General features: G+C 49.7%; 5 protein-coding genes and 1 pseudogene across 8 annotated transcripts; 3 read left to right on the forward strand and 3 right to left on the reverse strand.

The window, feature by feature from the left end:
• Positions 1–21088: 21088 nt before the first annotated feature.
• On the forward strand, positions 21089–143911 carry EPHB2 (EPH receptor B2). The gene is made up of 15 exons (XM_021683535.1): positions 21089–21148; positions 24296–24980; positions 99975–100130; positions 101292–101627; positions 119040–119164; positions 127002–127164; positions 129235–129343; positions 129922–129986; positions 136798–136920; positions 137497–137744; positions 138728–138943; positions 140028–140177; positions 141318–141511; positions 142994–143149; positions 143668–143911. The coding sequence occupies exons 1-15, from the start codon at positions 21092–21094 to the stop codon at positions 143774–143776; spliced, it is 2892 nt and encodes a 963-aa protein (XP_021539210.1). The 5' UTR covers positions 21089–21091; the 3' UTR covers positions 143777–143911.
• A 17315-nt stretch (positions 143912–161226) lies between these two features.
• On the reverse strand, positions 161227–172168 carry LACTBL1 (lactamase beta like 1). Its single transcript, XM_021683537.1, has 6 exons — positions 172063–172168; positions 169467–169576; positions 167563–167720; positions 166331–166563; positions 163171–163276; positions 161227–162208 (listed from the first exon to the last, which is right to left on the reverse strand). Exons 1-6 carry the CDS (start codon positions 172109–172111, stop codon positions 161227–161229), a joined length of 1638 nt encoding a protein of 545 aa, XP_021539212.1. The 5' UTR covers positions 172112–172168.
• Positions 172169–186008: 13840 nt separating this feature from the next.
• On the reverse strand, positions 186009–188752 carry TEX46 (testis expressed 46). The gene is made up of 2 exons (XM_021684393.1): positions 188561–188752; positions 186009–186206 (listed from the first exon to the last, which is right to left on the reverse strand). Exons 1-2 carry the CDS (start codon positions 188750–188752, stop codon positions 186009–186011), a joined length of 390 nt encoding a protein of 129 aa, XP_021540068.1.
• Positions 188753–189791: 1039 nt separating this feature from the next.
• On the forward strand, positions 189792–190244 carry LOC110575170 (annotated as a pseudogene).
• Positions 190245–193481: 3237 nt separating this feature from the next.
• KDM1A (lysine demethylase 1A) lies at positions 193482–255727 on the forward strand. 4 transcript variants are annotated; one of them, XM_044914415.1, is made up of 21 exons: positions 193482–193998; positions 203221–203386; positions 218315–218374; positions 223516–223649; positions 227270–227348; positions 227937–228029; positions 228859–228965; positions 230545–230626; positions 232007–232101; positions 239997–240008; positions 242474–242616; positions 242986–243076; positions 244331–244465; positions 245225–245298; positions 246191–246302; positions 249608–249740; positions 251468–251655; positions 252047–252161; positions 253461–253588; positions 254252–254398; positions 255242–255727. In XM_044914415.1, exons 1-21 carry the CDS (start codon positions 193645–193647, stop codon positions 255425–255427), a joined length of 2634 nt encoding a protein of 877 aa, XP_044770350.1. In that variant the 5' UTR covers positions 193482–193644; the 3' UTR covers positions 255428–255727. The 4 variants fall into 4 exon arrangements, with proteins under 4 accessions (XP_044770350.1, XP_044770351.1, XP_021539782.1 ...); XM_021684107.1 differs by lacking the exon at positions 239997–240008 and having other exon boundaries at positions 193483–193998; XM_044914416.1 differs by lacking the exons at positions 218315–218374; positions 239997–240008 and having other exon boundaries at positions 246152–246302.
• LOC123324577 (barrier-to-autointegration factor) lies at positions 196815–197766 on the reverse strand. The gene is made up of 2 exons (XM_044914417.1): positions 197694–197766; positions 196815–197467 (listed from the first exon to the last, which is right to left on the reverse strand). The coding sequence occupies exon 2, from the start codon at positions 197465–197467 to the stop codon at positions 197198–197200; it is 270 nt and encodes an 89-aa protein (XP_044770352.1). The 5' UTR covers positions 197694–197766; the 3' UTR covers positions 196815–197197.
• Positions 255728–257828: the final 2101 nt, after the last annotated feature.

Here is a 257828-nt window from a genome sequence, read left to right on the forward strand (position 1 = left end):
TGTCTTATAATAAGCATATACGTCTTTCACTTAAAAACTATGTTTTTAAAATTCAGAGTAATGGCAGGGTGCGATGTCAGATAGAGAAGGGAGGACCTTCTCCATGTTCTGGGGGATGGGCGGGCTGCTATTGCCGGGGACTCTGGGTTTGGGTCATTCTGTCTCTGCTGAGAGCCCTGCCCCAACCCCCCACCCCCAGGAGACCCTGCTGACCCACATGCAGACAGGCTGTAGGGAGCATTGAGGTGAGTTGGGCCAGTCGAGGAGGGTCTCCCAAAGGCAGTGGCCCTTGAAGTATGGTAAGATTTGGCTAGATCGGAAAGAGAGCGAGGGCGTTCTAGAAGGACTGGAGCAGACTAGAGTCTGGAGTCAGGTGTGAATGCAAATCTTCGCTCTTTTTACTTGCCAGCTCTGGGACCCTGAGTAAATTTTGTCCTCTCTCTGTGCCTCAGTTTTCTCATCTGTGTAATGGGGATCCTAAATGTTACTAAAAATAAGACTGTGCTCACTCTGTGTAAGCTATTATTTTCAGGTATGCGGGTCCACAAAGCTGGGGATGACCCTGCAGAACTTGAGCGCACCCTGCCAGATGTCCAGCATCTCAACCTGGAAAGGCAGTGGGTCAGAGAGGGTTGCGTGAAGCAACATAGAAGGGAGGCAGTTCCTCCTGGGAAGGGCTTCCTTAGGCAGCTGGTCGGGGGCAGGGAGATGGGCCACACCTGGCAGGAGCACCAGGCAGTCAGTCCTTGGATCAGAGCCCCACGGGGCCAGGTGTCAGGTGGCAGCTGGCACTCATTTGCATGGGCGCTGCCTCCCGAATGGGGGTCCGTGACACCCCCAAGTAGGACACCATGGCGCCCATCCACTAGGTAGCCAATGAACACACTGGAATCAGATAATGACTCCTCCCTCCTCAGGGCCTTTGCACTTCCTCTTTCTTCTGCTTGGAACCTTTTTTCCCTTTATTTTTCTGGCTCACTCCCTCACCGGCCACAAGGCATCCCAAAAGAGCACAGCATAGCCATCAATGACCACGGGTCTTGAGCCAAACCCTTGGCCTCACCTGTATGATGAGGCCACTGAGACCTGTTTCCTGCGTGTCCCTGTGCGCCCATCGTGCTGGTACCTGTTACCCTTTATTGCATGTAAGGGTGGTCTGTCTGCTCCATGCTCTTCCTGTCCCCACAATCCTCTTAATCTGCATTGCCCCAGGGGCTGGAACCCATTCCTCCAGCACGAGGCAGGCAGACGGTAGATGCTCAGGGAAGGTCTGATGAATGAATGAACGTCCATGTTGCAGAATTGTGGTAAGAAAAGCACAAGACAATGAAGGGGCAAGTGCCTTGTAAACTGTGGAGTGCTGGGCCACCATCTGCAAGGAGTCTTGTCTTGGCCCCTGGCCACACCAACCACCTACCCTCCATGGCTCTGCCTTTAAGGGCTACCCCTCTATGCATCTCTGAGCCTCTGGGCAGAGAATTCAAAGCATTTTCCACCCCCACCTCCACGGTGGTCTGTGACACACTGTAGAGGAGATGTGGGAAATGTTCTCACGTGGGGCACTGAGCAGCTCACCTCCCTTGATGACTATAGCACCCTCCAGAGGGCCCCCCACCCCCACCGCAACCACGTTTGCCCGACGGCTCCTGCAGCCCATGACCTGCAACGCCAGACTTTGGGCCCAGCTGACAGCAGGCATGTGTGTGTGTGTGTGTGTGTGTGTGTGTGGCAGGGGGACCTCAGGGACCTGCTCCAGATCCCACCCATGCAACATTCTCTCTGCCCATCAGCTTAAGGCTTATGTACTTTACAGTTTTCAAAATGTATCCACACCTTCTAATTTGCTATAGATGACAATCCTCTGAGGCAGGTGAGAGAAATAACATGACTCACCCATTTTACAGCTAGGAAAACTGAGGCTTAGAGAGAAGCTCATGCTTGGTTTATTCAGAGAGAACAGAATCTGACCCAACTCTGCCCCCCTAGACCCCACAGTTTGCTGGGGGTGGGGCACTCAAACTATTCTATCCCAGCATTAGTCAGGGGCGGGGACACACAGAAAGGGGGCTGAGGGAGCCCAGCAGGTGACCTCTGAGCCAGGCCCTGAAGGATGAACAGAATTTTGGCAGGTAGGGTGGGCCGGGTTAAGGTCAACTCCAGGCATGGCAGTGGGGCCCTGTTTTTTGTTTGTTTGTTTGTTTGTTTTTTAAGATTTTATTTATTTTATTTGACAGAGACACAGAGAGAGAGGGAACACAAGCGGGGGAGTGGGAGAGGGAGAAGCAGGCTTCCCGCCGAGCAGGGAGCCCGGTGCGGGGCTCCATCCCAGGACCCTGGGATCATGACCTGAGCCGAAGGCAGACGCTTAACGACTGAGCCACCCAGGCGCCCCAGGATTGGTGTTTTTAAAAGGCACCTGAGAGACGATGGACTCTGAAAAACAAACAGGGTTCTAGAGGGGAGGGGGGTGGGAGGATGGGTTAGCCTGGTGGTGGGTATTGAGGAGGGCACATTCTGCATGGAGCACTGGGTGTTATGCACAAACAATGAATCATGGAACACTTCATCTAAAACTAATGATGTAATGTATGGGGATTAACATAAGAATAAAAAAAATTAAAAAAAAAAAAAAAGAAAAGGCACCTGAGTCCACTGTGATGCAGAGCCCGCCCCTACCCTGTGCCACCACCACCAGATGCTGTTAAAAGCATCACAAATCATGTGAATTAAAAAACAAAGAGCAGAAAGAACATACCAAAATGTTAGTGGTAGGTCACATAGGGGTGGAGGGGCAAAAGGGGGGAGATGATGATTTTGTACTTCACATTTCCTTCTGACTTTGCTACGTTTTCCAAATAGTCTGTAATGAGCATGTATTGCTTTTATAATGAGAAAAGTAAATAACAGCGGACAGGAGCAATTTGGAGAGGGGCAAGAATGAGAAGCGGTGATGTGCCCGCACAGACCTGGGTCAGTGAGTGGCCGGCTCTGCCCCTCCCCAGCTACTGGGCTCTCGGGCAGGGCCTCCGCTTCCTCATCTGTCAAATGGAAATAGGAAATCCTCAAAGTGTGGCTGGAAGTGCTAAATAGGATCGTTCCCCACGGCCAGCGACTGTCCTTCCTCTCTTTCTCTGGCGACACTGTCCCTCTCGCTGGACACCCTTTGCCGCCAGCATCCGGTTGGAGCCTCCTCCCCTGCTCTAGCCCAGACCCTCAGAGACTGTGCGGCCGACAGGGGCTTTGGGGGCCGCCTCAGCCAGCCCCACTTTGCGGCTGGGGAAACTGAGGCGCAGAGCAGCTGCAGAACCTGGTTGCTGGCTCCAGTTCCCCTCGCCACGGGAGGAGGCGTGTACATGTGTTCGCTGCACATCTCTCCTTGCCGGCGCCTTGCTCAGTGTGTGAGGGGCAGCAAGTCACCATCTGTGTTTTCCAATAAAAGAAAATGAAAATTGAAGCACATTAAAAATAGCTCAATTGGGATTCCGAGCGGGGCTCTGAGGCCTGCTGTGGCAGAGACGCGCAGCCTGCCTCCTCCCTCCTCCCAGCCTGGCACCGACATCACCGGGAAGTCATCTGAGGCGAACGGCGCCTAGGAGGGGCCGGGGTACAGGCAGAGTCCCCATTAGTACCAGGGCTCACTGGGGACACCCCAGTTCCAGCTTCCCAGCTCCTAGCTGCTCGTGTCCAGGGTTGTGGGGTCCTGCCAAAGATGCATTTAGAGCCATATGCCACCCCACTGGGCGGACCCAGGTCCCCAGGGCATTCAGCTGGAACCCCTGCCTCCCAAGGATGTCACACAAGGGGATGCCCTGTGGCCCAAAGGAAGGTGGACTCACCTGGGGCCCAGAGATCTGGGTTCGCAGCCCGCCCCTGTGCTCACTTGCTGGGCATGGAGCAGGCCAAGAACTTCCCTGGGCCCATTCACCCCTCTGGACAGCAAGGACATTAACAGAGGCCCGGAGGGGTGCAGGGCTGGGCTTCTGAACCCCAGTGTGCCAGTCGAAAATGAGCGTGATTTCGGAGTGTCCTCCCAGGGGATGCGTCACAGGACAGAATGAGAGGACCGCGACCAGCTCTTAGCTTGGCGCCTGGTATGGCTAGGGGCTCCGCAAGTGGCCCTTACTCTAATCATTCTCATTCTCGTTGTTTTCTGTGAGATGGGAAGGGGCCGGTGAGCTGGAAGAAGGCTGAGTGAGGTCATGTGGGAGGGAGCTTTGCACGGAGCTGCCGCGGCTCCCCGTGAGCAAGGCCTGGCATCCATCCAGGGGTCCTGGTTCCACGATTTCTCAGAGCGCCTCTTCCGCCCCAGCGGGGCCCAGCGCTCGGAGGGGCCTCCCGCCCTGTGACCTTGCCTACTGTGCCGACCTCTGCGAGGCCGAGGAAGCACAGTTCGTACCCCCGAGGCCCCAAGGGATCTGGGGCAGGGAGTAGCCCCAGGTGCCACAGCCCGGCCTGCGACAGAGGGCCCCTGGCTGGTGGGACTGGCTGCAGACAGGGAATCCAGAGAGGGCTGCGGCTGCCCACGCCTGTGCTTGCTCCTGCGGAAGCCAGGCGACCTTGGGCACGTTGCTTCATTCTCTGAGCCTCGGTTTCTTCATCTGTATGATGGGGCTGGTTCATAGTTCCCAGCCTCTGTGAAGATTGGGCCCTGGGCAGGGCTTGGCCCATGGTAAGTACTGGATAGACGGTAGAATAGAATAGCCCATCCCTACCGGCTCTCTCATGAGTCCAGAACAGAGACTTGCTGGGCCCAGCGGTGCCCAGTGACATGGGACCAGCATCTGCCCTGCCACAGCCACAGGCCTCTCCTGGACACGTGTGCCGCTGGAAGGCAGGGCTGGGAATGCTGGAGAGGGGACTGTCATCAGCACAGCCTCGGACCCCCCAGCCCCCACCGCTGCCCCCTCTCGGCAGAGGGGCTGGACCTTTCCTCGATGGGTTCTTAAGGCTGGGGCGGTTGCCAGCGTGCCAGAAAGGAGCACTTTCTCGATTAAGGATGGTATCGTGGTTTTCCTACTGCTGCTGTAACAAACGACCACATGTCAGTGGCTCAAAACAGCACAGTTCCTATCTTCCAGCACTGGGGCTCAGAAGTCGGAACTGGGTCTCCCTGGGCGGAAATCGAGGTATCAGTGGGGCTGCATTTCCCCAGGGGCTCTGGGGATGAATCCATTTCGTTGCCTCTTCCAGCTTCTTTCCCTGGCTGGTAAGCCCCTCCGGCCGTCTGTGCCCTCTGCTCATATCCCCCCATCTCTCGGACTGTGGCCCTCCTGCCTCTCGCCGGGACCCTTGTGATTGCACTGGGCCCAACTGGACAATCCAGGGAACTCTCCCCATCTCACAATCCTCAACTTAATCTTGTTTGCAAAGTCCTTTCTGCTCTGTAAAACCATCACAGGTTCTGGGGATGAGGACATGGACCCCTTTGTGGGGGGTGGGGGGCGGGGGAGGGGCGGACATAGTTCTATCTACCACAGACCCAGAGTCTGCTTTAGCCTTGACCAGAGGGGTCTGGCTAATGTTGGGAATAATCACAATACCAAAACTTCCTTTACTGAGCGACTGTGCCAGGTTGTGTAGAAATTGGAGTTTTAGTAATGACAGCCAGTATTTTACTGAGCACTTACTCTAGCCAGGCACTGAGCTAAACATCCTCCGTGCATGAGCTCACTAATTGTCACAGCCACCTGCCAGGTGCTAATGTTATCCCCAGTCCACAGCTCAGAGAGGGAAGGAAGTGGCTTGCCTGAGGTCACTGGGGTAGGAAGAAGGGTTCAAATGTAGATCTGGCTGCTGATCCCACACCGTCCGCTCCCTGGAATATGCAGGATATGCTGCTTCCCTGTGTTTGGACCAAACACCTGGGTTCCTACTCTCCTGCTCCTCTTGTCCCCCAGCCCAGCATGTGTGCCTCACCCTCATGGCAAGCACTGAGGGTATCCCTCTAGCCAGCCTAGGAGCCTCCAGGCAGGGGCTGCAGATGCACAGCAGGTGCGCAGGGAGGGAGCCTGTTGAAATCAGAGGGGAGAAGATGGGGTGGGGGCTGTTGTTGAGACTGCACACAGGAAAGAGGAGTGGGTGTGTGCCTGGATCATCCTGTGTCTGAGTGGGAAGAGGGGGATGGGGAGTCAGACTATCTGGCCTTGGGGGTCAGGAAAGGAGTTTGGGTTACACAGCCCAGAAATCAAGTCTGCCTTCCCCAACCAACTGGCACAGGATCTTGGCCCACTGACTTGTCTTCACTGAGCCTGATGCTGGCCATACCGCTGAGCGGCCAACATGCAGCTTTCACCCAGCCCTTCCTTTCTGAGGCTTTTTGTCTGTGGAACGGGGCTCCCATGGCACTCTGTCCCCTGCAAGGCCTTCAAGAGGCAGCAGCCCATTGAAAAGCCCGAATCCATTCTGTGAGCCCTGTTACTCTCTGCTCAGTCCTCAGGGCCCTTCCCTAGCTTCGTCTTTCCACCTCTCAGTGGGCTTTCTGAGGCCCATCTCTGGGTCTGTGTTCCACGCACACTGCAGCCTCAGTCTCCCCATCTCTACATTGGGAGCTGTCTTGTGCCTTGGCCCATGGTGTGAGCCCTTTGCCGCCTCTGCAGGACTGACAAGGCACCCGTCCACCCTCCCAGCCACCGTGCTGGCCTGGTCAGCTCCCTGGGGCAGGGGCAGAGAGAGAGGCCCAGGAACAGGATGAGAACCCACATCCTCTGTGCTCACTTAGTCACAGGCTCAGGGGAGGATTCCTGAGAAACTCCCTGTTCGTGGCATCCTCCATCAGGGTCTTCCTGCCTCCCCAGAGAGCTCAGCTATAACCAGCGGGAAATGGGACAGATAATTGCAACTTTAAATAAGGCCAAGTTAATGCTCCCTGCCAGGCCCAGCACGGGGGACTTTCTGAGTGTTGACGGGAGGTAGCAGGAAGTCCCAGACCACGCTCAGAATCCCCATGCTACCACCAGCTCCCTAGAGACCACAGGCAAGTCGCTGGCCTTCTCTGAGCCTCAGTTTTCTCATCTGTCGAGTGGGGACCAAATGGCAGCTCCATAGTGCTTGACACATAATAGGTACCCAATAGCCAGACATCCGGATTCTGACGATTATCCCTGTTCAAACGCAGCTGCCCGTCCCACCCTACCCGGAGTTTCTCTGGGAGCTGTTCTCAGTCCCGTGGCCTCCTGGCAAGCAGGGGTGATAAAAACTGGTACTAACCTCTCCCAAACCAGGGTGACTGTACCAGGCCCTGTGCTAAGATCAGAGCTCTGCATCCGCACCTAGGGGTAAGTCTTGTTTAGTGCTCCCATTTCCCGGATGAGGTCACGGAAGTGCCAGACCCAGGGTGGGTGTGGGGAGGAGAGGACCGGCAGGGAAGGGATCAGGAGCTCCAGTCAGCATGAGGGCGCAGGACCGCCCCCCACACACCTTGACCCTGTCAGAGAAGCATCCCATCCTGTAGGGTACACAGCAGTGCGCTGAGACACGTGAGGTTCCAGACCCACTTTCTCATTAGAACAGGAATTCCTTGGCCTGCTGCAAGCATCGCGTCTGTCAGAGCTGCCCCCGCAACCACCACCACCACAGAATTCCCGGTGAGGGAGAGGCCCACGTGGGCCTGTGGGATTGAGGGCTGATCAGGGCAGGAAGCTGGCCTGACTGCGGCCAGAGGTCCTGTGGCCTCCTGCTCCCTGATAGACAAGCCTGGAGGCACAGCCAGCAGCTTGGGAAGGCTCCTCTTTGGCTCAGCTCTGAGGCAGGCTGAGCCTGTCATGTTTGTGAGCTTGAGGCCATCTGCTCACTGTCTGATGTAGACTCTCCTTGTGCCCCGGGGGGAGCCAGCTCCTGGTCACCCTGGACACCAAGGACCACCATGTTCCACTCAGCAGTCAGCCTTGCAGGACCCCTGCCCCGTCCAAATACCAGCTAGGAAAGGGCATCAGACAAACTTGTTGTCCAGAGAAAGCCTATCTAACCCAGGCCAGGGAAGGGGGTCAAGGGTGGTCAGGGAAGGCTTCCTGGAAGAAGAGATGCCTGAGTTAAGTCTTAAAGGGTAAAGAGGAATTTTCCAAATGAAGAAGGTAGGGGGAAAGGGGAAGCAGCTTAGGCAGCCGATGGGGGCAAAAGAAGTGTCTACCACATTTAAGGAATTCCTCTTTCCTGCCCTGGGCCTCGCTTCTGCTATCTGCCATGGTCCCACCTTTTCGGAGAGGGTGTTCCAGGCAGGGGTATGACCAACGGCAAAGGCTCAGCCATGGGAGAACTGAAGCCATGGCCTCCAACAGGGAGCCTGGCCCTGTGGGATGGGGGGAGGTGCAGTCGGGGTCAGAGGCCAGGGCCAGCCCATAGAAGGTCTTGACTGTCAGACAGGTCTGGAGCATCCCCTCAGGACGACTGATGGCAGCATCTCTGCCTGGCCCAGCAATACCTGGTCAGCTTCCCAGGGCAGGGCTATAAAATCATAGATGAGGAAGAGGGACCCTGCCCTCCCAACATGGTGGCCGACTCCCCTTGGAAGCTTTCCATGACTTCATGAAACGAAAGGATCTCTCACATGGGCAAGAAGTCTCCTCTGCCGCCAGCCACTCCCAGAAGCCCAGAAAAGCCCCATTGCAGGTGATGTGACTATCACAGCCCACCCCGGGTACCTCCTGGAGCAGGCAGAGCCCTCCTCCTCACACTCGTCAGGCTGCAAAGGCACCTTCAGTTGCGGTAGGAAGAGCACAGGACTCAGCTTCAGCACTCAGCCTCCCTGGCAACAGCCTCCCACCTCCAGATCAGACCATGCCTACTCCCTGATTCCATGCTACCACCCTCAGACCTAGAAGCTCCCACTTCCTGACCGCACCACCTGCTTTGGCCCTCACCCACTGCCCCGCCCCCCCAGCCTGTGGACTCCCCAGAGTTGCCTTGGAGTCATGAAAAGAGTTTGGGTCATACAGCTCAGAAATCAATCCACCTTTGTCACCGACTTGCAGGAGATCCTAGCCCACTACCTTGGCCTCGCTGAGCCTCAGTTTGCTCATCTGCAAAATGGGAACAGTGCTACATCCCTTGAAGGTTTTTGGGAAGCTTGGATGAACTCAGGTGCGATGCTGGATGTCCATGGCATGGCACGGGGCCTGGCATAGAGTAGGTGCTCAGTGAACGGTCTCTCCATGGTGATGCGGATGCTGGTGGCGGGGGTGGTATTCTCTCCCCATCTGGCCTGTCCCCTCCCTGTATCTGGCTCAGGGTGTCCCTCCCCCAGTGTCTTCCCCACTCTAAAAGCCCCCTCATTTCAAGCCCTGTTCCTTCCCAGGTCCTTCCTTTGTCATCAACGCTTCTGAGCACAGCCATGCCGCAAGCCCCAGCAGCTCATGCCAGGAGCTCTCAGGCCTGGTTCTTCATCTGGCTTCATCTCAGGGGTCGGGGGCCGTGGGGAATGAGCAGTAGCTGATGACAAAGACATGGAGGCTCTGATCACGAAGACGATGACAGGAACTTGCTGGGTGGCTCTCCTGTGAAACACGGACACATGAGCGAATGCCCCAGCAGAGCCATGTGCGCTTACCCGCCCGAGATGCCAGGCGCAGTTGGCAAGCGAGCCCAGGGACCCCGAGGGAGAAGGTGGAGTCATGCCGAGCAGAGACGGTGCCCTGGGGGTTCTGTCACTGCACCCATTGCTGCCGAGGGCCACAGATGCAGAACTGGAGAGGAGTGTTAACATAGGGCGGAGGCAGGCATTCTGGAAACTGCGGCTACTCTCAGAATGAGCGAGGGCTTTGGAGCCATCAAAACTGGGGTGGAATTTTTACTCTGCCCATGACCAGCTGTGCAGCCTGGGACAGTCCTATATACCTCTCTGACCCCTGGGCTGCAATTTCCTCATCTACAAAATGGATCAAGAGACCCATGAATCAATGGACTCAAGAGAATGCAGTGACACTGAATCAGGCCACCCCCCCTCTGCCCCCTTCCAATGGCTCCCTGCTGCCCTCAGGATGATCTTAGCCATTTGGCCAGGCATTCAAGGCTCCTTGCGGTGTTTGGAGTCTCTTCTCCTAGGCCTTCCTTCTCCCTCTTATGGCTCCCTGTAGGGGCTGTGCACATTCTCTCCTACCGGCGTTTGCACAAGCTGTTCCTTTCTCCTTCTCTTTTTGCCCTCCTTCCAGCCTAACTGTCTTCTAGTCAGTATTTGGGGTTCCGGCCAGGTGTCACCCATTTGGGAAGTCTCCTCTGAGTTTGTCCCAAATCAGAACATTTCTTAAGGAAAGTGACAGTGTATATTTTTTTTTAAGATTTTTTATTTTTATTTATTTGAGAGAGAGAATGAGATAGAGAGAGAGCATGAGACGGGGGAGGGTCAGAGGGAGAAGCAGACTCCCCGCCGAGCAGGGACCCCGATGCGGGACTCGATCCTGGGACTCCAGGATCATGACCTGAGCTGAAGGCAGTCGCTTAACCAACTGAGCCACCCAGGCGCCCCGACAGTGTATATTTTTGATTCTCCAATACTTAGCATGGGCCTAACACATAGTAGGTGTTCAATAAATGCAGCCTAGCTGGATGGCAGGAGTAGATAGACGGGTAGCAGATTTTTAGATATATAAGTGGTGTGAATGGAAGGACAGGAAAGTGAATGGTCAGGTGGGTAGATAAATGAAAAGAAAGGGAGGGAGGGAGGGAAGGAGGGAGGTTGGTTCAATGGGAAGATGGATGGTGGACGGCTGGATGGATACCTGAGTGGGATGCTAGATGTATGGTGCAGCAAATGGATGGTGGATTATTGGGGAATGGAATAATAGACTGATGGATGGGGTGAGTGAGAGGGTGAACAGATGGATGAATGGTCAAATGGCGAGAAGGCAGAATGATTTCCTAAGTATTTGCTTGGATTTGCTGGTTCAGTGGATGGATGGGTATGAGAATGGGTAGGTAGATGGATGGGTGGGTGGACTTTGGGTAAGTGAGTGGGTAGATGGATGGACGGAAGGATAAGGGTGTGCAGGTGGGTAAATAGGTAGGTGGATGGGTGAGTAGATAGCAAGATAGTTTATGGATGATTGCAAGGATTGGATGGTTGGAAAGATGGATGAGTGGGGGTGTAGGTCAGTGGGTAGATGAACGAACAATAAAATTTCATGTAGCTAAATGCCTGACATCTTGCCCAGAAGCAGAGGGGTGGTCTGGATTCTGGGATTTGAGTTAATTGCCCTTCACTGGGAGAAACCAGTGCCAATTAGGCAAATAAATCCAGTCCCAGCAGGTCCTGCAGCAGGCTTGCTAATTGACTCCAACCTGACAGACCCTGGCTTGGACTTACAGTGGCCTGTGTCTTATTGAGTTGTAATTTACACTCCACACACATCCAGAAGGATTTCAGGTGACGTAATAGTAAACCTGCGTGCAACAGGACAGTTAAAAATAAAGTGAGAAAGTGGGAGGCTACAAAGCATACCTGTGTTCGGCTCCCGGATCTGCTGCTCACTAGCTACGTGACCCTGGGCAAGGTGCTTCACCTCTCTGCAGCTCATTTCCCCACATGTGTAGGAAGCTGGGGAGGAAGAGATGACGGAAGGAAGGGAAGTTGGGTTAATGGAGAAATATATGAATGATGAATGGATTACCAAAGTGGGATGCTAGATGTACCAGTGGATGGGCGAACCAGTGGTGCGTTACTGGGCTAGTGGAACGGCAGACAAATGGAGAGGGTAAGTGAGGGTGAGTGGATGAATGGGTAGAGACGGATGATGGGTGGATGAGCGAATGGGGACAATAATAATTCTGTCTCATGGGGTGTTGTGAGCATCCGAGCGGTGACAGCACAGTGGTTGGCACTAAGTAAGCACTTAGAATGATATAGTATATGGAGTCATCTTGATACCAAAGACCATATTTCCCGGAGGAAAAATCCAGACACCCAGACTGATGGTGTAAGCAGGAGGGAGCATCTGATGTCTGGGTGGGCCGGGTGGGGGGGGAGGGAGGGGACGAGGTGGGGGGTTAGATGGTTTGAGCAGCGAGCCACACTCAGCCTGGGCCGCAAGGCGCTCACAGTCCAGTTGGGCTGATGAGTCAAGGTCGCAGGGCAGGGGGACGAGTTTCCTCTCCTCTTGCTTATTTTCTTAATTTTGTTATTGAAGTATAGTTGACATTCTCTCCCCTCCTTTTAAATGGCCGTGACAATTGTTTTGAACTAATCGGTCATTGTGAGGATCTCAGGAAATGAAGTCAAAGAGCGCATGGCACCGCACAGGGAACACAGTTGGTTCTCAGTAATGCTGACTGCCATCACTTTATTTTTATTACCTACTTAATAGGTGGGAAGCGTCTGTGGATTCACTTAAGGAAAGGGGCTTTAAAGGTTAAAAATCATAGAGCCGATGCTTCCTGCGGGAGGCAGCTTGGTGCATCAGGAAGGCTCAAGGGCAATAGGCTTGGGTTCAACTTCTGATGTGCTGTGCGGCCTTGGCCAAGTCACCTAACCTCTCAGAGCTTCAGCTTGCTTGTGCATCAAGTGGGACCGGTAACCAGCATCCCTCAGGGTTGTCGTGAGGACTCCCGAAGCTCTTCTGTGTGCAGAGCTCTTCTCGTGCCTGCTACCCTCCCCCCCACCCCGCCCCTTCCGCAGGCAAGCCCTGGTGTTCATTTACCACCCGCCCCACCCCCAGCCACCCCTTCCCAGCCCTCCATCCATCATCCTGTCCTTTGCGGAGGTTAAGTGGGTCCCCAAGCAGCGAATCCAAACTCTCCCGAAGCCCCTGCCGCACAATGCGGCCCGCTGTTAGCGAGCAACCCGGCTGGCCAGGAGGATTGGGTTTCAGGCGGGCGGCCGGCGCTGGCGGATGCCCAGGCCAGCAGCGGGCAGGCGGGGGACGGAGCGGAGGAACCGGCGTCGCGGGGACTCCTCCGCCTGAGCCTGAGAAAACAAGAGCCAGCTCCAGGCAGGCAACCGAGGCAGAGGAGGGGTAGGGGCAGAAGGATTTTACATTAGCTGGGTCCCCTTTCCGTGGGCCTGAGGGCGGAGAGGGGGGCCCGAGCTGGAAAAACAACGTGCTGCCTGTTGGCTGGTGTCACCTTAGAAAGTCCGCGGTCTTCCTGGAGCCGGCTCGGGGCTCCTCTGGGCACCGCCACCCCCCACTCGCCTTGCTTTGGGCCGAGACTCTGGTAGCCGCGGATCTTCATTGGTTTTCAGGGGAGAGGCCTTGGGGAAGCCAATGGGGCTGATCTGGGTTCAAATCCAGCTCTGCTTCTTTCTGGCTGTGTGACTTTGGGCAGGCTCTTAGCCTTTCTGAACTCGGGTTCCTCATCCGCATGATGGGGACAATAGTGTTAGCTTTGCAGGGTGTGTGGTGTGACTGGCTCATGGACCAAGGGCATGGGACATGAAGCTGTGATTTTTCCCTCCCATTTGTGAGGCGGCATAGCCTGGTGGTTTCCAGGTCAGACCAAAGGGGTCAGATCCTGCCCCACCCCTTACTGGCCATGTGGTCCTGGGGGAGTTCTCGCTCCAAGCCTCGTTTTCCCCGGAAGCTTGCTCTGGGATGACAGTGAGATAGACAGTGTGGATGAAGCACCCGCCCACCATCAGCCTCCATGAGCATTAGCCATTTTCACTGTTGCCTTCCCTTTGCAGGGCGCCTGGGTGGCTCAGTCTGTTAACCATCTGACTTCTGATTTTGGCTCAGGTCATGATCTCAGGGTCATTAGATGGAGCCCTGCGTCGGGCTCCACCATGCTTAGTGGGGAGTCTGCTTGAGATTCACTCTCTTCCTCCCTCTGCCCCACCCCTATTCATGCACTCCTCTCTCTCTCTCTCAAATAAATAAATCTTAAAAAAAAAAAAAGTTTGCACCCAATGCCTCCTTGGATCTTCAAAGCAACCCTGCGAAGCACACAGAGCAAGGATTTTGTGATCCCCATTTTACAGACAAGGAAACTGAGGCTCAGAGAGGTGAAGTGACTTTTCCAAGTCACCCAGTTTGTCAATGGCCTTGAACTTCATCTCCTGGCTCCTGCCTGTTGCCTCCTCTTGGAATTTCTAATGTGGTTGTGGACCGTGGAAAGAATGCTCCAACTCCCAGCCATTGACTGCCTGGTATGGCCCATGGTAGGGTAGACAGGCCTGTGTTCGAGTCACCGCAGCCCCCTATCAGCCCCAGACAGGGAGCAGCCGGAAAGGGTCCAGAGCAGCATCTGCTGCTTGGGTCATGCACCAGGCTGATTTGCTACCTGGGCTGTGGGCTGCTGGCCAGTCTGGAACAAAGACCCCAGGGAACAACTACTAGGAGTCTGTCCATTTTCAGGAGACGTCACTACCCTTCTCAGGAATCCTCCATAACTCCCCATTGCCTATGGGACAAGATCCAAACTCCTTAGACTCACATTCAGGGCCCTACAAGTTCTGGCCCCATCCTAAGCTCCCATAGCCTTCCATGAAGCATTTTGTTTCTACCACATGGGACAGAAACTCTAGCATGGTGCAGGGGTAAGTACATGCGCTTTGACGGGAGGCAGACACAGATGCACCCCTCCCTGGCCATGCAGACCTTGAACCATCTCTCCTAACTTGAGTTTTTCCATCCATAAAGGGAGATAATCCAGTACTACCTGCTTCACAAATCGGTACCACGAAATGAGATAACGAACGCTAAACTCTTAGCCCAGAGCTCACAACTGAGAACCACTCCTCAGATTTTACTGTTGTCCAAAGTGCCCTGCAGTTTCCCGCCTCTGAGCCTTTGATGCCTCTGTGCCCTGCACATGGCATGCCCTTGCCATCTTCTGCCACAGCTCAAACGCTGCCTCCGCCTTTGCTAATTTCCTGGTCAAAGCTGCTGCCTTCTGCCCCTGGGTTTCCTGGGCCCCAACCGGGACCAGGATTCTCACCCTGCCTCTTTGTGTAGAAAGTTCATGGGTCAGGCACTAATCTGGAAGCTCCTTGAGGGAAGGATTTGCTAATGTATTTTGACACCCCCAGTGCCCCGCACAGGGCCTGGCACACATTAGGTAGATTAGATGTTCATGGAATGACCATGATCTTGTTACTTAACCCAGGAGAATTCAGGGACAGGAAGAAAGAGCCTTCGAGTTAAGTTTTGGAAGAGAAGTTAGCCAGGCTAACAAAGCTGGAAGGGCCAGGCATTCTAGGCAGAGAAACCTGGAATGGTCAAGTGACCAGGGCCATGCTTGCAGAAGAACTTCAGGGTGGCTGGACACTAGGGACACAAGAGAGTATGGCTGGAAGATAATTTACTGGCCTGGCCAGCAGGAGCCTTGAAGGCAGGGAGCTAAGGGCTAAGACTTTCACCGGCAGCAGGAGCTCTGAAGGGCATTAAGCTCAGTTAAGACATGATCAGACATGGACTTTAGAAACATCACCCAGCTGCCACGTAGAGGTCAAATACATCTACTGGGGGCCAGAACCAGTTCTCGGTGCTAGGGATACAGCAGTGAAGGAGGCAGAGACAAAGCTTCCACGAAAATGAGGGCCCTGGGAGACGGCAGATCAGTAGGACTCCCCTACCTGATGTCACCTAATGCTCACATGACCCATTTTACAGATGGGAAACTGAGGGCCAGAGAGGAACACAGGCTCACCTGTGGTCATACCCTGGAGAGTGCCAGAGCCAAGGTTCTAGCTTGGAGTGTCTGAGCCCCACTCCCCTGCTGCCCTTCCCTCTTTCCCCTCCTGTCCTCACTCAGGCCCACACAGAGGGGGAGAATAAACATACAGAGAGCCCTAGTGATTGTGTGTGTGTGTATGTTGTCTGTTTTTTTAAGGCTATACCTGCAACATCTGAAAAACCATGCAGATGGGGGCACCTGGGTGGCTCAGTCGGTCAAGCGTCTGACTCTCGATTTCGGCTCAGCTCATGATCTCAGGGTCGTGGGATCCAGCCCCGCGTCAGGCTCTGCACTGAGTGTGGAGCCTCCTTAAGACTCTCTGCCTCTCCCTCTGCCCCACCCCCACACACACACACTTGCACTCTCTCACTTAAAAAAAAGCAGTCCTGCGGATGTAAAATGAGACAGTGTGATTTCAAATGCCAGATTCACCTGTGTGCCCTTGTGAAGGTTGCTTTACCTCCCTGACCTCAGTTTCTGCATCTATAAAACGGGGTTAATAGCATATACCTCACAGGTCGTCATGAGCCGAAGCCGTATTTAGAGTGCTTGTCTCAGTGCCCGGCACACAGTAGGTGCTTAATGAAAGTTCCTCCTCGTCTCTTTGGAACTCTCACACACTGCCATTAGTCCAGACAAACAGTGTCCGCGGCCCCCGCAGGGGTCAGACAGAGCTGACCAGGGCTGGATCGGGGAGCAGACGGTGGCCGCCTGCCCCAGCCTGAAACAGGGGGTGGTGGTAGCGTCCGCCAGGGCCTCCACGTGCAGCCACCCTCCTGTCGGCTCCACACTAACGACTTCAGTGTGTCTCCCCTTTTAGCTCAAATATTTCTGAAATGCACACTGCTCGTTCACACATAGCCAGAGGGGCCTACGGGCCTCCCCAGCCTGTGCAATCAAGGCCTCCTGATTGCTTTCTTCTGTGCAGTCTCCAGGAAGGAGAGGGGGTGTGGGCGCAGCGGGGCTAGGGCCAAAGCCATTGCCGTGGTGCGAACCCGGTTTTCCCACCGAGGCGGGCTGTCCGAGCTGGCGGCTGGAGGCCCTGGTTCCAGCTTTCTCCAGAGTGCTGAGAAGCTGTCCGCACAGCCTCAGTCCCCTCATCCAGCCATTGGGATTCTAAAAGATGGTCACGGAGCACATTCAGGGCTTGCAAACCAGACATTTCCAGAGGGCTCGCTGGGGTGGGAGTGAACAGAGGCGAGGAAAAGGGCAGTGTGGGGCAGGGCAGGGGTGGGGAGCACCAGAGGAGCAGGCAGGGATGTGGGCAGGTGGACATAGTCCAGCCAGGGGGCCTCAGAGAGCTGCCAACCCTTGCCAACACTTACTCATTCCCACGGACCGTGCTGTCACTCACCTCCTCGCCTTTGCCTCCACTGTTCCCTCTGCCTCACATGCCCTTCCCATTCAGCCTCTCCTGACTCCCTCCTAACTCATTCTTCAAGCCTTCATTCAAGTGTCACTTCCTCCAGGAAAGCCATCCCTAAGCTGAGCATTTTCTTCCTCTCCTTGCACACCCACAGTACCCCTTGCACGTCCCTGTCGCAGTCTTTGTCACATCGTATGGTGATTAATTATCTGTGTACAGCGAAAACAGCTTCCCCTGCATGAGGGATTGTCATTGTCACAGTGGGGATGGGATGGGGACATTTCTAGCACTTCAGAAGCAGCTCGGCACAGTCTCGCGGTCCCCAAAGTGTGGGAAGTGAAATGATGTTAGGTAGTTTGCAGAGGAACATTTTTAATTGTAATAGTCATGTGTTTATTTTCCTTCTTTTTATGGCAAGTGATATTGGTTTCCCGTTTATAATAATGATAACTTTTTCCTCCTTAAAATGCACTTAAAAGAAGAGTCAGCTGGAAGAAAAATAGTAGCTAAATACAGCGCAGGTTGTAGGTGGCAATGGCTGAAGTCATGAATGTTGTTCTGGTGGAACAGAACATTAGCCCGGGGGTGGGGGGTGATTTTGGCCTCTGACTGTAGACCTACTATGTGCCAAGCCCCGTGCTGGGTCTTGGGGGCAGGCAGAGGAGGTGTGGAGGGGGAGACGATCAGAAGGAACAGTATGTGTGGGGTACAGGGCTGAGAGAGAGCGCCACAGAGTCCGTACAGCTGGAGCACAGCTTGTGAATGCAGGATGTGTGACCTTGGGCAAGCTCCCGAGCCTTTGTAAGCCTCAATTTTCCCATCTATGAAATGGGATTGTATCAACTATGTCCTGGCATTGTTGGAAGAACGTTGGTGAGGGTCTCCAGCTCCTAATAGAAAGGTCTCCATCTCTGTGACCATGAGTTCTCTCCCTTTTGCAGATTTTTGGGGCTGGAGGGGAGATGTCTGGGGTGATATGGGGAGAAGGAAGGAAATGCTGGTGGTAGAGGGAGGCCTGGCTCCCTGAACCCACCCAGGTTCCTGGGGCAAGAATGACTAGCCCCAGACTCCCTGGGGAACCGAATGTGACTTTCGTGTTCGTTTTGAGAGGAACAAAGAGAAAACGCAGGACATCCCAGGAAAGCAGCATCAGACGGACCAGGAAAGCTCCTCGGAGGCTGCGGCGCTGGGGCTAGAGGCTGATGTTTGTCAGATGTTGGCAAGCGCCGTCTGGAGTGTGGGGGGAGCCTCACTCTCAAGGGCCACCGCATGAGCCCAGAGGAAATGGCATGTGTGCAGGCACGGGGTCAGACAAAAAGCACCACGCTCCGTCTAAAAAAAGAATATCTGCCACTCACCGAGGCTCTGCTTTGCGCTGGGCTCCAGGTTAACACGCTTCCCTGTCCTTCCGTCCTCCAGGCCCCACTCAGAAGGCACTATGACGATTTTCTAGGTGAAGAAACCAAGGCTTAGGAAGGTTACAGGTCCAAGGTTACAAGGCGAGTAGGTGGCAGAGCGGGTGTTAGAATCGAAGGCCCTCTGACCTCCCGACCCCTACTTTATCTGCTCTGCCTACCGGCCTTATGTGCAGTGGGTGGAGGGAGGTGTCAACACTGAAAAGCAAAAGGCCGAGAGGAAGTGGGGGGGGGGGAAGAGCACCCATGGGTGTCCTCCTGCCACAGCCCCAAGGGGTAACAGCTTTCCCAGAGGCAGGCTTCCAGGCAAAGCCAGGAGTGGTATGGGGAGAAGGGAGCTTCTTGCATCCCGCCCGCCGCCAGGGGATCTGCAAACTTCACACTCCCTCTTAGCCCTTTCCTATCTGTGAACCAACTAGCCCCTTGACTTCCGGCCTCCTGAGATCCTCCCCTTGCTGGTTCCAGGTGTGGTGGGAGGCAGAGGGGGGGCCGTGGAGCACTCCCCAGCCTGAGCTCCCTGGGAGCCTGGAGTTTGAGCACCAGGCTTTAGTCCATGACTTTTGGCAAGTCATTTGCCCTCTCTGGGCCTGAGCTTCCACCCATACAATGAGGATGTAGCTCACAGCCCCTCCTCTGGGCCATGGAATCCTCTAGTGCTTGGCCTCTGGGTCAGCCCAAGAATCCAGCCAAGGGGTGGGGCCACCTGCTTGGCACGCTTGCCTCCCCCACCCGAGCCCTTTCTAGTCCCAAGCGGAGTCTCCTCTCCCTTGTTCCACACGGCTCCCAGCAGCTGTTCCTCAGGCCCAGGCAGAGAGCCCGGCTTGGCGCGTCTCTGGCTGAGGCCGATGAGAGAAAACAGGTTAAAAGTTCAGCCCTTGTTCTCTCCAGGAAGAAGAATCTGTAGCATTTGGAGTGTGAAAAGGAACCCTTTTTTCAGCTCCAAAGCAGCACAATAGAACTTCCCTCCAATTTGCCATCAAAAAGACGCCCTTGGCACTGGACTCCACCGTCCCTGGCACCCCTCCTCCCCCCTCACTAGCCCCCCGTGCAAAGGGACACAGTGACCGCAGACATAAGCCACAGGCGGTCATGGGGACACTGCTGCTTCCTCTGTTGTCAGCTCGTGGGTCTGACTGGGGTCACCTCTGGCTGAATGCTTCCTCCCATCCACGCCGCTCCTGCCCTAGTTCAAGATCTTGTTGCTCCCATTCCGACCCTCACGGCGGCCTGGGCACTGTGCACCCTGCCCCCACTATCCTCAGCCGAGTTCATCCAGCCCAGGCTATCCAACTAAGTATCTAGAAGTTTATAGGGTCGGAAGCAGGAGATCTGCACCTCCCACTCTGCCACCAACTCCTATGGGATCTTTAGGAAGTCTCTTCCCCTCTCTGTGCCTCAGCCACCCTATCTCCGAAATGAAGCAGTGGGGCTGGGCCCAGATAGCATCTCAAGCGGTGGGTGTTAGCGTCCTGAGACACAGAGGCCAGGAGCCTCGTGCAGCCAGAGTGTGGGCATTGATTCGTGAGGTCTGCTGGGGCCCAGAGGCGGAGCATAGCAGCAAGCACTTCTCACCCATGCCCACCAAGCTAGCTGGTGTGGAAGGTCCGGCTGGGACCTTCTAGGTCTCTCTGCCCACTCTCTCATGGCTATTTGTATTCACGCCTTATCACCACTACTAGGCTGTGAACAACTCCATAGTAGGGACTTACTCTTCACCGTTTTCTCTCTCGGGGTCCCCAGTGCCTGCACATAAGGAGCATCAGGATATATGTGTTGAATGAATGCTTGAACGGGGTCAATTTAAACCTGCTCAATGCATTTCAGCTCAAGAAGTGTTTTGAATTCCCTATGGGGTAGTGGGAAGGGGTCCTGGGCCTTATCTGGGGAAGAATGGGCCTCTCTCTGGCCCTGGCGGTCTTCATCAACAGGCTGTGTGGCTCCTTCCTTCCAGCTGCTGGAGTGGGGGGAGGGGCAGGTGGGGCCCTGGCTGGTTCAGAAGCTCATTTGAATTTCTTCAACCCCCAGAGGGCAGGTGACAGACTGGAGCTACTTGGCACAGTGCTCACGCTCAACACCCACCCACCCCCACCCCACTCCTAGGGCCCTATCCTAGGAGCACAATTGACTGAGCCCTCGGGGAGGGAGCCCCAGTGTGGGGACACTATGGAGGACTCCAGGTGCCTGGAGAAGGGGGGAGGGTGTCCCTGATAGGAGGTTTAAAGAGAGGCCTTTCTAAGGGCCACATTCCAGTTTTTGAGAATTTGATGCAAGCCGAAAAGCAAACAGACACCCTAAGTTTGATGTAAAATTTCCAGGGTTGCCTGGTGGACTCTCTGAAGCCCACCCAGGAGAGTCCAGGTTAAGACGCTTCTCCACCAACAAGGGAGGGAAATGTCAATAGCCAGGTTGGTGGGACATGGTGGGCTGAGAGGAGGCATGACCACGGGCAGAAGGGCTGAAGCTGGGCTTTAAGGGGTGGAGCCTGGAGAGGTAGAATCAGACGATTGGCCGGAACGTGGGAGTGGGTGGGATCATGGAGTGGGAGACCTAGAGGGAGGGTAGTCTGCAGGAGTACAGCCAGATGATTGATTGGTGCAATGGAAGTAGGTGACGCTTTGTAAAGGAGGCCCTTGAGGGATGGGGGTCTTGGGCTGATTGACAGCACTCAGTAGGTGGGCGACAGTGACTCTTTGCTTTCCTCACAGAAACGCTGATGGACTCAACCACAGCGACAGCGGAGCTGGGCTGGATCGTGCATCCTCCATCAGGGGTGAGTTGGTGATCCCCAAACCCTGCCTGGTCCCTCAGAAGACCTCGGGTTCTGCTGCAGGGCCTGGATGCCCCTAAATTCCAGCTCCTTTCCCTCCTTCAGGGCCCGAGGCTGGCCTCTCATTGCCCCACCCTCCTGGTCCCCTACTATTGATGGAGCACCAGTTACCATGACAACATGCTGGTTGCTTTCAGTCTTTATCCTGTGGCATCCTCAGGGCGAGGCTGAGAAGTAGGAACACGCGCTGCCCCCATTCTACAGATGAGGAAAGTGAATTATCATTTTCTGAGCACCCACTGTATTACATACTGAATCAAGGAAGCGCCTTTATACACATCATCTCCAATCATATGGGGAGGAAACACCTCCATTTTACAGGTAAGGAAACTGAGGCTCAGAGAGTTGTAGCCACCTGCCAGGGGCATTACACCTAGTTAGTGATGGGGCTCAGGTTTGTATCCAGGGCTGTGACTGCGTCCTCCGGGCCCCCTTTCTGGGTCCGCATAACACAAGACTCCCCCTCCCTGAGCTCTTATTCTCACACTTCCATGAGACCCCTACTTCCCTGGGGCCAGTGGTTTGAGCCCAGGTAGGCTGTGAATCCCTCAGGAGCCAGAACAGGCACAATTTGAGATTCCCCGTTCTTCTAGCACCGACTTACATACAGGCTGTGGGGCCGGACGTGCCTGAAATTCTGTCCCAATTCTGCCACTCACCAGCTGCATGATTTGGCGCCAGTTCTTTAACCTGTCTGAGCTTCGGTTTCCTCATCTATGAAATGATGGTGGTCATGTCCTCTGCACCGGACTGATGTGAGGTTTTCCTGCATGGTGTCTAGCACAGTGCCTGGCAGAGGGCGCGCCCTCCCCACCTCCCCCACGATGAGTAGCTGTAGTCGGACCACCATCATCATTGTCACAGTCATGAGTTTCGATATCATTACATCCTCAGGGTATCATTACGTCCCCTGGGCTCCGGAGAGGGCTCTGGGCTCCCCCAGCCCCTCCCTTCCCTTCCCCCCCTCCCAGCCCCCCCCCCTGGGACTCGGCTGCCCCCCCAAGGAGCTGCATCCCACCCCCCCCCCCCCCCCCCCCACCCCGGCCTGTGCTCTCAATAGGCAGGGCCCTAGGGTCAGGCCTCTTTCTGTGGTTCTTTCTTGTCACCAGTTTTCCATCTGCGAAGGCGGCCGGGCCCGCAGCCCCACCCTAACAGGAATGAGGCCAGGCTCGGCTGCAGGGCCCCCGGACGCAATTATTTGGGGTGTTTAGGCTGCAGGGCCTCCGCATGTTAATTAGAGAGAGGGGAGAAAGGCAGAGTGCTCTAATTAAGTGCTCTAATTAAGTTCTGAAGAAGAGCAGTGGTTGTAACAAGGGGCTGACTTTGTCACATGGTGCCACCAAAAAAAAAAAAAAAATGCAACGTAGGGAGCTTCAGAGCCACCGCTGACGTCGAGGCTGGGCCAGCAGGCTCCAGTTCGGCCTTCCCCACAGGCACTGGCCCTTCACAACATCGACCCTCCCCAGGCCGGCAGCCACTACAGCGCCCTGCACAGACTTGGCCCAGATATCTGAGGAAGGCAGAAGAATAAAGAACACCCACTTGCGGGTGACACCTCTACTACCACCTGCCTCACCATCCCCCACCCACAGTCCCATTTGGCAGTTGGGAAAATAGAGGCCCAGCGAGGGGAAGTGACTTGCCTAAGGCCATGCATCAAGTTAACAGAGCTGGAACAAAACCCAGGACTCCTGGGGTACCTGTGGGTCGTTGTGTTTCAAGGCAGCGTGCCCAAGCATGGGAACGGGTCTAGGTCTGTGTGACCTGGGTCAAGTGGCCTCACTTCCCTGGTCTCTACCCGCTCATCTGTAAAATGGTGATGGTAATACAGCATGTGCGATAATCAGGACAAAGAAATGAGGTCCTGTTCCAGCACCCACCCCAGGCCTGCATGGGCGGGAGGGGGTGCCTTGCTGTTCCGGCTCTTTTGGCTCTAGCCCAGGGAAAGCCAGCCCAGTGCCAACGGGGACACAGGAGGGGTATGGAGCTACTCTCGGCAAGCTCTCAGCCCCACCGGGGAGACCAGGCCAAGAGGCCCAAGGGTGCCCGGCCCTCGCCCAGGCTGGTGTCCCCAGAGGCCCACGGGAGAGTCGGCGAATGCAAACTCTGCAGCCAGAGAGAGCCTGCTGCAAGAGGCTCCAGAAGGATGGACAGAGAAGACGAGAGGGTACTCGAGGAGGGCACAGAATTGTGAACAAAGGCTCAGCATGTGAGTGAGCTTGGCTTGTGAGGGTCTGTGAGGAGACACCATGGGGCTGGTGCCCTTCATCCCCAGCCTTCCATGGCCCTGCCCCGCACCCCCAGCAGTGGGGCTCGGGAACTCTCAGCTGCATGTGAGAGAGCCAGTCTGGGGCCCAGGGAGGGTGCCGAGGCACCTGCCACAGGCAGGAAGGGTAGAAAGTCTCTCTCTCCAGGTCCCCTAACTCCTTTAGTGGTATCTTAACCACGTAAGGCCCCAGAACAGACTGCTTATCTTCCGCATCGTGGGGATAAGGGCTCTTCTTCCGTCAGACTGGGAATCCCCTGGGGCAAGGACTGTGTCTCCCTGGTCAGAATAGGAGCTCCCAGTAGGCAGACGTTCTGACTCCCCCATCAGACTAGTACTCCAGAAGCACAGAGCTATGTCTGCTCTCAGCAGAGGGAATTCCCTCAGGGTGGGCCTCTCCCTATTTTCCCTTCTAGGTGGGAGCTTCCCAGGAGCTGGGGCCACATCTCCTTTTTCACCCCAGGGGGGAGGGTCACATCTCCCATATTAATCAGGGGAAAACCAAGAACAGGGTGTGTGCCCTTCCCATCAGATTGGCATGTCTCCCTCACAGACTGGGGAATTCCTCGGGGCCAAGGCCACGTCTCTCCTCAGCTTGGGAGTTCTCTGATGATACGAATCATGTCTCCATCATTAGACTAGAAGATGCCTAAGGTAGAGTGTGTGCGTCCTCCATTAGACTAGGAGGCCCCCAGTGGTAAGAGTCCTATTTACCCCCATCCGACTGAAGGTTTCCCTAAGACAGGGTCTGTGTCTCCCCTCTAGCCAGACGACCCATGGGGCTGAGCCCCATCTCCCCCACCTGACTAGCATTTCACCCACAGTGGGAAGAGGTGAGTGGCTACGATGAGAACATGAACACGATCCGCACGTACCAGGTGTGCAATGTGTTTGAGTCGAGCCAGAACAACTGGCTACGGACCAAGTTCATCCGGCGCCGCGGCGCCCACCGCATCCACGTGGAGATGAAGTTCTCGGTGCGTGACTGCAGCAGCATCCCCAGCGTGCCCGGCTCCTGCAAGGAGACCTTCAACCTCTATTACTATGAGGCCGACTTTGACTCGGCCACCAAGACCTTCCCCAACTGGATGGAGAATCCATGGGTGAAGGTGGACACCATCGCGGCCGACGAGAGCTTCTCACAGGTGGACCTGGGTGGCCGGGTCATGAAGATCAACACGGAGGTGCGGAGCTTTGGGCCTGTGTCCCGCAGTGGCTTCTACCTGGCCTTCCAGGACTATGGTGGCTGCATGTCCCTCATCGCTGTGCGCGTCTTCTACCGCAAGTGCCCCCGCATCATCCAGAATGGCGCCATCTTCCAGGAGACCCTTTCGGGGGCCGAGAGCACCTCGCTGGTGGCCGCCCGGGGCAGCTGTATCGCCAACGCCGAGGAGGTGGACGTGCCCATCAAGCTCTACTGTAATGGGGACGGCGAGTGGTTGGTGCCCATTGGCCGCTGCATGTGCAAAGCAGGCTTTGAGGCGGTGGAGAATGGCACGGTCTGCAGAGGTAAGGGCCGCGGCGGGGCAGGTGCCCCTGAGGGGGCGTGGAGCTGTGCTCGGCTGCAGACGTGGGCCAGGGGGGTTGGGGGGGGTGACTCAGGCTGGCAAGGGCAGTGGCCTGGAGCCGACTGTGAGGCACTCTCTGGCCGGGCTTCCCAAATCTGCAGCCAATGTTCCATGTCTCAGAGGGCAACGTTTGAAGAGCACTTCTAGAATGGTGGTACACGGATGTCCGACGGGGAGCGGGCAAGGTGATTTTCGCGGGCACAGGGATAAACGTTTCTCATCTTAATTATTATGTGAATCTTAACAACAGCAAGTGCTGCTGTATGTCTTCATTTACAAAAGTGATGTCGTTCCATCAAGGAAATAAGGCCTAGTAAATAACAGGGATAAGTTAATGTTTACTGGACTTTTGCTGCATCCGTCAATACAGGCCAGGCTCGACGGAAGTGACCAAACAATAAAGGTTTATTTCTCGCTCAATGCTCCCTGCCCATCGGGGGTCGGCTGGGGATCCCCCACTCAGGGAGCCAAGCGGATGGAGGCGCCACCATTTGGAATGTGGCGATCATGAGGACAGGGAGAAGGAGCGTGAGGTGGATGGCATGCTGGCTCCCGAGCTCTGCCTGCCGCGGCGCACGCGCCACTCCCCTGCACACTTCAGCAGCCCAGGCGAGTCACACACTTCCTTCCGATGCAAGGAGCAGGGGGATGCGCAGGCCCGCCGCAAGCCAGGCCTCCTGACCACCACTCGTACTATGTGCTGAGCACTCTGTATGTCTAACTTACTACTCCTCACAAGAACCCTGGGAGGGATGGTGCCATTTTACAGGAAGAAGTTGAGGCTCATAAAGGGTTCTCTGATGCTAGTCAGGTGGGGGAGATGGGGCTCAGCCCCGTGGGTCGTCTGGCTAGAGGGGAGACACAGACCCTGTCTCCGCAAGGTCTCTCCTGGGGCTGAGAGTTAAGTGGGGGAGCCAGAGTCTCATCCAGGTAGTGTGATTCCAAGTCCACCCCTTAGCCACCGCACCGTTTGGGGTGATTTAAGGAGAAGTCCTAAGTAAGCAATAATGCAGGTGCTGTTTGATTGTGGCGAACAATCGTGAAGGTGGTTGGCAAACATAAGTTTGTAAGAGGGACTGTATGGTGGTAAGAAACCTGAGAAGGTAGACAGACCTGGGTTCAAATCCCAGCCCTGCCTGTTATTAGCTGTCTGTCTTGGGCTGCGCATGAAACCCTCTTTCTTAGGGCATTTGTGAAGACTCAACAATTCAAGGCTGTAAAGCACTTAAATGGCTTGTAGTACGCAGTAGGAGTTTAATAAATGTTAACGAAATGAGATGTGATGTGTACGAAGCCTGGCCTGGTGCAAGTACTCCACGGTGTGAGCTGGATGGTGATTTAAAGCCTACTCGTACCACTTGGGTACAAGTACTTGGGATCAGATCCTGGGGGTCCTCCAAATGCCAGGCTAAGAGTTTGGACCCAATTCTAGGGTTCCTGAGGTGCCAGTCACCGTGTGGCCTGAGGTGGCCGCAGTGATCCTACCCTTTATAAAATGCTGTCATGTCCACCGTCCCCGTGGCTCCCCCTTCTATGCTCTAAGCAGCATTTTAGAGGTCCCCAGGAGGATAAACGGGGGTGCCCAAGAGAGGAGGAGCGGCCCGTGGGACAGCTGTAGCCGTGCTCTCGAGAGATGGTGGCTGTCTGGCCGGGCCACCCACAGTGCTAGGATCAAGGGATGTGAAGAATGGCGTGAGCACACGGGCTAGAAGGAGGAAGGAGGGAATTCCAGCTTGTGCGGAGGTGATGGTCCTGGAAAAGAGTCAGGGGCATTGGGAAAAAAGGCTGGTTTCTGGGGGAGGATAACAGAGCTGGTTTTCTGTACTTAAGTGTAAAAAGAGCACGGCCTTGGGAGGTGGCAGGCCATGGGGGCAGAATCAGTCACTCGTTGCTCATTATTTATTCGCTCATCAAACCTCACCCGGGCCTGCTCTGTGTCAGACCTTGTGCGGAACATCAGGTAGGACAGAAGAACGTGACTGTGGCGCAGCCTTCTAGGAGCCACCGTCTAGCGGGGGGACAGGCTGTAAGTGAAAAAAGGAGGGAATGCCTTTGACTGGCTTTGGCTGGATCCACCTGGGCTGGGCAGATCGGTGGAGGGAGGTGGGGAGGTGACACAGAGGAGGTGACACTGGGGCTGAGTCCTGAGAGAGGGATATGTTGACTAGGTGGCCCCGGCCTTCCAGAGGAGGGATCTGCAAGGATCTGGGGACGTGAAGCAGCACGTCCCACTGGGGGGACTGGTACAGTGTCTGGCACGACCATGGCTAAGGGCTCAGGGAGTGATGGAGGAGGAGCTGTCCCTGGATGGGGCCCAGATGAAGAGGTACATTAGTTACCCGTTGTTGCCCAGCAAGTCACCCCAAAATGTCGCAGCTGAAAACAACAAGCATTTGTAATCTCAGTGTCTGAGGGTCAGGGATCAAGGTATGGCTCAGGGCAGGTACCTCTGGTGCTAGGTCTCTCCTGGGGCTGCAGTGTCATCTGATGGCATTGCTGGGGTGAGGTCTGCGTCCACATTCACGCACATGGCTGTTTGCAGGCTTTAGTCCCTCGCCACAGGGACTCATGTGGGCAGTGGCTTCCCCCAGAGCGACTGACCTGAGAAAGGTCAAGAGAGCACCCACGACAGAAACCATAATCTTTTTATGACTTCATCTCAAAAGTGACATCTCATCGCTTCTGCCGTATTCTCTTTGTTAAAAGCCAGTCACACAGTTCAGGCCCCACTCCAGGAGAGGGAATTACATTACATGGGGTGTGAGTGCCAGGAGCTGGGGTCACCGGGGCCATCAGAGAGATTACCTGGCACAGGCAGGTTCTCCAAGGCTGAGCTTCTCCTCACGAGTAGGCCCTGGCCCCCTCCGACCCACCTCCCTGGACCTCTGGCCTGCCTGCCCCAGGCCCAGGCCCAGCCAGCCACTGGGTGTGAGTGGAGGCCAGTCAGATTGTGATTAATGAGCTCAGGAAGCCAGAAGGACACCAGCTCATGCTGAGGCCTATGTTGCAGCCACCCAGATGTGGGGCTGCTCCAGCCCAGGTCCCACAGGCACCGCTCCTGCTGGCCTGGGGTATGGAGGAATGGTGGTTGACAGAGTGCTTTCTCTGTCTCCAGCTCAGGGATTCTCGACCTTGACTCTGCCTCAGCATCTACCGGGAAGTTCGTTAAAATGCAGATTCCTGGGTCTGGTGCAGACATCTCCCCCAGGTCTGATTCTGTGGTTCTGAGATGGAGCCAAGAATCAACATTTTTAAACAAGCAGCCCTCATGCTTCTGTAACAGGACCATTAGCTTTTACACGTGATGTGGTAACATACCGTCAGTCAGACAAACAGGACTCAGGGCCAGACGGTTGACCACGGGCCCAGCCCCACCCCGCCACCACCACCCCAGAGAGCATCCATCCTAAGGGAATCCAGCAGAATTATATCCAGCAGAATCTCTGGGAGAGTGTGGTTTGGAAAGATCCATTTAATACTGAAACGTAATGGGCACCTGGGTGGCTCAGTCGGTTAAGCGTCTGCCTTCGGCTCAGGTCACGATCCCAGGGTCCTGGGATTGAGCCCCACGTCAGGTTCCTGGCTCAGTGGGGAGTCTGCTTCTCCCTCTCCCTCTGCCCTTCCTGCCCACTCGTGCTCTCACTCTGTCAAATAAATAAATCTTTAGAAAAATATTGAAACATAATTTGATAGGAAAAAATCCATTGCTTCGTTAATACAAATTTGAGAAGCTAAGGCTGGATAAAGTCTACCTGACAGATAGCGAGTAGGTGAGTCCTCACGGGAGTGGCACAGCCATCCCAGGGGTGGGCAGGGCGGCTAATGAAGGGCCAGGAGTTCCCAGCGCCCTGAGCGTTTCCCAAAACTGTAGGCTACACCAATGAAATCTGACCAACTTCCTCCGGTGCCAACAGTGTGCTAGGGATAGTGGGGAAGGGAGGGGCCTGGAGATGCCAATCAACCTCTCAACAAGCATGTATTACATACCCTCTGTGTGCCATTTGGCCCTCCAGCCAATACAGACGGTCCCCGATTTACGGTGGTTCGGCTTACAGCGGTCCGACTTGTCATTTTTCAACGTTCCAACGGTACGTTGCCACGGTAATGCGTATTCAGCAGAAACCGTACTTCAGAGTTTGAATTCTGATCTTTTCCTGGGCTGGTGACAGGATACTCTCTCCTTATGCTGGGCAGTCAGCCACGTGAGCAGGGGGGTAAACAGGTGACACGTGCATCCCTTCTGCACCCACGTGACCCGTCTTTTGTCCACGTTCAGTACTGTATTCAATAAATTGCATGAGTTGTAACAGGCTTTGTGTTAGACGATGTTGCTCAACTGAGCACGCTTCAGGTATGCTAGGCTAAGAACTGATGTTTGGGAGGTTAGGGGTATTAAGTGACTCTTCCACTCAATATTTTCAACTTATGGTGGGTTTATCAGGACATAACCCCATGGTAAGTCGAGGCAGATCTGTATGTATTGAGTACCATCTATGAGCCAGGCACATACCAACGTTCGCTGCCCTCTCAGAGTTTTTAGTCTGAGTCGGAGGACAGAAGTAGATGGAGGGAAAAAATTAGTGAGCAGATAAATAAAATAGTTAAAGCTGTGATGAATGAAAGGGGGGAAAAGATGCAGCAACAGAGGTCAAAGGAAGACTCGCTTTAGCCAGGTGGACCAGGGAAGGCTTCTTGGAAGAAGTGTCATTTGAGCTGACAGTGGCCACCCTGGGAAGGCTGGAGGAGAGCACCTGAGATGCAGGGTTTGGCTCATTGGCTCCTGGGTGAGCAGGGCACTCGGACACATGGAGAAGGCGGCAGAGTGTGGTCCTTCCAGAAATGAATTATATCCAGTCAAAGCACTTTGAGAATATGAGAAAGAAGGCATCTTTTCTGACTGGAGGTCTAGGAAGGCTTCACGGAGGAGGTGGCATTTGAATTAGGCCCTGAAGAGTGAGTAGGATTTGGATGGTGAAGGGAGGGAGGTCATTGTAGGTCAAAGAACCAACTGCATGAATAATGGCCCCGAGGTACGATAGTAGAGGGTATGTTTGGTGGGTGTCCTGTGCCTTACCGGGGGCGGGTGTCAAGGTATGAATTCCCCCTACTCAGGCATCCGTTCACTTTTTATTGGGCACCTGATCAGGACCTGCACTGGCCATACAGCTGCCAGGTGAGGGACTCTGGGGACTTTCTTCAGAAGAACTCTGGCCCCCTCTCCTCCCCAAGTCCCCAGTCTCCTCAGCATCACAGTCCCCACTGGGGTTCACTGCCAGCAGATCTGCTGGGGGGGGGGGGCCTGGAATTCCTCCCCTGCAGCAGTGGCTCCCCCCAAGCTCAAGTCTGTCTGACTCTTTCCAGATGTTCATGGGCTCGATTGGGAAGGTGCCTCTGCCTCAGTGTCTCCAAGTTTGTCTCCGTAGCCCTATTTCTCTTGGTCTGTCCTTCCCTAGCTCAGCCCCTGCTCTGCCCCTGCCCATCAGATTCCCATCCTAACCCCTGTTGGGGGCCCTGCCCTCCTCTCTCCCAACAGCAGACCCGCATCTATAACCGATCTGGAGGCAGCTCCACAGCGATCCTGATTGCTGCGTGCTGTTGGGGCGTAATGGGATTTTTTAATATTTAGCTTGGACAGGGAGAGGGGCTGCGAGCCAGTGGGGAGGGGCCCGGGGGTGGGGGGCGGTTGCACGCACATGTTGATCCTCTTGCTCTAGCTTAGACTCCCAGTTCCCAGCTGCTGGGCTTCTCACAGCCTCTCCCTCTCCTCCACCCTGCCCTGCTTGGCAGCCCCCAGCCCCACTCTCCTCCCGCAGCCATGGCCTCTCCTTGACCTTGGCCTTGGAGACCTGGTTTCAAACCCCAGCTCTGCCTAACTGTGTGACCTTGGGCAAGCAACTGATACTCTCCCAGCCTTTGTTTTCCATCTGTAAAACAGGATAAACACAAAGGCTGCCGTGCAGAGTAAATGAGAAGATACCTAGAGAAGTGTTATAAAAATAAGAACAGGGACTTCTACCAAAACTGTCTTCTGCTGTGAATGTTTGGGTTTGTTTTTGGGTTTTTTTTGGTCTCTGATGAGCTTTTTATTTTGAGGAAAAAAAAACTTTTTCTTATCACAAAAGCAATGTAGGTTTGTTGTTGAATCTTTAGAAATTACTGAGAAGCAAAAAGGAGAAAATTAAAATCATCCAGAGATAGCCACTGTCAACAGGCTGGTGGAGATCCTTCTGGGTGTATTTACACATATTGATTATGTTTAAAGAAAAAGTGAACTTCCCGCTAAAAATACACAAGGGTTTTTGACTGATTAATATTTTGTGGACACTTTCCCATGTCATGTTAGATCACCAGCATCATTTTGGAAGGCTCTTGGAATTCCATAGGAAAGATGTATCATACTTTATTTACCAATCCTCTGTTGATCGACACGTAGATTGCTGGCCATTTTTCACTGTCTATCTTAACAAGTGCCAGGATGCATGTCATTGTCCCTGAATTTTTGTGCACTATTCCTGGTATTTGAGTAGATATGTTTCCAGATGTGGAATTGTGGGGTCAAAGGGTATGTATGTTTTTTAGAGGTTTGATGCACACTGCCAAGGTACCCCCCAAAAAGGCACGGCCCCGGGTACCCTCCTGGCAGCAGACTTCCAGAGTGCCTCTTTCCCCACATGCTCACCAGCAGGAGATATTCTGCCTGTCGCTTTATTTTCCGCTTTATTTTCAGCCAAGGTAGGGAGAGGTCCAGGGATGTCTCTGGGCCTTCAGGGTTAGGCTCTGAGCCACGCTTGGGGTGGCCTCCTTCCTACCATGCTCTCAGCTCCAGCCCTTCCCATAGAGGCTGGACCAGTGGCCCAGATGCATCTGGCAAGTCCATGGGGTAGGGTGCGGTCAGTCTTGGGGTGAGGAGGAGGGAGGCCGCCAGCTGGCAGGGCCTATGCTGGCTGGGGAAAGGGTGTGAGGGTTGGAATGCTGGGTGGGTGGGAGGAGAGGCCCAGACCCCCACACAGAAGTTCTGATGCATCTCTTCAAGGGCAGGGTGGAGACGCCCAGCTAGGGGAGGGGGAGGGCTAACAGACACCCCCTCCAAAGCCCCAGGCTCAGGCCAGGACTGAGACCACACAGGCCAGCCTTTTGAGAAGGGGACTGGATGGGGAGCCTGGCCAACACACTCGGCTTATTCAATTCTTGGCTCTTAAAAACTGAAGTGCCCCTTCCCCCATTTCTCCTTCCTATATGCTCCCAAAGCATCTTTGTGTACAACCATCCATCCTTCTGTCTGTACATTGGTCCACCTGTCCAACCAGCCAGGCGTCAGGGATTCACTAAACACCAGCTTCTGATTTTTTTTTTTTTTTTTTACTTCTTGGAGGGGTCAGTGATGTCTTCACAGAGGGCCAAGAGGCTAAGACATAGTGAGTGCCTCTCATGCCAGGTGTTGTGCCAGGCACTGGGGTGTTTGGAAAGATCAGTCATGGCCCCTGCCCTCAAGGACCACCCAGTCTAGAGATATCAACAGATGTATCTGCAGAAAGTGGAGGTAGAAGCAGACAAAGGCACCCAACCCACCTAGGGGAGCATCGTCTGGGGTCATGGTGCTCAGAGGAAGGCTTCCGGGAAGGGAAGCTGTTGAAGTGGAAGCCAAGCGAGGAGCAGGAGTTAGCCAGGTGAGGAGGAGGAGGAGGTGCAAAGACCCAGAGGCAGGCAGAGTGGGTGTTCTTAGAAAGGGAGGGAGGGCCACTTCAGCCCAGTTTCCTCTCTGAGTCAACCAAATGGAAGGATCTGGATATCAGGTCATGGGATGACATGGTCTTCATATTCCCTCAGGGGTCTGGGCAAGAAGCACTGAACAGTTTTGGCCCCTGATACTCATAACAACCCCCCCGCCCAGGGACCTGCTGTGCACCAGACCCTGGGCCAGATGTGGGGACTGCAGAGATGATGAAGGCCCTTCTTGCCTTCCTAGAGCTTCCAGTCTGGGGTGAGGGAGATGGCTCTATCTGTAACTATAGCCTTGCAGCACTTAGGAGGGAGTCAGGGGAAAGCTAGGGAGACTACCTGGAGGAGGAGCTCTTTTCCCAGGGCTTTGGAAAATGGAAAGAACCAAAGGCAGGAATTAGTCCAGAAAAAAGATGATCAGAAATGATACTGACATTTAACTCTGGCCTCTTGCTGACCCCCAGACAAAATGCAGCCAACTAGGGGTGGGGGATGGGGAGAGGAGAAATGCTGGGCTAAAGGAGAAGGCTAGAGGGGCTGCCAGGCTTTTTAGTTCCATGTTGTCAAAGGGCTGGGTGAGGCAGAGGCTGCAAGGAGTCCTGAGGGCTGGACCTGGGCAGTCCCTCCTGTGTGCGCAGCTCTGTGTTCCATGCTGTACTCTATTATCTTTGGAATCTTCTATTGATAAGATTAGCTCCATTTTACAAATGAGAAGACTGAGGTCCAGGGAGGGTCAGCCTGTTGCCCAAGATCACATGGCAGGTAAGCAGTGGAGGCAGAATGGGAACCTGGCTTTCTCCAACTGCTGGGACAATTGATTAACCAGAATGGGGCAAGGCCTGAATGTACTCTGTCCTGCTCACCTCCCAGATTACTTGGTGGGGGGGTACCTGAGATGGGGGAAGTGAAAGGTTTGACAACTAACCAATGGAGGGACTCTTGCTCAGGACTGTGGGGCCACCCCGCTGGGGCAACTAGAAGGTCTTCTGCGTGGAAGAGGGAGGCTTGTGTCTGGGCCTTGAAGGACAAGGTGCTTTCCTATGGAGATGCCGGGCACGGGGGAGTGCGGTCCCAGGGCAAAGGTTCAGGGGTGGAGAAGTCTCTGGGGGTCTCTTCTCCTCCTGCTCAGGGAGAGAAGGCCTCCAGGAGGGAAACCCACCCATCTGTGGCTAACCTCTGGCCAGACAGAAGAGCCCGTCGGCCCCCACACAGCATTTTCCGAGTGCTCACCTTGTATCTCTAACAGCACACTAATCTTATTGAACGCCCCCATCGGAGTGGGAAGTAGACTGGGGCCAATGGTCACACTCCTTGGAGGTGGCAGAGGTAGGTGTGCACTCTCGTGCCCCCCACTTCTGATTTCTCCCGCTCTTACAGGTGGCAGAAAGGCTCTGTGGCGGGCACCCAGTGCTCACATTTGTTAGGAGATTCCTGTGGACCAGGCCTCTCTCACCCAGGGTCTCACTGACTCTCAGTCCCCCTTGGGGTCGGGGATCATCATTTCTGTTTTACAGAAGAGGAGACTGAGGCCCAGAGAGAGTAAGCAGCTCGTCTGAGGTGACCCGGTTAGGAAGGGACAGGACTTGAACCCGGGCCGTCTGCCCCTGGAGCCCCCCTGGAGAGCTGTCCTCTCTCCGCCCCGGCCTGGCAGGGGACCCTGAAGGCACCAGGTGGACAGTTTGGTCACAGGCCGTCTCCATAGCCCTCCGGCAAGACCATAAACAGCTGGGGAAGCTCCCCTCCCTTCAGCCGCTGCCTTTACATCTGGTGAGAGAGGCCCGTTTATTGAGGAAGTTTATGCATTTAACAGTTTAAGCCTTTCTAAGCCTGTGGTACAACAGGATTTGGGAGCCGTTAACAATTCTGTGTGGTTAAGAGATTTTCATTGCTTTGCGGCAGCTGGCTCAGGCCCCACAGGCCCCACTCCGGCCTCCACCCCACCCTGCTGGGGCACCCCTTCCCCGGGGCCCTTTGTCCTCAGCCCCCATCCTGCTGTTTCTCCTGGGTTCCCCCTACTCAGAACCTTTAGGGATGAACTTTGACTTCGGAGGAGGAACAGGCCCAGAGAGGGGAATTCCAGGAGTTGGCCAGGGCCACACAGCAGATAAGAGGCTTGAACTGACCTGCCTGCCAAAGCCTGAGTCCCTTCCCCGCCCCGCCCCAGACTGCTTTCCCGGGGAGATGGGGGGCATTATACTGTTAATTCCTCGCCGGCAGAACTGACAGAGCCCTTCTAGAAGCAACATGTGTTCCATCCCTACAAGGCTTTGGACAGGCAGGGGGTGGGGTGATGCCCACATTCATTCACCTTGTCAGGTACAGAGCTAGAATCAGAACCCAGGCCTCCCGAAGTCCTAATGAGAATTCTTCGCACTCTACCAAACTGGTGGGGTTTTTTCCATAGCTCGGGGGGGAAATGCCATTTGTAATTATAATGTCTTACATATGTACAGTATTTATTTACTTACACCCTGCCTTGTTCCAGAAAAGATTAGAGGCTGCTTTTGTATAGCATTTGGTCTCACCCTATGAGATACTTTGATCTGCAAGATACCCACAGGAGAGAAGCAAAGCGAAGGTTACTATCGCCATTTTAGAGACAAGGAAAACTGAAGTCAAGAGAGGACCTAACTTTCCCAGGGTCACACTGCACTTTGGGGTGGAAGCGGGACTAGAACCCAGTGCTGCAGGGCTCCCTTTGGAGACCCTTGTCTCTGAGATGTTCAGAGAGACAGCCTGAAACACCGCAGGGGACCTCAGTCTCCATCCCGGGTGGGAACAGGTGGTCTGCCCCAGGGAAGAGTCCCTCGCAGCTCAGAGAAAGCAAGGTTTGTGTGCAGAGGGGTGGGGAGGTGGGTTTGGTGAGAGGTGACAACCTGCTCCTGACAACCTTGCTGATGAAACAATCCATGGCCAGGGGACCAGCCGGGGTTCCCCTGAAAGGTGGGTTGGCCTTGGGACTCCTACCCTGTCTGGTATGTCCGGCTCTTTGTGTCTCTCCCAAGCATTTCCAGTCTTTTTCCACTGAGCTCCGTGGAGGTTGCATGATGCTATTGTTTTAATCACATGGATTTGTTTCCTGGTCCTGGTAACTTGTCTGCCCAGCCAACCGACAGGTCTGCAAACACACACTCCTACTGCACCAGTGTCTAAACAGCACACTCGCTTTGTCTCCTGTCCTCTCTGTTCCCTCAAGTGAAGGGCCCGCGACGGCTGATCGATAGCCTCATGGTTATGAAACCTGACGCCCAAAGATGTCAGATGAAATGGCCCGTCCAGGGACCCAGCATCCTGTCAGGGTCCTACCTCAGCTCCCTGTACCTCCTGCCAGACCCCAGTTGTAAATAACAGAGACAAAAACCCAAGAAAGAAGGGACACACCTTGGTGGGTAGAACCACCTGCTAGTCATTAGGCTTAGGCCCCAGGCTTGGTGTATGATACTTTACTGAATCCTTACAGGCCCCAGAAGTTGGCTACGGTGAATATTCTCGTTTTTAGAGAGGAGGAAGTGGAGGCTCAGGACTAGCCCAGGATCACACAGCTAATGGATGATGAGCCAGAAATGAAATCCAAAACTGGTCCTCTTTCCCCTGGAATATATGTACAGTGTTTCATTGTCAGAAAAATGTTCTCACAATTCTTTTTTTTTTTTTTAAAGATTTTATTTATTTATTTGAGAGAGAGAGAGAATGAGAGACAGAGAGCATGAGAGGGAGGAGGGTCAGAGGGAGAAGCAGACTCCCTGCCGAGCAGGGAGCCTGTTCTCACAATTCTTACTTCGTTTGATTCTCAACAACCTAGGAAGTAAGAGGGTCTTACCCCACTCTTCAGATGAGGACTTTAAGGCTCAGGGAGGTGGAGTGAGCTGCCCCAGGCTCACAGCTGGGAAGGGTCAGAACTGGGACCATGGCCAGTTGCCAGGCCTCTTGGACCCTGGTGCCCAGGCACTGACCCTCCCAGCCCCCCATCTGTGCAGCTCAGTCCTGTTCCAGGGCCTCTCTTGAACCCACTCACGTCACGCCTCTGCCCCATCATTCCATTAAAACTGCTCAAAATCAGGGCGGCTGGGTGGCTCAGTCGGTTAAGCATCCAACTCTTGGTTTCCACTCAGGTCATGATCTCATGAGTTGTGGGATCGAGCCCCGTGTCGGGCTCAGCAGAGTCTGCTTGGGATTCTCTGCCTCTTCCTCTCCCTCTGCCGTTCCCCCCGCCCCCACCCCCGCTTGTACTCTCTCTCTCTTTTTAAAATAAGTAAATAAAATCTTAAAAAAAAAAAAAAACTGCTCAAAATCAGAACCACCAGTAACATCCGCGTCACCAATCAGGGGTCAGTTCCCAGGCCTCAGCTTCCCTGACCTCCCAGCAGCCTTTGACAAAGTGGCCACTGCGTCTTCTGGGCCCTCGCTGTCTCTTGGCGTCCCTGCTGCCTCTCTGGGTAGCCCGGTCCAGCTCATCATCACCTCAAAAGACCCAGTGCTGAGTCCTTGACCTCCTCTTCTCTCTCCTGTCTCTGGGTAATTCTGCCTAGGCCCCTGGCTTCAGATGCCCTCTCTGGGCTTATCTCCAGCCTGGACCCCATCTCTGAAGCCAGACTCACGTACCCAACTACCTCCTGGACATCTCCATCCTAATCCCCCCCTGCCCCCTACAGTATCCTCTCTGCCCTGCAGCCAGAGTTCCATCTAAAAATTAGGGGCATCATACCTCTCCTCTGCTCAGAACCCCCGAGGCCCCTCATCTTACATTGAGCAAAAGCCAAGGTCCTAAAAATGGCCCACAAGGCCCTACAGAGCTGTCCCTCCCTTCTGTCTCTCTGACAGATCTCCCTCTTGCCTTCTCCACTCCACACGGGTCTTCTCAGTGGTTTCTTCTGCCTGGAATGTTCTTTTGTCAGCTATCCCTCTCACCTTCTTCAGGTCTCTGCCCAAATGTCACCTTCTCACCAAGACCCCCCATTGCCCTAGTGTTGAAAAGAGTGCACCTGTGTATACACACGTGGTTATGTACATCCTGCCCTCCTCCCTGCTTCATTTCTCTCCATGAGCCTTATCCCCATCAGACATACTGTGTGCTCACTTGCTTGTTCCTTTACTACTTGTCTCTCCCAGCCGGAATGTGCACTCCCTGAGGACAGGCATTTCTGTCTTATCCACCACTGTGTCCACTTCCTAGAGTAGTGCCAGCTCCTAGGAGCTACTCAATCAAGATTTACTGCAGAGCCCACCCACCCCGTCTCAGAGACTAGATGTACTAGCAAAGGCCCTTGGTGAGGCTGGGCTTCTTCCTACCACCTCCCGTGGGCTCTGGGGGGGACCACCATGGCCAGAATGCCCAGCGGGTCTGTTTGTTGTTAGGACAGATGTTTCTAGGCATGGATGGAGGGTCCTTATTCTTGATACTCAGCATTTCCCATAAAATCCCAAATCCTGGGCGCCTGGGTGGCTCAGTTGGTTAAGCGACTGCCTTCGGCTCAGGTCATGATCCTGGAGTCCCTGGATCGAGTCCCGCATCGGGCTCCCTGCTCGGCAGGGAGTCTGCTTCTTCCTCTGACCCTCCCCTCTCTCATGTGCTCTCTCTCTCATTCTCTCTCTCTCAAATAAATAAATAAATAATCTTAAAAAAAAAAAAATCCCAAATCCTTCTCGGAGCTGGGGGCCTCAGAGAGCATCTTCCCATCTTACTCGTGTTCTTACTTCACCAACTGTCACTCCGGCCCCCCACTCCCTTGCCTGCGCCCGCCTGACAGTGTTTGCCCTCCCTGCACAGAGCCTGCTGGGGCGCCCATCTCTCTCCAGGAGCTTGGGTGAGACCACCGTGTGCCCAGGTCTGTGAGGACAGAGACCTGGAAGAGACAAGGAGGAGGCGCCCAGCACCCCAAGTCTCTCCTGGTCGTGGGTTCTGGCCCCGAACTTGCTACCTGACTCAGTGGGTCAGAACCACAGCTTCCTCGCTGTTAAATGGGGCCTGCGGTCCCAGCTTCACAGGGTTCGGGAGAGGCTCAGAGGAGTTAAGGGAGCTCAGAAGACAGGGGAGGGGAGGGGAGGGGAGGGGGTGCTCTTGCTCTAGGAAGGAATGTTTCTCAGGCGGGCACCCGTCAGTGCCCTGGCAGAGCTCCTGGAGCACAAGCTGCGTGTCCATATCCCAGGGAGCAGGGGCTGGTTGATAATGCCCTCTCGGTTACGAGCAAGTCTGGGCATACAGCAGGCGCCTAATATGTACTTGTGGAATGGCATCATTTTAACCAGACAGGGTACTTTTATTGAGCAGCACAGGCGCAGCTCACAGAGTCAGGGTGCCTGGGTCGAAATTTGGGCTTTGCCCCCCCTGCCCTGGGTTCCTAGCAGAGCAACGCCCTCCCGTCCTGCCTCTGGGGGTCCGCGTCACCACCTACAGACCAACTCTGATGTGCTAACAGCCTCTGGTCCTGCAATGCCTGGTCCTCACGGTGCCCCAGGTGAGGCCAGCAGGGCAGCTGTGACCATCTGTGACATGAGGATAATGACCCCACGTTGCCCGCCGGGAGGGTGTAGCGACAGAGCTGAGAGCCAGCTGCCCAGGTGCAAATCCTGGCTCCAACATTGACTACCCTTGTGACCCTGGACAGGTGACTCACTTCCCAAAGCCTTGATGTCCTCATCTATAAAGTGGGTATAATAATAAATGGAATGTTACCTGTGAAGCCATGAGGACTCAATGATAATGAAAGTAGAGCTTTGGGCACAGCACCCAGTAGGCGGCGTGGGGTCAGTGCCTGGAACTTGCCATCTAAAGCCTCAGGGCTTTTACCAACCCCTTTTACGGAGGAGGAAAGTAAGGTTCAGAGAGGGCAGGTGACTTGCTCCAGGCCACACAGCAAGTAAGGCCCCATAACCTATTATACAGGGACACATGGGTAGTGGGCTGGGTGGGCCCTGGGGGCCATCAGAGCTCTGCTCACCTCTGTCCCTATGTCCTCAGCAAATTCTTGGCCCAGAGCCTCATGTTACCCTGGCTTCTTCTAGGAAACCAGACTCAAGTTTCTTCCCTTAAAGGTGTTGCCATCTGTTTAGCAACATTTTCAAGACCTAAGAGTGGTCGCTGGCCTTTTTGCGCTGCCTGGGCGGCCGTGCAGCTTTGGGAACCCCGCATCCGTATCCCTGGCAACCCCAGCCCTGGGCTGCTGCCCTCCCCCCACACCCTGCTGTCAGAACTGTCTGTCTGTGGGAGCTCCCTGGAGGCCTGGGAGCGGTGTGCATACACACATGTGCTGGGTCAATGCGGAGCATCCCAGCATGCGTGCATGCATGTACGTGTGTGCGTGTGTGTGCATGCGTGCATGCATGTGTGTGTGTGTGCATGTGTGTGCATGCATGCATCCGTGTGTGTGTGTGTGCTGGCCCCATTCGGTGTGTGAGAGTGTTTGCTGGGCCTGCTGTCGGTGTGTTTTTGTATCTGTGTGTGTACAAGTGCACCCGCTGACCCAACATCCACGTGCGTGGCTGGAACATTTCTGGACGTATGAGCAGGTGCGTACATTTCACGGGTGGGACATATACAGGCTCTTATCCAAGCAGGTCACCCTGGGGCCCACTGCAAGCCATTATTGCCCCTGTGTTTGTGTGTTTCTCTGTCTCCCTGACCTGCCCCAGCATGTGTGTGTGCAGGGGGGCGCACACTCATGCATGTGCTGGATCAGCTGGACCGGTTTGTGTAAAGGAATGTGTGTGCCACATCAAACAAGTGTGTGCATCCATCCTTGCACGTGAGGGTCCCTGCCTGTGTTCTTGGGTGTGTGTGTCCTGGGTCATCAGATAGGTATGTGTGCATTGTGCACACCCGCCCACGGGAGATCCAGCCAGAAGCCAGGGGTACATGCACTTGAAAGTGAGTATTTGTGAGCGTGTGTGTGTGTGCATACACTGGATCAACTAGCGGACCGTGCACACACACACACACATACACACACACACTTTCTGGGGGCCAGGATGTCAGGGCCATTGATTTTCTGTCTCTTAGAAATTCCCTTTGAGGTCCTCTTCATGTCTCTTTCATGAACCAAAGTCAGCAGTTGCAATGTTCTTAAAGCAAACAGGGCCCGTTTTGTAGCAAGGCCGGCCTGCCCGCCTCCCCCGCTGGTTGTGCAGACAACACGGATATGCAGAACGTGCTTATCATTCACGGGAAAGCATGGGGGACCCTGGGGGCTTTCGGTGAGAGTGCTGGGATGGGGTCAGGGTCCTCATCTGGGGCTGTTTTCCAACTGGCTGGCCTCGGGCACTTCCCTTCACTTCCCGGAGCCCAGAGTTTCTTGTCTGCCAAAGAGGGTGGAAAAGGCCTGATGACGAAGCCCTCGCCCAGGCTGGGGATTGTCATTCCTCTCACATCTGTCTCCTCGGGTGTTATGTTTACGCAGCACTTTCTCCTTCTTCCTGGGAGAGAGGCTGTGTCTACACAATATCCCAAAGCCAGGCGGGTCCTGGACAGGCCAGTGGAGGAGTCATGGTTCTTCTATAAGAGAAGGAAGGGCACACGTGTGCCAAGGACTGGGCTAATGTCACTTCTATGTCACTCATGTCACTGGCCACTGCCCTCTGTGGCAGCTGGTGTTATCCTCATCCCACGAAGGAGGAAACTGAGGCCAGAAAATCGCGAGGACTTGCCTGAACACCACAGGGGGCAGCAGGTGGCTAGCCAGAATGGGGACCCAGGTCCATCCATCTCCCGAGCCTTCCTGTCGCATTCCAAGAACACTTCCTAGAGTGGGCAGGAGTAAGAGGCCAGGCCTTGAAGGATGCCCAGACCCCCATGGGGGGCAGGATGGCGCACAAGCCAAGCACCGTGTGAGTGAGGTGAGGAAGCCCCAGGCTGGAGGAAAGCAAGCCCGTGTGGTCTCCGCCGCCCAGTGCCGCCTGCTCGGGCTCTCCCTGCCCCTTCCCCCTCCAGATGGGGCCCCCCCCACCCCTCGAGCTGCGGTCTTTGTGGCCCAGGAAGAATGCCTCTCTTTATCTCCCCAATGCCCCTTCCCTTTGATTCTCTTCTCTCCAGCGTTTCTGCTGACCTCTGCGTGTTGGGAATCCAATTAGAGGAGCGGACAGAGAGAGTGACAGCCGCGCCGAATCCCGCCTCGGCCCCTCTGAGCACGCCCGCTAGAGCTGCAGGCACGCAGGGCCTGCTTGTCATGCCGGGCCCTGCGCTGGGCTTTGTGGGGATTAGCTGCCGGGGTGGGGGTGGGGGGCGCTCTGCAGATGGGACCAGAAGTGACGCTGGTGAATGTCACGTCCCCACTGCTCAGTGCGGAATCCAGCTGGGGGATGAGGGGGGAAGGGAGGTGGGAGGCAAGCTGGCTCGGTAAGGAGTGGCCACCCTGACCTGTAGGGGGTGCTTGGGGAAGTGAGGGTCCAGTTGGGCCATTTGGTTCCCCATTTGGGGCCTGGAGGGTCAAGGCCCAAAGCTAGACTGGAGAAGAGCTGGCCACCAAGCTTGGGTCTGCCTACTGTGGGGGACGATACCAGAATATCCACCTAGGAGAGGCTTTCCTGGTCGATGTGATTGCGAGGATGGGCTATTGTCTAGAAGTTTCTGGTTTTTTTTTTTTAAGATTTTATTTATTTATTTGACAGAGAGAGAGACAGCGAGAGAGGGAACACAAGCAGGGGGAGTGGGAGAGGGAGAAGCAGGCTCCCCGCTGAGCAGGGACCCCGATGTGGGGCTCGATCCCAGGACCCTGGGATTATGACCTGAACCGAAGGCAGACGCTTAAAGACTGAGCCACCCAGGCGCCCCTAGAAGTTTCTTTTGCTAAATACTTTACATGGGGGGGGGATCCCAAGTAATGGGAAGGGGACAGCCAATGAAAGATGATATCTAAAGAGAGGGCCACCACAAGCCACTCCTTGGCATGGCCTCGAGGCTAAGACCAAGACCCTGCCCTTCTCCATCCACCACCGGGAAGTTTCCCTCCTGCTTTACAGCTAAGGAAAATGAGGCCAGTCAGGGCAGAGCTGGAATTCCTTATTCCCTATCCCTAACCCTGATGTCACCCTGACCCCACCCCCAAGCTCTTGATCCCAAGGAGAGTCCCTATGTCCCCTCCCCAAGGAGGGATATGGTATATGAGGAAGTGGATTTTTGGCCATCAGGGAAAGCAGCAGCCTCATCCCTGTCCCCAGGAGCACCAGACAGAATATGATCTGGCCCTCTGCCCATGACCAGCAAATGCCCCAGCACCTCTGGAAATGGCCAGAGCCTATGGTGTGCTGGGCCTCTTGCGGGGCCTGAACACAGGGGAGAGATCCAACATGGTCTCTGCTTCCAGGAGCTCTTAGTGGAGAGAGACCAGGAAAGACAAGACCTTGATGTCCAGAGGATGGAGGGTGTGAACGGGGGAGCTGGGACTATGAGAACCCACAAGGAGGCCTAGAGGGTGGGGATGAGACCAGACTCAGCCTGGGAGTCCCAGAGGGCTTCCTGGAGGAAGGGACACCTGAGCTAAGACCTAGAGGACGAGCAGAAATAGCTTGAGGAAACCCTGGATATTACAGGCCTGAGAGGCAGGGCAGGTGTGGGGCTTCCCAGGGTGGGGCACCTGCCCACCCCCGTCCCCATCATTCCACAGCTGCCTGGGCTAGGTAGGGCTGACCCACCTCCCACCCCAGCACTCCAGCGGGGCTGCACAGCTGTGGCCGCCTCCCCAGCCCGACAGATGTGGCAGCTTCTGGATGCTCAGCATCCTCGGTAAGGATCACCACAGGGTGGGACTGGAGAGCCAGGGGAGTCCCCAGGTGGTCCCTGGCCAGTCGTAGTGGTTAGGAGGCCACAGTGCCTGAGAGCGCAGTATTAGAGGACCAACATTTGTCTAGCCAGGCCCCTTACCTGCACTATCGCCTCATCCCACGCCAACCCCAGGGGGCAGGAATCGCCACCCGGTGTAACAAGTGAGAAAATGGGTTCAGAGAGGTCAAGGGACTTGCCCAGACTGACAGAGCATGTTGATTTATGGACCCAGCATTAAAGCTCAGGGCCCCCACGAACCTCTCCCACCGCTCCAAGCTGTGGCAGTCAGTGGAGATCTGAGTATACTGGGTTTGTGGTTTGGGTGCTCTCACCCCAGCATGGCGGCTGGGGCATGGTGGGTGCTCAGTGAGTGAGTGGTGGGTGGGTGGATGGATAAAACATCAATCAGTTGATCGATTCTTCTTACCTGGTGCCTTTTTTTAAAATCATAAACTATGCCAACCCCCATCATGCCAGTGAAGGTTATATTAAATATGAATTAATCTTTCAGCTCGGTTGTTGTGAATACAAAATGAGAAGGGCATGTGGACTCAAGAGAGCAAGAAAAGACACCCCAGTGTGCTTCCCACACCTGCCTGGGCCTGAGATACACATGCATACCCTGAAACACACACATGCAGCCGCACAGACCCGCTCCCAGCCTTCTTCCCAGCTGGTGCCTCGGGCTAGGATAGCAGCTCCAGTGACAACCTTCGAGGGACCTCGTCCCACCCCCCACCCCCCACCCCCAGCTCGGAGCGGGCCTCTCTGGGCTCAGCCCTGGCCTGCCAGCCCTTCCCACAGCAGCACCCCCTGCCACTCCCTCTGAACTCGACTCCTCCCCTTCCTGCCTTCTTCCTCCCTCCTCCCTCCTTTGGTCCTTCCTTCCCCTACTCTTCTGTGTTCTCTCTTCTCTCCTCCTTGCTGTCTGCCTTGATCCACCTTCTGGTCTAGTCCTCTGTCTGCCCTTCTTGCTGTATCATCTGACTGTCCTCAGTCTCTCCATCTTGCCTCCACTCTCCTAGCCTTACCCCTTCCCCACACCCTTCTCCACTTCTTCCCTCAGGCCCTAAGGGGACCACCTGCCCCTGCCTGGATGGGGTGGCGTAGTGAGCTGTAGGCTCAAGAGTGTCCTCTACCCAGATCCTCAGGGGTCCAGCAGCCCCCCACCTTCCCCCTTAGGGAAGGGTGTGGTGCACACATCCAGGTGGGGGGAGGGGGTCTGGCTGCCTCAGTCTCCTCACCTGCCAACTGGTGGAATCATCTGGGCAGGCTGAGCACACTCCTTACTCACCAGCTTCTTTGCTGTACATACTTACTGAGCAGCCCCAGCGCCATGCCCAGCCCAGGTGAGGCCTGGGAGGAAGCCAACACAGACTCCACAGGATTCACATAGCCCTGGCTCAGATGTCCTCCATGCTCTGAGCAGGAGCCTCCACCTCTGAGTCTCAGTCCTCTTGTCTGTGAAATAGGGACAGGAGACTCAGGCTGGAAGGGCTGTGTGGAGCTCAGATGAGCTAAAGCAGGCAGAGCGCTCATTGTTTCTGCCGACACATAGTAGGTGCTCCAGGGTGACCATGGAAGACAAGAGAGAAGTTCTGGGCTCTGCCCTCGGGGACTCACAGTGCAGTGGAAGGTGGATAACTGGGAGAATTCCCCTTCGGGCTCTGGAGAACTGGTACAGCCCTTTGCCCCTGCGGTCAACATAAAGAGCAGGTTGAAGGACTGGGTGGGGGTCAGGGGTCCTAGGGAAGAGGTCAGCCTCAGTCCTGAGTGATGCTGAGGTGGGGGCCTCAGTGGGAGCCACTGCTGAGGATGCAGACTAAGGCCTGGCCAGCATAGAGTCTGTCTGTCTGTCTGCTCCTCTCCTTCCCACCAAAGCTAGATTCCCACAGGTTTGCATTGGTGTCCCCTGCAGGTATGGGATGAGTCGCCCTGCCCCTAGAGTCCACATGATCCACCTGACATCTCTATCAGGGGGCCTGGCCTGTTCATTCTGAAGGAACTTCAGAAAATGGGTCCTGAAGGGCCCGAGTGGTGTCCTGGTTCAGCATGTGCCACATCATCCTCTCTGAGCCTCGGTTTTCCCGTCAGGGCCTTTGAGTAGATTAAACAGGGGCTGTGGGCCCAGAGTGGGTGTTGGGTAAAGCCCCAGCCTCCAGCAGTTCTTCCTCCGCGTGCAGATTCCAGACCTGCCCTCTCCTTGTGGCCCGACTTGGGCTCTCTCTTTCAGGGACTGACCTCCCCTCCCACTGCCTGAGGAGTCTGGCCCCAGAGCGCTGGGGCCCTCTGCCCCCTCTCTCCTCCTCGCTGCGACCACCCAGCCCAGCCAGCTGGGCTGGAGGCCATCAGAGGCTGCGAGCCACCTCCCCCGCTCCCACCCACCCTGGACCCAGGGAGTCAGCAAGCCTTGGAATTGTGGGAGGAGGACAGAGACTGTGATTCCATCAGGTGGGGGTGAGGGTGAGAATCAAGCAGGTGTGTGTGTGTGTGTGTGTGAGAGAGAGAGAGCAAGAGATCACCAGTGCACGTGGGCCTGCTAAGGGGGCTGCAGATGTGTCTGAGGACCCGGGAAGGCAAGCCTGGGAGAGAGAAGACAAAAGAATGGAGTGAGCTGAAGAAGCCGCTGGGGTGGGAAGCTGAGCCCATTTGTATGCAGCCGGAGCAAGAGCCCAGAGAGACGGGCTCTTCAGAGCAGTCTCAATTCCCAGGACGCTGGAGGGATCACTGAGACATCTGTGTCTACAGGGCCCAGCCACAATTTTACAGGTGGGGAAACTGAGGCTGGGAAGCCACAGGGCAAGTGACTGGCAGAGCTGGGACTAGAGCCCGGCCAGCCTCCTAGACCAGGGTTCTTCTCCGTAACTGACCGCCTCCGGGGACTCCAGCTAGGGACAGAGTTGGATAAATGAAGGAATGAATAATGGCGGTTGATGTTTGTAACGCAGCCTGGTGGGCAAACATTTTAGGCTACCTCGGTAATCCACACACAGCCCATAAAGCCTGTGCTGTGTTTATCATCCTCCTTTTACAGACGGGAAAACTGAGGCACAGAAGGGCGAAGTGACTTGCTCAAGACCATATAGCTCGTAGATGGCAGAGCCAGGGTTCAAGGCCAGGCTTGTGCTTGCAGTCACTGTACCGTGCGGCCTCTTAAGATATGGAGGCCCCGAAGCTCGGGGACTGTCACATCTCTGTGCCCCCAGGTCTGAGCAGCGGCCCGGCACATGGCAAGTGCTCGGCCATGCTTGTTGAGCGAGCGAGTGAATGAGAAAGTGAGTGAGAGGGGGCTTCGCCACAAGGACATCTTCCCAGGCCCCGGAGCCCAGCGCTCTCGTTCGGCCCTACTGCGTGTGTGCTTGGCTCCCAACCCCACCCCCACCAGGCAGGTGTTGGCTGTGCCCTCCACGGGGCCAGGCCCCATGGGGACAAAGCCGGGGGCGCGCCTGGGCGGCCCAGCCTCCGCGTAGGCTGAAGCTGCTAACAGGCTGGAAACCTCTTTTGTCAAAGCCTGCGCTGCCTCCAACCTCCTTTAATTAAAGACAATCAGTGCTTTCAGCCCCTCTGCACAGCTCAGCTCCCCTGTTTGCAAACACACAGCTGCGGGAGCTTTGTGGGCCCCCCCCTCACCACCGCCCCTAGCCCCGCTTCCCCAGAGACACACAGAGGTGCCTTTATTATCAGCACTCAGGCTGCAGCACCAAGAGGCGGGCGGCTCACGCAAGGGAAGGATGGGAGCACTTTCTAGAGAGGCTGGGCCTCGGGAATTGCTGGGGACCTATCCCACGTGGGCCGTGGGTCCTCCTCTATGAGGAACAGCCTGTGGGTGCCAACTCTGGCAGGACACCTTCGAGGGACCTGCCACCTTCCTTCCTCCCCCTCTGTCTCCTTGGTCTTCTGGGCCCTGCTTCTCAGAATACGAGCTATCCATGTGTTTTCTTCCAGAACCTTGTGTCTGACCTGGGCACTGCAGGGCACAAACGCTGGCCCCCAGGGCCACCTTAAGAAGGAAGGAAAAGGGAGAAATGGCTTCTGTTGAGCACCTGCTGTAAGCTAGGACTCTGAGTCTGCACAGCGTAATTCTGAGGTATCCCCATTTTATAGGCGGAGATGCCGAGGCTCAGAACGGCTCAGTAACTTAGCCAAGCGTGACAAGGAAGTAGCCGAACCAGCATGCAAGGCCAGGCCTTCTGACCAGAGTGCACTAGTTGGATCTAAGCATACTAGAGGCCCAACCTCTTAGGGGTCAAAGGGTCTTCTGGTCCTGCTCCCCACCTGCCTCAGCCCCCATGGACTGAGTCTGTGCCATGTGCCAGGCACTCTGTGGGGTTTTGGGCTGTTGAAGCAGGCGCAGACAAACCGTACCCTCCAGGAGCTCCCATCGAAGGGAAGATGCCACAGACAGACCCGTGGCAGCACCCCGCAGTAGCAGAGGGCTCTGCAGAATTCTCTGGTACCACAGAGGGAGGAGTGACTATTTGCAGAGAGAGGTGGGAATATTTGAGCTAATGCTCGGGGATAAATAGTTATTCTCAAAAAAAGAGGACAGTGGGCAAAAGGATTCTAGGCAAAGGGCAGGGGCATAAAAGGAAAGCAAATTTCAAGAAGGATGAGCCATCCAGGCAGGACAGGGGTCACCGTGCCCGCTGCAGATGAGGGGACAGAGGCCCAGGTGGGCTGAGTGACTGGTCTAAGATCACACAGAACAGTAGTGCTGGAAGGGAGGGGGCCTGCCCCCGCCGCCAGGCAATACTGCACCCTCCTCCCCTTCTCCGCACTTTCCACTGTTCTAAATTGGCAGGGACTTTTGAGACCAGTTAATGAGAGTCTTCGCCACTGGACTTTTGATGCCAGTGGGAAACCCTGTCTGGTTTTTTTGTTGTTGTTTTTTTTTGGTTTTTTTTAAACTTTTTTTTTTTTAAAGATTTTATTTATTTATTCATGAGAGACAGAGAGAGAGAGAGAGGCAGAGGGAGAAGCAGGCTCCCAAGGAGCAGGGAGCCCGAGGCGGGACTCGATCCCAGGACCCTGGGATCATGACCTGAGCCGAAGGCAGACGCTTAACCGCCTGAGCCACCCAGGCGCCCGAAACCTGTCTGTTTTTGCTCACCTTTGTATCCCCGGGCCTAGCTCAGTGCTGGCACCGAGCGGGAGCTCAGTATATCTCTGCTGAGTAAAGAAAGTGTCCCAGGGAAGGCATGTAAAAGCCCCTGGGCTTCCACTCTCCATTTCGGGCCCAGGGCAGACATCCCAAGTCCATGGCCGCACTCCTCCACCCCGTCTAGAAGGGCTGCAGGCAGACCCCTCGGAGCTGGCAAGGGTCGTGACGTGTGTGTGGTACCACAGAGTCTAGTCCAGGCTCACAGTCTAGAGGAGAATTTCCAGGGAGGATGCTTCCAAACGGGGAGGAAGGGATGGTAATCAGAGTACTAATAGCTTCATATTTACGGAGCAATTTCCACATGCGAGGCACCATTCTAAGTTCATAATGTGTATTTGATTCCCACAACACCCTGTGACATGAGTCCTCTTCTCCCTCTTCCTTCTCATTTTGCAGAGGGGGAAGCTGAGGCACAAAGGGCTTGAATAACTGACCCAAGAGCAGGGCCGGGATTCAAACCCAAGGAGTCAGGCTCTCAACCACTACACCACCCAGCCTCTCCTCCATTGGCATGGGACCTCCTGGCCCCCAAAGCTGGCTGCCCTGAGAGCTGGTGTGCGTCCAGCCTTGCTGTGAGCCTCCAGCTTCCTCCCCTCCGAGTGGAGACCCAAAAGCTGAGTCAGAGCCGGCAGGGCCAGGCTGGGCCTGGGATCCATCTGCCTTTCGGCAGCTCCAGGCCCACTTCCTCCAGCCTGGACCACTTCCCAGTGGTGCCTGTCTGCAGGTCCTTTCAAGTCCCCTGGCACCCCCAGCCCCACTTCCTGTGACCCCTGGCCCCGGCCTGACCTGCTTCACTCAATTTCCCAAGATGAGTTGCAGAAGCTGCGGGGTCTGTATGCAGAGACGGGAAAATTAACGAGCTGTTCCCCGGCAATTGGCGGTTTCCAGGCACCAGCTGGCCTGGAGTATTTACTCGGCACCCTCGGAGCAAGACAATTAAGTGGAGCTTAGGCTGGGGTGCAGAGATGTCTACAGATCAGACGGAAACCCTTCTAAGATGTTTTTCCAAGGGATCAGTGCCTGAGAACAAGTTTCCAGGGAACTGGGGTCTTTATTCATTCTTACAAGTATATGATATATTAATACATATAACATATATTTTGTGTGTGTGTGTGTGTGTGTGGATACACACATACATTCATTCATTTAGCATTTTCTATGTGCTAGGCTCCTTACCTAGGTTCCTTTGTTGAATCCTCTCCTTTTTTCTGCAAAGTGGACATAGTTATTCCCATTTTACATATAAAAAAACTGAGGCCCAGCAAGGTTAGGAGACCTCTCCCAGGTCACACAGGGGAGCTGGAATTTGGCCGCAAGTCCATCTGACTCCAAGGCTCTGCTCCTTACCATAGAGTGGGTCTCCTTCCCAGTCTCTGAGTATATGTAGCACTGTGTTAGGCCCTTAGGATGATCCACGAGCAAGACAAGACCCAGTGTATGCTGGGCGCCTCCACTGCGCCAGGCACAGAGAAGAATACGAATGGGAGGCCCCCTCCCTTCCCTGGGAGGTGCCATGTTAGAGGTGTATGTTGTCTGATACATGGGCCCAGGAAGGTCTGGTCAGTTCGAATAGGATCTGAAGGCAGGCAGGGCCTCACTTGAGGAAACAAACCTTGTTTTTGACTGTGAAGGCTGAATAGGAACCTGCCAGGTGAAGATGGGCCAAAGGACGCTCCAGGCACAGAGTTCAGCATGAACACTCCAGTGCTCCGTGTGCTGGGGAAATGGCGCCCAGTTCAGTCTGGTGTCTGGTGACATCACTGGGGTGCGGAAGGAGGAGAGAGAGCAGAGAGGACAGTGGGACAGATGGTTAAGGGCCTTGAAGGCTAAGCAGGTTGGACTGGGCACTAGAGAAGGGACACAGGGCTGGGAGCTTGAGCCCAGTTGCTGCTGGCACATCCTATAGCAGGAAGGGCCCACCTCCCAGCTCAGGACCGCAGAGCTGGTTCCCCAGGCCGCTGGCCTTTCTCCTGTTTCCCTGGTGGCCGGGGAGGAACAAGCTGGTTGCTTGGCCATTGAGCCACCTCCTCCTTGCTGTCTTCCTGGAGCTCCAAATCCATCTGTCCTCCCTGTCTCCACAAAAGTCAAAGAAGGAAGTAAACCAGAGGTCTCCTAAGGCCCTTACGCCTCTGCATCCCAGAGTTCTCTGAGGAAATAAGTGCAAAGCTCTGCCTTTGGGGAGTTCCCCAGTGGGTGGGGATGGGGACAGGGAGTTTAACGACTTCCCGTGACAGCTACCCTCAGCAGAGCTGACAAGGCAGGAAGTTTGTCCTCCAACCTCTCTGCCTCCCTGACCCACCCCAATCTGGGCCCCATCTTATTCTTTGTCACCTAATCTCCCCTGAGGTGTCACTTAGCTACTGTCATCCCACCACAAGGCTGGAGAAGCTCAAATGAGGGACTTTCTGATATCCTGACACACCGAAGTGGGTATATATTTGGGCAGGAGCCCGATGACTTCAAGTCCTCATCCCCGCCCCACCCAGCCCACTGGCAGCCCCGAGGCCTCCCTTTTTAAAATGCCCTATTCCCTGTCTTTGGAGTGAGGTGACAAGGACCTATACTGGGGAATCAGAAGAAACAGGATCTGGTCTCAGCTTGCTAGCCCACTTGCTATGTGACCCTGAGTGGGTTCCTTGTCCTCTCTGAGCCTCCATTTTCTCCTCTGTACAGTGATAGGGTTTCAGATAGATGAATGAGAATCTCCCAGGCCCCAAGCCCATCTCTGATGCTCTTGATTTGAAGAAGCCGCCAACCATTCTGTGCTTTGAGCACTGCCGCCCTAGGACATCCCTGAGGGCCAAGTCCAGCTCCACAACTTGTGAACTCTGCTTCGGCATTTAACCCAGGTTTGACCGCTCACGCCCTGATGACCAGGACCACAGAGCAGGTCAGCGATGGCCCCTCCACACTCAGGATGTCCGGGCCAGAATGTCATCTCTTCCCTCACTTTCCCCTGTCAATATGGCTGGTCCCCCAGCCAGTCTGTGCTCATGAGTGGCTGGGCCAAGATAAAGAGCTAAAAATAACCCCGCCTGGGCACTGGGAGTGGAGGGCGAAAACCACGTACACTAGGCCAATGGGGATGAGCCTGCAGAGTTGGACCCGGGCTTAGCCTCTGCCCCAGCCCTGCTCAGCTGTGTGGCCCTGAGCCAGTCAGCTCCCATCTTCACATCCCTGGCCATTTGTCGTAAAATGCAGGCACCTACCTCTCTGGATATTAGAAGGAGCAAGAACTGACAGCAGAGTTAGGCCCTGCCAGCCAGGGCCACCTTGCCCCAGATGCCCCGCCTGGCAGAGGACAGCAGAGAGCCTTGCAGGAAGCAGGGAAGGGGCAGCTGGGGGGACCTTCTGGGGCCTGCTTGGGAACTTTCTGCAGGTCTCCCACTCAGAGCGCCTGGCAGTGATGTCGGTAAGATCATGGAACACATTTTGAAGGAAAATTAATAAGGAAAGGAAGGAAATGGAAATTGTGAGCCCTTGGAAACCAGGGGGAAGGGCTGCCAAACCCACCCACCTACATTGTTGGGGGCGGTCTTTCAGAATGAGGGAAGTTGGGAGTGGGTGCTGTGGAGAGTGAGGTGCTTGGAAATCACAATGAAATGACGTTGCCAATGAAGATAGGAGGAGACTTCAGGGCCAGCCAGTGAGGGAGAGGGATGTGGCACAGAGGTGAGGAGGACCTTCCCAGTCGCTGGACCCTGGCCTCAGCCTCTCTGAGCCTCAGTGTCCACATCTGTAAAATGGGCGTGAGGATTAAAGGAGGACTGGGAACACGTCTGGTGTCACTGGGGCTCCGTGATCAGTCGCTGGTGTTGATCTTCATTGTGGGTGGGAGGGGCGCTGCTGCTAACCCCATCTGAAGCTTTGCAAGCACCCTGCACCCAGCAGAGGTTTGATGAGTATTGGTAGAATGGCCAGATTGTTGTATGGTGGGCTGGTAGATGGACAGACCGATGGACAAAGAGATGAATGCATGACTGCAGACCATACTTACGGGCACAGGAGCTGAAATCTGCATTGTAGATCTCTCTTCTTTTACCCACAGCCCCCTAGCCAGCTGCTGACGGCCACAACCCTTTCCAGTGATTATTTATAATTAATTAGAATTAGGCATATTATGTATTTATGTTTTGGTTCGATATCACAGTCCATTATAGTTCTTTAATTGGAGTCCACTACCTCCCTAGTACTTTTCTGTTTATAAAACACGTGCACACCCATGAACTTGCCTTACCCTCGCAACAGCCTGTCAGGCAGGTCCTCTTCTCCTCCTGTTTTCCAGGAGAGAAATCCAGCCTCAGAGAGGTTCAGTAACTTGTCAAAGATCACACAGCTCATAAGTGGCAGGGCCAGAATTCAAAGTCTGGGTCTTTTGTCTTCACGGTGCACTGTCTACTGGAGTGGATCATTCTGGGTGGGGACATTCCAGGCAATTTGGAGCCTGACATGAAGGAGTGAAGGAGGGAAAGGGAGCCACAGGGGGCGGGATCAAGAAAAAGGGGGTGAGGTTGGGTATCACAGGTCAGAGGCTGAGGGTGGGGGCAGCTCAATGCCTGTTCCGGGCTGTAGTGTGTCTCTGTCGGGGCAAGGGGAGTCTGTGCCACAGAAGGAGGACCTCAGGCCCGGCATTTGAGGGCATGTCGGTGAAGGGAAGAGGAGGAATGGTGGCCGACACCGCAGGCCTCAGGAGATGGGTGGGCATGCCCGGGTTTTCCTGGCCGCAGCATGGGCGCTGACATCACTGTCCCCCACCAAGCAGCCACCACAGGTGACTTCACCTCTCAGAACTTGGCTTCTTTCTCTGCGAAATGGAAGCCACAGTGGAAGCTGGAGAGCTTAGCATCCAGAGCCCTGTGCACAGAAGCACCAGGGCCCCGTGGCTGTACCCCCATCAGTTACCTGAGCTCAATTCCAGCTGTCATCGCCTTCACCCTCCACCCTGAAATACGCCCCCTGACGCTCCCTGGACCACACCCCTCGATCTGAGCTTCAGAAGCAATAGGCACCATGTTTATTGGTTTGCTCTTACATAGTTACTGAAGACCTATCAAGTGCCACCCTCGGGCGTGGCTCGGTGAAGATAGTAGGGCACCAATGCCCGTTACTCAGGCTTGGCTGGGAGACGAGTAAACAGACTGTTGCAGTTCAGGATGCTGAGTGCTCTAATGCAGGTAGACATACAGGGTGCCGCCGGAGCAGGGGACAGGGGCCTCTGACGCCGCCAGGAGGAAGTGGCCCTATGCACCTATGTAGGGGTGATGCTGAGAAGGAGGGGGAAATGGAGGCAAGCTGGCACCTCCTTTGTACCACTCTGTGCCTGTTCTACCCACCACTCTGTCAGTCCCCCTTACAATGCGTGATTTTAGCCTCCTGCCCACTTTCCAGATGAGGACGCTGAGGCTCAGAGAGGTGAATGCACTTGCTCAGGGTCACACAGCCAAGAAGCCGACTCCAGTTGAGTTGCAACTACCTCCAAAGCTGCCAAAGTGGGGTGGGTGGGCCGGGGGTGGGGCCCAAAGACACGGTGAGGAAGCGGGAGCTCCACGCCTGGCAGGTCAGAAGCTGTGTCCTCGCCAGGCCAGCCGAGGCCACTGGCCAGCCGTGGTTTTACAAGGCACGGGGCTGGCCCGAGATGTTTTGCTTCACAAATGCACGACAGCTCATCTGGGGTAAGTTTGCGTCTTTATGAGCGTTCTTCAAAAGCCCAGCTCGGCTCCGTGCCCGTCACCATGGAGACGGCTCTGGGTGGCTGGAACCGGCCGCCCTCTGTGGCCATGCAGAAAGGCTGCCAGGTGCTGGGGTCGGCGCCCCGCTGGGTGGGGCACCCACAGAGGCCTTTCCTCAGACACACTGTTGAGGCCCAGGGGTGGGGGTTTGAATCCGGCTCCCATGACAAGCGAAAAGGTCGAGTCCACTGCATTGGCAGTAGAGCCCTGTGGGCTGGAGGGGCGCCTCTCTCGGGCCCCACGTGCCTGCTCTGCCCGGTGAAGCAGTGCTTCTTCCCCGAGCCCACTGCCCTTGGACTCTGGACGAGCAGCGGCGGGGCCCCCGCCCCCGCCCCGCGGGGGGGGGGGGGGGGGGGGGGGGGGGGGGGGGGGGGGGGGGGGGGGCTGGGTTTGAATCCCAAAGGTGGGCTGCACACCCATACACCCTAAAACTCTCACACAGCTACCCCATTCTGTAAGTGGGGGAAACCAAGGCCCAGAGAGAAGTGATTTGATCGAGGTCACCTAGCAAAGTAGAGGCCGGAGGAAGCCTGGTCGCCCCCTCCTCCGAGTCCAGTGCTCGTTCCGGGCCACCATGAAGCTGCTCAGTCAGACCTGAGGTGTGGCTGGGCCCCGCTGCAGAGGCCACAGCCAGAGAGCAGCCAGCCCACGTTTGCAGGAGGGCTTGCCGGCTGGGAAGGCGGCCTGAGTCCTGCCTTGGCCCCAGGCCCTTCTTGGCTCTCAATCTGGGTCCAAGTCTCAGGGGCTGTTCAAAGATTCCAAAGGCATTTGAACATTTTGGAAGCAATTTGTCAGTCCTGGAAGCTGTTTGGAGGCTCCAAAAACTGTTTAAAGTTTCCAGAATCTTGTGTTTACAAAGGCTGTTGTTTGTGGTTTCCAGAGTGGTCTGAGGTCCTGGGCTGAAGGTCCCCAAGGCAGGGTGGGGGTCCGGGGCTGGAGGCATGCTGTGAGCCCTGCCTGGCACTGGAGGTGGAGTCCTGGCAGCCCAAGCCCCCCGCTTTCTCTCCTGAGACCCAGCCTGCGAAGCCATGAGTTGACTGGAGCATGTGCTGTTCTGAGGAGCAGAAGGAGCGTGGGCACTGGCAGCAGGGGGACAGAGTTTAAAATCCAGCTCTGCCACTCACAGGCTGTGTGACCTGGAGCCAATTACTTCACCTCTCTGGGCCCCCCTCTCTCCCACTTGTTCTGCAGGCCCAACTCTCCCACTCCCATCTCTTCTCAGGCACCTGGGGGGAATAGTCAGAGCACAGCCCCCCTCCCGGGTAAACACTTGCCTCTGGATGTGGATTCGGCCGTCCCTACCCAGGCTGGAAGCCTGACCTGCAGTCATGGGACTGCCAGCCCTCCTCAACCAGGCCTTCCTGACCCTGAGGCCCAGCCCTTCTGCATCCTGTCATTGGGGCGGGGAGAGGGGAGACCGTGAGCCGGGCTGAAGGCCCTGGTTGACCAGAAAGCTCATACCTGCCCATGTCACCATGGAAGGCTCTCTCTGGTCACAGCCCTACCCCTGCGTTTTGGCCTCTCCATACCTCACTGCCATCCCTGGGGTTCCTCCTTCCAGTTGTTGTCATTGGCCCAAGGACCCTATCCCCATCCACCTGTACCTGATGTCTCAGATTTGCCTTCAGCTTCCTCCAGGCCTTTGCTCATGCCATTCCCTCTGCCCAGAATGCCTGTTTCCACCCTGACACACACTGCACATGCATGTGCACACACACACACCCCACGGCCTCCCTGGGTCCCCTCAGCTCCTTCTCCACCAGCCCCCACTGCCTCTCTCGTGTCACTGAGCAGAGAGGTACAGTCCACTCTCAGGGTCTGTCACCTCCTCAGCTAACATTCTTACTGCTCGGTAACTCCCCACAGCACCCATGTGGGGTAGGCCTGGGTGTGGAATCAGACAGACACAAAGCCTGACCAGGCCTCTTACCTGCAGCGTGACCTTGGGCAAGCTAGTGGCTGAGCCCTCCTGAGCCTCAGTTTCCCCCTCTATAAAGGGGGAATGGTAAGTCGTGCTCTGTTCACCTCCCAGGGTTATTGTGAGGGTCAAATGAGGTGATGGATAGGAATGAGGTTTATAAACTCAGAAGTGACAAGGCCGGTGGTGGCTGAGTGATTTGCCTAAGGTCACCCTGGGGAGTTGGGTGCCAAACCAGATCCACGGTCCAAGGCTCCTATAGGGACACCAATGAGGACTTCTACCCCCTGGAGCCCTGGACCATCCTCGGGGCCCGTCTGAGAAGTTTTACTTCCTCCAACTTCCTGACCCACTTGCAGAGCTGCAGATGGGCAGGCTGGCTCCCAGCCGGGACGATCCGCCGGAGCTGACTGATGCGCTAAATGCATCGTGCCTTCCTGGGAGACAGGAAGATCGATACCACGGAGGACGGGCAGCCTCGCTCGATGCCACAGCCAGCCCCCAAGGGGGAGAATGGGCCAAGAATAAATAGAGCCAGGCCTGCTCCCTCCGCAGGGTCAGCCCAGGCCAGACCAGAAAGATGTGGATTTGATGTGACCACCTGTGGTATCATCATCATCCCCGGGCCCAAGCGATATTACTGTATCACCCAGCGTGCTAAGCTTGTTTTTAGCATGTGTTAACTCCTTGGATCCTCACAACCACCCCCTGAGGCAGGTAGTGCTATCATCCCTGTTTTACAGATATATAATGTGACACAGAAGGTTTAGTGACTCACCCAGGGTCACACAGCTTGGGAAGTATCCCAGTCAGAACCGGATCCCACTACACCTGCCTGACCCAAAGCCCATGCTGCTGGGAGGGCACTCTGCCTTTTTAGTCATGCAGAGCGCTCTGTGGCCACACACACCCCCAGCAGGCCCCTTCTCACTCAGAATGCCCACTTGGGGCCCCATCTCCAGTCTTCTCTATACTCTGGCCACTGGGGCTTAGCCTCCGAAGCTATATTTTCAGGGCTTGGAATGTGCTTTGGCCAGGTACTCCCCGACAGGTTGAGAGAGGCACCTACTCAGCAGGTGCCCATCCTCAGCCTTATTCTGCCAGAGCTCACGGCAGGCAGCTTAAAGGTAGACTTGGCCCCCAAGGTCACTCTGGACGTGGCAGAGCCTGTGGCTGGCATGAATTCTCCGGGGCCTAAACCCTTAAACCGCAGTGAGCTCAGCCTCACTGCCCATCTACCACAGGATGGCGTGCCTATAGCCAAGAATGGGCCAGCCTGAGGTTTTGCCAGCCCCACACCTCACAGGTGAGGCAGGAGAAACCACAGCCCTAAGCTTCCCGGGGTTAGGCTGGGAGCGAGGACAGGTGGTCAGGGCACAAGATGTGGAGCTGCTGGGGCGCCTGGGTGGCTCAGTCATTAAGCGTCTGCCTTCGGCTCAGATCACTATCCCGGGGTCCTGGGATCAAGCCCTGCATCGGGCTCCCTGCTCAGCAAGAAGCCTGCTTCTTCTTCTCCTACTCCCCCTGCTTGTGTTCCCTCTCTCACTGTCTCTCTCTGTCAAATAAATAAATAAAATCTTTAAAAAAAAAGATGTGGAGCTGCTGAGTGGGAAGGGCCCGGCCCTTCAGTCTTCTCTGTAAGTGGTAGGAAATGTTGTAGGCTTTGGGGTTAAACCCGGCTGGGCCCCTCCTGGCTGTGTGACCTTGGATAAGACACTTAACCTCTCTGAGCCTCAGTCTATCACCTCCCTTTCACGTTTCCCCAGACCACATGGATCCTCCTCATTCAGAGTCATTGTGCCTGTCCCTTCTATCCCTCAAGCCCCGTGCCCCTGGCCAGCCCCCCGTTGCCGCCTCCCTCAGTCCCACCCGAGTCCTCCTCCAGCCCTCCCTCACCACCATGACTGCCATGCGGTCAGGTGCCAAATCCTGTCCATTTTCCCCTGCTGAACATTGGAGTAGCCACCTCCCCTTCAGGTCCCTCTGCGTCCCTGCTCTGGTCCAGGCCTGATCATCTTTCCCCTGGATTTGGGCAGCAGCCTTCTAACTGCTTCCTGCCTCCCCCCACCTCCCCTCTGGCAGTTCCAGAACCATCTTCCTAAAATGGAAAGCGTCTACCTAACGCATCCTGACTGCACACAGAGGAAAGCTCACACTCCTTCCCATGCCGCAGGGAAGGCCTGTCACCATCTGGAGAAAGCCCCAGCCCCCTCGTCCACCTCTCCCCGTAGCACCCCTCTGCCTCCCACCACGCTGGGCCGCTAGATGTGCTCGGGCTTACCCCTGAGCCTTTGCACACACCCGCTGTTCTCTTGGCCTAGAATCCCCTTCTCTCCTCCCCCTCCTCCTCCCCTCTTGTCTAATACCCGCTTATCCCTCAGGTGTCAGTTTGGACATCACCTCCTCCAGGAACCTTCCTTAACCACCACTCCCCAAGGCTGGGCCATGCTGAGCTCCCACACCCCAGCACAGCCACTGTCCCTGCACATTCTCATCGTCTATTTACACGTCTCCCTGCCCATGAGACAGAACACACCCCTCCCCAGGCTCCGAGATGGCCCTTACAAGTGAGTGTGAATGGCCTCCCCAGCCCAGATGCCCTGTACCAGGGCGAATCTCGCTTCCTTGCTCACTACCAGCCGGTCAGGCTCTAGTCCCAGCTCCTCCGGGGCTGTGCTCTGAGACCTGGGGCCAGTGCCTTCCCCTCTCCGTGCCTTCGCTGCCGAGGATCTGTAAAAAGGTGGCACTGAACTAGGAGACCACCCAGGGCTCTGCCCACTCCACAGGTCCACGGCGTGGTCTCCTGTGATGCTCCTCTTTCCGTGGCCCTGTGTGCCTTTTCTTTCCGTCTCCAGGCACCACCTCTCACAACTTCTCTTTCGGCCTGTCGGGTGATCCTTTCTGTCCCTTTCTGCCCCAGACTTCCTGTGAGGACTGAGGCCTCCTTCATGCAACCCCAGATCCAGGTCGAAGGGCAGGCCTGGAAGCCTCCCCGGTCCCCCTACCAGCCTCCCGTTGCAGGACCTGCCATCTGCACAGCCCCAGTAGGGCCATTAACTCACTATGAGTCAAACGAAGCCATAAATAAGTAAAGGGGTGAGGGTCCCAAGGGGTCCCGAGCCCAGCTGGCTGCCCCATCTCTGGCCAGATCTGGGGTCCCGACCGCCGCAGGATGGACTCAGCCTGACAGATCTTCACGTGTCATCGCTGTCCCCAGAGAGTGATGGGGAAGTCACCAGGCCTCTCCGGCCCCCATTAGTGTCAGTAATTGCCAATCAATTTCCTGGGATCCTGGTGGGGAAGAGGCCCCTGGGTGTCTCCAGTGGGGAAGCCACATCTAATGGCTTTTATTTGGATTGCTGCAAATTGATTGGGTTTTTTTGGTGTTTTTTTTTTTAATGGAGCTTTGGTTTTTCTCCCTGCATCCTAACCACCCCCTCAGGGCTAGTTAGGCCAAAAGATGAGTGATCGCATGACTTTACTCTCCTGAAAAGCCGAGAGCAGGGCTGGTCATACCCACGCTGCCCATGTCTCGTCCATTCAGCACTTACAGGCACAGCCTCATGTCCCACTTCCTCCGGGAGTGACCCCGCCATAGGCCCTTCCTGGATTCACAGCTTTCATGGAGCTCCTAAGAAAGGGATTGGCTGATGAGAATAATATGGGCAACAACAGCAGCTATTACCTACTGAGCCCTTAATTGTGAAACAGAGACTATGCCAACAATTTTATACCTGTAGTTCATATCCTCCTGAGAAATATGCATTGTTATAACCATTTCAGATAGAGAAACTGAGAGGTTAAGGTTAAGTGACTCAGAGTGTTGGTGTTAGAACTAGAATTCAAACTAGGTCTGTTTGAATCCACAACATATGCTTTTAACCAACTGTTTCAGTTTGGATTGTGAACGACAGAAAACCAAATAATAGTGAATTAAACAAGATAGGTATTTATTCCTCTCTGAACTAAATGAAGTCCCAGGTAAGTAGTTCAAGGCTGGATGACAACTCCACCATCATCAAGGTCCCATGCTCCCTCTGTCTTGGTCTCATGGTCTGAGTTGGCTGCTAGAGCTCTAGCCATCACATCCATATCCCAGCCTGCAAGAAAGAAGAGAGGGTTAATGACAGACACATATGTTTCTTTGAGGGACACTGCCCAGAAATTGCACCTACCATTTTTGTAACATCTCACTGGCCAGCACTAAATCATATGACCATGCCCACGTGCGACACAGGTAGGAAATGTAAGCTTGATTCCGGGAAACCATGTGCCCAGCTAAAAATCAGGCACTGTTACTAAGGATGGAGAGATCAGATTTGGGACAATCACTAGTGAAATCCATTAGCATCACTCTAACTGCCCCTCTAGATGTATAAGCAGACTTTTATAGTACAGTCTGGAGAGTCACTAAACCCAACTTCCTGATAGCCCAGAAGAGGAGTCTAAGCCCAGAGAGGGGATGTGACTTGCCCAGGATTGAGCAGAAAATTGGGGCAGAGCCAAATTCAGAAACCTATCTTAGTAACAAAACCCAAGCTCTTAGCACAACACCCTCCATCTTTCCAATATTCTGGGACCTTTCTTCTGGTTCTTGGATTAGTCCTCTCATTTTCCCCTTTTCCCCTCTCCCTGTCCAGGGCCTTTGGTCAGTGGCACTTTGGGGCTTCTTTTAACCCCCGGACTGAGTAACAGAGAATTATAGTCTGTTCCCAACATCTATAATAATGATGGCTGACCTTGGCCCTTGGTATTCTGGTCTGCAGATCTTGAAGATCTTTCCTGCTCTGACAGTCAGCTTATGAGATACTCAGAAGCTAGCGGTAGTTTTTGCTTAGCAAATATAACCCTAGTGTCGGTATATGAGGCTCCAGAGGCAGTACTTGGGGGAGGGGCAGTGGATAAGGGATGATGTCCCTTGGATGATGCTGAGAGGAAAGAATAACCTTTGTCAGGCATTTACTTGCCACCAATACAGTGCTGCAATAAATGTGAATAGGTTATATCTCCCAATAATAGACAGTGACTCTTCTATAGAGCTAAAAATAGAATAAATCCAGCTCCGTGTCCTTTTTGAAAGACACATCTAAAGCAAAATGGTGAAGGATCAAAAGTGAAGGGATGGAAAGAGGCCTACCAAGCAAAAATAAATGCCAAAAACAAATTAAAAATCAAGATGGGAAAAGAATGCCAGGGTGGCAATATCCTCATCATCCCTCTTTCAAGGCTGAGGCTCAGAACAGTAAGGTGACTCTCTTGAAGTTATGTCTGCCCTAAATGGCAGAGGTATGATTTGAACCTGGGTCTTTCTGTCTCCTAAGTTCCTGCTTCTTTGGGAAGATCTAATTGCCTTCAATAGTCAACTGGTGTCATGACCTTGACCTGATAGGTTACTGATCTGGGGCCAGGTGCCTGCCATCAGAGTGAGGCTGGAGCAGGCAAGAGTGAAGGGAAGGCTGAATTGGCCCTGGAGGGACCATCCCTGAGTAGGACATGCCCTGGCCTCCAGGCCAGAGCTTGGACTGACTCCCAGAGTGCCTGCCATGGCCCACTCTCAGCTGGTTCCAGCACCGTTCCAGGCCCAGTGCCCACAGAGACTCCCACCCCTGCTTCCCAATCCCTACCCTCAGACGGAGGTCAGGATGAGGGCGGATGTGCCCCCAGAGCCTCATGGCTGAGGTTCATGCCTGGAACAGAGCTCCCTCTGCCTGGCAGAGGACAGCAGGCCCCGGGAGTCTCTGAGAGACCGTCTGGCAGCAGTCAGGGCCCATCCCCAAGCCGAAAGTCCCCCCTGAGCCCCCTATGTACCCCGGCCAGTCCCAGAGAAACAGCAAAAGTGGGGCCAGAGGCAGGTTCAGGTCTTAACTCGGCCACATCCCTGCGCACAGCGGGGTCGGTCACAGCCCTGCCAGCATCCACCGGTCCCAGACAGCACCCTCCCCAGCCTCACTCCTCTACGCTTGGCATGCGCACAGAACATGCAAACGGACTTGGGCTAGCCTCCACTCAGCTTTCCCAGCTCAACGTGGGCATCACCTCCACCAGGAAGCCTTTGACGACTCTCTCTGTTATTAGTAAGGCTTCCGGTCAACAGTAGGCTGTTAGTAGTTTGGGGGGAGTCCAAAGTTATACATGGATTTTTGACTGTGCAGGCGTCGGAGGCTCTAACCTCCTTGTTCAAGGGTCAGCCATATAATGTGCAGAACTCGGGGTTTGACGTTGTATTTACTTGTGTGTCTCCCCAACCAGCACCGTGGATCTTGACCTGAGCAGAGTGGATGGGCTTTCAAGAGGTTTGCAGACTCACTAGAATTGTCCACAGAATGTTTTCTGTGTGTGCTTATGGGCACTTGGGGGAGCAGCCCACACCGTGTTCTCTGGAGAATCACTGCTCTAAGCTGTGTGCTCCTGCAGTTAGGAACCAGGTCTGTCACTGTGTCCTCCAGTGGTGTGTAATAGGCAGTAATTACCAGTTGCATGAGTCATTTGATGGATGGCCTCTTTCTGTCTTGGTTTCCTCATCTGTAAAGTGGAGATGAGAGTAAGGATCCCACTGTCTCAGCTCTTGCTCATTTCTGTATTCCTTCTCTTGCCCTACTACATAGCAGAGGGCCTGGCACACAGTCAGTGTTCAGTGGACATGTATGAGAGGAGTGGATGGGTGAGTGATTTGGTAGGCGGATAGAGGATGTGAGGGCGATCTGGCTGCGACATCTGTCACCCCATTGATCGCCAGGGTTGATTCGGCTGATCTGGCTGGCTAGGCGGGTGTCCCCTTCCTCCCTCACCGCTCCATGTGCGTCCCTCCCGAAGCTGTGCGCTCGGTCGAAGAGGACGACCTTCCCCGATAGAGGAGGACCGTTCTTTGGTCAAGGGTATACGAGTAGCTGCGCTCCCCTGCTAGAACCTCCAAACAAGCTCTCAAGGTAGGCGGATAGAGGCGTCTGTGTTTAGATGAGTGGCGAGGGGGGTGGTCCACCTGCTATGTGAACATTCAGCAGGTGGACCAGTAAGTTCATGGATGGATGGATGGATCCGTGGATGGAAGGTTGGCTGGTAAATGGGTTCACAGAGGAGTGGATGGGTGAATGTCTAGATGAATGGATCAGCAGAGAGAAGGATAGATATTTGGGGGTGGGTTGATAAGTAGGTGGGTTTTCGATGAAAGGATCAGTGGATGGGTGAAAAGGATGAATACGTGACTCAGTGGCTCACAGATGGATTTGTGCATGGATGCGTAGAAGGATGGCTGGATGGATGGAAGGAAGAAGGGGTGGATGGATGGTAGACAGATGGACGGATGGAAATTGTAACCAAATTTTGATGTGTGCATATAGGGGATTATGGGATGTTCGAATAGATGAACTGATGGATAGTTGGATGGAAATTGTACACAGAACACGTGTGTGCATTTGTGTGTATGGGAGGTAAAGGACATTTGGGTGAAGGGACTAAAGCATGGATGGATGTATAGAAGGAAGGAAGGGGGTGGAGAGTGGGAGGGAGGAAGAGCGAATGGCCTCCTCCTGACCCAGACCAAAGAGTGATAAGGCAGGGACAGGGGGTTCCCTGTGCTCAAGGTTGGTTTGCAAAACAGATAAGCCACCTTGCTTCTAAAGCCTCGGTGTGTTGGGCCCCAGCTGAGCTCTTCCTTCCCGTGAGCCCAGGGTCTCTGGCAGTGTCAATACTCAAGCTGATGTAGGAGGCAGACAAAGGGAGTGAGCAGACACCAGGGCCAGAGGGAGGGAGGGAGCATGGGTTGGGGCTCAGGCTGCCAATGGGCAGCCGCCCGTTTACTCAGCTCCGGAATGAAGCCCCGGAGAAGGGCTGTTCATATTTCTCTCTTGAACGGGGAGCTGACATTAATGAACAGCTAATTAACATCTTGGAGTGCGATAGTTCCAGTGTCAGTGTCCCTAATTAGTCTCGCGCTAATCTGCTTTAATTAACTGTCCCTGTCGTGGTTTTAATTTAATTTTCAGCTCCTGCCCAGGACGGCAGCCCGGTGAGCATTCTGTCCCAGGGCTCCCCTGGCCAGGGCAGGGTGGACTGGCCAAAGCCAGGTTCCCAGGGGGCATTGCCAGGCAGCCCAGGGTTGGGCTAAGCTGGTCACAGAGAGCCTGGCTCCTCCTTGGCCCTGAGGGCAGAGAACTTGGGGACTGGACACTTTCCTCCCCATCTCAAGGGAGTGTTCGCAGGTCACCAGTGGCTTCCAGAACATTCGTAAGTCAGGAGCACAGCCTGTGACCATGTCTCGGTCTCAAGCAGGCTCCATAAACTGACCACACTTTCTGGACAGGCTCTGCGTTCCCGAAAGACCAGGATTCATATTTTAGTGCTGGTACTTTTTAGCTATGTGGCCTTAAGAAAAGCACCTGACCTCTCTGAGCCCCTGTGAAATTGAGCTGATATCTAGGTGTTGCGCCCTGTTCCCACCAAGGATGCAGTTTTTCAGAGGTGAGCTGCACACCCAACTCCCTCACGGTCCAGGCAGAGCCACCCTTCGGCGGGAATGGAGAGGCCTTAGAGGGAGCCTGCATCAGGTGAGGGGAGCCCCTGAGCAGGAGTCAGGACGCCCAGCTCCCTATCCCAGCTCTGCTACAACTCCAAATCTCACAATCTCTCTGGGCTTCTGCCCTGCTCACATCCGTAAGCCAGAAGAGGCAGGGGAGGGGAGAATAAGATGCGCTGAGCCCCGCTGTGCTCTACCCAGGCCTGGGGAATTGCTGTGCGGCTGGCTCAGAGAACCCAAATCTGGAGCAGGAGGTCTAGGAGGGAACTGGGTGCTAGGGCCAGCCTGGGGGTCAGGTGAGGCTTCTGAACTTTGCCTTGCAAAGTAGGCACTACCAGGGAGGATGTGGCTGCCTTCGTTATAAGGTCCTGCTACAGGTGGGAAACAAATCAACGTGCCCGCCCCATGATGGGAGCCAGAGAAGCACCTGCCAAGGTACTTAGACAAATGAGGATCGTCTGAAGGGAGGTTGGCAAGTGACAGGAGATGTGCGGAGGAGTGAGAAGCTGAGTTGGGACCCCTCATCCACCTTGTCTTAGCTGGGAGCTATGAGTGCAGGGCAGGGAGTGGGGGCCCAGGCTCGAGGAGTGAGGAGGCCCTCTCTGAGGCAGGTATGCCTACTAAGGAGTTTAGCTGTAACCCTGAGGGTACTGGGGAGCCATGGCAGGATTTTGAGCGGGAGTGTGGCGCCATCAGGAGACTGGCCGCCGGCAGGGGGTGAGTGAAGTGGAATGAGGAGACAGGAGAAGCCTGCGATGGGGCTGCTGTCTTACTCAAGGCAGTGAAGTCTTGCAGAGGCTGAGTTGGCTCAGCAAGACTTCCAGAAGCAGCAAGCTAATATATGTAAAGTGCATGCTCTTTAGAAAAGGCAGGGTGCATCTCCCTCTCCCCATGGCCTTGGGCTTCACGAATATGTTCTCTGAGAATAGTTTCTGTGTGGCACCAGCTCCGAGGTTGTATCTCACGCTTTCTCAGACTCGGTCTGCAGAGTCCAGGATCGGGGTGGGGGGAGCGGGGCACATGTATTCTCAGGGGTCTAGGAATTGTGAGAGAATTTAACATTTGTGTTTAGATTTTAATGCTGATCCAAAAAATTTTTGTTTTGTTCTGACCACTTGTAAAGTAGCACTAATTTCGCAATGGTCTCACACATCCTTGTTTCCCAGCCTGGCATCTGAGGTCTGGAGAGATAGTCTCCAAGGTCCACAAAAGAACATTTCCCTTTCCGAAGGGCCTGAGCCTTGTCCGGCTCTGAGAAATGCTGTCAGACCCGCCTTCCCTCAGGACAGCAAGCTCTTCCAACACCGAATCTATTTCTGGCCCGTCTCGGCGTCCCCACGGCCTGACACAGGTCTGAACCCAGGCAGGGTTTGTGAATTGAGGTGAATTCTCTCTCTGGATGCCCCACAAGCCCCCTCCCCCTGTCTTTGACCTCCAGTTGATCTTTGTTTTCTGGCCAGTGGAGCCAAACCAGTTTTTCCTGAAATTCTCAGTAAATTAGTGTGGAATTCAGAACTCCCGCACCACCCCCCACATACACACTGGTGCACAAAACTCCTACGAAAGGAGAAGAAAACTTGCCTTTCTCTCCTCCTGTGCCCTGCTCCATGGCAACCCTGCACATTTCCCCAGGTCTAGTTCAGACCACGCCACCTCCAGAGAGCGCTCCCTGGTTTCCCCAGACGAATGTGTCAGTCAGACCTCGGAGCCCCGGGAACATGTGTTGCTCCCCGGACCCCTGTCTCACCTTGTGTCGTCCGTCTTCACATCCAGAAACTGAATTGCTCACATCTCTGTGTCCCCTACTCCCTCCCGACAGCCTCCCCCACCCGGCCCGGTGCCTGGCTCACAGCAGGGAGGCTGCAGAACAGGTGGAAGAGACGTATCCCTCACCCCCAGCCTGGTGGACAGACATGCTCTGGCAGCCAGATTCTCAGGAGAGGGGCCAGTGGCCACCAGCCTGGCCGATAGCATGTCGGTCACGGATGGCATCAGGCCTGGGGCTCAACTGCGGTTCTCCCCCAGTTCACTGGCAACTTTGGGCCGCATCCCTTGAAGTCTCTCTTTTCTCATCTGGAAAATGGGTAATGATAGCACTTACCTCCTGACGTCTCTGGGAGGACTTAACTGAGGAAATCCATGGAAAGTGTCTGGGACATGGTAAGTGCTCAATGAAACCAGCCGGTGATGGCAGGGAGGAAGCACGAGAGCCCCAAGCCAGCGCCCCGGGAGCCCCACGTCTGGGGGCGGGTGCTTCACACAGACCCAGTGTGGAGTGCAAAGCCCAGCTCTCAGTGCAGGGGCTGGGCCTGTGTGAGACCTGTGTTTCCCTCTCTCACTCACCAGGAGACTGCTGGGCCAGGGCCCAGGCGACTACTGCAGGAATTACCAGCCCAAAGGTGACCAGACCCTTGGCCTTGGCCTTTTCCTGTGGAGCTTTAGCATGAGACCCACATACCAGGGACATGCACAGAGACACCCACAGAGACCAGAGCTACAGACATGCGCACGTGCGCGCACACACACACACACACACACAACACAGCTCGGGAGAAGGAGAAGGAGGCCACTTCCGATGGCTGCCAGGCAAAGGCAAACATTTCAAAACAGGAGCTGCGGGGCAGAGAACTCTAGTCTCTATAGTGCTGCGTCCCCTCTGTCCCTGGAGGGGGTCAGCCACACCTGCTCGGTTCTGTCTAGGCTGAGCCAGCCCCTAGGGGGTCAGGGCTGTTTCCATCTCATTTCGGTACCTGGAGCGGAAACGCCACCAGGGTCTCAGCTCCACAGATATTGGGGGCACTGCATGGTAGTTTTGGCTTTTTCTGACTTGGGGCTTCTGGGGGTACACACGCGTGTTCGTGGACCCTGGTGGGACATACCAGCAGGGCCTGGGCTGCTCCAAGACCCTCCCAACAATCGAGGCAGGAAACCAGCCAAGGCATCCAGGCCTCCTCCAGAAGCCCCCAATCCCTGCCCAGCCCACCCCAGGAGCTCCTGAGGGCTCTCACATCTGCACTGATGAACACTGAGTTCGCCTGATCCTCGTTCTGGCAGGAAGAGGCCCGAGGGCCCAGACTCTGGAATAAAGCCGGAGACCTTTCAGAGGAACTGTGAGTCCTGCTGGAAGTGCAAACAGCCAGGGGCTGGAGGTCGGGGAATGTCAGAGGTCAGGTGCCCCAGGATCCCAAGCTCCCAGGATGTTACAGTCGCTGCCCGTTATGGCCACAGAATTGTGCAGCATTAAAATCACTGGCAAGCAAGAATTTTAGAATGTTACAGGCCTGGAAAGGTTATAATCATGGCATTATAGAATGTTACAATCATGTAATCACAGAAGAGCTAAGAAGACTAATTAAGCACATAAAAGACTAAGAAGCAAGAGTTTTAGAACATTGCAGGCATAAAAGGTCATAGAATTATAGAATTTTACAGGTGTAGAATATTAAAAATCTAGCTTTACAAGCAGGAATTTTAGAATGTTACAGCCGTGGAACTCCTGTTACAGTAAACACGCACATACACACAGAACATTCGCTTGTAGTCTTAGGAATTCTAGAATGCTACCGGAGTAGAATGTCATAGTGGAGAAGTGCAGAATACTTCAATCTTCAGGTGCTATAATGTCACAGTCAAGCATTAGGGAATGTGAGAGCGGGGAGAACCTCTTACATGTATTGTGCAAAGCACGGGACACCCACTAACTCATCACTTCTGACAGCAGCCATGAAGGGGCAACTCCAAGACCACAGGGCGGGGCCGGGAGGCTGGAGTCTTGGCTGGGAAGGTGGGAGCCGTTGCCTGAGCCTGTGCTTGGCCCCTCACAGCCCCCAACACATACCCAGAGCGGGGAAGCATGGGATGGTGTTTCTCCTTTTGTTAACTTGAGTCTTAGGGGCCTGCTCAGTCAGCTTCCAGTGTGTGGGCAGGAAGCCTGAGGCCTCATGGGGTCAGCTCTGCAGGCCCCACCCAGATTCCTAGCCAGGGTGTGAGGGGCCGTGGGTGCGTGATTCCCAAAGGCCTTCCCCCACCCGCCCCGACCCTCACCTTCCTATCTGGTATGCAGATGACCATGTTGATCTTCCCCCAACACCCTTCCCTCATTGTTCATTCAGCCATTCATTCATTCATTCATTCATTCACTGTTTTCAGATAACCTTCTGAGGGCCAAGCCCTGTTCTGGGCACTGGGGAGATGAATATGAATCAGAATAGCCCCTTGCCCTAAGAAACAGCATGGTGGGGGCTGTTTGGGAAAACAGAGTAAGTGCAATGGGGTCAGAAGCGGGAGAAACGGCCAGAGCATCATGGAGGCCTTCCTGGTGGAGGGGCTAGGTCTTAGAAGTAGGCAGAATCTGGATATATAGGGATGGTGATGAGGGCATTCCAAGCAGGGGAAACAGAAGGAGCAAAGGCCCAGAGACAGCTGTGTGTGGGATGTGTTCAAGAATCATCAGGGAGCTTTTGCTCAGGCAGTGTGAAAGGTGCCAAATGATGATGGAAATGGGGCAGGAGAAGTAGGTTGAGCACTGGGTGGAGGCTTGGAGTGCCAGGCTAAGGAGGTTGGGATTTGTAAAGGGTAAATTGCTACGCAGGTTCATGACAGTGCTTGAGTCTGACTGGCGGGAAGGAGGACTAGAGTGTACGGTTTGCTTTTCTTTCCTTTCGAAATGAGAAACTACCAATTCCTTCCCAGGACTGGTGGGCCAACCCTGGGCTGGGCTCCAAAAACAGAGAAAGGGCTTTCGCGGGAATTCCAGGGCTGTGCTAAGGGGTGCTGGCACTGTAGCTTTTGTCCACGGAGGCCGGCAGCAGACACCATGCTCTGAGGGGCAAGGGGAGGTGCTCAGGCATTGAACAGGTCCCGCTCGGGGACCGCACAATTTCTTCCAGTTCTTGGCAGTCTCTGTGGTTGTTTTCTCAGAGCAGGAGACCATGCACACCAGGAAAAGGGCCAGACAACTCTGCACTCAAATCCCAGACTGGCCTCACATGGCTGAGTAAGTTGAGCAAGGTACATTACCTTCCCAAGCCTCAGTTTCCCCGACTGAGGGCTGATGATCGAACTTCCCCCACAGGGCTGCTAGGAGGGAATGGATGCTTGGCCCCAGTAGGCTTGCAATTCCTGTGTGTTCCCTTTACACCGGTAGTCCTAGAATCCACAATAAACATTTAGTCCAACCACCCCATTTTACAGGTTGGCAAACAGCAACCGGAAAACGGTAGCAGATAACTCAGAGGCAGAATGGCCCATCATTTGGTTGCCCAGAGCTGGGGAGCTAGGTGAGTGAAGAGGGGTGGTGTGAAGCCCCAAATCCGAACCAGGGATGACAAGACAAGCAATAAACCCCAGAGCTCCCTGGATGAGCTCAGCAGGCCCTGACCGGGCCTGTACAGGTCCAGATCAGCAGCCTCTCCATTCTGTCCCTCGGTTTTTGTAAAGCACCTCGAAGAGTGTCTTGCACATGGTTAGGTGTTCAGGCTCTGGGAGACATTATGGTCGGGTAAGTGAGCACTAGTTACGAACACAAAACTGTTTGAATGACTGTCCTCTGCTGATCCCACCCCTCCTAAATGGCAGCATTTTGCACCAAAACTCAGCTGTAGGCACTTTGCATACTCTTTAGAATAATAACATTTATCTATCCAACAAATCGTCATTGAGTTTCTACTATGTACCAGGCAACCTGCTAGGCCTTTGGGAGGCCTTTGGGAGAGGCTGATGTGGGCTTCCTCGGGAAGATGTGGAATGTTGACACCAGCCCCTGGGCTCTTCAAGGGAGCTGGGTTAGTCTGGGCTGAGACCGAGGGCTGACCATGATGGGTTCCAGAGGGGGGCTATTTGCACCACCACCCCCGCCTAGCCAGAGGCAGCCAGGATTCCATTAACCTGATTCTCTGCCCCACATAAACCTGCAGAGGGAGCCCCGGGAGGGAGGGGGGCTGGGGAGGGGAAGAATTGGGCTTCCCCAGGCCCTGAATGAAGCAGCCAATAGCATCAGTTTCTTCTCTTGCAGTCCGGGAGGACCTTGGAGGCCCCTGGCTCTTTGAGCAGAGAGTGGGGAGAGGGTTGGAGAGCCAGAAATTAGGGATAAGAGAATCCAGGCTAGGGTGCAGCAGCGGGGGGAGGGCCATTAGAGCACAGAGCCCCGAGTCACTGTGCCTGCCCCGCCTCCTGTGTGGCCTTGGATAAGTCACATCAACTCTCTGATCTTTAGGTACTTCCTTAGTAGGAAGGGCAAACCAGGGTCACCTCTTCAGGCTACGCAGAAGTAACACTGTGCCAGACACGTAGTAGGTACTCAAGAAATGGTGGCTGTTACCATTGCCGTGATTTTAACATTATGACCCCAATATAGCCCTTCTCAGCTTGTCTGGCACATTCACATCCATTTTCTTGTTGGCGTCACAATATTTCTTCAAGTAATGCAAGGATTCTTTTTTTTTTTTTTTTAATTTATTTGAGAGAGAGAGACAGAGCGTGTGAGTGGGGGGAAGGAGCAGAGGGAGAGGGAGACAAGCAGACTCCCGCTGAGTGGGAAGCCCAACTGGGGCTTGATCCCAGGACCCTGAGATCATGACCTGAGCCAAAATCAAGAGTCTGACGCTCAACCGACTGAGCCACCAAGGCGCCCCACATGGTCTCTAACCCTTGGGCAGGGATGCAACCCAGTGATGGTCATAGAGTGGGCCACCCCCACCAGGCCTCTCTTCTTCAGTCTGTTCCTCTCAGGAGTGAGGTCAGGTGGCTCTTCCTCCAGGAAGGCTTCCTTGACCACACAGCCTGGTTAAGTTCTCCTTCTCTCTTACAGCCTTCCAGACTTCTTCTTTTAAAGCATTTATCAGGGCGCCTGGGTGGCTCAGTTGGTTAAGCGACTGCCTTCGGCTCAGGTCATGATCCTGGAGTCCCGGGATCGAGTCCCACGTCGGGCTCCCTGCTCTGCGGGGAGTCTGCTTCTCCCTCTGACCCTCCTCCCTCTCATGCTCTCTCTCTCTCATTCTCTCTCTCAAATAAATAAATAAAATCTTAAAAAAAAAAAAAAATAAGTAAAGCATTTATCAGACATTGTCACAATTGTTAGGTACCCCCATCTAAGACCCTGAGAGCCCAGCCCATGCTTTTTATAGAAGGGGAGGGGCCATGATGAATATTTTGTTAATGACAGCAGCTGCTCCCATACAGAGGGACATGCAGGTCTACATAGAGTCACATGTAAGCATTCAGTCCTGCATATACACAGTTATACACATGGGGGCTGATGAGTACGCACGTACACAGATAAAGGGCGAACTTTCTGGAATGTGGCAGATTGAGCTGACTTGGATGCCCCCGCCTCCCCACACGCATACAAACACACAACACTGGAGATGATCTTGACAAAAGCTTGGAAGACAGGAAAATCCTTGGGTGACTTTTTTTTTTTTAATTTAGGGGATTTTTTTTTTAAAGTAATAGGTGGAACAAAAATACAGCCATAAAATGAAAGATAGGAGGAATAAGACTGGAATTAAAACATGCTAGGATTGTTTGGGAAGTAGATGGGGACATCAAGTAACTTTTGGCTTGGTTGAGATAAATATGCATGTTAAAAATGTAAGGACGGCCATAAAAGACTAGAATATAAAACTTCTGAACCAGCAGAGGAAATTAAAAAACATAAAGAAAATTCATGCCACAGAAGGCAAGAAAGGAGAAAAAAGTTTTAAATTGACGATAAATAAAACACATAAGATAGTACAAATAAGGTCAAATACAGCTGACCCTTGAACAATGCCAGGGTTAGGAGCACCGACCCTGTCCCCCGACACACACAGTCGAAAATCTGTGTATCACTTTTGACTCTCCCAAAACTTAAGTACTAATAATAGCCTGCTGTTGACCAGAAGTCTCACCAATAACATAAATAGTCGATGAACACATATTTTTATGTTATCTGTATTCTATACTGTATTCTTACAGTAAAGTAAACCAGAGAAAAGAAAATATTATTAAGAAAATTATAAGGGAGAGAAAACACATGCACAGTACTGTACTGTATTTATCTTTAAAAAATCCACATATAAGTGGCCCCACATAGTTCAAACCTGTGTTGTTCAAGGGTCAACTGTCTATTAACACCACAATAAATAGAAATGGATTAAACTCAATTGTTTAAAAACAGAGATTCTTAGTTTAGGTGGAGAAAAATTCCATCTCTGTTTACAAGAGACACAGCTAAAAGATAATAATGTGCAAAGGGTATAAGAAAGGGATATAAAATGATGTATCAGAAAATGTTCTCTGTAATAAAACTGGTAGCGAGATAAATGTCAGGGAATAAAATGACTAAGACAAGAAGCATTATTGGGGACAGAGAGGGTCATTACTAATGACAAAATGAATAATTCACCAGGAAGGTATAATAATCCTGACGTTGCATGCACTCTCAGCATAGTTTCAAAACAGTTTTTATTTTTTTAAAGCTTTTTTTTTTTAAGATTTTATTTATTTATTTGAGAGAGAGAGAGAGACAGCATGAACGGGGGGGTGATGGGCAGAGGGAGAGGGAGAAGCAGGCTCTACACTGAGCAGAGAGTCCAACACTGGATCGATCCCAGGACCCCAAGATCATGACCTGAGCTGAAGGCAGACACTTAACCAACTGAGCCACCCAGGTGCCCCTCAAAGTTTTTTAAAAACACTCAAGGAGCCTGAGCAGGGAGCTCCTTCTCCCTCTCCCTCTGCCTGCCGCTTCCCCTGTTTGTTCTCTCTCTCTCTCTCTCTCTCTCTCTCTCTCTCTCTCTCTCTGTCAAATAAGTAAAATCTTTAAAAAAGAAAAATACTCAAAGTGATATACTTGCAAGAAGAAATTGTCAAGTTCACATTCTTAGTAAGATATTGTAGAATAGCTTTCTCAGAAAGTGACTAAGTAGACACAGATTATTAGACTCGAATGACCTGCATATAAGAACCTTGAACCCAACCTATAAATGCTGCACATTTATTCCTGACACATTGGCACAGACCCACCGGCCTTCCCCCAGGTGCAGAAGCATGCACGGGCAGAGAGTGACAAGAATGGGGGCACGCTTGCAGTTCACACCAACAAAGACACCCAAGAGGTGCGTGTGTGGCCAGGTATTCAGCTAACTAAACACCTACCTGGTCCCTGACCTTGGTCAGTGAAATACCCTAGCTGAGTCTTAGTTTCTTCCTGTGAAAAACGCAGATTCACCGTCAGCAAACTGTAAAGCTCCAGAGAGTTCATATATAACCAGATGCTGCCATTGTAGCAGAAAAGCATCCATAGACAATACATAACCAAGTGGGCATGGCTGGGCTCCAGTAAATTTTATTTTCAAAAACAGGTGGCAGGCCGAACTTGGCCAGAGGGCCATAGTTTGTCGACCCCCGATGTCGATAATACCTTTTGCCTTGCAAGGATTAGGGATGACATAAAGAACAGGAATAGAAGCAAAGCGACTTGTACGGAATGAGCTCAATGGATGGCCTGTCTCGTGACGCACGTGCACGTGTGTAGATCTATCTGCATACGGATGCATGGAGAAAGCCTGAGGTGTACATACGAGCATGTTTTGTGCACACAAGTAGACGTGTATGTGCGTGAGCCTGCGTTTTTGCATGGAGGCGAATCTTCTAGAAAATGGGAAAATCAGAGCATAGGCCTCACTGGGCGGTGAGGATAAAATGACAGGGTGCTGGGTGCGGTGCCTCGCATAGCGGGAGCGCCGAACCTTGCGTTTGCCGTGTGTGGGAACAGGTCGTGGAGACACAGCGAGGAGTGCGTGACACCACGCCCGCTCACACACATTCGCACGCGTACCCATAACACGGTTTTTGTGCACTTGCTTCCAGAGGGAAGCTGCGCTAATGAGGAGGTCGTCTTCATAGCCAGCAGGTGCCCAGAACAGCCCTGACGGGCATGCAATTTAGCTTTCTCCTGAGATGTTGGGCAAATGAGGAGAAAGGCGTTTTAATCCCTTGTCACGTCTCCAGGGGCTGGAGGACATGTGCTGAGTTGGGATTTTTCAACTTCAGCCTTTTTTTTTCCTTGACACATCCATCCCAGAAACATCTGTGAGATAAAACAGAGAAGGTCTTATGAATTCAGCTCAGACTCGGCCAGTGCTCCCACCCCGAGCAAGCGAGACATGAATCACCGGCCCGGGGGCCCAGCTGCCCCCCACAGAGCAGCCTCTGCAGCGGTGGGAGGGGGGGGCCCGGCCTTTCCTGAGGAGCTGCTTTTGATTTCCCCCAAGCCTTCTGATCGTCTGCACTCATAGAGCGTGTGTTGTCCGAGGGGAGGCATGCTGAGCACTCGGCTCACACTCCAGTGCTGGGGTCAGCCCCTCATTCCCGGGCTCGGCCGGGTCCTGCTCCGCCCCAGGCACTCGAGGCGCAAAGATGAACCAGACAAGGAGTGAGGGCCGCCTCGCTTGTCCCCGTTTTCCCAGCATCTGAGAACACTGTTGGGGGGAGAGCGCCACTGTGGCGTCGTGAGGGGTGCCTCCTTGGTGAGCCGAGATCCACGCTCTGCACTGGTGGGTTTTAACCCGCAGGCTGAGGAAGTGCGTCATGGCGGCCGCTGGGTCAGGGATCAACCAGCTAAGGTCTTAGAGCCAGCCATTAATTGAACTTCACCTTCTGGGGCCCTCCTGTGCTCTGTGGCCTTGGATCCCAGCAGATGGCTCAAACCCTGAGCCCTCACTGCCTGGGCTCACGTCTTGTCTCACCATTTCTGCGTGTTTCAAGAAAAGGAGGGGATTTTAGAGCTGCGGTGCCACCTTGGAACTTACACCCAGGGTAAGGGAGGGGGTGTGATCGGCCCTCTTTCTCATTTCTTCTGTCCAGCGAACAACCCCATAACGCTATAGGCCCTGTGCTGGGCACTAGGGACACTAAGACGGATAAGACAAGAGCCCTGCCTTGAAAAGCCACCAGTCCGAGGAGGTGGGCAATCCAGGGCGGTGATAAGAAAGGCAGAAAGCTTTTCGTGTTCTCAGAGATGCAAACAAAGTCCTAAAGGGGTGCAGGAGGTAGGAAGAGACACACGGAGACATCTGCTTTCCCTGGTCCGGCTGGCTGCTATGTGGGGTAGGGACAAGGGGATGTTTACAGGGTCATAAGTTTAAAGGAGCCACTCCATCTGGAGGGCCTGGATCTCTCAAAAGAGGGTGGGGATGGGAGAAAAGAGAGTGTCTCTGGTCCTGAAGGATTTTCTCCCTAGGCCCTTTTTACAGATGGGAAAGTTGAGTCACAGGAGACCAAGTAACATACCCAGAGTTGTAGAATATTTAGAGTAAGATGAAACCAGGCTTGTATGGAGCAGGAGAGAGGGCAGAGAGTAGATGCCAGACCAGGTCCAGCCATTTTCCCATCTGTTCCCGGGTCATCCCTGTCTTCCTGAGGACAGTTCCAGACCAGTCCTCCTGTGTGGTTTCTCCTCGTCAGCTGCTCATCTTAGCCTTCCCCGCCTCCTTCCCAGAATCCTTAGCAACAGACAGGCAGTCTGAGAGGGGCAGGAATGCCCCCCGCCCCCAGATGGGCTGGCTCCTGTTTACCCAGCTGGTGTGAGCCCAGGCCGGGGTCGCAGGGAAGGACCTGGGAGGCCAGTCGTCCAGCCGGCATCCTGCTGTTCAGGTCTTATGACCCCTTCTCTCCCCTCCAAGGCCTCTCCCTCAAAGATGTGGCCCAAGGTGGGGCTTGGCCTCACGGAAGAGGAGAGCTTAGCTCCTGTTACACTTCCTTTGTCCCTCTGCTCTTTTACTGAAAATGCAGAGGTGGCCATGAGGAGAGAGGCGGTGCAGCGGAACAGAGGAGCTGGCTGGTAAGGGGCAGGTGGATAGAGCATGAGGTTTTAGAATGGAAGACCTGGGTTCAAGACCGGCTCTGTGTGACCCTAGCAAATCACATGCCCTCTCTGAGTATCCGTGCCCCAGTCTGTCGACTGAGGGTGAGGGTCAGCGCTCTCTCTTGCCAGAGTCCTTGCGAAGCTTGAGTGCAATAATGATGCCAAAAATGCTTTGTGGAATCAAAATGCAACACAGATCGTGGCTGGGATCTTTATCTGATCGGCGTCAGGGGAATATCTGTTTAGATAGGTACGTGCAACCAACCAGGGGCAGGAGCGACAGACCTGGGGGTCAGAAGACCCAGGGACAAGAAGAGGCTCTAGCTGGCTCTGGCCATGAACCTTCCCTTCACTTCTGTCAGCCCCACCTTCCTCATATTAGTCTGGGTGGGAAGGCTATTCTCCCCCAAGTCTCACAATGACCAATGAGGACTATTCATCCCACCAGCATTCACTGAGCACCTGCTGTATACCAGGCCCTGGGCGAGGCTGGCACGTGACTCCTGTCCCTGAAGAAAGATAACACTAGAAGAGATGCAGGGCTCAGATCCTAGAGTGTCAGATATAATTGAGTCTAGTCTCCTCGTTTTGTGGATGGGGAAAAAACAAAGTCTTAAAGAGGAAAACGGCTTTCCCAGGATATCAGAAATGAGAAGCGCCCATTGCCATTCCTCCCTGACTCTAATCCAGACGTTGAGAATCAGTCATTATACTCTTCCCACTAAATCCAGTGCTACTCCAGGATCCTTCTCAACACAACACTAGGCAGCTACCGATCAAGGGGCTGAAGTGGGAGCACAAGATGAAACCATTTGCATACCAACCCTGAATCCTCATCTTGCCCTTGTTCTGAGGCCTTTGACTAGAATTGTTCATGTTGGGACTCTGACCTAGATTTTCTCACCCACTCGGCCGTTCCACTTATTTCTGAAACCAGCTGGTATCAAGTGCCCACCACATACCCGGCTTTGTGCTAGACTCAAAGATGAGTAAGGCCTGGGGCACCTGGGTGGCTCAGTCATTAAGCGTCTGCCTTCGGCTCAGGTCATGGTCCCAGGGTCCTGGGATCGAGCCCCACATCGGGCTCTCTGTTCCGTGGGAAGCCTGCTTCTCCCTCTCCCACTCTTCCTGCTTGTGTTCCCTCTCTTGCTATATTTCTCTCTGTCAAATAAGTAAATAAAATCTTAAAAAAAAAAAAAAAAAAGGTGAGTAAGGCCTGCTTACAGGCTCATAGTCTGGTGCAGAAGAAAGTCAAAGGGAAAATAATTAAGGGAGGCTGGTTGGAGATACACACACGTTTCTGTGGGAATGCAAAGAGAGCAACTCTGGGCCCAGGGACAGGGTAGGGGGACTGGGCGGTCATTGAGGAAGACTTCCCAAAGTGGAGACATTACAGTCAGCACTCAGCCAGCAAACACATGATAAACACAAGGCCCAGTATAGAGTCCAGATACACTGGCCTTCTTCGGGGATCGGTGACCTCTGTGGCCTAGGAGGTGACAAGAAGGGGTTACAGGGGGAGCCACCACCCCAATGAACAGAGTTTGCAATGTTGACAAATATTGCAATGTTGATGGAGCAAAGATGGGGCTTAGGAGGAGTGGCTTAGGAAGTAGAAGGGGGAGTTCCTAGGTTGTTCTCCTAGTTGGGCTGAAACCCAACAACATATACCAGCTTTGTGCTTTGTCTGGCCCCTGTTCAACTCACCCGTGCCCTTCTGCACCGTGGTTCTCATCATACTGCTCATTATCTAACAAAGGTAGGTTTTTCCTGGCGAGACCAGAGGCCCTGATAGGGCAAAGACTATGTCTCATTTCTTACTGGCTGGGACTTGAACTGGCACAGTGCTTACCTGGCTCATAATGGGTACTCAATTAATCTTGGATGGATGGGTAGATGGATGGATGGATGATGAATGGGTGGGTGGATGGATGGATGATGGATGGGTGATGGATGGATGGATGGATAGATGGATAATGGAGGGATGGATGATGGATGGATGGATGGATGGATGGATGGTTGGGTGATGGATGGGTGGATGGATAGATGGATAATGGAGGGATGGATGATGGATGGATGGATGGATGGATGGATGGGTGATGGATGGATGGATGGATAGATGGATAATGGAGGGATGGATGATGGATGGATGGATGGATGGATGGATGGTTGGGTGATGGAAGGATGGATGGATGGGTGGGTGGGTGGATGAATGGATGGGTGGATGGTCATGGAGCCTCTCTAAGCCTCTTTTCTCCTCTGCAAAATGGGGGAAATAGTGCCAACCTCACAGGGATATTATTAGGACTCAATAAGATAATGCTGCTAAAGCCCTTAGAATATTGCTTGGTATTCAAAAAAATATTTATTGAAGGGATAATGATGACTGTTTAAACTCAAATGCAAAGATACTCTTAGCAGATAGATCCTGACAAATGAATTTTGCATGATCTCTGCCAGGATCCTTAAAAAAAAAAAAAAAAAAAAAAGGAGGGTGCCTGAAATTGTTATTTGTAACCATTGTTAGAAATAAAATTCAGTGATTCCCATCAGGACAGTAAGACCTTGGTCGGGAAACCCTACAAGCCCTTGAGAACATAGAAGGACAGAGCTAAGCACTTTGTGCAGACACATTGTTCTAAGCACTTTTACTCATTTTAACTCATTTAACCCCCACAATGACCTTATGTGATGGGCAGCATTACCATCTCCATTTCTCTTAGGGGTGAACTGAGACACAGAGAGGTGAAGCAAGTTGCCCAAGGTCATACACCCAGGACCTGTTCTGACTCCTAAAGCTACTTTCTTAACCACTGGGGAAGCTTCCAGTCCAGGGTAAGAAACAGAGCTGTAGGGGCGCCTGGGTGGCTCAGTCGTTGAGCGTCTGCCTTCAGCTCAGGTCATGATCCCAGGGTCCTGGGATTAAGCACCCTGTGTCGGGCTCCCTGCTCAGCAGGGGAGTCTGCTCCTTCCTCTGCCCCTCCCCACTGCTCATTCTCTCTCTCAAATAAATAAATAAAATCTTAAAAAAAAAAAAAAAGGAAGAAACAGAGCTGTGGTACTAAGTAGCAGCACCCAAGGGCAGGGTTTGTGTCAGATATCTTTCTGTCCCGCGAGGTACCTGCCACATGGCAGGTTCTCGATCACTGGGGAGTGAATGAATGAACAGCTGAGTGAATGAATCTGCACACCACCCACCCTTAGAGCACTGTGGCAGGGTCCCATAATGCTATCAATTAGTAGACAGAGGGCAGTGGGTCAGTGCCTAAATCATCCAGGATGGCTGTGTCGTATCGAAGCGAATATCATGACCAGTTTTAAAGCTCACTTAGGACCCATGCTCTGCTGCCCATTCCTGTCTGTCACCACCCGTAAGTGGCCTTCTCAGTTACTCCTCCGATCCTAACCAGGGACTCCTGCTGTCATGTCTGTCATGCAGAGCAGGAGGGAACCTGGCTGGCGGAGGGCCCCGGGGCAAGGAGACCAGACTCGATTCAAAGCCAGAGGTGGAGGTCTTAGCCCACTTCCGCCACCACCATCCATGTGACCCTGGGCAGTCACTTCTCTCTCTGGGTCTTGCTTTCCTCCTCAGCACCAGGGGCACAATAATAATGTCCCTCTCACGTGTCCCTGTAAGGCGCACCCATGGCCATGCTCAGGGAACATGGAAGCAGGAGGGTGGGTTGTTCTGGAAAGTTATGCCGTACAGGCCAGTTTCAGGAGCAGGTGGGTCAGTCTTGAAGGTGGGTGCAGTAGGGAACCATAGGAGATATGAATGGCAGCCCGGGGCCCTGTCGGCCCCAAGGTCACCCCTCCCCTACCTGTCACAGTGCCTGAAAAGTCCACCGTTTGATGAAGTCCTGGGATGGAGGCCTGGTGTCTCCAGGAGGGATCCTGTTTGAATGCTCACAGGGTACAGCCAGTGTAACATTTTGATTTCCCTGGCAGAGAGGCGACCTTGGCCTCTCTCAGCATGAGCTGAGTTGAGAGGGAATGAGACACAGCTGGGGACAGAGGGCAGACGCCAGGAGGTGGGCGAGATCTGAAACCTCGAGCAGGGGTCCTGCGGGACCTCAGGGCAGCCTGGGGAGCTGCATGCCTGGGGTTGGGCGAGAGGCAAGAGGAGGACCCTTAAAATGGGGCCAGGAATGCCAGGAGCAGCTTTCTTCCCTTTCAACTTTCTGCCAAGGAGCAGCGTGGCCACAGGCTCCACGCGGCCCAGAGAGGAGAGGCTCTGCCAGCCCCCCGGGCACCTGTCCCAGAAGCCTAATCACTGGCTCTCCATGGGCAGTCAGCTCGCTGATGGAGAGTCCTTGGGGAGGAGGCACTGCTCCACGAGTGAAGGGCTCCGAAGGAAACACATCGTATTCCTTTCCCAGAAGCCGAGCTTGGCATCTCACCTTGCCCCCACTCTTGTTCACACGGGGTGCTACCGTGGGCAGAAGAGGTGGTCGCAGGTCCTCGTGAAACCCGACCCCCTCTCTACCCTCCCTGTCATCACCCTGTCCCTCCACTCTCACCTCTACCTGGACCATGGTGCAGCCTCCCTGCTCTCTCCACACACACACACACACACACACACACACACACACACACACACACACACACACACACAGGGACCTGTTTCAATCACAGGTCACTTTGCAGCCCTGCCCAGAACTCTCCAGTGGCTCCCCGTGGACTTAGAGTCAAGCTCCATCTCCTAGAGCTCGGCTTCCTCCTCCCACTCTGCCCCTTGCTCGCCCCGTCCAGCCACACAGGCATCCTTGTTAGTCCCTCCTGAGGAAGGGCCTTTGCCCGTGCTGTGCCCTCTGCCTAGAGTCCTCTTCCCTGTGCGCTCCCCACTCCAGATCTCTGCCTCAGGGTCTCAGCTCATGTGTCACCTCCTCAGAGAAGCCCTCCCTTACCACCCCAGCTGGAAGAGTGCCCCCTCAGCACCCTCTAGCACGTTGCCTTGCATGTATGTGCTGTTTATTGTCCATCTTCCTCACTTGAGTAGAAGCTCTACGAATAGCAAACTAGCTTGTCTTGCTGGCTGCTGTGTCCCCAGCGGCCAGAACAGGGCCTGGCACCTAGTAGGGCTTCAGGTCTGTTGAATGAATGACCCCTACAGGAGACATGGTTAACATCGACAGCCACTTGACCAGGCCTGCCAGGCCCATGGCATCATCCAATTGTAACTTCATTTGGTCCTCATACTTAAAGGCTGGCAAGGGCATGTGCCCATTTTACAGCTGAGGAAACTGAGGTCCTAGGGGTTCAAGCAACTGTCCCAAGGTCATGCAGATAGTAAGAAGCAGAGACCCAGATCTGTCTAAGTCTCGGCTCCTACGTCTGTGTTATTAAAACAGGTACTACTACCCTTGTTTTACAGATAATGGAGCCTCCGAGAGATGTGCCCATGTGCCTAAAGGCCTCAGCCAGGAAGAGGTGCGGTTGGGATCTGAACTCAGATCCTGCCTTCTCTACGGGGACAGGGATGGCAGGACCCAGCCCAGTAGCTGTCTGTAATATAAGGGGCCTGAGCAGTGGCTATCTGGCTTGACAGCAGGGTCGAGGGCACAGAGCACACCCTCAGGGAGAGGAGGACGGTAAAACACTATCGAACATTTATTGAGCACTTACTGCATGCATGGCAGTGTTCTAAATTCTTCGTGTGTGCTATCTTCTCGACAATCTTAGGAGGGAGATAGCTTTATTGTCCCCATTTTGCAGATGAGAAAACTAAGGCACAGAGAGGTTATGCGACTCACCCACAGTCACCCAGCCTGGAAGTGTCGAAGCAGAGTTAAACCGAGACACTAACCACTGCACTGTACTGCCTCTCTGAGGAGCCAGCCGAAGCTGGGCAGGGCTCCAGATCCGTCAGGTTGAGAAAAGGACTCCAAGCCCAGTCAAGTAAACAAAGCCTGCAGCTTGGAGCCATGGATTCCTCAGCTGTAAAACAGGGCCAGAAGTTCATCAGGATGTTGTAAGGAGAGGAGAGGAGAGGAGCTGACAGAGCTGAGTAAAACCCCCACCCCAGTCTGGAGCCCCACCCCTCAAGTAGTGAGCAAGCAATGGGTAAGGAAAAGCACATGGCAGCCACCTCAGCTTAAATCTCTGCGCCACCGTTCACCGAATCGGTGACGTTGGGGAAGTGACTTACCACTCCGTGCCTCCATCCCCTGCAAATGAGGATAATTATAGTATAATTTGAGATTATATGAATTAATCCACATAAGGCACTTAAAACAGTGCCTGGCCCAGAGTAAGCTCTAAGTGTGAGCTATTATTTATCAGAAGATTACAAATGTTAAAATATTAGTTCTGGCCTCTCTTGTAACCAAGGAGACTCTCTCCCACAGGGTTGCCATGAGGTCAGAGAAAGTAAGCTGGGAAGCTGTGCTCTTGAGCCCTCACTTGGTGACAGCGTGGGCTATCTCTGCAGGCTGCCCTTCACCAGAAGTTGCCTCCCCGATCTACATCTCCAGTTTTTTTCAAGGATTAGAGTCCTTCCCTATAGGTGCTAGAGCTAAGTGTTTGTCAAGTTTGTGAGCTTTCAGAGACAACCAGGCCTCCCCATTTTTATAAAGATTGAGATAAGAGTTTATGAGATTAGAGGTTTGTCATCATCCTCTGCTTTGATGTCTCTCTTGTGTTCTCTCTCCATCTCTCTCTCTTTCTCTCTCTCCTTCCCTCTCTCTCTCCCAGTTTCTTCCTCTTTTAAAAATCCGAAGTGCAAGCTGGAAAGAGAAGCCCCAGGCCCTATAAACACACTGTTCAAATAAAGGAGACATTTAGGGGAAAGTGGAAGCATCATTTAAAGGTGATCACTCTAAAATGACCATGTCTGGGCAATTTGTCATGAAGTATTCAGGCTATTGCCAGAGATCATTTTTTCTGTAATTCTTGCTGTTGGCTCATAATTTTCAGCTTTTGACCCTTTAAAACTGAGGTGTGGGATTTTTATAAACTTCGGGGATGGGGTATTTTTTAAATAACCTTTTAAGAAGCCATCTATCCCCGGGAAAGTTTGGGATTAGGCTCGAAGGAGCTCTGCAGAGGAGGCTAGGATCCCCAGGTCCCTGCCCCGCCATGGGGGACTTTATGATCCAAGAATGTTCCAGTCCAAGGACTTGACCAGCTTCTTCCCAATTCTCTGCGGGTTCACAAACCATCATGCCATACACAGAGTTACTTGATCTGCAGGTGGTCATGAAGGCGTGGGCACACCGTCCAGTGCTGGGCGGGAGGCTTGTTGCTGCCCGACCCTGGTCGCCTGTCCAGCCTCGTACCCCGCACCCCTGCACGCTCAGACTCCAGGTTCCCGCTGCGGGTCCTCAGTCTTGCTATGCAGTGTCTCATCGCCACACTTTTGGACAGACTGTTCCTCTGCCCAGCATGTCCCTCCTTTCATTCTTTTGTCTTGTCTTTCTTCTTTGTCTTGCAAGATAGTTGTAATATTATCACCTCCAGGAAATAACAATGGGAAGGTGCCCTCCTCCTTGCTCCCAAGCCCAGCACCTCCTCCCCCCATGTATCCCTTGGCACTAATCACACTCTGTGGAAACTGCCTGTTTACTTGGGCATCTTCCCCACCATGCTGGAAGCCTGTTGAGCTTTGGGTCCCTAGACCCAGTCCAGGCATGAGCCTGGAAGATGTGAGGTCATGGGATTGAGTAGTTAAGACCCTGCCTTTGGCCTCAGATGTAGGGCTCCACTCTTCTCCTCCCAGCCCTGATGCTGCCTGAGGGTGGGTTACGTCTCCTTACTGAACTTTACTTATTTCTATAAATGCGACTATCTGTAGGACCTACCTTATAGAATCACTCTAAGAATTGTTGATGGGGGTGCCTGGCTGGCTCAGTCGATGGAGCATGCGACTCTTGATCTTGGGGTCATGAGTTCGAGCCCCACGTAAAGCATAGAGATTACTTTAAAAAATGAAATTAAAAAAAAAAAAGAATCGTTGGAGGACACTAACTCACTGTATTAACTCTGCATCTTCACCAGGTAAGTCCTATCGGTAGACCCATTTTCCAGATGAGGGAACTGAGGCACAAAGAGAAGCTGAGTAACTTGCCTGAGGTCAGTAGGGAGAGCCAGGGTTCAAGGCCAGATGAACTCTGACTCCAGAGCCTGTGCCCCTGACCACTATGATGCGTGGCTCCCTAATAACTTGCATGGAGCCCTCCACCCAGCACACAGTAGGTCCTTGATACAGATGGTGGTGGCCATTGTCAGTAATTGTTAATAGCTCTGTTCATTTTATAGTCCATTTTTAGATGGAAGAGTTGGGACTGGTCACAACACAGGAAGAAGGACTTGAGAGTTGCAAGAGGGGAGAATGGGGGAAAAGAAGGAGAGGAGACAGGGAAAGAGTTGAGACTAGAGGATAGGTGGGCAGAGGCTAGAGCAGCAGGGCTGGGGCATGAGTTGGCGGGGGCCTGGGAGGCTGTTGAGGGGAAAGCACTGAGGGCCCCGGGGTGGCCATCTGAGCACTAGCACAAGACCACCACTGGCTTCCCTGCTCTTAGAAAATGAAACCCCAGACTCCATCACTGAGCACACAAAACCCATGGTGGTATAACCCCAGATCACCTTTCTTGCCTTGTATCCCCCCCCACACACATCTGAGCTCAGCCACCCTACCCTGCCCTTCCCCCCTCCATATGTTTGCACACACTATTCATCTGCCTGAAATGTCCTTCATTTCTTCTGGCCCTGATGGACTCCTACTCATCCTTTGATACCCAGTTCAAATGGCCCCTCCTCTGGAAAACCTTCTTTGATACCCCGAGCTGATCATATCCATTCTTCCCCTTCTTGAAGTGGACTTCAAGCTAGTGTCTTATTCCACTCTGTGCCAAGTGCCCCACACAGAGCTGGATGCAAAGTCATTACTTCGGAAAAACTTGTTGGGCTGATTTTTATTGAGTAAATCCATCCTCAAATCAAGGGCGGGCCCTAGTGAAACCACACACATGATCTCAAATCTCCAGTGTCCAGGAGTGCTAGAACACAGAGGCAAAATCTGAGCAGGATTCAGGAGAGAACTCATCCTTCCCAGGGATCCAGACAAGAGAATGTTCCAGCGTAAGTGGGGCTCTGGAACTCTGCTGTGGGCCTAGAAAATGCTGTCTGGGAGAGTTCATACCAGGGACCCCACTCCAAGCAACTCCAGCACAACCCAGAGATGGCTGCAGATGGAAAACGAGCTGGAAGCCTGGCCACTGTCACTCATTGGACCTCCATAAAATGCGGACCTCAAGACTGACGCTGCCTGAACAACAGGGAGGATGCTGGGCTGTCACTCTATTTCTACTCTTACAGTCTAAGACCACATTGGCTTTTTCGGCAGCTTTTGGCTTGTGGTCAACTCAAACCCCCAGATCTTTTTCACTGGGATGGCTGCCAAGCCACATCTTGTGCATTTGATTTATGGCTTGGGTTAGCTAAGGCCCACTCCTGCTCCCCAGAAGCCAATGGGAGGAGGTGATGGTTTCTGTACCCCTAGGAGGGAGAGCGATTGCAGGCCCCCAACCCAAGAGCCTCAGTGTGGATGTGGGTAAGCTCCCCCTCTCCCTGTTTGTGTTTCTAAGCCTGTTTCCTCCTTTCCTCGAGGCATCCCTCTTGAGTGGGATTTTCATTAGCACTAAAGTCACAGGCTGCCAGGGCTCAAGCAGACCAACTTTGCATTCCTGGGGAAAGCAGTGGTTCTGGAAAGCACCCAGAAGGTCAGGGAGAGAGAGGCAGGTATTGGAGGCCCGGGCTCCTGAGCTTGCGGTCCCTATGCCCTGGGAAAGGCCCTTCGTTGCCCTGAGCCTCCATTTCTCATCTGCAGAATAGGGTGACAAATCCCGACCTCATGGCATGGTTAGGACAGAGGTGCCCAGGCAGCAAGTGTCTTCCCAGGCATAGTAGTGTCTGTGTGGGGTCATAGACAGCGGGGCCAAATGGGCATCAAGTGCCCAGTACTGTCCAGCTTCTCCCCCATTACACTGAATGAGAAACTGAGGCACTGAGCTTGTCCCACCTTTGCAAATATTGCTCCTGCATGGCCAAATGTGCTTCTCCCCAGGGATTGTCTTTTTAGATGCCACCATTCAGAAAGGCCACACTCCCTAAGGTGACCCCCCTACACCTGCCTCAGCACCTGGTGGTCCCCTCTGTGGCCATCACAAACCGTGGAGTGCTTGTGTTTGTCTAGTGCTTCTCTCCCCCCGTCACGGTCCTAGACCCTCAGCTCCATGAGGGCAGGGCCCCCGTCTTCCTCGTTCACCGCTCTTCCTCCCCGGCCTCGGCACAGCCGGGGCTTGGCGGTGTGTGGAGAATGACTGGGAGGGTCTTTGGAAACATTCCTTCGGACTTTGGCTACAAATCCAAATTGCATTAAAGAGAAGCATATTTGTTTCCCTGTGCTGCAAACAAGGTCACTTCCCCTCCCTGGGTCTCTGTTTCCCCAGCTGTAAAATGAGGTGTGAAATGAGAGACTGAACTAGCTTTTCTCTAAAGTCCTTCTAGCCCCAAAGACTCAAAGTCGGCACACAAAGGGGGAGAAGACTGTATTGAATTGTATTGCCTATTGGGTTAAAAAAAAAAAATGGCTTCTGCCAGGAACTCTCTCTCACTGGGTCACTTTCTCCACTAGCCTGGAAAAAACTGTCCTGCGCAGGCCCAGGCCTGTGGAGCCCACACTGAAAAAGTCACAGGCGCCTCCTGCCCTGGGCCCAGGCAAAGGGGCCCCTGAAAGGTGTGTGGTAGCTGCTGCCCCGGGGGGTCCGGGGCTTTGTTGCCTTAACCGAGCACACAGAGCAGGTAAAAAATTCCAGACATGTTCTCCACTGACAGCTAATTGTGTCCTTTATTAATGACCATGGCTTTCTTGGGGCAGGTGGGAGGAGGGAGGAAGCCAGTCTCAGCCCAGGGGGCTCCCGCAGGTAGAGCTGATGACCACATTTCTGGATCCCATAGAAAGGGAAGTGCTACATGAGGTGACCCCGAAAATCCACACCGCCCCCCGCCCCGAGCTGGAGAGGGGAGGGGCCTTTCCTGGCTCCCCAAGCCCTGGCAGGGGCAGCTGGTGCCGACAAAACGTTGCAGGGGTTTTAGAATCTGGCAGACTAGGTTCTGGATCCTAAGTTGGCCTCTCAGAGCACAGCCACCAAAGTACAGCGGATGGTCCGAAGGGGACCGGCAAGAGGGCGATGGTCTGTGGGCCGCGTGGGAGATGCTCCTCGGCTCCATCCGGCCATCACCCCCCCTCGTGGCACTGGGTCTGTACCCGCCAGGCCCTTCCTCAGTGACCCACTGCACCACCTGTCAATACAGCAGCCAGATGTGCCGGGGGACTAGGGCTGGCCCTGCCAGATGTGTCAAGCTTTCCAACACATCCGGCTTCCCCTCCGGCACATCGTGATTATTATTTAACACTTGCTTTTCCAGCATCTGTGAGTCCCGAGGATTACAGGCTGGGAGGCTCCAGCGTGTGGATCCAGCTTAAGGTCTGGAGGCCTGGAGCCCACTGCTCATCAAAAGGCCTGTTTTCTCAAGGACCCAGTGAGGACCTTTACAAGCCCTCTTGCAGTGATAGCCTAGAGCTGGAGGGAGGGCCTTTGTGGAGCCCTCTCTGTTCCCTGCTTTGTCATCAGGATTCCATGTTAGCCTGGGGAGGCAGGTGGGGTGTGCAGCATTAACCCCAATTATAGATGAGGGATGTGAGGCTCAGAGAGGGACATAGTGAAGAAGTAGCTGAGCTAGGACTTGAACCAGGCAGCGGAAACAGCACGTGCAAAGGCCCTGAGGTGAGAGGAGGCCTGATGGGCTCCAGGATAGCCAGAGGGCCAGAGTGGAGTAGACAAGAGGGAAAGCAGTAGGAGGTGAGTTCAGAGATGTGAAGGGGATACAGTTACATCACAAAGAATGAAATACCATGGGTAAATTTAACCAGAGAGGTAAAGTGGGCTTTGTAGGCTATGGTTTTTACTCTGAGGTGGGAGCTGTTAAAGACCTTTGAGCAGAAGAGCACCACACAGCTGATTCCTGTTCTGCAGGAATCCCTCCAGCTGCTGTGTTGAGTACAGATTGCAGCTAAAGGCAAGTGGAGAGGTAAGCAGGCAAGGGTGGGAGGCAGGAAACCAGGGATCTGATGGCCACCACTCCTCTGCCCCCTTAGCTTCCCTTCCAACCTGGACGTCAGGATTCCTGGGCTGCAGCCCAGGCTCCATCAGCCACTAACTGGCCGTGTGACTTTAGGCAAGTCACTGTTGCTCTCTGGGTTGTTTATTCTGCAGTCATAAGATGAGGAGCTTGGACCAGAACATCGTGAAGGTCCTCCTGACTTCCAGTGACCCAGACCCCACGTGCCTCCCCAGCCTCGAGCTTCATGCTTCAGTGACCCTGAACTATCTGTGGCTCCCCATACGCACACCATACCATTTCACGCCTCTGAGCCTGTGTACAGGCCGCCCCCTCCACCTGCAACACCCTTTGCCACCCCCCCACCCCCCTCACATGGAGAGCCCATGTTCTTCAGCAGATCTCAAGCTCGGGTGGCATCTCCAAAGTCTTCCCCTGACCCACCGCCCTTCTTCAGTGACCCTGGGCACTCTGACAGGCCATACCAATCTCCAAGAGACAACAGATAAAGTGGCTGTGGATGCAGAGCTGCCTTCAAATCCCAGCTGCATCTCCGAAACCGCCTAATGTTATTGAACCTCTGTTTCCTCCTTTGTAAACCAGAGATAATTCTATTTCCTTCTCCCAGGGTCAAGGTGAGGATGCAGTGAGACTGTAAAGCATCTAACCCAGTGCCTGGCACGTAGTCACTGCGTGGGATCTGTGAAGCCGGATTCTAGCTACAGAACAATGTGGCCCCAGATTCCTGCAGTGGCCCTGGCCAGGACCTCAGGACAGCCTCCCAGCAGCCCCACGGCCCAAGGGCACTCCTGTCCACCCCTCCTGTCACCAGCCGGCTCCCTCTGCTCACCTCCTCCATCAGGGCCTGGTCAAAGCTGCCTCCCGGCAGCCACTCAGCACTTGAAAATGTCCTTAATTGCTTCACCAGAGTGGGGAGTCACCCTGCAGGCAGATAATTAAAAAGTTCAGAGCTTGATTAATTGGGAGGAAATTGGAGGAATGGGGCTGCCTGCGGGGCGTGCGGGAGCTCTCAGCCCCTGTGTGGGGATGGCAGGAAGGGAGGCAGGGACCCGGGAGGGAGGCAGAGCCAGGACCCGGAACCCGGGCCCAACCTAGGATCCAGGGGCTGGACGCACTGGGCGTGAAACCTGCCTTTGCAGGTTGTGGGGTTCAGGGTCTGGCTCCCCAGGAGACTGTGAGCTCCACCCCTGCTCCACACACATACACACACACACACACACAAACACACACACACACAAATACAACTGGGGAGTAGAGGTCAGAAGACCCAATGGTCATGAAAGTTCTGATGACTCTGGCCTTCGGGCGGAGGCACCTACAGGCCTTGTAACCTGTCATTCAGTGAGGTGTCACAGAGGGCCTGCCCTGTGCCAGGCTCTGTGCCAGTCTGTGAACAGGACAGGTATGGTGACTGCCTCATGATGCTCACAGTCGGGCAGGTGGGAAGGGGGGGAGGTAGAGACAGGTATTAGCCAAGTGCCAAGAAGGATGAGGGTGGGATGGCTTGAGACCCTGTTCCTCGGGGCACGTGGAGGAGCTCTGGGGGCTCTGACATGGTCTGGGGGGCTCCAGAGGCCTAGAACCAAGTCTCCAGTCCACACACCGGCTGAGTGACCTTCAGCCTAAGATTCCATATTTCTGAGTCTCAATCAGTCAATCGACACAGACATCCTGAGGCCTCCTGTCCATCACGTCTCAGCCGCTGGTGCTGGGAGGTTCTAGACGTTGCCGGTACCTGCTGTCCCCAGGCTTACAGCCGAGTGCAGGAGGCAGACTCTCAGAACCTGTAATCATGCAGTGGTAGAGGCAAAGCCCAGGTGCTTCGGGAGCACGGGCAAGAAGCCCCAAACCAGGTCGGGGATGGCATCCCAGGAGAAGGTCAAAAGGTGATTTGGGTGGAGCCGAGATTGGAAGGATAAAAAGGTGTGAGGCAGGCTGGCGCTGGGGGCAGAAAGCAGAGGGAACTGCCTGAGCAAAGGCCCAGAGACGGGAAATGGAACACAGCTGGTGGGGGAGCCGGAAGCCACCTGCAGCAACCGGGGCCCAGGCTGCAGCTCGGAGGCCAAGGCAGGCTGGGCTCACCACAGGCACAAGGGAGCCATTGAAGGGTCTTGAGTAGAGGAGGGACGCCACAGATGGCCAGTGTGGAGACTGGCTTTGGGAGGTCCTGGGATCCCCCCTCAGGCAAAAGGGAGATGTGTTAACACAGTTCCTGCAGCTGCCTTCTGACTTCTGTAGTTCTGTCAGGGGCTGGCAAGGATCCACAGAGCCTAGGACCCGGCAGGGGCAGGCAGGGTAGCCCGGGCATGTGGGGGCGGTGGGGGGGATGACTGACATCCCCTGGGTGGTCCCAGTAGGAGCTCCCACAGCAGGGGAATGAGCCTGAGGCACTCCCTGGACTTAACCTGACCAGGCAGGGCCCCGCTTCTCAGGGGAGGAGAGAGGGAGAACACTGGAAGGGCAGAGTGGGGCACTCTTCGTCAAGTTAGAACACTGAGGGTTTTGGAAGCAGGAGTTAGAAAGAACATGGACTGTGGGGGAACAGGCTCTGAGTCACTTTGGACAAGGCATTCCTCTCTGTGAGCCTCAGTTTCCTCATCTCGAAAATGGGGACAACCCCTCCTACTACACAGAGAGATGGTGAGGACTGAGTGAGGTTATGAGCAGGGGAAGCTGCTGGCCCAGCACCGGGCAGGCCCATGGCAGGTACACAGAGATCGGAATCTCCTCCTAGCCCAAAAGCTTGCCACCTGCTTCCAGCATGGCTGGGCACAGAGGATCAGACACCCTGCCCAGCTCTGACCAGAGCAGCTGACTCCACTGGTTTAACCTCAGCAGCAAAAGCAGAAAGCACGCGAAATGCAAAAGCCACGTTGCATGAGGAAGACCCCCCCCAACCCCTCTTGCTCCACCGCAGGAATACCACAAGCTCAGCTCAGACGTAGTCACAGCATAAGGCCCTGAAAATATACGCATCAGTTTATCCACAGCTCAAGGAGAACGTAGGGCCCAGGGTTGGATGCCTGAGCCTGTCCATGGCCAGAGTCCCACAGGTGGCAGAGGCCATAGAGATGGTCCCAGCCATACCCAGAGTGGGCAGGAAGGGGCCCAGGCTCACAGAGCAAAGACAGCAGGGAGCCACAGGGGCACCCGAGCTCAGCCTCCCCCACTTTCTGGGCCCCGGGCTCTCCTCCGTCCACTCAAACTCCTCTCGCCAGCCCAAACCCAGAACGTCTTGGAGATCCCATCGAACCGGGCACGGCTGAGCCGGGAACCCACTCCCTCCGCTCACCGTGGCCAGCGTCAGGCCTGGTTAAAGGAAGGTGTGCCGGCCCCCTGCTCGGTCATGGCCTCTTACGGGCAGGGCCTGGGGCTTTGTCTCCATGTCGCGGTGCCTGACCACAGAATCGGGGCTTAATACATGCCTACTGCATGAATTCATAACTCAGCATCTCTCCAACTGGACCCACACGCCTGAGGGCAGGGACCACGGCTTCTTGGTCTCTGCATCCCCAGGGCTTAGCACACAGCAAGTGGCGGGCCAGGATTGAATGGAGATAGTACACGGACACTTGTGTCGTGCTCAGTGTCATCCAGGCGGGTGCTGCTGCACGTGCTTTCTCCAGATTAGCTCACGCAGTCTTCCCCCCAAATAGAAGGTCGGTGTGATCATTCTCCCCGTTACACAGACGAGGAAACTGAGAGCGAGGGACCTTGCCCTGGTCACACTGTTAGCGAGAGGCAGGCCAGCTCCACGGTCTACACCCAGGTCCACTTCCAACAGACCTCCTGCTCGGGTTCCCAGGAGCTAGACGGTGAGCCCGCCTCTGCCCCGACAGAGCCCTCTGCTCCACAGGCCCCCCAGGAAGGCAGAGAAGCTCCTTTCTCCCCAAACAAGGCCTGGCACACAGGGCCTGACGGAGCATTGGACTCCGCTGTGCCCTCAGTGGTTTGGGGATTAAAGCAGCATCTCTGGGAAGAGAGTGAGGAACAGTGTAGCAGGTCTGCCAAGGAGGCTGCAAGGATCACCCAGTGCCAATTAGCGGCCCCGCCGTGCCAAGTCCAGATGGAGCCCTGCCTCGGCCTGACTCAGGGCTCACTCGGTCAATTATCACCTATCCCCGGAGCCCGGGGGGCAGGTGGGGAGAAAATCTGTTTCCCCATAATCCTCCCTCCCTCTCCCAGCCGGCTGCCATCCGTGCCTTGGGTTGCCTGGCCAAGGGATCTGGGCGTCTGCAGAAGGCCGATGCTAGCTGGCTGGTTCGGTCCCAGGTCCTGTGTTTGGGGGTCAAGCTTTACCTCTGTCTTGCTGAGTGACCCAGCAAGCCCTGCCCCCTCGTAGGCCTGATTACATGGTCTTCAGTACTGACATTCAGGCCGCCCGATAATTTCTACGTCCCGGAGCACCTGGGAATGAGATCTTCGGAATCACAAAGACATGGAGTCAAACCTCAGCTCTGTCATTTAGTAGCTATGTGACCTTGGCACATTTTGCCCCCCTCAGGGCATCAGTTTCCTCATCTGTAAAATGGGGGAGCGGTGATAATGATACCACTTCGGAGGGTGGTCACGTAGATTTCATGAGAGAATCCATGCAAATCACCTGCACTGGGCTCGGCACCTGGAAAGCATGTGGTAAATGGAATTAGGATTGTCCCTGCCTGCTGGATGAGTAATAACAGATGACATTTACATAGTACCTGCTGCGTGTTCTGTGTGCATATCAGCCGATCGGACCCACGGCCCCGGCCCTCGAGTCCCTCACTATCCGCTTGGGGAGACGGACCTGCCTTCATTTAGCAAACTGAGCTGCCTGAGCACCTACTGTGTACCACACCTTGCACTAGCTGCTAGATGTGGAGATTAAAGACCCAGCCCCTGCCCCAGCCAGGGTCCACCAACCAATGGGCAGCACAGAGATGAGTCACATATGGGTTAGGTCCATGGTAGGATGGAGCCGGTTGGTGCCAGCTTGGCTGACAAGAGCCGACTATGCTCATTTCTTCCCAACCCAACATTCAGTTGTGTCAGGTGGGTAGCATGAAATTTGCCCTGGTGGGAGTCTTTACGCCACAGAAATGGGCAAACAACAAATCAGGGTTTCCCCCCTCCCCACTGCAGACAGCCACGTACCAGCACACCACTGCCCAGAGCGCGTGTCTGGGGTACTGAGTGGAGGTCGGAGGTGTCTGCTGTAGCAAGTGGAGGAGGGCCTCCCAGAGGCATCCATGTCAGACCCCCGTCCCAGGGGGCAGGTTGATGCAGAGAAGGGCATTCAGGCAAAGGGACCTGTGTGTGTGTGTGTGTATGTGTGGCCAGGACATCTAGGGAACTGCAAACAGGTGAAAGGGGGTAACAGAGATGCATACCGGAGGCTTACCAGAGACTGAGGGCATTTCTGGGACATGGGACTTCCAGTCTGAAAAGCAGGATGCGTTGTCACCATAGTGGACAGGCTCCTGGGACGACCCACGGGGAGCGAAGACAAGAGGTAAAGCGGGATCTGAGCAGCCACGCGGCCTGATGAAACTGACATGGTAATGGTGGCACCGAACGTGGCCTTCACCGGCCACGTATTTTCTCAGGACACCCATAAGGGGCATATTCGTTCATCCAACAAACGTATGTATTGAGCACCCACTATGTTCCCACCAGTCTGCCAGGAGTTAGGGAACCTTGAGGGCCGGACAAACCTGGTTCCTCTTCCCCTTTGAAGGCACTTCCAAGGCAAAGACAGCACATAGTTTATAAGCTGTTTTCTTTCTTTTTTTTTTTTTTTAAGATTTTATTTATTTATTTGAGAGAGAGAGAGTGAGATAGAGAGAGCCCAAGAGGGGGTAGGGTCAGAGGGAGAAGCAGACTCCCTGCTGAGCAGGGAGCCCGATGTTGGACTCAATCCCGGGACTCCGGGATCATGACCTGAGCCAAAGGCAGTCGCTTAACCAGCTGAGCCACCCAGATGCCCTAAGCTGTTTTCTAATGTAATTACAACTTGTGATGAGGGTCAACAAAGGAAACAGAGACTGAGACAGAGTGTCATGAGAGAAGCCCTCTGGCCAGGGTGGTCAGGGAGGGCCTCTCTAGGAGGTGACGTTTAAGTGGGGGCCTAAAGGAAGAAGATCAGCCATGGGAAGCAGGGACACCGCTCTTGCCCACCGAGGGGCTGGAGCACAGCTGAGCGAGGGGAGTGTCCAGTAGCGACAGGAAGACCACAGAGCCAGTCTGGCGGGCCTCGTGGGCCAGGGCTGGGGGTGGGGTAGTTCTCAGTGCCGCGGGGAGCCCCGGGTGAGTTTAAAATAAGCAGAGTGTGGTGGGTCCGATTCATGTTAATCAGATCTCCCCAGCGACTGTGGGGGATTGGCGGGGAGGCCAAAGTGGGGCAGGAAGACCCACTCAGAGACTCTGACCGCACCCACACCTTGCATGTGTCATCAGCCCCCTTTCCGGAGGAGGGGACTGAGGCTCAGAGAAGGCACCTGCCTGGGGGCCATGCGGGCAGCTGCCAAGTCCGTTTACTTCCCAGTTCTGTGCCTGAAACCTGCACGTTGGCAGGACTGGATGCCCTCCCAGGTGAGAAACAGAGCAGCACAGCCCCTGGGGCACTGGGTACTGAGGGCAGGCAGCTGTTCCAGACCTCTCTGTGGGCCAAGAGGTGGCCGACCGGAGCCGAGGCCCCTCACACCCCACAGTTACACAGGACACCTGGGATCTGAATCTGCCTCTGCTGCCGAAGAGCCATGTGGGCCTGCTCCTCTCTGCGCCTCCGTTTCCTCAAGTGTCACACAAGGTGGTTGAGCTGGATGCCGTTCCAGCTCATCACGTCATCCCTCCATCACCCACTAGGTACGCGGCATCTTACTGGGAATTGACAGTCCAGCCAGGCACTTACACATTCATGAGTAAGGAATTAAAATAGGCACCTCGCCCCTGAGTGGTGACTTAGGGAAGGCTTCTTGGAAGAGGTGGTACCTGCCACCAAGTCTTAAAGGGGTGTAGGAGTTTGATGACAACGGGAGGGCATTGCAGGGAGTGAGGGCAGGACGGGCAGAGGCCAGAAGTGTGGAGGTGGGCCCGGGGCAGGCACCATACATAGTCGACTGTGTGGAGCAGTGAGAAACGAGGCTTGGGGTGGTGGGTGCTGAGAGATGGGCAGGTGCCCACCCTGGGGTTCTGGGGTCCTTGAGGAGTTTGGGGAGCTGTTGCAGATTTTTTTAATTACAGTTTTATTGTGACATCATTCACATGCCATAGAATTCAGCTATTTAAGTCGTACAATCCGGTGATTTTTAGCATATGCACAGAATTGTGCAACCATCCCCACAATCAATTTTAGAACACGTTCATCACCTCAAAAAGAAACCCTATTCCCCATTAGCAGTCACTCCCCATTCTCTGCTCTCCCCAGTCCTTGGCAACCACTAATCTACTTCTGTCTCTATAGACGGCTATTCTGGATACTTTTCTATAAATGGAAGCACACACTATGTAGCCTTTTGTGCCTGGCTTCTTTCATAAGCACAATGTCGTCAAGGTTCATCCATGTTGTGGTGTGTATCTGTACTTTATTCCTTTTTATGGCCGAATAATATTCCATTGTGTGCCATTGTGGGTTTTTAAGTGACACAGAAAGGTGTGGACTTTAGAAAGCTGGCTGGTGGAGTGGGGGTGGGCAGGAGGAGGCCAGATGGCCACACGAGGCTAAGGAGTCGGTAGGAAGAGCTTTCTGGATGCCCAAAGGGGTAGAACAGCTGCAGAGAAGAGCCAGGATCGGGCACTGCTACGGGCAGGGTGGGGGCGGGGGGAGACCTGGTAATTGGCAGCAGGGGCTGAGGGTAGGGAGGAGGCATCCAGAGTTCCTGTGACTGGGTGAAGAGTGATGTCACCTTCCCAGATGAAAGAACAGGTTTGGTGAAGCACCAGCTGATAGATAGAGAAACCATAGATGCCCAGTGGGAAGGTGGAGGGGTGGCCGGGCTGCACACCTAATGAAGGAAGGCTTCTGGAGGAGGCATCCCGGGGAGTCTGAGATGGGGCCAGGACATGGTGACAAGAGAGGACAGCCAGAAAGGCAGCCCAGGTGGAGGGCCTGGAGGGGAGACTGGGCAGCCACCCACCAGCCGGGCCCAGGGAATTGCCAGCAGATGGAAGAGATGTGCTAAGCTGGACAGGCTCTTGCCTGAAAGGGAGCCAGGAGGGTCCTGATCTTAGGAACAAAACCTTTTGGCATCTATTAGGATGATCCTAGATCCCCACAGGAGCCCTGTACCCCCATTCTACAGGAGAGCAAACTGAGGCTCAGAGACGTCATCTGCTTAACTTGAGCCAGAGCTGCAGGCTGCATGTCTTGACTGGATTGTGCCAAGATGGTGGGCTGCCTCTTCAGCCAGGCAGCAGAGGACAGGAGCACTCAGGACCCCAAAACCAGTGCAGCAAAGTGGCGAGAGCCCTGGGCGGGCCCCCAGAACTAGAACTGCCAATCCCCGCTCAGCGCTCTTGGACCATTGACAGGAACGCAGGTTGCACAGGGCCGTGTAGTGTGGTGGTTAGGGAAGCTTCTAGAGTCAGACCACCTGAGACCGAGCCGCTGTAAGCTCACATCCAAGCAAATGACTCCCATCTCTGTGCCTTCACGCCTCCATCTGAAAATGGGAGTGATAACCTTCCCTCCATCACAGGGCTGGGTAAGGACTGGATGAGTTACTATGGGCTAAGTCCTTAGGACAGTGCCAGGATTTTATACAAACTCAATAAATGTTGACTGTTTCATATTTATACTCTGAAGCCCTGGTTTCCCCATCTGTCCAGTGGAAGACTTAATAACCCCCAGAGCACTCATCATCCTCCTTGGAGTCACGAGAGCCTGGGTGGTTCTATCAAAGTCCTGACTCTGCTCTTGCCTATAGTTCCTTAAGGACTGGACTGGAGCTGGACTCGAGATCCCCGTGGGGCCTGGTCAGGGTGGCATCAGCCAGTGTCTTTGTTAAGTTGGCTGCCACCTACTGGAAGCCCCCTCCAGTAAGGCAGGTAGGCAGGTAAACTAGGGCCCCAGGGGGAGGGTGCTGTTTTCTAGTGCCCCAGGGGGAATTGTCTGGAGCGTATACACTGAGTGCTAGTTTTATCCAGCAAGCCCTGAGTTGTGACTACAACCTCTCCCCCGCCCCACGCCAGACACTGTCCATCGCATGGGGTCCTCATGGCCACTTTATGGGGTAGATGCTCTCATCCCAATGAGAAAACTTCAGCTCAGAGAGGTTGAACTACTTGCCTGAGGTCACCCAGCAGATCGGTGTTTGAATCGGATACAGTTCAGTAATGCCAGGAACTGTTCTAGGCATTTTTGCCTGAATTTAACCACTGTAATCCTTGCAGCAATTGTAGGAGGTAGATAGTCTTATGCCCATTTTGCAGATAAGGGAATAGCTTCAGTGACTGGCCCAAGGTCACACCCCTGGCACAGGCAGGTCAGGGATTTGCCAAGCAGCCTGCACACTAACCACCATTCTTCACTGCCTTTCTGTTCACACGATCCCCAAAGCCCAAGCCCTTCCCACTTTAGCAGGCAGCTTCAAGATGTATGTATGGAGCATCTGCTGAGTGCCGGGTTCTGTGCTCGGCACAGGGGAAGGAGCCGTGAATCAGACGTAGCTCCCATCCCGAGGGAGCCAAGAGCGTGGCCGGGGGACCCCTTGATGAATAATTGTGGCAGGGGAGTAAAGCTTTCTGAACTCGAGTACTGTAAGCACCAGGGGCGGGGGGGCCTCTGAGGCTGGAGCTCATTGGGGGGTTGAGGGGAGGGCGGTTTGCTAAGATTTGAACACGGAGGATAAGCTGGAAGGCTGGGGCTGGAAAAATGATTTAGGGAAACGGATGTTAGCCATTTGCACGCGAGGAGACGGACGCTCCGAGGGGTGGAGTGGCTTGCCGGAGGTGACAGAGCGCACAGGCCTGGAATGTGATCCGGGTGAACCCCCCTGGCCTGTACGTGGTTTAGCCGCCTTTCACCCCAACGAGGAACTTGCCCATTGCAAAGCTCTTCCCTGTCCACCTTCTCACTTACCCCTTACGTGATCTCCCCTCCACAGGCTCCACAGCAGAGCTGGGATGATGAACCCCAGTAAGCAGCAGAAGAAACTGAGGCCAGGAAAAGGGCAGGGCCTGGACCCCAGGCTTCCTGATGCCCAGCCCAGGGCTAGGGTAGGGTGGATTTGCACACAGGTCCACACAGGAGTGGTCCTTGCTTGTAGAACCTAAGCCCTGAGCTGCAGGGCCTGAACCCACATCCTGAGCATCCTCCCAGAGAGGGAAGAAGGCCGAAGCCCCTGGAAGGTCCCAGATTGCTGAATGCCCATCAAGTGCAAACACTTCCCTCCTCAGGCTGTCCCTGGTACTGCAGGCTCCCTTCGGTGAAATACATTGATCCAGCACCTACTGTAATAACAGCTACTATTCGTTGGGCACCTCTCCTGTGCAAGGCCTCCTGCCATGTGCCTTACACACTGGACCAAATTCCCCCAGTGGCCTTCAGAAATGGGTCTTAGGATCATAATTTTACAAATAAGGAAACTGAGTCTCGGCCTGGTTAAGCCGCTTGTCTATGGCCCCACGGCTAGCACAGGCCAAGTTGGGACTCAAACCCAGGTCTGTCTACTTCCAAAGACCGTGTTCTTTTCTGCTCTATAACATTGCATTTCTGTGTGGCCTGCACTGTGCTAGGAATTCTCTGCTGTAACGTAATCATCACGATCCTCTGGAAGCCAGGAATCTAGTTACAAGAATCAGGGCTCAGCCAGCCATCAGTGAGCAAGACTGGACACTGGCTCCTGCCCCAGACCTCTTCAGAGACTTCAGAGTAAGTCAGGATTGACCCTAGAAGCGGTGCCACAGCCAACCTGGAAAAGGTGAAGAGGGATTGCTAGGGATCCCGCTGAACCCATAGACAGCTTCAGAGACAAGAAACCAGGTAGCCTAGAACCTTCTGGGCACAGATAGGACTGCCCTGTTGGAGCCTGGAGACCCCCAAGAGCCTTAGGAGACGGGGTTTCCCAACAGTTGCACTTCATGGCCCCTCCAAGAGACTACATGGTCTCCCCATGCCTTGTGGCCCCTGAGTCCTCATCTGGTTTCCCCAGCGACTCTCCTTGTCTTCTCTCCCAGGTTGCCCATCTGGAACCTTCAAGGCCAACCAAGGGGACGAGGCCTGCACGCACTGTCCCATCAACAGCCGGACCACCTCAGAAGGGGCGACCAACTGTGTCTGCCGCAACGGCTACTACAGAGCAGACCTGGACCCCCTCGACATGCCCTGCACAAGTATGCTCGGGGCCCCTGGAGGGCGATGCCCCACTGCGTCCCGAGTCCCCTTGCAGAAAGCTCGGAGCAAGGGGTGGGCGGCTGCCTGACTCCAGCCAGCCTTTCTTGAGCGGGGAGTGGCCCATCACCTGGTGGGAGGGGAAATGAAAAACTGGTTGGAAAAGGACCATCCTGGGGTCTCTGCCCTGCCAATGCGCAGCAACCGTGGAGCTGACATCTGGCTCCGTACCTCCTCCTGCCAGTCACATGGAGGATAAAGTCAAGGTCTCGATTCACAAAGGGACGGTGAATGGGAGGCTTGGCAGAAGGAGAACCAACGCAGGTGGTGTGTGTGACAGAAAAGCCTGCCCAGTGTTCTAACCTGGCAGCGGCCGCCTGAATCTCAGGCCAAGGTTCTCTAAGAAAGGAGTGACTAGGAGGGCAATCTTACCATCTCCTGTATAGACAGGAATGGAATTCAGCTGCAAGCAACAGAGAGCTGACCCCAGTGGCTTAAACCATAGGACTCTATTCTCTCACATAGCAGAACGCTGAAGATAGGCAGTCCTGGGATATTACGATAAATCCATGGAGTTCTCTGGGACCTGGCTCACTCTTTCTGGGCTGCCATCCTCAGTGTGTGGTTTCTATCCTTTGGGTCACTTCATAGTCCATAGTCCAGCATTGCTGCTGAAGCTCCAGCCATCACACACATTCTAGACAGAGGAAGAAGGAAAGGGACAAAGGGACATTTTACAGTGGTCTCCTTTTAAGAAAAAGTCCTGACCAACAACTTCTGCAGTATATCAATGGCCAGCCCTTCATCATAAGAGGCTAGGAAATTAGTCTCCTAGCTGGACATCTTACCACCCTGAATAAAATTGGGTTCTGTTAGAAGGAAGAAGGGGAAAGAGATCCCGGGTGGGTATGATCCCCAACACACAAAGACCGGCCCTAGTAACAAACACCGAGGAGGTTGGAGTCCAAGGGGAAAGCGTTAAGCAGATGTGCAGCAAAACGAGAGTTATATTCTAGAAGCATCTCTCAGGGGGATGGAGGGGAGAAGGGATTTGAAGGAAGCCTTTGGGGGCCTGGGCTGGAGCCAGGGCAGCGGGCGGAGAGCCGTCTCTTAGGAATGTACCCCCGCAGCCCCCACTGACCGACACCTCTCCCCACCCTCAGCCATCCCCTCGGCACCCCAGGCGGTGATCTCCAGCGTCAACGAGACCTCGCTCATGCTGGAGTGGACCCCGCCCCGCGATTCAGGGGGCCGCGAGGACCTGGTCTACAACATCATCTGCAAGAGCTGTGGCTCGGGCCGGGGCGCCTGCACCCGCTGCGGGGACAACGTGCAGTACGCGCCCCGACAGCTGGGCCTGACCGAGCCGCGCATTTACGTCAGCGACCTGCTGGCCCACACGCAGTACACCTTCGAGATCCAGGCGGTGAATGGCGTCACCGACCAGAGCCCCTTCTCCCCTCAGTTCGCCTCCGTGAACATCACCACCAACCAGGCGGGTAAGCACTTGAGATGCCCGCTCCGGGGGAGCAGGGCCGTGAACCCGAACGGGAACCCTGCCGGCCCCGCTCCGAGCTCCCTCCCCGCTGTGGAGTGGCTTCCGCTTCTCCAAGGCCATCCTCCCCTGGGAGCGTACGCGTCACCTCTCCGTTGCCGTGGTGTTTATGATAATTGCTGTCGTTTGGTGAGCGTGTGCTGTTGAAGGTAAGCGTGCAGCTACCCTAACAAAAAGGCCCGGTGTTCGGTGGCCTCTGTCATGGAAGAGCCCAGGGGTGAGCAGTCCAGGCTCATGGGTAGGTCGGATCCACTCGGAGATTCAGGGACCCGGGTTCTTCCGTCGGCGTTAGCAAGCCCCACGCTCCCCGCCTGTGTGCATGGTGGAAACTGAGGCACAAGTGTGTCTGTCTGCAGGAAGGCTGGGAGAGAGAGGACCCAGGGAAGCAGGAGTGGAACCCATCCCTTCTGGGCACGGGCCCCTGGAAAAACCTGGTCACGTGGCCTCACCAAGCCACAAAGGAGGCTGGGCGATGTGATCCTTTCCCAGTGGGGGGTGGGGAGACCGCCAGTAGATATCTAGCAGTTTCCACAGGCGCCTTCTAGGAACCTTCAGCCCACCCCAGTCCAGCTCCAGCAAGCTTTTCTCCCTCAGTTCATCTTGCATAATCCTTTCTGGGACCCTCCGTCGCCCTCCATCTTCTGCCCTGCTTCCTTCGTGGCAAAAAAGTTGCCAAACGTTGCAGTCTCACCACTATTGCCATTCCCTCTTCAGTCCACTCCTCTTAGGCTTCCGGCCCCTTCTCTCCACCAAGCCCACTGTCCCCTGGGTCACCTGTGATGCTTCCCAGCCTCATCCCCCAACCAAGGACCACATGAGATTTTCAAGGACCTCATGGTACCTGTGGATTGAAAACTGTGTGTTTGGACCTCAGTTATTCACTCAACAACCCTTGCCAAGCCCTTATTGAGAGCATGGTCTGGGCCCTGTCCAAGGAAGAGCCAAGGGAGGCCAGGCTCCGGGAGAGAAAGTGAGTGGGCTACCCACCTTATCTTTCGAATGTCAAGTGGGGCCCACACAGTAAGTGCTCAGGGGATCCAGAGATGGAGGTCTAGGAAGGCTTCCTGGAGGAGGCAGGATTTGGCCTGCAGTTTAAAGGACTAATAAAATGTTTAAGGGAATGATAGAAATGTCTTTTGAGATTGAGGAAGGGCATGAACAAGAACATGGAAAGAGAGGGGCCAACCAGCTCCAGGTTGAGGGGTACTGTCTATACATGACCTCACTGCATACCCCTGGCCTCCTTGAATAGGAGGCATCCATGTCCCCATTTTACAGATGATGCTCAGAGAAGTTGAGTCACAAAGCAGGAAGGGTAAGGGACAGGAATTAACTAAGTCTACCAGATTCCAGTGCTTGGGCACAATCCAGGGTATGTCCAAGGAACCTTGAGTGTGACTATGGGTCTGATGGTGCATGTGAGTGAGTGTATTTGTAAGAATGTTGTGGGTGTGTCACTGTATGTGTTTGGGTGACCATGTGTTTATGATTGGGATCCCATGTTCTGTGGCCATGTGGCTTCTTATTTATACATGCATTCCTGAGCATGGGTGTGTCTGAATCCGAGGGGTCTGGAACGGGGTGTGTTTGAGCATGAATTTGTATGTCTGAACATGGTCCTGTCTGTCCGTGTGTTTGCGTACGAGGAGTGTGGTTTTGTTCGTGAGTGTTTGTGGTATTGCTGTAGCCGAGAGGACATAGTTGTGAGCATGAGCCTGCTGTTCTTGCAGGGTCATAGGTGCATTTAAGCCCTACTCAGGGTGGGGTCCAGAGGGAGTAGACTCAAGGCAGGCAGTCCAAGAGAACCCCCAAAAGCCAACAGGTGTTGGCAAAGACACCTAACAGATTACAAAGCCTCAGCTGTGAGGCCCTGAGTTAGGGAAGCCCAGGCTCCCTACTCCCCCCACAGGCTCCAGGGGGTAGAGGGGTGGGGGTTCTTTCCCTGGCTCTAGGGACCTCCTCTACACCCATACAGGAGCCCTGAGGGTGGAACTATCTACTCAAGAAGCCTCAGCTTATTGGTAGCAAAGAGTAGAGTCTGGGCTGCTTGAAGTGGACCCTTCCTTTCTGGAGCTGGAAGTTCCCAGAGAACAAAGGTGGGATGGAGTGGAAGTGAGGGGCTTCCAGAAAGGAAGGTGTGGGGGTGGGGGGAAAAGGGGAGGCCCTCAGAATTGAAAGACAGAAGCAGTGAGAAACAAGCACTGGATTCAGACCCAAGTTTGAATCCCAGCTTTGCCATTCATTTGCTGTGTGACCTCAGTGTATCAGTCAGCTATTGCTACAATAATGCTGCATAACAAAACCACCCAAACCTTAGTAGTTTACAACAATAAATATTTATTTTCTCACTCGCTCATCTGGGGGGCAGCTAGGGTTTAGCTAATCTGCAGCAGGGCTTTCTGGGCTGGGCAGGACTCCAGAATGTGGGTTGGATTCAGTCTGTTCCATATGTCTCCCATTCCCCTTGGACCAGCCGCCACCCAGGCTTGTTTTCTGTCATGGTGGATGCTGGGAGTGCAAGCATCCACGCCAAGCCATGGCACACAGATGCATGCCTCTGCTCCGCCTGTGGCACAGTCACCCACAGCAAATGAACCCTGCAGAGTGGCTTGGCAAGGGGTGTGGGTACATAATCCTATTCCAAGAGGTGAAACTGAGAAAACCGATCCAACCCATCACACACATGGAAATCACTGCCTCCCTCATGGCCTCAATTTTTCCACCACATTGTGCATCAGAACAATACGAGAGCTTTTCCAGAACATAGGTTCCTGGACCCCACCCCAGACCTGTGGAATCAGAATTCCAGAAGTGGGTCCTGGGACTCTGCATGTTTAACAAGTGGCTCAAGAGTTTCTTACCATCTGGCAGATTTGGGAAACTCAGGTCTAAGCCCCTGTATGACCTCAAAGCCCTGAGGCTTTCTGGATCATAAATACCTTTCTCCTTCCTCTTTGTTTCAAGCCCCTTGACAAGCCGACTCTTTCTCAGATGGTCAGAGCCCGGCTGGGGACCATGCAGCCACACCACGCCCTCACCACCTTATCCCCTTTTGCCAGATGAGGAAACAGAGATCCAGAGAGGTGGAGCCACGACTAAGGCCTCTCTTGAGGCCAACTAGGATTTAAACCCAGAGCTATGGGACTGCAAGTCTACACTGCAGAAGACACAGTTCCTGCCCTTGATGATCTATGCCCTGGTTGGGAAGATGAGACATGGACACAGCATCCACATACAAGATGGCATGAAAGAGGGCCCAAGGAGGTATCAGGGAGGGGAGAGAGATCACAAGCAGGAGAGAGCATAGCCTCCTAGGGAATGGGAAAAGGGCAAATCGTGGAAGGCTTCCTGGAAGAAGAGGCATTTGAGCTTGGCTTTGCAGAATGGAGATGCTTAGAAGAAGCAGAGATGGGGGGCGCCTGGGTGGCTCAGTTGGTTAAGCGACTGCCTTCGGCTCAGGTCATGATCCTGGAGTCCCGGGATCGAGTCCCGCATCGGGCTCCCTGCTCAGCAGGGAGTCTGCTTCTCCCTCTGACCCTCCTCCCTCTCATGCTCTCTGTCTCTCATTCTCTCTCTCACAAATGGATAGATAAAATCTTTAAAAAAAAAAAAAAAAAAGAAGCAGAGATGGAATCATGCAGGGAGAAGGTGTCCCAGGAGAGGGAAGTGCAGGAGGCAGGCTAGAGGGAGAGTTCTTTCTGTTCCTCCTGAGCACGAGGTGCCTCCACACATGGTCCCTCTGCCTGGATTGCTTTTCTCTTCACCCTTCTTTCAGACCTTAGCTCATTTTTATTGACCTTCCTCACTTGATCACACACCCCCAGCACCGTGGCCCTCAAGCCTCCCTGGTTGAGATTTTAGCCTTAAGTCTTTGATCATGTCATTCCTGTCTGTCTCCCCCGCCATCAGCGTGTGGTGGTACACAATGGGTCTGCTTTTCCTTACTTACCACGGTTTTCCCGGCACCTGGCCAGGGGCGCACCACAGTGACTGCTCAGTGAACATTTGCAGAAGGGCTCAGAGAAGCGTGGAGTGAGGTGGGGCGTAGAGAAGTACGACAGGCTGGAAAGCAAGGCTGGGGACTTGATTTCCAGACAAATGCATTCAGTGGTCGGTTTTAATCAGACCCTAAAATTCAATATATAAATATCTAGCTCATTGCCTTAAAAGGAAAAAGTATTCCTTTTGGGCAAGTAGCTGGGCCTTGCTCACACTTCCTTGGCATTCACCAGGGCCAGAGCCGTCTTCTGACTTCATAAAGCCATCGTGCCACCTCTGAACCACACTCCACTATTCCAGAACGCCTTTCTGCTCCATATTCATGTGTCCTCTCGGGGGCCCCTGGAGAGAGGAGGCCAGGCTGGGCCGTACATCCCCACCTGACAGAAGAGGAAACCGATGTGGAGAGAGGTCAAGCACACACCCAGTGTCACTCAGCTGGGAAGGGGCAGCCCCGGGATTCAGGCTGCTGTCCAGAGTCTCTGGTCCTTGACACAAACAAACCAGACAACCTAGGGGATGGGAGGGAGGAGGGCGACCCTCAGGGTGGGCATCAGAAGAGAGCCTCTCTGAGGAGGTGGCATTTAAGCCGAGATCGAAATCACAAGGCAGAGACAGCCGTGCAGACCAGGGGGCGCGTGCGGCATTTCAGTAACGTGGTGCTTGTCCTCAGGGCACGTCCAGTCCTCTTGGCCGCCCTCCAGGGCTGCGCCGGACATGGTCTCACCCGGAGCAAGCTCCGTGCAGCCGCACCTCTGCCCAGTTCCAGCAGGGGTGGGGAGGGTCTGGGTTTGGGAATCTGGCAAACGAACCTGGCTTTGAATCAAGCCTGGCTGCTCACTGGCACACAGCCTTAGACAAGTCACTTAGCCCACGTCTGAATGCATCTCCTCGTGAGCGTCACCACCCCTCCTCACGGGACTGCTGGGAGGCTTTGAGCTCATGTCTCAAGATGCCTCCCAGGCTGCCTGGTACATGCAGGCAGTCAGAAAGCGGAGATCGTTCTGTGACCCCCCTAATCATAATAATGGCTCCCATGGTTCATTTACTCTGTGCCAGACACCATCCCGAGTCCTTGACGATACATCTTCACGACAACCCTAGGAGGTGGGTCCTATCATTATCCTGTCTCACGGGTAAGGAAATTACGGCATCGAGGGGGAGGCAACTTGTCCCCAGTCACCAGGCCGGCAGTGGCAGACTGGGGCCCAGTGCTGGCGGGACTCAGGCCTTCTGCAGAGGCCGGGCAGGATGTGAGCAGGGGCCGGTGCACACCACAGCCCGGGCAGCAAAGGCGGTATTTGGCATCACCAGAACTGAACAGGAGATTGACTAGTCAGGAAGTTCCCCTGTTGTCCCGTCCTAGTGGGTCGTGTGGGCAAAAAGTCATCATCAGTGCTGGGCTCAGCCCTCATCCAGCACGGCCCTGTCTTGCCCTGTCTTCACTGTGTGACCAGGCTGCATGGGAGGCTTTGCTTCCCCCAGCCTCAGGGTCTGCGCCTGCAGAATGGGCATCGATCTATATCATTCCTGTTTTGCTGGATGGTGGCCAGATCAGCAATAATATAGACAGAGCACCCAGCACAGAGTCCGTGGATGAGACATGGCAGCTAGGCTTCAAATGAATCCAGAAGGTGTCTTCGTTTCCTCTTGCTACTGTAACAAAATGCCACAAACTTAGCAACTTAGAACGAGCCGCAGTTCCTGCCTCCCGGCTCTGTAGGGCAGAAGACTAGTCTGGATCTCACGGGCCCAAATCAAGCTGTTGGCAGGGCGGTGTTCCTCTCTGACGACTCTAAGGGAGGATCCGTTTCCTTGTTCATTCAGGTGTTGGTAGAACTCAGTGCCATGGGATGGTAGGAGTGAGGTGTCCCTGTCCTTGCCGACTGGCCGCTGCCCTTCACCTGAGGGGCCCTCTTTCCAGTCCTTGCATGTGGTTCCTGCATCTCAGAAGCTACAACGGGGTTCAAGCCCTCTTCATGCTCCGGCCCTCTGGTTCTCTGACTCTCGGCTGCGAAAGCTTCTCCTCCTTTAAGGACTCAATAGATTACATTGGGTCTACCTGGATAATCCAGGATAATCTCCCCATCTTGAGGACCATGACCTTAATCACATCTGCAAAACCCTTTTGCTCTGTAAGGTACCATATTCACAGATTCTGGGATCAGGATGTGGACATCTTTGGGGGTCATCATTCTGCCTATTGCAGAAGGTAACATAAGCCAAATTAAAGCACATCAGCATTGTCAGGGGCCCTGGAGTGCACACCTCATTTTTTATAGAAAGGAAAACTGAGGCCCAGAGAGGTCCCTAAGTGGCTGTCCGAGATGACCCAGCAGATTGTGGTAGAGCCAGTCTCCAGCACCCCGGCCAGGTGTCACGGCCCCCGTCCAGGATTCCACTCCGCATGGCTTTCTCATGGAAGGACTTTCAACTTTCCAAAGCCCCTTCCGCCAGTGTGTTCTCCTCTGATCCTCCTGCCCTCCTGGGGGGCAGGCATACAGTGGCTCAGTCTCTAGAACTCGCATGAGCATGTACTCACCTACTTCTCTCCCTGGGGGCCAAGAGGATCAGAGGAAGATGGGCCGAGAGAGCCCCTGGTGAGACGCAGGCCTGGAGAAATGAAGGGAGAGGGCACTTTCCTCCCCAGGCTAAGCCCTCTGCACACATCGGCCTCTTTGATCCCCCCAAGCTTTCTGCAGGGAAGGCATTGCCAGCCTAGAGTATCAGTTAAGATTGAGTTTCGCTGCACAGAACAGGAAAAAAAATAACAGATAGCTGCCGCCACGGTAATGCTGTTGGACAATCAACCACAACACCAACAGCATAAAAGCAAGAAGCATTTTTCTAGCACACGGGGCTCCGGATCGGCCGGACGGGTCCTGGTGGGGGTGCATTCATGGGTTTGCACTCTGGGTCACTCGGCAGATCTTTGGATATTTTCAGGGCTTTATTACACATTTGGGGTTGGCTGCTGTCAGATGGTCAGGATGGTCCTGGCTGGGACCCCTAGGGCAACAACTCTGTTCTGCGTATCTCTTCTTCAGCAGGTCAGCCTGGGCGTGTTCTTGTGGCAATCACAGGGAACCAAGATAGCCAGCAGATATATGCAAGGGCTTGTCAAGCCTCTGCTTAGATCGTGTTTGCTAATATCCCATTGGCCAAAGCAAGTCGCATGGCTCAGCCCAAAGTTGGGGGACAGTTTGACACAAGTTATAGGGCAAAGAGTGAAGATATAAGGATGTGATTAATAACACAACCAGGGGCGCCTGGGTGGCTCAGTCGTTAAGCATCTGCCTTCGGCTCAGGTCATGATCCCAGGGTCCTGGGATCGAGCCCCACATCGGGCTCCCTGCTCCGCGGGAAGCGTGCTTCTCCCTCTCCCTCTGCCCCTGCTTGTGTTCCCGCTCTTGCTGTCTCTCTCTCTCTCTCTGTCAAATAAATAAAATCTTAAAATAATAATAATAATACAACCAGTCTACCATAGTGGCTTAGACAAAATGGAAGTTTATTTTTCTTATATGTAAAGGATGTCAGAAGTTGCAACTCCGTGGAATCATCAGCGATCCAAGCTTCCCGGCACACAGCTTCTTGTTCTTATGGGCCAGAATGGCTACGAGAGCTCCAGCTATCGCATCCGTGTCCCAGGCAGCAGGACGAAAGAAGGAGAATGAGAAGGCCCTTCCCTTTAAGAGAGACTTCCTGGAAGTCCCACATATTACATTAGCTTTATATCTCATTGGCAATCCTATTGTCAAAGGCCACTTGTAGCTACCAGAGAGTTTGGGGAAAACATAGTCTTTTGGGGGGCATAATGTGCCTAGCTAAGAACCAAGATTTTGTTAATTTGAAAAAGAAAGAATGGATATTTGGGCAGGCAGTAAGCATGTCTGCCACATCCCATTTTGCAGGTGAGAAAACTGGGCTCAGAGAGGAAAGTAACTTGCCTGAGGTCACACAGTCTCCGGGGCATAAGAGAGCTGGGATCTGAACCCTGAATGAATGCTGCATCTCCTCCCTTCCACCACCACCATTACCACCACTCAGCTACTCACAGTGCCGCTTACGGGTCTGAGCAGCCCAGGGGCGCCCGGCTGGCTCAGTCAGAGAGCGTGCAACTCTTGATCGCGGGGTCATGAGTTCGAGCCCCACATTGGATGTAGAGATTACCTAAGATAAATAAGTAAAATTTTAAGAAAATAAAAAGATTCAGAAGATTCTGAGTGGCCCAGACAGCTCCATATGACAGACGTCCCCTGGCCCCTGACTCTGGACCTAAGCCTGTGCTAAGCAACTGACATGCAGGTTTTCATTTAACCTCCCAACATCCATGCCCTGTCCCCATTCTGTAGAGGAGAACCGGAGGCACCAAAGGGCGAGATATGCTGCCTGGGCTACCTGATTTGAAGCTCAGGCTCTTACCACCTTGCTAGTCCAGGTGCTGGGGTAGGACTGGGTCCCATCCAGCAGCCACAGGTAAGATCAAGGCTGTCCAGCATCCCATGGGCAGGTGGGCCATTGGAGGTATCCATGGTACCAAGCCCAGGGCCTGGCCTTAGCCTGCTCTGATCATGCGCATGGCTCAGGCCAAGAAATCAGGGAGAACCAACCAACCCAGGCTGTAGAGTCAGGCAGGTCTGGGTCTCGATCCCACCTGTGAGCTGAGGTACCTTAGGCAGGAGACTTGACCTGACTCTCGTTTTCCTCATCTGTGAAACAGACATGATTAACCTCACTGCATCTGATTGTGTAGCACCCAGAAGGTGCTGTTAAATCTAAGCTGAATCAAGGGAAGAATGAATGAGCAGATGAACAGCCACTGCAGACAGGAGCTTTTCTTGGGTTCAAGGAAAAAGACAGTATCTCCTAGACCCAATTTTTGTTGTTTTGGGGTTTTTCCCCCCAAAAAAAATATGTTCCACAAATTGCTACTTCCAAAAGACATTAATAACTATTACATGAAAAAGGGGTTCTGAAGCCAAAGGAGACCTCGACTGCCAGGTTAACTGGGTCTCTCCCCTGCAGGACTTCTTAGAGCCTTGAACAAAGGCATATACAATGTGGGTCTCATAAGCAGGGGTCTAGAACTCTGTGTTTCTGTACCTTTCTTGGCCACAGAACTCCTTTTTTTCATAGCAAAGTACCACCTTGACACCAGTTCTCAGCTTTTCCTTTTTCTACCCACAGCGCAAATGTTTGGTCCAATCAGAAAGAAATGAGGCCCATTTTCTGGAAGCGTTTTATTTGTGGAAATTCTGTTGTGACAGTTATGATCGGGTCACCCAGAATTGCAGCTGGATCATCAGGAGTTTAATGTATTGCCACAGTTAAAAGAGCGACCCCGCTATCAACCAGAAACTCCAGGAGTCCCGGAGAATGTAAGCGCAGTTGCGATGCCCTGTTGTGGTATTTTAAGCCGGCTGGTCGGCGAGAGGCTCCAGGCCACCGCAGCAGGTCACATCACAAGTGGGCTCGGGGTCTGAGGCAGAGCGAATGGTTACTGCCCATCATGGAAGCTGCATTGCCTTCCCCTGGCTCCCAGCCCCCAAGGTCAGTGACTCAGCCAGGTTCCTGAAGGTGCTAAAAAAGGGGAGAGCCTTACCCTTCCTTCTCTCCTTCCTTCCTCCAATAATATGAGTAAGTGCTTACTCTGAGCCACACACTGTCACACCGTCCCAGGCACTAGGGATAAGGGATTGAACAAGAGAGACAAGGTCCCTGTTAACACTGCAAAGCAAAGAAAGCCGCTGTGGGGTGGCAGGGGACGGGAGCGGGTGGGTGGTCAGGGAGGGCTTCCTGAGGGGCCATGGAGATCCGGGGCAAGGGGCGTCCAGGCAGAAACACCGTGGGGCCAAGGCCCTGAGCAAAGGATGACCTTGGTGTGATTGGGAACAGAAAGGTGGCCAGTGTGGACGGCACTTGGGAGTGGAGGGGCACGTGCACGGAGGTGGTGGGTGCCAGGCAGGTGCGCCCGGAGGCCACGTGGAGCATCTGTGTGTTATTTGGGGGGCAGTGGGAAGTCACGGCGTGCTGTCGACAGCAGTGAAGATGTCACAGAGGTAGCGGGATCTGAGACTGGGGCTTGGGGTGGGGGTCTCACACTGCCAATGCCCAGCGACTTCTCCCTACTCCTCTAAGCTCCTGGGGTCTTCTGACCGGTGAAAGGGTAAAGGCCGAGTACTCTCGGGGGTCTCCTTCTTGCCTCGGAGCTCGGGGCTGTGGAGACGAAGCTGAGCAAAGCCCAAACCCACACCCTCTGGTCTTGGGCCTCCTGTCTTCCTGCCCGTCAAAGGCTCCTAGTCCCAGAAGGCCCTGAGAGACCTCCTCATTCAACCCCTTCATGCCCAGAGGGGGAAACGGAGGCATATGCGGAAGGCTACTTCCCCAAGTCTCAGCTAATGAAGGGACTGGACACTCCCCCAGGGCTCGCTGGGGGCAGCAGGGCCCCTGACCACCTGCTCCAGCCAAGCAGGCCCTGCCTGGCCGGCCTCCCCCTTCCCCTCTCAGCCACAAGCCTCTTTTGTGCTTGCTCCCTGGGGCTCCATCTCCTTGCAGGGGTCACAGGGCACCACTGACCCCAGCCCCCTGCCGGCGTGCCCGGCTGGTAATTGAAAATACCAGAATTCCCTGAAGACCAACTTACAGGGAAACCTGATACCCCAGGGTGGGCGGTGGACGGCAGGAGGGATGGGAGAACATCCAGCTGTTCCCTTTTCTCAATCCCCCCGGATTCCAGGAGAAAGGCCAGCCCTGCTTGGCCCCCACTGGCCCGCCTTGATCATCTTCCCAGCAAATGCTGCCTCCTTGCCACGCCCAGGGTGACAGGGCTTATGGGATCAGAGCCCGGGTGAGCTGTCTGTAACCCAAGCCTGCCAGCTAAGCCCACCAAGCCCAGACCCCCATAGCTGTGTGGGACCTGCCCCACCAACAGCTGAGCTCCCAGAGCTGAGGTGGGCTGGGTGGTGGTGGGCGAGGTGAGTCAGCGGGAGCCGGGCGGAGTGCGCTTGGCAGCAGCAGGTTGGGAACCAGACCAGGGTGTCCTCAGAGGCCCTCTGATGACCACTGCTTTCCAGACCTCCCTGCTCAGCCCGTATCAGCCACAGTCAACGAAGGGAAGGATGCGTTGGATTGAGTGGGCCAGGGTTCAAATCCCAGCTCTGCTGCCTGCTAACTGTGTGACTCTGGGCAAGTTACTTCATACGTCAGTGCCTCCATTTCCTCATCTGTAAAATGGGTATAATAATAATACCCGCCTCATAGGGTCCATATGAGTGTCAAAGGAGTTCACTATGTAAAGCATCTGGAAAAGCACCTGGCACAGAGTGAACAAGTAGGTGTTAGGGGTTGGCCTTCCTTTTGTGTTTCCTCTGGGCACCATGGGGGCATACAGGTGTTGTCAAGATGACAAGCTTTTTATTTGAGGAGCAGGTTGTCCACTGCAGTCCTTCTGTGGCTCCCCAGTGCCTTCAGGAGAGGACAGGCTCCTGGGCAGCCTCAGCCCTGCACCTCCCCAACGACTTCTTGTACCCCTGCTTCAAGACACTCCAGACCTGCAGGTTCCAGAAGTTTAGCCTGGGCAGATGAGAGGGCCAGTCTCTGCAGGAGCTGGGCTGTGAGAAGTGGTGTTGTGGGTGGAAAATATACTCAATCAAGATTCAGCTAGTCTAGGCTCTTATGCCAGCCCCTAGCTGCTGTGTGACCTTAGACAAGTCCCCTTCCTTCTCTGGTCCTGAATCCACTGCTCCTCAAAGTGTGGTCCACACACCAGCAACATCGGCATCACCCGGGGGCTTGTTAGAACTGCAGATCCTCAGGCCCTACCCCAGACCTGTTGAATCAGAATCTTGGGGAGAGGGGTGGAGTGCCCAGTAAAGTGAGTTTTAACAAAGTCTCCTGGTTATCTCCTTATGCCCCCTCAAGTTTGAAAAGTGCACTAATCTTTAGGGACGAATTCTGCCACTTCACTGTTGGGAGGTGAAATCACGGGGAGAGAAGTTAAGGGAAGGACATTGCCCCTTCTTAGGCCTGGATCACCTTGGCTGAGTCCTGACCCGGGGGCTTGGACCCAGGAGCTCCAGCCTGGAGGTGGCAATCATTGTGTGAAAAAATATGCTTTTTCCCGTTAGACCCCGAGCCCCTGGAAGGCAGGGACCTGAGAGGTTCCTCTCTTGAGCCCCAGAACCCAGCATCATGCTGGCCCCATAGCCACTCTGTGAATTGAAATATTTTTCCAGCTTTATTGAGATATTATTGACGAATAACATGAAAGTTTAAGGTATACAATGTGATGTCTTGATTCATGTGTATATTTTGCTAAATGATTACCACAGTAAGGTTAGTTCACACCTCCAACCTCTCACATAATTACTATTTTTGCGTGTGTGGTTATAACATTTAAGATCTACTCTCTTGGGCGCCTGGGTGGCTCAGTTGGTTAAGCGACTGCCTTCGGCTCAGGTCATGATCCTGGAGTCCCGGGATCGAGTCCCGCATCGGGCTCCCTGCTCGGCGGGGAGTCTGCTTCTCCCTCTGCCCTCTTCCCTCTCGTGCTCTCTGTCTCTCATTCTCTCTCTCAAATAAATAAATAAAATCTTTAAAAAAAAAAAAAAAGATCTACTCTCTTAACAACTTACAATTATACAATATGGTATTGTTTCTTTTTCTTTTTTTTTTAAAGATTTTATTTATTTATATGAGAGAGAGAGCACATGGGAGGGGGGAGGGTCAGAGGGAGAAGCAGACTCCCTGCTGAGCAGGGAACCTGACGTGGGACTCGATCCCGGGACTCCAGGATCACGACCTGAGCCGAAGGCAGTCGCTTAACCAACTGAGCCACCCAGGCACCCCTGTGGTATTGTTTCTTATAGTCACCGTGCTGTCCATTAGCTCCCAGAACTGATTCTTCTTACAGCTGGAAGTTTGTGCTCTTAGACCAGCATCTCCTCCTTTCCCCCAGCCCACAGCCCCTGGCACCATTCTATACTCTTGAAATGTTCCTCTTTTTAAAAAAAGATTTATTTATTTATTTGAGAGAGAGAGAGAGCAAGAGTGGGGGGAGGGGCAGAGGGAGAGAGAATCTCAAGCAGACTCCCCACTGAGCAGGGAGCTGGACGCGGGCTCGATCCCACGACCCTGAGATCATGACCTGAGCTGAAACCAAGAGTCGAACCCTCAACTGACTGAGCCACACAGGCGCCCCGCCCCCCCCCGCCCCTGCCTCTTAAAGTGTTCTTTAATTTTTTTTTAAAGTAAATTCTACGCCTAATGTGGGACTCAAACTCACGACCCCGAGATCAAGAGTCGCGTGCCCCATGCACTGAGCCAGCCAGGCGGCCCTTGACATGTTTTTAACAAGCTCTCCCTCCTGATGGTGCCAGGCACCGTGGTCAAGCCTTTACATGCATTTCTCCGTTCGTGCTCATGACATCCTTGCCAGGGAAGGGTCCGCAGTGGATGGGCGGGGGGAGGAAGGGAGGCTCAGAGAGGTTGAGAGAACTTGCTGAAGGCCACAGCACCAGGGAGAGGGGAGCAGATTTCCTTGCAAGTCTGATTCCACCCTCTGGCTTCCGACCACTGCGCCGGACTGCCTCTCTGGGGCCGGGTTGAAATCTTCTCATCCGAGGGTTCAGTTGCCCGCAGAAGGCCCCAGCTGACTGAGGTCACATCCCTGTGGCTTGATGGCAGTACGGCTCTCCCACGCTTGTGGGTGCAGCGTGTGTCCGAGGCTCACGGGTACGACAGACGCGCAGTGACGGCGCACTCTGCCCGTGGACGCGGACCACAGCAGGCGGGAGAGGAGGGTGGACGGCCTGGCCCCACAGAGGAGCGAGGAGCCAGGGCCTCCGGCAGCCCTGAAGAACAGAGTGCTCAGCTCCAGAGGGAGAGACGGGTCTGGGCTGGAGATGGGGTCAGAGAACGAGGGGACAGTGGCCGGGAGCATGGCTGGGGCGGGTTAACCTGGCTCCAGGCCCAGCTCGGCGCCACCATGCTTCTCTGAGCCTCAGTCTCCTCCTCTGCAAATTGTGGATATTAACCCCCATCCCGCATTGTTGTTGAGAGGACCCAATGAGGTGACATGGGTCAGCTGCTCAGTGCACAGTGGCAAGAACCCAGTGACATGGGTGAACGCTCCCGGCGCTGACCACCTGCCAGATGCCACACTGAGCAGTGGACACGAGTTCACACATCTGCTCCCCGCAGCAGCCCTCGTGGCACGTTACCCTCAGGCGCATTTTACAGATGAGGAAACTGAGTCACGGAGCACTCTGACCGCCCCTCCACTGGGCTCTAGCAGTTAACCTCACTAATCTCCAGGGAGCATTTCCCTGGAGCCGGGCACTGTGCCAGTGAAGAGCCTGAGCTGCCGGGTTCAAGTCTGGCCCAGCACTGCATTGCTGCATGACCGTTGAGCAGGTTACTGAACAGCTCCAAGCCTCAGTTTCCCCATCTATAAACTGGGGATGTTAGTAGCCCCCAGCTAATGGGGCAATTGTGAGAATTCTCTGTTACACCTATGTTGATAGGTGTAAAGAGCCTAGAAAAGTGCTGGGCTCAGAAGAAGGGCTCAGTCAGTGTTAGGTTCGTGGCTTTATCATTGTTACTATGATACATGTATGCACAGCCCTGAAAGTCCTTCAAGTGACTTCCTGGAGCCCGAGAAACGTCACCTCGCGGTCCAGGCATCTGGTGAGAATGTATTGCTTTGTTCTGCCACTTACTCTGTATAGCCTCAGGCAAGACACTTTACTCCATACTCGGCTTCCCCATCTGCAAAATGGGCTCAAGGAGGTCTGCTTTCGAGGCTGTGGTGGGGATTAAATGGGTTAATGCGTGTCCAGAGCATAGCACGGTGCCCAGCGTGTAGTAGGTGCTCAATAAACAATGGTTAGCGGGGCCCCTTCGCTCACGTCGGGGTCTCTTGATTCTCTGGGAGGCAATAAGGAAGACAGAGTCCCCCTGTTTGACTGAGGAAAGAACTGGGGGCAGCGGGGGCCTGGTCTTCCCGAGAGGCAGGGCCAGGAGCCAAGCTAAGAGCCAGGCAGCACACTCTCAGGTGCAGAAGAAACAGAGGCTTGTCAGGGACACCGGGACCAAGGTCCACTCCTTCTTGCTGGTGCTGCCACCCTGTCTCAGGTGTCTTGGGCCAATTTTCCACTGGTACTAGGGGTGCTAGAGGGAAGCCGAACCTGCTCAGGTTCATGCTGGCCTCTGGGCTGATCCAACTCCAGGCCGAGGGCTGCCAAAGAAGGACAGGCAGGGAGCATTCGAGCTGCAAGACCTCAGGGATCTTGCAGCCTGCCCTTGGTGCAGAGGACAAAGCCAGGTCCAGAGATGGGGGACAGCTTGCCCAAGGTCACACAGTCAGTAAGCAGCGAGCCAGGGAGCAGAGCCTGGGTCTTCTAAGCAACAGAGTGTTCCCTCCACCCTGAGGCTGAAGGGACAGAAACAGAGCAGGGAACAGGTGAGTCATTGCCAGGCTTCAAGTCCCGATGAGCTCCTACCGGCCCCTGCTCCATGCTCACATCCATACAAAGCACCTGGGAAGTAAGATTTGGATGAGGAGGAAAAGGGTCCGTCTCAACCCTCAGACACCCCTGTGTGGGCCGAGACAGGGCATCTGCTTGTCACAGTCTTGCCCAGGAGCCAAGAGAGACTGCAGGAGTTGCTCCCTTCACCCTGGTGAGTCCTCAGCCGCTCCTGAGACCATGAAAACCTCGGGTCCAGAGAGGCGAGGAGGCTTACTCCAGTCACACCGCGGGGAGGGACCGTGTCAGGAGTTACCCCGGCCCCCTCCAACTCATGGGACAAGCCCTGCCCCGGCAGACCTGGGTTCAAATCCCAGCTCCCCTACTGAGGATGTGGGGGCTGTGTGATCTCAGGAGGCCCCTTGCCCCTCTGAGCTTTAGGGTCTTCACTTGTCAGTGGGGTCGATGCTGCACCCTCACCCACGGTCAGCTCAGGAAACAGATGTAAAGGGCCCCAGGCTGTGGGTGATGCATAGTAGGTGCTTTGCATAGGTTCATTCCACTTGAAAAGGAGGCCAGAAACATAGGCCCGGGTGAAATATGAAATAAGGAATCCAGAAAAAGGCTGTGTGTCATGAGCTCACCGTGCGATCTTGGGCAGCTCACATCCCCTCCCTGGACCTCAGCTTCCACATCAGTAAAATGAAGGGACGGGACTAAATTATGTCTAAGAGTCCTCCTAGCACTAAACAGGCTGCCCCTGACTTCCTGTCCCCTTCCTTTAACTAGCAGCACTAGGGGGAGGGAGGGAGGGATTTTGTTGAGGTAGAATTCCTATCCGATTAACCATTTTCATGTGTACGATTCAGTGGCATTTAGTGCATTCACAGTGCTGTACCACTACCACCTCTCTCTAAGCCCAGAACATTCTCCGTTCCTCCCTACCCTCAGCCCTGGCAACCACCAACAGCTTGCTGTCTGTGGGTTTACCTATTCTGAATATTTCATACAAATGGACTCCTAAAATATATGACCTCTGTGTCTGTCTTTCACTTGGCGTGTTTTCGAAGTTCATCTACATTGTAGCACCTGTCAGAACTTGATTTACTTTTATGGCTAAATAAGATTCTATGGTATGTGTACACCATAATTTGTGTACCCATTCATCCGTTGATGAACACCTTGGTTGTTCCCACCTTTTGGCTATTGTGAATAGAGCTGCTATAAACATTCATGTACAAGTATTTGTTTGAGTACCTGTTTTCAGTCGTTGGGGATATAAAATTAGGAGTGCCAATGCTGGGTCATGTGGTAATTCTATGTTTAACTCTTGAAGGAACTGCCAAACTGTTTTCCATAGGAGCTATGGATTTATTTTTATAAATTTATTTTTGGCGGTCATTTTTATTCAGTGCTAGCTCCCTGGTGCATAGTAGGCATTTGGTGCACATTTGTGGAAGGAACAGGGGCGTCTCCGACCCTCTCTGCTCCCCTCTGCCACGGTCCCATCATCATGTCTTGGGTCTGTAAGTTCCCTAGTCCAGTAGGCTGTAAGCTCCAAGAGAGAATGAACACCTTTCATCCAGCTGCTTTGGGCCAGGCCAGAGAAGGGCCCAGTGCATCTATCTCTCACTTGGTGTGGCTTGAGCTCCCCGGGAACGGCCAGCATCGTCTGTGTCTGAAATCTGCAGGTACTTCAGGAAAGCAGCACCCACGGTCCTCCACAAGTCCCTCTGCCCCCCGTCGGCCCCCTAGGCAGGCTATGTGGCCTCAGCCAGATGCCTGCCCCTCTCTGATCCTCTACTCTGTCCGTCTGGGTACCTCTAAAGTTGGGCCAGAAGCTGCACCCTCTCCTGCTGCCCCTGACCCCTGACCTCTGACCTCTCTTCCAGCTCCCTCGGCCGTGTCCATCATGCACCAGGTGAGCCGCACCGTGGACAGCATCACCCTGTCGTGGTCCCAGCCTGACCAGCCCAACGGTGTCATCCTGGACTATGAGCTGCAGTACTATGAGAAGGTACCTGTGCTCCTGGGTGCACTCCCCACCCCCACCTCCCTGGGGCCTGGGGTTCTACCATCCCGCGAGACTGGACCCCCTGGTGCCTCAGAGAGAGCACTGGCCTCCGAGTCAGGCTGCCGGGCTCAATTCTGACTCCAGTCCTCCCCAGCTGTGGGACCTCAGGCAGGTGTCTTGACCTATCAGAGTCGTGCTTTTCTGGGCTGGGGCACCGGGCCAGCAATCTCAGTAAAAGGCAATGGTCATGGCCCTTTCCTCACCGAGACCCTTCCTCTTGACTTCAGTGGGCCTGAGGTTCTGAAGAACTGGTTTCCCGAAAAGCGTCACCCATTCTGAAGCCAAGATTTAAAACTGCTCAAGACAGCTTCTCTCCAGGGTGAGAGTAGACCTCCCTCCCCGTGTTGTTCTGATTCCAGCTAAAACATTTGTTTTCATTTGCCTGGATGCCATTTGTATGGGGAGAGAGCGATTTCTCTTTGAGCTTTTAAAATCAGACCCTCGTTACCCCCTCAGGGCCCTCTAGGACCCGGGGACCCGGGGTTGGAAGCCCCTGGTGTTGTAGAGGGGCACTGGACTAGGAGTGAGAAGCTGTAGGTTCGGATCCCAGCTCCATCCAGAACCGGCCTTGTGACCTTGGGCAGGCATCTTCCCTCTCTGAGCCTGTTTCCTCCTGTGTCGAGTCCTAAGGAGATTGGCTGTCTTGACTGGGGGCTGCACAGGGACAGGGACGGTGCCCGGCATGGCTCCTGGCCCTAGCGGAGTGTGCTTTCCCTTCCTCCCGTCTGCCCTGCCTGCTGCATGGTGGGCATGAGCTACACCTGTGAGTCCAGGTGAGGTCCATACATTTGAACGTGGGGCCTGCTCGGTGTGGGGGCCGGGGGTAGATAGAGCTGCTCGACAGCAGAGGTCCAGGAAACTCTCTTTCTGACTGGAGACTTTTCTTCCCTGCATCCTGAGGCACCAAACAGCCACAGAGGCTGCAAGGGCCCCTGGGAAAAGTGTCATGGGGATCGCATTCAGACTAAGGTGTGAATGACTATAGGAAGTGCTTTGGTTGAGGGTTGGCAACTGGAAATGGATAAGAAGGCTCTCCCCCACGGCTGAGAGGAAGAGAGATGGAAGCAGTTCCAGCCACCCTGGCTGGAGCCCTGCCTCCTGAGGCCCAGCCCCACCCTTCCACGCTGTTAACTGCCGGCTCAGCCCAACTCCCTTGGTCTCAGGGGGCTGCAAACTCCTGTGCAGCCTCACCCAGCTGGTTTATGATTGCTGGTGTCCTTGCTCGTCCCCCGCTCTAGGCAGCACATTCCGAGAGGCCAGGGACCACATCTGTCCCATTCACTGTCTTCTCCCCAGCACCCTGGGCCCGGCACCAAAGAGACGCTTGATAATATTGGTTGAAGGAATAATTGAATGGATCCCTTCCCAGGGCCTGTTCCTCCAGGGAGGAGACCTTGCCTTAACGTCTGCTGTTTCCCCAGCCTGGCACACAGCAGGTGCTCAGGAGGTGCTGCTGGACGTCCCGAGCTGAGGAGGGTGTGAGGGAAGCAGGGCCTGGAAGGAGCCAGGCATCCTGTAGCCTGAGCCAGACCAGCTGTTCCCAGGCCCAGGAAAGCCCCGGGGCCCTGCAGGAACCAGCGCTTCCACCCCCTCTGGCGGGGACAGCTTAGCAACTCAGAATTCAAAAACGAAAAAAACTAATTAAGAAGCTTTATGATTAAACGAAACCGAAAGTATTTGTCCCCGAAGACTAGAGCGGAAATGAGGAATCCCGGCGCGGGTCCTGCCTCCGACCCATTTCCTACCGAGACGGGAGGGGCTGGGGAGGCTGCTGGAGACGCGAACCAAGAGGCCGCTCTGCCCTACTTTCTCCTGCGGCCCGGCACCCCCAGGCCTCCGACGCCGTGGCAGGACCAGCAGGCCACCAGCTGCAGCAGCCGCGGCCACCACCTGCTCACATGTCATGAGCGCACACCGCCTCCAACCTGTCGCTCCTCCTCACAGCAGTGCCATTCACCCCACTGGATGGGAGGGGAAACTGAGGCAGGGAGAAGTTGTGCGACTTGTCCAAGAGCACCCAGCTACTAAGTGGTGGAGCACGGATTTGGGCCTATGCCCTCGCTCTTCACCTGGCTCTCCTGCCTTCCGGTTTTCTCTCAGGGATGCTTCTGGGATGACCGTTTAAAGGTGGACAGGACCAGGCTCTGAAGGAGGAGCTTAAGTACAAATGGCAAGAGAGGGACAGGACTAGGGCGGTGCGACTGTGGTGAGACATGGCCCTACTCAGTCAGCCCCTCCTCCCAGGGCCCGGGGTGCAGTGAGAGGCAGCTTGGCATCTGCCAGTGGGAGATGGACACCAGTTCATTCAGTATTCACTATCACCAACTTTGGGCTGGGCCCTGGGCTCGGTGCTGGGAATCCTGTGATTAGCCAGACATGCCCAGAGGCCTCAGGGCCTTCACAGTCCAGGGGAAGCCACAGATCCAGACATAAATAGCCATGAGACCAGTTGTGACACAGTCACAGAAGGGCCAGCAAAGGTCCTTAGGGGCACCAAGGAGGGACCCATGACCTGGGTATAAGTGAGGGGAAATCTTCATTCCAGGGACAATTGAGCTGAGCCTTAAAAGATGCTAGGAGTTCACCAGACAGACAAGGGTTGAGGGCAGTCATTACAGACAGCAAGAGCAGCACATGCAAAGGCCCTGGGGCAGGAGAAGGCAAGTGTGGAGGAGCAATATGAACAAGAGCGAGATTAGTAGGGAAGGAGTTGGAGAGGGAGACAGGCTGGATTGTGGTGGGCCTTCCACGCCTTTGGAGTCTGGATTCAATTTAAAGTACTACGGGAAGCCGTTGGAAGGTTCTGGAATGACATGATCTGACTCAGATTATGTTAAAGATCCCTGTACCTTACTGTGTGGAGAACAGACTGGAAGGGGGTCCTGGGGACACAGACCCTTTAGAGGGCTCTCACGGGACACCAAGTGAGAAATGATGGTGGCATGGCATAGGGGCTGGCTGCAGAGATGGTGAGAAGCCCACAGATTCAGACGGTGTTTTGAAACTCAGGGGACCAGGGAAGTGTGAAGGACAGCTCCCGATGGATGGTGGTGCCTTTTCCTGGGGCCAGTGTGGGTTTGTGATATGGAGGTACAGGTGTGGTGCTTGCCGGGGGTGGAAAGGTATAGCCAAGAACAGACAAGAGGGTGTGCAGAGATAAAACGGAAATGGATGGACAGAATCAGGAAGATGGCAGATCTAAGGAGAGAAAGAAAAAGGAGTTGATGGCAAGTGTCAGGGGAGATGGCTGTGCAGGGGGAGGAGCAGTCTCGGTCCCCAGCCTCTCAGGCTTCCATCACGGAGGGACAGCCAGAATGCGGGATGGATTTCTGACAAGTCCACAGCCAGCTCTTCCCTAACACTTCAGAATCCTGCCAGTGCCTGCCATTGATTTCTTTAATGAAGGCTGCAGATCTTCCCAGGTAGGGAAGTTAGGCAGCGAGCTCTGTGGTCCCATGTGGGCCCCGCCCCCACCATCTTTCCCACTCCTCCTTTCCTTCTTTAGAAAGGGCTCTTTTTGGAGCGGGCTCTCCATTTGGCCTTTCCCCAGCTCCACTGGGGATTTCCCAGCCTGCCCGGAGCCCGGAGCTAAAAACCACTTTGCTGGAAAGCTTCTGGATGCCGCTGACGAATGGTGTTGGCCAGACCCGTGCTGGCTGTTTCCATCGGCTCCACCGTCCTAGGAGAGTTGGCCTCCTTTGGTAGCCGCCCCAGAGCAGGTTCATGCTCCCTTTGGCTCCCCCAGCGCTCCAGAAGATTCATTTGTGGGACCACCTATGGCAGATGGGCCCCTGTAGGCCTCATCGATTTGTGTTTACTCAACAGAAATTTCTACTTGGCAGAGCAGAGGGGAAGGAAGGCTGGGCGCGGTGGGGATGAGCTATGAAAATCCAGGCTGCATTGGTTGTTGTCCAGGGTACGTGGAGCAGTGTGGACGGTTGTCCAGTGTGGACAAGGAGATGTTTGTTCTGACACTCGCTCACTTTTGTATTCATTCATCCATTTCATGAACATCGGTGAAGGCTTAACCTGTCACGGTGTTGATAACAATGAGGGCGATAGCCAATATTTATTTATTAAGTCCCTATGTGTGCTGGAGACTATGCTAAAAGCTTTACCCATTTTTTTCCTGTTGAATCTCCACACCCACTCTGTGTGGCATATGGTGATGTTATCCCACTTCAAAGATGAGAAGACCGAGGCTCATAGAGCTTAAGAAATGCACCCAGTGCTCACTGGCCCGTAGTCTCCGGGTAAGGATTCAAACTAAGGACTAGTGGATTTCTTTTTTTTTTTTTAAGATTTTATTTATCTAAAAAAAAAGATTTTATTTATCTATTTATTTATTTATTTAGAGAGCACGAGTGAGCGGGAGGGGTGGAGAGGCCGAGGGAGAGAGAGAATCTCTAGCAGACTCCACGCTGAGCGCAGAGCCCAATGTGGGGCTCGATCTCACAACCCTGAGATCCTGACCTGAGCTGAAATCAAGAGTCCGACGCTTCATCGACCGAGCCACCTGGGTGCCCCAGAACTAGTGGATTTCATACTAAATTTCTTCCCCTAACCCATCAATGCTTAGTCCTTGTTCAGATACAGGTGCTTCAGCCACGGGGGAGGAGAGAAGGGGACTGATGTCTCCAGAGCAGTTCCTTTGTGCCAGACACTACTTGATCACAACAACCCTGAGAGGTTGGCGTTTATTGTTCCTTTTCTGGAGTAGAAAACAGGAGCCCAGGGGAGTGAAGGGTCTCTCCCAAGGTCACAATGCAAGTAAGGGGAAGAATCGGCATTTGAAATGACTTCCAATCCCCAGCTCTGTCCTGTTCCCTGCTTTAGAAAAGCGATCCACGAGGTTCGTTCCTCATTCTCCTGAGGCACCTATGCCCCTGGCAGTTACCTCCCATCTCCATCCTATAATCAGAAACTTAAAACTTCCACCCTCTCTAAGTGGGCACCCACCCACGCAGTCTGCAGACTCCATCCCCTTTTCAAGCCCCAGCAGATTCCATGTTGGCTGGCGGCACCTAGTGGACAGTCTTGATACTGCAACCTGCGTTCGTAGTTTTTGTTTTTTGTTTTTTGTTTTTTTGTTTTAATAGTCTATGATGTTCATTCATTTGTTCCTGGCGGTAGTTAGTGAGCACCTACTATGTGCTGAGTCTGCGGTCCCGGAGATGAATGAGACAAGGTCTCTGCCTTTGGGAAACCTATAGTCCTTAGAGAAAACACATGCATATCAGAACAACAGGTGGGAGAGGAGACAATGGACGTGCAACTTTTTCTGGGACATCTGAGAAGTTTCCCCAGCAAAGGTGGTACTTGTACTAAGTCTTGATGAACAGGCAGATGGGGAAAGGGTATTTCAGATAGGGGAAACAACACTTGCCAAGGCTCCGAGTGTCCAGGGAAGGTAAGGTTGCCAAAAAAAAAATATAGGACACCAGTTACATTTAAATTTTTTAAAATAATTTTTTAGTATAATTGTGTTTTAAATATTACATGGGAAAAACTTATACAAAAAAAATTATTCATTGTTTATCTGAAATTCAGATTTAACTGAGCATCCTGCATTTTTATTTGCTAAATCTGGCAGCCCTACCAAGAAAGGGAGGGGAGGCCTTTGGGTATGACCAGAGCCTGGAGGACACTGGAGATGTGCAGGCAAGATTGGCAAAGGGTGAGTCATGAAGGGTCTGGAATGCCAAACTGAGGAGTACGGCCTTTACCCTGTGGGCATCGGGGCAGGTCTCTGTGTGCAGGCCTCTGTGCTTAGTACAGGGTAATAAAACACAGCCACTCCTTTCAGGAGTTTACGGTCAAGGTTGTGCGATCAGCCTGTGCCCAGGATGAGGGGACATAGCAGAAACCCCCTCCTAGGGCATCCAGGCAAGTGCTCCAGGGCTCAGAGGAAGGGAGGCACATCTGGCTGAGAGGTCAAGCAGGCTTCCTAGTGGAGGAGGCAGATGAGCTGGCTCAAGAAAAGAGACTTCCTATGTACTGCTGCTCCCTGGGAGGTGTGAGGGGGTGGGAAGGAGGCACCCACAGGTCAGCCCCTTCTCTAGCCCCCCATATCCCAAGTTCTTTCTCATCTCCTTGCGTTCGCACCTGGTGCTCCTTGCCAAACATGCCCTCCCTTTTTTTGACCTGGGTGACTTCTGTTTGTTCTTCAAAATTCCATTGCATAACCCCACTCTGCAGAGAGCATTGCCTGACTTCACCCGATGGCCCCCACCCAGGCGAGGTCACATGCCCGCAGCACACTGTGCTTACCCTACCTTTATTCATATTAATGCATTTTATCCTCTAAGCAACCCTCTGAAGTGGCTGTGACCATTATTATCCCCATTTTACAGATGATGAAAAGGAGGCAAAGAGAGGTTAAGAAACCTCCCCAAGGTCACAAAGATAGTAAGTAGAAGAGTCAGGACTTGAACCCAGGAAGTCGGGCTCCAATTTGTGATCTTAACCTCTAGGCTAAGATGCCCAGAATGACATTGCACTCACTGAATTTCATTGTTTCAAGGGAGTTTTCAAGGGCTCTGTGCAGCACACAGGCACGTGACCGGCATGCACAATCAGGTGTGCATTTTTCTGCACAGAGGTTCATAGCTTTCATCAGCTTCTCAGAGGCGTTCGCGATCTTCCTCCAAGAGCTGAAATCTCCACACTGTTTGTGTTTCTGAACTGAGCTCTCTGAATCCAGCGCCCGTACCCGAGTCCCTCGGAGTCCCCAGGGCCTAGTGCAAAGAGGGTGTTTGGGGATGGTTTGGGCGGTAGCTGACTGCTGTCTGCACGAGCATCATATAGACTGGCAGACGTCTGCATCCAACTCATCCACAGCTCTGTTGCCGCTGCAGCAGCTCAGCTTTGTCTTGTCCCGTACTCCTTGGGTCACCCTGGGCAGTCCTCAGGTCAGAATTGGCATTCTGCAGCTCTCAAAGGAGGGAACATTAGGTCCTGCGTACTCAAGCCTTGGACATTAGAGATAGCTCCATGTAGGAGCCTGGTTTTGAGTGCCAAAGCAGCCACAAGCTCAAGCATGACCTTGAGCATCATTTTCCCCATCTGGGCCTTAATTCTTGCCTCACTCAAGTGTACTGTGGCTGAACAGGGGTCCTTCCATGTAACCTATCAAGGCATGGGGCAGGGAGGAGGATGCAGAAGTGGGTAAGGTAGGCCCTCTTCCTGCTGTCTCCAAGAACTCACAGCCTAGACCTCAGGGTCTAGGCCACTCAGCATCTGTGCATTAATCAGCTATCACTGAGGATGATGCTGCAAAATAAACAGTCCCCGAAATACAATGGCTTCTAAGCACCGATTTTCTTGCTCATTGGTTGGAGTCTGTGGGTCAACTGAGGTGGCCCTGTTTCAGGCTAGGAGTTAGGTCAAGGTCTTCCCTACATGTTTCTCATTCTGGAACCAGCTGTTACCCAGGTTCAGCCCCATCATGGCCTAAGGCAGGAGCACAAGAGGCCAAGCCAACTCAACAAGCACATGTAAAGCCTCCACTTGCATCCTGTCCTCTAGAATGTTCCAAGGACCAAAGCAAGACACATGGATAAATTTGGCATCCACGAGGCAGAGAAACATACTCTGCCTTCTTTTGTGGGAAGTCACATGCAAAAAGTATGGGTGTGTAATTCCGTTACAGGGAGGGAGCGAAGAACTGGGAACCACAGATGTTTATCTTAGTGGCCAAACCCGCCCCAAGTGGCAGGAGTGGGCTCTGGGCCCGCTGTGGGCAACCACCTTGCTAATGGTCTTCTCTGTTCCTCGGCAGGAGCTCAGTGAGTACAACGCCACAGCCATAAAAAGCCCCACCAACACGGTCACTGTGCAGGGCCTCAAAGCCGGCGCCATCTATGTCTTCCAGGTGCGGGCACGCACCGTGGCAGGCTACGGGCGCTACAGCGGCAAGATGTACTTCCAGACCATGACAGAAGGTGAGCGACATCCAGAGGGCAAGAGGAGGCCATTGGCTCCGCAAACAGAATCAGCTTGAAGGTCCCCGTTCCTTCAAAGTGCCTTTGTACAAATTAGAAAAGGCGCTCCCTCTTCTGGATGTCAACCCTCCCTGCCGACCGGAAACGAGCCATCCACTGGTGTCCGTGGCTGGACAGCACGTGGACTACCCCACTGCCATCCTATCAGCCAGGCAGCTTCCTCTTGCAGGACTGTCAGGAGCTCAGCCCTAGCTTGCAGAGACACTCTGAGCAAGTCACTTCCCTCCCCTGGCCCAAATTTTCCTCATCTCCAAATTGAAAGCATCATATTCAGTCTTTGAGAGCACACCAGTTTCACCCATGCGCTATTCCAGTGACTTGCAGTTGGATTGAGAAGAATTCTGAAGTGCAGCAGGAAGAAGTGCTGGGATGGATTAGTGATGTCTGCCGTGGGCAAGAGAAGGGGAAGCTGCAGCCCACATGCTGCGTGGCTCCCAGTCTGGGACCCCATGGTCTCTAAGTACCCTTCCTGCTCTAATAATCTCTGAGGACCAGCAGAGTTAAGAGCGTGAGCTCTGATGCCAGACAGATGGAAATTACAGTGCTGATTCAGCCCTAACGGTGTGGCCCTGAGCAGCTCTGAGTCTCAGTTCTCTCATCTGTAAATGGGGATGGTGACAACTATCTCATTATCATCATCATCATTATCAAAATGGTGTAAAGATGGGGGCTAAACATATAGAACCTGGCCCAGGGTTGGCACTAGGTCTCACACGTAGTTAGCATTCACCGAATAGTAGTTGAGGTCATTGTTGTCATTGCTGTGAGTCTAGCGGCCCCTTCACCAACCAGCCCAGCTCCAGGGTAGCTTGACTTATGACCAGACTCCAGCGTCCCCTCTTAGCGTCTGCTTTAACCACTGCTCATGGGCCTTGGCCTTTGCCTAGCTGAACATCTCAGAGGCTCCTACACCCATGAACTCTCATCTTATCACAAACATCCTCCCTAATGACTCCACCGTCTCTGCTGGAACGCTAACAGCACCTCCTCTGTAAAGCCCCACCTCCTTGTGGCCAGCAATTTCACCTCTCTTGGCCCTCTTGCATGTTGGATGGATGTCATTGACCTGGGGCGTGGGGGACTGTCCCAAGACCCTTTCTTTATTAACTCAGCAAATGTGCGCTGGTGCTAAGGACCCAGAACTTACCCGGTCCCTGACTTCAACAAGCTCTTGTCTGGTCATGGACGCAAACGAAAAGTAATAATAATAAAATTTAAAACAATGATGGTGTTGATGGCATTGAAAATGTGCCGAGTGGTTTCGAAGAGCCGGGCCAATGCTGAGTGCATTTTATGCATTATCTCATTTAAGCCCATACACAGACCTGGGTTCACATGCTGGCTTTGGCCACTTTCTAACTCTGTGACCCCAAGCTAGTCATGGCATCGCTAAACCTCAGTGCCCTCATCTGCACATGGGGTGATCGTGGGCACTGAATCATAGGAGGATTCTGAGAATCAAACAAGATACATAACATATTTAGCACAGTGACCAAAAGAATAAAATGCTCAATAACAATAATAGTTCATATTTACTGAGTGGTTACTGTCCTGCCACCTGTCCTTCTACGTGCTTATACAACCAGCCTCTGAGATGGGGACTCTTCTCCCCACTTTACAGATGAGGAAACTAAGCTGCAGAGAGGCAAGTCACTTCACCAGAGACCACAGACAGGAAGGCACTGCCGGGGCTCAGACCCAAGGAGTCTGGCCTCCGAGTCTGTGCTTACAGCTGCCTCTCTGTATGTCAGCTTCTTATTATGGTTGATTTTCATACCGACATTGAGGTATTATGCCCATTTTATAGATGAGAAACTAAGGGTTGGACAGTCCACGGACTTGTCCAAGGTTACCTGTGAGTGTGTCCCGGCTGGTTCTCCATCTCGGCATGGGACAGGTGCTCTCTCAGGAGTGAGAACAGAGTCTGGGGATCCCAGGAGGCCTGGTGGGGGGGGGGGCGTTAGGACTCCCAGAGCCAGGCTGACAACATCCACGTGCTTTCTCCCCCAGCCGAGTACCAGACAAGCATCCAGGAGAAGCTGCCACTCATCATCGGCTCCTCGGCGGCTGGCCTGGTCTTCCTCATTGCTGTGGTCGTCATTGCCATCGTGTGCAACAGGTGGGTGGGTGTCCCCAGCCCCATCCAGGCCTGGCTGTCCATCTATTCAGCCATTCCTGAACAGTGTCTGTGAGCCGAAGTGATACTCCCATCATTCCCAGGGCCAGGGAGAGGCCTGGGCAGGCCTGGATACTCTCCCACCTACTTGGCCACCATTAGCTCCAGTCCATCCCTTTGGGCTAGAGTTGCCTTGACAAGCCCACTGTTCATGGAGGTGGCACATAGAGACACCAATACTTCAGCATGAAGGAATGCTCTTCTTCCGTAGATCAGACAGGGCCCTAAGGTCAGATGGACAGAAGCCCTGGGATTTCTGGGGCCATGAGAGATGACTTTGAAAAGGGCTTGGCTGAAGAGGGGATGGGGCAATGGTGAGCCTGGATTTGGAGAGGTGGGAAGGGATGGGGGCGGAGGGGAGTGGCCAGGAAGGGTGAGGCTGCTAGGCCAGGGGAAGGCAGGGAGCCCTCTGGCAGGGGTGTGGTTTTGAGGGCCTGCCCTCCCTCTCCCTATCACCTACTGTGGCTCCCAGCTCCCCGGGGCTTCCAGGTGGCTCCAGCCCTTTGCTCTTGTTCCAGAAGACGGGGGTTTGAGCGTGCTGACTCGGAGTACACGGACAAGCTGCAGCACTACACCAGTGGCCACAGTATGTACACCCCAGCAGGGCCAGCACCCCGGGCCCTTTGCTTGTCAGTTCCCCGGCAACCTCTCCAGCCTCCTTCCACTGCCTCCCATCTTGCTGCAGCCAGACTCAACGTCAAGCTGTTCCCTGAACGGAACAAGCTCACTCTGCCCTCTTGGCCTCTGCACCTGCCGTCCCCTCTGCCCTGAGCATCACCCGCCTTCTCTTTACCCGTGTAACTGCCTCTCCCTCAGCCGCAGCGCATACAAACCGCTCTGAGCAGCCTCCCCTGACCCCCGCCCCACCCTGGCTTTAGGGCCCCATCTGTGCTTGCACAGCGCCCCCTTACCTGCCTGCATCGTGAGGGCCATGTCCCTGTCTCTGCAGCATTATGGTGGGAGCACCCGGAGACGTCACCTGTGCCCCCGAACGCCAGCACGCTGCCCGGCACTTAGCAGACACTAGATCCCTATTTTCACAATAAATCCATGAGTTGCATGAGATGCTGAGGACCCCAGGCTTTGGCCCGGGAGGTGGCAGGCCCTGTCGCTCCTCCTTGGTGACCCCTCTGGTAGCCACTGCCCCCCACCCAGTGCCTCCACTTCCCCCACTGTCCCATCCCATCCCAGGCCAGGACTGGGGGCACAGGAGCTGCACACCCAGAGCAGACAGCCCCTCTCTAGGGGCCCAGCAGAGGCAGAAGCAGAGCATAGATTCCTCTCGATTTTACCCTGGCAGAACCGACATGGGGCGGGCTGGGGGGAGGAGGGCAGGGAGAACCTTCATCCTCTCTTCCACTCGCTCAGCAAATGGGAATTCCAAATGGGTCCGATATAGCTTCTCAAACTGTACTCAGTGGGGTACCCTGGGGCTTCTGAGATGCCGCTGGGTAAGAGAGGCCATCGGCATAGCCCTTCACGTGTCACACAGTCTTTGTGACCTGCTGTGTATGCCAGGCACTTGTTTTAGCGAGCTGGGGATACACAAGTAAGCAAACCACATATCCCCACACTTGCGGAACTTAGATTCTGGTGAGAGGGCCGGGGAACAAAAGAAATACAGGTCGTAAATGAGAAAAGCACATGGCGTGCTAGAAGATGAAAGTGCGGGGCGCCTGGGTGGCTCAGTCGTTAAGCGTCTGCCTTCGGCTCAGGTCATGATCCCAGGGTCCTGGGATCGAGTCCCACATCGGGCTCCCTGCTCGGCGGGAAGCCTGCTTCTCCCTCTCCCATTCCCCCTGCTTGTGTTCCTGCTCTCGCTCTCTCTCTCTCTGTCAAATAAATAAATAAAATCTTAAAAAAAAAAAAAAAGAAGAAGAAGATGAAAGTGCTACGGCAGAAGGCAAAGTAGAACAGGGTGATGGGCTGAGAATTGCAAGGTCAATAGAACTGCCTATTCAGATAGGGCAGTTGGGGGCGGCCTCACTGAGAGGGTTTTAGTTGAGCAAAGACACGAACGAGCTGTGGGAGTGAGCTGCATGGACAGACCTGAGGGAAGAGCCTCCCAGGCAGAAGGAAGAGCCAGTGCAAAGGCCCTGAGGCTGGAGTGTGCCTGGCAGGTTTCAGGAACAGCCAGGAGGCTAGTGTGACTGGAGCAGAGTGGGGAGGCAGGAGGGGCAGGTATGAGGGGCCCCAGCATGCAGGTCCTTGTCAGCCATGGCGGGGCCTCGGTTTTTATTCTGAGTGGAATGGGGGACCTCTAGAAAGTTCTGAACCAAAGACTGACACAGTCTGAGTTACAGTTTTGACAGGACTTCTCTGGCTGCTGCGTGGAGAATGGAGTGAAGGGGCTGTATGACACCAGGCAGGACAGAAGCAGGGAGATCTGTGAGGTGGCTGTTGGAATCATCCAGAGAAGATTCTGGATTCTGACATGTTCTAAAAGTACTAGATTTGCTGCAGGACTGGATGTGGGGTGTGCAAGAAAGAGCAGAGTCAAGGAGTTCTAGATATCGAGCCTCTGGGTTAACAGTCAATTTGCAGTAAATGTTCCTGAGCTTAAAAAACCATTTTAGACATAAATGTAAAAAATAATTAAACCATTAAAATTTTCAGAAGACAATTTAGCTAACTATTTCACTGATATTCTAAGCCTAAAAGCAATGGAAGGCTCACAAGAAAAAGGCAGAACAATTTAACTACACCGAAATTAGAAATCACCTGTACATTAAAAGTAAAAGTCATAAATTACGTCACCCCCTCTTATTCCCCAAGTAATGAAATCATAGTTATAGTTAGAGCTAACTGTATTGAGGGTGTTCTGTGTGCCCAGAACTGTTTTAATGCTTTACGTGCATTTGTTCATTTAATCCTTATAATTATCCTTGTAATATAATTGAGTATGAGGGAACTGAGGCCCAGAGAGGTCACACAGCAGCTCAGGGCCGGAGCTGAGGTCCACACTCCTCACCACGCTGTGCTGTCCACACCCGACTAAGCTGGAAAAAGGTGGGCTCACATGCTCTGTCACCTGGAGCCATGTGGGAGCATCACTATTGAGCGTGTGAGTCACTAACAAGGAAACAGGGGACAGTAGGGATTTATTTTTAAAATAGAGCCCAGGATTTGTTCATGGATCAACACATTCTAAAGCTCAAGCTCCTACTCCCTGCATCTAAGAAAGGGCCTTGGTTTTTTCAAAGCACTACCAGCCCTGTGGTCCCACACCCACCAGCAACCCTGTGTGGCCGGGACAGAGAAGGAATCTGAGGCCTGGAGATGTGTGTGGCTGGCTTGAAGTCACCCTCACCGGCTCATGTGTCCCATCATTCAGCAGGTGCTGAGTGAGGACCAAGGTCTATGGTACCTGGGTGTGACCCAGAGGGACCAACCTGGTTTCTCATCCCTGCTCCACCACTGGGCAGCTCTGTGACCTTGGGGAAGTCATCGAGCCTCTCTGAACCTTGGCATCTTTACATGGGAAGTAGCCAGAATGATGCTTCTTTCACAGAATTGTGAGGATTAAATGAATTAATGGATATGAAAGTGCTTCCTAATAATATTTAATAATAACCAACTCTTCTCTATAGCAGGTAACAATTATTCAGTGTTTTCTATTTGCCAACTACTATACTAAGCCCTTTAAAAAGATTCTCATTTAATCCTTGCAGTTAAGTACCTAGACCAGCACCTTGTAGGTGCTGTTTATGAGCTCCACTGTAGATATGGAAAAAAGTGAAGCACAGAGAGGTTAAGTAATTTGCCCAAGGGCACACAGCAGTATCAATACTGTGGTTGATCCTCAATTCAAACTCATAAAGGAGCTTATTTATGATTATTATTACTGGCAGATCCAGAATTCAAACCAGGTCTCTGAATGTCTGGTTCCTCCTGCCTCCTTCACCCTGAATTTCCCCTTTGGGTTCAGGACAGCAGGTAGTGGCCCTGACAGTCGTAAGTCATCCAAACAACAGCTCAGTATTTTCTGAAGACTCTGACTCCAGAGATCCTCATCCAGCTTCAGTGCAGTAAATACCGTCCTGGGAGCCGGGCCTTGAGCAAGGCTCGGCCGCAAGGAGCTCCGCTTCCATTCCAGGATACAGGATGGGGAAGCAGTTGAAAGTGTAGACTCACAGCCACATGACCTGGATTCAAACCCCTCATGTGCCACTTATCAGCTCTGTCCATGTCCCCTTGGGCAGGTCATCTAACCTTTCTTATCCCACAGTGTCCTCCTCCAAACAATGGGGATAATATTAGGTTTGGCCAAATGAAATTACCCGTTTTGTAGGTCAGAAACAGTCAAATACTAACAATTTCATAAGGCTCAGGCTAATAATAGCATTTACCTGGTAGGGTTTTCAGGAGGGTTAATTGGATAGATACCTGTAGAGTACCTAGACCTGCTACAAGGGCCTGCTACCTGGCAAATCCACACTGAATTGTGAGCAGATTGTGTTATTAATGAGGAGATGAAACCAGAGGGTCATAGAAGCAGGGACAGCTCAGAGTCATACATTCAATAAGTATCTACTGAATACCACCTTCACATGTGTACTCCAGAGAAAACATTCTAGAGCAAGGACTCGTAACTTGGGGTTCACAGACCCCAAGAGCTTCACGGGCCCATGAACATTCCAAAATTATATGCTGAATCTGGGAGTGTGACACACAGGTGAATAATTTTCCAAGGAGCAGATTCATAGCTTCTGTCAGATTCTCAAAGGTATTCATGATCCCAAACAGGCAGAAAGAGAAAAAGAGGACATTCCAGTAAGTAATGCTATTACTCTTTCAATAAGCATTTCGTGAGCACCCTCTATGTGCCAGGATCTAGCATGAACTAGACAGACATGGCCTCCATGGCCCTGATGGAGAGAGTGGAAAGCAAGTCCTCACAGGCAGCAGTGTTCCAGAAAGGGGTGGCAGGAGGCTGTGGGCATGTGTATCTAGGAGACTTAATACAAGATAGGAGGGCCATATAAGTGGGTTCAGAGACAGGGCTTCAGAGCCTAAAAAGAAAGCATGGATCTCCCCTGGAAGGATCCAGGCAAGCTTCACAGAGGAGGTGGCATTTGATCTGGACACAAAGAGGAAGAGAAGGGTATTGCAGGTGGAGGTAACCCCATGAACAAAACACAGAGGCGAGAAATTATAAGGTGTGTCTGGGACCTCTGGGTAAATAATTCTTTTTGCTGGCATACAGAGGGGCAGGGAGCTGTAGTTGGGGCCCAACACGGAGAGCTTGGCATGCCAGGTGAAGGCACTTGCCTTAGTTCTGCAAGCAACAGAGAGCCCTCCGGGCCAAGGCTTAGGGATGACATCTGATCGGTTGGCAGTGCCCGAGTTAGCTTTGAGTTCCTGCTGCACTTCTCCTTAGCTGCCGGGGCTGACCTATTCCTGTCCTCCCTCTGCAGCAGGCCTGACAGAAAAGGTTTCCCTCAATCCTGTTGGAGGGAGGCTGAAAGTAAGTCACCAAGAACCACAGAGCAGGCACTGAGTTTGAGCGAGAAGGAGCATCTCCCAGGAACTGATGTCCCCGCTCTGAGGAGTGCTGACTGGGGAAGGAGTCATGGCTGAACAGTCCAGGAGGAGGAGGCCTGGGCCAGATCTGGTTGGATTGCATGCAGGAGGCCATGAGCGTGATGATTAAGAGTATTGGCCCTAGGCTCAAGTCTGACAGACCTGGATTCAAGTCCTGGCTGTGCCATTTGCTAGCTGTGTGGCCCTGGGCAGATGACTTAGGCTTTCTGAGCTGCAGTTCCCTCATGCATGAAATGAGAATAATGTTTCCCTTCCTCCAAGAGTTGTTGGGTGCAGATGAGATAATGCATATAAAGAGCCTGACCCAGTGTTGGGCACAAGGGTTCAGTCAGTGGTAGCTGCAATCATTCTTCTTTTATCTCTGTCACCTGGATTCTTCTCAGCTCTATAGACATTGAGTGTATATTGTGTGCAGAGCTTTGTTCAAGCCCCACGTTGCGGGTGGAGATTTGAAAATAAAATCTTTTAAATAATAAATAAAATGAAGGGCTAGACAAACACCCACACAAATAATCCAAAATAAAGCTAATGTATTAGAGCAGCAGCTGACAGACTTTTCTGTAAAGGACCAGAGAGTAAATATTTTAGGTTTTGATAGCCACACGGTCTCTATTGTATCTATTCAACTTAGTTGCTGGAGTGTGAAAGCATCCACAGGCAAAGAAATGCATGCAGCTGTGTTCCGATAAAACTTTATTTATGAAATAGTCAGTGGGCCAGTTTGCTAACCCATGTGTTAGAGGTTCCAACTTTAGATTCTTGTAATGTCTGAAATAGACACTGAGAGTGGTCAACTAACATGTCCAAGGTCACACAGCTGAGCAGGGTTGATGGCCCCACTCACCAACCAGTCAAGCCTTACTATGGCCCAGGAATTCCAGCTCCCTACTCCTAGAGCTACTGCCTCCAAAGTCATGGCTCCTGGAGCAATGGGAGAATGTGGGCAAGTTGCTGGGGAAGCCAAAGGGAGGCCTGGGCAGCAGAAGACCAGTTATATGGGAGGGAGAATGTGGGATGGATCATCCTTCCCTTCCCTCCAAGTGTTTTGCTGGCTCAGTGGTAGGGTCAGAATTAGGTGTTTGGCATCCAAGTTACATCCTTAATTTCTGCATCAAATAAAAAAGTACATCAAATCAAGAGTCAAATTAATAGGCCACGTGTCCAGCCTCACACTGATCACCAGGGAATTTGAGATCTAGAAAGGTTTAAGACCTAGCTAGTGAGGAACCTGGGAAGTGAACCCAGAAACCATGGGTCCTCAGATCCTGGTGAGTGGGCAGCCCTCCAGGCTCTGGGGCCTGCCTGGGAGAGCTGAGACAGCCAGGAAGTTTCCTAAAGGGAGAGGATGCTTAAATTAGGCCTTAAAAGAAAGGGAGGTCTCCTTAGCAGACTCCCAAGAACATGGGCTATTGCCTGCTCTTTCTGTATTTTTGTTCCAAATCTCTCTTCCTTCTTGACTTCCTCTTCCTTTACTTTGCACCCCCTGATTCTCTAACACAAGAGTGACAAACCATCTATCCTTTTATGCCCATACCCTTAACAGACATTGCTAATCAATCCTGACAGTCCTTTAGCTCCTTTAGGAAGACATTACTAATCAGTTAGAGTTGGAACAAGAGCTAGAACCTATTTGTTCTCTCTGCTGAGCTCTCTGTTCTCCTCACCCTTCTACTCAGCTCAATGCCCATCTGCTCACTGAGGCCCAGAGAGGTCAAGTGACCTGCAAAGGGTTGGCTAGTTCTTATGGGGCCACATGGGAGTGTATTTCCCTCCACAGAGGGACCAGCTCTAGACTTTCCATCTGTCCACGTCTTGAGTCTGTGCATGTGACCAAGCCTGATCTTATCCCCCAGTGACCCCAGGCATGAAGATCTACATCGACCCTTTCACCTATGAGGACCCCAATGAGGCAGTGCGGGAGTTTGCCAAGGAAATTGACATCTCCTGTGTCAAAATTGAGCAGGTGATTGGAGCAGGTAGGTGGCTGGTGCTCTCCCAGGTACCATGGCCTCAGCCATGAGTGGGGAGTACTACTGGGGCAGAGCGTAGGATGTGGGGCAGGAACCTCAGAGGATCCTCCAAGACCTGAAGGTTCAGAATACCCAAGGTAGAAAAGTCCTCAAAGACATGCAGTAAAATCACCTCATCGACATATGAGGAAACTGAGGCATGGGGCTGGGAAGGAGTTTGCATATCATGTCAGAGATTGAACTAGGTCTAGAACCCCATTCTCTGGACTCAGTCTAGTGCTTTGTTCTTCCCACCATTCATCCAGGTCCCTCTCTCCATCTCCCCGGCCTCCCCTACAGCCTTACTCCATGCCCAGCCAAATACCATGGGACACCTGTGAAGTGTTTACTCTTACTCCTAGTAGTGGCTAGGACCTTTCTGGGTCCCCACATTCTACAAAGGGGTTCTTTGTCTAAGACGATGAGTTGACCACTAGGGAGAAAAAGCTCCTTCAGGACCCAGGAGTGGAGGCTACAAGGAGTGGGAGATGGCACTTCCACCTGGCAAGTGACATCCTGCCTCTCTTGGTGTGTGTGTCCTAGGGGAGTTCGGCGAGGTATGCAGTGGCCACCTAAAACTACCAGGCAAGAGAGAGATCTTTGTAGCCATCAAGACACTCAAGTCAGGCTATACTGAGAAGCAGCGCCGGGACTTCCTGAGCGAGGCCTCCATCATGGGCCAGTTTGACCACCCCAACGTCATCCACCTGGAGGGTGTTGTTACCAAGAGCACGCCTGTGATGATCATCACTGAGTTCATGGAGAACGGCTCCCTGGACTCCTTCCTCCGGGTAGGGGAAGCCAAGAGTGCCAGGGGCCCATGGATGGGGAGGAAAAGGAGCGATGGACATAGCTTCATGGCGTCAAAGCCTGTTGGGGTCTTGGGAAAGATCTAAGTCAGGAATGGCTTGCAGGCTGCCTCTTTCCATTCCCTTCCCCGTGGCAAGCATTGCTAATCAAGCCCAGAACTCTGTCCCACTAAACCAGGAAGCCATCTCAGAATCCTTTTCAATCTAGGAAACCACAACCAGTCAGTCAGAGTTGGCATACAACCTGAAATCTGTTACCATCTATGCTCTTAGCCAGCTTTCTCATTATGCACAAGAGAAAAGTGAGGCTCCAAGACAGGTAGAGTTTGCCCAAGCTTACCTAGAGGGTCAAAGTGAGAGCCACGACTGGAACCAGGTCTCTTGAATCCTGGCCCAGGGTTTTCACCAGATTTTGGATTTCTCCAAAGCTCTATGTGTTGGGGGATGGAGTCCAGAGCACAAGGTCAAGAGAGGAAAGTTTCCGGATCCTCCCAGATCACAGTCAACCAGCTGGACAAAGAGCACAGAAGCATGCTGCTAGACTAGTTGCCATTTAACAAACATTTATTGAGCATCTTGTATGTGCCAGGCACCTTCCACGCACCTTCTTATTTAACTCAGACAGCCCTGGGAGGTGGGTATAACTTATCCCCATTTAACTCACAGATGGAGAAACAGACTCAAGAAGTCAGATCGCTTGTCCAAGGTTGCACGGCCAGCAAAGGGTAGAGCCAGCATCAGGCCAGCTATGTCTACTCCAAAGCCCATGTTCTTTCCACCACCCTGAAATTGACCTCTCATGGGCCTCTCTAAGCCTCCACCCCCTGCAAGCATCTGAATCCTTCCCACAGCGAGCATGAGGCCAGGGCGGCAGGGTCCTGCTCTGGTTTTCCATTGTGTGGATGATCCAGAGCTCCGATTCATGCCCTTCCATTTACTGTATGTTTTCTCCACTTCTCCCAAAGCAAAATGATGGGCAGTTTACAGTCATCCAGCTGGTGGGCATGCTGCGGGGCATCGCGGCCGGCATGAAGTATCTGGCAGACATGAATTACGTCCACCGCGACCTGGCCGCTCGCAACATCCTCGTCAACAGCAACCTGGTCTGCAAGGTGTCTGACTTTGGGCTCTCACGCTTTCTGGAGGATGATACCTCAGACCCCACCTACACCAGTGCCCTGGTAAGATGGAAGCAGAGAACAGTGGGGTCGCAGTACCAGGCAAGAGGGCATAGATGTCCATCTCTCCCTTCAATACATTTTCACCGACACCTGCTCATGCAAGTACCGCGCTGGGCCCTGGAGACAGAGAGACACAAACCACAGTCTCTGCCGCCTTGGAGCTCATAGGCTGTCCGGGGACACAGATGTGCAGAGAAACATGGACTAACAGAGCTATAAGTCAGGACTCCTGTCTTGGGAGACCCCTACTAAGAGGGGGGTGATATCTGAGCTGAAAGCTGAAGGGCCAGTGAAAAGTTGTCAGATGCCATGTTCTCAAGGCAAGATGTGACTAGAACACAGACTGTAAGCGGGAAGGCGGTGGGCAGTAACTCGGGAGAGGCAAGCAGGGCTGATCTTGGAGTCCCTGATGCCTAAGCTCAGGCCTCTCTCCTGCTGAAGAGTTTTTTTTTTTTTTTAAGATTTTATTTATTTATTTGAGAGAGAGAATGAGAGAGAGAGAGCACATGAGGGGGGGAGGGTCAGAGGGAGAAGCAGACCCCCTGCTGAGCAAGGAGCCCGATGCGGGACTCAATCCCGGGACTCCAGGATCATGACCTGAGCCGAAGGCAGTCGCTTAACCAACTGAGCCACCCAGGCGCCCTCCTGCTGAAGAGTTTTAAACAGAAAGGAATAAGACACAGCCCCTGCCCAAAGAGCTCAGAAATAGTACAAGAAGAGCCAAGCACACAGGCAAATGATTTGAGTATTGCTCTCTAGAAGTGCCTCCTTGATGGAGAGATATGGGACACAGTTGTAGGATTAAAAAGAGTGAGTAACTTTTGGGGACTTAGGGAACGATTTTCAGAGATACTTAAAGGATGAGAAGAGGTTTCCAGACGGTAGAGTGAGAAAAGGCATTTCATGAAGCGGGGAGCAGCATGTGCAAATTGCCAAGGCCTGAAGCAGCATGGTGAGTTTGAGAAAGAATGAGGTGCTTCATGGGATTGGTACAGCACGGGACATAGGATGAAAAGTAGTACTGAGAGTAGAGGCCAGATGGATCAGCCTCCCACCCATTAACCCTCCTCATTCTCTTCCCCAGGGTGGGAAGATCCCCATCCGCTGGACAGCCCCGGAAGCCATCCAGTACCGGAAGTTCACTTCAGCCAGTGATGTATGGAGCTATGGTATCGTCATGTGGGAGGTGATGTCCTATGGGGAACGACCCTACTGGGACATGACCAACCAAGACGTAAGTTTCCAAGGGGGCTGGGTTCAGCCCAATGTTGGCTGATTCGAATGTCTGCACAGGATTCGGGCCTCTCCAGGGGTCAAGAGTAGGAAAGGCCTACACATCCACAATTTAGCAAATCTTCAAGATGTGTTCACCTGGTGGCCAACCCTAAATGAGACCATATCTGCCCCTGAGGTGTTTTCCACATAAGTGGGGGGCAAGACAATTATTCCAGGAACCAGTTGTTGTTATCAGGAACTTTACAATCAGGCGCTAAATTGGAGAAGGCAGGTGTCGAGTCCTGTAGGTGTTGAGTCAAGGGCCACGTGAGCAAGATCAGTCAGGAAGTCTTCCCAGGACAGGGGGAACACACACAGCAGTAGGACTTGGAGACATGAGGGCTTCAAATGGGCAGAATAGCCGTGCAAAGGCCCAAAGGTGGGATGCTAAGTGATCATGCTGGGGAGCAGTAGAAATGTGGTCAGAAAGGATGATAAGGTTCAATAATGGGGCATTTGAAAGCCAACCCAACAAATTTTGATTTGCAATGACACAGAACAGGAAGGACTTGAAGAAGCTTCTTGAACAGGGAGGGTGACCCACAGTCCAGCTGGGGAAGGTGAATCTGGGCCTAGTGGCAGGACAGATTAGAGAGAGGCGTTTGAGCTCCTTTTCCTGACAGAGGAGCCAGGTGGGGCCCTGTGCAGCCATGCTGAGGGGCCTGACCTGAGAGACATCTCTCACCTGGAGCAGTAAATGGCACTGAAAACAAGAGTTGTTGTCACCCTGGGGTAAAGGGCCAGAGAGAGGAGTCCTCAGGGCCATCAAAGCCAGGAGGAGGCTCAGAAAAGGGAGGGGAAAAGTGGTCCACAGGAGGGTCAACCTGGTAGACCCTGAGGCAAAAGTTATCTCAGGGTGCCGGTTTTCCCGAGATTGGGAGAGGGGGCCAGCACACAGACCCCGGGTCAGACTAAGGCCATAGATGGTGGGAACCCAGGTGAGGCCCATCCCTGGGGCTGCATCCAGGAGGCGGAGGCAGTTACCATGGCAACCAAATAGGTCTGTCCTGCGTTATGGAGGGGGGGGATGGGTCAGGTCAGAGGCAGATGCTTTTTATCCCACCCGACCCACCCCACTCTGGCCCTGTGTCGTTCCCAGGTAATCAATGCCATCGAGCAGGACTATCGGCTGCCACCCCCCATGGACTGCCCAAGCGCCCTGCACCAGCTCATGCTGGACTGCTGGCAGAAGGACCGCAACCACCGGCCTAAGTTTGGCCAGATCGTCAACACGCTGGACAAGATGATCCGAAACCCCAACAGCCTCAAAGCCATGGCACCCCTCTCCTCTGGGTACGGCTCTGGTCTGGCCCCACCCCCTCCTCCCAGTATGTCTCCGCCCCGTCCCCAGCTGGCCCTTCCTCACTCCAAATCCCCCCCGCCCCTGGCCAGGCTCCCCCTGCTTGAGGCAGGGCTCTGCACTACAGCGTGGGGTCCGGGAAGACCTGCCTTGGGGTGCGGAGGAGTCCAGGACACAGAAGAGGAGAAGGAAGTGGTAGAGATGGTAAAGGAAGCACTTTTTAAAGCATGGTCAGAGAGGATGGCATTTAAGAAAAATTACCAGAATCTTTTTTGGTAAACAGATTGACTGGTCACCGGGTTTCCTGCCTGGCTGCCGTCACGCTCAAACCTGGACCCTCTAACTTACATTTGCATCCTCCTCAACACAGCCATGCACGTGCATGCACGTGCACGCACACACATAGGCGTGCTTACACAAATACAGTCCTACACATCGTTAGGCACAAGAGCTCATGCTTATGCTCCCACACACACAATCACACACACACGGATACGCACCCCTTCTCAGGCCCTCACGCCTACACTCCCTGGGCACCCAAGCCCACACGTGTTCAGAAGTACATACCACACATAAACACACACAGTCTCCATCCCCAACTCAAAGAGACTGGCCCAGCTGGACCAGTGTTGGCTCCAGCAATGCTGAGACCCGCCCTCTCCCAGTGGTTCCCGGGCATGCTCCCTCAGACCTGGGGCCACCACTGCCTTGCTTGGGTGGCTGTCCCCGACCCCTGTCCCTCCTGGCCCTGCACACTCTTTCTCTTTGGGACCCTATCAGAGTTTCTGAGGGGTGTCCAGCCAGGGGTCCTCAGGGTCCAGGGTTGGCTTGGTCCAGAGACTTGTTGGGCCCAAGTCCTTCACCTGCCAAGTTTTTGTGGCCCACAGTTTGCGTTTGCCTCTACCTGTCACTCCCCACCATGACCCTGCATCAGCCACTCATGACTCTCTGCATAAAATCACTCTGAGCTTTTAGCCCTGTGAGGGTCGTTTCACTCCTGGCCAGCTCCCGTGAGCACCGCCAGCCTTGTCTAGACTTCGGAGGAGCAACCCACAGGTTCCCAGAGCACACCCAGGGTGGAGAAGGATGGAGGAGACAGCGAATTGTAGCACGCTTAGTCCGGCCGAACTCCCTCCTCCTGACAATCAGAGGCTTGGAGGAGCATCTCGTTCCTCACCACTGTGTCCAGCCTCCCAGCAGCCCCTTCAGAGGCATCCCCGGGCTTTCCAGGTGGCCTCAGCATTGAGTCCTGCACACACACTTACGCTCACATCCTCCCGCGCATACGTGTGCTCATTGATGTAGGTGCAAACGCACACCCACTCTCACACACAAATACATACATATACACTCACCTTTGTCCACGCAGATGGATACACACGTGCCAGTACAAAGCTGCAGCGGCGCCCATGCTCACCCTCGCCCCTCTCCCGGCACCTGCCCTAACCCTCTCTGTTGCCCGCCCCCGCCTCCAGAATCAACCTGCCGCTGCTGGACCGCACCATCCCCGACTACACCAGCTTTAACACGGTGGACGAGTGGCTGGAGGCCATCAAGATGGGGCAGTACAAGGAGAGCTTCGCCAACGCCGGCTTCACCTCCTTCGATGTTGTGTCACAGATGATGATGGAGTAAGTGCCCAGCTGCCTCCACCCACCATTACCAGTACTCCTCCCCAGCCATCCCACCAAGCAGGGAGCTCTGGAGGGCGAGGAATAGGTAGTGTCCCAGCAGGGATGTGTGGGACCAAGGAGCAAGGTGGCCAACTCTGGAGTCACATTCAGATCGGTACCCAGGTCTGCCTGTGGCCAAGTGCAAATCAGAACCTCCCCGAGCCCCAGTTGTCTTCTGTAAACCGGAGGTTGTTAGGAAGATCAAAGGGATATAAAGTGAGTGGGTACTTCATAAATGCAAGTTCCCTTCTCCTTCCCTGAAGTGGAGGAGACCCCATGCCCCTGAGTGTCCTGACTCCCATTCTCGTGCTCCTTCCATCCCCACTAGTCACTCCAACACTGGGAATCCACCCACTCACCCCCTCCTGTGCTCTCTTCAGCAGGAAACCCCTGGAGAAGCCCAGGCAGCTCTCCACCTGGCCCAAAGTCCCCCACCACCCCCACATTTCCCTAACACACATGCTTCTCTCCCAAAGGGACATTCTCCGGGTTGGGGTCACCTTGGCTGGCCACCAGAAAAAAATCCTGAACAGTATCCAGGTGATGCGGGCACAGATGAACCAGATCCAGTCTGTGGAGGTTTGACGTTCACCTGCCTCGGCTCACCTCTTCCTCCAGGCCCCCGCCCCCTCCGCCCCACACGCCGGCCCCCTGGTTCTCCGTCCACATCCACCGCAGGCTCAGCCACCTGCCAGGAGGCCACGGGCAGCAGGAAGAACCGAGCAGCGCTCCAGCCATGAGATGTCACCAGGAATATGTGCAACTCAGATGATGGAAAAAAGGGAACAGGGACAAAAGGAAACAGATCCTGGGAGGGGGCGGGAAATACAAGGAATATTTTTTAAAGAGGACTCTCATAAGGAAAGCGATCATTGTTCTTAGGGGAAAAAAAAAAAAGGGCTTGGGAGATCCACGCGATTTGTCCCAATCGGACACCAAAAGCAGTTTCTCTCCAACTCCCTCTGGGAAGGCGACCTGGCCAGAGCCAAGAAACAGTTTCAGGAAAACCAATGTGAAGGGAGAGACAGGGGCCACCCTTCTCTCCTGTCCCTGGGCTGCTCTTCCAGGCCTCACCCAGCAGCCACATGCCAGGCAGACGGGGCAGGCGGGCAGACGGGCAGCCACCACGGGAGCCATTCCCGCGGCCGCTGGGCAAACTGGAGAATTTCTGTCTTTGGAGACTATTTCAGAAACTCCGATGAAAAAGACTTGTTTCTCCTGTCGGCTCACGGGGCTGAAAGGGGGCTTTTGTCCTCCTCAGTCAGGGAGACCGTGGGGACACCAGAAAGGTCAGCCTTCCTGAGGATGACCGGCCCCCCAAGACTGCAGCGCCACGTCCCTGTCGCACATGCACGGTGCCCGGCAGCCCCGCCTGGAGGCCTGTCGCAGGGTGACTGCCATCAGCTATGACTGCCACTGAGAAGGATTGCTCCTGCATTTGGGTTTGTTTACAGCAATTCGTGGACTCGGGGGTATTTTGGTCAGGGGTGGATTTGGTTTGGGGGGGTTGTTGGGGTTTTTTTTTATGACAATGAAGTGACACTTTGACATTTCCTACCTTTTGAGGACTTGATCCTTCTCCCAGAAGAAGGTGCTTTCTGCTTACTGACTTAGGCAATACACCAAGGGCGAGATTTTATATGCACATTTCTGGATTTTTTATATGGTTTTCATTGACACTCTTCCCTCCTCCCCCTGCAGAGAGATCCCCCCCGCTGCCAGGTCTCACCAAAGCCAACTGCCACAGGGCCCATCTGGGCCATTCAGAGACTGAGTGAGGTTTGGGAGGATGAGGGGCCAGGGTGGAGGAGCCCCCCACCCAGGACTGCTTTTGAAAGCACCAGATTGAGAAGGAAGCAGGCCCTAGGGCTGCAGAACCACACACCTTATCCTCTTCTCCACCCTCCTTGCCCAGTGCTTCCCAGGCAAATAGGCCCCTTGGAGTTTCCTGAGCGCCCTCAGATGGCCAGAACCCAGTTTCGCCTCTGGGAGCCTAAGCCGGGCCCTGGATCATTCACTGTGATAGCCCAGCCCTGCAGAGTGTCACCCTCAGAGACGTGCGCAGACGCTCCTTTCCTCTACCAGGGGAAAGTGTATGGTTTCTCTCCGACCCCCTTCCCCCCCACCCCCCACAACTTTGCCCAAGTCTCAAGGTCTTAGCCCCGGGGCGGGGGCGGTGGGCGGGGGCGGAAATCCATCAGCCCTGGGGTCTGGCCACACACTCCCTCCTATGAGCGAACAAGCAGGCATGTGAGCAGAACAATCGGTTAGTGAACTGAATGGAAATAAACACTTTAGTTATAAAATGACCCCTGTTCTCTGTAAGTTCTGAGAGAGACCCTGACACCCTGGGACATGTCCAGTGACCCATGGTGCTCTTCTAAGGGACCCTTCCTTCCTCGGGGTTCTAGAAGGCCCGGGGCTGAGAAAACACATGGAGGACCCCAAAGGTCCACGTGGCCTTGTCCAAAGCACAGGCAACAAAAGAAGCAAGTTGAGAGTGGCTCAGAATTCAGCGTCCGATGCCCTGCAAAGCAGGGGGATCCTCTACGGGAGGCATCGGGAGCAGGGAGTTGACAGGGGTGCACTCGGCTCTCCCGGGCCAGAGGAAGGGGGTCGGGGTGTTATGTAAGCTGTGATAGTGGCAGTATGGGGGTCCTGGAGCACCCATGGACCCCACCCCCCCAGTCATAGCCACAGGTAAGATCACCTCATCCTGGTCAACGCTGATCTCTGTGTAAATGCGCTCCTACTCACATGTAATCAGAAATCTTTGTGTGGAAGGAGGAGGGGGCGGGGGGCGGGGGGGGGGTGGTTGGAGGATGTGCTGTGGATATCAAGTCTAGCTGGGGAGGGAGAGGCAGAGACTCCACATCTCGGGACCGTCCCCCTTTGTCCATGCAGACTGACCCGTGGGAAGGATCCCGGCCGCAGGTGGCCCGTGGGGCAGCCTGAACCAGCCTGTCATCTGTCACTCACCTGTTCTCCAGAACCCAAGATGGAAAGGGAAGGAAGGGATTAAGAGGGGAGCAGGGGCCCCTGGGGGGAACAGCAGAGTGAGCCACAGGGAAGGCATTGGCTGGCCGCCCACGAACTGGCCAGCCTTGGCCCAGCCAGCCGCCCTTTGTGCCCCAAAGCTGCCCATCACGGGTGGCAGCTGTCCCAGCACACAAGGTCACCTTCTGGAGGGAGCTGCCCTGATGCTCCTCAGATTAACTCCATCTCCCAGCCCGCCCCCCACTACTCTGCGGCCCCACAGGGGGCTGGCACTCGGTGCTTGCTGTCAGATGGCTTCCTGTCCTAAGCTGCAAGGCTGGTGTCTGCTAGCCAGCTCGTCTGCCCATCCACCCTTGAGGGCCGAGTCCTCAGTGGGCCTGGGCCCCCATGTGCCTGCTTCTCAGAGTGAGGGTGCTACCCAGACCCTCTGTGTCCCCACTTCAGGGTTAACAGATGTCACTGTGACTATCTCGGGTGCAGGCGGATGCCCACCTCTCCCTGCTGCCAGGGCAGCCCCCCCCCACCCCCTCTTGCTCGCTGCTCGGTGGGGAGGGGCAGGCCATGCTGCCAAGCGCCTTCCACTGATGCGACCCACTCGCCTGGGCACACAGCTCTGAGCCTCCCGCTGCCTGGTTACTAATCCTTTCCTGGCTCAACCTCCCCAAGTGCCAGCCCCCACCTGCCCAGCAGTGTCAGAGGAGTTTCCGGCTGCTCTGCACACAGTTGGTACCGGGGGAAAGAAAGCTGCCTTGTGAACAGGGGCCAGGGCACCATGGAAATGGGGACCAGCTGCTCTCAGGGGGTGTGACAAGCAGATTTGTGGAGGGCCAGGCTGGTATTCCTACTGCCCACGAGGCCCCCCAGATGGAGTTATTGTTAATCAGCAGGGCTCTTCCTGGGCGATGATGTTCAAAATCCCTATCACCTGGTAAGATGTGGGCAGATTTATCAGAATAGAGGATGATCTTAGTGCTATAGACCAAGAAGCCTCGGAGTAGGGGCTGGGTGGCGAGGGCAGTCGGGGACACTTAAGGGACAGTGCGATTTACTAACCAGCGGTGCCTCCTGCTCAGATGACATCAGCTGGACTTTCCCCATCATTTCTGGTTGGTCCCCATGCTGCCACCTCTCAGGGAGCTCTCTGCCACCCCATTGTGTGCAGTCACTAGCCTTGCACCCTCTCAGATCAGGGGCTCATCCCAGAAGACTGGCAGCTCCTGTGCTTGCCCAGCAGCCCTTCCCCTGCCTGGCTAAAGCCCAGGAAGGACCCAGGGCCCAGGCCACCCCGGCACACACACCCACCCAGTTGCTAGACCCTCAGGCACTCCTGTCTCTCTCCCGGGTTCCTGTGGTTCCCAGACTGTACTAAAGGCTGGAAGATTCTTGCCAGAGAGAATAATGTAAATGCATTCAAAGGACAGGATGCCCCATGATGCTAGGGAAGATGCATCCTGACCCCAGAGTGGCAGTCTAGCTCCTGCCACTAACTTGAGACGTGGATCTAGGTGAGTCATTTGCCCTCACTGAGCCTCCATCTGCCATTTGTGAAATGAGAAAATTGCACTGGGTGCACCAGGCATGCAAAACACTTTGTACAACACCGCCCTGTGAGGAGGGACTATTTCCTCCCATGGGTAGGGGGGAAACTGAGGCTCAGAGAGGGGAAGTAGTTTGCTCAGGATTGCACAGCCAGGAAGGGGCAGAGCAGGGCTGTGTTCATCTGTTCCCAATGCCCACTCCACCACACTTGATTAGATGACATAAAGCACGTGGTGTCTGATGCTGGCTGGTAAACGAAGAGAGAGCTCAAATGGACTGGGGTTGTCAGGGAGGGCTTCATGGAGGAGGCTGTCTTGAAAATGACAGAAACTGAGAGAGAGGTCATTCCAGGTGGGAGGTACAATGTAACCAAAGATACAGAGGCCAGAATGGTCAACCATGAGGAGTCGTGTGTGGATGAGCCAAAGGAGTGGTGGGGAGTGAGGGTTGATTTAAGAGGAGGGTAAGGTAGCTTGAACGTGATGCCCAGGCTAGCTACCGCCAGTTCTTGAGGAGAAGAGCGGCGGCAGAAGAAGCAGTGGGTCCTGGGAGGAACAGTCAGTTCGGCCATCAGATGGGGGCAGGATGCCTCACATCTCCCCCTCTCCTCCTGGAGGAAGAGCCCCCTGGAAAAGCCCTCATTTATTCCAGGAGAACCCAAGCCCTGCCGCTTCACTTTCCATCCTCATTCACTGAGGCAGATAATCCAAAGAGTCATTTCAGCTGCTTGCAACAGCAGGGTTGGACTTGTGCTGATTCTTAATTCAGCTGTGTTCAATTGATGCTCATCCCATTCCTGCCAGGCCTTGCTGAGAGTCGCCAGGCATGACCCGAGCTGAGTGGGTGTGGATGGTGGTGGTGGCATGGGAAGGCAGGCCGGTGATCATGGCGGAGCCCTGGGGGCACAGAGCAGAGTGCAGGGGTGAGCAGGCCTAGGGGTTGGATGGGTGGCATGTACACTGCTCAGGAAGCCCATCTCTGCTCTGGGAGGCCTGGCCCTGCTGAGATTACCCAGACATGGTGGAAGGGTTTTCAACAGTGTGTTATGCTGAGACAACCCAAGGGGAGGTTAGGGAGCCACACTACGCATGCCTAGACCACTTGCTGGCCTTGACCCAGCCTCCCATGAAATGGCTCCTGCCATAACACTTGGCGTGAAGAGTGGCCTTGGAGCTGGCCAGTTTCCCCTTCAGGGAAACCAAGGACAATGACTTGGCCTCTGCTCTGCGACACAGGAAGGCTCAGGGACGCTGCCGTGGGAGGCTCGCCTCAGGAGCTTGATGCCACAGACACTGGGGTAACTGCTGGTCTATAGGCCAGACCCCACATGTGGGGCTCTTACCAGTGTTATCATCCCCTCTCCTCTAGTGAGGAAACAGATTCCCAGAGCATTCCAACCAAGCCATCTGCCTTTAGGTTCCCTCCTTCCCACCTCATGGGATCTCTCAACAGTCTGCCATGGCCCCCTGTGTTAGAGTCTCCTGGGCCGTTCATCTTGCGGATTCTTGGGTTGCACCATGATTCCCTGAGTCAGAATCCCCGAGGCCAGCCCCAGGGGCATCTATTTTTAACAAACTCCTCCAGGAGATTCCTCCAGACACGGAAATCTCTTCACTTCTCCCATGACAACCTGTGTCCTGATGTCTGCCGGGAGGGAGGGTCTGGCGTAGACAGGGATTAGCGAAAAGCAAGACATCGTCAGATAAGATGCCCGAACTCAGACATGGATTAGGACCCAAGAAGTGGGGGCTGGGCTGACCCTCAGGAATGTGTTCAGACTGAGCTAAGCTTTCAGGAAAATTAGAAAGACCCCCCTCCCCCCCCCCGCCCAGACCCTGAGTCTCTCTGAGTTTAGCTTCACAGCATGAAGGCTGCCTCGGGAAACTGATCTAGTAAGAAGAAACAGGAACTTAATATTTCACAGGGGCCCAGCAGCCCGCCCAGAGCCACCCTATGGAGACCCCACAGCTCCCAAGGCTACAATCCAGGCCTGTTCCTCAATACCTGGCCAGGTGGGCCAGGCGAAGTCAGGGTGGGTCTTCCAGCTGGGCCTGGAGCGTCCTATATGCCACAACCCCCAAGCTCTGCTGCCCAGACCCAGACATGGCTTTCCTGGGAGAGAGAAGAGCCAGCGAAGGACCCTGCCTCTACTCAGGGCCTCACAGTCCCTGCTGGAGGAGGAGGACGGGAGAGGGAGGAGGTCGGAGCCAGGACATGCACTCTGGGGGCCCAGCTGAGGCTGCAAGAATCCAGTCTAACACTCCACGGAGGAAAGACTCCAAGATTTTAAGATTGCAAGCTCTATAATTCTAAGATTCTAACAGAAGGATTTCACATTTTTCAGATTCCATCACCATATGATTCTAGACTGATAGTTCTCAAAACTTCAAGTCCCATGGCCCATCATGGCTCCCTAAAGCTGAGGGCCCTAGAGCTGATGGAGCACAAAGAGAGTGAAAGCGAGAAAAACAGCTAAAATCAAATACTAGCAAAGTTCCATTCTTTGAGTCAGAGATGGACCCTAGCAAGGGCCCAGGACCCCTCCTTTTGAGTGTGATGCTGAATTTCTGTCCCAGGTAGGTGGCAGAAATGCCCACACCTGGCCCTCCCGGTTTCCAGCGGGGCCAGTGCCCCAGCTGAGCGAAGCCTGCACATGGGCCACAGTGCCTACTAGCTGGTGGGCACAACAGTCCAGCTCAGAAGCCAAGTGGGGGCCCCAGTGACTCCATTTGGGAAGGGACTTATTTGGAGTGGAAGGTGTAGGACAAGGGATTTGCTGAGGAAACGACCCCAAGCCCACCTTCCCGTTCAGAGCCAGAGTCTTAACACTGGGCAACCATAGGGTCTTGCTACAAACCCCAGAGCCAGGTGCCTTCCCACGGACCCTTGGGATGCAGTGTCCGTGGCCACACAGCCCCTGCCCGATTCCAGCCTTTCCCATGAGGCCTTCAGCCTTTCCCATGAGGCCACTGCCTATGGGATCTGGGAGGCCAGGGAGGTGCCTCTGGATTGGTCAGAACTAGTGGTCAGTCTGGCCGCACTCTCTTCCGTGGACAAGGACTCCGGTGAGCGGGGGGACATGGACAGGGACTCCGGTGAGCGGAGGGCACGTAGTTGAGTCCCTGAGGCTGGCCCAGGGTCAGCCTGGCCGGGACACTCCCTAAGAGCCAGCCAACCTCTTTAATCTCCAGAGAAGAGTAATTACTGGTGGATGCTGCCCAGCCCCAAATCCTAATCATAGCTGCTATGTCTCGAGTGCCAACAGTGTACCAGGAAATACGCTTTTTTATACACATTGTCTCGCTTAACCCTCACACAGCTCTGTGAGCCAGGTACAATTATAATTCCCACACCGCGGACTAGGAGACTCAGAGATGGGCGCAGGGGCCTTCTCAGGTCCCACAGTCAGCTAGTGGTCTCTGACCCCAGTACCTGCGCTCGTAAACACTGCGCTCTGCTGCTACCAGGGGCCCCCACTCAGCCCCACTCCCCATCAGACCCTTTGCCAATCAAAGCCCAGATCTCCAGGAGGCACTCTGTTCAGGGCACCTTTTCTTTGACCTTGGCCTCCTGGAACCTGGAGCCATGGGCAGTGCAAGTGAGCACTTGGACTCCCTCCTCCCGCTCCCAGGTGTCCACTCAAGCCTGGGCCGTGTAAGCCAGAGCTCCCAACCAGGGGGCCAGGGGGTCTGGCCGGGTTTCACAGAACCCTGTTTCCTTTGGTCGTGAACATGGGTTTTCCTGACAATGCTGGGGGGGTCGGGAAGTGATGCAGCTGGGGTTCCGAGGGCTGTGGGTCAGACCTGGCTCTTCCAGACCCCCACTGCTGTGACCAAGGAAATCTCACCAGCTGTGTCCATGAGCAACCCTGACCCTGTTACTCCAATGCCTTTGTAGGAGTATTTTTAGCAGAACTTTTTTTTCCAAAATAAATGTGAATTGTAAAAATTATCACCTGGACTCATGGTTTGTGGTGGTTTTTTTCCACTGAGCTTCCCCAGGGAACAAATGGGTGCTCCTAAAAGTTCTCAGCAGGATCCTGAAGCATGACTAGGAGTTTTCCAGGGCTAAGAATGGAGTCAAGGCTAGGGCCGGGATTGGGGGTGGGGCGGGGATTCGGCCTGGGCTGGAGTTGGGCGTGGAACTGGAGCAATACTAAGAATACTCACTCATGTTTGGGATTTTGAGCTCTGCTGTCTGGGACCCCAGCCTTGGAATCACAACTCTGCCATCTGTTAGCTCTGTGTCCTTGGAGAGGTCGTATAACAGCGCTAAGCCTCATTTTCATGCCTGTAAAATAGGGCAATAATACCTAACACCTAGAGGGTAGATGAGGAGTAAATGAGATGGAGCATCGCAAGTCCTTCGCACTCACAGATGTCGCTCTTAGTAACTTGCTGAGCAGAAAGCAAGATCCATGTCTGTCATACGCTCTGCAGGACAACGCCTGACCCATAGTAGATTCTCCATAAACATTTGTCAAATAAATGTTAGTTGAAGTTCCTCTAAAAAAAAGAAAAAGGCTGGGGGGATTCAGATTCAGAGAGGGTTCATGGTCAAATACATTGGGCAAATTCTGAAGTTGAGCAGATTTCTTTACTTCAGGATATTGCAGAGCCTTAAATATGCTAAAAGGGCACGTCCAAAAAGATGTAATCGGGCCACCTGGGTGGCTCAGTCAGTTAAGCGTCCGACTCTTGGTTTTGGCTCGGGTTATGATCTCAGGGTCATGAGATCAAGCCCTGTGTCAGGCTCTGTGCTCAGTGGAGAATCTGCTAGATTCTCTCTCTCTCCCTCTGCCCCTCCCCCTGCTCGCTCAGTCTCTCTCTCTCTCTCGCAAATAAATGAATCTTAAAAAAGGGGGGAGCTGTTATCATTTGCAGCATTTCCCATTCTAGAGAGAGCATCTCATGGGACCAGTGTCCTTGGGAGCAGACTTGGAGAAGCGAACCAGCGCTTGGGTAATGCTCTGGGGGTTAGAGGTAGAGCAGGGCTGAGGCTGAAGTCGGGCCTGGGAACAAGATAGGGTAGCAAGTCAGAGAGAATGGGATCTAGGAGGCTGTCTTTTGATTCATTCATTCAATACTTACTTATTCATTCATTCGAAAAGTACTGACTGTATTCCAACTACACAAAAGGTGCTGTATTAGATGCGATGGGGGCACAAAAATGACCCACATGTGCAGCCCTCCCTGGAGAGCTTCTCAGGACATTTGTATCACCTCACTGCACATGAACTGGGCACCCACAGAGTGCCAGACATGAGGCTGGTGCCAGGAATGCTGTAGAGATTTACCCACGTGCCCTCACTTATGGACGTCCCCAGTCAATGGAGGAAACCAGTCGGTACTCAGGTCATTACAACATGCCTAGGAGTTCTCCTGGAAGCCAGGGATAAAGCATTCCATGTAGAGGGAACATCAGATACAAAGGTATCAAGTCAAGATAGATATATTTTGTGAATTAACTATGTAAGTAATGCAAATATAAACATGACTACCATATTAAACAATAATAAATGATTCTTTATACCAGTTTGTACATACAGACCTCAGGGTCGCCAGCTCCTATCAGGGGCTTAGGGGTACTGGGTGGAGGAGAATCTGAGAACTCCCAGTGAGGCCAGCTGGGTCACACAGCACCTGCGGGCACACAGCCCAGTTAGAACCCAGCATGCAAACTTAAGGCCTGCCTTAAACAGCCTGGGGCCTCCGACCCAATGCCAGAGACAGCTTCTGTCTGTCCTAGCCTAGTTCCTCTGAGAAATCCGGATCCCCTTACTAGTTCACCTGCCCCAGTTCACCCCGGGCTCCCCCTAGACTCTCCTGCCCATTCCGAGATCCAGCACAATCTCATGGGGGGTTGCTCCAGCTCAGAGACACTGACCCAGGTCTCCTGCCCCCTCCCCAGCTCCCTCATCAAACCCTTGTTCCTCTCAACCCTCTTCTTTCCTACCCAGGGAGTAGCTGCAACCTGTCTTTGCCCCTCCTGACTCTAAATGGGCATCCACGGTCTCAGTCATTTCACACAGACAGAGACATCCCTGTGACAAAAGATGTCACCAAGGAGAAAAGAGAAACAGAGAAGGAGCTCCCCGCACCCAAGACTCTGACTAGGTTTGGCATCGTAGTCACAGAACCTCCTCCCCCCACACCAGGTGGGACTGCAGCAAGAGTCACCCCCACCCCCACCTCCTCCCCCAGTCCTCACCAATCCCATCAGACTAGTGTCTGCTTGGAACAGCCCTGCCTGAGAATCCCTGATGACTCAGCACGCGGAGTCCAGGGGCCAGTAACAAGCGCCCCGCTCCCCATCCCCCCCACCCCCCCCCCCCGCCCACTGCTGACACTTCCTCCCTGCTGCCCCCTAGATGGCACAATGGTAAAGCTTGAGACTCTATTTGTATGGCTGCTCCTGCCATGCCCACCCCCCCCCCCCGCCCCACCAGTGATGGAGGGTCCTGAGGCAGCAAGAAATGTGCTGGAGCCTGCCCCAATCCCCTTGCCCCAGACCCTACCCCTACATACTCACCTACATGCATAATACCCCCCTCTCACCCAGAGGCACCCATGTGTTTATACACACTCATTTTTGCCATCAGCTACAAACAGGCACACACCCACACATTCGTGCACACACGCACACACACACACGCACCCATAGCTCCAGGCTCATATTCAGACTCACCCCATACACATCAAGTCACATACACACAACACTCACCCCCACAGCATGACCACAGGGAACCCTCAGAATCCTTCCTCTGTGCCAGGCGTGGTTCTGAGTACTCTACATGTATCGTCCTGCTTAATCTTTTAAACCCCGGCTTCTCAAACTATCTGTGGTGAAAGATTAGGCTTGTTTTTGAGGGGTTTTGTTTGGTTTTGTTTTTAATTTCCAGTCTTTTGTGGATCAGTATATGGTCTGACTGCTAACTCAACACCCAAACTTGTTTGCACGCTGTAACATGAGACCAGTCCCTGATCTCACACTGGGGTGCTATGGCAAATATCACGATGCCACAAATATTTCTGAAATTTCTGTGCCTGTCTTGTCATAGACCAGAGACAAACAGTCCTGGGGCAGGCACCAATCTTGTCTCTAACTTGAGTAGCAATCCCCTAAAGCATGCCAGAAAGTGGACAACGGGCATTATCCCCATTTGATAATAAGAAAACTGAGGTACAGCATTTTGAAGATTGCCCACAGTTAAGCCGCTAGTAAGGACAGGAGCCAGGATTAGAACCCAGGTGGTCTGTCCCAAAACTGTGCTCTCATCTTCCTACACACTTGGGCACAGAGTTATACTCACATACACACCAGAAGACACACACCTGCAAATACACATATGGACAAGCACTCCAGACACAAACACGCATGTATTTATCCACTGCAGTAAACACACATGTATGCACACAGAAATACAGGTACAAACATACAGATGTGTCTATGCTAATTATTATGTCCCTGGGTGCTAGTACACTGCCTGGCACACAGTAGGTACTCAGAAAATATTCTGAATGAATCAATACCCCCGTGCCCAATACACATTCCTTCCATAAAGACCTATGAATATGAGTGCTTAGATTCTCATTCACGGAGGGACTAACGCCGCAGGTTAAGAGCAAAATCTTTGGGTTCAGGCAGAGGACAGTTCAAATCCTGTCTCTGCCACCAATGCTGTGTGACATGGGGAAGTTGCTTCTGCTCTCTGAGCCTCAACGTCATCATCTAGAAAATGGAGACTCATTATTTCCTGAACAAATATGCATTGACTGCCTACGAGTGGTGGGCAGTTCACCAGGCGCTGAGAATACAGCGATGAACAAAACAGACAAAAAGCCTTGTCCACGTGGAGTTCTCATTCTGGTGGGGGCAAATAGGCGCTTAAACAACTGAATACAAATATGTTTGGTGGAGATGAAACCACGAGGAAAATTAGTGGGCGAAGGCTCTGGGGAGTTCTCACGGCAGGGGGGCTGTGCTGTAATTTTAAAATAGAGGAGTGGGCACAGAAGAGTGCATAGTCTCTTTTTTTTCTAATTTTATTTATTTGAGAGAGGGAGAGAGCACAGGAGTGGGGGGAAGGGCAGAGGCAGAGGGAAAAGCAACCTCCCTGCTGAGCAGGGAGCCCTACTCGGACCCGATCCCAGGACCACAAGATCACGACCTGAGCAGAAATCAGACGCTTAACCGACTGAGCCACGCAGGTGCCCCATCTAAGATTTCATTTTTAAAAAGATCAAGAACAGCCAAATCAATCAATGGTGGTAGAGGTCACGAGTGGTTATTTCCAGGAAGTGGACCAGGGAACTACAGGAAGGGCTGGAAACGTTGCACACCTTGATCTAGGTGGCAGTTACGCAGGTACAGACATAGGTTAAAAAAAAAAAAAAATCATCAGGGCGCCTGGGTGGCTCAGCTGGTTAAGCATCTGCCTTCGGCTCAGGTCACGATCTCAGGGTCCTGGGATCAAGTCCCGCATCAGGCTCCCTGCTCAGTGCAGAGCCTGCTTCTCCCCCTCCCTCTGCCATTCCCTCTGCTTGTGCTCTTCTGTCTATCGCTCTGTCAAACAAATAAATAAAATCTTTAAAAAAAAAAAAATCATCAATTTGCAAGAACGGGGTGGTGAGGGAAGGCCTCATTGAGAAGGTGACAGGCGAGTAAACATCGATGGGAAGGCAGCAGTGAGTGGCTCACTGGAGAAAGAACTGTACAGGCAGAGGGGACAACGGGAGTAAAGGCCACGGACACCTGGCGGGTTCAAGGAGCAGCGAGGAGGCCAGGGAGGCTGAGGCGGAGAGAACAAGAGTGGGAAGAACCGGGGTCCTCTGCAGGCCATGATAAAGACTTCGGCTTTTCTTTGAATGAGATGAAAGCCCTGGGAGTGTTTGAGAACACAAGTGCCGTGATGTGACTTTTAAAAGGATCAGTCTGAGTGCTCTGTAGAACGATGTCTGGGAGTATATTCGTCAGGGCTCCTCCAGAGAAACAGAACCACTAGCATATATATTAAGAGATTTATTTCGAGGAATTGGCTTACATGATTTGGCTGGCAAATCCAAAGTCTGCAGGGAGGCTGGCAGGCTGGAAACTCTCGGGCAGGAGCTGATGCCGCATCCAGAGGCGGATGCCTTCTTCGTTGAGAACCGCAGTTTTGCTCCTCAGGCCTTTCACTGACTGGATGAGGCCCACCCAGATTATCAACAGTCATCTCCTTTACTTAAAGTCCATTGATTGTAGATGTTAACCGCATCTACAAAATACCTTCGCAGCAACACCTAGATGAGCGTTTGAATAACCGAGTATCTACCCGGGTCACATTGACACAGAAAACTAACCATCACGGGGGGTGGGGGTGGAAGTGGGGAGACAGGGAATTGCTCTAATAACCCTGAAGGGAGAGGATGATGGCTCGGAAAAGGCAGGAAGAGCAGAGGTGGTGAGAAGGAATTGGATTCCGGACACAGTGTGAAGGTAAGCCAGCATGACTTGCAGGTGGAATGGATGTGAGAGAAAGTGGGGATCCAGGGGTCTGGCCTGAGCAACGACAAAGACAGAGCTGCCACGAAGTGAGATGGGCAGACTACAGGAAGAGCTGGTCTGGGGTGAGACTGAGAGTTCCGTTTTGGAGATGAGGTAGAGGTGCCTCCTAAACATCAAGCAGGCAGTTGGATGCATGAGTCTGGAGTCAGGGGAACAGTCAGGAGTAGAGATACAAGAAGTCCAGGGTTTGGCCAGACACAAAGGCAATGACCCAGGGGCCAAAGCTGTGCAGATAATGAGATACCACCACACACCTATTAAGAGGATGAAAAGACAAGCTGCAGACTAGAACATATTTGCAAACTAGGGACTAGTACCTAGAATGTATAAGGAATTCTCAAAACTCAACAATTTCTTAAAAAGTCCAATCAGGAGCCACTCTGGAAAACAGTATGGAGGTTCCTCAAAAAGTTGAAAATAGAGCTACCATACAATCCAGCAATTGCACTACTGGGTATTTACCCCAAAGATATAAAAGTAGGGATCCAAAAGGGTACGTGCACCCCAATGTTTATAGCAGCAATGTCCACAATAGCCAAACTGTGGAAAGAGCCAAGATGTCCATCGACAGATGAATGGATAAAGAAGATGTGGTATATATATACAATGGAATATTATGCAGCCATCAAAAGGAATGAGATCTTGCCATTTGCAACGACGTGGATGGAACTGGAGGGTATTATGCTGAGCGAAATAAGTCAATCAGAGAAAGACATGTATCATATGACCTCACTGATATGAGGAATCCTTAATCTCAGGAAACAAACTGAGGGTTGCTGGAGTGGGGGGTGGGGTGGGAGGGATGGGGTGACTGGGTGATAGACACTGGGGAGGGTATGTGCTCTGGTAAGAGCTGTGAATTGTGCAAGACTGTTGAATCTCAGATCTATACCTCTGAAACAAATAATGCAATATATGTTAAGAAAAAAAAAAAAAAGAAGATAGCAGGAGGGGAAGAATGAAGGGGGGGAGATTGGAGGGGTAAACGAACCATGAGAGACAATGGACTCTGAAAAACAAACTGAGCATTCTAGAGGGGAGGGGGTGGGAGGAGGGGTTAGCCTGGTGATAGGTATTAAAGAGGGCACGTTCTGCATGGAGCACTGGGCGTTATGCACAAACAATGAATCATGGAACACTACATCTAAAACTAATGATGTAAATGTATGGGGATTAACATAACAATAAAAAAAGGAAAAAAAAAAGTCCAATCAGGAGGGGCGCCTGGGTGTCTCAGTCGTTAAGCGTCTGCCTTCGGCTCGGGTCATGATCCCGGGGTCCTGGGATCGAGCCCCGCGTCGGGCTCCCTGCTCTGCGGGAAGCCTGCTTCTCCTTCTCCCCCTCCCCCTGCTTGTGTTCCCTCTCTCGCTATGTCTCTCTCTATCAAATAAATAAATAAAAATCTTAAAAAAAAAAAGTCCAATCAGGAAATGGGCAAAAGACATAAAGAGACATTTTACTGAAGAGGATATACAGATGGCAAAAAAGCACATTGAAAAGAAATTCAAGCACATTGAAAAGAAATTCAACCTCATTCATTATTAAGAAATCAGAATTACAAAAATAACGACAGTGACAATACTAAATGCTGGCACAAATGTGGGGAAACTGAAAAAAAAAAACATGCAGGAAACTGGATCACTCCTATATTGCTGATTGGATTATAAAACGGCACAGCCACTCTGAAAGACAGATTGACAAGTCTCTTAAAAACAAAACAAAACAAAAGCAAACAACTCCCATTCAACTCATTAGTTGCACTCCTGGGCATTCATCCCAGAGAAATAAAACTTCTGTTCACACAGTTACCTGTAAACAAAGGTTCAAAGCAGCCTTATTCGTAATAGCTTAAAATTGGAAACAAGCCAGATGTCTTTCATCAAATGAATGGTTAAATACACTGTGGCCCATCCATACCATGCAACCATTACTCTACAACAAAAAGAAAAAAGCTGTTGATACTTGCAACAACTTGAACAAATCCCCAGAGAAATATGCTGAGTGAAAAAAAAAATCCCCCCAAATTACATACTGCATGACTCCATACATATAATATTCTTGAAATGACAAAATTACAGAAATGGAAACCAGATTAGTGGTTGCTAGGAGTTAAGGAGGGGGTGGGGTTGGTAAGCAAGTGGGCCCAGCCAGAAAAGGGCAAGACGGATTCTTGCCCTGAGGAAAATGTTCTGTATCTTGACTCTACCAATGTCAATTACTTGCTTAGGCTATTGTACTATAGTTTTGCAAGATGTTTCCATTGGAAGAAACTGGGTGAAAGGTACATTGGTTATTTCCTTCAACTACACGTCAATCTATAATTACCTTCTGCCCCTCCCCCTGCTCGCTCTCGCTCGCTCGCTCTCTCAAAAGTGAGTTAGGGGGGCGCCTGGGTGGCTCAGTTGGTTAAGCGACTGCCTTCGGCTCAGGTCATGATCCTGGAGTCCCGGGATCGAGTCCCGCATCGGGCTCCCTGCTCAGCGGGGAGTCTGCTTCTCCCTCTGACCCTCCTCCCTCTCATGTGCTCTCTCTCTCTCATTCTCTCTCTCAAATAAATAAAAAAAATCTTTAAAAAAAAAAAAAGTTTGTTAGGACTTCACAACCGCTAGCATGCCTAGAGTTGAAAAGACTGGCAATGCTAAGTTTTTACAAAGATGTGGAGCAACATATTGCTGGTGGAATTGCAAAATATACAAATGCTTTGGAAAACTGCTTACCTAGATATTTACCAAGAGAAATGAAAGCAGGTATTCACAAAATGACTTATACAGGAATGGTTTTTCCGAATAGCCAAATGTCCATCAACAGGTAAATGGATAAGTAAATGTGATAACACCCATACAATGGAATGCTACTCAGCAATAAAAAGGAACAACTATTGATACACACAAAGACATGGGTGAACCTCAAAAACATCATGCTGACGGGGGGAAAGCCAAACACAAAAGACTACACTGTATGGGGGCGCCTGAGTGGCTCAGATGGTTAAGCGTCTGCCTTCGGCTCAGGTCATGATCCCGGGGTCCTGGGATCGAGCTCCACGTCGGACTCCTGGCTCAGCGGGGAGCCTGCTTCTCCCTCTCCCTCTGCCTCTCTCCCTGCTCATGCTTTCTATCTCTGTGTCTCAAATGAATAAATAAAATTAAAAAAAAAAAGACTACACTGTATGACTCCATTTATATGAAATTCTAGAACAGGCAAAACGAATCCATTGTGACAAAAATAGATCAGCGGTTGCCTAGGGCTGGGTGCAGGGGAGGAGACTGACAGCAAAAGAAGTTTGGGGGATAATGGAAATTTTCCGTATCTTGATTATAGTGAGCATAAATATTTGTCAAAATCATGGCTAATGTGTGCATTTCATTTTATAAAAATTTATATAAATTGTATAAATTAAAACTCAGTAGGGTTGATTTTTAAAAGACAAAACACAAGCCCGTATTTTGTCTTATATGCAACCGACACAAATGTACTCTGGGCGCCAGGGTGGCTCAGTCCGTTAGGCAGCCCACTCTTGATTTTGGCTCAGGTGGTCAGATCGAGTGCCACCTCCCCTCCGGCTTAGCATAGAGTCAGCTTGAGAGTCTTCCTCTCCTTCTGCCCCTCCCCCTGCTCGCTCTCGCTCGCTCGCTCTCGCTCTCAAATAAATAAATAAAATCTTTTAAAGAAAGTACTCCGTCAGCTTGCTATGGACGTTTCTAAATGCTCACGCTAAATTTCTGTACTTAACTCTTCCACCCCCTACATAACAAAAAGTTCAATAACCGGCTGTGGTCCGCAGACCCCACACTTTGAACAGCAATGCCTGTGCCACTTTCCCCAACGACTCGGCTTCTCTAGTAGACATCTCCGCAGCTCCACCTTCCAAATCTAGATCGGAAAGCCCGGAGGCGAGGAAGGGGGAGGCTCCAGAGGCAAGGAAGGGATAGGCTCCGGAGGGACAGAGCCCTGCGTCACTGGGTCTTGAACACGGGCTTGCGCTGCAGCCTCAGCACCCGGTAGGTGTTGAGGCCCGGCACGTCGAAGCCGGGGGAGAGCCCGTGGCGGTCCAACGGGTAGAAGTTGACGAGCTGCCCGTGCTGGGCCTCGAGGGAAAGCCAGGCGTCGCCGAGCGGCAGCGCGCACGGGAACCGGCGCGCCACGTGCAGCTGGAAGACGCGGCCGCGCAGGTGGCGCAGCGCCAGCGTCCGGAAGGCGGGGGGCACCAGCGCCTCGACGCGCGGCCCGAACTGGCGCAGGCGCAGCTCGCCCGCCGGCCCGGGGCGCACCTCATAGAAGGTCTGGTTGGCGAAGGTGAAGTAGCCGGCGAAGGGGCGCGCGCTGGGCGGCGGGGCGGGGCTGGGCTCGGCCTCCCGGAGGGCCGTCTCGATGGCGGGCAGGAGCACGTCGTAGGCCTGCGCCACCAGGTCGCGCCCGGGGGGCCGCGGCCCGGCCAGGAGCAGCACGAGCCCCAGGCGCAGCGGCGGCACCAGGGAGAAGGTGGCGGCGTAGCCGTCCAGGTCGCCGTCCTTGCGCACCACGCGGTAGCCCCGCTGCGCGTGGAACTCCCACGGTGTGCCCGTCTCGTTGGCGAAGTAGGCGCCCGAGCAGGCCAGCAGCGGCGCCAGCAGGGTCTTGGCCGCGTCGGGCCGCAGGAGCCGCTGGGGCCGGCTGCCCAGGAGCACCATGGCCAGCTTGGCCAGGTCGGCGGGGGTGGAGTACATCTGGCCGGACGGCCGGTACCAGCCCAGGTCGTAGAGCGGCGCGGGCCGCCCGCTGCCGTAGAAGCCAGCCGCCAGGCGGGCGCGCACGAGGGGCGTGAGGTCGAAGCCCGTGTCCTCCATCCCCAGCGGCTCCAGCACGTTCTCCGAGATCCAGCGTTGGTAGTCACCCTCAGCAGTGTGCGCTGCCAGGACATGGGCCAGAAGCGAGAAGGCCAGCGTGCTGTAATGGCACCTGGAGGAAGAAAGGTGGAAACTGGGATGTGGCCTTGGAGGAATTATCTGCACGCTCTAAAGAGCCCCACGCCACCAGTCTAAAATGCCACCAGAGTTTCATTGGACTGGGTGAGGTTGAGAAGGAACCTGCTTCACTGCATCCCCAGATGGTCAGACTCGGCAGAGACTCCAGAGGTCAGTGAATCCAAGTCACTATCCTACATCTGGGAAGACTAAAGCCCAGAGAGGGGCAGAGAATTGCCCAGGGGTACACAGCAACTTGGGGAAGGGTTGGACTCGGCAGTGCACCTGGGAAAGTGGTACAACAAATCTTATTGGGTCTTTACACTTTAATATGATTTATTTTATCAAATGGGAGACTAGAGTCTTGGACTATTGTGGGGCAAAAATGACAGGGAGCTTGTAGCTGAAGGATAACAAAGAGGAGGCAGGATTTCACCCCTCCCTTCTCCCAAACCCTCCTGCTCCCAGAGTGGAGGTTTGTTCAGTGGCTACCCCAGCTATCCACTCCGTGTCTCATCAGCATCCCATTTATTTCCATTATGGCACTTGGCAAACTGTATTTCTTTCGTTTATCTGTTCACTGATGAAAATGTCCACTGTTCACTCAGAAGAATGTACACTTCCTGAGGAGCAGCCTGGTTACATTCGTTCCCTGCTGTATCTCAGTAGCTAGGTGCTGTATCTGTTGAGTAGATGCTCAGTAAAAGCTGAGTTGATGAATTGACAGAATACAGGGTTCACACAGAACTGGATCTGGGCCCACCTTCCTGCCAGCCTGGCTGTGCCCCCCGTCTGGGCCTGTCCTCTCAGCTGTGGAATAGGGGATGCATTCAGGGATCCCTGAAGTGTCCCCTGGCTCCAGCTATCTAGGATGAGGTGACACAGACTCTCTCCTAGGAGGGGTGTGTCACCTCGGGCGGTTCCTAATGTGGGTGGGGCATCAGACACACTCCTCACCTGGTTCCCGGGTCTGCCACCAGTACATCATCCTTGAGTAGGCTCAGGGCCTCCTGGGTGCTGCCCCTCCACAGCAGCGAAGTCGAGCGGAGCCTTCTGGGCAGCCCTGGGGAGAAGCAGTGATCAGACCTGCTGGGCCTGCTGAGCATGGGATAGTGGGCCCCTGAGTGCGCTCCCTCCCCCACCTTCCATGAATTGAGAGATAAGAACCACAAAATCACTTAAAAAAAAAAAAAAAAGTCTAGCATAGACTCTAATCCTGTCTGTGTTATATTGGGCAAGTCACTTAACCTCTCTGAGCCCCAGTCCCCTCATCTGTAGCATGAGGGAAATAATTTCCTTTTAATTTGGCTTATGTGAGGATTAGTTGAGATAAAATGCTTAGCATGGTGCCTGGTCATAGTAACTGTTCAAAAAAATAATTGTTATCATCCACCATGGAAGTTTGATTCCACAAAAATCTTGAGGTCAGTACCCAAACAGGTTTTTTGGAATTGGCTCTTCTGCCCACTTGGAATTTTCTGTTTATTGGATGCAACAAGTATGGGAAGCGTCACAGGACTGGGATTCTTTACATCCTTCTACTCAATAGTTTTCAAGCATCCCTTTTGTTTCAAGGACTCTTCTGGGACCTGGGGGTTCAGTAGTGAGCAAAATAAAGTCCTTGCCCACATGGGGTTTCCATTCTAGGGGAGGGGACAGATGATAAATAAATACTCATACTGTGGAGAAAAATAATTGCATGTAAGAAGGGAGGGATTATTATTTTATCCAAGGTGATCAGAGAAAGGCGACCTGTGAGCAGGTGAGAGCCGGAGAAGGTGAGGGGGAGAGCCACGCAGCAGTGTGAGGAAAGAATGTCTCCCACAGAGGGAACAGCTAGTGCAAAGGCCCTGAGGCAGGAATGATTTGGCATGTTTGAGGACCAGTGAGGAACAGCCAGTGTGGCTGAAGAGAAGAGTGAGAAGGGGAAGACTTTTGGAGGTGAGAGATATTGGGGGTGTAGGCACCAGATGCCATAAGGTGCTGGACGGTGCTGGAAGGACTTGGCTTTTTCTCTGAGTGGGATGTGACCACTGCAGGAGTTTTGAGCAGAAGAGTGATGTGATCTGATGTATATTTTATCAGGGTTGCTCAGGTTGCTGTTTGAAAACAGACTTTTGGGGGGCAGTGGCAGAAGCAAGGAAGCCTGTAAGGAGACTTGAAAAATCCATGTTTAATTGATGGTGGCTTAGACTCAGGTGCTAGCAGTGGAGACGGTGAGGAGTGGTTGGATTCTGGATATATTTTGAGTGGGGAGCCAACAGAATTTGCTACTGGAGAAGATGTGGAGGGTGTGGGGGATGGAGGTATCAGGGTGACTCAAAGGCTTTTGGCTTAAGCAACTGGGAGATGGAGTCTTGAGTCCTGGGTTTAAGTTCTTTTTTTTTTTTTTTTTTAAGATTTTATTTATTTGACAGAGACACAGCGAGAGAGGGAACACAAGCAGGGAGAGTGGGAGGGAGAAGCAGGCTTCCCGCCGAGCAGGGAGCCTGATGCAGGGCTTGATCCCAGGACCCTGGGATCATGACCTGAGCCGAAGGCAGACGCTTAACGACCAAGCCACCCAGGCGCCCCTGGGTTTAAGTTCTGACTCTGACACTTCTTTTTTTTTTTTTTTTTTTAGAAGAGGGGGGAGGGGCAGAAGGAAAGGGAGAGAGAGAATCTTAAGCAGGCTCCACGCCCAGCACAGAGCCCGACATGGGGCTCGATCCCACAACTCTGAGATCATGACCTGAGCTGAAATCAAGAGTTGGACGCTTAACCTCTGAGCCACCCAGGCACCCCTTGACTCTGACGCTTCTTGCCGTGTGGCCACAAACCATGTACTTTACCTCTCTGAGCCTCTACTTGCTCATCTTCACATGGGCTGAAGCACCCGCAGTGGCTTCCCTGTGAGGTGTTGGAAGGCTTAACTTGGAGAAGTGATGAAAAGCTCCAGGAATGAGAGCCAATCATAGTGATCACAGTGAGAGTCAATCATAAAAGACACTGAGAGCCTAAAACAGAGTTAATGCAGGCAGCTGGCCCTTGGGACTGTGGGAGAAGACATGTGGGATGTTTTAAAACTAACCAAGCACAGGGTGCTGGGTTCCCTGGGTATGGATAGAGAAGAATCCACAACACACCCCTAGAGGGAGCCCTGGAGTCAGAGTTACAACCTGGGTGGATTTAACAGGAGGCGGGAGGAGCCTAAGCTTCAAGGCTCCTCAGCTGCATGGCCCCTTCCAAGAACTGTATCTAATTTTGAATTTTTAATAATCTTAAAGAGGGGCCCCAGGATTATATCCACATGAGGCCCCGCTAAACCTAGGTCTAACCCTGGCTATAATAACCAAGGCTACATTGACAAGTACCTGCTGTGTGCCAGGTGCTCTGCGAAGTGTTCTATGCTCATTAGCTCATTTAATCCCCAATAATAATGTAAACCACAGTCATTTTACAGAGGAGAAAAATAGGGTTCAGAGAAGTTAAATGACTTGCTGAAGATCACACAGCTGGGAGAGGGCAGAGCTGGAATTTCAGCGCTCATGCCCTTAACCACTGGGCCGCTCTCCCTCAAGAAGACTGATCCTGTCCTGCATGAGCTACTTCAGGAGGCTCCATCCTCTCGCTGAGCCTCGGGTACACCATCTGGGCTCGGAAGGGATAACCAGCCACGTCCATCGACTGAGACCTCAGACCTTTTGAAATGACGGAATGGCAGGTATGTGTATATTCATATAGTTTATGTAAGTGTGTTATGTAATGTGTACATTATACTTTCTAACACATATACATTCATATACCTGTATGCACTTATATGTGTGTATGTTATTTTATCCATTCATATGGTAACATCTAACATATGCTGTTTGAGCTTTTTTTCCCGCTTAAATTAACATTGTACCTTATTCTATCTAGGTACCTAAAGAACATGTTGCCCTTTTCTCTGGGGCTGGATTTTATTTGATTATAGAGCCCTGTCCTAGTTCTTTTGGCCAGTCCCCCATTTATGGATATTTAGGTGTTTCCATTTTTTAGGCCTGGTTTGGGGAATGGGTGGTATGGCCAGGCTGGATGAGAACCTGCTGCCCAGTTCCCGCACCTGAAATGGTTTGGGTTGGAAGGAGATGCTCACCTGAGAGCTGGCTGGCCATCCTTCGGAGGGTGACCGGCGAAGGCCTTGGGGCTGGGCCCACCTCTAGCCTGTCCATCAGGCTCTGTGCAGGGGCCGATGCCAGGCCCAGTGGGTTGTTGATGGTGAAGGTGCTGGCATACCGCTCCAGAGGGTCATCTAGGGAGGCCACGATGCCCTCCTCCCACAGCCGGTACAGCATGAGGACTGGAAAGATCTTGGAGATGCTGGAGATCCTGGACAGTATTAAGGGCACAAGGGTGCAGAGGACATGCAGTTGGCCCCACAACCCACCTCCACCCTGCACCCCCACACCCCAGTTCTAGGAAAGCACTGAGTCCACCCTTACCCAGTGTCTCAGATGGAAATTCACCAGCCTCTGTCAAACTGCCTCTGGGATGTTTGAGATATCACAGTGGTGCGTGGATACTCCTGAGCACCATCCCCACACCAGGCCTCACCCCAGGCCCTTCCCATTCTGGGACAGATGTGGGTTGGGATCATACCTCTTCCTCACACTGGCCAACTGGGCTTGGGCAAGTACTAGATCATTCTGAGATTCAGTTTCATTGTCCATTTCACAGGTCGTAGAAAGATTGAATGAGATTGGGCATGTAAAGTGCTTGGCAACGAACCAAGCAGGTAGGTAGTACGTGTTCAGTAAGTGATAGCAAATATAATTGTTGGCCCCATGCCTGGCACATAACAGGTGCAGTGTGAATGGAACCTCTGACATCCTCACAGTATCTCTGGGAGTGAGCATGTTCACTTTGCATGGTCAGCTTTAAGGATCCCACAGGCAGCCCCGAGGAGGGGAGACTGGATGTGCAGCAGAGGGTCCCATGTTTCTTCCAAATGGACCACTGCTGCCAACTGACAGGGACCTGGGGCAAAGGCCCAGGAACTGGTTATAGTCCCTTTGTGGCAGATAGCAGGGGTGGGGCGGGGGGAATGGGACACAGGGAGCCTTTTCTAGTTAGGGAGGTTTGGGGCTAAGGCCTCTCCAGAAGGGATTCCTTCCTGACCTATTATCCCTGTCGTCATGTGATGTTGGGCACTCTCTGGTCCTCTCTGGATCTCAGTCTCCTCATCTATAAAATTGTCAGGACTTAATAAAGGACGCTGGCAGCTTGGACCCCCAGTCATGATTCTCTTGAGTCCCCCTACCTCCTAGGTCTCCCTTGTCCTCCCATCCCTGCCCCCCTCTAGAGGACTCTGGAGGTCACCCAGCTGACCGGTACATGGTGTACTCATTGGGGGGCCCAGAGGCTGGGTCTGAGCCATTCTTCTTCCCAAAGTTCCCAGTCCAGAGCACAGTGTCATTGTGGATGACAACTACAGACATGGCAGCCAGGCCCGGGGCAGACAGCGCCTGATGCAGGATCCGGTCCACCTCGGAGGAGAAGAGCAGGAGGCTCAGAGTACAGGCACAGAGATACCCTCTGCTCATTCTGCACGCCAGGCCCACTCCCACGCCACCCCCTGCACACAGCAGCCCGGGCCCGGCTCCCCTCCCTTCTCTCCGCACTGTTGCTGGAGCCTCCAGACCTCCGGTTCTCAGACCCCCTGGGATGGGACCCCCACCCACTTGCAACCAGAGCAGCTCCACTAAATGTGTTTTCTGTGTAGGGCTTCCTCATAAGATTTTTGTTCAAAGAAACATTTCTTTGGCAAAATGTAAAAGGAGGGAAGGGTTAAACTACTGGTCTAGTTGAACCCTTGTCTGATGTCCTAGAACACGTCCAGCCCGGCCTGGTCTGGCCCTCTAATGTTGGAGAATTCACGATAGAGGGCCCATAGACCCTCTTTGAACGTTGATTGAAAAGACATTGTTTTCAATAATGAAATGCCGTGCCAGTGAGAACCCCTGTATCTGTTGGACATTTGGCACGTGCCAGGCATCATATAATGTGATTCTCACTTAATCTTCATAACAAGTCAGTGCTCACTTCTCCCTATTTTACAGATGACAAAAGTGAATTCATGAGACCCGAAGTGACTCGCCCAAGTGGTTAATGGTTCGTGGAGTCAGGATGAGAAGCCCAGGCGAACTCCAGCCCTAGCTCCTAATTCACGGCCGGCCCACCCTGCCAAATGACTTCACAGATCCGGAATTGAGTTCTGTCCACCTGTGGTTCCCGCCCCAGCGCTAGCTTCACCCTGTGCGCCTCCAGGTCCTGCTCTGTCCACGGAGACTCACATCCCCGGCAAGAGGCCGCCATGTCCTAGGTGCCCACTAAGGGCGGCCATGGGTATCACTGCCGCTTTGTTTCATTTCCGTGACTGTGACCCTGGAGCCTCAGAGCACCACCTTGCTCCCTCTGCTTCACTGCAGGCAGCCATGGTGTCTCTCTGCGCGGCCCATGCCTTCTCTCATGTGGACGCCCGTCCCTTCAACTGTCCCGGACAACAGTTTCACATCCCCGCACCGCGTGATGTTTCATTTGTCTGTGTGTCTCCTGAGGTGAGTGACCGGGGCTGGGGTCTGACGGGCACAGACCAGCGCCGGCTGACAGCCCCCTCTAGTGTGGGCTGCCCTGCAGCGCTAACAGTTATGCTGTAGGGGGCGTGTGTTTAATGATACCACGCCGGCCTCTGGGGTAGGGATCTGTCCTCCTCCCCCTGCCTCTGGCCCCACCAGCTTGAATTTCTACGTAGTTCTCTGTGTGTGCCTGACCCTCACTCCGCTGCCCCTGGACCCGTGCACGTGCCGGCCCCTCTCTGCAGAGCACACGCTTCACTCCCCCGAGCTCCCTTACTGTATAAACGCATATCATCTGGGTATCTCCTACTTGTTCACATCTCAGTGTAGACAGCACTCCCTCCAGAAGCCTTGCCTGACCCCAAAGTCAGTTCTCTGTACCCCATAGTTCCCTAAACTTCTCCTACCCTCACTCTTACCCCTCAGTTATAGATGTTATTTGTCTTGATTATTCTGTCACTTCCAGACTACTAGCTTCTTTAGAGCAGGACAGGATCTTCTTCCTGCCATCTCCCTGGTGCCTAGCACAGAGTAGGTGCTCGAGAATTGTATGTTGAATGAATGAATGAATACCACTGCTAGTGTCCAGAACGTGCCCTCCCCTTCATCACCCAGGCCTAGCCCATACACTGAGGTGCCTCTTGGGTCATCACTGACCTTTTCCAGGGCCTCCTTCAACACAGGGAGGGGGTGGGTCAGGGGCACAGGCTCCGGGTGCTGGGGACACATCCTCACAGGGGCAGAAGTCACCTCTGGTCCCAGGGAACCTGGAGGGAACATCACGCGGTGAGTGGGGGACAGAGATCAGGATAGGAGTCTAGGGGTCATCCTGGAAGAGATGGGAAGGTGGTAGCAAAGACCAGAGCCATGCCTCGGGGCCAGCCCTCCCAGCTGGCAACAGCCTCCCCAGAAGATAGCAGGGCACAGCGACCCACCATGGGCAGCAAGGGGCAAAAGGCAGAGTCTGCCTGGGAGAAGGGACAGTCCCATGCCTGCCACATGATGCTTGGCCTTCAAAATGCCAATCAGGCCACGGTTCCAGTGGTCAGCCCTTGTCTCTTGCTTCACCAGCTTCCTCCCTCCATGTAGTCAGCTGACTTAAAAAAGTCTGGCTTCTTGGGGACAGGCTCAGCCATGTCTGTCTGTCTGTCTGTCTCTGTTTCTCTAGTTCTGATTCTATATTTGGGTGGAGAAGTAGACTTGGGCCTCACTTGGGCTTCAGGCCTAACCCATAAGGGACAGTGCCTTCTGTCAGCAGAGCGTTGTGTCTGGGATATCAGCTCTAAATCGCATTCTGCTTTGGTCCAGGTGTATGGCTTCCTGGGAACCTCGGGGGAGAAGGTGTGGGCCCTGGCAGGATGGGATTCAGGCTGAGAGATCATCACAGAGGCCCCAGACCTCCCCCTCATCCTCGAAGAACAGTCTAGAATATTCTTCCAGTTCCTCCCACCTCTTGAATCTGGCTGACTTTGTCAGGACCAATTGACGGAGCACCTTCCAAAATTAGGCCTTAAATCATTTGCTCCCTGGGACCACTGCCCCCTTGTGGATAAGCCTGGAATAGCAGCCTTGAGAGCGAGTGTGTGTAAGCAGGGACTTGCCCAGGCGACTTTGCCCTCTGCATTGAAAGAGCCCAGGTTAGACCAGCGGCAGAACTGTCAGCAAGCCCACAGAATCATGAGAAGGAATAAATCACTTTGCTTGAAGCCAGTAGGTTTGGGGGTGGCTTCTTACTCAGCATTCGGCAACTGATAGGGTCCCAAACAGAAAAATGACAAACCTTAGGGAAGATCTCTCAACAACTCCCTGACATAGGTTTAATAATTGGAGTAGGGAGGGCTCAGCCAAAGCCTAAGCTTTGCTCAGCCTGGGACTCCAGTAGGGCTGGTGCCTCCAGCCCTGCATTAATAGGCACGTGCACAAAAAGTCACCTGGCAATCTTAAAATGCAGATTTGAGGGGCCCCTGGGTGGCTCAGTCAGTTAAGCATCCAACTCATGATCTCAGCCCAGGTCTTGATCTCAGGATCGTGAGTTCAAGCCCCATGTTGGGCCCCATGCTGGGTATGGAGCCTACTTAAAAAAAAAATGCAGATTTGATTCAGTAGATACGGGGTGGAGCCAGGGCGTCCTCATTTCTAACAGCCTCTCAGGTGGTGCCCACACGAGGGAGAGGACTTAGATCACCGTGCTCAGCAGACCCAAGCAGGTCCATGAACTGTTTGTTTCCCATTTGTGACAAACGAAGGAAAAAATTTGAGAGCACGCATTTAGAAACTTCTATAGCAGTTTGATGGAGTAATTTTGTGTTGAATCTTAAAACTTGGGCTTCTATTTTATAATCTTTTTTTCCATCTAATTTCTCTCTCTTTTTTTTTTTCATTTAATTTCATTTGTATCTATTTATAGTAATGCTGGTCTGCTTCGGATTGGTAGTTTGACAGTTTCAGAAGCATGGCCCTAGAGGACAGCCTGACCCACCTACTTGGGAACTGTTTGCTTGAGGGACTAAGAAGCCCTTGATAAAGGAATTTATCCTAGAAAGAAGAGGTTGGGGTGGGAAAGGAAAAAGCCAGCAGGAAAATAAAAGGAGCCACTTCTGCAAAATAGCTCTGTGGGACTTTGGGAGCCCAGGCCACCTCATTGAGCCTTGAACATCTGTAACATGACAGGAATGGAGCGAGACATTCTCCCTAGCTTTAGCAGAGGCCTGGGATTCTGGATGATCCAGGATCCCAGCAGGTTGGAGGTCAGAGGGGTTGCTATAGCAACAGAAGGCCTGTGGACATTACCAGCAGGGGTGGCTCATTTGCCAAGCCTTGACCAGCCCCTGATGGAGAGGCTCCAAGAAATGGCAGCGTCTGCCCATTTCTTGGACACCTCATTGTTCCTCCCCGGGTCTTAGATATAGCTGGGAGAGGATTTAGGGGGTGTGGGGCCTGGAGATCCTACCATGAGGGCTGAAGACCAGGCGAGAGAGACTCCGTTTGCACATATTGGGGGACCCTGAGTTTTAGAGCCAGACTAGGTAGTTTAAGGAAACCCCAGTGGCATTGGGATCCGTGAGAGCCTCAAGACACAGAAGGGTCACACACTGGCCCAAAGATACACAGCTAGGGAGAGTCGGAGTCCGAATGAAGGCCAGAGCTTCTGAGTCTAAATCTTGTGGCCTTGCCCCTAAACCTTCCAATCACAGCTCCCAGCCCATAGGACCCACAGGGGTGGGGAGCAACTCAGGGATGCTGGTGCACTCACTGGTCTTCAGCTTGGGGAGGTGGTACTGCCACAGGAAGCAGCCAGCCATAACCACAGAGAGCAGGAAGAAGAAGCTGCAGGAAGCTGGGAAGAGCCACTTCTTTTTCACTTTCGGCAGGCGGGGCGGCTGGCCCACCTGGAAGGGGAAGGACACAGGGCACGGCCCCATGGCGGTCAGCGGGACCCCTACTATGCCTTAGCTTCACCCAGACATCATGAGAGCCCACAGCTTGGGGGACATATCACACCTGTAAAACTAAGGTCCTTCCCGGTATGATCTCTTCAACAGCTGTGCCAACGTGTGCACCTCCGCACCCCTGGGCCTTTGCACAGCCTGTTTCCTCGGCCGGGCATGCCATCTCTCTCCTGTGTACTTAATAAAATACCTAAGACCAGCTGAAATGCCGCCTTCCCCAGCCCTCCTCATCCAGGTCCCCTCCACGGCACTTTGTACAAGCCTCCATCGTGGTACAAGTCCAACTCCCTAATAGGATAATTGTTGGACTACTATGAGCTGATGTTCCTCATGGAGTGCGAGTTCTCCAAGGGCAGGGCACCCACCGTTCAAATTTGTTAGATCTTAACATTTTACCATATTTTCCTCCTATCTTGACACTTTAAAAATTACCATGTCCGTTACTTGTTTAGTGTATGGTCCGTCCATCTCATCCCATTAGAAAACAGGGGTTCTTGTTTGGTTTGCTCACTGTGGTATTCCCTGTGCCTAGAACAGTCCCTGGAACACAGCAGACCCTAAAAAATAGCTGATGGGTGGATGAAAATAAAACATTCTGGGTGGAGTGATGCCCTCTCCGTACCACCTGCAGATTTCAGTCTCCTCCCCTTCTTCCCGGATGTAGCGCGGATGTAGCGCCCCTTCTGATCTTGCTGTTTGTCATTACCGTGGTGTTTTTATTCGTTCACTCTGTATTCATGCATCTGCAAACAGCACGTGGTATCACTTTGCACATTTTTAAACTTACGTAAAATATATCCTACTCTAGTATCCTTTTTCCCAATACAATGCATATAGTTCTGTATTATTCACTTTAACTTCTGTAGAGTATGCTGCTGCATGAATGTACTTTAGAGTGTACTAGTGAAACCGTGGAGACTAGGGCCGGGCTGCCTCAAAAATGGGACTCTTGGGACGCTTTGGGCGGCTCAGTCGGTTAAGCGTCTGCCTTCGGCTCAGGCCATGATCCCGGGGTCCTGGGATCGAGCCCCGGGTGGAGCTCCCTGCTCAGCAGAGAAGCTGCTTCTCCCTCTCCTTCTGCCTCTCCCCCCTGCTTGTGCTCTCTCTCAAATAAATAAATAAAATCTTTTTTTTATGCATTTGAGTTGAGACACTGTGCCTGGCAGTGAAATTTCTGGGTGGTAAGGTGTGGTCCTTTTCAGCTTAACTAGATACCATCTGGGCTCTCCAAAGTTGTCATTCCAGTTGATACTCCCACCAACTGTGATTCTCGTTGCTATTTCTAATTGATAAGGTCGAATGCTTTCTCCTGCGTTTACTGTATATATTTGGGTTTGCTTTTCTGTGAATGAACTGTTCTTATCCTTTGCCTGTTTTTTTTCCTATTCAATTTTTTTTATGTATTAGAGTTCTTTGTAAGTTCTGGATACTCTTGCTTGTGTTTTGTCTTTTCACATTGTGTTTATGATAACTTCTTGAAAGGCAGAATAGTGTAGTGGTGAATCTGTGGCCAGATTGTCTAATTTTGAATCTCAGTTCAACCACTGCCTGGCTGTGTGACCTTAAGAAAGTCACTTACCTAATAACTCTCTGTGCCTCTGTTTCTCCACCTGTAAAATGGAAATGATAATAGTGCTTGCCTCACAAATTAGTAAGGATTTAGTGAGTTAATATATATAAAGTACATTTGGGGGGTTTTTTTTGGTTTTTTTTATAATATCGAATTCTTTTTTTTTTTTAAGATTTTATTCATTTATTTGACAGAGATGCAGCAAGAGAAGGAACAAAAGCAGGGGGAGTGGGAGAGGGAGAAGCAGGCTTCCCGGCCGAGCAGGGAGCCCAATGTGGGGCTCGATCCCAGGACCCTGAGATCATGACCTGAGCCGAAGGCAGACGCTTAAAGACTGAGCCACCCAGGCGCCCCTATAAAGTACATTTTGTTTGACACATTGTAAGCTCTGTGAGTTATTATTGTTAAATAAAGGGCTTTTTGTTTTGGTTTTGGATCCTGCCAATCAAATTCATCAATACTGTCTTTTTTGTTTGTTCTGTGTATATGTGTGTGTGTGTGTGTGTGTGATTGTGCTCAGGAAATCCTTTATACAGAGGTTGTAAATGTAGATTTCTGTACTTTCACACACAGAAATATTTCTGGTTATGGTATAAAGAAAAGAATCTGATTTTATTTTTTCCATGTGGATAATCGATCATCCCAGAGCCATTTATGAAATACTTCAGTCCTGTCCCCCACTGACCTGCCGCCATCTCTGAAACATGCCCGGTGTCTCAACCTACCAACGCCTGCTCTGTAGGTTCTGTTCTGTTAGGGTCTCCCTGAGTTTCGATTCCTTGCCTCTCTGTCCAATCTCACACGCTCTTCCGTGATGAAGGAAGCTCACACATTGAGCACAGGCTATGGCACGGTCCTACAGGAAACAGTCTGCCAGAGAGGCTTGCTATAATCTGACCCCAACCGACTCCATGGGCCCATTTCCTGCCTCTCCTCCCCCCACCCCCTTGCATCTTTATGCCTCATCCCCCTCTCCGTGGCTTTGCACCTGTCATTCCCTTCTGTGAGGCCCTTTCTATCCTTTTCCACCTGACAAACTTATGTTCTTCCTTAAAACCCATGGGCATCTGTAGGGCCTTCTCATTCTCCCCTAGCAAAATTGAGGGCCTCTCCTCTCTGCTTGCCGCACACCCCTTCCTGCATGGTAATAGCAATCCACATGGGTCGCTACTGGCTTCTTTGTCTGGCTCCATCTTCGGCGGCAGGTGTCTCCCACACCAGGATCATTCCTTCTTGGCCTTTACGCCCCCACAGCTCTTGGCACTCTGCCTGGCACTGGCAGATTCTCAGGAAATACGTTTTTGAACTTTACATTGTCCTGCAAGTTGAAAGTCTTGGGTTCAAATCTCAGCCCCATTTCCTGAGTCGATTGTAACTATGGACAAGTCCCTTCCCCTCTCTGGGTCTCCATCTTCAGCTGTTGGAGCAGGATGGACTATTTGTAAAGAGTTTACATTTCCATTTGGAGATTTCATTCATTTCCAGCTCTAGAATTTGGGGTTCCCACTAAAGCCATTCTTTGTTCATAATTTCCAAAGATTGGAAACAACCTGAATGTCCCTCAACTGGTGAATGGATAGACAAACTCTGTTATATCCCTACAATGGAATACTTCTCAGCGGTGTAGAAGAACAACTACTGATACACGCAGTAATGTGAATGAATCTCACATGCATTATGCTGAGTGAAACAAGCCAGACTCAAAAAGGTGCAGTCTGTATAATTCCATTTTCATAACATTCTGGAAAAGGCAGACTGTAGGGACAGAAAACCACTCAGTGGCCGTCTGGGGGTAAGGATGGGGTAGACTTCAGAGGAACAGAAGGGACTTTGGAAGGTGATGGAACAGTCATATATCTTGATTGTGGTCATAGGACCGTGTGCATTTGTCAAAACTTGTAGAACTGTACACCATAAAGAATGACTTTTAATGCACGTAAACTGTACCTCCATTTTTTTAAATGAATCCGTTAGAGCCCAAGAGCATTAGGATGTCTCCACCTAGGTGTCAGAGGAGTGACATGAGACGCAAGACTGGCTTCAGCCACGAGGAGTGGATGGGGGGCTCTCTGGCATTGTTTGTGTGGGAGGGAAGTTGGAAGGGGCTTCCCTTCGAGCATGAGCACAGGGCCACTGGAGCAGGGCCAGGGAGGGAGCCCTGGTGGGAGGGCAGCCTGACGTCCCCTAACAGGCACCTTATAGCAGGGGCCAGGATATGGGCATCACATTTCCAAGTGCAGAACGAAAGTCAGAGACTTGAAATGACTTGCTGAAGTCATGGACAGCACATGATGGAGTGGGATTCTAGCTCTGTGCTCTGCACCACCCCACCCCACCTCACCACGTGACTGGGATCTCTGCACCCCTGATTCACAGTCCTCCTCTGAGGCCCAGTCTCATCTCATGCCTGTCTCCAGTCTCAGGATTTATTCCAATAGACCCAAAGGTGGGGTCAGTGTTTCACCTCTAAGCCACTCACCAGCTGCTCACATGTTGACTTGCAGTAGCCACTAGAAACCTCTCCCCTCTCCCATCCCAGCTGGAAAATGCTGGCAAGGGGAGGGTTCAGTAAGAGCCTGACTCCCCCCAAATTCCTCCCCTCCCCAGCTCCTTCCCCAGGTGGTCTACAGTCCCAAGACACTCACCTCCATTCTCCTTCTCACTGCCGACTCTGGTACAACCCTCCTCATCCAGTCATTCATCCAGAATACAGTTTCCAAGGGTCAGCTGTGTGTTGGGCACAGTGCTATCCCCTGAGGGTACAGAGCCTTTGGCCAACATCTGTCCCCCATGGAGCCAGCAGGATGGTGGAGTGGCCACATACAAGGGCTCTGGGGTCAAGCAAGACTCGATGTCGGATCTGCCCTTACTGACCTTGGACGAATGACTTCACCTCTTTGAGTCTCCGTTTGCGTGTCTGCATAATGGGAATGACCATTGTTCCTTCACCTCGTAGAAGTTAGGTGAGGGCAAATGAGATAATGCCTGCAAAGCCCCTAGAAAGCTGTTCACTAATTGGTGCTAGTGTAGTGATTTCTCTGGGAGGGAGATGTAAACAGCATGAGCACACAGCTCTCAGTCTCCGAGGGACCCATGAACTCAGCCTCTGGGTTGGGGGAGCGGGGGAAGAAAGCTTCACTGAGCAGGTAGTGGGGATGAATTGGGGGCACTCCAGCCAGGGACCTGGGGATATGAGAAGGAAGAGGAGTAATTTCTGGTTGGTTTTGAGAATTCAGTGGGTTAGTACATGTAAACTACCTGAAACTGTTCTTGGCCTACGGTGCAAACCCTAGATACATGGTAGTGAGGATGATGAAGGTGATGTGGAATGATTTAGGCTGATATTTGAAGCCAGGCTTCATGGGGCTGTGCCTCACCTGGGTCTTCATTCTCTCCACAGCGTAGAAGATTCAGCTCCTTGAGGTCTGGTCTACAGCCCCGGAGACCCTGTGAATGGAAAACTGGGTCAGAGGAGTAAAGGCGAAGAGAGGTCCTGGAATCTGGAGAAGAGAGGAGGGGACAGAGATGTGAGAAGACGAGAGGGGGTGAGGATGGGAGGGGGCGAAGCAACCCCTGCCTCCATGAAGCTCCACCTCAAAGGCAAGGGGAACTGAGCTCAGAAAACCTGCGAGCTTGACCAACTGTGCAGGTCTGCCCGGGTCTGTCATGATTTTAGCACTGGAAAGTTCCAGATCCCTCAGTCCTGGGAAAATCAGGACAGGTGGTCATCCTCCCGGCCCTGCCTCCCCTTCCAGCCTCAGAAACAACCCTGTCCGACCCCCAGGCTCTTAGCCCCAACTCACCCTCTTCTGGAAGGCTCAGGAAGGACAGGGCAATTCAGGCCTGGCCATGGCTGGCCAGGGCCTCCAGGAGTCCCCGTGGTCCAGGGGACCGGAATGGCGTCCTGGGCTCCGAGGTGCAGGCTTCACCCAGGCTCCCCAGGGGCTGGCAGATGTAGTGCCGATTACCCCAGCCCTAATCCCTCCACGTGCCCTCCGCCATTAGGATTAGTTCCGGGGGGTCCCTGAGCGGCAGGGAGGGGGGCACATCTGTCAGGGAGCCTGGGCAGCACCGCCTGATCCGAGATGCTCCAGGCTGGAGGGCAAGGGAATGCTCTCTGGAAAGAGTGTCTGCTACAGGCCTCCCAGACCCGTCCATGCCCCCATGCCAGCTCCTCAGCTGCCTCTGCGGCACCTGGGGTTCCAAGGAACACAGTTTGAAGACCACTAGGGTTCGCCCTGATAGTTAAATATTCAGATAACCAGTTCTGTCACTGCTTGTATAGCCCTCTTTGCTTCTTCATCTAAAAATGGGGGTAATTCTATCTTGGTGACCATGAGGATTAAATTGCAGCATGCTGGTAAAGCAGGTGGCCTAGGACCTGGCACGGAGTAAAAACTCCGTAAAGCCCAGCTTCTTGTATAACGTGGCTTCATGCCGCAACTTCTACCCAGCCCTGGTGTCAGACATTGGATCCTTCTCGGTAAACATTCTAGGAAGTTACTCTCCATTGAGTTTCACTGACACAAAAAGAGTAAATATATTTGCCTTCCTGGCACTAGACATGGCTGCACATTGGAATTACCTGGAGAGCTTCGAAGAACCACTGGTGTCTGGGCTCCACACGTAGAGAGACTCAGGGGCGTGGTGCCACGGTGATGCCACTCTGTGGTCAGGGCTAGGAACCGCTGCCCCAGACCAGCGTGTCTCCTACTCACTTTAAATGTGTGTAGGAACAGCCTGGGATCAAGTCGAACCTGCAGGCTTGGAGTCAGTGGGTGGGAGCAGGACCTGAGATTCTGCATCTCTAACCAGCTCCCAGGTGATGTCGAGGCCGGTCTGTGGACCACATTTTGAGGAGACAGGCTCCTCTGCAATGCATGGATCACATCAGCTTCCACATCATTATCTCAGTAGGGCCCCACGGTTGCCTCCCGGCCACTCCGTGGTTGGCAGGACTTGAACGATTCTCTCCACTTTGCTGATGCTTAGGGTCCTGTATGTGAAGGGGTGGAAGCAGGCCTTCTGGATCTTAGTCTGAGTCTCCCGTGGCCAAAAATCTGGGCTGGCCCAGAAAAGAGGCTAAATTAGAGCAAGAAGAAGGCCAAGTGATTTTGTCCCAACTCCACATGGTAGGGCCGGTGAAACAGGCTCTGAGGGGGGAGGTGACTTCCCAGGGTCACATAGCAAGCTTAGGGACAGCAGTGGGGCAGGAACCCGCATCTTCTGTACCCAGCCACTTGGTCAGTCTTTGCTGGGCAGCCTGCCGCCAGGTCACAAATTGATTGCCCACAGCCTGCTTAGTGCTTTCTGTGTTACGTCCCTTGGATCTTCAGAACAGTCCCACGAGGCACGTTCTCTTCTGCCCAGGAAGCGGCAGGACTGGGATTTGGACCCAGGAGTCTTCCCAAATACTGGCGCACCCCATCAGACCACGAGGTCCTCTAGGGCGAGGATCACGTCTCACTGATTTGTCTTCAAGCTAGGGCTGAATGTGCGAATCAGTCCGCTCGAGGGATCTTCACCTCTACTGACAAAGACCCTCACCCCCAGGACATCAGCGGCTTTCAGAGCTTCTCCCTCCCCAAAGCAGCCTACCCCCCCCCCCCACCCCAGACCAGTCTCACCCCTTCTGAAGTTAGCGAGTGGGAATCCGCAGCATGTCATACAGCAAAGTGGCCACAGGGTGGCAGCAGAGGCCCGTGTGTAGAATCCTAAGGCCCAGCCTGAGCCGCCTCTGAAGGATCATCTATCCGGGATTGCTTCCCTTCCTCCAGGCATTTGTCCAGGGCTTTCCGTGCATGAACAAAGATAATCCCCACAACAGCCCCGTGAGGGAGGAGTTATTCATCCTCTTTATACATGAGAGATCCTATTCATCTTTTACATAAATAACCTTCCATTGACTGCCCACTGCTCTTTGGAAAAATCAAAATTGGACCCTTGAGTCAGACTGCTGGGGTTCAAATCCCAGCTCCACCACTTCTGTGCCTTTGGTTGGGTTTCTTGGCTTCTCTTGGACCTCAGTGTGCTGGTCGGTTAAGAGAATAATAAGCTAGAGCCTACCCCCTTGGGGTTACATTAGCTAAGCACGTGTAAGCCAGAGTGATGACCGTCCCCCCTGTTGCGGCTCCTCCTCATGCTCCCCACTCAGGCCCTGGCTGCTGGTCTCTTCCCCTTTCTTCATCCCCCATTCGCCCCGCCTCCCCCACCCATCCCTTCCGCCCTCTTCTTCCCATCGTTCTCCCTCCAGTTTCCGTTGTTCCCATGATCCCAACACTCCCTGGAGGCGTTTTCTGATGTCTCTTCTCTGAGGATCATGTTCGGGTTTTTAGAACTAGGAGCAGGACTTGTTACACAGAAGGCTCCGAAGTTCAAGCGGACTGTGGTTGAGGGACTGCTGCTGCCTTCTTTCTGCACCCGTCCTGAAACTCTCCCTCCTGAGGTCGACCTCTCCGTGTGGCTTGCTCCCCAGATTATTTGGAGGTCACTCTCTTGTCTCCAGATCCACTCCAGAACATCCCCAGAGACAGAAAACGATTGTCCCTACCCTCAGCATCAGGATTGCTTAGAATGGAGAAAGTGGCCAAAAAGATGTCAAGGACAAACGAAACTCAAAAGAGATCTCTCCCAAAGGATCTGTGAAGATACTTAGCATTTCTCCCCGGTTAGGCTCGGATTGATTAATCCATCTGTCTGCTCGCTTACCCATTGAGTCACCCGACAGACACCTACCAAGGATCTGCCATTCGCCAGATCTTACGCTCGGGTCTGGGGGAGGACATAGGGCAAGACAGACATAGCAACAAGCACTCATTGTCAACATATATGTATTTTTTAAGTTTATATATTTAAGTAATCTTTACACCCCACTTGGGGCTCGAACTCATGACCCAAAATCAAGCGTCACAGGCTCTTCCAGCTAAGCCAGCCAGGCGCCCCAGCATGTATTTGTGGAGCACCTACTAGGTGCTGGACACTGTTCTAGGTGCTTGAACTAGCTCTGTGAACAAGACAGATCCCTGACCTTGCAGAGCTTCCATTCTAGCAGAGGCAGCAGAGGGAGTAAGAGCATGTTAGACAGTGTTGCATGCTATGGAAAATAACTAGAGCTGGGCTGGGGGTTACAGTGTTAAATTGGGAGGTCAGGATGGCCCCACTGAGAAAAAAACATCTAGCAAATCACCCAAAGGAAGTAAGGGAGTTAGGTATATGGCCAGCAAAGGAAGAGTCTCTGGTAGGGGGACATCCAATGCAAAGGCCTCTCGGAGGATGAGAGTGTGCCAGGGTGCCAAGGGAAAAGCAAGGAGGCAGGAGGCTGGAACGGACTGAGGGGCAGGGCAGCCGGCCAGGTGGGAAAGGTAATCGGGGACCTCATAGGCTGCAGGAAGGACTTTGGTTCTCACTCTGAGCGACATGGGAGCCCTTGCAGGGTGTGGAGCAGAGGAGTGGCAGGACCTGACTCACATTTTTAAAGGACCGCTCAGGCTTGTGTGTTGAGGGCCGACTAGAGGGCCAGGGTAGGGGCGGGGAGGCCAGGGGCTCTGTTCGGGAGCAGCTGTGGAGGCGCCTAGAGTCCCAGACTCTGGACATGCTTTGAAGGTGGAGCCAGTAGGACCCGCTGGTGAATTAGAGCCGAAGAAGAGAGGAAGAGAGGACTCAGGAATGGCTCCAGAGGTTTTGGCCTAAGCCACCGGAAGAGGGAAGCCTGCGTGTGGGAGGGGTTTGGAGCGGGGCGGGGAGACAGAGTTCAGGACTGTTGTTAATTCCGAGATGTTTGAGTGAAAGTGTGGAAGTAGGCAATGGGCCATTTGAATCTGCAACTTAGAGGTCTGTATCAAAGATATAATTTAGAAAATCATTGGCGTTAGAAAACAGAGAATATTTAAAGCCATCCCCAGGGAGTGAAATGAAGTGACGAAGGATCTGAGCCCTGGACCCCAAGGTCCAGGAGCTGTGAGTGCAGGATGAAGGCAAAGACCACAAAGTCATGCATCGTAGGTGCAAATCAGGCTTCACCGGGGAACCTAGATGCGGCGGGTCAGCAGTTAATGAGGTGCTGGTGCGTCCTGCAGTCTTTCATGTCACATGGAGAGAGGTTCAAGGGTCAGGGCATAGCCAGAAACATCCTGGTGTGTGCTCCAGAAGACGTCCCTCCGGTCAACTACTCTACTATTTAGACAGGGTGAGGTCAGCCTTGCAAGTCAAGAAAAGCTGGTCTGAGCTCAGGCCCCAGGGAAAATGCTTGCAGGGCTGAGGCACCTGAAGACCCTGAGGGGAGTGGAGACCTTGTGCAATCATTTCTGCTTTGGGGAAGGGAGTCCCTCCTGGAGCCCACCTGCTGTCACCTCATTGGTAAAACCTGGAGTGAGCCCCCAGGGTCTTCCCATACAATCCAGATTGTTTTTCCAAGGTCCATCCCCTGACCTAGAGCTCATCAAACACAAGCCTGCGCACTCAGGATGGAGATCAATAAGAGTGTAATAAACAATAGGGGTAGAAATCAGCTGGGCTCCTAAGGGGATTTCCGGCAGCTGTTGGCAATGCCAGGGAGACACCAGAGGGGGAGGGAAGCCTGGAGTGGTGGTACAAAGCCCATGGTGGAGGCCTGAGCCATCTGGCCATGGAGTCCATACCAGGCTCGAGGACCTATATATATATATATACCCAGTCGGATGTGAAGGGCACTGCTCAGTATTCTGCCAATGAGCCTCAACACTACCTGAGCAAGGGATGGGAACATGGTTGTGGAGGCCCATGACACAGCTGTCGGTGGCTATGACCAGCTGGAAGCAATGTCCTTGCCATTGTCAGAGGGTGAGTCACTGATAAGTCTCCTGTAGCTGGGGATGGTGGGCTGGGGTAAGGGTGATGGTGTGTTCAGTACTGTGGTAGGTTCGTGCCGTGGGCCCTGGCCTGGGCAGCTGCTAGAGGCTGTTCAGCATTGCCTGTCCAGATCTGGAAGAGAAGGCAAGTTTATTTAGCCCTCCATCCTGGTCTGTTTCCTGAGATTTCTTGCCTCTGTTCTTGCTAGATCATCACCTGTGGACTGCCATACGCCTGGGATGAGCCAGATGATTTGTCCTTTCCCAGAGCCTTGATCTCCATGAACACCCAGGAGTCAGCATTCTGCCTGACACATCAGGTGTACCCTTCCCTTTCCTAGCTGCCCACAGAAGATGATGAGGGAGCTCTGATGTCATTGCACCTTGAGCGAGCCATACCGAAGCTCCCTTGTACCCACCACCTGCAGGGGCAAGTGTGGAAGAGCAAGTGAATTCCATACCTTGAGCGAGCCACGCCGAAGCTCCCTTGTACCCACCACCTGCAGGGGCAAGTGTGGAAGAGCAAGTGAATTCCACATTAACAGGGCCCACAACTGGGAGCCAGTGACTGTGAACAGAGTTCCATTGTCAGGTTGTATCCTATCGGGACATTTTGGCACATGGCAAAGGTGCTCATCAGAACCTTAGGAGTCTACCTCGGTGAAGAGAGTAGCCAACCCACATCCTAGATCAGGTCTATGGTGGTCAGAATCCACTGCCAGCAATTGGTCAGATCCCCCAAGTTGTTGCACTATACCTTGAGCTGAAGGCCAGCATTTCTGGCAAGTAAGACGTAGTCTGTGAGTCAGTGACTTCGTAGGTCAAGTGGATCCTCACTGGGCACCTCAGACCTCCATGATTGTTTTGTTACTGGTAGGTCTAGGCACGGATCTAGTGCACCAAGTGGATGGGCTAGCCATATAGTTCTGACCAGTTTTTCTGTCCAGAGGCTCTGTCAAGATGCACTGCTTTATTGTGAGCTTGTTCACATATCACATACCTTTGGACTTTGTGGCTGAATTGCTTTATCTGTTTCCACAGCAGAGGTTACCATATGGAGATTCTCCTAACAGTCTAGTTCTGGGTGGTCCCATGGGCTGGCCATACAGCAAGACCATTAGCAATGGCCCATGAAGCTATGTGAAAGGGACTGTTGACAAAGGTGTGAGCAGCATCTAAAGAGAGTGCAGTCCCCTGGGCTGGAAAACTGGGGGGATGCTACCACCCCTGGCTCCAAAGAAAACCTGGAAGAAGAAGGTCCTGTCGAGAGAGCCTCCCTGAGAGGAGTGGCCCCCTGTGAAGGAACCCAGCCAGCCCTAAAGCAGTCTGAGGTAACCCCAGTGGACTTGGAGAGGCAAGGAGAAGACACCTGACCCACAAGGGAGGCTTGGGATTTTAAGTAGGGAGGTCATGGGAGGAAAGACCCGAGGGGGTGTGGTAGCTCACCTAATCCTCACGACACGCAATGAGGGTGGTAGTGCTACTCTCCCCATTTGACAGTTGAGCAAACCGAGGTCCAGCGAGAATAAACAACTTGGAATTGTCTAAGAGCACACAGCTGGGAGTGGATAGAGGTGGGATTTAAAGCTAGGCCGTTAGGCACCAGAGATCCTGCTCTTAAAAAAAAAAAAAATAGGGTATAGGGGAGTTATCGTAAAAGGAGGGCACGGAGAAGATGTCAGGACACGTAAGACTGTGATCAACAATCAGAGATGCTATTATGAAGCACTGACTGACTATATACCAGCCCCAGTGCTGGGTGCCGTGGGGGTGGGCAGTAGACAGATGAACAAGATGCCGTGCTTGCAGGGTTTATAGGGTTTATAATCTAGTTGGAGGATTGGGAGGGAATATAGAAATGTGTGCAAATCAAATCCCAGCGGATCGTGATACATTCCACTGCCGAACTGAAGATAAAATGCTGGGAGCACACCAAGGACAGAGACTATTCCCAGGTGGGTTAGGGAAGCGTTCTGGAGGTGTAGTTTAGGAAGGACTAAAGAAGTGTAATAGTACAAGGGGGAAGATAAGGGATTCCAGGGGAAGAAACCACAGGAGCAAAGATGTGGATGCATTTGGGGGATGACCAGCCATCTGGTTTGATTAGAGATGATTTTAGGTGGGGCCCAACAAGGCACTAAGCCACGCCGGATCCCACGGCAAGGTAGTGGTTTCCTTCTAGTTCTCCTTATGGAGAAAAACCTTAGTTTGGTGCTAGCATATCTCTCAAACACTAATACTTACTAATTTCTCTTTTTAACCCCAAATTCCCAGGCTCAGACACTTCCAGTGGGCAACCAAGCTCTGGTTGGAACTTCAGTAACATTGTTGTGTCTCCACTTGTCTTCTTCTTCTTTTTTTAAATTTTTTTTTGACAGTTTCTACTTCAGCCAAATGATACAGCTTTTTATTGTACAGTTAATTATTTTTATTATGACTTTCTTTCACAGATACATTTATTTAAGGAAACAAGTCAGTTTAAAGGGACGACATTAAGGGGCGCCTGGTGGCTCAGTCGTTAAGCGTCTGCCTTTGGCTCAGGTCATGATCCCAGGGTCCTGGGATCGAGCCCCACATCGGGCTCCCTGCTCCACAGGAGGCCTGCTTCTCCCTCTCCCACTCCCCCTGCTTGTGGTCCCTCTCTCGCTGTGTCTCTCTCTCTGTTGGATAAATAAATAGAATCTTTTAAAAAATATTTTAAAAAAATAAAATATTAACTCACTGTCATTTTAAAAATAAAAGGGACAATATTGAGCTAAAAATATTCAGGTGGCTCATGGCTCTGGCAAAAATCACAAAGGGGGTACCCGATGACTGGTGTTTGGGATACTTTGGCACAAGGTATAAAGCACATGAGGGAGAGTAAGGGGCGGAAAACAAGCCTGGAAAAGGGGTCAGATCATGGAGGGGCTAAACACCATGGTAAGGAGTGTGACCTTTATTCCATCAACCACAGTGAGGCGTAGTTTCAAGAAGAGGCAGTGAACTTGCCCACTTGGCAGAGCTTGGCTCTGGCCTCTGAGCAGAGGGAAAGGGGAAGACTGGGAGCTGGGGCAGCTCAGGGGAGGCCATTGTAAGACTCAAGGTGAACAGGTAGAGGGCTCTGGACTAGGGTTAAGGTGGACAACTGAAAGAGAGGAGGAGCCAGGTTCTGGCGGCCCCTCAGGCTGTTCTTAGAGCACTACGTGGCTGGCGGGGTGAGTACAGATTTCTTTCCCAAAGGCGATTGGCCTTTCAGCCTCCAATCCTGCTCTCCAGTGTGATTTATTAAGAAAATTCAATAGTCTCTGACTGGGTTTTACTGAGGAAAGGTAACATCCAAAGAGGCCAGCCCACCCCGGTCTCTCTGACCTCATTAGGGGGAGTTAGAAGTACAGTCAGAGATGATGGAGAAAACTGAATCATGTCTCCTTATTCTGTGTTTCCTCATGGGAAAAGTCCGCTGCCGGCTTGACCTCTTGCGGTGACTCATTCTATTCCATACAATGAACATCTGATTTTCTAAGACCTTCAGCTTCATTTCACTGAACATAAGCCGTTCAAGGACCTTGTCCTGGAGGGCAAAGCAGGCGTGCAGTCTCTCGATTTCTTTCGTGTTCAAGACGTAGCTGTTGGGTTTGGCTTCAGGAGGCTTTGGTTTCTCTGCCTCTTCCTAGACCCCCCACCCCAAAAAAGGAAACATTAATTAATAGCGATTTATACACGTCCCGTTAATCAATCCTCACAACCAGCCTGCAAGAAGAGCATCTTTGCCACATCTTGTGAGTGAGAGAGTTGGGGTCCAGTGAGGAAAGGCCCTCTTCTCAGTTTGGGAACCCCTAAACTCCTAGAACCCGTACTTGTCTTTGGTTCCTAGGAATAAATGAAATGGCCTGCTCATCTGCACTCCCAGGGGACATAAAGCACTTAACCCAGATAGATCTGTCTCCGGAGCGTGTGTTTCTCTCAGTGTGCCCGAGACTGTTTTCAGGCCTCATAAAATCACCACCTGCCAAGTTTCCTGTGGTCTCATGACACACTCTGATCTCTATAATCCTCATCTGCCTCTATGCAATTAATAATACTTAATTTTTTTTTTCTTTTTGGAGTCAGCTACAAATTCCTCATCCTTAAAACCATTTTAAATATTTCAGACATGCAGGGGCACCTGGGTGGCTTAGTCGGTTAAGTGTCTGCCTTCGGCTCAGGACATGATCCCAGGGTCCTGGGATCGAGCCCCGGCTTTGGGCTCCTGGCTCATCAGGGAGTCTGCTTCTCCAGCTCTCCCTCTGTCTCTGCCCCTTCCCGTGCTTGTGCTCTCTCTCTCTCTCTCAAATAAATAAATGAAATCTTTAAAAAATATGTTTCAGACGTGCAAAAATAAAAGTGAATATTACAGCAAATACCCATGTTCCCATACCAGCATGAGAAATAAAATATGACAAATATAACTGGAGTCCCCTGTGGGTCCCTCTCATAGAGTTCCCTCCCTCTCTGAACCTCATCTCAACTGCAATCCTGAATTCAGAATTTATTTTTTCCATATATTTCTTTACACCAGTGGTTCTCAATGGGAGGCTATTTTGCCTTCCCCACATGGACATTCGGCAATGTCTGGAGACGTTGTTGGTTGTCACAAAAGGGGGGCGAGAGGTGCTCTTGGCATCTGTGGATAGAAGCTAAGGATGCTGCTAAACATCCTACAGCACACAGGACAGGCCCTCACGATTAAGAATTATCCCACTCAAAATATCAAACAGGGGCGCCTGGGTGGCTCAGTTGGTTAAGCGACTGCCTTCGGCTCAGGTCATGATCCTGGAGTCCCGGGATCGAGTCCCGCATCGGGCTCCCTGCTCGGCAGGGAGTCTGCTTCTCCCTCTGACCCTCCTCCCTCTCATGCTCTCTGTATCTCATTCTCTCTGTCTCAAATAAATAAATAAAATCTTTAAAAAAAAAAAATCAAACAGGCAGAGGTTGAGAGATCCAACCTTAATACATTTTCACTACAGTCACAAACAAGACAAGGTATTGTTTCATGTGTGGTTTTTTTTTTAACTTTACATAAAAGATGGCATAATCTGGGTACATTTCTGCTGTCTTCATTATGCCATTCTAGAGATGTGTCTGTGTTCCACAGGTATCTTTTGTTCATCCATTTAAAATTTTTCCACCTTCAAGTAGTTGTTACTGTTGCCAAACCATGTTGACATCAAACATGAAGCAGGAGAGTCTGGGATGGTACCAATTTTTTTTTTTTTAAGCAAGTTTTCTCTCTTTTTTTCTTTTTACTGAAGTATAATTAGTATACAGTGTTATATTAGCCTCGGATATACAACACGGTGATTCTATGATTGTCTACATTTTTCAGTGCTCATCCAGATAAGTGTACTCTTTTTTTTTTAAGATTTTATTTCTTTATTTGACAGAGAGAGAGATAGCGAGAGCAGGAACACAAGCAGGGGGAGTGGGAGAGGGAGAAGCAGGCTTCCCGTGGAGTAGGGAGCCCGATGCGGGGCTCGATCCCAGGACCTTGGGATCATGACTTGAGCCGAAGGCAGACGCTTAACGACTGAGCCACCCAGGAGCCCCAGATAAGTGTACTCTTAATCTCCTTTATCTGTTTCACTCCTTCCCCACCTACCTCCCTTCTGGCAACCACCAGTTTGTTCTCTGTGGGTGTTTTTGTTTTTGTTTTTGTTTTTGTCTAGGGATGGTCCCTGTTTTCCAGCCCAGGCAACTGAAGCCTTGTGAAGGAAGTGCTTTGTCCTCCATCATTCAAGTGGGAGTTATAGAACAAGGGCTTAGACTAGAGCTGTGGATTTTTCAGTCTTGCCCCATTATCCTGACATCTTCCCTGGTCCCCATACCCCCAGTCAAGCTGTAAATATCCCATCATCCTTAGCTGAAGCTAAGGCCCCTCTTGCTCACCTGCGGGGGCTCTGGGGGGGTGGGCTTGAATTCATGCTTGACCAGCCAGTTGCTAAGCAACAGCAGAAGGAATAGGAACCCAAACAAGGCTGGCTTATAGCTGATCAACCAAGCCACCAATGCTCCTATGGTGCCCGAGGAAGCAAGTATCCCATGGAGATTCCTAAAAAGAGACATAAGTTCCCCCAGCATTATGGCTTGGAGGCACCCAGGCCCCAAGACCCTGCATTGGTGACCCCTCTAGGACAATTGCCCGCCATGACAGGAGCCATGGCCGCCCCCTCCTCCGAGTCATAACCAGCCACCCTCTCCCAGCTGTCGCATAACAATATTAACTACTCCTGTCTTGAGCAGCCACTATGTGCCAGACTTTGACAGGCAGTTTGTAAGCAACATATCATGATGTCCTCACAACAGCCAGGTGATGTCGGCCTTAGTGATACCTCATTTATTCAACAGTACTTCCAGGCCTAGCCACTGGGAATAAAATGGCCAGCAGCATAGAGCCCCTACCCTCATGGTGAGGGAGACTGCAAAGAAAAGTTACCCAAGATCTGGAAATAAGGCAAAGAGATTCCTCTGAGCTTGTTTACACAGTCATATCAGAATATTGTCCGGCTGGTCCACCTGCTGGTCATCTGCTGCTTTAGGGGAAGGTAACTTTGACAATACTGTTTAATATTGATTAGGGTCCTGACTCTGTAAAGTCAGATGTTAACTTTTTAAAAGTTGGATAAGTTGCTCCAGCAATTACACTTCTGGGTATATATCCAAAATAAATGAAAACTGGGTCTTTTTTTTTTTTTTAAGATTTTATTTATTTATTTGACAGAGAGTGAGAGATCACAAGCAGGGGAAGTGGGAGAGGGAGAAGCAGTCTCCCCACTGAGCAGGGAGCCTGATGTGGGGCTCAATCCCAGGATCCTGGGATCATGACCTGAGCTGAAGGCAGACGCTTAACCGACTGAGCCACCCAGGCGCCCCTGAAAGCTGGGTCTTAAAGAGCTATTTGTACACCCATGTTCATAGCAACATTATTCACAATAGCTAGAAGGTGGAAGCAAACCCAAAATCCAACAACAGATGAATGGATAAACAAAATACTGTATACACATACAATGGAATTGTTCAGCCTTAAAAAAGGAAGGAAATTCAGAAACCCCCGAGGGCTGTTGCCTCGTTGCCGCGTTCTCCTTTCCCCCCAACCATAAGATGTGAAACTGCTGCCAAGATGCAGATTTTCATGAAAACCCTTCTGGGAAAGACCATCACTCTTTGAGGGTTGAACCCTCAAATACAATAGAAAATGTAAAAGCCGAGACCCAGGATCAGGAAGGAATTCCTCCCGATCAGCAGAGACTGATCTTCACTGGCAAGCAACTGGAAGGTGGACATACTTTGTCTGACTACAACATTCAAAAGGAGTCTACTCTTCATCTCGTGTTGAGACTTCCTGGTGGTGCTAAGAAAAGGCAGAAGTTTTATGCCACTCCCAGGAAGAATAAGCATAAGAGAAAGAAGGTTAAGCTTGACATCCTGAAATACTCTCTCTAAGGTGGATGAGAAGGGCAACATCAGTCACTTTCAGACAAATGTGGCGCTGGTTCTTATGACTAGCCACTTTAACAGATGCTGCTGTGGCAAATGTCTGACTTACCGCTTCGACAGACCAGGGTACAAGTGATTGATACAAGACATGAACTAACATTACAAAAAAAAAAAAAGAGGAAGGAAATTCTGACATACGCTACAACATGGGTAAACTTTGAGGTGATTATGCTCAGTGAAAGAAGCCAGTCCCCAAAACACAAAAGTCATCTGATTCCACTTATATAAGATACCCAGAGTAGTTAAATTTATACAGACAGAAAGTAGCATGGTGGTTGCCAGGAGCTAGGAGGCAGGGAGAAATGACAAGTTGTGGTTTAATGGGCATGGAATTTTATAAGATGAAGAGAGTTCTGGAGACTGTACAACCATGAGCATATAATTAACTCTAGTGAACTGTACACTTAAAAATGGTTAAGGTGATAAATTTTATGTTATGTTTTTTACTACAATTTTTAACAATTAAATTAGTTATTTCCAGGAAAAAAATGGGTAAGTTGCAAATGATTTTTTTTTCCAAATAGAAGCAAGTTAGTTGTGTCTGATAGAAAAGATAACCTCAAAGTCTACAGTTTTATGGACTTGGAAGACATTAAAACCGGGGCGCCTGGGTGGCTCAGTCGTTAAGCGTCTGCCTTCGGCTCAGGTCATATCCTGGGGTCCTGGGATCGAGCCCCGTGTCGGGCTCCCTGCTCTGCGGGAGGCCTGCTTCTCCCTCTCCCACTCCCCCTGCTTGTGTTCCTGCTCTCGCTATGTCTCTCTCTGTCAAATAAATAAATAAAATCTTAAAAAAAAAAAAAGACATTAAAACCATTTGTTTCTTATTTAACTTTGCAATTTTATTCCAGCATTCTCTTTTCCACTGACTAGTAACTATATATCAGCTTTTCATGTTTTCCTTTGAACCAGCATTGTCATCTTACTGGTTCTCTAATGAATTAAATAAATCTTTGACATATGCTCACTATTTTGTATGGGAGTTCTTCATGTTCAGTTGTCTATTTTAATGGCTATGTCTAATATATCCAATTAGTGGCTACTTGTTGGGCCTTTAGGTTAATTCTTCTTTATTGCTATTATATATAAGTTGAGGTAAACAGTATTAAAGTTAAATCTCTGTACACACGCTTAAACAGTTTCCTAGAATGTCCTCTGGAAAGTGGAATTGCTGGATTAAAGGATATACATATTTTAAAAATCTAATTTTAAGTTTAATCAAATTATTAAATGTGCAAACCAGTCAGAACTAAAGAGTTTAAAACAAGCAATCTTCGATCTATCTCCCCCTTTCCATCCTCAAGTTATATGACTCAGACAACTCGTTCCAACTTTTTAACTGTTTATTCTGGTATGTATCTTGATATATCTAAATTGTATGCTTGTACTGTTATTTCTTGATTTCTCAATTTTGACATTCTATATTATCTTTTTATGATGGAAGATGAGGATTTAGCTCCCATGCAGAACCTCCCCCATTCCCATTTCGTCCCTGCTTCTGTAAACCCCTCTCATTCCTCTCCTCCACACACTTTCTCTTTCTTCCATTCTCTCAATATAATTCTATCCCTTTGGTTAAAACAACATTAATGTTGGGCGCCTGGGTGGCTCAGTTGGTTAAGCGACTGCCTTCGGCTCAGGTCATGATCCTGGAGTCCCTGGATCGAGTCCCACATCGGGCTCCCTGCTCGGCAGGGAGTCTGCTTCTCCCTCTGACCTCCCCCCTCTCATGTGCTCTCTCTCAAATAAATAAATAAAATCTTTAAAAAAAAAACAAAAAACAAAAAACATTAATGCTTATGTTACTATGGCTATGTCAATGTAGTTCATAGCTGAACCGTATGTGGAACTAAAATTACACTTTTTTTTTTGTACATCTTCTAAATTTCCTGGACTTAATTGTCTACTTTTTCCCGTTTGCCTAGGTTAAAAAAAAATTCAACTTCATTGAAGTACAATTGACATAAAGTAAAATATGAAAATATTTTACATGTATGGCACAGTGAGTTTTGACTAACGTGTACACCACCCAATCAAGATAAAAAAACATTTCCATCAACCCCAGCAAATTCCCTCCTGCTGTTTTGCAGTCAACTCTCACCTTCAACCCAAGTGATCACTGATTGGATTTGATCATTAGAGATTAGTTTTACCAGTTCTTTAAACTTCATGTAAGTGGGATAATTTTTTGCAAAATTTCAGTTTGAAGGGTGCCTGGGTGGCTCAGTCAGGAGAGCATGCAACTTTTTTTTTTTTTAAGATTTTATTTATTTATTTGGCAGAGAGAGACAAAGCAAGAGAAGGAACGCAAGCAGGAGGAGTGGGAGAGGGAGAAGCAGGCTTTCCGCTGAGCAGGGAGCCCTATGCGGGGCTGGATCCCAGGACGCTGGGATCATGACCTTAGCCAAAGGCAGACGCTTAAGGACTGAGCCACCCAGGCGCCTCCAAGAGCATGCGACTTTTGAGTTCGACCCCACATTGGGTGTAGAGATTACTTTAAAAAAAAATTTTTTTTTTTTTAAAGAAAGAAAATTATAGTCTGAAGAGAGAGAGACATATAAAAAAGCAATTATATTTGTGTGTAATGAGTAGAAACAAGCTTGAAGAAACACAAGCTGTTCCAGTGTTGGGTCACTAAAGGAGTCCTGGAGGAATTTAAAAAATAAACCACCACCACCATCTGCAGCAGTAGAAAGAATTAACCTGGAGTAAAGAGAGGTGTTATGTATGGAAGACATAGGGAGTGGGAGGAGGTGTGAGTGACGGAGTGCTAATAGGGAGTCCAGACGTAAGGAAGAACAGGAACACCGCCCTGGAGGCAACAGCAATCCAGTTTGGACTCAAACCTGGATTTCCTAACTTATGTCCATTTTATTACCACGAAACTCATTTGCTCTCCGAGATTTCCCCAGTCCAAGCAGGACAGTTATGATACAAAATGATTTCCCAGTTATGGTTCAATGTTTTCCCCCTCACTAAACTGTAAGCTCTTTGAAAGCAAAAACTTCATAATTAAACCCTCGTCACGTAGTAAGCATTAATAGATATTGGTTGAACTGACGAATGAGTTGAATGAATGAATGAATGAACGAACGAACGAATGAATTCATGGGTGTATGCAAGTCCCTGGAGGAAATGGTCGCCTTCGGAGGTGCAGTATGGCCCAGAAGCCTTAGGACCGGGAAGGCGCTGGGGCCCACTTCAAAGGCCAAGACGACGCTCTAGGAAAGCACTGTGCTCCGTGCGGTGGTGTCGCTCTAGCCGCGAGGACGCCGCTCTATGGCAGCCGGGGAAGGCGGGGCGGTGGGGTACCGGGGCCTTTTTGTCCGGACGCGGCGGGAGCGCGCTCAGCGCGTGCGTACGCGGCGGCGTTTGGCAGCGAGCTACCACTGTGAAGTAAGGCGAGGCGAGGCGGCTCCGGACCCACGGACCGACAGACCGAGCGGCCCCTTCGGCCGTCGGCGGCCAGGCGGCCAGAGATGTTGTCTGGGAAGAAGGCCGCGGCGGCCGCGGCGGCAGCAGCAGCAGCGGCGGCGGCGGGGACTGAGGCCGGCCCCGGGGCAGCGGGCGGCGCAGAGAACGGCTCCGAGGTGGCCGCGCCGCCCGCGGGCCTGTCGGGCCCTGCCGAGGCCGGGCCGGGGGTGGCCGGGGAGCGCACTCCCCGCAAGAAAGAGCCTCCGCGGGCCTCGCCCCCCGGGGGACTGGCCGAGCCGCCGGGGTCCGCCGGGCCTCAAGCCGGGCCTACCGTCGTTCCCGGATCTGCGACCCCCATGGAAACGGGAATCGCGGAGACTCCGGAGGGGCGACGGACCAGCCGGCGCAAGCGAGCGAAGGTGAGGCGCGACCCCCTCCCGCACGCCTTAGACCCCGGTGCCCGGCTCCCTCGAGGTTGTCCAGCCCCCGGCCACCCCCGCCTCCCCAGCCCGTCGGGTGTCCACCGCACCTCCCCATCAGCTGGGTGGGTGGGGTGAGGGAGGGGAAGGGCTTCGCGCGGGTTGAATGCGCTCTTTGTGCCGGGACCCGGCCGTCTCGGGAAAGGGGGGTTGATGGGAGGGGTGGTTGACTCCTTACATCTGTACACCTTTTCTTTTCTTTACTGGGAGACATGGCTCTCTGACGTGGAGTTCTGGCTGGCGTTGTTGGAGACAGGCATGGCTTGTTTGTCCGCAGATGTGTCTGGAGAGGGGCCCTGGGCAGTGTTTAAGGAGTTTCAGCTGGGCGCGCCTTGAGGCTGTAGGGTAATGCTAAAGAAATGGTCTTAGCCAGGGAGACGGAAAAGAACGGTTGTTTTTTGGGGGTTTTTTTGTTGTTTTTAGGCCTGCTGTGCGCTAGTTTTCCTCTTTTTCCTTTTATTCTCTCAACGATCTTTTGACGTAGATTTTTACAGATGAGGAAGCTGATGAAGAGGGCTAATATCAACTAGTCAAGGTGCAAAATATATGGGAAGAAAAAGGCTTGTCACCCGAACAGTATGTACAGACAACAGCTGCCTCACATCTCTGGGTGCCAGATGCTGTGTTCAGGGCGTCACTAATGTTTTATTTTTGCTGAATACCAATGGGCAGGTCTTGTTAGCCCCGTTTTAAGAAATGAGTAAGCAGAGGCACACAGTTGAAGCAACTTGCCCAGAGTCACGACACAACTGAGTTAAGTGGTGGAACTGGAATCTACGCTTATGTTGTGATAAGGTATCTTCAGCCTCAGACAAAGGACCACATGGAACACCAACTGTGCAGGGCACTAAGGCAGTACTGGGGCACAGACTTTTTAGACTTGGGTGTTTTCTGGAGATTCATACTTTTAAAATATTTAAAATCATGCCATTCATATAGCTTATGCATATAACAAGTTTTCTATCTGTATATAATTTTTATTTTTTTTAATTTTTTAATTTTTTATTTTTTTTAAAGATTTTATTTATTTATTTGAGAGAGAGAGAATGAGAGACAGAGAGCATGAGAGGGAAGAGGGTCAGAGGGAGAAGCAGACTCCCTGCCGAGCAGGGAGCCCGATGCGGAACTTGATCCCGGGACTCCAGGATCATGACCTGAGCCGAAGGCAGTCGCTTAACCAACTGAGCCACCCAGGCGCCCTATCTGTATATAATTTTTAAATGGATATGCCAAGTCTGTGTGTGAAGAGCTTCTTGAGATGAGTATTACCCAGACTGAGCCCTCAGATTCAGCTGTCCACTTGAGAGATCTCCAAGAATAAAAACCGTGTGCTAAAAAGAGGAAAGGCTTTTGGGGGCTTTTACCAAAGCATGGTTTAGAAAAGACACAGGTTGGAGACTCCCAGCTCTCAGAAATGAAATAGAGGGCAGAAGCCCAAGGGTTTTTATTTTACTATTTTAATAGAAAGTATGGCCAGAAACCATGTGATAAGATATTTCTTAAAAACAGGTTTATTGAGATAAATCACATGATAAGATTTACCATTTTTAAGTGGTACAGTTGAGTGGTTTTTAGCATATATTCACAAAGTCTTATAACCACCACCATAGTGCATTTTGGGACATTTTCACCACTCTCAAAAGACACCTGTATCATTGGCAATCATTCCCCATTCTCCCCAGCCCCCACCCCGACCAACCACTGATTTACTTTCTGTCTGTATGAATTTGCCTACATCTTATATAAACGGAATCAGAGAATATGTGGCCTTTGTGTCTTGCTTTAGTATGTTTTCAAGGTTCATCCATGTTGTAGTATTTCCATTTGGTATTTGACGACTCTGTGGCATAATAATGGCCCATTATATGGATATACCACATTTTGTTTATCCATTCATCATTTTGTTGGACATTTGGGTTTCCTCTTTTTGCTAGTTATGAATAATGCTGCTGTGAACATTTGTGTATAGTTTTTGTGTGAACATAGGTTTTCAGTTCTCTTGGGTATATACTAGGAGTGGAATCACTAAGTCATGTTATCTCTGTTTTTTTGTTTTTGTTTCATTTATTTAAATTCAGTTAACATACAGTGTATTATTAGTTTCAGATGTAGAGTTCAGTAATTCATCAGTTGCATGTAACACCCAGTGCTCATTACATCATGTGCCCATCACCCGGTTATCCCATCCCCCCCCCTTTTTTAAAAGTTTATTTGTTTAATTTGAGAGAGAGCATGGGGGGGGGGGGCAGAGGGAGAGGGATAAGTAGACTCCCTGTTGAGCAGGGAGCCTGACACAGCACTCGATCCCAGGACCCTGGGATCATGACCTGAGCCCAAGGTAGATGCTTAACTGACTAAGCCACCCAGGCACCCCAGTGTTTTACTTTTTGAGGAATTGCCACTTTTCCACATTAGCTACACCATTTTACATTTCCATTAGCAATATATAAGGTTTCCAATTTCTCCATATCCTTGTCTTGATACTGTCTTTTTATTATAGCCATCCTAGTGATGTGAAATGGTGTCTCATTATGGTTTTGATATGCATTTCCCTAATGACTGATGATATTGAACATTTTTTCTTATGCTTATTGGTCATTGGTTGTATATCTTCTTTGATGAAATGTCTGTTCAAATCCTTGGCTTCTTTTTAAATTGGGTTGTATTTTTATTGTTGAATAGAATTCTTTATATATGGTGATTATTAAAGTTTTTAATTTTAATGTCCGATTTCTCTATTTTTCTTTTTTTTTTTTTTTTTCATGAAAGCCACTGACTTTATTGATTTAAAAAACTTTACAAGGACAGTGACTATTCTGCCAAAAAAGGAGCCAAATAGCATAAAACAGACCAGTGGGGGCAGGGGGTGAAGGAAGGGCCAGGAATCCTCTCGGAAAAGCTGATAATTGTTGACACGAAACTGGGAGGGGAAGAAGGGAGATGCATGCAAGAGCGAGAATTTCAAAAAAGTTGAAATGGTGAGGGGAGAGAATTCCCAAAAGACCTTGAAGTACATCAGAAGTGAGTACAACAACAGCAATCTCTTCCTTTGTAGAGGACAAGGGAGGAGTCCCCATGCGGCTGCAAACTCTGGAGACTCAATGCTGGGGCTAGGGACTGGGGGCTCCCCGAGAGAGCCTCACAAGAAGGCGTCACACCACTCTCGAAGGCACCCGAAGCAGTCCCGGGACTGCTTGGCATTGGCACCACATGTGTCCTTCAGCCATTCCCGGAAGAGATCTTCGTCTTTCTTTAGCACCAAAAACTGGCCAAGGACCACATAGGCCTTGTCAAAGCCCCTTTCCTCCAGCTTCTTGCCCAAGACTTCACCAATCCCGGCCAGGCTCCCCACTGGCTTTTCCCCCATGGGCTCTGCCACGAAGTCTCGGTGCTTTTGGGAGGTTGTCATCTTTTTTTTTTTTTTTTTTTTTAAAGATTTTATTTATTTATTTGAGAGAGAGAGAGACACAGTGAGAGAGGGAACACAAGCAGGGAGAGTGGGAGAGGGAGAAGCAGGCTTCCCGCGGAGCAGGGAGCCCGATGCGGGGCTCGATCCCAGGACCCCGGGATCATGACCCGAGCCAAAGGCAGACGCTTAACGACTGAGCCACCCAGGCGCCCCGGGAGGTTGTCATCTTGATCAGCTTAATCGGCAGCTCCGGCTCCTGTAACGGCTCTTCCCGCCACCCGGCTGCTCCCACCGATACAACCCACTAGAACTTTCCTATTTTTCTTTTGTTCCTTTTGCTTCTGGGGTTATATCCAAGAAACCATTGCCTAATCCCGTGTCAGGAAGATTTACTTTCATGTTTTCTCCTAGGAGTTTAGCTTTAGTTCTTGAATTTGGATCTATGATTATTTTGGAGTTAATTTTTGTATATGGTATGAAGTAGGAGTTCAATTTCATTCTTTTTCATGTGGCTATCCACTTGTCCCAGCACATTTTATTGAAGACTATTGTCTCCCCCTTTGAATGGTTGGCACCCTCGTTGATTGCCCATAAATGTAAAGGTTTATTTCTGGACTGTCATTTCTATCCCATTGATCTGTATTTTTTGTTCTTATGCCAATACCACACTGTCCTGATTACTGTGACTTTGTGTAATAAGTTTTGAAATCAGGAAGTTTGATTTCTTCAACTTTGCTCTTTTTCAAGACTGTTTTGGATATTCTGTGACCCTTGTATTTCCACATGAATTTTAGAATCAACTTACCAGTTTCTGCAAAAAGGCAACTGATATTCTGATTGGGATTGCCTTGAATCTGTAGATCAATTTGGGACATACCATAAGATTTCTGTCTTTGTAATTATCTTGTGTTTATTCTAATTCCTGCTACACTATTTTTCTATTGTGATTAACTCTGAAACTCTAAAGAGAAAAGTGGGTTACCTGTTTATTTGAGGGAGCAACTAGGAAATAAGGAACTAGGGAAACTGACCTATTCCTGGCCAGTCTTGGGAGCCAGAGGAAACAGACCTCAAGGGATAGAGTATCTATTAAAGGAAGAAAAAGCAAGCTGAGTCCAGTATAGACTGGCCTTGCTTCCAAGAGTTCTGAGGTATATGCAAGGGGGGTATATCTGTATCTAGAACTATAGATTCAATAGGAGACATAGATACAGATGTTATATATATAGTTATGTAACTAAAACAAGGTTCAGGGTATTGGAAGGGGTCCATGCAATTGGGAGGTCCCTAAAGCTTAAGTTTCATAAGTTTCAGAATAAAATCACCTCTGAGTGTGTATGCTAACATTATGGCAAAATATTTAAGGTTTGGAATTGTTACGTTGGGTTGGGACTTCAGGACTGGTGGGCTTCAACTGGGCCTTGAAAAAGCGCAGAATTTAGGGCGCCTGGGTGGCTCAGTTGGTTAAGCGACTGCCTTCGGCTCAGGTCATGATTCTGGAATCCCTGGATCGAGTCCTGCTTCGGGCTCCCTGCTCGGCAGGGAGTCTGTTTCTCCCTCTGACCCTCCCCCCTCTCTCTCATTCTCTCTCTCTCAAATAAATAAATAAAATCTTTAAAAAAAAAAAAAGAAAACACAGAATTTAGAAAAGTATTCTGGAAAAGGGGTTAATTTTTCTCCCTATGATTCATTTTCCTCAGGAAAATAAACCCTACCTTGTAAGGTTTTTAGGTTTAGATATAATGTAAACAAAACGCTTACTGCAGTGTCTGGCTTAGAGTACAGTGCCCAGTAATTAAGTACTACCAGCGGAGAAAGGAAGTGAAACATGCTTGGTATATTATGTGGCGGTTTGAGAAGCAACAGGGAGTCCAGAGTGGACACTTGAACATTGGGAACAATGGGCAAATGAATTTAAATGAAAATGGCGTTTTTCTAGGAGCAAGATAAATTGGAGGGAACCAGTAGTGTTTGGATTGTAGAGTCATGTCCAGGTTATAGAGAGAGCCAAACACTGGATCTGTGCTATTCAGTATGGTAGCCACTAGCCCATGTTACTAGTACGACTGAGGAAACTTGAGTTTTTACTTTTAAACTTAAAGAGCCACATGGTAAGTGCTCAATACCCACATGTGACTACTGCTGCCATATTGGAAGCACAGATGCAGAACATTGCTGTTATCACAGAAAATGGTATCGGACAGTACTGCACTAGACTGAGAAGTGCAGACCTTAAGTGCTATGACAATTCAGAGAAAGGAAAGACATATTTGCAAGTTTGGAATAGTTAGGAAATAATTTGCAGAAGGGATGAGCCTTGAATTCTGGCATCGGATTAACAGAAAAGGGTGGAAGTAGCTTTTAGGGAGTTTAGGGATCTGTAGAACAACATTGAGGATTTTTTGACTAGTGAGTTCGAAAATGGCTAAAGGTAAGTACAGCTGGTTAGAGCCAAAAAGTTTATATGCTGGTTTGAAAAATTTGGCATTCACCTTTAAAACTATTTAAAAATATCACGTATTTGGAAAATCAGTCTGGCAGTTGTGTCCTAGGTGACTTAAAAGGAAGAAAGATTAAAACAAAAAGACTGGAGCTTTAAGATGACTGGAAAGTGAATGAAGCATTGTAGCAAGGGTGAAGAAGAGAAGGGAGAGACTAGAGGTGTAAATTTCAGAGTCACCTGTGTAAAGGTAAGAATAATTACCTTACTGACTTATATCTGCCTATTGGACGTCTTTATGTCCTTGGTTGTAAGTAGTTGTAGAACCTCCAAAGTCTCAGGATTTTACTTAGGGATGAGAAATTCCCAGTACTTTTGTGTTTAGAGTATCTATTCCTTTTTTCAGGGGAATAGTTTTTTTTTTTTAATTTTTTAAAGTGTGTATGATTCTTTCAGATGGTTTAACTTTTTATTAAGTAGAGAAACTTTTTTTTTTTACAAAATAAAACTTTATGCAAAATCCCAAAATAAAGTAGTATTTGCCTGTTTTATATTAAGAAGTTTAAATTAATAGTTGCGGTGTTATATTGGTCTCAGAATCCAGTTTTATTTCTGTGTTTTGTTTATGAAGTATTGTGAAGACCCAGTGCTTGATAAGATCCAGTGATTGATAAGTAGTGCAAATGGTTGTTTTTTTAGCTTGTCTTGTCTTCTCAGGACACCGTCTTGGTTGAACGGATTGCAGAAGAAATTTCATTCTTACGTCTACCCCAGATTTAGTACCCAAGCAGTACAAGTTCATGTGTTTGTTGGTAGTCTCCAAAGGATTATGGTTTGGTTTAACACACATAAATGTGTATTTAAATGAAATCCTGAAGAGTTTTAGGTTCTGTGAAATACAGATATTTTTTTCCTTATTGTTTTTAAATATTACCCTTAGATATTTTTGCTCCTACTTCTAGGTGTTTTTCTAATCTCTTTTTTCCCCTGAAAACTAAGAACTCTATTCCTTCTTAGTGGCTACTACTTCATCAAAAGATTGGATTAAACAATGTTAAAAAGAGTGTTTTTTGTTTTTTTTTTTTAAAGATTTTATTTATTTATTTGACAGAGAGAGAGACACAGCAAGAGAGGGAACACAAGCAGGGGGAGTGGGAAGAGGGAGAAGCAGGCTTCCCGCGGAGCAGGGAGCCCGATGCGGGGCTCGATCCCAGGACCTGGAATCATGACCTGAGCCGAAGGCAGACGCTCAACGACTGAGCCACCCAGGCACCCCAAAAAGAGTGTTTTTGCTGCAGAACTTCTCAGTAACTTTAATGTGCATCGTGATTGTCCTAGAGGGGGCCTGTAAAGAATGCGGTGTTTCCCAGACTTGATCATGGATTCCTTTTGTGGAACATCCTTTGGAAAGAGCTGAATGAACTACTGCAGTAGAAAGGATCTTATATTATTGTTTCAGAATTTGCTCATTGCCCAGTTCCTTGGTAGGCACTTGTTAAATGATTATTGATTAAATGGATGAGATTGAAGAACAGAGGATTAAAGGGCTAAATCTTTGGGGTAGGGAGGGGTCAAGCACTATTGAGGGCTAAAAGAAGGGAAACTGCATACTTTAAACATGTATTACATTTTCTGATCCCTCTTCCTTTTTGAAACTTTTCCTCCTTGCTGCTTTTTTGTCTGTTGTCCTGAGGTCTGTTTTTACAGTTTATCTCAGTCAAGTAGGGTGAAGTTTAGTATGTAGATTTCTGGAGGTTTTATTGTAAAGTCTCTCGATTTACCTGAAAAGGACCAATAGTTTGCAACTAGAATTTCAGTTTATTAAGGGCAGGGAAACTCTCATTCATAATTGTTTTCTCCATTGTGGACATGTACTCAGTGTTCTGTATTTGATAGATGAATACTATTATTCATGTGTTAAATAAGAATCTTAGAGCGTGGGTCAGAACTGTTTAATTTATCCTTAATTTTTGTTCCATTTTCTGACACAATCCATGTTACCTCCCCTAGCCACCCACTCTCCTGCCCGTCTGTGTTCATGTCAAAAGAAAGAAAGAAAGAAAGAAAAATATAAAAGTAGCCAGCCATATGGAGCTATTTCAGAGACATTTCAAAAATTAAGGTAGAGTACACTTGCTGTAATCCACAGGACTATTAATTTCAGAAACCTAATAAATTAGGTACGTTATTTGTGGAAACCATATTGTCTTTGCTCTGTCTCCACATCTAATAAATTTTTATTTCATTCATTTTATCTTTTCATTGAATCTGAAATAGAGAGCTGTTGCTATGGCTTCCTGGAATCTTTTTAGGGTGGGAGTCAACAGTGACAGTTTGCTAGTGTTCTAAGGTTGGTGACTCTTTGTAATACCATATTACACATTTTGGCAAACAGGTCCATTATAATCTTCCCTATCTTAAGTTGCTTTACCCCCAATAAGACATTCACCAAGATTGTTTCCTCTTTATACTTATTACCTGGTTCTCTCCTTTTATAACCAGAGTGTAAATTAGTAGTAAGACCTGTGGTCTCCCTTTCTGTTTCACTTAATTTGTTGTATTAAGGATTCTTTGCTTTCATCATTCAGCTCTCTTAGGTCATTGGTTATTTTTTAAGCAAAATGTGCTTTTTCATAGTTTGAATTTGGCTGCTGCCATTTGCAGTTTTTATTACCTGCCATTTCTCCCCATTTGGTTTCTGGGATTTTGCTGTTCCACTTTGGAATAGTAGAAGTACAGGCCTGGCCTGCCTGATAGACTTGTTATTCTAGTTGACTATATTTTTATCTCAGGGTTATTTTAGTCTTTGTTGAAACTTCTGGTGTGTGAACATGATGTATACATACATATGAATACATATGCACATACAAACATATATATGCATACACATATTTTAAAAGAGTTCTTAGGAGTTGTAGAGAGCCTCAGATTCATTGATCTGAATGTCAGTAGTATGATGTAAAATTGATAGATTGGGCTAAATCTGAACTGACGAGATTGTTTCATGAGAGATTTTAGGGTTTTTGTTTTTAAGTTTATTTATTTAAATAATCTCTACACCCATCATGGGCTACACTTGAACTCATGACCCTGAGATCAGGAGTCACATGCTCTTCCGACTGAGCCAGCCAGGTGCCCCGAGATTTTGTTTTTAATAGCTACCTATTATGAGCTAGCTTGTTCCTTGTTATTTGCTTATTTCCCTTAAAATTGGAATTTAAAAGGCAGTTCACATTCACTGATGGTTCCAAATTGAGTCCCTGGTTTTAGATGTTCACTGTATTTAGCTTTCCCTGGTATAATCTCCATATAGGTAGAGTACAGAGAGATGGATGAAAGCTTGGCCAACCTCTCAGAAGATGAGTATTATTCAGAAGAAGAGAGAAATGCTAAAGCAGAAAAAGAAAAGAAGCTTCCCCCACCACCCCCTCAAGCCCCACCAGAGGAGGAAAATGAAAGTGAGCCTGAAGAACCATCTGGTGAGTTATAGTAACCAACTAGTTTTGTTTTATCTTGGAAATAAGAATAAATGGATTAATTCCTATTCTACAGTGTTATTTATGTCTTTATCTTTGGTTTATACTCTGATATTGGTCATGTGTCTGTAGTGTATTCATGTGTGTGTATGTATGTATATATATGTATATACATACACACATGCATACATATACAGTGGTACTGATATTTTGTGTATGTGTCTGTACATGTATAGAAGGAAAGTAAAAAATGGTGAAGGAAGGATAGTGGCAGTATAAGGCACTTGGAAATTGGAGAAATAAACAATTTGAGAAAACATACAGAAAGCCAAATCTAAAGACCAAACGCCTCAGATTTATCTCTGATTCAGAATTTGTAGATAGAATGGTTCAGAAATTATTCTGGTTAAATTATGCATTTACCACACGGTTAGATACTTTCTGATAAAACATTCAGAGTGGGGATCAGTTTTGAGAACAGTTTCCTGGTGAACAAATGTAAAAATATGAGGTCAAAAAGAAAACACCCAGTGGCCCTTCAAGTGGCCATTCAAAGGAATAGTAGAAGAAAAGGCTATGAAGAGATTCTAAACTCAAAGTCTTCCTATGACAGTGGAAAGATTATTGGAGACTAAAGTATTGGTTTCAGAGCTTCAAACATCTTTGAAGAATTCTCACTAACATCCCCTCAGACTAAGTCCTACTGAGGATACCCACACCACATAGGGGTACCTTTCTGGTTTGGAGAGACCAAACAAAAGCAGAATCTTAATTAATTTTTCCTATCTTCTGGCCTTAATAGCATTTCATTAACTCTTCTTGATTTTGAATTTTTACTGAGTTTTTCTCCTTAAAATACTTTTTGTATCTTTAATAGCTCCAGGTCCATTTACCTCTCTAATTCTTTTAGTCCTGCATCTTTTTCTTTTTTTAAGGTTTTATTTATTTATTTGACAGAGACAGCAAAAGAGGGAACACAAGTGGGGGCAGCTGGACAGGGAGAAGCAGGCTCCCCACTGAGCAGGGAGCCTGATGCGGGGCTCCATCCCAGCATGCTGGGATCATGACCTGAGCGGAAGGCAGACACCTAATGACTGAGCCACCCAGGCGCCCCATAGTCCTGCATCTTTTAAAAACAAAATGTCTGTTTCAGATCCCATCTGCTGTATCTTGCATGACTTGCATAGGTACCCAGATACAGACATATTTAATTTGAGAAGTTTTATCTTTTGTTTTAGTATTTTTGGGGGGAGAGGTTCTCCCCTGTGATGTTATATAAATCACCAGATGTTATTTTTTTTTAAAGGATTATTACTGATGTATCACTTGAGAGAATTACAGGTCAGGTGTTAATTTAAATTCAGATTTACAACTTACCAGATTCTGACCAAAACTCTCAAAAATTAAAATTTATAATTTCATTAATTATAATAAAGTATAATAAAAACATGGTTTGAGAACATTTAAACAAGGGGATTAGATTCTGGGTTCAGTTTATCTCAGGAATCCAGGGTTTTCTAAGAATGGTTTTCCTAAAACTTTCTTAAAATGACTTCTTGGGGGCGCCTGGGTGGCTCAGTCAGTTAAGCAACTGCCTTCATCTCAGGTCATGATCCTGGAGTCCTTGGATCCAGTCCCGCATCGGGCTCCCTGCTCAGCAGGGAGTCTGCTTCTCCCTCTGACCCTCCCTCCTCTCATGTGCTCTCTCTCTCGCTCTCATTCTCGCTCTCTCGAATAAATAAATAAAATCTTAAAAAAAAAACAACTATTAAAAAAATGACTTCTTGGGCAATTATTGGCAGTGATCTGTTACCTCTGGGACTGTTGTGCCTGAGGCAAATGTAGCCTTCTCCATACCTCAAAACACCTCCTCTCTTTTTGTTGATTTTTTTTTTTTCTTTCTAGTCTTTTACATTTAGCTCTAATCCCTTCTTTCTGTCCTTGCCTCCAACTTCTCCCTTGATTCCCTCTTCCTTTTTCTTCTGTATTCTTCTGTGATTCTTGCCTTTGTTTTCTTCTACCTTTGCTGTAGACTTACTAATGAATGAGATACATGGGGATAAGTCTTGATATGTCATAGTTCCAGAGGCTGCTGATTTCTTGGTTCAAGAGCTCTAAGTTTTCTTCAATAGATGATCTGATAGTTTAGATGCTGCCTCACCCTCTTTTTGATGTCTCCAGTGAACAACTGACTTAAGTATATACCAAGTTGATACACACTTTCTTTGTCCTCTAAGCATTTTATTTTATTTTTTAAAGATTTTATTTATTTATTTGACAGAGAGAGACACAGTGAGAGAGGGAACACAAGCAGGGGGAGAGGGAGAAGGAGGCTTCCCGCTGAGCAGGGAGCCTGATGTGGGGCTGGATCCCAGGACCCTGGGATCATGACCTGAGCCGAAGGCAGACGCTTAACGACTGAGCCACTCAGGCGCCCTCCTGAGCATTTTAAACCTGATGTTAATATTTTCTTTTTCATGAAAGAGGTTTTTTATTTTGTTTTTGTATGTTTGTTTTTCCATTAATGTCAGGCAGTGTTGCTACAAGAAGTAAATATCTTATTAAAGAGATTTAGGAATTGGGGAACTGTCTTTTTTTTTTTTTTTTAAGATTTTATTTATTTATTTGGCAGAAAGACAGACAGAGGGCCCAAGTAGGCAGAGCGGCAGGCAGAGGGAGAGGGAGAAGCAGGCTTCCTGCTGAGCAGGGAGCCCGATGTGGCACTCGATCCCAGGACCCTGGGATCATGACCTGAGCCGAAGGCAGACGCTTAACTGACTGAGCCACCCAGGCACCCTGGGGAACTCTCTTTATGCTGTTATGCTGTAGCTTAATTTTTATCCAGTGGTTTAAATAAGTTATCTTAGTATTTTGGGGGAAAGTTAAAGTTGAAGTTTAGACTATCTTCAGTGCTCAGAGATGTGTTGATAACAGCCAAAACTTACAATATATTATTTGTAATTATGAAAGTAAAGTTGTTTTTCCTTTAAAACAACTTGAAATTTAAAAAAAGATTTCCAGGGTGAATTAGGGAAGTATTTTCCCCAGAAAAGTAGTGGCAACGTACTGGCCTATATAATTTAGAAATAGATTGGGCCCTAATAGTGAATCATAAAATATTGTCAAGTGAGTTTAAGTGTTTAAAAGCTGTCCAGGGTTTCCAAATCTCTTATCAGAACCAGCTCTTTCACTTGAGTGATTTTTTTATTCAAAAATTGAATAGAACCATTGTCATTTGGGTATCTTAAAGTCTTTGAGAGAAGACATGGGTCTCGTTCTTTACTAGATATTTTCATCTTAATCATTTTAGGTAATAACAAGAAAATAACTTATTCTTTATATAAGTATAAAGATACAAAACCTTATATAAGTAAGGTTTGAATACATTTCATTTTTACCAACTTTTAAGTTTGCTTAGAAGATTTTGCTTGGCTTTCCACAATGTTATTCTTAAGAATAAAATATTTTGTTAGCACAAGGTATTCCGAAGTCCATTGAGTCAGAAAATATCACTGGGGAAGATTCCTTTAGGAGAATTCTGAGGGGAGGCCAGAAAGGAAGGTTGGAGCCTTTGTTACCAGGCTAAGGAATTTGAACTCCGTATCTGGGAGGATCTGCCTGGGGTAGCACCAAGGTATTTTGTATTTTGAGCGAGAGGCATTGTACCAAAATACATTTTTTGGAAAAATCAATCTGATACGGTCTTTAAAAGTGAACTAAAGGAGTAAAGAGACTGGCTTGGAGAGATGATTTAGGTTGTTTTGATAATCAGGTTTAGTGAATTTTGGTCAATGGAAAAATGTTCTCGATATGAAAGTTGAATTTTTATGGTAACAAGATGTTTGGGTTTTTTTGTTTGTTTGGATTTATGTAATTGGGAAGAAGTTCTGTTGTGGCTTAAAAATTTTTAGATTTGTCTGTTTTTGGTAATAACTGAATGTGGCCTGTAGTCCTGTGGTAGTCACATGAGTAAATAATGTATTTTTCATACTAAGTATTGCTGCTTATATTTAAAATTAAAATGATTTGTTTTCCTAAACGTTTCCATGTATTTTTACATTTATTATACACTTCTGAATGTATTTGTTTTAACAAATGATGGGTTTATTTGGTTTCCTAGTATTTCTTCTATCAAGATAAAAGTGTTTTTAAAAGTCATGCCAACTGAACCTGAAAAGTCTTTGGAATTGAGTGGTTATTAGTAGTGTCACATACTAGTGGAGCATCTGTAAAACAGAGTAAAAATCTTGGTTGGACTTTACTGGTTTAGAATAATACCCCTGTTAAAGTAGCCTTCTGTTAGAGAATTGCTTTTTTTCCTTTCTTGGTTCACTTGTTACCCTGTGTGCCTTTGATTATTCCTCACAGAGGTTTCACTATATCAATGGTTTGCTAGCACTTAGCTTTTTTATTTTCATACAAAAACATAATTTTTTTTCTCACTCCACTGGCTTTCAATAGTTGAACATTTTCAGAAAAATCTTAGTTTCTGAATTTAAATTTTGTATTGCATAGCTGTTTAGGAACTCTGGTTTGGGAAGATATAATTCATTGGGGTTAGAAGTAGCTTAGTTGTGTAAAGCTTAAGACTTATGGAAACTTGCTTTAAGATAATAAAATGAAATTTGAAATGGGCTATTAAGATGCCTTTCTCAAGATTTCTTCAAGTTAATGAATTTCTCAACAGAGATATCAGAAGTATGTTTAAAAAACACATACATACATATATATATAAAAGCATGTGCATGTGCCTGTACCATTTTTCTAGCCTCAGTGATGTGCTATTTACTGTAATGAAGCTCCATCAAATCATTGGTTAATTTTTTTTTTTTTTAAAGATTTTATTTATTTATTTGCGAGAGAGAATGAGAGACAGAGAGCATGAGAGGGAGGAGGGTCAGAGGGAGAAGCAGACTCCCTGCCGAGCAGGGAGCCCGATGTGGGACTCGATCCTGGGACTCCAGGATCATGACCTGAGCCGAAGGCAGTTGCCCAACCAACTGAGCCACCCAGGCGCCCCAATCATTGGTTAATTTTGTTAGATATGGTTAGCTGATTGATGACAGCTCTGTATTATAACCTATTTTATTGATTCTGTTGAATGTAGGAAGAATCACTTCATCTTGTTTATGTTCTTTTAAGAATATATAAGAATTCTTGGGGCGCCTGGGTGGCTCAGTCGTTAAGCCTCTGCCTTCAGCTCAGGTCATGATCCCAGGGTCCTGGGATCGAGCCCCGCATCGGGCTCCCTACTCCGCGGGAAGCCTGCTTCTCCCTCTCCCACTCCCGCTGCTTGTGTTCCCTCTCTCGCTGTATCTCTCTCTGTCAAATAAATAAAATCTTTAAAAAAAAAAAAAAAAAAGAATATATAAGAATTCTTATAAGAATGTAAACAAAGGGAAGTACCTACTCTCTGTTGTGCGTGGTAATTACGGATGTGTGTATGTGGTATGTGTGTTTGAAAGAGACATAGGCCGTTAAACGAATTACAGAAATCATTGATGTGAGAGATTGGTATGACAAAAAAAATGGTTTTAATAATTTTGGGGCCCTGTTCATGTAATTAGTCATACTGTAGGTTGAAAGAATATTTTTAAAAATCACATGAGAGGAGATGCAACATGAATTAGTAAAAGTACTAAATTATAGAAAATATATAAAATGTGTGTGTATGGGTTGAAGAATTTAAAATGCAATGAAATTTGATCACACATACTATTTTTTTTTTTAAAGATTTTATTTATTTGAGAGAGAGAGTGAGAGAGAGAAAGAGCACAAGAGGGGGGAGCGGGAGAGGGAGAAGAAGCAGACTCCCTGCCGAGCAGGGAGCCCGATGCGGGACTCGATCCCGGGACTCCAGGATCATGACCTGAGCCGAAGGCAGTCGCCCAACCAACTGAGCCACCCAGGCGCCCTATCACACATACTATTATAGTGAAAATATTTATGACAAAAGATTGATGACTAAATACTTTATGAATTGCTTATTCAGTATAGCAAAAATCTAAAAGGCAGAATCTTTTGGACTGTTCTTTAGAACTTAGTATAATAGAATTTGACCAGAGAAGAGTTGAAGATGGATTTCCTTCATTTTTTTTTTTTTTTTGAGATTTTATTTATTTGACAGAGAGAGACACAGCGAGAGAGGGAACACAAGCAGGAGGAGTGGGAGAGGGAGAAGCAGGTTTCCCGCCCAGCAGGGAGCCCAATGTGGGGCTCCATCCCAGGACCCTGGGATCATGACCTGAGTTGGAGGCAGATGCTTAATGACTGAGCCACCCAGGCACCCCTGGATTTCCTTACTTTAAAAGAAAAAAAAAATCAGGGGTCCTAATATTTGTGTAATGGCCCTACATTTTTATACTTCTTTGTTCTTAGGGCCCTGTGTGAGGCAGTCATACTGATGGTTGTCAGTAAAAGTCCTGGGTTTGGCAGCATGGATAGTTATGGTCAGAGTTCAGTGAATAATTCTGTTTATCGTGCCATAACTATTATCCCAGGCTTTTCTCTCTGATTTCTCTTGCCATGCCTTCAAGTACAGTCAGATAGCAGGAATAGCTTTCAGATTTCATGAGAATGGATTCAGATTACCTCCACGGGGAGGATTATAGAATTCCGTTACACCCCCGTATGCAGCAGGAGACCCTCTTTTGTAGATTTACTAGAAGTTGCTAGAAATTCATTCCTAAGAGAGTTGTTTATAAACATTTTGGCCTGCTAGTGTCAAGTAAGTCCCTGAAATCATTTGAGTTCTCATTATATGAAGTATGGTGCATACATTTAGAAAGCAGACCTAGGATTAATTTTCTTGCCCCCCTCTTTTGTGTACAGTATTATTTCAGGGTTCTGATTTGGAACTGTGCCTCAGAATAATTTACTGGAGAGCTGAGTGTAAAAAGTCACAGGCTGAAAAGGTAATCTAGGTTAATTCAAAATTTTTATATTTTGATAGATAACTGAAAATGGGCCAAGATATATATCACTGTGCAATACATGGTCCCCACTCACAGGTAATTTGTGGCCTAGTATGAATTATAAATGCGTACATAAATCCCATAAGGTGAAATAACTCTTAAATATCACATTTTAGTATAAACATTTGGAGGGACTTAGGGGCAGAAAAAGAGTGGAAGGGAAGTAAGTCTTCCTAAAGTCCTTGGCTAAGTGGAGGGATTTTTTTTTTTTTTAAAGATTTTATTTATTTATTTGACAGAGACAGAGACAGTGAGTGAGGGGACACAAGCAGGGGGAGTGGGAGAGGGAGAAGCAGGCTTCCCACCGAGCAGGGAGCCCGATGCGGGGCTCGATCCCAGGACCCTGGGATCATGACCTGAGCTGAAGGCAGACGCTTAACGACTGAGCCACCCAGGCGCCCCAGTGGAGGGATTTTTAAAAAAGTATGGAAGGGGGGGGTGCCTGGGTGGCTCAGTCGTTAAGCATCTGCCTTTGGCTCAGGGCCCCACTGGGCTCTCTGCTTGGTGGGAAGCCTGCTTCTTCCTCTCGCACTCCGCCTGCTTGTGTTCCCTCTCTTGCTGTGTCTCTCTCTGTCAAATAAATAAATAAAATCTTTAAAAAAAAAAAAAAAAAAGGTAGTATGGAAGAGATTTTTTTTTCCTTTAAGATTTTACTTTTAAGCAATCTCTACACCCAACGTGGGGCTTGAACTCACAGCTTTGAGATTGAGAGTTGGATGCTCCACAGACTGAGCCAGGTGCCCTGGAAGGGAAATTAAAAAAAAAAAAGAAATAGAGACATTTTCTACACAAAGTAAAATTGCCCCAAATTTAGCAGTTCCTCATTCACTTTATTCCACACATTACTTGTAAAACTACAGTGCTTTGTTCCAGGTGTGGTTCTGGGTTCTGAGGGTTCAGAGCTGAAAACTAGGTCTTCCTGCAAAGAATTTATAGTCAGTCCACTTTAGGGTTACAGGTTTAATAATTGGCTACAATGAAGAAACAATACAGTAAAAGTGTATTCAAAGAATGGTGAGAATCCAGAAGTTGTTTTTAAATGTTTTTCCCAAAATTGGATTTTGGAAGTTTTACATTAAACATGAAGGAATTCAATTAAGCTTTTATGAAGTAAGTTAATCTCCTTGATTTTATTTTTATTTTTTAAAAGATTTTATTTATTTATTTGACAGAGAGAGACCGTGAGAGAGGGAACATAAGCAGGGGTGGAGGGGGAGAGGGAGAAGCAGCCCCCGACGTGGGGCTCGATCCCAGGACCCTGGGATCATGACCTGAGCCAAAGGCAGACGCCTAACGACTGAGCCACCCAGGCGCCCCTAAGCTCCTTGATTTTAAACTGTTTAGTGCTTTTGGCTGATAACCATTGAATCAAATGCTACCAGTTTTATATTCTGTCTTTGACAGATTGAGCTGCGTTTCTTAATGATTCCATTTCACTGTTTTGTCTTTTATTAAGACAAAATGGTAATTTGATTAGCTGAGCAACTTTATTAGTATAATTTCCTTGAATTCTTTTTGCTTACCATCCTTTATTTGGTGTGGTCATGGTATAATAGGAGAATAGGATACTTGGTCTATGAGGATTTTCTCATCTGCAAAATGGGGCTTGGTATGGGGATCAAATGAGAAAATATGAATTCCATCTTCATGTACAAACACCTTGTATTTATTAAACAGTTGAAACTAGGAATAGGGTGGATTGATGTTTTGGGGGGAAAATGAGGGTACGTTGACATATATACTCTATCACTTTTGGAAACTAAAGTATTTGTGGTAACCCGTTTTCAGTAACATGTCACTTGCAAAATAGATCACTTAAGCTTTTGTATGTTAAATCATAGGAGGAATGGCAAATCTTGGTACTTTTCTGATATAGATTCTCTCTCCTTAGAATAACCTAATCAAAATCCGTGTATCAGCTATTGAGATATAACAAATGTTAACATTTTTGCAGTATTTGCTAATCACAGAAGTCTTAAACATTCGAGGATAGAGTTGTGTTTTTGCTTTTGTTGTTTTTTTGCATCTTCTGATACGTGAAGATAGAAGAACACATATGATTAATTAATGCCTAAGAAGTTGTATATTCCTTGTAGCAGTGTAGACTCAAATCATATTGAGGATGGAAGGAGCCTCTGATCATGATCTGAGAAGATGTAGATAGCCAGCATTCTGAGAAACTTACTTGAGCAGGAAAAAGGGATTCTCTTGTTGAAATTCTTTCATGGTTATCAGTTATGAAAAGTTATTATGGTTCTTTTAATAGGTCCAGGGTAAACTTCAGTATTGGCCTTTTTAGAAACAGGTGAGGGGTGCCTGCCTGGCTCAGTCAGAAGAGCATGTGACTCTTGATCTTGGAGTTCTGAATTTGAGCCCCACATTGGGTGTAGAGATTACATACATACATAAACAAACTAATTTAAAAAAAAAGGTAAACTAGAAAAGTTTGTTGTTAATTACTCAAACTCACCTTAAGCTTGGTAGTTAAGCAGTATAACAGCATACAATTTGTAGACTTTCTCTGGAACATTTTGAAAAGTGAACTACAAACCAAGATTTTACAACAAAATAGGTAAGGAAAATCCCTACTATGGAATGTGGAAGGAAATAGCATGTTAAAAAGTTAATTTTTTTTTTTTAAGATTTTATTTATTTATTTAACAGAGACACAGCGAGAGAGGGAACACAAGCAGGGGGAGTGGGAGAGGGAGAAGCAGGCTTCCCGCTGAGCAGGGAGCCTGATGCGGGGCTCATCCCAGGACCCTGAGATCATGACCTGAGCTGAAGGCAGACGCTTAACGACTGAGCCACCCAGGTGCCCCATGAGGATGTTTTTAAAGCCACCTTTCACTGCAGAGAGGACTGGAAGGCAGCACGAAGTGGCGATAGTCACCAATAACTCACTACCTTTCAATTATTTTAACTTTTTCTTGTCATTTGTCTACGCTGACCAATTCCTCTTTGAAACTGTGACTTTTCTTATGAGATTAGTCCTACACTTACAACTGCTTCAAGCTCTGAGGCTATTATTATTATTATTATTATTATTTGTCAGAGAGATAGAGCGAGAACACAAGCAGGGGGAGCAGCATGCCAGGGAGAAGCAGAGTCCCTGTTGAGCAAGGAGCCTGATGCAGGACTCAATCCCAGGACCCTGGGATCATGACCTGAGCTGAAGGCAGACAATGGACTGAGCCACCCAGGCGTCCTTCTCTGAGCGTATTACTATCTCCATGTTATTTATTTTTTTTAAAGATTTTATTTATTTATTTGACAGAGAGAGACACAGCAAGAGAGGGAACACAAGGGGAGTGGGAGAAGGAGAAGCAGGCTTCCCACGGAGCAGGGAGCCCGATGCGGGGCTCGATCCCAGGACCCTGGGATCATGACCTGAGCCAAAGGCAGACGCCTAACGACTGAGCCACCCAGGCGCCCCTCTCCATGTTATTTTAAAGTTTTGGCCCCATTCTAACTTTGGAGTTCTAGTCTTTTTTTTTTAAGATCTATTATTTGACAGGGGTGGGGGGGGCGTGGTTGGGCGGAGAAGAGGGAGAGAATCCTCTGAGCCTTGAGCCTGACATGAGGCTTGATATCAGAACATTGAGACCATGACCTGAGCCAAAGTCAAGAGTCAGCGGCTTAACCGACTACGCCACCCAGGTGCCCCTGGAGTTCTAGTCTTTAATTACTTTAAAGACTATTTAAGTAGAGTCTTTCCATTTAATTTAATTTACCTGAATTTTCCCTAAATTTCCCATTTTGTCCATTGCATTAGCATTCTTGAACTTTTATTTTTTTTATTTTTTAAGATTTTATTTATTTATCAGAGACAGAGGCAGGCAGAGGGAGAGGCAGGCTCCTCGCTCAGCAAGGAGCCCGATGTGGGACTTGATCCCAGGACTCCGGGATCATGACCCGAGCTGAAGGCAGACGCTTAACCGACTGAGCCACTCAGGCATCCCACCATTCGTGAACTTTTAAAACCTTGGAGTCTTCTTGACTGTCCCTTACCCTTTTGATCAAGTCTGTTTTAAAGTCCTGTATCTTCCTGTGAACAGCTTCTTTGACTTGTTATACCTTATCTGTTTTCATTGTTACCTTTTTATTCTAGTGAATTTTACTTCATATCTAAATTATTTAAGCAGCCTTTCAGTTATATCTCATTTATCTAGGTCACCTTTTCTCTGTGCTCCATCTGGTACAAAGTGACCAGATTAGATTAATTAAAATATCACTTGTTTTGCTGCTTTCCTATGACAGATCATACAGTTCTGCCCCATCACTATTCAGATCAAGTTTAGATTTTGGCGCTGAAAGTGGCGCATTTTACCTATCCTGCTCTCCCACATCTGCAAGTACTGTGTGGTTCTCTATACGTTCCATGTCTGTGCTTTTCTCCTTGCTTTTATAAGTGTTCTGGATCATGCTGGTGGTTGGACTGCCAAATCTCTGGATTTGTTCAGAAGAGCTTTCCTGATTCCTCAAGTCTGTGTTAGCTTCTTGTTTCCCTAAAAAATAATATTTTTCATCTTTCCCCAATTGATTATAAGCCCTTTGAAAATAGGTACATAATGTGTTCAACTTTCTACTTGTGCTTGGAAGTTTTAGAATAGGTAAACATTGAATTAGTGAGATTATTTAAAATATAAGCTAAACTGAAGTGTTAATAGAGGGAAACTTATGTGTTCAAAGATGATTTAAACTTTTAAGTTTTTTCTTTTCCTCTGCTAATTTGTCAGGTCTAATTGAAACCAGTAGCTTGTCGGTCACTTTTATTCTATAAATTTGGTACAGTTTTTATTAAATTTTGATAAGTTGATTTTCTGTTTAAAAATCATTGCTTCCCAGCAGACTTAGAAGTTTCTCAAATTGGTTACAAAAGTTATTAATTTGAATGTGATTTCAACAAACTAAAATCAAAATGTGAATCTGCTGGTATGTTCCTGGGAACAACACATCACTGATCCTGCCCTCCATGCTTGTCAGATAAAAATATTTGAGAGACATCATAGATTTCCTTTTAAGATGTTGGAAGAGTGATCTCTTGAGAATTTGAATCAAGATGAGAAAGCATCCAGTAGTGTGACTGTAACTAAAATACTTCACTGTTCTTCAAGAATAACCTAACAGGTCTGTGGAGGGTTTATTAGAGGGCAGCTGAAAGGCCGCTATGTAAGATAAGCCAAAGATTTTATTTTCAACTTGTAGAAGATACGCACAAATACAGGCACTAAGGGTCTCTACTTCAAACTCGAGGAGTGTGTGTGTGTGTGTGTGTGTGTGTGTGTGTGTGTGTGTGTGTGGTGGGAATAAAAACAAAAGGTCTCCTGCACAGTGATGCCAAAATCAAGGTGATAAGAAAAGGTTGTTTTTGTATATTCTCATTTTCTGTCTTGAATTTGAGCTCCTGGAGGGTAACAGCTGTACTTGCCTACTGTTCCATGTCCTTGTGCCACTGGTAGAAGCAGAGTCCTAGGCCAGAAGGACCCAAAGAACAGTGAATATGGCATTTTATATGTTCTAATCAGAGGCAATCCTTGATGGAAAGTTAGCTGCAAACATTTGTATGTGTGTTGTTTTTAAGAAGATGGTGGAAGAATTGGTCTAGAAGAATATCACTAATAAAGATGATGCTGTTACCTGTCTTTGGAGAAGTAGGCACCCTCCAAATACTCATGAGTGTGTTAGGATTAGAGAGAAGGGAGGAACCTCATCTCTAAACGTTCATCAAGTTAAGAGACCCATTGTTCTTTGCTTAATTTTAAGCACTTCTTGTTTTGTTTCTCATCATTTCTTACATGGTTATATCACCTATTTGGTTTTTCCTATTTCTCTGCTTATGCAGTACTTTGGAGTTTCCTTTCTATTTTGATTTTCTGCTATTAAGAGGGATCTCTTTAAAGGGGTAGGCAAGGTATTGAATATTTTTCATATTACTCCTACATATTTTTATCAAAGAACAGCATGTGAGTTTTGTTCCTTTTTTCAAAAGCAGAAGACAGAAAAGACCTCTCTACCTTGTTGTAAAAGAGCAACCTTGTTAAGCTTTTGAGCACAGAAATCAGGCTTAAGAAATCCATATTTCTATGGATTTCTTGGTCTAAAGACCATGACAGAAAACAGCCAAGAGCTGCCTGTAGGTTAAAATAAATTAATTTAGCATACTGTGTGACATATAGTGGGAGAAAGCAAATGATAGAAATAGGAAGGATAAAATAATTCAGGACTTAATGGCTAGCTTGAAAGTGGTTTTTGTTTTTATTTTTAGAAGTGGTGAGATGCCTTCGTGACAGGAGACTGTAGCTTTCATTCTTTGCCAACCGGGGTACATAATTTGAGAGAGTCAGCAGCTATATTTTTCCTAGTGCTTAAATGTTATTCTTGGAAACTGTATTTATTTCATTGATCTGAGCCCTTCCTCCTCTCCCCCCAATAAAGATTTTGAGAGCGAGGGAGAGATCAAGAGAGAGCACGAGCAGGGGGGCGGGGCAGTGGGAGAGGGAAAAGCAGACTCCCCAAGAGCAGGGAGCCAGATGTAGGACTCGATCCCAGGACCTGAGCCGAAGGCAGTCGCTTAACTGACTGAGCCACCCAGGCACCCCTTATTTAAACTTTAAAAGTAAAATTTAAAAGGGCCTGCATTTTCAAGATGCTTACAGACTGGATTTTATAAGGAGTCATCTATTCATAATTAATGCCCTTTTCCAAAGGCTGTTAACAACAAATCATATATCTTGAGCCTTGTCTGAAAGCCATACCCTTCTAAAACCTCAAGGGCCCTTCAGACAGGAGCATAGTGAAATAATTTTAGAATGAGATTCTCTCCTAGCCTCAGAACATATAGCTTCTAGTAACACATTCTAATGTCAAAAATCATTTCTATCTAAACACCTTCAAATACATGAGGATAGAGATGTCATTTTCACTTTCCTGCTCCTTTTTAATTCAAATAATGGTTAATCAGTCTGCTTTCTCATTGAGATTCTTTTAATCAATTAAAAGCTTGTCTAGTTTTAGATCATTGCAGAGTGTTTTCATCTTTCAAAGATCATGCTATAGTTTTCTCATAGTGTACCAGGTAGCTAGAAGCTTAAAAAGATCATAGCATCTGTCTTGGTGATAGATTTTGGAAGAATCTGGAAGATGATCTGTTCTGACTTCGTCGGATTGAACTTTCAAGCTTTGATACTTTTCTTGAAGTTATTTCTACGTATTCGTCAATGAGGAAAATCTCTTAGCTGACTTATTGTGTAGCTTGAGGTAGAAGCTCCCCCATATCTTGCCTTCCCCCGGCCCCCACTGTGTGTGTCTATCTACATTACTTGGCATATGACTGCAGGGTGTCTTGTGGTGTGTTTGAAAGTTTTACTAAGGAAGCACTGGCGTATTCAGATCTAGTGCTGTCTAGCATGCATAGTAAATGAAATTTGTTTTGGAGCTGAATCTTTACAGTCCCTGCTTTGAAGTCAAAGGGAATATTTTTCATTAAAACTATGTCTTTTGCTTGTTGTTTAAGTATATTCTTTGTGGATAGAAAGGTAAAGATAAAGGGAGATTGAGCAGATGCTGAATTGTTGCAGCTCTAGACCCTAGAGCACATGTGACACCTAACTCTCAGTCTAGCAACAAGTAGTAAAAGACGTTTGGAATTCGTTTTTCCCCCCAACCAACCTTGACTTAAGTAAGACTGACAGCAAGGATTTAGTGATTAGAAATACTATATGTACTTCGTTCTGCTACCTTTCAACAAGAATCAGTGTGTAAAGTTTAAATTTTCTGACCAGAATTTGGAAGACTATGATGTGATTCCCTGGGCCTGATTCGAGAAGAAGGAGCTCTCTGAATATGGGTTTATTAGTTGGTGAATTTGTGAGTCGCCAACTATTAGGCCTTTATGTCCAGATATTATCTTAATTTATGGAGTAAGGTCCCTGAGTTCTCCTCTTTCCTTCCACAGGGCAAGCAGGAGGACTTCAAGACGACAGTTCTGGAGGGTATGGAGACGGCCAAGCATCAGGTGAGGGTGGCATTAGATGCTTGCCACTTAGTAGCAAGAGCCGCCAAGTCAGGGATTGATGCTTGCAAGTGTTTTTGGCTATGGTATCCACATTTTAGCCAGAAGCGCAGGGGAAATACAACCCTCAGGACAGCGTAGTAGAATAGGAGAGAGTGTAGCCAGAACAAAGGCAAGCAAAACCTTTTGAAGTCCTCAGGCCGATCTCAGCCCTCCGCTCTTCATGTTTTTGAGGAGATGGCGGGTCCTTTTCTTCCCAGCAGCTTTTATAGTAACAGTAAACATGATATAAAACATAGATTTAGGAATCATGGGACCTTTAAAAAGAAATATAGTTATATACACAGAGAGGAGAAGCCATAGGCCAAAAGCCTTCCCAAAAAAAGGGGGGGGGGGTACAGAAAGGCCTTCTAGGACTAGTCAGAGGAATTATGCAGGCAAGGGACTCTTCAGAGGTGGTTGTTAGATAGTGTTGGGTACAATTTTTTAATTAACATTACATGGTTAATTATTTGTAGTTTAAACATTTTGTCACGTGAAAATTAATCATTTTTTAAAAGTCTATTCGAAATGCTCTTTCTTTTCAGATCGAACTATGATATTTTTACTTCTAGGAAAAACTAAAGGGTTAAATGATTTATAGGGCCCATCTAGAGCTATTCAAGTTTGTTCCAGGAATTCAAAGTAGTATGTTTGGATTTCATCCTTTGCCCTGGATGTTTTTGTGTGGTTCAGTGCTCAAAGCTGACTGATACATATATTTTGATAGAACTGGAATAGGTATTACTTCACTTTGGAGTTTGTCACTTTTCAACTGTTAAGTCTCCTTTAAAATTATTTCTCTTTTGCAGTGTGTACAGCAGGTCCAGGAAATATTTGTATTTTACTCTTCGGTCAAAGTTCACTGTTAATGCAGAAATTAGTATATAGGTGATCCGGAATGTTAGAAGTAAACATGCTTAAATGCTATCCCAAGCATTGGAGGTTGATAATCAGTACATGGTTATCTTAGAGGAGTTAAAATCCTCGTTCAGAGTCTCTGTGGCAGATAAACCTTCAAGAATGCTGTTCATCAAATGATGCACAATTGGATCTTCCATGGAACTGTTGAGGATCAGGGATAGCCTTTAGGGCTTTAATCTTGAAGAAATAAATTGAGTTTTCTTGTTGCTTTTTGTTTTAACGTGGATAAATTGACTCTTCTGCTTTAGTAAACAATATATTGTATTGCTGAAAGTAAAAACAGACTTTCATATAAAACTGTGGTGCTTCTGACTTACTGTTTAGTAGAACATGAGGTGTTTTTTTTTGTTTTTGTTTTTTTAAGTGTTTCCAAGAATAGTGGGGATTATTCTGAACCCTTCAAGTCTCTCTTCAGATCTTCGCCATGTTCAGAAGCGTGCATTTGTGAGATGATCAGTTAGATCGCTTGTAAGCGATCAACATTCTGTTTTTAATAAAGCCAAATGACCCTCATAAGTATCTTGGGACCAGGATCATATCTTGACTTTTATAAATCCACATCAAGTTGATGTATTCATCCTACATCTTAAAAGTTAGAAGGGAACTTAAGGTCATTTTCTCCAGCTTCCTGCCGTCGAACAGATAATATTGTATCCACCCCTGTTTTATGGATTAGGACCTGAAATACAGTTAAATGATATGACCGAGGATACACCAAAGGTTGGTGGAGTGGAACCCAGAGGTCTTCTTTCTTATGCATAGACTAGTCCTTATACCCTCCCCTCCTTCATAGAATCATTTAAAGTGTATGTTTACCCTAAAAATATGTAAAGCATAAGAAATCATGATGCTCTTTTTTTCTTTTTCTCTCCTTTCCCTCTGTTCCTTATTCTTTTTGTCTTTAAACTGTTATAGGACTGGATATGGTGCATCTGTAATTTACTAATTTTAAGTAGTCTTTTATATGTAGATTCTTGTCAGGCTTTTATTTTCACTCTTCAACTAGAAAACTAGTCATTCTAGTTATTTTGTCTACTTCATGAAAAAGAAAAGGCAAGTAACTTTCATGGAGGCCTCCTTTCTGTTATTTTTTATATCTCTGTTACCTCACTCTACTCAATGCTACCTATATCATCAGAATCAGGGAGGAAGTCGTTTCATGGAATAGAGGATTTATATCCTCACCTTCCCCTGCCCCTTCTCTGTGTGTCTAGTCTATCAAAAAAGGTCTTTATAGTCCCTTCAGTATTTTACGACTTTTACTGTGTTTTCAGAGAAACTGTGAGCCAGTCAGATCATTAGAAAGGGCATTTCTGCTTTAGCATGACTGCATTTTGAAAGGTGATGCTGGAATTTCCTGTGTGAAGTGTGGGAAAAAGGAATTGAACTGAGGGGGCAAGATAGATACATAGGCAACCTTGGGGCTTTTAAAAAATTAAGGTTGCATCTTTGAAACATTCTCAATTTCCAGAATACCAGACTTTGTTAAGTGCACACAAACGCCAAGTATAAACTACTTTTCAATGAAATGTACTACTAGTACTTCCTTTTAATAAGGATATTATTAAAGTCAATTGTATTCTTTTTTTTTTTAAGATTTTATTTATTTATTTGACAGACACAGCGAGAGAGGGAACACAAGCAGGGGGAGTGGGAGAGGGAGAAGCAGGCTTCCTGACGAGCAGGGAGCCCGATGCGGGGCTCGATCCCAGGACGCTGGGATCATGACCTAAGCCGAAGGCAGACGCTTAACGACTGAGCCACCCAGGCGCCCCAAGTCAATTGTATTCTTTAAGGTTTTTCCCTCTGAAGGAGATACTTATGAGTCATATTGTCCAGAATGGTCTATTAGTTCATTTTGGAAATATCCTATTAAAAGAGTGCTTTGATTTAGCTTCTGAATAGCGTGGGTTCCAACTTAAAATTTTTTGTTTCTTTGATAAAAGGTTAGATTTTTTTTCTTACACAGTTTTCATCTTTATATGGATAATGGTCTTCCTTCCTTGAAATAAGTCTTCAAACCTAAAAATCAAAAGGAATAAAATAATTATTGAGTTTTTAGAAGCTTTTTCATTTTTAAAAATTGACAAGTATTTAAGAATAGGTGTTTTCAGATGTTTTGTAGAAGATAGAGATGGAGAAGATTATTGTTCCACACATACATTAGTGTCACAATTTTTGGCTTCTTTAATTCCTTTTGTTAATCACTTGTTTGATTTAAAGATACTTTTAAAACTGCCACATGACTTAATGTAAATAATATTTAATTGTTACATAGTCTCAAGATTCCCAAAGTTAGCCAACTAATTTAGAGTAGTTTTTGATAATAAGAGCACTTAGAATGAGGAGTCAAATGTAATATAAAATTTAGTGTTTTTCCCTACGTGGTTTTTTTGACTGTTGTTGACGGTAGTATTTTGCAGGGGGATTGATGTTCCGTGATGACTTAATAAGCATGTAGAAGGTAGAGCTAAGAAAACTACCCGTTTTGGGGAGGGAGGAGTACAGTTTATAGAGTTCATTGGTTTTCATGTCAGTAGTATACACTTATGAAGGTAACCTATTTTAAGTGATCTTTGTTCTGAGTACTTGGGATTATTGTGTAGATAATGCTCATTATAATGTGTCATGTTATTCTTGGTTTTATTTTTTGTTTATTTGATTGCGGGTAAGGGGCTAGGGACATCAAAGCTCTGTGTAGTTTTAGAAAACTTCACATTACTGAAATAACCTATACCCCTGCTGCCAGCATTTCTTCTCTCCTTGCCTTAATTTCATGTTCCACTCTCAACAATTTGGCTCTTACTGATTATTTTTTTCCTTAGGGAATAATTAACTGTCCTGACAGTCTTTAAGTTGAGATTCACTAGATGAGAGAATTGTTGATTTGATTTGGTAATGTGAGTATAGTACATGTACCCTCATTATCTACTGTGAGTGGATAGATTTTTTTCCTTCTCTCCCAAGAATATTGTTTAATGTGCTGTTCATATTAGCATTAGGCATTTTTGCTTGACCTCTTGTTAACCATTTTTGTCCGAGTTACTGTTTATAAATGTCTTTGTGGAGACAGCACTTTAATAACTTAGCTATCATTTTCTAAGTTATATCTATACTTGCCTTGTTCTTTTTATTTTCTTAATCTTACCCTGCCTTTACTTTAATTTTGTTTCCATTATCGGTGTTTCTGACTTCTTGTTTTATGTGCTTTAAATGATTAAATATGGATATCGGTGGGTGCATATTTCATTACTTATATATAATTCAGTGGTATTGAATTTTGAAACTCTTTATGTCTTGATATTTTAATAAGCTGGTGGTTAAATATCTTTTATAGGGTGATCTTAGAAATACAGGTAGAATACATGTAAATGTGTTTCTAAGGACATCTTATAAAGATGTACTTAACTATCAGCTTATAAAAATAGTCGATTTAATACCCAGTTTTAAAAGTTTCAGAATGATATATATTTTACTTGTACAGAGAATATGTATACATTGTATTTATATGTAGTGTGTAGAATATGCAGTAACACAGTTGTGTAGTGTAGTAAAGCGTCTCTAATGTTTTTGCTGGGAAAGGTAAATTCCTTGCTTTCTTCTGTCCTCATTGTAGTCCGCCTAACTTATCTCACTGCCAGCATTGCATTATGGGAACTAATGGGTGGTACCATTGACCAGATAATCATGCATTTCTTACTGTTGGTTTTTAAACCTTAAAGTCCTCTCCATGTTCCCTGCTCTAATCTTAAAAGAAGGCATGTGGTTGTTTTTCACTCTAGTCTCTTTTGCTTTCCTTTTAGTGTATTTTCCTTTATTCTGGTTCCTTAGTTTTAAGATTTCAGGAACATTATCAGTGATGCTAATTTTAATTAGAGTATCTTCCAGGATTATAAGCTGTTTTGTGGATGAAGAAAATATGCTGCATGCTTTGTTATGTTTTTGGAGGTACATTGTTTCACTCATTAGTAAAATGTAATTTTTGGAATATTACGCTCAAAAGAGTAAGTAAATTCTAAAGATGTGTCATCTTTTGAGCAAAATAAAAGATTTTTATTTTAAAGGAGGTGAGATCAGTCTGTGAACGAGGCAGAGCTTTACAGGCAAAAAAAGGAGTTTCACTATCCCTGGTTTTGTATTCACTTGCACTTTTCCCAGAAGTCCTTTGCTTTCTTTGCTAGGTGTGGAGGGTGCAGCTTTCCAGAGTAGACTTCCTCATGACCGGATGACTTCTCAAGAAGCAGCCTGTTTTCCAGATATCATCAGTGGACCGCAACAGACCCAGAAGGTTTTTCTGTTCATTAGAAATCGCACAGTAAGTTTCCATGTCAGCTTTTTTTCTGTTTGGATTACTAAAAAGCACATATTACTTTTATGGAAAATATGGGAAAAAAGAGAGGGAAGAATTACAGAATTATCTATAACATGTACCATTACCCAGAGGTAACTATTGTTAAAAATTAGTTTTTTCCCTTCAGTTATTTTTTTATTTTTTTTTAAGATTTTATTTATTTATTTTGATAGAATGAGAGAGAGAGTACATGAGAAGGGGGAGGGTCAGAGGGAGAAGCAGACTCCCCACCGAGCAGGGAGCCCGATGGCGTGACTCGATCCCGGAACTCCAGGATCATGACCTGAGCCGAAGGCAGTCGCCCAACCAACTGAGCAACCCAGGCGCCCTCCCTTCAGTTATTTTTTTAAATGTATATTTAGTTTTTGTTTTTAAAAAATTGAAATGCTATTTCCATACATTCTTTGGATCCTTTTCATTCTTCATAACCTTGTAAACACAAAGAATCTTCATTTAAACTTTTAATTTTTTTTTTAAAAGACTTTATTTGACAGACACACAGTGAGAGAGGGAACACAAGCAGTGGGAGAGGGAGAAGCAGGCTTCCTGCGTAGCAGGGAGCCCGATGCGGGGCTCGATCCCAGGACCCTGGGATCATGACCTGAGCCGAAGGCGGATGCTTGATGACTGAGCCACAGAGGCACCCCATAAACTTTTAATTTTTTATTTTAAGTAAACCAGGCCACATGTTTGGCTCAAACTCACAACCCTGAGATCAAGAGTTGCATGCTCTACTGACTGAGCTAGCCAGGTGCCCCGAAACTTTTTTTTTTTTTTAAAGGAGGGTAAGGACAGAGGGAGGAGAAGGAGAGAGAGAATCTTAAGCAGGCTCCACACCCAGCACAGAGCCAGATGCAGGGCTCAGTCTCAAAACCCTGAGATCATGACCTGAGCCGAAATCAAGAGTCAGACGCTTAACTGACTGAGCCACCCAGGGGCCTCCCCCGCCCCCCCCCCTTTTTTTTTAAGACTTAATTATTCTGGAGAGAGAGCATGAACTAGGGGAGGAGCAGAGGAGAGGGAGGGGGAAAGAATGTTAAGCATACTCTGTACTGAGCCCATCATGGGACTCAATCCCATGACCCTGAGATCATGACCTGAGCCAAAACCAAGAGTTGAGTGCTCAACTGACTGAACCAGCCAGGTGCCCGCCCACACGTTTTTTAAATTATTAAATAATCATTTTGTCTTTCTTTCCCAGGATAAGAGGAACTCTTATTCTGTTCTGCTTCTCTGCTTCAACCTCCTCCTCTGGCTAAGTGCTTGATTTTATTTTATTTATTTATTTATTTTTAAAAATATTTTATTTATTTATTTGAGAGAGCATGAGAGAGACAGCGTGAGTGCACAGCAGGGGCGGGGGTAGAGGGAAAGGGAGAAGCAGACTCCCCGCTGAGCAGGGAGCCCGATGCGGGGCTCGATCCCAGGACCCTGGGATCGTGACCTGAGCTGAAGGCAGACACTTAACAACTGAGCCACCCAGGTGCCCCTGATTTCAGCTACTTTGAGTATAGCTCAGAGATGTCATTTTAGCATGTCTGCTTTTTAGCTACCACTAACTTCTTTATTTTGGCTCTTAGTTTGCAAAAACCCCTGCTGAATTTAGATTGTTAGCTAGAGTGAGTGGTGGGTTATACTGGGTTTTCACAGTACAGAAGAAAGGGATTTTTGAGTGAAGAAAAAATGTGATTTTTTTAAAAAGTGAATGGGAAATTCTTAATGTATATTTCTGACACTTATTTGTCTTAGAATTCAGCTTCTGTGTATAACATATCAACATTTTATCTGAATGGATTTTTTTAGGTGGTACCTGGCTGGCTCGGTCAGTAGAGTATGCGACTCTTGATCTCAGGATTGTGAGTTCAAGCCCCACGTTGGAGATAGAGCTTACTTAAAATTGATTAATTAATTAGAAGTGTATTTTTTAGATAAGGTCATTTTTTTGTTTCATCTGAGGGAAGTTTTCACTCTTGAATTTGAGTGGTGGATTTACAGTGACCTCTGTTTTCTCTGATTTATATTCTGTGACCAAAATCCAGATTTGGGGAAGGAAGGACTGGCCCAAGTTAGAGTTGTGGACCTCTGGCTATAAAACTGAACATAAATCATTCTGTTATAAGAATTGTATCAGTTCTTTTGCTTACAGATTTTGAAACCACAACAACTTTAGAATTATTGAGCTAAAAACTACGACCCGAGCCTTTTTTTTTTTTTTTTTTTTTTTTTTAATAGGATGGACAGAGGAAGAAGGCTTATGTTGAGGGGTGAGGAACTTGGGCCTGGTGTGTACTTGAGGAAGTCCACTTTGCGTTGACAGTGGCCACCGAGAAAAGTAGAGGGTGCTTATGAATTTGGTCATATCTCTTTGTAATTGGATTTATTTACACATAGCCATGTTTCTTTGTTGAAACTTGTCTATGGAAAAGTTAATTTTTAGCTAAGATTTAAATATGGTGGCATTTATTTGGTCTTGTCTATTCAATTTGAAGAGCATTTGTGTTAGAGCCTATTGATTGTACTATAATATTTTTCATTCCTTAGTGCTTTTTCAGCAGTTTTTTAAATAATTGACTACTCCTTTCTTCTTAAACTCTTAAACTTCTCTTCCCTTCTCTTAAACTCCCTTAGTTTAACACCGTATTCTGGTTCTTCTCCTGCCTCCCTGGTTGTTATCTTCTCTGACAGTTTTGTAGACTTATCTTTATTTATTTATTTTTTTTTAAGATTTTATTTATTTATTTGACAGAGCATGAGTGAGCACAAGCAGGGGGAGTGGCAGGCAGAGGGAGAGGGAGAAGCAGGCTCCCCGCTGAGCAGGGAGCCCGATGTGGAGCTCAATACCAGGACCCTGAGATGACCTGAGCCGAAGGCAGACACTTACCCAGCTGAGCCACCCAGGCGCCCCTGTAGGCTTATCTTTAAAAACAGGCCATTATGTGAACTGGTTAGAATTCCTTAAGGCTTCTTATGGTCTTTTCCTCCCCTTGCTGTATATTCTCCTGAGGAGGTCTATTCTGCACATTGGCTTCAGTTATCACCCATAAGCAAATGGCTCCAGACCTTAACTCTCCTCAGAACCCTAGCTCGTATCTAGATGCCAATCTTGTATCTCTGGGTTGTCTTGAAACTAAACTCACCTCTTCTTTCAGTGGCCCTCATTTAGTGAATAGCATACCAACTCATTTAGTTGCGCAGGCTAAAAACTGGAGCTATCCTTGGTACCTCTTCCCTCCCCTCCACCTTTGCATATCTAATTGATCGTTGGATTTTGTGGATTTTTATCTACTCAGTATCTCTGGAGTCATGTAACCCAGCTTAAATCCTAGTTGGTCCCTACCAGCTGTATGATACTGCCAAGTTACTAGGTTTTTTTGTTTTTTGTTTTAGGCTGAATATCTTCCAGCTTCTTCAGTAATTTACTCATTTGACATGGTTTTGTGTTTCATCAGTTTGTCAGGAATATAACCCTCTGTTTCAATGAAAGGAAAGCCTGTATTAGAGGCCTTAAAGTTGAAAAGATATTTTAAACTGGTCAAGTGGTCTATGTCTACTTGTGTAATAAAATTTCTGTCATTTAAATACAGTTGCAGTTGTGGTTGGATAATCCAAAGATTCAGCTGACCTTTGAGGCTACCCTTCAACAATTAGAAGCACCTTACAACAGTAAGTAGCGTGAAAAGTGGGACTAGTTTTGGCTCATGATTCATTGATAATGAATTTTGTCAATTCATATTACCATCTTACTTTACCTTGTGCTATGCAAAAATAAGCCTTATAGGAAACTATTATGTATCTTTGTAATGATTTTCTTGGTTTTTAAGTTGTGAGTTCAAATGATTGCTAGTAATTTCACTAGGACTGTGTTCCAACTTTAATCCCTGGAGTACTTTGTTGACATTTGATTGGCTGGCTGGCTGGCTTTCTCATTTTCCAGTTACCACCCACAAAGTCTTGAAAAGTTTTTGCCAAAGTAACTGATTATAATACTACTTTTAAAAGGGTTGGTTTTATCCTTTATTTCATCTGTAATGGAATGTCATTCTTAAAAATTCCAAATTATGTGATAGGCATTTGGACTACATCACAGACTAATAGTTCTAGGAATCATTTTTTCTAAAGGAATCACATGATCTGAAGCTTACGGAAAATATGTATAGAATAACTTCATGATGGAAAAACAAAAGAGTTAAAGAGCTTTCTGTTTAAACTGCTAAAAATATGAACATGTTTTAAAATTCATTTATTCTGTAGGTGATACTGTGCTTGTCCACCGAGTTCACAGTTATTTAGAGCGTCACGGTCTGATCAACTTCGGCATCTATAAGAGGATAAAACCCCTACCAAGTAAGGACATGGCAGATGGACTTAATAGTTTTAAAGTTACAGTTCTAGGACTCTCTTTTATTTCCAGGAGGCTTTTAGCATTTTATTTTGATTTCTAAGTCTAAATTTGGAGTCCGATATTCCCAAGCTTATTTCATTATATGTCAGATTTAAAGTAAAATCTCTTCATAAATATGCATTTCCTGTAATTTCTGGTTTGATAAGTGTACTTTAGTAAAAGATACTGAATTTCCAATATAAGAAAAATCAGAAAACAAAATAGTTAAAAACGAGAGAAGTCCGTTATGAAAGCACAGATTTGAGGTTTTCTTTCATTGACCAGTTCTTTATACTGCCAGGAATCTAGGGTTTAGGGATATTTTGAGAATTAACACTTTTATTTATTTTTAATTTATTTTTGATGCTTTAATAATCTTCAAAAAGGGATAGTAAAGACAGCAGAAGTAGAGCTTAAGGAAAACAGCTTTAAGAATAATTTGTCTGTCAGATTGTCCTAGTATAATTGTGAGATAAATGAAGCAGACTATTGATAGTAAGTTAACCAGTCACAGATACCAAAGCACATGACCATGGTATAATGAGAAAGTATATCTTTAAAGATAAAGGATTTCATTTATAAATTTTTAACATTGAATTAAAGTTTATAAGTTTCAGATATTTGCTAATTTGTATTCAGGTAGTTTCTCTATTTTGAAAATAAGTGAACTGTTTACTTTGTAAGACATCATGACATGTTGAGAACTAGAGGTTTTCATGATGTAAAAAATGGTAAAATAAACTCTTAAACCTACAAAAAATATTGTAATTTTTATTCGTTTTTTACTTTTAGCTAAAAAGACAGGAAAGGTAATTATTATAGGCTCTGGGGTCTCAGGCTTGGCAGCAGCTCGTCAATTACAAAGTTTCGGAATGGATGTCACACTTCTGGAAGCCAGGGTAAGAATTTTATATTGTGTTTAGAAGCCTGACCTAATGAAAATAGGTATTTATCAATGCAATAAGAAATTATCTATTGCAAATTAATGAGTCCCACAGCTTGAACTAAACCAAACTGATTTGTATACTACTCAAAGTATTTTAGGTAATTGTTACTTACATTGGATAAAGCATTTTTGACAGTGAAGCTTTGAAAGGTGCTCAGTGAGTATTTAGAGTTTGTAAATGATCCATGTAGCTCTTTGATGGATATTTTCAGGTTATTGTTTCTTGTAGTTAATTCTCAAATTTTGGGCCTTCGTGGACGTGCCCTTTGTAGGTGGCAGGTATTTTTAGTGGTGGAACAGAGTGGATTGTATTCCCTGTTTGATAGTAAAAGAAAAGGAGTGCATCTCAGGCAACAGTCATCTCTTAGTGCCTAATGCAGCCAAGATACGTTGGTTCCCTTATCATCAGTCCTAGAAAGAAATGGAAATTGAAGGAGGAAAGGGATGATGGCACAAAGTGGAGAAAATGAACGTCATGTTAAGATGCTACTATTCAAATTATTTTCATGAGTGATTTTTGACATTTAGTTATCTTCCAGTGGCTTATAGGCCTCCCTGGACTTACACCATTTAAAAAACAAAAAAACACTTCTCAGGTAACCTAAACGGTCTAAAATTTTATAGAAGCTTTCAAAATATTTTGTGCAGTACATCTAAGTTGCTTTTTTGTAAATTGTTAATTTTTTAAAATATTCTTTTCAAATAAAGTATGGAGAAATCAAAGTAATTTTTAATAGTCTTGCTAAAAATAATATTTTATAGATAATTTAGGAAACATCTGTGTGCCCTCTTGTCCTCTGTATTAGCAATACAGTAATGAATAATGGGACCATTATGATCCCTACCCATAATCTAACATGTTAATCTAACATACAGGTTTTTTGTTTTATTTTGCTTTCGTTTATTTGGAGGTTAGAGTGTTCTCATAATATCCATGATTAAAGTGTCGCTACAGCTCAGTAATTTTTCCCCATATTTGAAAATCCCGAGTTAGCAGAGATAAACTTGGACTGGACCTGTTGAGGAATGAGAGATACTGTCAAAAGTTTATGCTCAGTAGACACTCTGCCCCTGGGTATGGGGCTGCACTAGAGGACCATTTGAGAAGTCATCTGTCATTCACAGCTGACTTTAGGGATGGGGGGCAAAAGTCAGAACATGGTGATAGAAAGATGGCATTTAGTGTTGCAATTTGTGAACGGATATTTTCTGTGTGAGTGGCCCTTGCTCAGCCTGTACAGTAAATGGTATTAGAGACAGCTGGGTAGAGAGATATAGTACCTGTGGTTCAATATGTCTGGCTGTCAAATTGTTTATCTCCTATCACTTAATTCTCTGTCATTCATTACCTACCACTCCCTCAAATAGTTAAACTTCACTCACTCTTTGTGTCCGCACTGCATGCCATGTATACTCTAAACTATACCTTTCGTTTTAAATTATAAGAGACAGAGGCCTGGGGTGGTACCATGCCAGGTTTTTATGGTTAAAATAGAATTGATGATTTTAGCCATTTAATTTTTGAAAAACAGGATCGAGTGGGTGGACGAGTTGCTACATTTCGCAAAGGAAACTATGTAGCTGATCTTGGAGCTATGGTAGTGACAGGTCTTGGTAAGTAGTCCTTAGTTTCGTGCTGTTATACAAGATCTGAGATTCATGATTAACCTTATGTTTTAAAGCCATAAATGTGGTTTTAAAATATTTTGGTTTAAGATACTGTTCTTAATGTTAGAGGTGAATTGACAAATAGTCTTCCTGAAAAGTACATCGATATGTGCAAAATTTAAATTGTACATATGTTTTGACCTAGCAGACTCAGTTCTAGGAAATTATCCTAAGAAAATAGACAAGTGGACCATGTAGTTTGGAGCTTTTAATTTTTTTTAATTTTATTTATTTTTTGTTTAAAGATTTTATTTATCTATTTGAGAGAGTGCGCTCAGGGGCGCCTGCACATGCCCAAACAGAGGGAGGGGCAGTGGGGGAGCAAGAGAATCTCAAGCGGGCTCTGAGTTGAGCACAGAGCCCATCTCAGGGCTTGATCTTTCAACCTGGAGATCACGACCTGAGCCGAAACCAAGAGTCTGAGGCTTAACCGACTGAGCCACCCAGGAGCTCCTGGAGCTTTTTAAATGTGGCATAGCAAAACATTAGAACCCATGATTCCGAGGATTATATTGTTATACAAAGAGAACTCTACAGCCACTAAAAATTATGTAGCTTTATATTAACATGACAATGGTCACAGTTTATTGCTAATTTGAAAAAAGATTACAAAACAGTACATGCATTGTGATCCTTCTCTGTGTGTGTGTCTATAATTTTATGCACATAAAATCTAGAAGGAGCTATAATAAAAAAATTTTTTTTTTTTAAGATTTTATTTATTTGAGAGAGAGAAAGATAGCAAGAGAAAGCATTGGCCGGGGAGGGAGAAGCAGGCTCCCCGCTGAGCAGGGAGCCCGACATGGGGCTCGATCCCAGGACCCCTGGGATCATGACCCTAGCTGAAGGCAGATGCCCAACCGACTGAGCCACCCAGGCGCCCCTAGAATCTATAATAAAAAGTTAACATGGGGGGGCGCCTGAATGGCTCAGTCATTAAGCGTCTGCCTTCGGCTCAGGTCATGATCCCAGGGTCCTGGGATCGAGCCCCACATCGGGCTCCCTGCTCCGCGGGAAGTCTGCTTCTCCCTTTCCCACCCCTCCACTTGTGTTCCCTCTCTTGCTGTCTCTCTCTCTCTGTCAAAATAAATAAATAAAATCTTTAAAAAAAAAAAAAGTTAACATGGGGTTATAGGTAATTTTTTGCTTCTTTATGCTTATCTTACATATTTCATATATTACATATTATTTTACTGGGCATTTTTTTAATCTATAATTCACATACCCAAAACTTTGAGTATTTTAAATTTCAAGTAAAAATACTTTTGCTTTGATGTGTTCTCTTTTCATAGATATGTTGAATTTAATAGTTTGAGTTTTTTTTAGGAGGGAATCCCATGGCTGTGGTCAGCAAACAAGTAAATATGGAATTGGCCAAGATCAAGCAAAAATGCCCACTTTATGAAGCCAATGGACAAGCTGTAAGTTGAGGACAAACAGAACTTTTCAAAATTTCTTTGGTTCAGTTGAAATAACAATTTGGGGAAAATGTGTGGATGAATATACACGCATATCTGTATGAACTGAGGGTAGAAATTGTGACTTTCTGATTGTTCCTTAACTATGAGCTGTATAGGAAGGGCTTATTATTGCATATATGCAAATTTACATGCTTATTTAGGCATTTATCTTTAGACATTTAACGAAGGCTAGCTAGACAGGTTTTTTTTTTTTTTTTTTTAATTTGGCTGTGGCCACCTACTAAGAGACCTGTGGAATTGACACCTGATTCTTCATTTCTTTGTATTGTGCCTCTCATCATGTGCTTTAGCTCTGTGTGCTCTTTATGACTTCAGTTTTTTGTGTGTAGGTTCAAGATTTTGATGAACTAATAGCCAAATGGTAATACTGAACTCAGATACTTAGGGAGATTAAAATATTTGTTGACCAGAGGCATAGAAGCTTCCCATACTTAGTAGGCAGTAGCATAGCAGTGATGTTTGCTATGAGAGAGTAAGAGTAGTTTAACAACTATGTTGAACGGCTTAGACCATGTAAGTCAGTCCTAATTTTGGGGGGTGGGTGCAATTCAAAAGTTTATATTCAGAATTTTACCAACTCTCCCCTATCATGAATGAGCAAGTTTACCATTCAGGATATAAGCATGTTATCATTTTTATATTTTGAGGAAGGGAGGATTCATGATGCATATGGCAATTTAGCTATTGTGGCTAAAAGTGGTAAGATCCCAACTCTTGAATTTAGTCTGCTAGGTCCAGTGGACATTCTCACTAAAGCCTTTAGGCTTTGTGGGGTTCATACCAGAAGAGGACAGACATAAGGGAATGCTTTGGCTCCTCTCCTCACCATTCTGGATTCAAATTCCTCCCAGGGCTTGTGTTGGGGGTGGGACAACCTTCTGGCAGAATAAACAAAATAGAATGAACAAGAGAAAAAGGACGAAGTAGAGCTTAACTCAGCAATTCAATCAACTTTTGTTACTCTGTAAAGGCTATAGAGATGAGTAAGACAGCCCCTGCCATAGAAGAGCCCACAGTCTAGTGGGACTTACACAGATAATTGTTTCCCAACTTTTTATTATGGAAATTTTTTTTTAAGAGTTTATTTATTTATCAGAGAGAGAAGAGAGCACAAGCAGGGGGAATGGCAGGCAGAGGGAGAAGCGGGCTGCCCGCTGAGCAGAGACCCTGATGCGGGACTCGATCCCAGGATCCTAGTATCGTGACCTGAGTCAAAGGCAGACGCTTAACCAAATGAGCCACCCAGGCGTCCCTATTATGGAAAAAAAATTTTTTTTAAAGATTTTATTTATTTATTTGACAGAGACAAAGCGAGAGAGGGAACACAAGCAGGGGGAGTGGGAGAGGGAGAAGCAGGCTTCCCGCAGAGCAGGGAGCCCGACGCGGGGCTCGATCCCAGGACTCTGGGATCATGACCTGAGCCGAAGGCAGATGCTTAACGACTGAGCCACCCAAGGTGCCCCCTTATTATGGAAATTTTTAAACCCATAGAAAAGTAGAAAGAATAGTATAATAATGGACTTTCATTTATTCTAGTCTTGTGTCTATTCAGTCCCTTTGGTTTTTTGTTTTTTGGGTTTTTTTTGGTCTGGAGTATTTTAAAGCAAATCACAGTCAATCAGCAAGTATTTATTAAAATATTTGCCAAAATCTAGGCATTGTTCTCAGCATTGATTATGTATTCCCTGCTCTCAAGGGTCTTAAATTCTGGTGACTCTAGATATCTTATGAACCCAGGAGCATCGGGAATTATACGTGTCATTAAAATCTGTGGTATACCCCCCCAAAAAAAACCACACCCCAACGAGAAATATACTGCTTATACATATATCAGTAACACAAGGCAGATGTGCCACGGGTTAGATAAAAGGATAAATTGCTATGGAAGAGCCAGTGGGGAGGAGGAGAGAGAAAGAGTCAAGGTCTCTGAAAGTGGGAGGTGCAAGAGTGGGGAGAGAAGTGGAGGGAAAGAGAGCATTTGTGAAGGTGGCTTAGGACTTAATGTGGCTGTGGAGGAAGGTTTAAGACCGAGAAGTCTCTGAAGGAGATTGGGATTGTACTGGTGGGGCTAAGATACAAAACAAGTTGAGGGTGAAGGATGTTGCTTACTAGGCTGATTTGTAGGTTGGTACTTCAGAGGGTTGAGAGCAGAAGTGACATTACCAGATGGGTGTTTTAGGTAGATAGGCAGTAGAGAATTGAATTGAAGCAGGGCTTCTGAGGTGGATATTACATTAGTCCTCAAGAAGTAATGGAATCCAAACCAAAGGTTATCACTGATGATTGAGACACTGTCTTTTTCTTTAGCCTTTCCCGAATATAGAGCAGGTTTATTTAGTCTTTATAACAGTAAAAAGAGTTTTTTTCTAATAGAAATATCCAGAGAAATTCTCTTCCTTTCTTGGTATTAGAAGAACTTTAACACATTTTTAAAACATTTGTTTCTAAATAGTATACCAGTATTCCCCTCAGGTGTGGCCTGCATCCAGCTGCTAATTCATGAATTAGCTGTTGATTTCCAGTATGGGATGAGATAAATATGTTGCTTGTGCTCGAATGTAAAATAAACTACATCATTAATCACACTGTTAGTTCAAATGATGATTTGGGGGAGTTGGGCTGAGTAGCAAGACTTCCCAGTGAAAGAAATGGGTGCTTTAGTTATGATCTGGCATAAGCTCCTTATCTCACCAGGACCAGCCCTTTGAGGAGCACTGTACCAAACCTCCGTTAAGCTGGTGTGTCGTTTTCAGCATTTTGTGTATGTAGGGATATTTTTCCAAGTGAAATTTGTAGTTGTCATTCAACTCTGATCTTTACAAAAGGATTTCTCTAAGTCAGTTTGTTTGATTTTTGGTGCAGTAGCCAAGTGGTAAGGAGGATTCTTCAAGCACTCTCAAGTTTAGGATAAAATTCTTAACAGCTTTGAGTTCTGTTTGCCTTAAGTTAATCAAACATAAGAAGTCATGTTAATGTTTTTGTAGTCTAGTTCAGAGTAGGTATGGACAACTGTTAACTAGTAGATTGGCTTTTGGCTTATAGGACAAGAACTAAGAGCTTATAGTTCCATTAATTTTGTGTATAATTACAAATATGTTTCTTGACTTCGGAAACCTGAGGAGTAAGTAGGTTAGTTGCTTCATTCTCTCATTTTGCAGGGGAAGAATCTAAAGCTCAGGCATGGTGTTTGCCTAGGATCGTTCTAATCAATAATTTGTAGAGCCCAGGATATATTGCTTGGTATCCCAGATCAGATTCCGTTACAGGCGTACATTGTTTTATTGTGCTTTGCTTTATTGCATTTTGCAGATACTGCCCCCCGCTTTTTTTTTATACAAATGGAAGATTTGTGGCAATCCTGCATAGAGCAAGTTTGTTGGCACTATTTTTCCAACAGTATTTGCTCACTGTGTCACATTTTGGTAATTCTCACAATATTTCACACTTTTTCATTAGTATCTATTATGGTAATAGGTGATCAGTGATTACAACTTACTGAGAGCTTGGATGTTGGTTTTTTTTTTTTTTTTTTTGATGGTTAGCATTTTTTTTAGCAATAAAGTACTTAAGGTATGTACATTGTTTTTTAGACATAATGCTGTTGCACAGACTACAGTACATTGTAAACATAACTTTATGCACTGGGAAACCAGAAAATTAATTTGACTCACTTTATTGCGGCGGTCTGGAGCCAGACCTGCAGTATTTCTGAGGTATGCGTGCACTTGTTCTGCCATATGTGGCTTATATTTCAGAGAAGATGGGGACTGGAGTCAGTGCATGCAACTCCTCATCAGCTGAGTCTCCTTCTCCAAGAGCTTTCTTTTAATAGTTACTCTAAGGAGGCAAGAACCCCACTCCCCACCCCCTCAGAGTGGACATTGACTCAACCATTGATTTTTCTTCAGTAAACTGTTGAATGAAATGGGATTGTCCTCCTCCATTCTTTGTGGACAGCCTCAGTGCAAAAGAGGGTGATTTGATGGTTCTGTTGGTAGTACGTAGAAATCAGTTCCCTCATCCTGCAGTGAGCAGTTAACTCAGAGTGACGAATATCATTTGTAATATTGTCTTTTTTTTTTTTTTTTAAAGATTTTATTTATTTATGTGAGACAGAGAATGAGAGAGAGAGAGAGCACATGAGAGGGGGGAGGGTCAGAGGGAGAAGCAGACTCCCCGCCAAGCAGGGAGCCCGATGCGGGACTCGATCCAGGGACTCCAGGATCATGACCTGAGCCGAAGGCAGTCGCTCAACCAACTGAGCCACCCAGGCGCCCATTTGTAATATTATCTTAAGGACCTATCACCATACCTAGTCATTTTGCTGCTGTATGAAAAAAATCACATAGCAAGTGGTTTTTGTTCTGTTATCTTGTTATTGTTTTAATCACAATCACAAGAATCCCTGAAAGAGTTCACTTTATTCTCTCTGGTCCTGCGTTGGCAGCTAGGATGTCGAGCTTCTCTGTTTTTGACAGAAGTTTATTTTATGGCTCCACATGACTAGAACAAGGGCTTTCTTACTTGGTTCTAATATAGGATGTCCCTATAAGTAGAAGTATCTTCCAAGCTTATAAAAACAGAGCTAATACAGCAGCTGCCCTCACATTGACTGATGATTGAGTTCTACTCTGGACTGTGCTGTCATCAGCTTTACCTGGATATGGAGATAATTGGGAAATAGGGTAGTTCATATTCCAGGAATATTTTGGGAGTCACCATGAGGAGACTGAAAACATGGATTGGTGGGGAGATGGGGGAAGTATAACTCTAAATGTTTTCTATGTATCTCCTGTACACCAACTAGTAACTCAGGGGCTTTAAATTCTAGTTTTGTTTTGGCTTTTTTGAGTAATGAAACAGCATCTTAAATTACTTCAGTGCAATACCATTTTGCATTATAAAATCTCTGGTCTCTATTGGGGGGAGGGAGTTGGGTTTTTTTGTAGTCTTTGTTTTGTTTTTGTTTTTACCAAATGAGGCCCAAAGACTCAGTAACTACGTGGAGAAACAGATCTTGATTTTCTTCTTGGGAATAATAGCTCAGCTGTTGTGAGGAAGAAAGATACACTTGAAAGGTAAAGAGTACCAGGTCTTTTCCGAAGGCCATTAATGCCATTAATTGGGTATACTCCGTACCTACCTCAATTCAGCAAGTTGTCATTTGAATTCATATGGAGTGGTGCTTAGGTTAGTTATACTTTTGACACAGGCCTTCTGGCCTTTTCAGTTTTCCTATTCCTTTGTGGAAACAGTTGTTTGTTTGTTTTTTTTTAAGATTTTACTTATTTATTAGAGAGAATGAGCAGGGGGAGGGGCAGAGAGAGGGAGAAGCAGACACCCTGCTGAGTAGGGAGCCCGGACGTGAGGCTTGATCCCAGGACCCTGAGATCATGACCTGAGCCAAAGGCAGATGCTTAACCTACTGAGCCACCCAGGCACCCCAAGGTTTGGTATTTTGAAGGTGGTTTTTCTCTACCTTTTAAAATCTAATCCCCGCTTTTTTATAAATGTAAAAATCTCATGCCTTCCTTTAATGTTCCTAAAGTTGCAAAATAGTCACTTCCTTTCAAATATAATACTAACTTTGCTTTTCCAAACTTTATTAATTTATTCATTTCATAAGAATTTACAGAGCACCTCTATTGTGTGCTAGAAACTGCTAGAGTGAACTCAGACATGTTGTGTGTGCCTTCTCCACGCAGCTTAGTTACTGCTTTAGAGAAGTCCATTATTTATATCCCCTAAATGATTCCTAATGAGGTAAAAAAAGTGGGGGTGGACAACCGTCTCCATTTATAGAATCATAATTTTATTTGGATTAAGGATATTCCTGTGGTCCTTATTCTCCCTTTAAGGATATCTCATTTTTTTAGTTATTTGGGAATCTGAATTAGAGACTCTTCAGATGTAAATTTTTCTTCCAGGTTTTACCAAAGGAACTAATCTTTTTTTTTTTTTTTAAAGATTTTATTTATTTATTTGAGAGAGAGAGAATGAGAGAGAGCACATGAGAGGGGGGAGGGTCAGAGGGAGAAGCAGACTCCCCGCCGAGCAGGGAGCCCGATGTGGGACTCGATCCCGGGACTCCAGGATCATGACCTGAGCCGAAGGCAGTCGCTTAACCAACTGAGCCACCCAGGCGCCCACCAAAGGAACTAATCTTAATCTTAATTCTAGAAGTGCATGGGAATGGGAGAGGCAGAGATTTACTGTATCTTCTGTTGCCCAGGTTACATTACAGCTGTTTTTTCATTGTGTTATTCTTCCTGAGGATTTCTCTGGCTAAATCTCCAGCCTTTGGGTGCCCAGGACCTAAGTGCACCTAACTCCATTTTGCTCTGCTGCTGGAGAGCTTATGCACCCTGGAAGCAAGAGAAATGGACAGGGTTTTGAAGGCCTAAAGGGTTTGTGATGATAGAATGTAACCAAAGGTAGAACTGAGGAGAGCTGTCCTTCCTCTGAAATGACTTCCTGCAGGATTAGGACCCTGTCCTGAAAGTCACTTGGCTCTCCCTAAATTTACTCTGCATGAGTTAGATACCCAGGCTGCTCTTCACTCAGCCACGCTCAGGGATGCTCCATATAATCTCTATAGGACCAAAGCAGTCAGGATTGTACCTATTTAGAGTAGTGAGACACACCAGATTCTTAGCTTGAAGGAACTATTTGGAGCCTTTCATAGAGAAATAAATGGCTTTGAAAAGTCGTAATCAAAATCTGTTTCAAAAAAAAGTCTGCTTCAAGTGATAGCCTTTTTGTTTGAGTCTTTGCTAGAGAACAATATCAAAGATACTTTCCCTGCTTAGTTTGCTGTTTTAGCTCCTCAATATGTTGTCATAGAAATCCAGCTGCCATCAGACATGGTGCTTAGCCCCTTCCAGTCATTTACTGAGTTCCTTTCTCAGGATGCAATTTAAGAAAATTATTGCGACTTGTGTTTAAAGATTGCCAATATTTCAGCTCCTTTCCATAATTATTTATGGAACTAACAGTTTGAGGGTTCTCACCGAGGAGAGGACAGTGACCTGAAATAGGTACTTAAGAGGTGCTCAGGGGCTAGTCAGTTGCTAAAGTTCTTTTCATTGAGTATGTCAAATAGAACATATCTGACTAGTTTAATTTTAGAAACAGATTCAAGATTTAAGTATATCAAAAATACATTTTGGTTTTTCCCCCGTCATTGTTGGTTTCCTAATTGACAAATATCTGCTATTTTCCAAATATTTCTTTAATTTCAAAGTGGAATTCTAAAGTTAATGGGAACAAAATCCAGGTTTGAATGTTATCCCTGGTCTCTCTGGCAACAGTCCTAAAATTGCTTAACTAGGTGGAAAATGGGTGGGGCCTAAGTGCTGTCTCTCGTATTCTGGAGAGTGGAGTCTCCAGTTAGAGCAGTGGACCCAGTCAGTGGGCCAGAGATGCAGTCTGTCATCCTGGTGTCAGTCAGATGAGGCAGTCATCTTTTGGTTTGGTTTTTGTTTGTTTGATTTTGTTGTTCTTGTTACTGTTCTGTGTTTTTCCTTTTCTCTTTTATTGAGTTTTGCTTTATTCCTCACTGCTTTCTGACACCATCTCCCTCTACCACCCTCACACCCCCCGCCCCCAAACTGCCTTTCTTTTGCCCATTTCTGTGCCTTGACTTTCCCATTTTGGTCTCTATACAGTCTATTCCTTGTTTCTCTGGTGGTTGCAGCTTCTGAGCTAACAGAATGCTTCTGTCATGCTGTGTGTTTAAAGCCTTGATTTTACTGCTGTCATACAAAACTTAACTTGACGTGGCTGTTGGGCTGTTATTTACAGTTTATTTCTCTCTCTGCTGCACTGGTTAAAAGGACACTGTCAAGGTATTTTTTTTAATAATTTTTCAAATCATTTTCTTCACTGTTTACAATAACCCATTAAAAGCTTGAAACTTAGATCTTTCCCTTCCAAAGATCCTCTCCATCATACATTCACACTGGTTTGTTGTTGTAGAGTTGCGCCTATATGTTGGGCTGGTGCCATTTGAGTTTTTGTCATTGAAAGCGCATGTAAAAAGGTTTTTGTGGGGGGGGGTGTGGGTGGACTGAAGGGGAAAGTGTTATGAATCAAGTGGGCTGCTCAGCAAACAGAGGGAAGAAACAAAAGGTCAAATTTGGTCCCTCTAACCTTGACAGTGTCCCTTTAAATGTTTCTCTACCACACACCCTGGACCCCAGTTACTGAGCCTGAGTGCTGCGTACTTTTTCAGTATGAACTTCCCTATGTGACTGTCACCCTAGCTATAAAGATTAAAGCTTGTCTGAAGCAAGCCATCCAGTTGACACTGGAAGAGCTTTAATCTGTACCATTTGCACACTTGTGTATTGGCACATTCTGCCCTATTGCAGAGGCACATGTGATCTGGTCCCTCTTGCTTCTATAGCATCCTCTTGCTAGGCATTTTTGAAGCCACACATAGAAATATCACTATTTTGTATTCCAGGAAAAGCAGTCATGCACATTGCATCTGGGATCAGTTAAGATCTCATAACTATATAGATTTTGTGTTAAAAATGTAATTGTTTCCTTTTTTAAAGAAACACCAAATTTAGAGTTTCTAGAACCATCTTTGGTAACATCATTGCAGGAATCACACTGAGCAAAATTTCAGCATTGCTTTGAGCTGCTCTGTATATGACCCATCACATCACTGAGGAAAAGCAACTGACGAGAAGTAAATGAACTTCCTGACCAAAAGGGTCTCATCCATCAGCTCTGATAGCTGTGTAATCAGAACAAGTAGGGATGTCACCAAGAGCTCCTTCCTTTGGCCATGGAGTTGAATGGGTAGGCCAGATGTGTTTGAGCCACCATGTCTTAGGTACCACTCATATATAAAGGGCACCAAACATCCAAAGTCTGATTCTCTGCCTTATTTCTCAACATAAACCAGAAGATTCTCAGGGATTTATATTTCTTAGGCCAAGGGGGATTCTCTAATTCATAAAGATTTCCTGATTGCTCCCATCTTTGGCCTTTTAGAATTTGATGCTTTAGAATATGATTCTGATTGGGTCAGTTATGGTGTCATATTTACAGTTCCAAAAGAGAGGTGCAGTCCTTTTCCCTTTCTTTTTTGGGTGCAGATTGTACTTCTTGCCATATTCTTTTGCCACACCATGGTTCATCTTGTAGAGTTACTTGTGCAACTCCTCAGTGAAGGGAAAGAGACGAGTGCCTTAAAAATGGTCTCTTTAATTGGAAAGGGCTAAAACTAAGGCATTTCAAATGAGAGGTAGAATCATTTCAAATGATCTCATCCACAAGTTACCCCTGCACTCCTCCTTGGCCTTAGTGTTTATTAGAACTTTCTTTAATGCTGTCTTCTTATTACCAATTTTAGGTTGGCTGTAAAGTAAAATTCCATATTTTGAATCCCACTTCCCAGTTGATGCCCAGTTTATTCTGGCAAGAGATGCTTGCTTTAGACATGCTTGCCTTAGATATGCTTTTTCCTTCTTGCTGCTACCGTGAATTCAGTAAAATTGCAGATGCAGTTTGCTTTAGGACTGAATTAAGCGGTAGCAGAAGGATTTGGGTCGACTAACTGATGATATCAACAGGCAGGGGCACAGCAGCGATTAGGAATGTGGTCTTGCAGCTTGATGATCTGCTTTGCAGTCTGCTCTCTTCCTGCACAGTAGTGAGCCAGACCTGGTACCTCAGTCACTCATAGTCTAAGAGCTTTGGATATTCAACTCTGAACTTAATTGGTGCCATAAAACACTGTTACTCTGCAAAAGAATGAAGGTGCTATTGTGTTCTCATTAATAGTTGTGAATTTCACTTCTCTCTTCCCTACTCCCACCTGAAATTCATCTTTGAGGGAAAGACAATACCTTGGGCTTCTTATTTTTCCATCCTGCCCTTATTCTGGAGGGTCCTCAGGTGTGTTGACATAGTTTTTGTTCTCTGAGACTTTTCCAGTGTGTCATTTGCATGTCAGCCCAGCTTCTTTCAGTGCATGTCAGCTCCAGGACACCTTGTGCTCCACGTAACTTCAGTTAGCACCAGTTAGCACCCAGTGTGAATCCTATGGCTGTTAATAGAGGTGGAGTCCCAGCTCGGAGGGCAAAATTGGGAGAATAGAAAATATTAGGGCCAAACATTTCATACCTCATTTAATGGAATTGACCACTTCATAGAAAAGAAAGTTGGAATCATTGTCCTCAAAGTTCCCCCTTTGAGGTACATATTTTGACCTTTTAAACTGTAGAGCATTTGTGTTTTCATGGATGGTTACGTTTAGTCTTATAAGGACCAACTCTGCTATACTTCGGATTTTCAGGTTCCTAAAGAGAAAGATGAAATGGTAGAGCAAGAGTTTAACCGGTTGCTAGAAGCTACGTCTTACCTTAGTCATCAGCTAGACTTCAATGTCCTCAATAATAAGCCTGTGTCCCTTGGCCAGGCATTGGAAGTTGTCATTCAGTAAGTACTTTGATACTGCTTGTTGTATAGTGAATTCCATTTAGAGATTTGCTATTTATGCTTTAAGGTTTTTAGCAAGTCTTATTTGAGCTAGTTTTCACTTATTTTCGTGTGAATTTAAATCTCAAAGTAAAACCATTTAAAAAAGAATGAGCCTTAAGGCCCCTCTCAATTCTAAAATTCACAGCTTTTATGGTACTGAACTATATTTAACATAGCCTAGAAAATAATTTGCCACCCACCAACTTTCTTGTTCCAAAGTATTAGAAATTTCAGTGGGCTTTGATGTCCTTGAATGTTTTTGATGGGTTCCTATCTTGGGCTGCAAAGCTGGCTTTGTGGCCAAGGCATATGTATTGTCTCTTTTAGGTTGCAAGAAAAGCATGTCAAAGATGAGCAAATTGAACATTGGAAGAAGATAGTAAAGACTCAGGAGGAGTTGAAAGAACTTCTTAATAAGGTAAAATTTTATATTTTCTTCAAAGCTGAAGATGCATTGGGGGTGGGGGGGATGGCTTTAGAAATTCTCAGTTTCGTTTTTTTTCTTCTGGGGGAGAGAAGGTCCGCGCAGCTGGGACTGATTGTTCTTAAAAAAAATAAATAATAATAGTGACTAACAAAAGGCATGGTTTTATCTGTCAGTCTTTCAGTATGGTATTATTGGCAAATTATTGCCAGGGGAAATAGATCTTTTTCTGTGTCAGGTTCCCTTTGGCAAAGCTAGCCCAGTGCCGTCTGCTGGATTCTGTGATGAGAGGGAGATCAGTTGCGCTGGGGTCAAATTCCCACTGATGGGGACAACAGGTCTGCAGCCAGGACCATAATTCATTGCCATAATTATTTCACTTGAGGTGCCAGTTATGGGGATAGTCCTCAGTGGTATGTCTGCTGAGGGCTCTTCTTTCCCACCACTTCGCAGAGGCCTGGTTCCAGTCTGGGAAACCATTTGTTTTCTTCTCATCCTACCAGCTGCAAACGTATTATCAGCTTAGGGAGAAAACATGAAGTGGGACAGCTCCTGTGGGGAGCTGTTTGATGCAAAATCTGGGTGTATCTTTTGACCAGACTCTTGCCTCACTCTCTCACTGTGCCTTGTTTTTTCATCTTGTCAAATGAGAAGAGGTCTGTGCCCACCTTCTTCATGGATTGTGTGTGGCATGTGTGAAATGAGCAGAGAGGCTGGAGAACAGCCAGTTGGCAGGATAGCTGTGAGACCCAGTACCATCAGAAAGCTGAGAGACTAACATTAGGAATGGCTCTGGAAGGTTCTGTGTGGTGATTTAGCCTTTACATAATTTAGAAAACAAATCATAATAATTTGTTCCCCAAAACAATAAGTTTAAGTGGTGCTTTGTTTTTCCTGGAATTTGATTTTTGTGTGTGTGTATATATATATATATATATATATATATATATATATATACACACATATATTTTTAAATTAATGGAACACTCCTCGTTCTCCATTTGTTTTGGAAGACAGAAATGATCTTACTTCTCTGATAATGATGTGATACCTCTGTGTTGAACCATACAGGATTTTTTTTCCTATTCTAAAATGTCATCATGTAGAAGAGATATTTAAGAGTTTCAGGAACCTTGCATTGTAACCTGTTTTGGTACACTAGCATTTTAGGGGAGGAACTGAAGCATGTGATTTGGAGATGGATTACATCACTATCTGAAATGGTAAATTTGTATTTTTCCCTCTTAGATGGTAAATTTGAAAGAGAAAATTAAAGAACTCCATCAGCAATACAAAGAAGCATCTGAGGTCAAGCCACCCAGAGATATCACTGCCGAGTTCTTAGTGAAAAGCAAACACAGGGATCTGACTGCCCTGTGCAAGGTGTGGTATACATACATGCCTAGGTGGTTTCCCTTGGGATCCTAAGAAAGAATATAGGTCTGGGAAACTTTGGAAAAGGGAGAATCACTAACCAATCATAGGTGCCTGTGGTAGGAAGAAGAGGGTTTGGTACACAGGAACCAAGGGGACTGAATGGATTTGTTTAGTTTGAGATCTGCTTTTTCTGCAGAATTCCTACTTTGTTTTCAGTCTTATACTTTAACTTACTTACATTTTAGTTTAGCTCCCTGTCATAGTTTACTGCTGTCAGTTTAGAATAATGATAACATAGACTTCAGTCATTTGGTATCAAACTGTCTGGTTGAAATCCCTAACTTAGTTATCTCTTAGCCATGGGATCTTAGATTCCTTAATCACCTCATCTGTGACACAGTGTTAATACTTCTTTGTAAGGGATCTAAAGTGCTTTATCCCATGCTAGGGACATGGTAAATGCACAGGAAGTGGTACTTGCTATTCTTTTTCACTTACTTTGTAGCACACTAGTATGCTCTTCTTCCTTTATCTCCTCCTGCTGCATGCCCGCTCCCTCCTCCACACCCCATCTTCATTCTGGGCTCACATTGTAACTTGTCTCCAAGAACAACCATCCCTGAGCCCTGATCCAGCCTTAGCCTGAGGCACACTCACAGATACGACCTGGATAGGCAGGTGGTCCAGGTCTTACACTTTGTGGTATAAATAACTAGGTTGGTCTCTGACTCATTAAGATCAACCCAGTTCTCTTCATTTTATCAGGAATATGATGAATTAGCTGAAACACAAGGAAAGTTAGAAGAAAAACTTCAAGAATTGGAAGCCAATCCCCCAAGGTGAGGAAAACACACACATGTTCAGAGGGATAGCTTTTGCTGTTCTTTGTTATATTTAGAAGGAAAATTATAAAGCACTGTGGGTTTTATTTATGTCCAGTGAATGGATTATAATTTTAAGGTGTAGGAGTGTCCGAAATATTTAAATATATTTGTTTTTGAAAAGATAACCTTTCTCTATAAGATCTGATATTTGAATGAAATATACTATCTTCCTGTGAGTGGAATAGAAGGTGGTATTGCTTTAAATTCCCATAATTCTGAGGACTAGGAAAGTATTATACTTTGTTTCCATTGGATTTTTGATAGTGAATACTGTGCTTCATGGTTCATCTGGCCTCCAGTATATCTACTCTGTTCTGGAGTTGGGGATGCTACCCATTCTTGCTTTAAAAAAAAAATCATGCTTTATTTATAAAACAAAAACACTTTTATAATGCCAGGTACCGATAATTTTTTTTTTTTTTTAAGATTTTTATTTATTTGACAGAATGAGAGAGAAGAGCACAAGCAGGGGGAGAGGGAGAGGGAGAAGCAGACTCTCCACTGAGCAGGGAGCCCAATGTGGGACTCCATCCCAGGACCCTGGGATCAGGACCTGAGCTGAAGGCAGACGCTTAACGACTGAGCCACCCAGGCGCCCTGTCTCCCCACCCCTGCCAAGACAAATGAAGCCTGATAGTAATTTGCTTTATGTAGTGAGCTTGGCACTGCTCTCAGCACCAGTAATAAAGGAGTTAAGACAGATAAGGTCCTATTTTTTGACTTATAATTTCTTTATATAAGGCACAGTACCAGGCTTAGGTTTCCTCAGTTACTAAGATTGTCCCCATCAGCCCACTGAGAATAGTAGTCCTTTAATAACCTGCGCTCCTCTGTTTTCATTTTGCAGTGACGTGTATCTCTCATCAAGAGACAGACAAATACTTGATTGGCATTTTGCAAATCTTGAATTTGCTAATGCCACACCTCTCTCTACACTCTCCCTTAAACATTGGGATCAGGTAAAATTCCTTTATCATTTATTTTGTTGCACACATCTTTGAAAGGGCTCTTAGGAGAAACTTAATTTGTATGTGTGTGTTTAAACAGCTTTATTAAGAAATAGAATTTACATTACAGTACAATTTACCTATTTTAAGCAAACAGTTTGAAGTTTTGCCAAAGGTACATAGTCATGAATCACCACCACAATGAAGATAAAGAACATTTCCACCCTGGAAAGTTCTCCCTTGCCTCTTTGTAGTCAGTCCCAGCCCTTCCACTCCTGGCCCAAGACAATCCCTGATTTTCCTGTCTGTCACTGTAGTTTTGCTTTTCTAGAATTACATATAAATTGAACAAATACGGTATATAATCATACAGAATGTAGCCTTTTTTTTTAAAAATATTTTATTTATTTATTTGACAGAGATAACGAGAGCAGGAACACAAGTAGGGGGAGTGGGGGAGGGAGAAGCAGGCTTCCTGCTGAGCAGGGAGCCCGATGTGGGGCTCGATCCCAGGACCCCAGGATCATGACCTGAGCTGAAGGCAGACGCTTAACGACTGAGCCACCCAGGCGCCAGCCTTTTGTGTGTAATTTCTTTCACTTAGCAAAGTTGTTGAGATTCATTTTTGTTGTTGAGATATCAGTGGTTTGTTCCTTTTCATTGTTTAGTAGTAGTCTGTTGTATGGATGTGCCATAGATTGTTTATCCATACGCTGGTACGTTGGTGGACATTTGGATTGTTTCCAGTTTTTTTGGCTATAAATGACTGGAGCTGCTGTGAACATTCACATCTTTCTTTTGGGTATATTTAGGAGTGAAATTGCTGGGTCTTACATAGATCTTTAACTTTATAAGAAACTCCAAATTATTCTAAATTGCATTCCCACCAGCAGTGTATGAAAGTTCTAGTTGTTTCACATCCTCACCAACACTTGGTACTGCCAGTTTTTAAAAATTTAGCCATTCTAATGGGTGTATAGTACATTTCATTGTAGTGGTAATTTGCATTTCCCGAATGATGGGTGGTGTGAAGCACCTTTTCGTGTACTTATTGGCCATTTGTATGTCAGTTCTTGGGTGAAAAGTCTGTTCCGATCTTTTGCCCATTATTTTAAAATCTGGTTGATCTCTTACTAAATTGTGTAAGAGTTCATTATGTTCTTTAGATCCTAGATACAATTCCTTTGTCAGTATTTATACAATTCCTTTGTAAATATTTTCCTCCAGTCCACAGCTTCCTTTTTCATTTTCTAAATGGTATCTTTCAAAGAACAAAACTTTTTAATTTTATGAAGTTCCTATTTCCTCAACTCTCTATAAGCTTTGTGCTTTTTGTATCCTGAAAAATCTTTGTCTAAACTTAGATCACTAAATTTTCTCTTGTTTTCTTCCTGAAGTTTTATGGACTTAGCTCTAATGTTAGGTCTATGATTCATTTTAAATTGATTTTCATGTACAATGAGAGATGAGGGTAGGGTTCATATTTTTCCATATGGTTATCTAATTAATTATTCTGGCACCATCCTTTTTCTTCATTTGTCTTGGCACCTTTTTTGAAAATCAGTTGACCATGTGTGAGACTATTTATCATTACTCCTTCCTATTCATTCATTTGTCCACATGCCCCTATCATATTGTCTTGATTACTGTTGCTTTATGGTACATCTTGAAATTAGGATAGTGTAAGTTCTTCAACTTTTTTTTAAATCATTTTGGCTACTTTAGGTCTTCTGTATTTCCATAAAAATTTTAGAATCAGCTTGTCAATTTCTATTAAAAAAAATACCTTCTGGGATTTTGATTGGTATTGGGATTTGAACATGGTATCTCTCTCCATTTATTTAGGTTTTCTTTAATATTTTTCAGCCATATTTTACAGTTTTCAATGTACAGGTTTTACACATCTTTTGTCAAATTATTCTTATGTATTTTAAATGTGAGTTACTCTTGAACTGGTGAGAAATCACAGGGCTTCTTAGATATTAAAGATCAATCTCTAAATCTGAGACTTTGGCCAGACCTAAGACTACAGAAGTAAATGTTACATTTTTACTTACATATTTTCATTTCCATTGTACATTTTCCTTGTAAAATTAGTTTGAAATTTTTTTTTTTTTAAGATTTTATTTATTTGACGGAGAGAGACCCAGCGAGAGAGGGAACACAAGCAGGGGGAGTGGGAGAGGGAGAAGCAGGCTTCCCGCAGAGCAGGGAGCCTGATGCAGGGCTCGATCCCAGGACCCTGAGATCGTGACCTGAGACAAAGGCAGATGCTTAACAACTGAGCCACCCAGGCGCCCCTAGTTTGCATTCTTAATCTTTAGGTTATACCTTCGTATTCTTTAGTGTTTGACTTAGAGGATTGGACCTGTTAGTGGTAAAAATCTTAGAGAATTCCCAGTTGTTTTTGTTGTTGTTTTTCCCCATGTAATACTAAATTAGACCCTTCCTCATCACTGATTTATCATTTGAAGTTTCAATATGTATCCATTCGTAATCTTATTAAATTCTGAATGTGGGTGATTTGAACTGATCGGTATGGGGAGCAGATGAATCAGTCACTAAGTAGTGAGAGTTCTGCCAACCCAGTATTTTTATCTAATTCAAAAGAATCATGCTGTGTTTTCCCCCAGAAATTTCATGAAATTAGAAAATTGACTAGCCTTAAAAAATTTCTCTACACAGGAAAATTTTCAGTAGATTCAAAGAAATAAGATCATTTTGGGAATCCTTCCAGGCCAAATGCTGACTTCTTTACTATATGGATCCTCTTAGGCCAGTCTTTATAATCCCAGATTGTTTTTATCTAGTTTGACCAACTTTAGTTTTGGAAGTCTTCCTCATCTTTCAAGCCTGTAAGTTTAAGAAATAAAAACTGATTTTGTTCTTAGGTAAAGAAGATGTGATTAGGATGGTGAATCTGATATTCTACCAAATCTGTAATGCATTCAAAAGCCAAACATACATCTGAATTTATTGAATCCTCTTTCTTCGAGAGATCCCATCCCCCACCCTCTTGGATAGTCTGGACTGAGGGGTTGGGTGTTGGACTATGAGGAGAAAACTCAATCTAGGGAAGAAGAAACTGCCCTAATCTCACTGCCCAGAGGTGGCCATTAGGGACATTTAAGCATTTTTTCTTTTTTCTCTAGTTTCCTGGGATAGCTGTAACTGAATACTGAGTGCTGGTTTTTTAATTTCTGCCTTAGAATATTGACTGTTTTCCACAAACTGTTGTTTTTCAGTCTTAATCTTACAGAACTCAGGATGTATGGCATTAAGTTAAGAAAATGGATGGACTTTTCTCTCCTCTTTAGGATGACGACTTTGAGTTTACTGGCAGCCACCTGACAGTGAGGAATGGCTACTCCTGTGTACCTGTGGCTTTAGCGGAAGGCCTGGACATTAAATTGAACACAGCGGTGCGGCAGGTTCGCTACACGGCTTCGGGTACGTCCCTGCTTCACTGGGGAGATAAGTCTCTTACTCTGAAACACGGTACTGATCTTTTGTTGAGTTTGACCTACAGAAAAAAATGTTAGGTACATTTCCTGCTAAAATGTCATATCATATAAACTATGAACCCTAATTTTAAAAATCTGCATTGACAAAAGATTGAGCCTCTAGAGCCTTTGGGCATTCTAATTCATCATTGTGTAAACCGGAAAATTGAGGCAGGTTTCCAATTTGTACTTGAATTACTTTGTTAACAACTGCCAGTGAGTTTGGACCTAATTTTTGCTGAGTGTATTTTTTTTTTTTTTTTTTTTAAGATTCATTTATTTGAGAGAGAGAAAGCGAGAGACAGTGAGCATGAGCAGGGGCGGGGGGAAAGGAGAGGAAGAAGCAGACTCCTTGCTGAGCAGGGAGCCCTACATGGGGCTCGATCCCAGGACCCCAGGATCATGACCTGAGCCGAAGGCAGTCGCTTAACCGACTGAGCCACCCAGGCGCCCCACTGAGTATATTCTTAAAAGACCAGGATTTTGGCCTCTGGGCACAGTGGGACCCACTCCTTGTATTTTATCATCTGTGTCTTGCTCTTTGGATCCATTCTAGCCTTTCCTGTTCAGGTGGGCTAACTGCTCGGTCTGGTTTCTGATACTGGGAGCAGTATCAGACTTCAAAGATGGAATTGCCCTGATTCCCACCGGCAGAAGGCTCAGTGCTCACTGTTGCTGGTTTCAGGGCACATTTAATGTAGAGTACAGAGAACCCGCTGTCCACCCACCTTTGGAATTAATAGTCTAGAACTCTTGATGATAGCTAGTCCCCCTCCCCCGCCCCTCCCCCCCGGGCCCTCATGACAAGTGGAGATACGGCAATCAACCTTGCTTGCCCTTCATGGCTGCTTTTCTAGAACTGCCGAGATTACTGCAGATATTCTTTTTTTACAACCCCTGAAACCGTTTTCCATTTGATTTCCCCTTCATTTGCAGCTTCTAGTTGATGTTGAGACCTGTGGCTTTTAAATAGCCATTTGCAGGCAGGTGAAGAAAGTGAGAAAGTGGACATGAACTGAGTTCTCATACCAATTTTGAGCTGTTTATGTATTTTCTGAAATTCTATAAATAGGTACTTATTGAAGGAAAAAAACACAAATGAGGAAGAATAACAGTAACCTCTTTTCAGTGCCTATTCTGTGGTCCACTCTGAGCTTTATTCAGACTCTGGCAAACTAGGCGTCACAGTGCCTTCTCCAGAACAGCACACTCTGCACCCCAGTGGCATCCCGTAGATCCGCACCATGGTCTCCTGGGGTCATTCCTCTCCTGGTCCTTAGTAAGCACCTAACCACCGTGAAGAGGCACTGCTTTCGTTGTTGCAGACCTTTATTCTTCACTTTGGTCTAAATTTACTTAACCCTTGGTAAATAATAAGGCTCTTGGATTAGCCCAGAAGATCACCACTGTATCAGGAAGGTAAGACAAGTACACGTGAAGAGCCCGGACTCTGAAGTGGACTATTAGCATTTGAATCCTGGCAGTTAGGACCCGTGCGGCCTTGTCTGAAGTTACTTCGCCGCCACCTTGGTTTTCTTCTATTAAAAAGTGAAGAGAACAGACTCCATACACTTACGGTAAGAATTAACTGAGACAGTGTGTAGATTCTACCATGCACTGAATGTTCAGTACCATCCTTATCGCAGTAAGGTCTTTTCCCTCTGACATCTCTAGGATGTGAGGTGATCGCTGTGAATACCCGCTCCACAAGCCAGACCTTTATTTATAAGTGTGATGCAGTTCTCTGTACCCTCCCCTTGGGTGTGCTGAAGCAGCAGCCCCCAGCTGTTCAGTTCGTGCCGCCTCTTCCTGAGTGGAAAACATCTGCAGTCCAAAGGATGGGATTTGGCAACCTTAACAAGGTAACTTGCCCTGGGCAGCTCTCTACATACCTGTTGTGCAATCAGAGAAGATAGGGGTTTATATTTTTGTATATTTTGCTATGCTCTCAGCTCTGTGAGATCAGGGTGAGAGGCCTGTCAGTTCATTCATTTCAGTGCCTAATTATATGTATATGAGGACCAAGTCTTCTGGGACCTAAGCCCAGAAAAACACAGACAACTCTAAATGTTGTTTTAAGTAATACGTTCATGCTAGGGATTTCTAGGCTTATATTGAGAGATCAGAAGAAACTTCAGTAAGGTCTGAGAAGTCTTTTCTGTTGAGACACAGCTGTGCTTAAAGCCGTGTTCTCTGAGCCCTGCCATCAGTTCCTGGGCTCCTTTTTTTTTTTTTTTTTTTTTTTTACCACAGGTAGTACTGTGTTTTGACCGTGTGTTCTGGGATCCAAGTGTCAATTTGTTCGGGCATGTTGGCAGTACGACGGCCAGCAGGGGTGAGCTCTTCCTCTTCTGGAACCTCTATAAAGGTAACTGCTTCCTGGTTTTAATCTTTTTCATATCCTTACAGGAATAGAGAATTAGGAATATTCTGGGTTTTCTCAAATATGTATGTCTTGATTTTTCATTAATTCAACCAACAATTCCAGAAATTCCTGGTAGGTGCTGGGGATACTGGAAAAAAAATACCCGCCGTCAAGGAGTTCATATCCTAGTGGGAAATACATTTAGTAGGTGAGCTCTCTAGGAACAGGGCCATAAGTAGAGGGTCAGAGTGAAAGCCCAGGGCGCTGCAAAAGAGAACATAAAAAGAAGAATCAACCCAGGCAGGAGGCACAGAACCAGGGAAGCTTCCCATAGGGGGAAACTTGTATTCCTTATTCTCAGACTTCTGTATCTGACTGGCCCCTGAATCTTTGATCACGTCCTTCAGAATGTATCGAACTCCTACCTCCTATTTTAATTTCTTCTGTAATTGGATTGCTCTTCTCTGTGGTGCTTGAAATGTTTATGTAGTGTGTGTGTGTGTGTGTGTGTGTAAATCTCATGTCTTCTACTTCAGGGCCTCTGCATGTACTGTGTGGTCTGGGCCTGGGGAGCTTTTTTCTTCTCTTCCTTCCCAGTATGGCATACTCTGCTCAGCCTTTCTGGTCTTGACCTAACTGCCACTGTTGCAAAGCGGCTTTTAGGACACACATAGTTCCACTGCCTCAAATCTAAATTAAGTCCCTGTATTCTCTCCTCTGTATCCTTTGTTTTTCTTCATTGCTTTTATCAGTTCATAATTATAGCTACGTGATACTTACCTACTGACCCTTGGAGTTACATAGTCTAGTATATAGCTTTTATATCGCAGCAGCTCATACTGTGCCTGTTACACAAGTGTCTTGCCTAATAGTCACCAAATGGGTGAGTGAAGGTGGTGATGGGCTTGGAGGGACCTGGAATAGTTAAAAGGATGTAGCTCTTGCCATGGAGCAGACTGTCTAAGGTGGCCAGGGCTAAGGATCCTATGCCTAAATATAGGAATGCCTGTTGGTTTTCTTAGCAAGGTCTGAAGTTACTTCATCTTCAGGACTTCTGTATGCTGCAGAATTGTAAGGGCTAAGTACCTGAGTCACACGTTACTGACGAGAGTTTGCCAGCTGCCTTCTAAGGGATAGATTTGGAGTTGCAGTTTCAGAAACGTAACGTCTCTAGCGCAAGTGTTGCATGTCTGTCTGTTGGTCATCAGATTTCAGAGTGCCCCGAATAATGTGGGGCCTGATAAAGAAGTTCTTGAGAGAAGTCTGTAGGAAAACCCTGGACTGTTCTTCCTGTTTCTCTAGCTCCAATACTGTTGGCACTAGTGGCAGGGGAAGCTGCCGGCATCATGGAAAACATAAGTGATGATGTGATTGTCGGCCGATGCCTGGCCATCCTCAAAGGGATTTTTGGCAGCAGTGCGGTGCCCCAGGTAAGTAAGTGGGTAGGGGCAAGTGGGGATCAAGGTTCACCCTAGGGCAGGGTTTGACACAGTCTCGTTACATTGGGCAGCACAGTTTCAGCCAGAATTAAGAAGTGTGCTGGGTTTCCATGAAAGCCAGTGTTTGGAGTCTGTGTGTAAGTGTGGGATTCAGGAAAGCCGCGCCCCCCCCCCCCCCGCCCAGCACACAGGCTGGGGGATTGAGAAGGCTATTTGCTGCATATCCCTGCTGGTCTCATCCATCGTATCTGCGTTGCGGAGTCCTCCCACTCCTGCCTTTTAGACAAAGTGGTCAGACTCCCTCATGGAAGAATCGTTTGGTACTTTGTTCTTTAGGCCCACTGAAAGAAACCCTGTAGATCCTTATGATTCCTTTGAAAGAAGGTATATTAATGCTTCATGTGAATTAATGAGAGAATAAAGGTTAAGTCCTGCGTGGATCTATAGATTTCCTAGGCAGGGCAATGTGGAAGCTTCTCTGGAAGCCATTTGTTGTGTGTTTTAAAGCAGAAGCATTCATCACTTGACTAACTCATGTCTTTTGTCTCTTTACTGCTCTGTTGTATCCCCACCCACCACAGCTTTTCTACCTTTCAGAGAGGACTGGTTTGTCCTCTGCCCTATAGTAACTTCTGCTCATGCTTTTTCCTTTAGCCCAAGGAGACTGTGGTATCTCGCTGGCGTGCTGATCCCTGGGCCCGGGGCTCCTATTCATATGTAGCTGCAGGATCATCTGGAAATGACTATGATTTAATGGCTCAGCCAATCACTCCTGGCCCCTCAATTCCAGGTGCTCCACAGGTGAGAAACTGGCAAACTACCTGGGCTTATTTGGGAAAAGGCCATATCCCAGGCTTTCGGGGTAAACACCACGCCACAGTTTTGGGTTTATTTTGTTTTGTTTTTTTTGCCGGGGGCTGGTGGTTAGATTTTAGTTGTTCTGTCCTTGGACCCTTCCAGATAACCAAGAGCAGAGTAAAAGGGAGGAACAGTATTATTTGTATCTGATTTCTCAGATTCTGGTTCTGTAAATCTAGGCAGTCCATATTCAGAATGGTAAACCAATTACTTTTTCCTTATTCAAACTTTTTCCCCTAAAAAATGAAAAACATTTTTAGTTGCATACCATTTTGTAATGGTTCATGGGATGTCAGTCACTAGGGGTCTCCAGGACATGCCCGTCCTTACCTAGATGATGCCAGACCCTGCTCCAGGGCTCAGGACCCTGTGAACCGGCTCTGGAGCTGAGAAGCAAAGGTGTTCCTAAGTAAGAACAAATGCTGGATTCTTTGTGGTACAGAGGAGTCAGGAACCCCTCTGCCCCAGGAGGTACTATAGGAGGTAAAGGAAGCCCTAGAACCAGTTATCCCCCAGCATTCAATGATAAATAAGAACAGATGCAGTTATGCATCACCCTAGGACTAAGGCTGGCTTGGCTGAGTTTTATTGTCGCATTTTTACTTTGGTCATTTCCGGGAGAATGCCCACTGATGAGGGAGATCCTTTTTGGTAGAATGATGGTCTGTGATTGGCAGGGCAGCCTTCAAAGGCCAATAAGAATTTGGCAGTTCAAACACAACAAAAATAAAAGTTACTGTGTGCAACCTGCTGATTCTTCTCTCAATTTTTTTTCCCCTGAAATAGCCAATTCCACGACTCTTCTTTGCTGGAGAACATACAATCCGTAACTACCCAGCCACTGTCCATGGCGCTCTGCTGAGTGGGCTGCGAGAAGCAGGAAGGATTGCAGACCAGTTCCTGGGGGCCATGTACACCCTGCCTCGCCAGGCCACACCAGGCGTCCCTGCACAGCAGTCCCCAAGCATGTGAGACTGATGGGTTCTGAGGGAAGCAATGTGCAAGTCTTTTGCTGTGTAAGCAGAGCTTTTATAGCAATACTGGATCTCACTGAGAAACTCACTTTGGCATCTGGGCTCCAATCAGCTGTTAGAACTCATGCTGCCAGGTGTGGCCTCCTTTGAGGGACTTAGCGCTAGAGAGGCAGTTGTCCGTTAGTGCGGAAGTCGGTGTTCTTCCTAAAGACTGAGGTAAGCAAGCCTCGTGAGAGGACATCTTAGTCTCTTGGTGTGTGGTTTTTTATATTTTAAAAATAAAGCTTCATATAAAATTCTTTTTTGTTGTTTCCCCTTTAGATTTATATTAACAGGTTGCTGTGCCTTTGGAAATGCCAGTTTTATCCATGTTTAAATAAGGAGGATGTTTATATAAAGGCAAAAAGTGGTTTGGTCTGAAGATAGGGTTGAGGGGAACTCCACAGAAGCAATGGGCTACCTGATCGGTGGGACTAGAGCGTTCCCCATTGGGACTGTGGGGTGACTGTATGCCAAGAGGGTGAAGCTACAGGTCAAGCATATGGATGTCAGAGGTGACTTGGAATTTTTAAGATAAAACAAGGCACAGAGTTTGGGTGGGTCTCCGGCAGACCATTCAGGCTTTACTCCCCAGGTTCCCTCCATGGGTATGTGCTTTCCACTTTTGTCCAACTCGTGGTATAAAAGTTTTAGGAAGTGTTACATAAGGAGATGCTCAAGAGTTTAGTGACTTAGCTGTTGTTACTTTTTTATTGCTGCTAACAGATTACTGCAGCAGGCTCTGAGGGAAGATTCCATTTTCTTGGCTTGTGGCCCCTTCCTCCACCTTCAGAGCTCATTACTCCAATCTCTGCTTTTCTTGTTCTGTAGTCCTGTCTCCCTCATACAAGGATACTTGTGATTTCATTTAAGGCCCACCCAGATCATCTCCCCATTTCAAAATCCTTACTCATGTCTGCGAAGTCCCTTTTGCCATATAAGGTAAAAACATTTTTACAAGAAGGGAACAGTAACTGTTCCTTCTCAAGGGCTCCTAACAATGTTACTATAAATGCACGTAATCTGTTTGCTTTTACTCGTGTGAGTCAATTCTTCCCTATAATGAGCCTAAATGAGGTTTATTCTTAGTAAGATTTGAGGGATGTTAAATCGGTGGGCTAACGATAAGATGATGGAGGTGGAGAGGGCTTTCCCCTAGGCTTTGAGTAACAGTGATGGGGCACATCTGCACACCAGGAGTGAGGGGTATAAAGGTAAGAACAGCATACGGTGGGAAACATACGGACTTTGGACTGTGACCTGTATTTGAATCGCAGTTCTGCCATTCACACGGTTACCTCAGGTGGGTGATGCGGTGTTAGGTGGTTTTTCTAAGTAAACGGCATAGGCACATTGAGACCGATCACTTTCCATGTGTGACAACAAACCAGCCTAAAACTAGGAATCCTAGCAGCTGTTTCATTGCTGCATTTAAGTCATGTGGGTGCTAGGCGTGTCCTCTTCCAAGCCCCAGCATGTTTCCAGTCCTTACAGCATCACTAAGTAGTTGGTTCTTTGACATAAGACCCAGTGAGATGCACGAGCTGTCTCAGATGACAACAAAAATATGGCATCAGTGACTCACACACAGCGCACGTGGAAACTAGGGAGCTTTATTGGTTACATATCGTGCTGCAGAGCCAACAGACAGCATTCGAGCCAGAGGATACATGCAGACAGGCAGCTTCCACTACACACATGCACCCAAGGAGCCCCGAGTCACTGCTCGTGGCTTCGCCCTGGTTTCCAGCAACAGGGTCCGGCCTCCTTGGTCCCATGCTTGGAGCAGGACTGTAGAAGCTGCTGCACCTAGACTCCAAGGGGCAGGGGTGAGACCAGAGCACCTGCGTGAACGAGCAGAGGTGGACTGACCGAGACCGAGGCCCCCCAGCAAAGGGGCCTCTGATGCATTAACAGTTTTTTGAGGGCTACTTCCCCAGCCCTCCCAATCTTTAAAATACAAAAAAATAGACTTTATTCTCTTAAAAATACATTCCATTCAGTACATGTTCTGAGCTGTGAAGCAGCAGGAAAATAGGGCCCCTTTCCTATGATCTTGGGTGTGAGGCTTTGAGGAGAACCCTGTGCCCCACCCGGGGTAGTCAAAAGATAATCCCTAAAAGCAGCTCTTCCCAAAGCAGTCTTGTCAGAGTAACAACAAATCCCGCCTCAACAGATACGACTAGGGACCCAGCGGCTGGGTCCCCGTTCCTTTACTGGGAAGGGGTAGCACTTGGCACGAACCCACTACACGTAAAGCACTAAAACTGCCCCAGAACGCCAGGTCCAAGCTCAAGAGAGACCCTCCCCACACCCACTGAGGGGGGAGGATGAATGTGCTTGCCTGTGATGGAGGCTGG

This window comes from Neomonachus schauinslandi, chromosome 4 (genome assembly GCF_002201575.2).
Source record: "Neomonachus schauinslandi chromosome 4, ASM220157v2, whole genome shotgun sequence".
NCBI classification, from domain to species: Eukaryota; Metazoa; Chordata; class Mammalia; order Carnivora; family Phocidae; genus Neomonachus; species Neomonachus schauinslandi.

Coding starts and splice junctions, on each gene's coding strand:
- EPHB2 (XM_021683535.1), top strand. CDS start 21,092: ATGGACTCAACCACAGCGACAGCGGAGCTGGGCTGGATCGTGCATCCT. Junction 24,981..99,974: donor GAATGGCACGGTCTGCAGAG/GTAAGGGCCGCG, acceptor CTTCTCTCCCAG/GTTGCCCATCTGGAACCTTC. Junction 137,745..138,727: donor CCCTGGACTCCTTCCTCCGG/GTAGGGGAAGCC, acceptor CTTCTCCCAAAG/CAAAATGATGGGCAGTTTAC.
- LOC123324577 (XM_044914417.1), bottom strand. CDS start 197,467: ATGACAACCTCCCAAAAGCACCGAGACTTCGTGGCAGAGCCCATGGGG.
- TEX46 (XM_021684393.1), bottom strand. CDS start 188,752: ATGCTGGGGGAACTTATGTCTCTTTTTAGGAATCTCCATGGGATACTT. Junction 186,207..188,560: donor CCCCCCCAGAGCCCCCGCAG/GTGAGCAAGAGG, acceptor TTTGCCCTCCAG/GACAAGGTCCTTGAACGGCT.
- LACTBL1 (XM_021683537.1), bottom strand. CDS start 172,111: ATGGCTGGCTGCTTCCTGTGGCAGTACCACCTCCCCAAGCTGAAGACC. Junction 169,577..172,062: donor CCTCCCCAAGCTGAAGACCA/GTGAGTGCACCA, acceptor TGTTCCCTCCAG/GTTCCCTGGGACCAGAGGTG. Junction 167,721..169,466: donor TGAAGGAGGCCCTGGAAAAG/GTCAGTGATGAC, acceptor TTCTCCTCCGAG/GTGGACCGGATCCTGCATCA.
- KDM1A (XM_044914415.1), top strand. CDS start 193,645: ATGTTGTCTGGGAAGAAGGCCGCGGCGGCCGCGGCGGCAGCAGCAGCA. Junction 228,966..230,544: donor TCACACTTCTGGAAGCCAGG/GTAAGAATTTTA, acceptor TTTGAAAAACAG/GATCGAGTGGGTGGACGAGT. Junction 242,617..242,985: donor GCATTGGAAGTTGTCATTCA/GTAAGTACTTTG, acceptor TGTCTCTTTTAG/GTTGCAAGAAAAGCATGTCA.